The 243,793-nt window shown below is 38.1% G+C and overlaps 20 protein-coding genes and 1 long non-coding RNA gene across 40 annotated transcripts; 12 read left to right on the plus strand and 9 right to left on the minus strand.

Moving 5' to 3' along the window:
* Positions 1–304: 304 nt before the first annotated feature.
* On the minus strand, positions 305–5,670 carry LOC144198852 (uncharacterized). Of its 2 annotated transcripts, XR_013326790.1 has the most exons (4): positions 5,347–5,670; positions 5,091–5,260; positions 4,340–4,431; positions 305–507 (listed from the first exon to the last, which is right to left on the minus strand). It is a non-coding gene; the product is annotated as an uncharacterized LOC144198852 (long non-coding RNA). The 2 variants fall into 2 exon arrangements; XR_013326791.1 differs by lacking the exon at positions 5,091–5,260.
* Positions 1,861–3,900, plus strand: LOC144198851 (zymogen granule membrane protein 16-like). Its single transcript, XM_077720027.1, has 6 exons — positions 1,861–1,983; positions 2,131–2,206; positions 2,322–2,448; positions 2,594–2,699; positions 2,843–2,935; positions 3,029–3,900. The coding sequence occupies exons 2-6, from the start codon at positions 2,155–2,157 to the stop codon at positions 3,158–3,160; spliced, it is 510 nt and encodes a 169-aa protein (XP_077576153.1). The 5' UTR covers positions 1,861–1,983; positions 2,131–2,154; the 3' UTR covers positions 3,161–3,900.
* Positions 5,671–8,855: 3,185 nt separating the features above from the next.
* LOC144198850 (focal adhesion kinase 1-like) lies at positions 8,856–38,383 on the plus strand. 6 transcript variants are annotated; one of them, XM_077720020.1, is made up of 34 exons: positions 8,856–9,971; positions 13,231–13,517; positions 13,593–13,759; positions 15,336–15,423; positions 15,598–15,677; positions 15,786–15,848; positions 15,948–16,002; positions 16,618–16,758; positions 17,538–17,615; positions 17,863–17,970; positions 18,262–18,379; positions 18,632–18,662; positions 18,861–18,931; positions 19,300–19,317; positions 19,758–19,814; positions 20,380–20,400; positions 21,104–21,201; positions 21,836–21,920; positions 22,005–22,105; positions 22,202–22,317; positions 22,568–22,668; positions 22,757–22,846; positions 22,978–23,182; positions 26,010–26,121; positions 29,046–29,123; positions 29,246–29,434; positions 30,059–30,184; positions 31,641–31,703; positions 34,252–34,291; positions 34,648–34,751; positions 35,420–35,575; positions 36,229–36,309; positions 36,424–36,509; positions 36,995–38,383. In XM_077720020.1, the coding sequence occupies exons 1-34, from the start codon at positions 9,899–9,901 to the stop codon at positions 37,119–37,121; spliced, it is 3,414 nt and encodes a 1,137-aa protein (XP_077576146.1). In that variant the 5' UTR covers positions 8,856–9,898; the 3' UTR covers positions 37,122–38,383. The 6 variants fall into 6 exon arrangements, with proteins under 6 accessions (XP_077576146.1, XP_077576148.1, XP_077576147.1 ...); XM_077720022.1 differs by lacking the exon at positions 20,380–20,400; XM_077720021.1 differs by lacking the exon at positions 19,300–19,317.
* A 698-nt stretch (positions 38,384–39,081) lies between these two features.
* On the minus strand, positions 39,082–43,678 carry LOC144198948 (lipid scramblase CLPTM1L-like). The gene is made up of 17 exons (XM_077720215.1): positions 43,266–43,678; positions 43,099–43,190; positions 42,445–42,622; positions 42,049–42,170; positions 41,895–41,973; positions 41,578–41,695; positions 41,391–41,485; positions 41,115–41,199; positions 40,920–41,020; positions 40,775–40,828; positions 40,651–40,701; positions 40,485–40,567; positions 40,116–40,150; positions 39,688–39,743; positions 39,542–39,586; positions 39,297–39,430; positions 39,082–39,158 (listed from the first exon to the last, which is right to left on the minus strand). Exons 1-17 carry the CDS (start codon positions 43,464–43,466, stop codon positions 39,092–39,094), a joined length of 1,596 nt encoding a protein of 531 aa, XP_077576341.1. The 5' UTR covers positions 43,467–43,678; the 3' UTR covers positions 39,082–39,091.
* On the plus strand, positions 43,422–50,652 carry mrs2 (magnesium transporter MRS2). Its single transcript, XM_077720218.1, has 12 exons — positions 43,422–44,536; positions 45,000–45,064; positions 45,215–45,251; positions 45,370–45,482; positions 48,356–48,517; positions 48,593–48,723; positions 48,860–48,976; positions 49,405–49,474; positions 49,651–49,733; positions 49,809–49,926; positions 50,000–50,113; positions 50,190–50,652. Exons 1-12 carry the CDS (start codon positions 44,269–44,271, stop codon positions 50,247–50,249), a joined length of 1,338 nt encoding a protein of 445 aa, XP_077576344.1. The 5' UTR covers positions 43,422–44,268; the 3' UTR covers positions 50,250–50,652.
* On the minus strand, positions 45,495–48,119 carry LOC144198949 (integrin beta-1-like). The gene is made up of 7 exons (XM_077720216.1): positions 47,963–48,119; positions 47,386–47,636; positions 47,047–47,252; positions 46,685–46,814; positions 46,286–46,592; positions 45,936–46,214; positions 45,495–45,846 (listed from the first exon to the last, which is right to left on the minus strand). The coding sequence occupies exons 2-7, from the start codon at positions 47,633–47,635 to the stop codon at positions 45,666–45,668; spliced, it is 1,353 nt and encodes a 450-aa protein (XP_077576342.1). The 5' UTR covers position 47,636; positions 47,963–48,119; the 3' UTR covers positions 45,495–45,665.
* A 130-nt stretch (positions 50,653–50,782) lies between the features above and the next one.
* Positions 50,783–55,337, plus strand: fez2a (fasciculation and elongation protein zeta 2a). 5 transcript variants are annotated; one of them, XM_077720222.1, is made up of 10 exons: positions 50,783–51,249; positions 51,822–51,930; positions 52,091–52,210; positions 52,345–52,477; positions 52,742–53,004; positions 53,126–53,206; positions 53,463–53,538; positions 53,616–53,681; positions 53,959–53,984; positions 54,455–55,337. In XM_077720222.1, exons 1-9 carry the CDS (start codon positions 50,972–50,974, stop codon positions 53,967–53,969), a joined length of 1,137 nt encoding a protein of 378 aa, XP_077576348.1. In that variant the 5' UTR covers positions 50,783–50,971; the 3' UTR covers positions 53,970–53,984; positions 54,455–55,337. The 5 variants fall into 5 exon arrangements, 4 of the variants coding, with proteins under 4 accessions (XP_077576348.1, XP_077576347.1, XP_077576346.1 ...); XR_013326805.1 differs by having other exon boundaries at positions 53,616–53,984; XM_077720221.1 differs by having other exon boundaries at positions 53,959–55,337.
* A 240-nt stretch (positions 55,338–55,577) lies between these two features.
* clec3ba (C-type lectin domain family 3, member Ba) lies at positions 55,578–56,378 on the plus strand (the record flags this gene model as incomplete). The annotated part of the gene is made up of 1 exon (XM_077720508.1): positions 55,578–56,378. A coding segment is annotated over one exon (408 nt), but the record flags the coding sequence as incomplete, so codon positions are not given.
* A 680-nt stretch (positions 56,379–57,058) lies between these two features.
* cdcp1a (CUB domain containing protein 1a) lies at positions 57,059–62,801 on the minus strand. 2 transcript variants are annotated; one of them, XM_077720213.1, is made up of 9 exons: positions 62,558–62,801; positions 61,430–61,636; positions 60,957–61,319; positions 60,506–60,874; positions 59,687–59,884; positions 59,000–59,368; positions 58,567–58,914; positions 58,395–58,482; positions 57,059–57,803 (listed from the first exon to the last, which is right to left on the minus strand). In XM_077720213.1, exons 1-9 carry the CDS (start codon positions 62,616–62,618, stop codon positions 57,377–57,379), a joined length of 2,430 nt encoding a protein of 809 aa, XP_077576339.1. In that variant the 5' UTR covers positions 62,619–62,801; the 3' UTR covers positions 57,059–57,376. The 2 variants fall into 2 exon arrangements, with proteins under 2 accessions (XP_077576339.1, XP_077576340.1); XM_077720214.1 differs by having other exon boundaries at positions 57,657–57,796; positions 58,391–58,482; positions 62,558–62,800.
* Positions 62,802–63,462: 661 nt separating this feature from the next.
* tmem158 (transmembrane protein 158) lies at positions 63,463–65,610 on the minus strand. The gene has a single exon (XM_077720223.1). It carries the CDS (start codon positions 65,448–65,450, stop codon positions 64,755–64,757), a length of 696 nt encoding a protein of 231 aa, XP_077576349.1. The 5' UTR covers positions 65,451–65,610; the 3' UTR covers positions 63,463–64,754.
* LOC144199111 (uncharacterized) lies at positions 64,614–68,975 on the plus strand. Its single transcript, XM_077720510.1, has 6 exons — positions 64,614–64,749; positions 64,795–65,183; positions 65,256–65,853; positions 66,673–66,960; positions 67,364–67,581; positions 68,538–68,975. The coding sequence occupies exons 1-4, from the start codon at positions 64,614–64,616 to the stop codon at positions 66,744–66,746; spliced, it is 1,197 nt and encodes a 398-aa protein (XP_077576636.1). The 3' UTR covers positions 66,747–66,960; positions 67,364–67,581; positions 68,538–68,975.
* Positions 68,976–69,471: 496 nt separating this feature from the next.
* On the plus strand, positions 69,472–93,668 carry lars2 (leucyl-tRNA synthetase 2, mitochondrial). Of its 2 annotated transcripts, none has more exons than XM_077721665.1 (21): positions 69,472–69,616; positions 70,538–70,775; positions 71,617–71,748; positions 75,681–75,772; positions 75,834–75,894; positions 75,985–76,074; positions 76,340–76,483; positions 78,252–78,359; positions 78,830–78,989; positions 80,329–80,433; positions 80,869–80,984; positions 81,666–81,949; positions 85,508–85,606; positions 87,388–87,525; positions 87,605–87,708; positions 88,405–88,584; positions 88,682–88,851; positions 89,553–89,630; positions 89,700–89,811; positions 91,055–91,182; positions 92,599–93,668. In XM_077721665.1, the coding sequence occupies exons 1-21, from the start codon at positions 69,612–69,614 to the stop codon at positions 92,776–92,778; spliced, it is 2,724 nt and encodes a 907-aa protein (XP_077577791.1). In that variant the 5' UTR covers positions 69,472–69,611; the 3' UTR covers positions 92,779–93,668. The 2 variants fall into 2 exon arrangements, with proteins under 2 accessions (XP_077577791.1, XP_077577792.1); XM_077721666.1 differs by lacking the exon at positions 69,472–69,616 and adding an exon at positions 75,413–75,453 and having other exon boundaries at positions 70,555–70,775.
* A 2,460-nt stretch (positions 93,669–96,128) lies between these two features.
* limd1a (LIM domains containing 1a) lies at positions 96,129–109,402 on the plus strand. 4 transcript variants are annotated; one of them, XM_077721370.1, is made up of 9 exons: positions 96,129–96,604; positions 96,671–97,804; positions 102,107–102,208; positions 103,985–104,052; positions 104,722–104,784; positions 105,033–105,163; positions 106,293–106,344; positions 107,451–107,522; positions 107,841–109,402. In XM_077721370.1, the coding sequence occupies exons 2-9, from the start codon at positions 96,697–96,699 to the stop codon at positions 107,976–107,978; spliced, it is 1,734 nt and encodes a 577-aa protein (XP_077577496.1). In that variant the 5' UTR covers positions 96,129–96,604; positions 96,671–96,696; the 3' UTR covers positions 107,979–109,402. The 4 variants fall into 4 exon arrangements, with proteins under 4 accessions (XP_077577496.1, XP_077577497.1, XP_077577495.1 ...); XM_077721371.1 differs by having other exon boundaries at positions 96,130–96,507; XM_077721369.1 differs by having other exon boundaries at positions 96,130–97,804.
* Positions 109,403–109,917: 515 nt separating this feature from the next.
* On the plus strand, positions 109,918–130,448 carry deptor (DEP domain containing MTOR-interacting protein). Of its 2 annotated transcripts, XM_077721376.1 has the most exons (10): positions 109,918–110,284; positions 110,367–110,456; positions 114,143–114,321; positions 115,255–115,378; positions 118,919–119,097; positions 120,745–120,927; positions 121,553–121,690; positions 123,510–123,580; positions 123,787–123,891; positions 127,773–130,448. In XM_077721376.1, the coding sequence occupies exons 1-10, from the start codon at positions 110,271–110,273 to the stop codon at positions 127,893–127,895; spliced, it is 1,206 nt and encodes a 401-aa protein (XP_077577502.1). In that variant the 5' UTR covers positions 109,918–110,270; the 3' UTR covers positions 127,896–130,448. The 2 variants fall into 2 exon arrangements, with proteins under 2 accessions (XP_077577502.1, XP_077577501.1); XM_077721375.1 differs by lacking the exon at positions 109,918–110,284 and having other exon boundaries at positions 110,338–110,456.
* A 5,348-nt stretch (positions 130,449–135,796) lies between these two features.
* col14a1a (collagen, type XIV, alpha 1a) lies at positions 135,797–202,884 on the plus strand. 3 transcript variants are annotated; one of them, XM_077721104.1, is made up of 48 exons: positions 135,797–135,895; positions 138,171–138,274; positions 143,697–143,813; positions 146,209–146,352; positions 146,949–147,041; positions 155,998–156,153; positions 156,226–156,345; positions 156,478–156,642; positions 156,761–156,925; positions 157,247–157,398; positions 158,065–158,194; positions 158,645–158,790; positions 158,903–159,032; positions 159,282–159,421; positions 159,635–159,761; positions 160,509–160,648; positions 162,595–162,727; positions 163,093–163,128; positions 164,201–164,343; positions 166,220–166,352; positions 168,141–168,263; positions 168,466–168,615; positions 170,541–170,657; positions 171,482–171,628; positions 172,529–172,603; positions 173,644–173,783; positions 175,237–175,360; positions 180,920–181,063; positions 181,276–181,440; positions 181,521–181,559; positions 181,646–181,784; positions 182,847–182,989; positions 183,235–183,344; positions 184,695–184,853; positions 186,310–186,387; positions 186,515–186,601; positions 189,098–189,151; positions 191,812–191,907; positions 192,235–192,288; positions 193,303–193,356; positions 194,345–194,398; positions 194,474–194,545; positions 195,711–195,746; positions 197,052–197,118; positions 197,499–197,690; positions 198,236–198,313; positions 199,542–199,697; positions 200,393–201,028. In XM_077721104.1, exons 2-48 carry the CDS (start codon positions 138,175–138,177, stop codon positions 200,419–200,421), a joined length of 5,352 nt encoding a protein of 1,783 aa, XP_077577230.1. In that variant the 5' UTR covers positions 135,797–135,895; positions 138,171–138,174; the 3' UTR covers positions 200,422–201,028. The 3 variants fall into 3 exon arrangements, with proteins under 3 accessions (XP_077577230.1, XP_077577231.1, XP_077577229.1); XM_077721105.1 differs by lacking the exons at positions 135,797–135,895; positions 200,393–201,028 and adding exons at positions 135,961–136,203; positions 201,129–202,884; XM_077721103.1 differs by lacking the exon at positions 135,797–135,895 and adding an exon at positions 135,961–136,203.
* A 534-nt stretch (positions 202,885–203,418) lies between these two features.
* LOC144199112 (uncharacterized) lies at positions 203,419–204,936 on the plus strand. The gene is made up of 4 exons (XM_077720511.1): positions 203,419–203,431; positions 203,696–203,845; positions 204,451–204,530; positions 204,607–204,936. The coding sequence occupies exons 1-4, from the start codon at positions 203,419–203,421 to the stop codon at positions 204,724–204,726; spliced, it is 363 nt and encodes a 120-aa protein (XP_077576637.1). The 3' UTR covers positions 204,727–204,936.
* A 125-nt stretch (positions 204,937–205,061) lies between these two features.
* Positions 205,062–213,469, minus strand: mrpl13 (mitochondrial ribosomal protein L13). Its single transcript, XM_077721085.1, has 12 exons — positions 213,244–213,469; positions 212,795–212,918; positions 212,298–212,391; positions 212,051–212,111; positions 211,741–211,827; positions 210,194–210,315; positions 206,631–208,329; positions 206,338–206,438; positions 205,639–205,728; positions 205,486–205,567; positions 205,232–205,291; positions 205,062–205,167 (listed from the first exon to the last, which is right to left on the minus strand). Exons 1-7 carry the CDS (start codon positions 213,268–213,270, stop codon positions 208,305–208,307), a joined length of 540 nt encoding a protein of 179 aa, XP_077577211.1. The 5' UTR covers positions 213,271–213,469; the 3' UTR covers positions 205,062–205,167; positions 205,232–205,291; positions 205,486–205,567; positions 205,639–205,728; positions 206,338–206,438; positions 206,631–208,304.
* A 90-nt stretch (positions 213,470–213,559) lies between these two features.
* On the plus strand, positions 213,560–216,674 carry dscc1 (DNA replication and sister chromatid cohesion 1). The gene is made up of 9 exons (XM_077721084.1): positions 213,560–213,874; positions 213,934–214,102; positions 214,311–214,445; positions 214,606–214,696; positions 214,824–214,962; positions 215,033–215,085; positions 215,157–215,311; positions 215,398–215,546; positions 215,859–216,674. The coding sequence occupies exons 1-9, from the start codon at positions 213,705–213,707 to the stop codon at positions 215,968–215,970; spliced, it is 1,173 nt and encodes a 390-aa protein (XP_077577210.1). The 5' UTR covers positions 213,560–213,704; the 3' UTR covers positions 215,971–216,674.
* A 403-nt stretch (positions 216,675–217,077) lies between these two features.
* On the minus strand, positions 217,078–224,056 carry LOC144199444 (carboxypeptidase Q-like). The gene is made up of 11 exons (XM_077721083.1): positions 223,939–224,056; positions 223,372–223,492; positions 222,889–223,098; positions 222,424–222,540; positions 221,832–222,039; positions 221,536–221,743; positions 219,557–219,668; positions 218,969–219,060; positions 218,236–218,331; positions 217,973–218,078; positions 217,078–217,533 (listed from the first exon to the last, which is right to left on the minus strand). Exons 2-11 carry the CDS (start codon positions 223,490–223,492, stop codon positions 217,373–217,375), a joined length of 1,431 nt encoding a protein of 476 aa, XP_077577209.1. The 5' UTR covers positions 223,939–224,056; the 3' UTR covers positions 217,078–217,372.
* Positions 224,057–224,746: 690 nt separating this feature from the next.
* Positions 224,747–230,882, minus strand: LOC144199389 (uncharacterized). Its single transcript, XM_077720990.1, has 5 exons — positions 230,552–230,882; positions 226,911–227,043; positions 226,617–226,804; positions 226,205–226,466; positions 224,747–226,131 (listed from the first exon to the last, which is right to left on the minus strand). The coding sequence occupies exons 1-5, from the start codon at positions 230,609–230,611 to the stop codon at positions 225,971–225,973; spliced, it is 804 nt and encodes a 267-aa protein (XP_077577116.1). The 5' UTR covers positions 230,612–230,882; the 3' UTR covers positions 224,747–225,970.
* A 698-nt stretch (positions 230,883–231,580) lies between these two features.
* On the minus strand, positions 231,581–243,587 carry ankrd28b (ankyrin repeat domain 28b). 2 transcript variants are annotated; one of them, XM_077720963.1, is made up of 28 exons: positions 243,364–243,587; positions 241,140–241,223; positions 240,668–240,746; positions 240,210–240,280; positions 239,932–240,132; positions 239,155–239,242; positions 238,489–238,631; positions 238,150–238,362; positions 237,861–237,939; positions 237,665–237,779; positions 237,454–237,536; positions 237,295–237,358; positions 236,326–236,394; positions 236,110–236,250; positions 235,779–235,890; positions 235,660–235,686; positions 235,009–235,083; positions 234,734–234,935; positions 234,540–234,627; positions 234,335–234,452; positions 233,984–234,203; positions 233,825–233,912; positions 233,623–233,706; positions 233,374–233,519; positions 233,197–233,279; positions 232,955–233,037; positions 232,622–232,713; positions 231,581–232,542 (listed from the first exon to the last, which is right to left on the minus strand). In XM_077720963.1, the coding sequence occupies exons 1-28, from the start codon at positions 243,388–243,390 to the stop codon at positions 232,259–232,261; spliced, it is 3,159 nt and encodes a 1,052-aa protein (XP_077577089.1). In that variant the 5' UTR covers positions 243,391–243,587; the 3' UTR covers positions 231,581–232,258. The 2 variants fall into 2 exon arrangements, with proteins under 2 accessions (XP_077577089.1, XP_077577091.1); XM_077720965.1 differs by lacking the exon at positions 235,660–235,686.
* Between the last annotated feature and the right edge of the window lie 206 nt (positions 243,588–243,793).

Below are 243,793 nucleotides of genomic sequence, written 5' to 3' on the forward strand. Positions count from 1 at the left end.
ATTGACAGGTCTTAATTTTCGTTCTTTTGGAATTGTTTCTCAGTTGCAATATCAGACAGTGAGCAACAAAAATACTGCACTGTATGCTTAAAGAATGTCAAAACCAAGCGAGAAGAACAACTGGAAAAGCAGCGTTTACAACTGACAGGAGGGAGAATTACAGTACTTTTCTCATCAACATTTATCAGACTGGAAAATAATATTTCATTTGGTAGTGCTTTGAGAAGCATCCACAAAGAGAACGTTTCCCAACTGACGTATCTATTGTCATAAAGATGTTATCATTGCATCAGTGCTACACAACTTTGGCACGAACATGCCAACATTGTACAGATTCCTCTTGTCAAATCACAATACAGGAAAGTAACTTTGTAAAATGAAAGAGTACATCACCTTTTGGAGTTGATAGTCAAGACTTGATGTTGTTCATGGATTTTAACAACCATTTATTTGGGCAACAGGTCATCAACTTGCCAGAATAATGATCCTTCAACAATGCCATCAGATCTAGACAAAATAAAGATTTAAATTAACTCAACTCATCTCATTTTCTGAACCGCTTTATCCACATTCGGGTGGCAGGGGGTGCTGGAGCCTATCCCAGGGCACAAGAGGACGGACAACCATTCACACTCACACCCATACCTCAAGGGCAATTTAGACTGTCCAATCAGCCTACCATGTATGTTTTTGTAATGTAGAAGGAAACCAGAGTACCTGGAGGAAACCCACGCAGGCCCAGGGGGGAACTTGCCGTCCCTGGATTTGAACCCAGGACTCCTTGAGCTGTGAGGCCGACGCCGCCATCATTGGCTCATTTGGGCCGCCCCTTAAATCAATTTCTAAACATATTCAAAGAATATGTCAAATAATAATGACAAACAAATGAAGATTAAACAACAAAATATACCTCATTGGCCATGTTTACTCCAAGGGAAGTTCACTGTTTAAAGATTCCACGTGCAGTAATGTACTACAGTGCCTTTTAGCTCAGTGTGTGCCATTAAACTTATTCCCAGAGGGTACTGCGAACATAACAGAACTTAAAATATTTGTCCCCCCCCCTTACAAGTATACCAGAGATTATAACAATGGCAGCCACAAAGACATTCAGTGTAGATTTGACTCTCCCAATTAAGTACAGTGTATAATTCTCCAAATTCTGTGATTGTTTTGATATTTGAAATTCTTTGTTTCATTATAGCCTCACCCACGTAAAAACGTTTTGCCTGCTGTATGTTAGAAGGAAGTTTGCGGGACTTCAGGAATTCTAATTGGGTGTGTGGAATCAACATGCCAAGATGGTTATTCCAGTATAACCAGGTACAACAAAAGCCAGAGTTAAATTTACTCATCTGTTTTCTAGGACGTCACAAGTTTCCAGGATGTGAGAATAATTATTCATACAATCTTTACGTGGAATATTAATTATCTGAATTACTAAAATGTTTGACACTTAAGATTTTAGTCATTCATTTAAACTATATCTTTTATTTGTTTAATTATATATAAAATAGATTTTATCACTCATATATGATCAGAGTTGAAGTGAGCTGGAGCCTCTCATAGTTGATCTTAGGCAAAAGGCTGAACTCTTAACTTTCTTGTATTCATATAGTCAAAAGTGGGAAAGAAATCCATTCATTTAATAGACAACTTATGATTTAGAAGATCATACACTGAGGGAAAGTTATTTGATGAAACCTAACTTTCAACAACCATAAACACGTATTTCCATTGCACTATAGTTGGATAATTTGGCTGAAATTTTGTTTTATTATATGTTAAGAAGGAAACAAAAATTTTCAGAGGACACCTAGATGAAATATACTGAAAACATATACAGTAAGCTCTTTTCTGCATGCCTGCCTCCCTGCATTTTTTTGAGTGAGAAGAGGGAGGGACCTACAGCTTTATAAAGACGTTTGTTAGGTGATATGAATCACACAAGTTGAGATTATTCGCTTTTTATGCAATAAAAAGGTAGGATTGAAGCCTTGTTTTCTCACGCATATTTACATTCCATATACAGAGATTTAAATATTATCACAAAGTCTCAAGCTACGATTTTTTTTGGTAGAATTGTGTATACTTTATTTTACTAAATGTGATGTATAATGACTCTTTCAGTGCTGACCCACTGAGACCACCAATATGTTTTTGTACCTGTTCCTTACAAGTCTCTGTGCAACGTGCCTAGCACAACGTAAGAACAAACTTTTCTACTTGCAAATCTTGACACATGTAAATTTGCTTGTGTTCTTGAAATTAAACTCAGAAGCAGCAATTAGTTTAATATGTAAATTTTGCCACTATTGTAGCTTTCCAGGACCACTACTCCTTCTCCCCTACTGTCGGAGGTGGTACTGGGACCCAATTTGTGACAGAAGGAGTAGGCCGAATTACAGCAATTCGCATTTGGGAATTAAACAGTGCTTACATTACTGCGTGAGTCTCCATCCCTTTAATTGTTTTAGTTTTTTAGTTGATGGAAAAAAATCTTACTGATCACAAACTATACAATAATATTTTATGCTCAAATGTTATAATTTAAACACATTTTTATTATTGATGCATTTATGTTTTATTGCAGAATTCAGCTGCGTTACGATTATGTGTGGAGCAATGTAGTTGGCCGAGCAAATAACAATCAAGAACCATTGGAAATCTACCTGCACGATGGTGAAAAAATTATTCAGGTGTGAAATTCACATTGAAACATTTCTAAGTATTAACTTGATAATGAAGTCTTGGTTAAAACTTAAAATTACACTACTTACTTCTATATTACTGTTCAGAGTCCATGCATTTAAAATGCTGATATATGGCGGTCATATTTCAGGTGTCTGGAAAATTCTTTGTCTCAAACTTCATCTATCAGATTATAATGGTGACAAACAAAGGACGATTGTTGGTTGCTGGCCAGCCCACACAGGTAAGCATTTTCAAAATACACCATTAAGATCATCAAAACAACCAAGTATAATCATTTTTATGCATTTTCTTTGTTTTTTTTTAATTTTTGCAGACCACTTTTAACTTTTATCCAGTGCACCAAGATGCTGAACTCCGATTCCTCAGTGGCCGCTCCAATGGGAATGGGATTACATCCCTGGGAGCTCACTGGGCAATCTTTAATGGGAATGAAACTTTCGTCTAACTTTTTTAGGGAAATATGTACCTATTAGTCAGGCATTAGACATAATCATGCTTTTAACAGTTTTTAAATATTCATAATCATAGCATACCTTTACTGCTCACCGTATTTTTCAGACTAGAAGGGTGTTTAGACCAGAAGACCAGTGCAAATGTGAATAAAACACTTATAACATGATATTTTTTATAACCATTATATAACTGAAAATATCTGCATGTGATTGTACTAACTGTGATTGTGGCACTGTAGTTGTGGCACGAACAAGATTTCAATTTTTAAAAATTAATTAACACTATTTATAAAATACCAATAATTGATGTTTTGTGTGAGTGATTAAGGGATTATAAGATTAACAATAGTGATTAAAGTGATTTGAAGATCACCAATAGTGATTAAAGTGATTTTAAGATTATCAATAGCAAAACATAAGCAATGTAGCTGTACAGGTTTGACAACATTGAGCATCAACCCCTCTCAGTCAGAGAGTCCTCGAAGAAGGAAGGAAAGGAACGACACAACATAAGTGCTTGTCTTTTTTTGGTTTTCCATGGGTTGGCATCTTATGATGACATAGACTGGATGATGGAATGAGAAAAGAGTATAAAAATAGAAAATAAAGAATACAAGAGAGCAATCCTGATAACAGTTCCAGTATCAACGACCACCACACCCTGGGGCAGTAAATATTTAACACTAAACAGAATACATTGGTATATTGATTAAAGTGAATTTTTAAAAATGCATTTCTTTAAAAAAATCTTTTTGTCAGCCTTGCAATTTCTAATGGTTTATTTATCCTCTAGATACGACCGTAGGATTTTATTCCTAGCTCTGCCAGTAGAGGCCCTCTGAAGTCATGTTTTAGCCTGGGACAAAATTGCGTCACTGTAGAATTGAGGGTATATTGTAGATCATTTTTAATTCTTCAGCTTTCAAGAAAGAGGAGTAGCCCCATCACATTTGAATAAAGACTACTTTGAGTAAGCGGCCCGGCAAATGGGTTGGCCTCACAGCTCTAGGGTCCTGGAGTCGAAACCAGGTTGGTCCACCTGTGTGGAGTTTGCGTATTCTGTCCGGGCCGGCGTGGGTTTCCTTCCACATTCCAAAAACATGCATGGTAGGCTGACTGGACATCCTATATTGCCCCTAGGTATGGGCGTGAGTGCATGCTTGTCCGTCTACCTGTGCCACGTAATTGGCTGGCCACCGATTCAGGGTGTCCTCCGCCTTTGGCCCGGTGTCAGCTAGGATAGGCTCCAGCACCCTCTGCCATCCTAACGAGGATAGAGCAGTTAAAAAAATGAGATGAGATTAATCTACTTTCGGTATCTGTAACGTAGAAACAGATAAATTAATACAAAACACACCTTTACAAACAGGCACACCCACATACAAACCATGCAACTGTACACAAGCACCCACCAATGGGCCCCAAGGGAAAAACACTAGCAAAATGTTGAAAGTATAAAGAAAAACGGGAATCACTCAGGGAAGGTGACAAGACAGCAATGGTGGGACAACAGTAAGTATAAAGTGGCAAGGACTTGGCGAGACTCCAGAACCCGCTGTGACCCTTGTGAGGATAAGGGGTTGGGAAAATGAATGAATCAATAAAAGCATTTTTTCATCTTCTGCTGAGCTTATTCACATGAGGGTCATGGGGGTGCTATCACAGCTAAGAACGGGCAGGATATATGAAATAATATCATGATGAGGACACATGGTTTAGAGTCGGGGTGGGCAATTAAGTCCACATACAGTGGGTGCAAGTTTTGAGTCCAACCGAACAATACGACACATTTTCACCCATCTAGTGTCTTGCATGTATAATCCCTTGATTTCAGCAGAAACCTCAAAAGTTAAACTCTTTGGAACAAAGCCCAGGACTCACTGACTCACTGCAGCCTTAAGTTCAGTTAAAATAATTGCCCACCCCTGATTTCGAGGTTGAGGCCCGATCTTCATGACAGCTGCAGCCATGATGGAAAAGACCGGCGCAGCAGACAGTGGAGCCGCCGTTCGGCACTTCGCGGTTCCTCGCGGCTGGCGTCAGTGACACCAACAGCCGGGCACGTCGCTGTTGTTGACTCAAGACAGCAAGATCTCCAAGAGCGAGGGACACACTCAGCCTTCAAAAGTCACATTTAATACTACCTTGGACTATTGATGCTAAAGTATATTTTACTCACTGGAAAAGGTGACCGGTGACTGGAAGTAGGAGCGGCCTGGCCACCGGGAGTCTTAAGCGGGTGAGTATATTGATCTGCCTTGGGAGCGGAACGGGTGGGAATAGCTCCCGTTAGCTGAGCTAGCTTAGCATTAAAGGGCTAACAGTCAGACAATGGGCTGGATGTTGCACGGGGCTTTAATTAATGGCATCTCGAATGGGATATTTGTGGGGATAATATGCACCTCGTAGCCACATACCGTGGTCATATTTGACACGGTGCAGTCATTTGTATTCCTTGCAGACAGGAGAGAGTGGTGCAGTGGCCGAATCCACCCCTCTGGGCTTCTCTGGTAACTTGGGTGCAAAGGTGAACACAGAGGATGAATCATGTCATAAATCCCAAATTTTTGAAAATCGGTGTTGGGTTTCTTCATCAGCTGCCACATTGCGATCTATGTATTGTTACAAGCTTGCATTATAGGAAACAATAGGAGGAGGATCTCAGTTAACCACCTTAAGTGTTTTGGGTCCATGACAGGTCAAACACATTGGACACTATTACTCTCATCAATAATGATGCTCTTATACTAATATATAAACCCCAATTGCAGCAAATTCCCAATTCAGACTGTTTCATGTATTTAACAGGAGCTGATGTGAACCTATGATGTAATTTGTCAGTGCTTTTAGTGCCCCTGGTACACCTCTATATACAGTGTATACACTATAAGTCAGTAGATACCATATGAAGTTTGGATAATAATTATGATCATGTATTCATTATGATCACATGTTTGTCTACATATACAAGCGAGGCTTTATTGTTTTCGGACTCACTTATCACTGTTCTGGGACACGTCTGCTTTTATTCTTGGGGGATGAATCATCATGAAATTGCACTTGCTACCCTTTTAAACGTTAATTCATTCCAGTGGTGAGACTGCTTGTCTTGTTAGTGCCAGGATTCACACCTTCACTGACACTATTTGCTGTCTACTATTTTGTGTATCAGTTTCTCTGTAAAAAGCATGCTTGTACATGGTTAGCCTTTTGCATTCATTTGTAATATACGTAACAATGACTGCATTATTTTAATACAATGAAGACGCCTCTATAGGCTTTAAGCTTTCTGCATGTGTCCCAACACGTCACTTCTCACATTTCTGCCACTAATCCAACAAGGCAAGGATGAAGGAAGCAACACTGACAATGTTGGATCGATGGTCACACCTGTCTACCTTCTGACAGGGGGAAATAAAGATGAGAGACAGGCGCTACTGGATGAAATTGGAAGCAAGGGGGTAGCACTGGTACATAATGGGAAGAGAAACTAATTGATTCAAGGGAGGGATCTGTTATGACTCTCAAAGGTGTATGAATTGGAAACAATCAGGGGCGGGTATTTTCCCTCTCCTATATGACGACATGCAGCACAACTAGGAAGTGGAGAGGGGAGCAGAAGGGGAATACATACAATCTTTGAGCAGAGGTGTAATCTTCTGCCTAAAGGCTATCAACATGCACTTTTGGGATTTTCTAGGCTGCTCCAATAGAGGTAAGTAGGTGGAAATATGGCTTGGTAAAGCCACTTTTGGCTGGTGTGTGGGTGCTCTGTTACAAGGTGGGTAGAAAACTGACTGGCTAAGGGCTGGAAAGGAATTTGTGTTACTTACCACCATGCAAGCAGTTGCATGTGGAAAACTTGCACACAGCTTGTGTGTGCAGCGCAAACAAGGACACACACGCTTCAGATATGTCAACCTACGCTTTTTTCTTGGATCAAGTTTTTTAATTTTTTGACAAACGAATCATTGCCTTGAGATTTCTCATTGGCTTAAGGACCTTTGGAAAAGATACTGTAGAGCCTTGTTACATTACTGCTTTATTTTTTGTAGAATATGAATGCAGTATCATATAAATCAGTGATACTCAGCCATCCAATTGGATTGTACATTCCAAATAGTCATTTTTATTTAATCCTTTTGTGTTTCAGATATATCTGGAATATCCCACTATGCTGGTGAGTCCCAACTTGTGCTCTATTCGTCATATTATGTATAAATGACACCCCTTCCAACCCCCCATATAAGATATATACTAATACATACAGAAAAATTGTAATGATTTTAAATGACATTTTATTTATAAACTAATAGGTAGTGATATTTTTACTTAGAAATAAACCGAATGCTGCAAACAAGCCTTGCTACACCTTTAATAATAAATCAAATTGGTGTTGTTGACTCACAGACTGCCACTCTGTATGTATTATACATTTAACTTTTCCTGAAATATCTCTATGTACGTAGACCCAAACAAAGTGGTGACATAATAGCTTCCAGCACTATGGATAGACACCTTTGTTGACTACGTCCTTCCTTAGGACTTGTTGATGCAGAATCCATCACATAAACTCCTCTTCACTCGACACTTCAGAAATTGTACTGTCAGGTGATACCGAATCTTTAAAGAAACAGCTTCACTCCGATCACTGCCAAGTGGCCCCCTTGCTCAGCAGGGGGAAGGAAGGAGAAGGTGGCAGAAAACCAGTTCAAACTCAAATGTGTCAAAGGGATAAGGCAGGACATTATGCCATTTATTTCAGTGAAGGAATTCTTTGTGCATGTTTCTTTACTGTGTTTTCAATAACTCTTGAAAATAATAATATTCTTGTTTGCGAAGTACAACATTTAAAGTATCTCCGTTACCTGGCAAAAAAAAAGAAGTGTATTTTTTGTCAGTGTTGGTTAAGAAATGTTCTTAGAAACAATTTGGTCACAGTTTATGTTACCAGTTATTAAAATGCATTTATGCATTTTTATTCAAAAAAATGTGCGAGCTTCAAAATCACAACAAACCATGTTATCTGGATGATCGTTTTTTAATGTGGTAACGTAGCCACGAAATGGTAATTAAATCTTAGAAGTAAAACAACTGATGTAGAACAGAACCATAAACTGGTTCAATTGTTTAAAAGACCAAATTCAATTGAATACAAACAAGGGCATATAAAATGACAAACAACCACTAATGTGCTACTACATGGTGAAGGCTATGCCCAGTCTGCTTGTAATCACACACAAAGTGTGCATCCCATCCATCTACTGACTAACTTCTTCCTTGCAACAATAAATATATAAAAAATCCTCAATTAGTTAATCTAAGTAATCAACCTCTGAGGTATCAATGCATATGCATGCCTACAATATACCTACGTCATTGTCAGATGAATGAAACCCAACACGATTGAACCAGAAAAGACAGTTTAAACTTAAAAATGCTCAGAATGAACTTTACGAATAAAATTGTATGTTTTAAGGTTTTCAGTGGTAATATTCAGGCTTACTCTGGCTCCCCTAAAATCACCCCTTACCTTCACCTACGTTTATCTGCAGTCACAAGCTGTCGCTTTTGCATACATAAAGCCATTTTCTCAGGCTTAAACACGCACACCCACGCACGCACAGTGTTCTGCCCTCACAGCTGAAGCACTGCACTGCATACATTCTGCGTTCTTGATCAGCTGCAGCAGCCTGTGAGGTGATGTTGGGATTTCAGCTGCTACAGAACAGCGCTTGACTTGGAAACAGACTTCCCAAATCACTTCCCTTCATTACACTCCTTTTACATTTGGATACTCTTTTATTCCGGATTGGTTGCTTTCACCTTAGTTTTGCTTCGCCTCATCTGTCCGATCTCGATCAAGATTATGTTCGGTGTCTGTTTTCTTTCCTGCTTATCCTGAAGTCAGCCACAGTGTACTACTTTTACCTCGTTGTACTCGGCTTTTTATTTGCTCTACTTTCAGTTTTTTTTTCCAATGGCAGTTCTCTTTTCTCCATCCCCCAACTGTCTGCTTTCGATAACACATTGAAAAGGCAGCACAAAACCAGCTACCTGTTATGGACCCTAAAGAAGACTATCAGTGTATTCTAACATGGATGCCTTGATCCTGGATTCTTTTTATTTATGACTGCTTGGAACCTGAACTCATTGGAATTCACTTAAAGGATTGATTATATGGATAAGTGGCAGCTACATGAAGATCAGAGTCTGAAATGTGGGAGCCCTAAGACCTCATGAAAGCAATCTGTTTAGGCTTTGTTAATGTTGTTGTTGTTTTTTATACAAGGATCTTTTTAAATCAGGATGGAGTTTTCCAGGTTAACGATAATAATGTGTCGCACCTGGTGATATGCCAAAATATGTTTCGCTACATGAAGCATGTCTTGCGCCTGACCATTTGATTTTTGCTACTGGATCCAAAGCTGATTTACCTGCTTCACCAGTATGACACACCACACATTTGACAGTTTTGTCAAAAATCCTGTTGCATCTCAGAAGTTCTTCTTCTCTCAAGAATGAGAGAAACACAAAGATCTTTGGATTCCTACTTTTATTTTTCTTGGTTGCATTTTTTTCACACACAAATCTTTTAAAAAGATGAGTCATTTAGTAGTTGTCAAGTGCTGAAAGCACCACCCTGCCTATGACTTTATGCTGATATTGCTGCCTTGCAATTTCATTTTGGTGTTGTGGCCAGGATTGGAACAACGCTTCCTGAATAAAAAATGGATAGCAATGGCTGCATCCCACTCTGCTGGAGCAAAGGGGTGTGCATCTATGCACAACATGGTTTACCAAGTATGTACTGAAGTTCACTCGCCGACCTATGGTTCACATAAAGTGAAAGTAATGTTGATAACGTCAAATATCACGTTGTACTGTAGTGTTGAAGCTCAATGTATACAGACCATATGACTGTGTACCAACTCTAGTGGTAATTCAATTCCTGTTGACTGCTCAAAGTGGTCATAATTGCCACTAAAGTATTATATTAAATTGTTCAAAATGCATCTCACTATCATGCAGTATATATTTATTTGAATTAGTTGGAGCCAGGAGTTTGGGCTCATGTGAAACACTGATACCTGTTGAGAGTGCTAAACAAATTTGATTAACATTTTGTCCATAAAATCCCAACTGGAGAGACTAACCTTTTATATTGTATCACATGACTTAAATGTTTATTTTTCTTTGTGCAGCACAACAGTTGGCTCTAACCGATTTTGAAAGTAAACCTTTCAGACTCCAATGATAACAAGCATTTTCTGTTTAGTCGTTTTGTGCAGCTGGGGGCCAAATTTCCCAGGCACCTTTATCACAGCTATTATTGGTTGAAAACTAAGATTGACTAGGGAGGGAATTGAGTTGTTATCCAGTGTGTTTGGTATCTTGGATTTATTTATTTAGGCTGGCACATGGACAATTACATAGACACTGGCTATATAAATAGTTGTAGTACCAGTAGTTAGTTATATTCAATCTTATAGTTATGTTTAATTTGAATGTTTATTATTTATGGAAGAATACATCCTTTGCAGGGATAACTGAGTAGCTTTAAGAGGAAAGAAGAGAAATGTGAGCCGGAGGAAGGAGGAAGCAAGGTGGTCTATTACAACTGGAGGATTAAATTTAGATATAAAGGAAGGAACTAAAAATTGTGGGTGGCAAAGGATGATTTCTCAGGGCATTGGGGGTCACAGTTAAAAAGGGTAGGACAGGATGCAGGATTGAGAGAGAAAGCTCAAGAGGAAACAGAGGAACGGCCAACTGCTTAGAAATAACATTGATGGTGGTTTATAAAATACATCAAGGCCAAGAAGAGGCTCCCCCAGGATTGTGCTAGTAACCCAGATAGAAATGACTAGATAAGAGAAACCGCCTTGCTGCTGCAGTTATAGGCCAAATCTCAACTCTTTAGCCCTTGGAGGTTTACTGGGCTTACTGTCAGTCAGTGGAACCCCTACAGAGAAAATGGGACAGTTGCACTGACACTGGACTGCCCCCCTTCTGTCTGCATTTGGTTTCTTTGCCCGAAATCCCTGTTATACAGCTGGTTTTGCAAGCCTTCTGCTCTGATTATAAAGGTACACGAGGTCTCAGTTACACGCAGGTGACAAAAATTGTTCAAAGCTTCATTTTCTATTTGTTCACAACTGTTTGGGATGTTTTAGTGCTCTGAACAAAAAGCCATAAAGCTGATAAATACCTTAGCCAATCCTATTATGCAGGTAAATATTTAACTAATGAGTTGACTACTCTATGAATTAGCACAAAATTAAAACAACAATACCTCTTTTGATAGCTACTTACCCCTGTTCCCCTTGATGATGTAACGGTATGCACTACACTGACCGACGAAACATGGCAACTTCAATAGAATTTTAATAAGATGTACTACAAGTAATGATCAAGTATGTATAGTCTACTTTAAAACCAGCATAGGATTGAACTGGTTTGCTACACTGTAAATTTCAACTACAGTGGTAGATACTAAGATACTAATACAATCTGAAAAGAGAGAGTTGATTGCATGTTTAAACAAAGGCCGGATGCTTGTTTTGCACCAGTTTGCAATGGACTGACATGTTAAGGTTTATAAACCTGTGAAGTGAATTGCTGTTGATGTTGAAGGAAAGATTTAATGGCTTTACAAATCATGGGATTTTTTTGTGCTTCAGTGAATTGATACACACATAACTTTCTTTTCTTGAGTATATATGCATGCTTGACTAGCAGAGAATATGTACATATAGTGTGGATAGAGTTTACAAGATTGAAATATCGGATTTGATTGCACTTCTCTTGCCGAAGGATGCTGAGAATTCAGTGTATTGTTGTGGCCCTCCAGTGACGAACATATATACTATATGCAAACGTTAAAATTACAACGAAAAGAAATTTAAAAAAAATACACATAATAAAATATAGTTTGTTGAAGTGGCTTATCCTTGAATCTTCCTTTCAGAGAATTACAAAATGTGAAGCCCAACAGTATTTTTTCTACTTCCTTCCTAAGATGTTTGGAGAGGTCTTTGAGCACCAGAATGTGCTCGACCTTTCTTTCTATTATGTCCTCCGAGCCCATCGAGCTGTCAAAGCAATGTTTGAAGTGCCACCTTACCTGTGGCGCGGGTGTTAGCAAAGGAAATGCTTTAAAAAAAAAAACACAGCGCGCCCTTTACTCATGAAACACACCAACTCTGTCTTAGTTTTTGGAAAGAAGTGTTTCCTCGTGGTTAAGAATTCATTTACTTAAAATCACCTGATTTATGTATGTTGAACTGTGTGTCTATTAGGTCTCTCTAAAAGGACCTTGTGTCAGTGTTTTTTCCGAGTTGCTGTTGACTCATTTGCTGACGTGCCATCTCATAGCTTATATAACACACACATGTAGTCGCCCAGTGTTTGTTCTATATGTTTGGGTTCTTTTCCAAACGCATATGCCTACCTCTAGGACTATACTAGTACAACTACTACTATGTAATGGATCAGGATATTTGCGTCTGGCATTTTGTCAGAGGTGCAAACTCATTAGAATTTATTGCATGAAACATTACCTTCAACCTCCAGTTACATTAAGGTCTGCTGTGGATAACCACACCTAATAATTAAACGTTATTCATATTTTAAATTAGGGGATTTGATCTCTTTTTCCTCTTTAACTCCAAACTATCCGTTTAAATAAACAGTTTTTTATGTTTTTTAAAAACGTGAACTACAGGCAGTGAGCATAAATTGTCAATATTACCAGGAGTCTTCTTTGATGGTGATCTCAGTCATCCAGGCAGGTGAAACTCTACCAAGCACTGTTTTTTCAGTAATTGGATTATGTCACAAGGTTCCTGTCATATTTCTTTTAGGTTTAATTGATTCGCCAATCTTTTGTTGATTTATGTATCACGAGCGTTTCTGATTTCTAAAATCGCATATGCATTGGAGGGTCCAACTTTATACTTTACTTTATACCTGAGGTTAACAATGCAGCACGTCCAGATGTTTATATTTGAATAAAGTTTCATCAGATGTTGTCTTTACATTTCTTCTCCTTTTCCGACAGAATATGACGGCCGGCTAGTCCCAGTAAGAACATCTGACTCAGGCATGGCAACGTCTTCCTACTTGGAGCCCAATCTCAATCACTCCACAACAGCTGGGTGTGGAGTGAAATCCCGCTCTGGGGTTTCTGGTGGTACTGGTATTGGTACCAGTGGATCTTCTAGTGGTCTTGAGCGGACTCCAGGTTCTATGGACAGGGTTCTTAAGATCTTCCACTACTTTGAGACAAATAGTGAACCAAGCACCTGGGCGAGTAACATCAGACATGGAGATGCCACTGATGTCAGGGTAAGTTATAGTTGGTATTTTCGGGAAGTCATCATATCAATCTCCCCCTCACGTTTTTCTTTTATATTTCGACAGGGAGTCATTCAGAAGATAGCCGAAATACACAAATTGCGCTGTGTCACTTCACTTGGCCTACGTTTAACCCATCTGCTCACAGACGCACGACATTGGTTACATCCAGATTTGGGAGTCTGTCATGTCAGAGAGAAATATGAGAAACAGCACCCACAGGAGGAGTGGAGGTACAATTTTAGTCAATTCTTCTGTGCAGTGAACCTCTCTATTCGCAACATAGAGAAAAAATGTAAGACTTATGGGCACAATATTTTAGAAGTATGGCTAATGGGTATACTAGTAAATATTTAAAAGGCCCCTATGACGTACTTTACTGAATTTGATGGACTTTGCTGAGACACAACTTATTTTTCCTTTGTATGTTAAAGCAAAAAATACTTTTAATGACTTAAACACAGAAAGAACAACTAGAAACCCAGTAAGTAGTATATTCTGTTCTTTCACTCTAAACATTTTCCTCAAGAGTGCTATGACCAATGACAAATGTCGTGTGGCCAATGAGTTGGGTTGTATTTTGAGCTAAACGTCAGTCAAATATACTGATGTTAGATGGACTGTGTCTCTCCTTTTCTGACTCATGCTAGTCCTGTTATTGTGCTTCAAAAACACGCAATGGTTGTTTTGGCTGACAAATGACAAAAAAATGTCCAGTTTTTCCCGTCAGAGGTATATTTTTATTTCATTATTGTGGACCAAATATTGTGTACAGTTTGGCCTTGGTAGATGAGTGCGCAATCACACTCTCAGGTATTTTTTCCTCTTTTTCCCTCTCTTTATACAATGGAGATACTGAGAGGATTAGCACTGTCTCAAAGGCCTAAAACACTTTACAGTACTTTTATATTCAAGCTTTGTTTTAAGTTATCCAAATCCAAATTAAATGTTTTAAAGAAATGGCCCAATGTATGGGTGCTAATGAATGGACATCCTCTCTGATTTTCATGGATGAAACCTGTTTGACATTATCTTTCACTGAGTGGCATTGCAGACATTGTTGGAATGAATTTTATACCGCATAGTTACCAACATGAAGCAGAAGAGTCGTGCCTCAGAGGGTAGCTCTTGCAAACCCAAAGGAGCTGCTTCTGCTGAGCTATTGTTAGAACGGAGGCAGCAGCAGTAGCCCAGGGGATAGACTGACTGTATCACACTTCCCTCTATCTCCCTTCGCTTACTTTTTCCCATCTGTCTCCTGTGGCCGCGCTGCTCACCATGTTGTACTTTGATCTCACTCTTCATTTTTTTCCTCCCTCATACTTTGTTTTTCTCTGGCTCTCAGCTTTACCACATATTCATTTTATCTTCCTTTTCATGGCACATTTTTTTACATTCATTATTGAATAAGGTTTTCTTATTCATTTTGCTTTCAGCCATGATTTTCTCTCCCATCAGTTTGCATGCTTGGGGCATCCCCATCCGCAACTCTCTTGACCCAATTGTCCTCCATTGTAGTTGCTGTTTTGTTTCAGTTGCAGTACGACTAGATTTTGATCGACACTGCCAGTTGAGCTTCAAGAAAGCTGAAATATGGTTGCTCAAAGAACCTAAATTTGCAAATATGAAATTTCTTAGAACTTAAATAAAAGAGAATAATGTTAAAACACAGAAAATGACCCAGCACATAGGTGCTACCATTTTGCGAAGGAAGGCCTTTCCCTGAGTCATGGTATTGCAGTCATTTATTCTCCTTGTGAAAGTCTGCCAGGGATATACTGTCATTAACTTTATCTTTTCAATTTTTAGGTATGAGCTTCGAATGCGCTATTTCCCCAAAGGTTACCTCAGTCATTTCTCAGAAGACAAACCCTCGCTCAACTATCTCTATCATCAGGTACGGTATCATAATATAATATAATGAGTAAATATTAGATAAACAAAAGTATAGGGTTTTAAATTCCTCAGTCTAAACTCCACAAAACAACACCTTTCCTCCTGTCTTAAATCCTAAACTTTAATACAGACCTATCCAATTTGAACAATGTGCTTTCACACTTGGTTTCATTAGGTAAAGAGTGACTACATGCAACATATCGCTGACCAAGTGGATCAAGAGGTTGCTTTGAAACTAGGCTGTCTAGAAATAAGGTGAGACGACAGTGTTGTTTGACACAAACACTCCATTTTCGCCTTGAAATGGATATTTTCTACTTGGTTCCTGTTGATTCTAACTACTATCATCTCTCAACTATGCAGGCGGTTCTTCAGAGATATGCCAGGAAATGCTCTTGACAAGAAGTCCAACTATGAACTACTAGAGTAAAATTTATTTAATGATATTGTCTGATATTCATGAATATTTAGTTAAATAGTCTTGTCAATTTGAAAATATTTTTGGGGCATTGTTCTTTGTTTCAGGAAAGATGTTGGTTTGAGAAGGTTCTTCCCTAAAAGCCTGCTAGACTCTCTGAAGGTAAGATCAACACCCTTCGTTCCACAGCAGAAATGTCCTTGGTCAAATCCACATAACGTTCTGTTTAGTTGAATTAATGTTGACACAAAGGATATTTTACTTGATGTTTGGATACCGCATTATCTAGGATCAAGCTGAACACATTCTTAGTCACACAAGGACAGCCTCTGTTGAGATGTTTACTTATCGAAATTGCGTGCCATCAATATGGTTTCAGATTGTCTGAAGACTATTCCAGTTTCTATTTCCCCTTCAGTTCCTCGTGAGATATGTGCAATAGAATATATGAAGGGGTAAAATTTGAACTCACGCTTGTTAGTCTTCATCATTCGTTTTCAGTGCCGCTTATCCTTGTCAGGCGGGTGCTGGAGCCTATCCCAGCTGACTGCGGGCAAAAGGCGGACTACACCCAAAACTGACAGAAAATCATCCGCACCCTCAAACACACCGCCACCAAGTGGGAATTGAACACATGCTGCCTGCACCAAAGTCAGGCAAAAGAACCGCTGCAGCATTGGGTGGCTAGTCTGCAGCAGTCAACTGTATTTTAAGGGGTTTCAAATCATTATGCAATTTTTACTTCAAAATTCTCTCTTTTACCATTTTCATTACCAGGCAAAGACTCTCCGTAAGCATATCCAGCAGACATTTAAGCAGTTTGCCAACCTCAACGATGAGCAGAGCATCCACAAGTTTTTTGAAATCATCTCTCCCATTTATCACTTTGACAAGGAGTGCTTCAAATGTGCATTGGGGGTAGGGCAAACTTTCATTTTATAAATGCTCACTGTTCAGAAGTGTGAAGGTCATTCCCAGTTTTCCCAGTTGTATCATGTCAGTCTGGTGGAATTTATTTAGCTTACAAATTGGAATGCTATTATGTTAATGACTTACTAGAACCAAACAAAAAGTCAAGGTAAACGATTTCTATTTGTCCTACTTCTCATAAAGGGCTGTTATTCAACCATGTACTTATTCATTGTGTAACTTTACATTGATATAATGAAAAAAAAATCTTCTTAAAAATACATTGAATTATGTAATGCATTTCTGAATAGTACAGCTTATATATATATATATATATATATATATATGTAATATATATTATATATATATATATATATATATATATATATATATATATATATATATATATATATATATATATATATATATATATATATATATATATATATATATATATATATATATATATATATATATATATATATATATATATATATATATATATATATATATATATATATATATATATATATATATATATATATATATATATATATATATATATATATATATATATATATATGCTGTACTATTCAGAAATGCATTACATAATTCTGTGTATTTTAAGAAGATTATTTTTTTTCATTATATCAATGTAAAGTTACATATATATATATATACACACATACACACACATACATATACATACTATAGATTAAAACAAAACACAAATATAGAAAAAAATGGAAATTTTATACTTTGTATTTTTTTCCTCTCTGTTTTTTCAGTCAAGCTGGGTAATATCAGTTGAGTTAGCAATCGGACCAGAGGAAGGAATCAGCTACCTCACAGACAAGGGCTCAACGGTAAGGATGATCAACAGCTTTTACATGATTCTGGATTCAATAATATTTAATGTGTGCTATCTACTTTACATGTTGTTAAACTCAAGGTCAATGCAAATTTAATACTGCTAGTTTTTCAGCTGTTGAGCTAAAACTGTCCTCTACTGGTTTGTCTAAAATGTAAAGGTGGCATTTTCTTTTTAATGTTGATGTTTCAAAAGATACTTGGTCACAATTAGTTTTGATCTATTCATGTTCACATCTCCAGCCTACCCACTTGGCCAACTTCAACCAGGTTCAATCCATCCAGTATTCACCTTTAGAGGAAAAGGACAGGAAAGGAATGTTGCAGCTCAACGTAGCAGGGGCCCCAGAGGTGACATTATGTTTTAACTTGTGTATACAAACATGCACACAACAGCATGATTGTTTTTGTCATAATGAGAGGTTTTAATACAGGGGCAAAAAATAATTAGAATTGTTGTGTACCCTATGTATGTAACCTCTATTACATGCCAGTGAATCCTCATGTTTATGTCAATACTGAACGTGTTGCAAAACAATGTGCGATTGGAAGTCCATTTCCATATCACATACCTAGTTTTTGTGGTGTATTATAAAATTGTACTGCTTGTCAGATTGTTTTTCTTTCTGTCTGGATGTGCAGCCTCTCACAGTCACTACAGTATCGCTGACAACAGCAGAAAACATGGCTGACTTGATTGATGGTTACTGTCGACTATTCTCCTCAACGAGTCGCTCCTTCATCATTAGAGTACATAAAGGTAGGGCACAATGCCTATTCCATCATTGCCAATGCAGTAATTTTCTTGTCTTTGGATAAATTCAGAATTTGTGTCAATATGTTTAAATCATATCAATATAATACAACAATGCAGTCATTCCAACAATTAAGTCAACTTTTGACTGGCTATGCCTGTCACTTTGAGTAACCCTCTTGTGTTTGGATTTTTCTAAAAATAACTTTCCCGCACTGCTATCTGTCAAAGTTTTTTTTTTTTTTTTTTTTTTTGCAGAGGGTGACAGAGCGCTACCATCCATCCCAAAGTAAGTATGGCACCGAGTGTACCACACTTGATTTAAATACAGCTTCTGTGCAAAATGTGGCCATCATTTATTACAAAATAAGTATTCATTTAAAAAAATAATGTTAATTTTGATGCGATACCACCCATCTCGTATAGAACACCTAAAACTATATTCAGATTCCCATTCAACATGGCAGGTTTTAACTTTATTTTTCAGAGTATCAAATCATGAGAGACGGATGGAAAAACGGATGGAAGGAGTACGAACCCGGGCAGTTTGTGTGTCAGGTAGAAAACATCATCTTCTATAGCTGTAACCCCCTGCCAAGTTTAATGTTCTGAATAGACTGTTGAGTGTGTGTCCTTCAGCTCCCCTACAAAGCCTCCACTGTGTGCACAGTGAAGAGTCTCTCTCTCTCACCATATGTTTGGATGGAGAGCTTTAGTCAATGCCACTTAGCTTTGACAGGTTTTTTTTCTTCTTCAGTTTCTGAACCTCTGACTAACTCCCAGTACCATACCTTATTGTGAAAATGACCACAAGAGTAGAATCTATGCAAAACAAGATAGTGTATCTTACTGCTCATGTATTCTAATCTCATAAATTCTCTCCTCTCTTCTTTTTATGCATTTCTTGGTACATGCGGGCTCTACAGGGCATAATAGTGGCGATGGTAAAACGTCATTTCTTTTACATTCCTACTTCATTTGATTGTACCTCATGTTTTTAAAGATTATTTCCTGTGCATATGTAACTGATGGCATTTTCTCCATGACGCAACCTGTTTTTGTGACACATTCTGGAAAGAACAAGTGTTTCCATCCCTCCCTTTTCCTCTGTGACTGCCTCTCAGGCACCGCACATCACTCTTTTGTGTCCTCTTCACTAGTGTGCACTTTAATTTGATGGTAATTGTTGCACATGTGCTCCCAGTTGGATATGGTGGCATTCTTTTGGACCGGTAAATCTGTCCAATCATGAAAAAAAATGTATTGGATTTTAGAAGATTTGGGCTTTAATTAAAATTTATAGTTACACCTGTTATTTTTCGCAACATTTTTGCATTATTGTTTAGGGCATTATTGATCATTTTTGTACTTTTTGCCTCTACAGAAACAGACGACTATGCTGAGATCATAGATGAAGAAGACACATATACAATGCCTTCAAGTAAGTAGTCCGTTCATTATTAGTACTATCTGATATAATGTATAATAATTTATAAATTAAGTTATGGAAAGTATAGTACAAATGTGGTCAAAGGTTTTGGGAATCTATACCATTCAATAGTTTGAGAAAGTGTCTCAAAACTTTTGAATGTGGGTGTATTGGAACCAGATCAATATCTATGATTAACTTCAGGTTTTTATCTGTTTGTTGCTCTCCAGGTAAATAACTTCTTAATCTTACCTTTAAATTAATAAATAAAAGTTGGAAGAAATCTCCATTTGTCGGATGAAGTAATCTTGTCCAGTAATGGGAAGTGCCAAAAACTCATGGTGTCTGTATATTTATAGACATACATTTTATTTTTATATTGGTTGGGTGTCACAAGGCCTATGAGGAATCTTAGACAAGTTAACTTTTGAAAGCAACTCCTGGCAGTGCTTTTTTTTTTTAAATTAATTTACTGGTAGTTTCTGTCAAATCAAAAATTACAGAAATATTCCTAGTATGGTGTTCAATGTACTCACGGATAGTTGTTTTTTCTCCTATCAAAAACCAATTTCCCCAGAATACTATGGACTAGATCAAGGTAATGATTTGAACATACAATATGACTAGTTATATTGTGATGGTATTTTTGATTTGGTGGTTGTTGTGATCCTCGTTTAACGTCTGCCTGCAATTTTAAATTAATATCTGAACGTACTGTAATATGTCCAAACCCAGCCCTCTTTGTCTTCACATTTTTGTTGTTACTTTGTGGCCACATTGGTAAAAAAAATTAACTTGTGGATGTTACAGTTATTATTTTGCAATGAATTTCCTTGAAACAAATGAAGTAACTATGGATCAGTTACTTTGACATTCGTAAACTTAGCACGAGTATTTCCCCCTGAGTTAAACTCATAGAATTATTTGTTACATCATACTCTTACTCCTACTTTGTTATATGGCATGCTCGGCATGAATTGCTGAAGCTGTTGTTGCATGCAAATTGTTACCAAGCTTGCCAGAGTAGATGGATACATTCATTCAATACTTTATCCATTGTTACACTTACCAGCAAATAATGTACATTTGCTGATGCTACAGTGCAAAATGTATTGCAGCCTGCATAGACTACAATGGTTTATGCGAATAATGTGCTCATATAAATACATGGAAATGACAACTCTTTGTGCTGTGCTCTGACAAGCTTAGTGAATGTGTGTGGGTCTTGTAATATTTGTTGGTGGCTAATTGTCTTTACCTGTCTGTGTGTGCTTGTGTTTATGTGTATATTGTATATTCAGCGCAGGATTATGAAATTCAACGGGATCGTATAGAACTGGGCCGCTGCATAGGTGAAGGTCAGTTTGGGGATGTCCACCAAGGAGTTTACATCAGCCCAGTAAGTACACACAGAGAATATATGGGAAAATATATTTGTTAGCAGTTGGCTAGAGCTCATCTTTCAGGTTGTCTCGAATGCGGAGGTATCTATCATGCAAAAGTGCCTGCTGCTATATCACTTCAGTTTGATTAATGACATGAAAAGAACAAAAGGACATGATTTTTTTTGTATGACATCACGTTCAAAAGCTTTCAGTGCATGGTGACTTCAATAAGCTTAAATCCAAATCTCTTTATATAGATAGACTCCACTTTGAATGGCCCCATGAGTACATTTACTATCAATTTTCTAATTTGAGAATAAATTCAAATCCCTAAACAATTCTAATGAGCATTACTCTTATTTAGCTTAGATCCTATTGTCCTTAGCTTTGGATTGCATGTATACGCCATTAATTATAGGAGCCTCGTTTGATCCTCTTATTCTTTTTATACAACAAACAAATCAGAACACGTTCTGCCCGTATGTTAATTTTATCCATTTGAAAGGAACAGTGTTAATTAATTTGCAGTCTTCAAACATCCATAACAATATAAATGAATCAATCTTTTAATTATGGGACTGTTTGGTTGCCTAAAGCAGTGTTTTGTATATCTGGTCTTTATGTTCTAAATGTGTCTCTGTTCTCCAGGAAAACCCAGCATTGTCTGTGGCCGTAAAGACATGTAAAAATTCAACATCAGACAGTGTCAGAGAGAAATTTCTCCAAGAAGCATGTAAGCGTTTGTGTGGTGAAGACAATGAAAGTGTTTATCTTTAGAAGCTTTCAAAGTTCTAATGCGATCTCATCCCGCCTGTAGTAACCATGCGTCAGTTTGACCACCCTCACATTGTGAAGCTGATGGGTGTCATTACAGAAAATCCAGTCTGGATAATCATGGAGCTGTGCACACTGGGAGAGGTAAGATCATTGTTACATATAGAAAGATATTAAAGAGAATTATGATCTCTAATGGTCTAGTGTGCTCCTCTCTAATGCTTTTTGTGCCCTCCCCAGTTACGTTCTTTCTTGCAAGTGAGAAAGTACAGTCTAGACCTGGCCACTCTCATCTTGTTCTCCCATCAGCTCAGCACAGCATTGGCCTACTTGGAGAGCAAACGCTTTGTGCACAGGTGTGTTGACTTTATTTATTATTTCCATCGTGACTTTATACCTGGAAAAAACTAGTAGTGTGTACCTTGGATTACACTGAATGAAACTTCTGTACATTTTTACTATGCGCATACTGAACACTTTGAACTACAATTGTTATTGCTGTTAATAGATTTTCACATTTAATTACAATTTCCAGCCTCTGTATAACAATGACTTAATTATTTTTGCTACATAGTACCTGGGTTCAAGTCTGTTTCTTGTTATCAGGGATATAGCAGCACGGAACGTCCTGGTATCTACTGTTGACTGTGTGAAGCTGGGTGACTTTGGTCTGTCAAGGTACATGGAAGACAGTTCTTACTACAAAGGTTAGAGCAGTACTTCCATTTTTTTGTTTTTTTTCAAGATACCTAACTGGCAACATATTTATGTTAAACAGTTATTTTACTTTCCTAGCATCAAAGGGTAAGCTACCCATTAAATGGATGGCTCCTGAGTCAATCAACTTTAGAAGATTTACTACAGCCAGCGATGTCTGGATGTTTGGTAAGTGTCACATTAAGTACTAACATTACTGCAAGTGAAATTGATTTAAGTTTGAATGATAGTTGATCATATTCAAATATTATCTGTGCAAATTCACTATTGTGTCATGGTTTCTTTTTGGCTCTCTGTAGGTGTTTGTATGTGGGAAATTCTGATGTATGGAATCAAGCCTTTCCAAGGTGTAAAAAACAACGACGTCATTGGGAGGATAGAGAATGGCGAACGTCTGGCTATGCCTCCTCAGTGTCCTCCTACACTGTACAGCTTGATGACAAAGTGTTGGTCGTATGACCCTAGCAAGAGACCACGTTTCAATGAACTGAAAACGCAGCTCAGGTATGTTTTTCCTGATATATTTGCTTTGATTGGTCCCCAAAAAATCATGCTTCAAGTTTTACTCTTGAATTTCATTCGTTCAAATAAATTTTGTTTAGCGTTTCATCTGTCATTTTTTGTCCGACAAAAACGGCTTATATGCGATTAAATACGGTAGTTAAATGTTATTCCATGTTTTAAACAGCAGGTGCCACTGCGGGTTAATGTAGTCACGCTGAGTATTGAATTGAACCCTAATTATAACTAATATCTATTCTTTCACTTGCCAGTATCACTTTTTTTTTTATCTAATCACTGTGATTTGTACATTTATCCATGATACCAACAGTGACAGATTATGCCAAATAGCAATCACAAAATGTTTCTACCTTGGCATTAATTGGAGTCTTTGCACAATTACATTATATTTAAAAGAAAGAAGTACAGTATAGCGCAAAACCAAATGCGTTTACATATTTTCTTTCTCACTTCCATGCACAAAAGTAAGAAAATATGCATGCACATTAGACTGCTGTGGTTTTGAGATTATCCAAACTAGCATGACATGTAAATACTCAACGTAATAACTCGTTTTATTTGTGTACGTTTTTTCTTACTCTATTACGCCCATTTCTTCCAAATTGTGGTAAAATCCTGTGTCATCGTGGTCTAACAGTTTTCATTATGTGCGGTCATTTCTTCCAAACTTTAAGGAAGTTAAGTTATCTCCATTACTCTTGAACAAATACCAATGGTCTTTGATTGCTTGTCCTAATACCCTGAAAGCAGTGTGAAGTAGGCCAAATCTCCAATCCTTCATTTTGTTGCAGTTGTTGTTTTTGTTTGAGGCAGTCATTTATTCTTGTGCAAGTTATTGGCTGCATTTCCGAGGGAAAATTATGCTTTTAAAGGTTGAGGCGGGTTCGCAATTGGTCTGGAAAGCATTTATATCATATTATCAATTATAGGTCGTGTCTGCCAAATATGCTGTGCTCAGCTTCCATGACAGTTTTCCTAGACAGAGGAGCGCATGTGTGTGTGGGGGGGTGTGAGCGTACTCCTGTATGCATGTGTGTGTATTTACACAGTGGGCAGCTGCCAGGGTCTAAAGCTTGCCAACAAAAACAGACACACAGAAAAGTGAGAGAGAATGAGTTCAAGAAAGAACGGAGTAAGGGGGTCTTTAGTAGAGTTCTTCTCTGATAGTAAAAGACTTCTTTTACTTGTACAGTGAGATGCATGATCTTTTTACTACTGCATTATAGCATTTTACAGTCAACCTGCCAGGACATACTAGCTGTCTTGTTCGTGATCCTGGGTTTGTGTTTTATTTTCTTTGCTTGGTACTTCATTTGTGGATTTTATTGGCTGTAAATGTTGATATTGTCTGCTGTGATTATGCTGTCCTGCTCTTGAGGTAATGCCTTGGCTTTTTTTGCCTGCCTTTCAAAGATTAACAAATTCAAATACTGCGAGAAATATTTTCCCAATTTGCTCGTTTCTAACATTTTCAGTGAAGTTAGTTAATATGACACAAAATATCACGATGTCCTGTCTTTGGGGTTGTACAATAATAATGAATAATATAGAAAAAAATGTTGGTTAAGAAATGGTCTTAAAAGTAATGCATATTTGCCCTTCTTCCGTCTCCTTTTTCTATACCTTAACAACATTAAGCATTCAAACTAGTAGGAGTTGATTAAAAATTAAGAGCATCTGAAATGCAGCTAGGATTTTCCTTTTCATATTTAAATAATGTTGAAAAGTGAAAAATGCAAGATTCAGCTGTCTTCCTGATCAATGTCGATAAATAGAACTTGTTTTTTCAGATGGTAGTGGGGTGTTGGTGATGATGGGGTGTTAATGTGATCCAAAATGATAAACCATTTACTCTTGAAAGGCAGCCTGCTGTGGTTAGCGCGTCAGCCTTACGTGCAGTAATAGGGTTCAGGCTTCAATCCAAGGTCGTTCCTCACTATGTAGAGTTTGTTCTATCCGGGCTTGCATGGGTTTTCTCTGGGTATTCCGCAGTTGAAAAATGCACATGGCACACCGCAGTACATATGCATTGAAATGATAAATTCCAATGCCTGATTTGGCTCTTATACCTAACTGGGAATTCCCAACTGACACGTGTAAAAGGGTGTATTAAAAATAAGTGACAAAACTTACAAAGAGACAAACTTGAACAGGTGGGAGGTCAAACACAGAGGGTGGTGGGAGACAGCAGAATAGGCGGTGATGATTGTGTATCTCAAAATAGCAGTTAGTCTTGTTGAAGGCATGAGAGTAGAGCATTTGCCGAATTGTCCAACAGCTGTTTTTTGGCCCTCAAGTACCCATTTGTTTTGTGAATCTTTCTGATTGAATATATAGTTTTTTCCTAAGTCAGTATGTAACAAGGAAACACGGGAAATTTGAGTGCAATGTTGGCAGTTATTAAAGCTGGAGCAGAGGGATTTCTTTGTACTGGTTGACCTTGAATCTCAACGTATTAATTATTATGGCACTTGGCAGAATGGAACAGGATTTTTTTTTCTAACCATTCCATGATTGTAATTGTGTATATCATAGACTGTACTCCTGAGGAATTTATTGCTTCTGTTGAATTCAGGTGCTATTCTTTTAGTTACAATTGTTAATTTGCACTTTTGATGAAGAAAGAGAATTTTAAAGGGACTTCATCACCACCAGACTAAATTTCTAGTGTGATTAATACTACTTTTAGAGGTAAGAGATGGCATCACTATTGAGAACAGGGTGTTCTTTCAGCTACCTTAGTGCAGCAGTTATCAGGCAGCAGCAAAAACACTGTTGTTGTTATCTTGTCTTTCCTCCCTTTTTGCAGTACCATACTAGAAGAGGAAAAGGCCCAGCAGAAAGAAAGGAATAGGATGGAAATGAGGAGGCAGGTCACTGTATCTTGGGACTCAGGGGGGTCTGATGAAGCACCACCAAAGGTAAAATAACAACTAATACTACTACTCATACTTTAAGACACACCTGCTTTAAAGGCCACCCACAGAATTTTCCAAGATTTTTTAAAATTCAAACCGCACTTTACTGTGTATTAACTAGTCTGTAAACATAAAAAAGAATACTGAAATATAAACTATTTTCAGCATTTACCTGCCTTGCTTGGATTAATGATGCTCTTTATCATAATGCTGTCATACAATTCACAACTCAAAGGAACACTGAGGAGGAGATTCCTATTAGACCGCAGATATTCCAAAGTACTGTGAAAAATACTGTGACTGTGGAAAATGTGACATTACCACTTGCAATTCATGAGTCAGAAACCCTAACCCAAACCTTCCACAAACCCTTTCCCTACTTGTTGCTCAGCTGCTGGCTACTTAATCCCTCCTTAAAGCTGTTCCCCTGCTGTTAACATCTGCTAACTCATACTCGTGGTTTGAAAGAAGAACCCATGATGCAAATTAATAAAAATGATATAATATTGAGAAGATTTGAAGGCATTATAATGCATATTTTAGTATTCAGGAGTACTGCAGTTGTCTATTTATCATATTCTTTGACTGAACATAGCCTATACTATTTAAACAATAGGACTTTTCCCCAAAAAACATTGGTTGGAAGTCCCTCTTTTCCTTTTGTGGTTCTCTCACACACCTTTATCATTTATAGGCTTTTTTTGCTCCTCTACCTTTTTCCTTTCTATTGTGTTTGCAGCCCAGTCATCATCCTTCCCTGCAGCCCACATTGAGTCTGGATTTTCTGTCTTCTTCCTCTCCTCACCATTGCCACCAATATCAGCACTTTGCCTCACAGCTATCACTCTGCTTTGGAAACTCTCCTACCTCATCGACCTACCACACCTCCTCCCCCATTCCTCCTCCTATGTCATCCCATGTATTTTCTCATCATTGTTTCACTTTTCCTTCTGAGATACCTCTTTTTTACGACAAAACTTATACCAGTTGCTGCCTTTACAAGAACCACCCAGTGCCCCTCTTTCCCATGCCGTCTTCTCCTAGCGTTTACCCTCGACATAAAAATTCAGGAACCCCGCCCAATGGCAGATGCGCCCACAAATCAAATCCCACTATTGACAATCACTTGCCTTGTTCATCCTTTTCTGAAACAAATGGCTCTCAATCCTTCCACTTAAGTCAACTCCCTTTGCTTTCCAGTCCTACTAAACAAAGCTGCATCTTATCAGATCTTTCGGCCTTCAACCTACAGAACGCCAAGCATAAAATCAATTCCCAACATGGAACTGATTTGTTGCCCGGCTTCCCAACTAATCCTATGACTCACTTCAATCTTGCCTCAAAACTCCAGCCCCAATGTGGGAGGTCCCTGACACTCCCTATTCAACACTCTGCCCGACTAATCTCAATGCCCTCTGATTGTAGTACACTGTTTACCAATCAGCCACCCAAGCCAAGGCCAGACCCTTTCTTAACTACCCATGCATCTTGTCTCACATCCTGCACGCCAGCCAATCACAGACAATTACAGGCAGGTGATGCAGATTTACAATGAACACGCAGAGAACAATTAGTTGCTTGTGGAAGTGACATTTTTAAGGCTCACAACATTTCCATGAAATCTGAGCAATTACAGTTTTGCTGCATGCTTCGAATGGGCATATTCTATTCCGTTTAACCGTAACGTCATCCGGCTCTTTAATTATTCATATTTTATTGGATTGACTTTGAAAGTTTCTTGCCAAAACCAGAATCACTGCACATTCAGCATTATTATACGCAGCCTGCCAGCATGTACTTGATTGACCTTCATAGCGTTTCATCTCAGGATAGTTTGTTTTTGTCTGTGTCAGGCTTTGTGCTGATGTGTCCTCAGATTATCACTCTCTATGTTTAGCTTACTCAGAATGTCTGTCTAAATCTGTGTTCCACTTGCTCTATACAAATGCAACCATTTTCATGACGTTACTCTTAATCCAAGGGCCCAAATGTTAACACAGTTCTTGTGCTCGATGCCAAAGTCTTAACTCAAATCAAATAATCTTTTGAATTCAGAATCACCATCTGTGTTTAATTCTGTGCAGACAAATTTAAAATCTTTGTTAGTTATCTTTCATTTTAAACAGCATTTAACATTGCAGAAGGGCTCAGGGAAACAACATTGAATAATATCATCATACATATACATATTTAACCACCTACACTCTAGACTGGTTCTGTCATGTGATTGTGGCAATAGTGTTTCAGTGTGTCAGCACAGCACTTTCAACTTTATGATGATCAATGTGTCTATGTGGAAGCAATCAAATGTGTCACAAATCTTCAGTTCTGCAACCCAACCCATTTGTTTTCTTCTCTTTTTAAGTTATTAGAGGGCACGGAAACAATTTGAGCAAGTTTATAGTATCCAAAATGATCATCATTTCATGATGTTTGAGTCCCAACAATTTTTTAATCAGTTTACTAGTTCCAAAATTACATCATATAGGTTGCTGTCCTAAATATATTACAATAATATATCGTCACCTAGTTTCAAACCTCTACGATCATCCACCAGTAGATGGTGTTCTTAGCAAAAAGAAAATGGTCTGGTAAAAGGGTTGAAACTATTTAGGCTAGTAGTTTATGGTTTTGACAGCTGATGTCATTGTCTTCCAACACTCCCTGTTATAATGTTACATAGGCTTAACATTATAATGCATCTAACTAGTAGTGTTTTTGTTATGCTTGTTGCTAAAACTAACGGTCCGCTGTAATTCTAGCCATTCTTTGTTCTTATTCCTCTGGCAGTTAAAACCGAGACAAAGCGGGAATGTCTTTGTTTGTGTGCATGGCTCATATTTTTGCGCTCTCACAATTATTCCAGTTAAAAGAAACTCAACATGACTTTTCACAACGCACGCATTCTCGTCTTTCTCTGACCACAGCCTAGTAGACCCGGTTACCCCAGTCCACGCTCCAGCGAAGGTTATTACCCTAGTGCTCAGCACCCTGGACATTACCAGGTATACAAATCAGCTTCATCCTCAAGTCAACTATGCAGAGAATGTAATTTGCTCATTAAAATATGAAACTATGAGCATTTTGTTTTAACTCATGGCATATACCTGTTCTTCCTACTTATCAGATGGCAGGATACCCCGGCCCCCACACGCTCCCATCAGTGCCAAGTGCTCTTTACCCCCCACAGTCTACAATGTTGGAGACGCATCATGCTCACACACATCCACGCCACCATGTCCATGCACACTCGCATGTACAACACCTTCCTCAGGCACATGGACAGGACATGGGACATTGGAGTTCTGGTATGGAGGTAAGAGACCAATTTCACTCTGAGTTTTTGTCTTTTCTAATGTTGGACAAAGCAAGTCTCTCCACAAAAGGTACAATGTAATGCAGAAAGAAATACACTACCCCCCAAAAGTTATCATTATGCCTTGCCTAGCATATATCCAACTGTTCTCCTACATAGTTTAACCTCCTACAATCTGGCGTCCACATGTGTGGTTGTCACAAGACTACAATGTTAAATTTTGGCCTACAAGGGCCTGGCATCCACTTATGATGACAGCAGAGTTATAAAAACACTTGAGAAGAGAATAATGTTTTCGCTTATGATAATCTATGCCCGAAAAGGTTAAATTCATTAGTGTTTAGTACATTTTAGGAATTTAGATATGTTAATCGAAATCCAAGTATTCCCTCTATGTTCATTAAACGTTCAGTTCAACATCACACGAGCATATGCATCCATTTTTTTCCATTGTCGTAGCCCACTGTCTTCTTGCTGTTTCTCATCAGTTCACAATTTGTGTTTGTGTCCATGTTTGTCTTCATCTGTGTCTCTATGCTGCATGTTGGCTGTGTGCTGTCTTTTATTTTGTTTGTCTTTTGCATGCCTGTGGCATCTTTGTGCGTATGTCTGGTTTGTGTGTAGGACAGGGAAATAGACATGCAGCAGTGTGTAGGCCAGCAGTGCCTGTTAATGGAGGAACAGCTGATGATACAGCAGCAGCAGATGGTGGAGGATCAGAGGTGGCTGGAGCAGGAGGAAAGGCTGCTGGTAACACACAATACTATACTACACAGTAGCCCAACAGAATGGAAATATAGATAAACAAAACATTTGTTTTTATTCACTTAATGCGTCACATAAGAGTATTGTTTAAAATAACCTAATCTTACAATTGTATGTTAATTATGACCCCCATTTCAGTGTGAACTTGATCAGTGTTATTGTTACCTGAATAGTTCTAACTTTCATTCAGATTACAACTGCTGTTGTTGTTTTTGGCTGAAGAATACAATCACATCTAAAAAGAAGTACGTATTGTAAAATGATTATTTTGGAGTGCAGTTTTAGCCAGTAGCAAATTCGTATGTGTATTACCACTAGTAATCCCTTGGCTCTTCTATTTTTCATAGCTCACAATTGTTCCTAATTTGAGATTTTAAATTAATGTCAGTGTTAATATTTGGAATTTTATGGCCAAACTCGTGGCCAAAAACGGTCCAATTCCGCTCCTTTTTTTCCCCCTCAACATTACTCATTTCTTTGTATAGTCCATTTGTGCCTAGGCCTCTTGTTATAGTAAATAAAAATGAAAAAAAAATGCGGGACTGCCTGAGCTAATCAAGTTTAAAAAGTACTTACACATAAATCACAATGGAACAAGGATCTGCATTGCTACGATACGAGACATACCCTTTTTTGCACATTTCTACAAACCTGCGTGTTTGTGAATGTGTGTGCTTGTGTTTGCAGGCAGGTGGGGCCAATGTGAATTCCAAGCTAATGATAGTCTTTGAGAATCTGACAGCTCAGTCAACATACATGCACACCCACTAAGCGATGACACACGTGTTCACTGAAAAAGATTGTGTAGTTTGCAGTCTGGATGTAAAATGCAGTGTACCATCAAGGAGGGGCTGGTGAGAGGAGGAGGAGGAGGAGAGAACTGGACTTTAGGGGAGAAAGTGGTCGATGTGACTGCTCATTGGCAGCATACTCCATCCCTCCTCTCTTTTAAAAGCTAGTTTCCCCTTCCCATATAAGTGTGCTGAAAGTTTGGATGCATTCTGCACCACTTCAACCTGCTGGCAAGAAGAAGCAGTGATAGACACATTACCAAAGAAAACATATATGAATTCCATTGCTATGCTGGTCTTCAAGTCCTGCCTTGGACAGCTGGTAGGCAGAAGGGAAGGGATTTTGTGTTTATAATTTTTGGGGGTGTTTTTCTTTGTTGAATTTGGAATTAAGTTGAAAATGTGTTCTAAAATGGATCGAATATTCCTGTGTGAAAGCAGTTCTATTACAAATCATGTGCTTGAGTTTTTGTAAGTGATATCATGTTTTTTGCATCAAACATCATTTTGTTGTTGCTCTCATTAATCTGATTTTATTGTACTAAAGACTGACTACTGTATATTTCAACGCTACCATTATTTTCCTCTTTCCCTAGTAGTGTTGTATTTTTTTTACAGTAATGTCATTTTTATGTCCTTTTTTTTTTTAGAAACCAGAAACCAGAAGTTCTCGAGGGAGTCTGGAACGAGATGATGGAGTACTCCAGCCACCAGTAAGTCCCTCCCCTCTTCTGTCTCCATCATATTGTGTGGTTTTTTTTGCTGTCACCAGCAATAAAATGAAGCAGGAGTGTTGTAAAAGAAACATGTTCAGTGAGTATGACTCATCACTAATCTGTATGTGCATATTTTCAGTGGTGGTGTGAATATTATTCGACACTATATTTTAGTGAAAACCATATTTTCATGTTCAACGTTAACAAAATAACAAAAAAAATATAAAAAGAATCTGGTCATACTATCAATAACATTACAAACTGTATTGTATTTTTACTGAGATAATGTAAATGTTGTCTCAACTCACAAATTTATGGTTTTGAAATATGTAATTTAAAAAAAGGAAAAAAATCAATCTGCAACAAGAGCGACATAGTCAATATTGATATTTATTCATTTATAGCTGCAAGGTTTTTAGTTTTTTACAATAATTTGAGTAAAATAGTTCTAACATAATTATTGTATCCATTTATTTCATCAACGCTTTTTCTATGCAGATTGCCATGGGCACTATTTTATATTCCTGAAGTAGATAGATTAACGAAGAGGCAACTATGGTATATGAGCATTTTCCTTAAATGAAATTTGATAATTTCTTTCATCAAATCGGACTCTCTCATGACACCCTTAGGCTGCAGAAAAGTGGTGGGAAATCACTGGTAAAAACACAAACCTGTCAGAAATGAATGAATCCAGGTTCTGGTTGGTCTCGTTGGAAATTGGTAGTAGCATGCATTTATTTTGATTTCAGCAGAGGTTTGTGATCCTAGAGCAGGAAGTAACCCATTTGTGCAAGGTCAGCAATGTGGGGTCAGTGGATTCCCACATCACAGCTGGTTATTAATAGAAAAGCATTGCGTGAACACAAACAGTCATTTTTGTGCTTCTCTCTGCCTCTGCGTGCCACTGCTCTTTGTTCATGTGGAGTTTACTGTGTTGGAGCCAAATCTAGCCACCTGTAATTACTTCCAGAAAAATGCAATTAAACTATTTTGAGTAAAATTATAGCGTCACAGGAAAATCCCTCATAGGTAGCCATGTTCAGGCCTAGAATTAACATGCTTTCTTGGTTGTGAGTTCACTATTAAACTGTTCTAAGTTCAGGTGTGATGAAGGATGCACTGATTTTAATGAGTACAATTTTTATTGCAACCGATGCCTTATCTACATTTTTGTATCCTACTGGGGTTCATTGGATTTGTGTCGGTTTTTAACATGAGGCTCAGCTTTATTCGAGAGATTCCTATTTTTCAGTCTTTATAACTGTATTTAAGAATTCAATTTAATTAGAGGAGGGCTGGGCACTTTATTTGTCTCTAAAAAAATATACAGCAAAGACAGTGGATGAAGTAGTTTATTTTTTGAAAATGTTGTTATTTGCATGTTTTATTATGCATTTTTATTGTATTTGTTACTTTTTATATATACTGTAAATACATTTATAAATTATTTTAATCAAAAACTAAATTTACAAAATTAAAATAAACAGAACTGTAGTACTTGTGTTATGCTTCCAATAACACTCTTAAGTTATTATTATTTTTTTTTTTTTTAGTAATTACATCAATTTAGTGTTGCTTGCCATTCATTGGTAGCACTGGTCAATCCACTTCGATTGTCACAGCCTGGCTGTCTCGCACTGTAATTAGAGTGTTGTATAAGAAGTTAAGAGTATGGAGCAACTAGTCTTGTTTCATTTATTTATTTGTTTATTTTTTAAACGTGGAATTTCAATGGGCCAATCTAGTGATTTAACATGAGCACTGTTGATATTTGATTGACTCTGACTTGGTCCTCAGACACAAAGCAGTTATTGAAAAAAGATTTTGAGATGTTTCGTTTTCCGCAATTTGAATCAAACGATAATACCGTAAATGAATGTTCACATAGCTTACCAGTGAGAAGAATTTTCTATGCCACAAAACTTTGGCCTTGCAGCTTAATGTTGCCCTTGGCAACAGGGATATTTCTATCTATGTAATTCATTACACAGCCTGACCTCCTCCTCCCTTAGAATGTGGTTTGTGGTGGGAAAAATCTCCCTCCTATATGTGGGGGGGATGTGTTAGTATAGTCAAATATTTTGGGGTGTTTGTGGCTAAGAACCCACAAGTCTCCTGCTGCACAGATTTTTCGGCCATTGCTTCTGTTTTCTCTCATTGAGAAAGCAAATAATTCACCTGCCAATTTAAAGCTGAACTTGACTGGTATCAGGATGAGATGAAACTGCATTATTTGTGTGAACAAACAACAATTAGTCAAGGAATGCTTAGTGCCAGTTGCTTTTTTTGTGTGTGTGGCCTCACAGAGTATTTTTATCTTCACATAACATGATGATAGATCCTCCACACACACACACTTACATACTTACACTACTGCAAAGGACATAATAGAGGTGGATGTGTGATTTGAACATTAAGTAGCATTTTCAATCTTAGACTTACAGTCTCGCCTGCAAATTTGTTTTAATTGACTCAGGTTTCTACTTATGTGCACATACATACTGACTAACCCCAAATATTGTTGATGTGTTTGTTTATGCAGACGGGAAACCAACACATCTACCAGCCTGTTGGCAAAGCAGGTAAATAGACAGGCCTGTAACCCTTAAATTACAGTCGTGCAACCGCAGTTTTTTTTCCTCTTTCCATTCAAACCTCTGAAGCGTGCATTTAAGTGCATAGCAGCGCTTTGGCTTGCTTGAAACAGATATAGAATTGTCTCCATACAGCAGACAGTGTTTTTATTCTAAAGAATATTATGTATTTTGTTTTGCTTTGACAGTCTTAAAGCAATGTTTTCTGGCAATGAGTAATATCTTCCATCATAAACTTTTGTCTCTACATGCTAATGTGGACTCCTGTTAGATTCAGGAGCATACATAACAAAATACAATGATCGTAGTTCCCCTTTCTAGAACTAAAATGATGTTTTTTGTAGAGCTTGTGGCCCCTCCCAAGAAACCACCACGACCTGGCGCCCAGAGCCAAGGGTGCAGTCTGGCCGGACTAAATGCTGCAGACAGCTACAATGATGGAGTGAAGGTACAAAAGACAGTTTGCTTAATGCCAAAAGCATTTTAAAATTTTGAACACATTAATGTGCAGTACGCAATGTATTTATCTATGTAATGTTTTAAATGGCAACAAAACCATGATCTACCTTCTCCAATACAGTGCATGTTTTACTGCTTCACCAATAATAAATTGTCTTTTTTCTTTTTCTTTGCCTGCTGCCGCTTTCCTTCCCTCCTTCTCTGCTCTGCCTTACTATTGACCCCCCAGCCTTGGCGGGTGAGCAGCCCACTGTTTGTCAGTCTCCTTGTTCACCTCGTCTTCATTTCATATGACTGTTCTATTAATTCTTTATTTCTATTTTCTTTCTTGCAATGCTAAAGTTGAACCATTTCCCCCTTAAGAAAATGTAATTTCTTACTAACAATATTAACTTATTTGCCACAATGAAAATGTAATACTGAAGCTTTGGGTTTTAAAAAAAATATATATTTTTTTTTTCTTTTCTAATTGTCTTCAGCCTTGACCTAAATCTCCACATCCTGAGTTCAGTCATTTGGTTTCTACGATGTAAATTATTGTTAATGGAACGTTTATATTTTATAGCTCATCAGTAATGTTTCAATCTTTGTTCTGGTTCTAGCTGAATTTACTTAAATAGAAGATGCTCATTAATGTTTTTATTTGACTTGGCTTAGCTACAACCCCAAGAAATCAGCCCCCCGCCCACCGCTAACTTGGACCGCTCCAACGACAAGGTGTACGAAAACGTGACAGGATTGGTTAAAGCTGTGATTGAGATGTCGAGCAAGATTCAGCCAGCTCCCCCCGAGGAGTATGTGCCCATGGTCAAGGTAACAGACATAAGCAATGTTGGTTTCATATATACATATCTGATTTACCAACATCCCAAATTGCACTAAACTACATGTTCACTCACTTAAGCAGATGGTGTATGGTGTAGTTACTTACTGTATTTAACCAATGTTACTCCACACACAGTTACAGTGGTTAACATTAATCATATTTTCGGATTGGGGTTATTTTCATTATTGTTTTTATTATGTACAGTTCAACCTTATGCTTTGCTTTTTTTTATTATTGGCTGTCAGAGTAGCCCTTGGGGAGCTTGAGCTTTTGAGGTGGTATTTGGTTTAAAGACAAAACTAATTAAGAAGGACTACTTATTAAATCAGATATGAATTTAAACATCTCCAAAATGTCCCTATTTAAAGTGTTGGAATACATGTTCATAATTGTGCAGAAAAAATGTTTACATAGGCTTCCTTTTTCCTACATTGGAATCTCTGAATTTGTCTCAGATTTTTGCATGGGCAATCAGGTTTTTGCCTGCACTGACCACAAATCACACCATCTGCATCTTGTCAAATTCACTGATAAATAAGAGTTGTCAGTTGTTTGGATACTCTTGACATCATCGGGGGTCAATAGCCTATTGGGCTGTGTGGCTCATAACTGAAAAGATATTGTGGTTTCCTGTTTTGAGGATGTGGGCCTCGCATTGAGGACATTGTTGGCCACAGTCGATGAGACACTACCGCAACTGCCAGCCAGCACACACAGAGAGGTAACAACATGCTCTCTTCATAGAAACATGTCCATATACAGTGTCTGTATACTTTCAGTATTAGTGTATATCTTGGTTAATTTTATCAGTGAACTATAAATCTTTCTTTTGCAGATCGAAATGGCACAAAAGCTCTTAAATTCTGATTTGGCAGAGCTGATTGGGAAAATGAAGTTAGCCCAGCAGTATGTGATGACAAGGTAGATACCAACCTCACTTTGCATGATTTTATATTCAATATACTTATATGCCAAAACCAAAATTCCATTGAAAATGTGCTGATGCAAATATCCATAGACAAACTATTAATTTGTACCTTCTGCCATCTAGTAGAATAGCATTTAATTGTTCTCCCAATTACTAAATGTCTTGCGTGAACAATCACCGCCCTAAATGAACAGTGTATTGGACATCCAGAATGTTACAATTTTATTCTCATAGATTTACATGGTTTTGGTCCATTTTGTGGAATCTTTTTCATTAGAAAAAAAGTGAAGAAACAATTACAAATTATTCTCTGAAAATAGTCACTTCAGTTGCCCTTAAATGACTTGAGGTATTTGAAGAGTGACTTCAAAGTAGTGTTCTGCCATAAGTACTTTATTTTCTTTCATTATGGGATGGTTTTTTATGGCTTTTCCTTCCTGCAATAACTCATGTCTATTTCATAATGTATTCTATTCAGTCTTCAGCAAGATTATAAGAAGCAGATGCTAACCGCAGCTCACGCACTCGCTGTGGATGCCAAAAATCTGCTGGATGTGATTGACCAATCCCGGCTCAAGATGATGGCCCAGTCCCGCCCACACTAGTCGCACACCCGGATCCGTATTCTTCCTTATCAGTAAGAGCTGTTGGAACTTTCCATCCAGGAGTGACGAGTGGGGCGCCTCCCCCCCTTGATGTAACCACCGGGCTGATCCCTTATTTACTTCTTCACCACTGTGAGATCTTTAAAAGAACTGAGCAAAAACAATTCCTGAATCAGGGATTTGTCAATGTTGCTCCTTGTGGACTAAACTGGGAGAATGAGGAATAATGGATTTCAAGTAGAACACCATGAGCCCAGCGCTGCTGATGTTGTTGGGTCTAATCCGGATGTGGTTGTTGGATTAAACCAAGCCATCAAAACTTCTTGAAGAAAGAGATTGCAGCAAAGCAGCAGTTTTGCTGCGGTCATGTGAAACACAAACTGTTTTTCCCCCTTTTCCTTCGTCTCACCTTTTTTTATTTATAGTATCACAACACTAAGGAGAGATGATATGTGACGCTAAATGGGAGGCAAAAAAAACCTTTATTTTCTCTTTCTTTGCTTCTCAGTGACATCCTTCCTGATGTCTTCCTCATTCATCTCCAGTCTGAGGAGTATGAAAGATTTAAAAGATGCTACCTCAGACCTCACTGAGTTGTTCTTCACTGACTGCGCTTCTGTGGGTGTTTTTGTTTCTTTCGTTTTTAACTTGCAGTCTTCTTCATCAACATAAATATACACATTTCAATCACAGTGGAGGAAAATGACAAAGGTTTGTGAAGGAATGACCGCCGTTTGTTTCCGAACAAGGTCTTGTCTCTGTCACAATTTCACTATCTCCCACACCGTCATGTCTGCCAATGAAAATGAACTTGACCAGAGAAATCTTGGTGCCACGTGCAGAGGTTTTTCCTGGCCTGATGTGCTGAGCCACTTAACTGGAAGTTCATCTTGCAAACTCACGAAATGAACACAAAAGCTCACGTGTGTGTCGTGACAAAATAGTATGGAGGAGAGCATATTTGCACAGCACCAAAATGAATCAAGAGTAGTTTGACCCAGGTTTGGTGATCATGTCTAACCAGCCAATCAACCTGTGGGCAAGTAGGGTTACAAATGTAAAATAAACTATTTTATCTCTTTATTGTTGTGTAAATCTGTTCATGTTGGTATAATGTAAACTGTACCGGTGTGCATCACTGGTCAATTGTACAGAAGTCGTACTATGAGGTGACACTGGTTTTATTTTGTCTTTTGGCCTTAAATGGCCTTCTTGTTAAATAGCAGGAAAAACAATTAAATAAAAATTATGCAGAAATGGAATTAAGACAGTTATCATTATGTTGGTCAGTCTCATTTTACATTTAAATAAACTTTTTTTTTCACCTGAGCCACTCACAACAATGTTGATAAATTGTGCACACATTTATTATTTAGCTATTTATATATACATTATTACTTTTACTATTTCTCAATCGTGGATCGTGTGCTTTTATTGAAAAAAAAAGTACTTTTGCATTGAAATAAGAATATTGCATGATTTTTAATTGACTTTTGTAATAAATAAGTAAATATATTTGATTCAGGAATCAGTGAGGGTAATGAGGATGTACATGATCTATTTTTGTATTTTTTTGCTGTTTTACTGTATTTTCCATGTCTCTCTTGTCAACAACTCATTAGCATTACATAATGACTCAGTCAGATGACTCGTCTGAACATTGTTTAATCTTCAGGAGTGCATATATACAGACAATCTGAAAAAGGTCAGTCAGAGATAAAAACTTTCAAATGAAAAAAAAGTAGATGAGCTTACAATTTTCTTCAAATTCAGCCAATTCACATTCACAATATGAATATGGGTGAAAGGAGCATGTTTTACTGTAGGTGTCAATTATCAAGTGATCTTCATTGAGCTGCAGCAAAACAATGGCCCATTATGTGTGTATTTATGATATGTTGGCAGGAAATGAAGTTTTAGAAAGGATGCGATGAATGAGGGAATGATGGGGAGCTGCTGCTTGTGCTTGCTCACTGAGTCTTGACTTTCTTGCTGTGTGATCCACACTCTGACCTTTTGGCTTTTGGAATGAAACACCTGATGTAAAACGGAACATGATAATCAAGGTCTGTCATTATTTCCATCAACATTGAATTAGAGTTGATTGTTACACTAAAATCTATCCATGTTTTTCAGAGACTCACTTCTACATTGTTGAACAATGTTGTGATTTACCTTCTCTGATAGAGGTAGATAAAGAAAAAGATCTCATCTCTGAAACAGGAGAGTTGGTAAGAAGACAAGAAGGCATCAGAGGAGGAGAGGGTGGCAACGCAGGAGCACATGTCTGTCACCAGAGTGTTGACTCCCTGGTACAAAAGGAAAAATAATAATCCCAATGGTGAGGAAAAAAAAAAGAATACTACGAGACTTATCTGTAGTATTCTTTTTTTTTTGGAAGGAAAAGTAATCCAACTTACTCTATACATCAACACTGCCCCCTGCAGATGGCTCACAGACCTCAGCTGATGAGGAAAAGCCACATAACATCTAATAGGTGAGTGCTACATTCCAGTTTTAAGATGTAAAAGAACAGACTTAAAAAGATTTTAAGAAACAGACTCACCTTGTGGTTAATAAATAACTGAGGAACCATAGATAGGAAACCAAATGCGTACACTCCTGTAAAATAAGACACTTATCACAACTCCAAAAATGAACTAATACATGATGTCAGTGTCTTAATGGGGTATTGTTACATGTCATTTAATTGCAGTCAAAGTTACTCAAGCATTTTGATTGTATTTATTTGCAAAATGTGTTAACTACAATTTAAAAAATAAACAAAAAATAGCTGATATTAAATGTAGTTTACCAACATCTCAGAGTACCACTTTTTGGAAAATTATGTCTCAAAAGTTTAAAATAAGCATATTTATAATTTAGGCAAATATTCCAGTGAAAATGTAGACAATTTTGTAAGTTCACACATTTGGCAGCCGAAGGAAATTGAAAATAGCACAAATAACATGATAAAAATGTATATGATCTGACCTGTCACCAGGCTGTTGATCATCCAGGAGAAATAACTATGAAAAAGGAATACATTAATCAATTGATTTACAAAATATTTTGGGTTCTTGATTATACGATTGCTTGGTAGGCTGGAATAAAGAATTTCATCATACGTGGTGGGAAGACTTTTCACTACCCTGAATCAATTTGAATTCATTTCATCAGTCAACAACATATATTAATCATAAGTGTATTTTGTCACCCATTTTACTATTGATTTATATCAGAGTGTGTTTAAACCTGGAAAATACACAATTCAACTAGCTTGATACAATCTTTCAATGGGAAGATTGTGCCCTGAATAAAAATGAGATAAAATAGATATTAAAACAACTGGGGGAAGCTCACCATTTTTTCTTTAAGTAGGCCAGGGAGAAAATAGCCCCACTGACGCACAGGGGATAGATCAAGTAGGACAAGTATGTGGACGCCTGGAGAGAATCACAACACATAAAATAAGAAAGAAAGAAAAAAACCCATTCCATTCCATCATCACAATGAAAAGAAGAAGCACCTGTTTGTCAAACTCCACTGTACGCTTTTCTTCTTCATCCATCTTGTTTACCTTCATATGAGATTTGTTCCCTTGTTAAATTCACACAGATGCTGACATGAATGTGTTTTTTTTCAGCACTCACCCAGAGTCGTCCCCACTGCACGTTGATCCGAAATACTTTAAACACCTTCCATACCTGATGAGACAGCAAGCCAGGTACCCACTTTAATTTCCCTATGGTGTTTTTTTTTTTTTGTTATCCTCCCTCCATTTCTGACAAGATCTACCTCCACACATGCTGCCACCCCAACTGGAAGTAGCACCAACAGGCTGGTCTCCTCAAGCAGGCGCAGGAAAATCAGCAAAGTACCAAAACTTCGCCACAAAACTTTTTTTTATGGAAAGTGGATAAAACACATTGCTTTGTAATCTCAAATTGTTTCATATATAAAACACAGTATTGACTTTGGAAAACATCTTACCGGATTTCCTGGACATTCCAGCCATGCTCTTCTTTTTCCTCCAAGAGCCGACGTCATTTTTCAGAGCCAGAAATTCACAGATGAGCTGTAAACATATGAGGTTAGTCCTCTTTTAAATTATACAGTTTATCTCTATTTTCAATAGTACTAGTACATATGAGATAGTTGGAGCACCATGGAATGGTCGCAAGGTATGAAAAGTATTTCCAATCATATCTGTGAACAATTTTGAATATTTTGATAAATATTCAGGAGTTTGTGACCCTCCATTCTTACTTGCAAAGCTGTGATGAAGGCAGTGAGGACAAGAAGGTACAGATTAGAACCCACCAGGGTCCCTTTAATCTCATCAATGTACTCTTCTGAGAACCCTAAATGAAGAAGAAGGTAATCGATTTTGGGTTAATATTTACGCCCAAATTGCAAAGAATTTCTGTTGAAGGGTTCCTCCATTCATCCTCACCAAACTGCCGAAGGGAGTAAACCACATCCTGGAGATGAACCCAGAATCGGAACCGTGTCAGAGAAATGCCCTCATAGGACACAGTGAGGGGAAGATGGGTAGTGCTTCTATTGATCTCCTGAGAGAGAAAAAAAATCACATAGACAGGTAAATGAACTCCACGACCTACACTAAAAGTCACAGTGGAAATAGACATGCTTGGAAATTTAAAAGGACAAACACTGTTTAAGAATTTTGCCATTTAACTCAATGTTAAGTCATGAAAATAATGGCTGCCTTTAGATTCATCCTGAAATTTTCAGTTGTGTATTCTTTACCATGAGATCTTTGACTCTGAAGCTGAGCTCGTCAATCAGCAGTAGAGGAAGGTAGAGAATCCGTCTTCCTTCCTGTGAGCTGACAGAGAATATTAAGTTTAAATGGATGGATGTAATGATCTGTGTAAATTTCTCTTTTCATTATGTTATTTACATTCTAACGTAGCGGCGCATATCACTTGGCATTCCTCCTTTGGTGAATGGGAAGTCCTCTGACATCATTGTGACAGACAGGCGGGGTCTCCAGTGGGCTACCGCCTGCTGTAATTTGGAGCCCTAACACCCAGAAAACACAAATGAATTGTTCAAAAATATAAAACTATTTCACTAGATTAAACAAGATTCTTTCCACTAGGGTACACCTGATCCAGGTGTTATATGCTCCTTAAGTATCACATCTTATTTTCAATTTAATTATTGTACAAATAGTACAATAACTAAAATACCTCCATAAAATAAGTAGATATTTTTTAACCCATCCCCAATACAGGTTTTTCTTTCTTTTAAGTTTCCATAATGCAGATGAATAACTTAATAAAAGTGAGTGTACCTTCTGTGGGTCTCTGTGCCCTTCTGCTTTTGCAGGGCTGATGTGGGTTGTAAGCAGAGCAGCGTGGTGGACTTCTCGGCTGTCATCCAAAGGGGAAATGCCAGACTTGTGAACATACACCACCGCATACAAGCTGCCATTGGCTCGAGTCTCTTCTGGCAAGGGAATGTTCACCTGCCTACACGGACAGAAGAATGCAACATAGTAGGCAAGTGGGAGTAAAAATTGTTATTATGTTCAGAGGCTTGTCTGAATCAATCACATTTACATAATACACAAAGTTAATACATGCTGCGTAAAATTGCTTTCAATTAGAATTAGAATTTAAATGAGGTTGGATTCCAAATTCAAACACAGATGATGAAAGGCAAAATTGTGCCCCTATATTGATGACTGATTCAGTTAAACTCTCATTACAGAAATGTTTAAGTACTTTGTTTTGACATGTGCTGGCACATACAATACAAACAAAAAAAAAAGATTCATTTAGAGAATCATCCTAATTGTTTGTTAACAAGAATTAAAACTTAAAGCCCGATTTCAATTTATTTTTAGAATATGTGTAGCATATGTTTTTTTTTTTTTTTTTTTTAAATCTGTATACCAAGTAGAGAATACAGAAACATCCGTGCATTAGGTGAGGGTAAAACTCACCTCTCAAATGCAGACTGAGGGTCGAACAAATCAATTCTTAGAGCCAGGTTAAGCTGACTGTTGTCTGGAAGGAGGCAGGTGAACAAACTCAACTAGACGGAAAACAAAAGAAAAAAACATAAGTTCTTAGTTCATCAGTAGATTTGGGTTTGAGCACCAGGAGCTACCTGCAGTCTGGGTTTGGCCGACAGATATGAAGCGATGCAACCCATCCCTTGGTCATCTTCACAGGGTTTGGTATTGAGGAATCCGTATAGTAACCATGCGGTGTGGGCCATGTACACCACAAACACCCCCAGAAGGAGCTTGGCCATGGAGCTCCTCCTCCCCCCGCTGTCCGCAGGCTTGGTGCAGCACGATGGGAACATGATGCAGGGTCTTGACAACAAAACGCAAAAGCGAACAATGGGCTGAAACGGGAATTGGGTTGTAATCGAGGTGGATTAAGGTCGCCTCCGGCCCCGTTTCGGCACGCCTGCTCTGCGCCGCAGCATCTTCCTTCTATTGATGCTGATGCTGATGCTGATGCTGATGGAGCTCCCCGATTGCGTGAGGAACTTGAACGCATCATCATAAAAGGACATTGATGTTTCAGAATCTTTTCGTTTAAAAATATAAATGTATACAAATAAATAAATTATTTAGATGAAAATTCTTACAAACATTGATTATAATTACAGGTTGTGATGCCTATTTCAACAACACTTGCATGCATGAAGAGTGAAGCTCCTACCGTTGAGATCTTTGTCGTCTTCGCGTTGCCTTATGGGTAAGACGCATCTTGTCTCCAAAGTTTTTAGAGGCTAAAAGCGCGACATTTATTGCCTGTTGTGTCCATGACTCATTTTATGTTTAGCGACGTGAAGCTCTCTTGTGCTCCCCGTGTGTGAGCGTACTGTCAGTAAGTTTTTAAATTGATAATTCAATATAGAGTACAGAATGTCACCTGTTAGCTGCTATGCTAACTAGCATAACACCAATAACAGGATGACAGTCGCTTACAGAAGGCTACATGATGTGTACGGTATTCCAAATACGGCAGCAAAAAATGAATACCTCATACTATTGTCTTTCCCTGTCGTTGTGTACTAGATCCTTCCAACCCGAGGTTCAAAACAAGTCAATTATTTATTAATTCATCCTACCTTGGCTATTGTTGATATTACAGTGATGTATCTGCCAAACAGAGGACCTGTGCATTCGAAACGCCTGTTAAGATTAGTTAGTGCTCTTCCATGGGTGGGTGGGAATCAAACCCGCGGTCCTTTTGTTGGTCGTGCCATGTTTTGCTGCACAAGATACACAGTGCCACCACCACTGCACAACAGTCAAGGTGCTCTGAGGGCACTTTGCTGTAATTTCGTGTTTCATTCAAGAAGAAGAGGTCCAAATTGCTTGAAGAGAAACAGGAATCTGTTGCAAAATGCAGCATGGCCTGGTAAGTAATATTAGCAATACTTTTATGATCATCTTTTACTTCATTCCTCAGATATTTGCTTGTTTTTCCTAAATGTAAAAATAAAGTGACACTTGTAGCAGAGGAATGGTAGAATTATTTCATTCATTTTACAAACTGCTTTTCCTCATCATGGCCATGGGGGGTGCTGGAGCCTATCCCAGCTAAGGTGAGTAGGTGGGAGACACCCTGAATGGTAGGCCAGCCAATCGCATGGCACAAAAAGACAGACGACCATTCATGCTCACACTCATGACTATGGGCAATTTAGAGTGTTCAACCAGCATAGCATGCATGTTTTTTTTCGGATGTGGGGGGAAACCGGAGTACCCGGAGAAAACCCACTCAAGCCTGGGGAGAACATGCAAACTCCACACTCACACAGTGATGGTAGAATATCTGTTCCCAATTCGAGTATTACCAGTGTTTTTTTTTCTTTTTACAGTGACCTTTGTACGCAGCAGAATGACCGAAACTCCCCTTTCCACTGTGCCATCACCTTTTGTCGTGGTGAGCACTACTTCAATAGACATGGAGTAGAGTGCTTTAACAATTACACTACATCTTTTCCCAATGAATTGAAATCATATTTCTTGAAATGTTGTTACTTTGCTCAATTTGCCTCCATTTGCATGTCACTTTTTTTTTGTATTGTTACAGATGAGATTTGACCAAGAAGGAAATGTCACATCATTCGGTAAGTGTTAAAAAAAGGGCAGTATCTCATTCACAACAGCCACCTGAAGGTGGGTCATGTGAAAGTAATTTTTGTTAAAGTTCACAGACTATTTTTGGTTGGTTTGGTTTTCTCTTAGAGAAAAAGAAAACAGAGCTTTGCCAAGAGCTAAGTCTTCAGGCTAGGGATCTTCGCTTTCAACACAGTAGCAGCCTCAGCACCAGGAACAACTGCATTATCCTACGAATGGAGGTAAGCCAATAATTGATCAAAGAATAATTGCACTATTTATTTATTAATTTTGTGTAACACTGAAGCATGCAACAAAAGCAAATTTTTACTCTAATAATCATGTTAAATGAAATATAACACCAGATTTGTGCACAATGTTTGAGAAAGCCAAAATCTATGTAAATGATGCTTGAGCCTCTTGCATCATTTTCCCTGTGGACATTCTTTCACAGCTGCCACTTTGCAGTATGTCCCTTCGCGGGTTTGGGTAATGCTGAAATAGAAGTAACAAGAGTCTTCGTGGCTCTTCATTTTACAGAGTGCGTGCATATCCTCTTTATTCGCCACTTTTGTCAAAATGAGGTGGTTGCATTCGTCTTCACACCTGAAAACCAGATGATACCTTCAGTTAGAATGGGGAAATTTGAAAATTTAAAAAATGACCTATCATGATTATAACCTCAAAGATCTGACCTGTCTTTTTTGGGTCCAGTCCCAAACGCCAGGCAGTCCACACATTCTGCATAATTCTCACAAGGGCTTAAACAAGAAGGGCAACTCTCACAGGTCGGGCCCCCATAAGGCGGATCACAACGACAACTCCCACATTCACACATTCCATTATTGTTACATAGCTGCTGATTTGATGCCATGCATGAGGTTGTGTCAAAGGTGCAGCTGCAATCTTCACTAGTCCAGTCATTGTCGCAAATGCACTGTCCACATTCGCACTTGCCATGCCCACCACATATTCTGCAGACAAAATAAAATGTATTAAAAAAATGCCGATTGGCAACAAGTAATAATAGATTGTGTTTTGATACCTGTTGTTGTGGTAGGGGCAATCAAAATTGCTACACTCGCAGAAATATCCGCTATATCGTTCATTTGGATTTTCTCTAAGATGACATTCGCAGTAGCCATCAACACACGTCCCCCTATTGCTGCATAATGGAGAATTTGGTCCCTCACGGCAATATTTATCATCTCTATCAAAGCCTGACTCTGGGTTGATCTGGCAGTGTTCTCCAAAGTAGGGTTGGTAGCATTCACAAGAGCCGCAAACCAGAGCTCCTTGTCCTCCACAAGTTGGACTGTTTTCCTCACGGTTTCCTTTGCAGTCACACTCACCTGCAGAATATCATTTGTATGTGCCTTAATTTGACTTTTGTAATACCATTTTTTTCACTTCCCCCTCTCTCCAAAACATAGGTGATACTCACAATCTAACATTATTTCCAATTTGAGACTTTGTGTAAATCCTCTGGGTGTAATGTGGACTAACCAGGGTTCTGTCCGGTTCTGAGTTGAGTTCTCACTAGTTGGGTAACAATGGGAAGCATCCACGTTCACCTAGGCAAAAGGGGTAACATCATTATTATTATTATTATTATTTTAATATTCTCACAAAGAGAAACTTAAGCGCAGATTTGTGGATGTAATGAAAGAAGAAGAGTAGTTAGAGTTAAGTCAGAAGACAAGAGGTGGACAAGGATGTCATTTACTAAGGCAATGTCATTAGGTTGGTTTAAACTGAAAGGGAGTTTGCAAGCACTTCCCCTCAACCCGCCTTAGATTTGCTAACCTCTACCAGCATGTTGCCATGCCGAATGTTGCTGAATGTGATGTTGACTTTAGCCGGCAAGTGGTTGGTGTCAATATCCATCTCTGGAGTAAGAGGGTTTCTCGCCATGGTGTCGTAGTATAGTGCAAATGACTGTCTTACAGCAGGCCGCAAATGGACGCTCACTTCCTGGGGATGCAGGAACAGTCCCTGTTTTGGGTTCTTTGCTGTAAAAGACCATTGGACATTTCACATTGAAATTTCACATGCTATCACATGTCATTTCTTTTTTTTTGCAGCCTTTCCTCGATACGTGTATATATAGTTAGAGCCACCACAGAGTAATACTGTTTTACCTACTCTCATTCCTGATGACATGAACACTGCCTTGAGGGTTATACATGTGACGTGTTTCACAGCCTGACTTCTTTAGCCCACGCAAGGTGTTACATCGGTGTTTCAAATGAGGGCCAGTGCACCACACACACTGTGGGTCCAACGTGATGCACTGGCTGCAGTTAGACGCAGTCAGACACTTATGTTTTTTAGCCCAGCTGGATGACAGAAATGGCAACAGCAACAGGAGAAGAAAACCCATCTTGACAGCCATTCTAAGGGGAAATAATTGAGTTGTAGTTAAAAATGTATACCTTGTAGCCAGGATAATGTATTGATATATTATCCATTAGTACAAATACTTCATTGTTTATTTGCTGGTCAATGTTTTTTAATCATATTTTCTTTTGGGATTATTACTGTAGTCAAGTTTTCTTTTTCACAGTATGTACAAATTTTGTATCCTAGGATAATTGGTTAAAAGCTGGCCTATAGCATTGACAAAACGCACTCTAAATTGTCACATACTCTGTGCCTACTTCAAATATATATATTTTCAAATTTGTTTTCTGTCAATCAACCATAAGTACAAGTTACTTACTTGATTTCCTGATTGCTTTTTCTTGGCTACGTTAGTTGTGTCTGACTCTTCAATTAGCAACACTTGAATAACTTTAACCTGAAATTACTTTTTGCCCTTTTCGCATTAGAGCTGCTCATGTATTGCATGTAAAACTTGGAGCGTATGGTAACTTGAGGGAATGATTATGTATCTGAAGGGTCAGCTTTGTCAGGTTGCAGCCCATTTATCGATGTAGTTGTTCCCTCCAAATATTGACTGTTCAGACAATTGGACCTTAGACTCTTGGATTACATGCTTTAAAAATGATGTGAGGGGGAAAAATTGAAAGCAATACGATCGGAAAAACAGTGCTGCCCTTGCAAATTTTGCAACCCATGACCTCTCTATGTGCCAATTTTTGCTTCTCCACAGTCGCTGAAAGCAATTGTGACTCCCAATTGCCTTTTGGTGTTGGATTTCCGTGGTCTGGGATTAGAGCGCTGGCTGGTTCTGGAGCTTGCCCCGCAACTGGCTTCACAGACTCACTCCCTCCCTTTTGAGTTCAGGGCTCTGGAAGCCATATTGCAGCACAGGGTGAGGCTAATCAGTTATTTGTCCAAGCTCATTTGAACTCCTTGTCAAGACAGGGCTAAAGCGTGCTTTGAACAGGTAAACAATCTTCAAACCCGATTGAACAAAGTTGAACCAATAATATTGGATATTTTGGAATCACTCGTGGATCCCAAAATCCTGTCTGCCGATAGAAGTAAACTACATATACTATTACAGAACAGTAAAAGGTAACCAAACTAATATGAGCAGAAGTAGTAGTGTTGAATTAATATGAATTATGTATGTCACATTTGTTTCAAATCGTACACAGTGAATCTAATCGATATTTTGTTGCAATTTTTTATTCCTTCAAAATCTTAACAGTTTATCAGAGTTGGAAACGGACATTAAGGTTTTTAAGGATTCCCTGCTGAAGATTTTGGATGAGGATGAAATTATTGAAGAACTTTGTCTCACAAAGTGGACAGACCCAAGAGTTTTGTGAGTATTTGCATGTACAGTTGTGAATTAGCACATTGCATTTGGCAGGACATTTTACCCCAATCAAAAATCATCCTATTATGAGCTACCAATTGCATTTCTTAGAATCATGCTAAATATCCTCATTTGTCAAGGACAATAATGGTTTTCTTAATGTGAAGAAAAATTGTGGGCCTTGTTGGTATAACATTCTATAAACAAAATTTTCCACCCAGAAAGTGAAGTGTACTTTTAACTCAAAATATGTACGGGTCACCGATTTTATTTTCACTGTACAGGTGATTTTGATTGTACACACAAGTAATTTTGATTTTACATTTCAGACCGTATTTGTTATAATTTCTGAATATATTACCGTACATACCGTACATTTTAAAAATTATTCTTATGTGAGATTTTTTCTTCACAGTAAATCTTTGTCTTTCCAGTGAAGAGAGCAATTTAGGGATTGATCATGCAGAGGAGATGGAACTTTTATTGGATAATTACTACATGCAGGTAATAGAGTTCATATGAACCATTAATTGAATTGAATCGAATGCTTGGAATAAATTACTAAGCCAAAGGGAGAATGTCCCCTATACTTTAACTTTTGCTTTCTTTCACTGCTCTGGGTTTGAAGCTACCTACTTTTTACTCACACCATTTTCGTTTTTTCACTTTGGGCTGTTTAGGCTGAAGAGTTGGGCAACAAAGCCAGGGAACTGAAAGGCCTGATTGATGACTCGGAGAGTGTGATCTTTATTAATCTGGACAGGTTTGTATTACTCTTGAAGAATCTGCAACATAATCTAATCCAAATGACCTAAAAGGTAACTGTTTTGTGTTTTAGCCATCGAAATGTGATGATGCGTTTGAACCTGCAACTGACCATGGGTACATTCTCACTTTCCTTGTTCGGTCTGATTGGGGTTGCTTTCGGCATGAATTTGGAATCGTCTTTCGAAGAGGTGAAAAGTTGTTGTTTTTTCTGGCAATAACAACCAAAATGATATCTGTTGACACACTTGTGTGTATTTCCAGGATCCTCGCGTTTTCTGGCTTGTTACAGGATTCATGTTCCTTGGAAGTGGCTTGATTTGGAGACGCCTGCTGTCTTTTTTGGGACGACATTTAGAGCCGGCATTACTTCCACCAGTAATATTGTCTTCTTATACTTCTGATTTTAGGCTCACAAATCGTTGACAGAATTGATGACTACATTTTTTGTTAGATCCCTCCTGTTTGGAAGAGAAATCTGAAACCATCTGACATAAAAGCTGGGGTGAGATGATGGTCCCCACTTTATACAGCTTGTTGGAATGACCTCATATTTTCTCCAAAGAAGAGGCAAGTCTTTGCTCATCAGGATCCTCTTGAACTCTAGTTTGTATGTTTATACGCATGCAGTTTGTTTATTTTGGTCCATTGTTGCAAACACCACTTCACAGTGTGAAATCCCATAGAAATAGAAGGGTGAAGTCATGTGCCATTTCCTAATTTTATATGATACCGAAAAGTATATTATGTATACTGTAAATGTCATGATTGTTTTTTGTTGCTTAACAATTTATGATCACATTTTAATCGTAGGTATCTAGTCTCACTAGAGACTTATTTTTATTTAAATGTATTGTACTTTAGATACTTTAAATAATTAATTGTCACTCCACTGATTAAACAGTCCAGTGTTGACACTCTTGATATAATGACTATTGTCACCAAATATAACGACAATGTAACTAGTGCTCTCTGCCAATATTAGCAGCATTAGTTTGGGAGATCCATCTATTTCATTGTAGTTGCCATTGTCTCTGAAAGAGTTAATGCGCAGTTTGATGCAACCGCTAGTCGGCAACGTGCAGCCTGAGTCCCCGCTGCAGGGGGGCTGCCAAGCAGCATCAATGTGGTTTGAGAAGAAGAAGAGGAGAAGGAGGAAGGGGGGATGCATCAACCCGCCACCCCCGTGCATCTATCTCCATCCAGCCTGGGCGGGTAGGCTGTCCCGGGTGGGCGATGGCGACGCCCCCTGCCCATTTGGACGACGGCTGCCCGCTGAAAGGAGCTGAGATGCTTCTGTTTAATGTTCTCAGCGGTGGGACTAATGAGGATGATGATAAAGATGGGGGGCTTTGGGGTCTACGCAGGGGGAGCAGCGATCTGGCACTCACGGAGGATCTGATGAGGGATTCTGACCAGACTTTGTCTTTGTGCTTCGGGCTGTGGAGTCCCGCGAAGGTCAGCAGCGAAGCCCTGACCACGATCGCTGAGGATACGTTGCTACAGTCGGATGAGTAAATCGCCGTGTCGTTGTTTTTGTTTATGCTGCTGTTCTTTCTGGACTGCACTGTGAATTCAAAGCATGCTTCATACATTCATCATTCGTTATCCATTCATTATTTTTAAAGCGCTTATCTAGATGTGCTCGGGAGCAATCGCTAATCATAATAACTCGTATGTCAAAGCCGTCCTAAACAGTCTTTTGCTAATCATAATAACTCGTATGTCAAAGCCGTCCTAAACAGTCTTTTGATTTTGGTTTTAACCATTGTATCTTAATGCTCTTTCAAATAGATTAAAATTTGGCGGACATTCAGTAGAAGATTTGGCTTCAAAATCTAATTGACTACTTCATATTTATTAGGTTGACAAATTATTTATTAATGATTTGGTTATTATTTATTGATTGTTTATTATTATGATTATGTATTGTCATTATACTTGTGTAATGACAATAAAATCATTTAATTCAATTATGTATAAATAATAGTGCCTATTTATTAGTACCTCCTTATTGAAATATTAATAGCCATCTTTAATAAGGAGGTGCTTGCATAAGTATGAATTTCCTCTCATGTCCCCACAGAATCTGGAATGCTTTAACCAAAAGCAACAAGCAGATGACGGCTGTAAATTGGAAGCATTCGAGAGCCCGCTTCCTCCTTCGGCCTGCCTTGAACCCGGAGGAGAAAATAGTTAGTGACTCCCATCTCTCCCTCCCTCCCACCGACCTTCCCTGAGTGTCCCACTTTTACTACCCGCTAAATCTCTCCTCCATTCATCTGAAAAATCTCAGACATCCTCTGAGCCAGAGAAGATTTTAATCCTTCCTCCCCTGTTGTGGCGTCTACTTAGAGTCCGTCGAAGGAGGTCGCGGCGGATGCGTCTGAAGTCGAGGAGCTGCGGGAACAGCTCGACATGCACTCCATCATTGTCTCGTGCCTCGTTGAGGAACCGCTCTTCACAGCAGAGCAGGTAAGTGACGGTCTACCGGTAGTTTATTTTGTTAAATAGAGATGTTGCAACAGCTTCAGTTGGATTGGGGAGCGATATATAGGTGATTTTCACTGGGGTCATTGCAGCCGTGTGTGTGTTTACTGACTATGTAGGTGATTGAAGAGATCGAGGAGATGATGCAGGAGTCGTTTGACTCTGAAACACAGCACTATCCTGCACAGTCTAAGATGTCCGTGCTCTCTGTTAATGTAAAACATCCCACAAGAAGTCCCAGCTATGAAGAAAGTGAGTGTGGATACAATTCGCTGTCATCCAGGTCTTAGTATTTTACTAAGATGAGGAAATCAGGAGGTTGTTGAACATGTTTTACCTTTTTAATCCAAATAACTCGTAGGTGACCTACCAAATTAATGTAGACCGTAGGTGGAATCTTCAACTACCTATCTATATCTATATTTGGAGGCTGACAAAATCAATTCAGTTATGTTATATTGACTGTAACTAAATATATTGTGTATATTACTTACTGTGTCTATTTGTGTGTAACAGGATTGCACAAACTCAGCAAGATGGAGCTGAACAAGCGTCTGGAGGAGGCAGAGAGTGCTATCAAGAATCTCTCGGAAGAGCTGGTGCAGCACTTAGCTCTCAGGGATGAGCTGCTCTTCGAGAAGGAGGTGAAGAACACGTTCATCTCGGCGCTCATTGATGTGCAAAACCGACAAAAGGAGCACCGGGAGGAGCTGAAGAAGAAAAAGAAGCATAAAGCGGCAGCGATTTCGCAGAGCCACACGGAAAAGTCTCTTGGATCTGTGAGGTTTTTTTTTTTTTATTTCAGGACCAACCTGATGATGTTTGCTAATTTATTTTTTATTTATTTTTTTGGGCACGTCATGTGACATTTCTTGTTTTTCTGATGTTCTTCATCCTCAGCGTTTCAGCATGGAGGGGCTCTCCTCCGTTATTCAAAACAGCTTTCGACAAACATTCGGGACTGGATGCAGTGAAAGACAGGTTCATTTCTTTTGTTCATTTTCGGGACTCACCATAGATTTTGGGGTAACATTTCAGAATTAACTATTAATTGTACACATTCAGTGGATCAAATGTTTAAATGTATAATTTTTGCACAATTTACTCAGTGGATAATAAACTTCCCAACAGCCTTGAGTTATATTTTCGGGAGTTTAATTTTATTCCCTGCAATTAACAATGCATGGTATATGAGTCTTGAATTAATTTTGCATTTTAATTTTTCATCCCATGACAGTATTTGACCACCATCATACCGTATGAAAAAAAAGGACTCCCTCCTTCCATTGAGGACCTCCAAATCTTGATCAAAAGTAAATTTCTTTTCGACTGCATCATTAAGTTTGAATCTGTAGGATCACCATTAAGTGATTGATCTGTTACATTTCAGTCCTACATGCAATGAGAGACGACAGTGACAAGGTTCCAGCACTCCTGACAGATTACATTCTCAAAGGTAGGCACTTCACCAAATGGGTTATGCGTGCAATGCAAATTTTGCTAGAAATACTCATTTAACTGTGTGTTAAGATCAGTAATTATACTTGCTAGTATTTGACAGTTCAGTGTCAACATTTTTTAGACATTTTTTTCCCACCAAGTTCAAATGTTTTTCAATTGGAATATTTAGGTTTACACATTATTTTTAGTCGTTGAAATGTTTCCGGTTTGCTCGACTTTTTCCCGTCCTTTGTGTTCTAATGTATGGTTTAATGCTGTCTTCTATTTGCTAGCTTTGGTATAAGCAACACTTGGGAAGGTTTGTGACATACCTCAAATGACCTGCACTTTTGTGGTGTTGTTACTCATTGTGACACCCTTTTCCGCACTGTAACCGTGGTGCACTTTGACCCCTGGCTTCACTAACCAAACTGCACTTGCACACTGTATTAATGATTGGTTGTCTAGTTGTTGTCAACCTATTTCATTAGGTAACTAAATTTAAATATACACTGCCACAACATTACCTAAATTTTAAACTATTTTCAGCTCAATATTAATTTGACAATATATTTAATAACAAAAAGTATAACAATACAGAATAGTCAAGAGTTGTCATTTTTTAAGCTTTTGTATCCGATATTAAATGAATGTTCTTAATGTTGTGGTTGATAAATGTGTATTGTAATTTCCCCATTGCTTTTTGTACTTAGTGATTATAAACATGACTCTCTTCTGCAGCCTTACACACATTTATATGCTAAACTATATCTCTGTGTGTTGTTTCAGTGCTTTGCCCAACATGACCAGGAGGAATTGAGCATGACACTTGGGAGAGCCTTCAGATGACGATTGTTTATCCCCCAATACTAAAGCACAATTATGAGTTGAATGCTTCATTTTTGCATGTTATTTCTTTAAGATGTCTTTTGTTCAATGGTGTTTTCTGTGATTTTCACAACTGTGTAAATTTGGATTTTTAACTACTTGGATTCCTTTTTCTGTCAAAGGAATCTGCCCTGAGTCGCAATGCGAGCTTTGTAGCTGCTCTGCTTATGCGATGCAAAGGGCTTTGCATTAATCCAAAGTGCTTACGACCTGCTGAGCAATGATCAAATGTGCACAAAGCACAACGGGGCTCCCGGCTAATCTACACAGAGGTCAACTCGTATTAGCGACCCAGCTGCTGCTATTTGACGGTGAGAAATAAACATCCGAACAAAGTGTTAGCAGGGGAAAGATGTTCATGACATCAGGGATCATAACACACAATCACCAATTCAGGCAAGCTTCATAAATTTCAAAAGAATTGTGTTATGTAACATTAGTATTCCACTGACTAAAGATTACAGCCACTGTGAAAGTTTGCACTAACTTAAATTAACTAATTGACTGACTATGCATTTTAGTGATGGTGTATACTGTGGACTCAAGCACTGTCACTACTATTTGAGTGTACTGTACCAGACCGTTGTGCACTGAGCAGTAAAATTACTGCTGGACTTTTCATCGTGGATGTATTGCATACATGCTGCCTTTTCAACTTTTGTACTTCAAGGTAAAGGATGTATTTTTCAATGAATGTTTTGTTACTAGACAATGCGGTATTTGCTTCATTGTTCATTTATTTGACGAATGTTCCTTTTCAATATATTTATATTTTAGATCACAATGCTGTTTTGTGTTTGTGGTTTTGGGGGATTGTGGGTAAAAAATGGGTGTATTTTTGTTTTTACAATTTAGGTTATTATTTAAATCTGGAAAAGAATGAAATCGGCAATCAATTTCTGAAATTAAATTGGTAGGTTAAAGTTTTCTAAACTTTTCAAATTAAATGTGTTTGAGAATTCATAAGAAAATCTGTTAATCCAAAGCATACCATATTTAATCATACGTATGTCAATGACAATTCCTAGTTCCAAAGCATACAACATCACGCGTCCCGGGCAAGTGTTTCCTCGCTAATCCGGTCAAGAAGAATTTCCACGCAGCCAGTGATGACTGCGTGGCCAAGGGAGGCAGCCTCAGCACCCCCGTGACAGGGGATGAAAACGACAGGCTCTTCTCTTGCGTACGTCAGAGCATCGGTCCTGAGAAGCCCATCTGGCTGGGCGTCAACGACATGGTGACCGAAGGCCAGTGGTTGGACCAGTCGGGCTCCAATTTGCGCTTCAAGGACTGGGAGACAGAGATCACCACACAGCCGGATTTCGGGCGTGGCCAGAACTGCGGCGTCTTATCCACCACAGCCAACGGCAAGTGGTGTGACGGGAGCTGTCGATCTGAAAGAGCTTCTATATGTGAGTTTAACATTGTTTGACCTTACTAATAAGTCATTTTTTTGCATAACATTTGATCAGCACTTACTGTCTAAGCAGTTGCAATTTGTTCCGAAAAAAAGGACAGTTTAAATACCTTAGATTTTTATCCTTATATTTGATCACTAACCTAAATAAACGTCATAGTATTTTTCTGTAAATGTTCCTCTATGGCATTTCTTTTCAAGACCAAGCAGATCAAAAAAGCATTTATCCTCCAGAGCAAAGTCAGTCATCTCCAGAGAGATGAACAGCAGTTCAACAAGCTTTTTAAACATGATGTTAACCCGAAGCCTGACTGCTCAGAAAGGCTAAACGATCAAAGGAAGAAGTATTTGAAGGGGAAAAACTAAATCAATAAGGTGAGGTCAGATCATATTTACTCTCTTTTTGGTATTCACAATCTACTATAAGCTACTTTTCAGATGAAAGTTCAAAAATATTCCTGTACAGCAGATAGAGGTAGTTGAGTTCAGAGTTGAGCAAAGACCTTCACCTAGCTCTAAAAAAAAATCCCCTGGTGGCATAATTTGCTGCGAGTCAGGATTCTGAGTCATTTGAGCAGAGGTCTTGCAGAGGGAAATTGCGCAAATGCTTCTCCCTCCAAATAAAATGACCTCATAAAGGGTTTATTCATCCAAAAGTGCCTTACATTAGATTACCATCCCTTGTCAGAACTGTATTTTTTTAATGATTTTCAATTTCTATTTTATATGGTATAAAGACTGTTACCATATATTGTGTATAGCAGCAATATTTAGATTATTAAAATAATCTTAAATGTAAAAACAATGCAGATAAAGTTTTGAAAACATTCCTTTAGAGCAGCACATGCCGACCTATTCTGCAAAAATATGAATATTAATTAAATATGTGGGTATATGTGTGCTCTAGCTGACTGAGCTTTTTAAAAATATAAATATTTCTTTTAACTTCTACAACTCACATGCTCTGTAAATACGATTCATATATATATACAGTAATTTTGTTGAACGTTACTATTACTATTATATATTTCTGGTGACATTAAATATAATACGCGGTATGGTTAGTTTTAAAAGTTCTGAGAATAAAGCATCTTTTCACACTACTTTATTAGCATTATAAAAAATTGCTAAAAGACATTTAAATAACAATTGAAAACTAGTCTTTTTTTTTAGGAACAATAGTTCCTTTTCTCCCAAGTAGAATATTTCAATTCTGATTTGGCTGCCGCTGGTGAAGAAAAAACAGGCTGCAGCAACCAGGCTAGTGTGAACACGTCTAGTTTGTGAATTGTTTGTCACAACACGTGTAGAAAAAAAATATTAAAAATACCATTTGATGAGCCTTATTAGTCCCACAGCCATCTGAAACGAAGCCCTCCAAAGTCAAGTGGAAATCCCACATCCAATCAGTTCCCTCCCTCCGGCTCCAGCCTGGGCCCCATCTTTGCCGATTGGCCGTCCGGGGAAAGCTGGGCCTGATAGATCACGTTCTCCACCAGCGCGTGGTTGTGACTCAGGGGTCTCTTGGGAAGCGGGGGAGCCTGAGGTGACGCTGGGTACTCTTGGTAAACTCCCGTCTCCAAGTCGCTGCCATCTTTTGTCACTTCGGTGTCCATTTGGCCCGTAAAGGACTGGTATGTGTCCGACTCCGTGTAGATTCCCATCTCTGCCCCTTTTCTCAGCAGGTGCGTGTAGACAAGCGAGTCCTCAATGGAGGCGTACACGTGGGACTCGTTGTCTTCCCGTGTTTTGGGGAAGACGGGTCTCGGGTGGAAGCTGGTGCCATTGGGATTATAGATGGACACTTCATGTGCAAGCTTCTTCTTCTTTTTCCTGTTTGGAAGCAAGCCATTAGATCAATGCAAGCACTCAAAAGTATACTTTTTTTAAAGTAAGTCCAGGTATAATGCATGTACTTTTCTATATGTTCTTTAATCTTCACATATCTTTCACTCATATCGACAAGAATGTTCACCTCAAACCGACTGATTCCACTAGTAAATTTGAGAAAAAAACAACTTACAAATAGGGTCGCCATGATTGAGCAACTAATTGACGATTAATATGTTATCAAAATAGTAAACAACTGTTTTGATAGTTGATGAATCATTTAAGAGAACTTCTTTAACGTCAAATTGTCCAATTCTGCCCTTTATAGTAAATATTTTATTTCTATTTATTTATTTTTTTAAATAAAGGTTGTTTATTTATTAACAAAATAAAAAAATGAATATTTTTTTCTCTTAATGTATGGAGAATAATATATTCTTTAGATAGAAGGAAAATATTCTCTATTTTTTATTGGATTTTTTCACTATTTTTTCCATTACAATACATAACATTTATATGAACAATTGATCAATCCGCTATGCATATGCTGTTTAGTGGCAGCAGCGCTGAAGAAGATAAATAAAAAGCACTTACTTGATTACAAAACAGACCACCACCAGCACGGCGATGAAAAGCAAAACCAAGGCAGCGACCACACTCACTATAATAATCAACAGCTGGTCTGAATGAGACAAAACAAGAGACTTCACTGTAATCAATATGTAAATTAAATCTTTCACTTAATAGGTGTGGAAAATATAGGTACTTTTTTGGACGGTTATCTCCGTGATGACCATGAAGTCTCCCCTCTCGGGCATGCAGTTGGACATGTTGAGGTAAAAGTTCTCCGAGACGCTGATCTCGTCCGCCATTTCATCCTCCCTGCGACTGTAGTCCTCCTCCAGACTGTCGAACCTCTGCACCCGGATGTTGGTGTGGCGGTTGGCGCACTTGGGCTGACTGAGGTTGACGAACTTCAAGTGCGCCTCCATCTTCGGGGGGAGCGAGACGATCCAGGAGACGGTGGCGTAGGATTCCATCCCCATGGGCCACCCGGGGGTCGCCAAAAAGAGAGGCTCATCTCTTTTGGGGGATACTGTGAATATGTATCTTTCTGTGTCGGAGGAAGGAGGAAACAAACATGATCGATATGGTTCGTAAATCATTCTTAGAATGGAATCAAGCTGGCTTTTTGTTACCTGTTATCTCCCCTTTTAAGCTAACAGTCAACACGGGCTTGGCAGACGCTCTTAGTGATTGGCCGCCCACTCTGGTGACGGTGACCGATACGTTGTTGTGGATTTGTATCTTTTGAATGGCCCCCTGCGGACAGAAACGCCCTAGGGTGGAGCCGTTATCCTCCGTCAGGGCGATGATGCTGTCGTTGCAGGGCTGACCCTGCAGGGACTGCTTCAGGGGTCCGACTAATGAGCTCAACTCCACGGTGCCGTGTGGGGGAGCACGGAGGGTCCAGGTCACGGCGCTCAGAGGGGACGGCAAGCAGCTTGGCAAACTAGGCACCGCAAGAGGCACTGGGGACTTCGGGCAATCTTTAAGTTGAGTGCAAGCTGTGCAAAAAAAATCAATAATGGCATTGTCATCCTTGATTTATCATCAAGTAGAAGGCATGCTTCACTTTTTACACATGTACATGTATTATGCCTTATTCCAAAACACGAATGAACAAACGAATTCCACTGTCACTCATCAGAACAACATGAAAAATGTAAGAAAGTGATGCACTCTGGATACAAATAAAAGTTCCATTCGACAGCTACAATGATCAAAATTCAAAAGTGAAGAAACATAGACTACACTGAAGCATGAATAATGGCAATGAATTAAAGCCTATTACTTGAACAGGTATGAGTCAAACATGGCCTTACCGATGACTCCACTAGCTGTGACGTTGACGTGTAGAGGAAGACAGTCCTGGAAAGACAGCTGAGAAACACCTCCGGATGGCACTGTGATCTTCTCCATTGTCACAGAATTCAACTTCATCTCGCATTCAGAAGCTGACTTCAGCCTCTCCAGATGCAAGGAAAGTCCCTTGATTTTCCTCGAGTCCACATTACACAACACTGCAGGTAACAGTTTATGAACAGTTACATCACATTCTCGTTCTCCTCACAGATATTTCAAATACAGAAGGAAACTTTGAGGGGGGTTTTAACTGAGGAAGTGTCATTTGTGATTCATGGGTGAAGCAACACTAAAGCTTCCCAATCCCTCAAACCTGGGGGCAACTACAAATCACATTTTCCAAGTTATCACTACATTTGCCCTGTCTCAAAATGTGTTTCATTTGTTTTTTTTTTTACATTTAAGAGTTAAAATATGTGATGCCCTGAACTACATCTACCTGTTACAACATGTCAAATCATAATCAGTCTTCCAGAGCGGTATGAGTACTGAAACTAAAATAGCTAAATTCATTTTTCTTTAAATGTCAGGTTTTACAATATTGGTCATTTGAAACAGTAAAATAGTCAATGGGCAAGCAATGTAAAATGCTTACAGTGTAGAACCCGACTATTTGGAATGATAACAATTTCATTATGACTATGCTATTTACTGTGGGGAAAATAGTGGATTTCCACAAGGGATTTTGGTTAGTTTTTCCTTGTATTTTACTTGAATGATATCTTAGTTTATTGGTTCTTAAATGGAATAGAATTTCAATGTAAATGCTGTTCACATACCTGGTGAATTCACCCTTGAAGATGTCACCCTAAGTTTCAGGGACAGACCTGGAGAACCAGCTCGTCTTCTGTCCATTTCACAGTTCCTCAGAATCAGAGAAAAATCTCCTTGATTTTGGACTGGCTGGTTGTCCGTCAAGGCTGTGACTACAGCCCGCCTGCCTTTGCTATGATACTCGGCCGCAATTTCCTTCTTGACACAACGTGGCTCTGTGAGGTTGAGGAATTCAATCGCTGCCCCTTGTCTATTCGTGATCTCAAAGTACCATTCCATGACGTCGTCATCGGGAAAACTCTCAGGAAAGTTGGGAGACAACAACTCAAGGGAAGACGTCATTTGTGGCAAAGACACTGTGATTTTGGCAAGAGCTAAAAATAAGAAATTGACAAAAAAAATAAAGAACTCAACTTAAGATATATTGAAGCTTATTTGATGAAAACATTAACTTACATTTGATGTCCTCTGCTACAGACACAGCAAACTGCTCCCTTCGGATCTCTACTTCTGGTGGGACGTCCAAAGAGAAGCTGCCTTGCTTTAGAATTTGAGCACTGCTTATCGGGCCCATCTTGCAAAATGTGCCAATGGCCACAGTCCCTGTAGCCTGGAAGGCCTTGAAGGTATATGTATGCATATCTGGACAGTTTTCAGATGGAGGAATTTGTCTCAAGCTTGTCCTGGTAAAGTCCACCAGGACCGACTTTGGTCCCAAAGATCTTAGATTCCAGGTGAACCTGCGGTGAAACACCAACCACGGATCCAAGTTTGATTCCCCCTGACTGATGTCATCATTGCATGATTTAGTGGTGCAGTCTAAGTAGAGATACAGTAAAGAATAGTGAGAAACACTGACTTACTAAGGGATAGACAATGTTTATCAACATAGGCAAGTACATCAACAAGTATAGTGATACTGAAATTACCTATGTTTCGTGTGATCTCCACTGTGAATACACGTTCAGGTTGGGGGCAATTGAATTCCACTGATACTGGGGTGCCGCCTTTTAACAATAGGGAATTGTCACACCTTCGCCCCTCCCCGGTACACACTTTGCATAATGACCCTTTGGCCGTATTGCTGATGTTGACGGTGCTGCCTCGGTCAGGCGTGAGTCTCAGTGTCTGGAAACCTGGAAATAATTACATTAACTTTCATTTTAATCCCATTACAACAGATTGTATTTTTATTCCATTGTCCAAACCCCCTGTAAGCATTTCTAAAGCATTCTGCTCCTACTGGTAAGATGTTCAGACATGGTTCTTTCTCTTGCCAAAAGATACCCTTCCAAAAAAATATTAACAGTTGCCCAATCCACTTGCAGGGGAAAAGGGAACACTGGTTGCCATTTCCAAAATAATGACCAATGAGGTGCTGTCCAATCATCATCATCATCATTATCAATCACGAGCCAACGTTTCACATGGATTGGACAGTCAGCAACGTCAATGGCAGGTGAATAATAATCAAATTGTTCTTGCTCTGAGAAAGATGTTATCTCTTCTCGCCAATACCAGTATGCCAATATTAATATCTGTGCAATACTATATTAAAGTTGCACATTGCCCCTTTCACGTTTTAATTTGATTCAAACTAGATATATGTGAATGTTTTGGATATTCTTATATTTATTTTTTATAGAGATTATATTAGGGCGAAATCTTGCTTTTCAAATGTTGCACGACCACGCCCCTTATCTTGATCATTATTTTCTTTTTTTAAATAAGAGGTGCTTAATCGATATAAAAAAGCTACTCGACTGAAGAAAAACCCAGAAACCCAGTTTTACCAGATAGATTTAATCATAAAGGCCACACCAATACCAACAATAACAGTTCATGATGAGACTCATTTTCTTTATAATAGCCCTGCTTGGTTTCTTTTGACTCATAAAATCAACTCGTACACTCCTTAAAGCGAGCAATGGCTGTATACGCAGTTGTTTAGCCGCAGAAATAATAATAATAACAATGTAAAAGGCGTAGTTAGGAACTAACAGGTTTTTTTTTTTATTAATATTGATCGATTACTACTATTTGGACTTTTGACTTACCTGAAACGGCGAAGAAGAAACTGCAAAATAATAAACAGGCCCGGAGTCTGAAAAGCGGCATGCTGTCCACAACAATTCACAAAAACAGTGCGACTGTGTTCCCGATTGAAATTTGTGGACCTTGGAGCATGGTGAACTAACTCGTTGTGTCGTCTTAGGGGGAAGAAGTGTTGATCCACTGCTATTCGTTTATCATGTCGACTTCCTCGAAGTATAGGTGAGTGTTGTAGGGCGTGGCCAACTCTCAACTCGCAGGTAAGTGAGAGAGGCATTGCTTCTCGACTGACGCACCAAATTTGAATTTTGCATGTGTTGAGGAATACTAATGGTGATTAAAGTAGAATGTCTGCTTCATCAACCCTTATTTGGTTGAAGTAACTTTTCAAATATAATAGACACACAACACTGCTAATAGGAATACATTGGACTTAACTAGTTTTAAAAATTGCATAAATAAAACCATGGTTAATTCCTTCATTTTCTAAAAAGCGCTTATCCTCACAAGGGGGTGCTGGAGCCTATCCCAGGAGGCTTCGAGCAGCAGGGCGTGGGGGACACCATGATTCGTTGGTTAGCCAATGGCAGGGCACTCATACTAGAGCCAATTTAAAGTGTCCAACCAGCCTGCCATGCATGTTTTTTTTTTTTTTGGTGTGGGAGGAAACTGGAGTACCCAAAGAAAACCCACACAAGATCAGAGGGAATATACAAACTCCACACTGTGAGGACTGACCTGGAATTGTATCCTCCACCCCAGAACTGCGAGGTCAACGTTTTAACCCCTCTCCCACCACTTTTCTGGTGAAGCTTAAACAATGAAGCAACATAAAAGAGAACCTAATGAGAAATAATTGATGATTGAATTTTGTCACTTTAATCTAAGATCAATGAATATGAATGAAAAGATTACAAAATCGTGTTACTTTGTGACATATAATATTACAAATCATCGATCATTTAACCTCGAGATGTTTTCAGACACAATCAGAAAGCCAAAATATGTATTTATTTTACCAAATAAACAATATATAGTTATAAATATACCATATCATATTTTATTGTTAAGTATATTGTTTCTATTGACAGATACAAATAAAGCACACTTGTATATGGAGCTCGATATTATCAATCTAGCTTTATAAACACTGACACCCCTTTAAACAAGTTTTTGCCAAAAACGGCATACATGTAGATTATTATAGAAGTAGATGTCCAGTGCAAAAAATCTACATGAGGAATAAGGCAAACATTCTAGAAAGATTCCAAACTACAAAGACGGTTTCAAGAGAAAATTGTGCACATTTTACGGCGAAACATACGAGGCTGTATTAGGCCTACAGTTTTACAAAAACACATTGGTCCCAGTAGAGCTCCCCACACCTTGAACCTCAGGGGAGGTTCTTTGACATTCCAAGTGACCCCCATTTTAGTAAACCAGGGGTGGCGAACAAGTTAGACACAAAGAGCCAAAATTTTCAGCTGTGATGGTCACAGTCACTTACGTCAGAAGCAACATAAAACAATCCAATCTGACAAATTCTGTATTAATCATTCATTTTCTGAATTGCTTCATCCTCACAAAGGTCACGGGAGTGCTGGAGCTTATCCCAGCTCACATTGGGCTAGAATCGGTGTATCGCAGGGCACGAGGAGACAGACAACCATTCACGCTCACACATATACGTAGGGGCAATTTAGAGTGTCCAATCAGCCTACCTTGCATTTTTTTGGAAATGTGGGATGAAACCGGAATACCGGGAGAAAACCCACACAGGTTGGGGTAGAACATACAAACTTCACACAGGTGCACCGACCTGTATTTGAACCCAGGACCCTAGAGCCGTGAGGTCGATGCACTAACCACTCAGCCGGCGGGCTGCCCCACTTTTTAAAAATATTTTTTGTTTTTGTTTTTAATGGGCCCCTGAATAAATTTGAGTATTTTTCAAGAGAGAATGAAAATAAGAGCAACATGAAACGAGGCAAAGAGCCACAGTATATACAAAATATGATAAGATAGAAAGAGCCGCCCGCATTTATTTTGGCCGGGAGCCGGATGCGGCTCGAGAGCGGTGTATTCGCCACCCCTACAGTAAACAGTCCTCCATTCCCAGTGGCAAAGATTATAATGGCTACAATTAATAGATATAGGCAGTACAGGCGATCAGGTCACCGATCAGGTCACCAATCAGGTCAGTCATCTGGGTCTTCTCTGCTCCATCCCATTGGGTAAATAGCCTGCAATGATGGGAACCGGCCATATGAGAGCAGCAACACTCCATACGATGATGACCAGAGTCATGAAACAAGCCACAAGTGTGGACTCGATGGGCTTTCTGTTCAGCCTCCAACTTTTGTCACCCTTCAGCTCGTCCAGGCTGAAATCCACGCAGCAGAAGGCGACCTGCTCAGCGGTCTGCTGACCCCTGGCCCTGCCGGGAACCAGCCTCCTGTAGCGGGACATGCCGCAGCCCACGCACAGCCTCAAATCCTGCTGACCCCCGGTGGTGCCCAGGTGCTCGATGATCACGGGCGAGATGGCCCGGTTGAAGGAGGCGGAGAAAAAAGCTCGCCCGTGGTTGTTGGTGGTGTAAACGAGAACGTCGCACTGGAAGCCAAAGCTGCTGTCCCAGCGAGCCACCAGCGAGGCGGGCAATAGTCTCTGGACGCTCACGTTGCACCGAGACGACGTCTGTAGGGTGGACGCGTCTTGGGAGGCTTCGCTCGACCTCTTGGACACACGCGCGTCCAGGCCCGGGTCGGACAAGAACCTGTTGGAGGAGTTGACGGGGGGCAGCAGCAGCATGTCTTCGTCGCTCCAGCCCCGGCATCGCTGCACAAGTCCGGCCACTGCGATCAGTGCCAACAGCAGGGGCGGACAGGAATTCAGCATGGCCCGGGGCGCGTCGCTCCTGCTCGCATGGTGCGTGGGAAGAACCGCTGGCGATTTTTAACCACGCCGATCCGGATGGAGAGATTCTCCTCGCTGCCCGACTGCTGCGAATGGGAACGTCCAATGGCTGTCACATGCGCGCGCGCACCCTCCCTTTTGAGACTCTCCTCATCCTCATCCAACTGTGTCCTCCTGCTCCCTTCCCATATTTTCTCCCCAAAAGCTATTCAGCCAAATCAAAACGAAAAAAAAGAAGGTCGAGGAACATACAATAGGTTTCATTTCCTCAACATTTTTTGGCCTTCTTTCATAAACACTGAACTTTCTTTTTTTGAGTTGAATACAGGTCAGAATGAAGTAGAACCAATGTGTTACCAAGAACACATTGTTTTGCCTTTTGCAGGTAAATATGGACATTACATTTTGCTCATTGATTGTTGACAGAAAAAAAACTAACAAACTTTTCATTAATTTTCTAAACCGCTTATCCTCACAAGGGTGGCGGGGTAGGGGGGGGGGGGGGGCGCCCCACCTTAACTGACTGACCTTAGCCAAGGAGGATGAACAACCATTCACATACAGCAAATCTTTCTCATACAATACTCTAATTGTTCTTATGCGTTACCTTGTTGAACGACGGGGGGAGGAGGTAATAATGACACAGAATTATGTTCATAATTATGTCAAATGTGTCACCAAAGACAATGGCAGAGCTGGATTGTCATGCAGGAATAACAAAGAGATTGATTATTCTTTGGTGCGTGGTTTTCTTTGTAGCTGATGAAGCCAACAAACATCACATGATGGAACCGTTTGCCTTTCAATGATATACTCCAATGTCCTTGCTATGGTGTATTTGATGTGGCGGTCATCTGAAGTGAAGGACACTTTGGCCTTTGGTTTTGCACCTGAAAGCAATTGTCTTTTTGTTGTGTTTTAATTATGACGGCATATTGTATACGAGTCAACCTTTTTCAGCTTGCAGACAATCGTTTAGTGGTGGTTTTGCACACTCAGACATTTCACTCCTTCTAAACACACCTTCTCAGATATGCCATTGTGAGGCGGGGAATATGCAAATTTTCTCCCTGTTCATTAATTATGCTATAAAAATGTAAATTGGTTTGGTGACGAAAATTCAAATGGGACTAAGATAAAGTCTTGTGTGCCAAAGGAGAATGCATAAAAGATTCATCGACTCAAAGTGTGGCTCTTTCCACAGGAAGCCAAGATGAGCAAGCATTTGTAGCATGTGGCTGGCCGACAAGCACTCTATGCTGGATCAGACACCATTAGCCTGAAACGCAGACTCTGACTTAATAAGAAGCCAACAATTAGGCTCTCTTTGCATCTTCTTGTACTCTCACTTGAGAGTCTGGTGAAACCCTGATTTGTTTCTGTTGGGTCTGTCATACCACCAATCACGGCCAGCACTCATCACCACGGCAACCAAATGGCGCTTTCCCCAGGGGCGCCGGAACAGGGGAGTCCACTGATGAGAAACAATATGGTATGTTCAATGGAGGAAGACAGTCCAAATGATTCAGCATCACTGTTTAGGGCCATGTTCCTGACAATGCTTGCCATGCTGTACAAATGAAAGAAATGTAAATTTGCTAGGGGAGTACATTTCTAAGCCCACACTTTTTACTCGACAAAAACCCAGATAATATTGCCTATTGCGCTCAAAGAAATGAAAGAATGGCGGTATTGGCTGAAAGTCTCTAAAAAAAATAAGAAGGCATGACTAGAGTCTCGCATTGGAAACCTCAATAAACTTCAATTATCTGTTGTAGCAAAACACAAGTGAGATCAGGATGATTGATACTATACTGCTGTGCCTTTCAAAGACCTTGAACCACACAAATGTTCCTCCAACATATCATGTATCCAGCCATGTGTCTTTCCTCCAGGTAAACAGATAAGTGAAAGACACACTGGGGGGTGTCAACGTGAAATACACCCAGGAAAGAACATCACACTTGGTATTCCACTTTGAGAGTGAGAGTTGGGCTGCTGCTTGCTGTTCTTGAGGAGCCAAACTGGTGCACGATTGCTTCTCTGTGCTGTGACAAGCCACCTCTGATAGAATGGAAAGTACACAGTGGTCCAAAAAGGTCACCTTGGACAGGTAAAGGGAACCCCTCCCTTAAATGCATTTACTGATCCGTTTTGCACATAACGCCCTGCTGCCCTAGTAGCTCTGTGTGGTCATTTGTCTTGTGGTTCTCTCCTTGTGAAACGTAATCGTCCTCAGAAAAAGGCAAAGAGAATGATTACTGGTTTTTGTCATGGGGGGAACAGTGGGTGGATGTGGGTAGAGTAGGAAGATTGGGTCCTTTCGAAACACATTTGTTTGAAAAACAACCAACAATCTGCTGAGATCCAAAGGCAACATAGAAATTCCAAAACCTCAGCTTGAGCACAAGCTAAAAAAAGAATCGGATAGAAAGTCTTTTCATTTTGTAGAATTACAACAAGCTATTTTTGGGCCGCTCATTAAATGAAAATGGATCGACCATTGAAAGAGGATGATGGTTTTCTCAGAAGTAATTCCATGCTTTGTTTTTGTTTTTAATGAGTTGTTGCAGTACAGATTTTCAGCATCAAACATGCCAGTGAAATCAGCATGAAGCCTCTACTAGGCCTTAAATTTGATATATATTTTTTTTAAATCTCTGTCCCACCTGAAAACTTCAGTCTGGGTTAAAAATACAAAAAGAGAAATCCAGTTATTTTCCACTGGACAACAGAATGTCGCCTTAACTGCTCCTCATTCACTATTTGCAACCTTCTTTTGACTGTGATTGGCTGGCCACCAATTCATTAATCTTTTTGTGATGTGTGAGGAAACCAGAGTACGTACCTGGAGAAAAATAATAATTATGTGGGTACAGGGGGGAAAAACGCAAAGTCCATCAAGGAAAGCCAGAGTTTGAGATTGAGCTATTTATGTTTTGGACGACCGCTGCACTATGTAAACAGATCTTTGTGCTTATATTCCACATGTCAGGCTACAAGTATCACTCATTGCATTCCCTCGCATCAGTTTGAACTAGTTGACTCAAATTATATTCTGCATTTTAGATCAAAGATTCCCTTGAGGAGCTGTACAAGTGGAGGTGCTCTCTCAGCAAGAAGTCGCTCCACGCTGGCATCAAAAGAAATGTTCCACTCACAAGGAAACCCACCAGAGACAATGCTTACCAGTGGCAGCTCTAAATGAGCACATTCAGTCCTATTTTATGCTCCACATCAGATTCGATGGTAGATCACCTAATTTGTACTTTGTCACTCAAATAAAATAGGCAAAAAGTGCATTATTCCAGAAATAATACTTTTTTATTGATTGGGATTGTTAAAACTATTTTGGATATTTTTTTTCTCTTGGATTCTTAGATTCTTTTCTCTTGGGGGTTAGGCTCCAGACAATTAAATCTACTCAGCAACTGTATGTTTTTTCTTTCTAATTTATTATTTAAAATAAGAGGGGTGAGACATGATTTTCATTCAATCTTTTTTTATTTTTTGTTTATTTTTTTGCCGTGTGTTCTTAAAATGAACAAAAGTACTCAGAAACTTTAGGTTTCAGTATTTTATATGAGGATTATTTAAAATATGATAGGTGGGACATAAATTGTCCTTCAATTCTGGAATGACCCTTACAAAAATACTACATATAAACAATCAGAAACTTTAGGTTTCAGTATTTTATATGAGGATTATTTAAAATATGATAGGTGGGACATAAATTGTCCTTCAATTCTGGAATGACCCTTACAAAAATACTACATATAAACAATAAAACAAAGTATACTACTGCCATATAATCAATTTTGGCCATATTTTGTTTCTTAAGAACCATCTATAATAACGGATAATATATAAATATACCAAATAATGTTGTTTTAGGTATTTTCTGAAGAGCTAGGAAGATTGTAACATTGTATCCTTTTCTTTGGATGCCTTAACTTTGTCAAGCGCTCCACTGCGTGTCAATTTGTCATTTCAATAAAGTTAGGTTCAATCCAAAATGGCGGCGCTCGTGATGTTGTGGTCCGGCGTGTAAACAGGTCCTTGACATCTACATTTGAAGCAGTGCATCATATTTATGTTATGGAGTTTTTCAACATGATACAGCTAATGATGCGGTTATAAAAAATGAGGTAAGACGCCCTCGGTTTTCCGGTTTACATTTAAAATCTCAGAAACGTGAGTGAAGAAATCGATGTCAATTTAATAATATAAGAATCAAAGTAAACTGTCAATGAATGAGTTGCTGTGATAAATAGATGATGCAGTTGTGGCTTTTGATTGCTTTTTTTAATGAAGATCACAACTTTGTTATCTATGTTTTTTTAAAGACCGGCCAATGCCAGGTTTATGTGCATTTGGATATGAATAATCCAACTTTAAGTAAAGCACTGGATTGGGTGCTCAATTAGTACAAATCTATTATCTTGTAACACGTGCACGCTCCCTTTAAACCAGTAAGAACTTCCCCGATAATCTTGTATGAGTGTGGCTTATCTCTTTTTTCCCCGTTTCTATGAGTCTGGCATGAATAGTTGGCTGTGGTACATAAGTAATCAATCAATAACAATAATCGAACAGGTTTGTATTCACTTGTGTTTCTGGAGCATGTTGAGCTGAGTGGTCACCATAGAAACACATTTTTCTTCTGCTGTCACTCAGCCTTGGCTGACTTGCTTCAATGATTCTGAAAGATACGTTCCCACACGCCTGATAGCAAGGACATTGCACGTGTCAACTTGTTACACCGCTTCGCTTGTTGATAACCAAATTTAAATTTACTTTATCAAAGACTTTTTCCATCAAAGTTTGTTTTGTAGACCCATTTGCAGTGGGTGTCACTTTCCCAAAATGTATTCATTGTCTTCACTCAAGCTGTTGAAGTAATCATGTTTATTTTCATGGAATTCTGCATGAGTTACAAGCAATAATGATTGCAGATTCAATTAGTATTATTTATATTTCATAAGTCACTTCATGTTTCGAAACGTGATTAAAACAACAATTTCTAACATTTTACAGCATCCGCCTTTTTTTTTTTTTTTACTTGGCAGAATCATGAAGGTCTTGATCAGACGGATGGTTCCTTATCCTGAGAGTGTTTTTCAGTCTGGCCAAGTCAGGACTGCGCTCCTGAACCTCATCTACCACAAGGTCTCCCCTGGTATTCGTACCTTGTTCAGTGAGACTGGTGTGTGGGAGAAGGACTATCGGACAGAGACACGATGCAAAGTGGAGCAATGGTGGCACCCGCGAATCATGGCACAGTGGCGCAAGGAATCACTGGAAAAGGTACAGACCCTCATACCGCTCATAAACAACAAAATGTGGTTTAATTTATTTCATTTTTGTTTGCTTTTATAGAAGTGGGGAAACCAGTTAAAATCAATAATCTTACTCATAGAGAAAAAATGAGATGGTGAAAATACCTAGCCAGTTTTTTTCAGTGTTCAATGCTGTGATATTTATCCGTGTAGTTGAAGGCTGAGTTAATGAAGAACTTTTCAATCAAAGCAGTGAACTAAATTAGGAAAGAAAACAATTTTACCTTGAATCTATTTGCACATTTGCACCCTACTGTTCTTACAGTTCACTGAAGGTTGTATTAAATTATTTGGTTAAAAGATGAATCCGATAATTAGTCATCCATCCAAACGATACTCCTATATTACCCATAGTCCCTGTCTGATTATACATCTTAATGGTATAGTGGTGAGAGCGACAGTGATGAAGTACACTGGTGACAGCCCCGGTCCTAATTAATTTATTGAAAAATTTATAGCTCAGGTTTCCTGTAATCATGTATAGCTTGATGTATCTGGCACATGCTTGGTTGCCGTGGTAACAGTGTTGTGACTGTAAACCATCCATTAAAAGGTGCAATGGCTCAGACTCTTTTCTGACACTATAATCAGACCGTGTTGGAGCATCATACAGGATTACACAAGTCATTGTTCTTTCTTTACATGTGATGAGTTATTTTCATTTTTCGCACCACCACGTACAGCAGTTTTAGTAAAAGAAAATTCATGACAAAGACAGTTTTGTTTTATTGTTTATGCTTTACAACAGGTTCATTTGAGTTTTATTCGCTCATCACACTTTAATATTCGCGACTCTTTTTCATTTCCAGCATCAAAACCGGGAGAAGTTCTATGTTCTCTCAATGTTCCCATACCCATCTGGAAGACTGCATATGGGCCATGTGCGAGTTTACACAATCAGCGACGTCATCGGCCACTTCCAAAGAATGAAAGGTTACCAGGTTTGTGAAATGTCTAAATTCCTCCCAATTAGGGCTACTTCTAAAATGATGCTGGAAAAATGAATTCCTTTTATTTGGTCAAAAATGATCTTTTTCAAAATACTATAGGTTAGCGTAAGTCATATTAGCAAAAAAACACAAGTGACAAGACACTTGCATTTTGTTTATTTTATCGTAGACCAATAACAAACATTATACATTTTAGTAATTGTACAATTGTCTCTGTATGGATCTTTTTAAGTCTCTTATTACCAGATATTCAGGTAAGGTAAACAATTCAACATAACTTGTTTTGCACACATTTTAAGCAAACTGTGCTTCATTGCTGGTATTGTGTTCTTTTGGGTATATAATCAGTAGTATAAATACTTACTACTAATGATGATTAATATTTAATAATATATTATATATTACAAATCACTTCATACAAATAATGACCAGAAAGAAAAACATTAGCCTAATCTGCCCATACAAGTGTTAAGATTTTGTGTTTTTGAAAAAATCTCGTAGGGCATATATGTTTTTCTTTTTAAAATAATCTTGTAGAAACTTAAACATACACCAGACAAACCTGAAGATTGTTGTCGCATAAAAGTATAATACCACAAATGATTTGTCTACAAACATGGTATACTGAAATGTCCTTGTTGTGTAATGAAAGAGCATTTCTGTTGGTAATAGATGTTTGAGACCTTGTTTTTAAATGACAGTTGTATATTCTTGGCAAAGTTCCATCTCCACTTATATGAGGTTAGGTAAAAATAACTACGCATGCAACCACTTGATTTTTTCTTTGCTTGCCCTCTCGAAAATATTTGCTTTGTACAGTTGAGTTGTACAGGTCATCAGGTCATATGTCACATCCATGGCGGAAATAGGCTTTAAAATATATTATGTTACATTTCAAAGACATAGCATGCATTGTCTTTTTAGATACACTGTATTTTAATGAGAAATGTCACCCTTTTGAATGAGGGTTCTTTTTTCTTTCTGTAGTTATTGCTTTGTAGGAATAGTAATTTTTAGTTACATGTTTAAATGGAATATAATATTAAGTCTCATTAGTGACATGATGAGTTTCCCAGTGCTTGGAAACTGATCATTTGGATATACATATATATCTTGTACTTGGTCAAAGTCTTTGTCAGTAAGATGTGTTTTGCTATAGTTAAGGTAAAAGCAAAATCGATTGTTTTGATCTTGAGCTGCCTGCTGAGTTATTGACTAACTCTCACTCTTGTTTGCATCCTCTAAATTGGGGCCGTTTAAGAGAGTGTCACTGCATCCCTTGACATGTTGATGACGACCTTTACATGGGTTCCCCCCCAGAGATGCACAAAAAGCGTTTTGCTTCCAATGGTGCAGAACAAGCAACTTGTGATTTTTATCCCCCATGATTTATTTTAAGTTATGTGCTTTTACCTGTAAGGTAGAAAAGCCCTCGGTAGGAATAATGTTTCACATCACTAATTCTTGGAGACAAACCTGCATTCTCTAAGCATCTGTCAAAAAAGTGAACCTGATTCTGCTGTATGCACACACTGTCTACCACCAGTTAATTAATGAACGTACACTCAGTAGATGGTCACGCACTGTTGCTATTTCCAGCCTGTGGGAAGCAGTTCCCTGTGTGCGCTACATGTCGACAATTTTTCACTCAGGAGAAATGTCTGCTCTTCAGCACTCTCATGATTAACAAACATCTAATGACAACAGGAAGTCCAAATGGAGCAATTACTCTTGCCTTACCTGAATGATAGCGTTAACAGTGGCACGAAAATGTCTATCAGAAAAACACAAGTGGAGACAAAATAAACATAAATAAGTAGTAAACTCATGTTAAGAATTTTAACAAATGAGTTTGTTCTCTTGGTTGCTCTTTTTAAAAAATTAAAATAAAGGCTGGAAGGCCATCACGACCTATTTTTGCGTTATTACCTACCTATACCTGCTAAGTATGAGCACCAGGCGGGGGACACCCTCAATTAAACAATTAAACATTAGATTTAACACAAATTACTGCCACAGCTATAAAAAAGGACTATAATTTAACAGTTCTTTCAATAGCAACCAACTGAAAAAGGCCTTGCAAAGTTGTATTTTTTTAATAGAAAATTACAGTGTTTTTAGTGTAAAAACAAAACAGTGCATTTTACCAAGTGAGACCATAAGATTAAGGATGAAAGCACATTAAAGTAAGTAATTATTGTAGCTAATATATATTAAAAAGTACATTCATAAAATTGTTATTTTATTTAGTAGTTCTTGCATGAACCTTTCATCATTTTTAGAGAATCCTATCCATCATTTTTGCCTTGCCATCCATCTCTCTGCTGCCCCTTGACATTTTCTGCTGTCTCTTCTGGATGATGGTTTCGGAAAGCACCAATGAAAATTAGGACAGCTCTAGCATACAAGGGTAAAAAAATAATTTAACAAATCTCATAACCGTTTGAGCAGATGACAGCTTTATGATAAACAACAATTGAAACATGAAATTAATACGAATTTTTTTCTGCTTAATTTAAACAGGTTTCTTTGTTTGCGTTTGGATCAGTGCTCTTCCCCCTGAGCAGCCACACTGGTCCGCTCTCTTAGCATATTATGATATTGTACTTGGCTTTAAAAAGGAGGCCCATGCAGTTACCAAGGATACCAACTGGTGTGAAATATCAGACCTGTTAAAGTCTGCATGGTGATCCTCTCCGGTCCTCAACTCCATGCTTGTCTGTCTCTCTTTACTCATGCCATCTTCTCTTTAGCTTTCATCTCATTTGGCTCTCAGTGAGCAGTAAACCACCCATGAGGAGCTAAATGTAGAAGGAGTGGCAATGTAGAATGATTGGGTTGGGTGGGGGAATTGATTGGGGCAGAAGTACCACTTAAGAAAAAGATATTTCATTGATTTATTTTATCAATGTCGTATATAGACTTGTAGTTGTTTAGAGTAGTGCTACTTATTTATTTTTAGATCTATTCCGAGTTACATCTCACCTTACACCTGCTCTTCATTTATGTAACAGCGGCATAGAAATTACAGTCAGTGTCTACTAACTACACTGTGATGGAGTGGAGCTCTGCAAGTGTCTGTTCATTATCCGTATTGCCTGCTAGGTTATATTGGACTGAAGGACATAAAAGAGCATGAAATATTGCAATCTTATTGACACAGGCACCAAAGCCATTCACACACCATACACTTATTAATAGGAATTTGTAATAACAACACTATTTTTATGCATGGTATTTCTGTTCTCTCGTATACAGAAGTTTCCATTTCATCTGAACTGTATTACAGTATTCAGTAACAACCATGAAACCTTTTGTTGGAGGGGGATTATGTTTAATTCTTGTTTTAATTAAAAAAATGTGCTTCAAGTTGCTTGCGTAAATGATAGACCAAACATGGGAAGAAGAGAGGATTTCTTGTCACATGGATGTATAAATGCAGTAAATGACAGACATTTCTGCTTTCAATATTTTCCAAAGTATATTTCTTGTTTTTTAATGTTTTTACTCCCACTCTCTGATACATTTCAACAGAGTGATCTGCATGATGCTGGGAAAGCCATACCATTTGGATCATGGCTTGTAAGATAAAACGTGATCAAATAGGAAATAGCAACTATTAAATCTGCTGGTTATTTGCATTTTTTTTTCACAGTGATACCTCTACTTATGAATGTCGACATACATAATATTCAGGTAATAAAAAGTCTAAATGGGCACATTTTTTCTCTAGATCTAAAAGAAATTGCCAGTTATGAAATGTGAAATCTAAAAAAAATTCTAATATCCTCTTATAGCAACTCACTATATATGATCGTGATTACCTGAACTCTTTAAAATGGAGTAAAAAAAAACTTAGAAAGACTTAAGAATTAAGTCGCTCAGTATGGTAATAATATATTCATTTATTTTTTACTCACTAGGTATTAAACCCAATGGGCTGGGATGCTTTTGGCCTTCCCGCAGAGAATGCAGCTATTGAAAGACACCTAGATCCAGAAGATTGGACTAAAAGGTACCAAAGACTTGTTTGCTAACATCTTCAACTCTCTAATGATTTTTTTGCTATTCCATAGAAATATCAAATCTATGAGGGAGCAGCTTGACAGCCTTGGCCTTTGCTTTAACTGGGACCGGGTCTGTTGTACTAAGAGTAGCTCAACAATATAACTCTTTTTTTCCCTATTTGCCATTGTTAAACTGACCAGCATTCTTTTTTTTTAATAGGAAGTGACTACTTGTCTTCCCAACTACTACAAGTGGACACAGTATCTTTTTATTAAACTGTTCAAAGCAGGACTGGCTTATCAGAAAGAGGTAGGACTTTTCATCAAAGTACTTAGCGTACTCTAGTTTTCTCTGGGAAGGATTATGATTACGTTTAGTCTTTGGAAATGACAGAGATGATTTTGTATGTCTTCTATGGAAAGGCTTTGATAAAATGTAATGAAGTGTGACAACCTTTAAATAAAGCTTAGTCTGTCTCTTTCAATTGAAGCTACTTCTTAATCACTGCTTTCATTCTTCAGGAGCAAATTTGCTCAAGTGTGTGTGTGCTTGACGATGTATGTGCACTATTCAGGCTGTGGTGAACTGGGACCCAGTTGATCAAACAGTACTGGCTGATGAGCAGGTGGATGAAAATGGCCGTTCCTGGAGGTCTGGTGCTGTGGTTGAGCAGAAGTTGCTCACACAATGGTTCATCAAGACCACACATTATGGCAAGGTACAGTTTTATTGTTTCTGCATGGGCGTCTTTGAAGTAGCGCCACTATGATTGGGCCCCAATGCAACTCAACTTGGCAGATCGCCAGGGGTTGGCTCTTTGGAAAGTAGATTTTGAGCAACCCTGATTTAGAGAAACATTCGCCCATGCTTTCCCGTGACAGGGGTATGAATGGAGATTGGAGAAATGTGATAACACATTTCTAATTTTCACTGATGAATAGATAGATGTGAGAAAGAAGGACGGAAGGAAGAAGAAGCTGTTAAAAAAATACAAGTGAGAAAAGCAGATGGAAAAAGGAGGAGGGCTTTGGCAAAAAAACAACGTCCTAAACGGGCCTGTGATTTCTTCTGTGCCCATTTCTCCCATTTGTCTGTTCATGATGTCTCCTCGACAACATTCATTTCAGATCATATACGTGCTGTGCTCTATCTCCTGCTGAAATGTCATTTGTAACAATGATGTTTTTCTAAAGTGATTTAAGATTTAATGGCAATCATTACTAAGATTCATTATTTTGGCACACACTGTGGAATTTTAAACTTGCCTACACTTCACCCACAGTTCTTTATGTGACTGAGCATTTACAGTATAGCGAGGTGTGGGTATTTGGCTAATGGTTAATGTGCCATTAGACACCATCAGGGACGCCATGGGATTTTACGGGTTTAAAACCACACCTTGCGAGCACGGCCGTTTGTTGTTTGTAAAGTATGTTATTTACATTTTGAGAATTCAGGTTTTAGTTCTTTTGGAGAGACATATTTGGTCAGATTGACCTAGAGCTGTGTCCACAGTATAAAACCAAAATATACTGTAAACAAAAATGCTATTTTAACAGACTGCTGTTTATATAATTTCCGTACATTGATGCACTAATGTGCCTTACATTTAGTTATTGTTTATGTATGAAAATAAACTTGTTCATTGGTGGGGCAACCTTAATCTGGTGGCCGTGACAGTCCCAAAACTACAGTAGAGCCCTAATGTCGGTGGCATATTTGCCCACACTTAACTATATCTTAAATACAGAAGAACCAGGCCACAATACAAATATCTCTTCATTCAAAAATTCCTTTACCTTAGACATTACTGCAAACCGTTTACATTAATAAAATATTATTCGGAATCAATTTAAATCGCCAAGGCTTAACACTCATGATTCTTTATCAAATCCACATTTTCCTGTGCCCTTACTAAACACATAGAGCCTTTGAATTCTTCTATAGGATGCTTGTCTTGAAGCTTGTATTTGTTGCCATGGAGATAGCCATTGCACAGTTTTGTGACAAACTCCTTTTTTTTTCTTCTGCTTCTCTTCCCAGACAAAGATATAGTAATATCCGGGTTAAGTTTTTGTTCTGCTGTCATGAAAGTAATGACCGTAGTAATGTGTGTTTTCATATTTTAATATAGTTGTGGAAATGAAAGCTGAATGCCATAGTTTGAGTGCTTGTGGGTAATAGATTGTGACAGCCTGAAAGGAAAATACATAGTGAAGTATAACAACACACGCTTGTACCCACCTGTGACATTTTGACTTTGGCCTGGTTGATATGCATAGCTTTTTTTTTTTTAATCATACAGGAAAATCTGTTTGTGATAGTTTGTATTTCAAATGGATCAAAATGTGGTGAAACAAGTTGGATAACAAGTTGTTTTAAAGTTAGAAATGACACTCTGGGGATATCTCGCTTGACCATTTTTTGAATGCAATAAAGTCTTATGTATTTTTGTTTGTTTGTTTTATTTGTTTTTCCATCTCCAGCCTCTATTGGATGCATTGTCTGACCTTCCAGAGTGGTACGGGGTCAAAGCCATGCAGGCAAATTGGATTGGAGAGTGCACTGGCTGCTATTTTGATTTCAAACTCAAGGTGGGTCTCTGCTTGTTATTTATTCATTCATCAGTCTTGCTTTTTTTTTTTTTAAACTCTTGACCTTTTTTACTAAGCCTTTGTCTGTGCTTTTCCTCTTCAGACACGTAGGATATTTCATCTCTTTCTACGCTGGCTGATACATATTTTGTTAGATTGTGTGATTCCCCTCTTTTATATTTCTATTAAGATTCCACAAGTACTAAAAATGGAAATATCAAATATTCACAACAGAGCTGAAACTTGAACAAAAAGATTAGTTTATCGAATTCATTCTTCACATGAATTCTCTCACAAAGCAAAATTTCACATCACCTATTTTAGTCACAGGCCACATTGTAGTTATGATTTTCCTTTGGTGGGCCATTTAGAGTACAAAAACAAATACAAAATAAATTGCAATCACCTCACATTATCACATATACAACAATTCTTTAACAGTTCTTTAACAATGGTTTCTCATTTCCCAGCTCAGTGGGGAGGAGACGGGGGAGATTCTGTCGGCGTACAGCTCCTCCCCAGAGACAGTTTTTGGTGCAGCCTATTTGGAGATCCTGCCCTCCCACAGACTGCTACATGGTAGCAGCTCAGTCCGTTCTGTGCTGGCGAAAGCCTGCCAGTCAGGCAAAGGTGAGCTCTATTCTTAGCTGTTCTCAAAAGTTTGGGCTTTTTTGGCTTATGCCAAAGTGCACGGCTTGTTCAAAGTTTAATATACTGTATAAGGAAGGCCCTTGGCAGTTGCTACACCTAAAAAACACCCTATTGGCATCGGATTAGTATTACTTGTGGAGTCTTGTTAATTTGTAGTAATTATGATGCTGGAGAATTTTCAAAATGATAATGTGGAAAGTAAAACTATTATTACTAATGTACCAACAATATTTTGACAAACACGGACCTCTTGTGATGGTATTGTGATTAATTTGGGTTTTTTTCTTGCTCATTTCAGTATTTCTTTCCCCAGTGGTAGTTTTTCAATAGAGGTCCCCAGGGTAGCACACTCATCAGGGTTTTAGATAAAGCTGTAGACAACATAAATATAATATTCATCATGTGTACTTCCGTTGTATATGTATGACTGTATGCGTTCATGCGTTTTTTTCCCTTTTCCAAGATATTCTGAAGTTGCAGTTTACCTGATATTTCTTAGTCACCGTTTTGTGCGCCCCTCCAATAATCTTTTTTTTTTTATCACTAGCCTCTACGGCTCTCCACTTTCTTTTCTCTTTCAATCTTTTGGAATGGCATGCATGCCTCTCTGTATCGGTCCTGAGAAATGGAGGCTGCTGTGGAAATTTTCATTAGCGCCGTTGACATCTTTTCGGGGAAAATTTATCATACCGCTCCATATCAGACTACTATCCATAGAGATGCTTTAAACCACCCCTGTGGACATGCAGGAAGAAATCTGTGGGCTGCCTAATAAGTCCAAAAAAAGACCACAATGAGGCCCTCGCTTGGCAGTGATAAAGTCAGTGAACTAGACTTATGTTCAGACTCTGCTCATTTCACGTGAAAGCATTGGAATCAACACCCGTTTTAGGTGGTAATTGGGAAATGATCACAGGTCCACAGGTAATATCTAAGAGTGACAGTGACATTAGTACAGTGAGTTCAACCAAATTGCTGTACAATGATGAGAAAGAATGTTCTAATCACAATGTATCAAAGATCTTTGTTTCAACCGTGGGGTTTAGTATACTGTAATTTTCACAATATATATTTGTCCCTATAGTCCATTGCGTCTTACATATGGATTTTTGCAGCCACTGACCCGCATGTCTTTTGGTTTACATATGCCATAATACAAGGTTGAGACCTGCAATTATTAGTCCAGTGTGGCTTATATATGAACAAATATAACTTTCTTGTAAAATTTGGTGGGTGCTGGCCATGGTCAGGTGTGCTTTAAATCCGGTAGTTGGGATTCTCGCAAAATAATCTCACACCCCTGTCCCTTAATTTGCAGACTCTCTCACAGAGGTCACAGCTGTCAATCTCTTCACTGGTCATGAGGTTCCTATAGTCATATCACATAAAGAGGCTTTTGATGGCTATCTGGACACAGTGGTTGGTAAGTTATTAGTGTGATCATACTGCCAAAATCAATTTATTTTGTTTTCGTTACTGTATGTGCTTTAACATAAAAATCTTGATTTCATTGGTAATTATCTCTTTATGTTTCTTCTAATTGAATCTTGTCGAAACAACGTAACTATGCTAACAACCTTAGTTTCTCATTCAATCAACAAAACTGCATGTCTTTTATGGGGTATTACGGCAATCTTGGGAGTCCAGGAGCGATGGGTTGTTTGTCTGGCAGTGAGTGGCGATGGTCTCTAAGGGATTGCTAACAATTAGTGGTGTCAGAGTAAAGCTTAACATTAAGCGCAGAGAGGCTTGTCGGGAAATCTCAAGAGAACAGTAGTGGGTGTTTATCTTTTGTTAAATATGCATTTGTGTGGTCTTTTTTTGTTGTTGTTGTGTTCATATTCCACGTGTCTACTAGGCACACCTGACTGCAGTGTGGAACATTTGACTTTGGCCAAAATGCTGAATTTAGCCTGGACCAATGTGCTGAATAACCATGAAGATGGCACGCAGACTGTCATTAATTCTGATGAGGTGACAACAACCACACTTTTCTCAGAATGCCAATCATACTAATAATGTGATTTCTTATCGTAAATTTTGCACATTTCCTATTTATAGTTGTAAACCTCAATTGGTTTTCAACCAGATTGGGGAAGAACCACAACATACCATTTTTTTTAAGACCTTTGCTGATTTTGATGGGGGATTAATATTAAGGCAATAGTTGGTTTGTCCAAATTGGGCTAATCCATCAACACTGGGTCTGTAGTGTACTTTCACATAGTGTTGTCGCCACTTGTAATTAAAGAAACTGTCAGATTCGTATCTGGTGGTTTTTGCATAGTTGATAGAGCATTCCCACTGCCCAATATGAAGGGGAATGGCATTAACACAGCCTACTCTGTAAGAGTGTTTATAAATAGGCCTTTTAATGGTGTAGAAAGCACTATTTAAGTCCTTTCCATTTAACATAGCTGCGATGTCATTGTTGAAAAAAATGTGGGAGGGAGGTTTAATTGATTTAGATGTTGCAAATGGGACAATGTCTAAGCAACTCCCTTTACATTCTACAAATATACTGGGAAATTGATTTTTTAAATATGGGGAGATTGACAGAAATTGAGTAACGTGTTTTTGTTCTTGTTATTTTCCTTGGCTTCTCTTTTTATGCTCATTATCTGTATCCTTCCTCTGCCTCTCCATAAATCATAGTTCTCAGGGCTCACAAGAGAACAGGCTTTTGATGCCATTACCCAGAAGGCCAGGGAACTAAAGGTGGGGGGCCACCTAACCAGCTCAAAGCTCAGGGATTGGTTGATATCAAGACAACGCTACTGGGGCACACCCATTCCTGTGGTGCATTGTGTGTCTTGCGGTCCAGTTGCTGTCTCAGAAGAGGATTTGCCAATTACTCTGCCCAAACTCCCATCACTCACTGGGAAGGGGGCATCGCCTCTGGAAGCTGCCCATGACTGGGTCAATTGCAATTGTCCAAGGTAAGATTATTTTCTTGCCCTTTTGTAATTAAGTTATACATGTGTTAAATCCTGCTGTTTTGCAGACATACACTCTTCCCCCGGTTCTCACGACTTCACTTATCGCGAATTCACTTGAAAAATCCACACTGAAAGTCGTAAAAAAAGGAAATAAAGAAAATAATTATACTTGGGGGTAAAAAAAGGGAAAAAAAGAACCAAATTAAAATAGGGGTGACCCTACTTCGCGGCTATGTCTGATCTACATTAACTGTGATATTCGAGGGATTACTGTTGTTAGAAAAAATACACTAGTGAGTGGGTTCTTTTGACTATAATTTATACAGTAGATAATGTAAAAAGCGAAATCTGCTTGTCAGCTGTTGCTCATTAGCTGAGACTAACACTTGCTAAGGTAATGTGCTTTTTGTGTCAGTTCTCCAGATGCAAGGTTCACCCTAATTTACTACCGCATTAAACTGTACTTAAGCCACGTAAATTTTCCAAGCATAGCTAATTGGTTATATAGTTTGTAAATAACAATTTTGCTTCAATAGTTTTTAAATACATTGTCACACACTTAATGCAGAGCCACAACTCTATTTTAATAGAACCTCATAGGTTCTAGGTGTACACTTCAGCACATGAACCTTTGCTTTTTTATGCATGGAAATCATTTTGTATAATTGTGCTAAAAGCATGGTTTTTCACTTATTTGCTTCATGCAAGGTTTTTCCCTAGCTTCTTAAAATTTTGTACTTTGTGGAATGTGACCTTTTACATTTTGACATTCAGACAGTTTACACAACTAATGGAAAACGAGTTTCCAATCTAGAAATCCCTGCATCTTTGATGTTATGGAATCTTTTAGTTGTATTTTTATACTTTTTCATAATTATTAGCTCTTCTAGGATTACCAATAGGAAATTGTAATTATTTTTAATTACTGCTATCTTTTTACCATTTTTTTTTTCCTTTTGAACTCCCAACATGATTGACTTTTAATTCAAATTAAAACTCTCCGGACCCAGCTGACGTGAAGCTGGCTAGTAATCAAAAAGACTTAAGCAGCCTCTGAATCACTATCAACCCACTGCTTAGAATTACATTATCAGATCAGTGGCTCTACTCAAATGTGTGAATTTGCAAATTAATATTGCTTGCTTTTGACAGAGCATTGCAGAAAGTGAGCCTATTTTTATTTTATTTTTTTATGAGAATTCAAATGGTACAAACTGCTGTAATACTGTATTTCTTCCAAAGGAATACACAATTTGTACTGGTAGTCATTCACCTTATGAGAGAACAGAACTTCAGTTGAGTGCAATCATTCATGTTTTGTTTCTGATTAGGTTTTATGATAATGGGCGTCTAAGACAAGTACCATGAGATGATGATAATGATGTACTGTAATTTCTTGAGAATGACCTACTTTTTATTTTTGCTTGATAAAATCATTATAAATTAGGGGTGGGTATAATTAGTGATTGAAATCTAGCAAATCTTTATTGTTGTTTACCGGTACCTTGTACTTTCATTCCAAAATATATAATGTCCTATGTGGCTAGTTAAAATTTTTGCTATTCGTCCCAAATCATAGCATTTGTAATTTTGATATTACATAGTTAGTCCGTAATACTACTTATGCTAACAAGTGAGTCCGTAGCTTTTAAGCGGACCGTCGAAACATTAATCCACACAAACAGATAAAGCAAACGTCACCAATATTTATGTGAGCATTACGACTCATGCCCACTTCAGCATTAGAATGGTACAAAAAAGTTATCTGAAAATCAGAAGAAAAAAATTCCATGGATAAATAAGTATGCAGGTTGACTTGTAGTGCTTGTATTAGAAGTCCTGCCTTCATAAAGCTAATCATCACCAAAGCAGCATTTACGTAGACATTAACACTGAGTTGTAGATGGCTTTGGCCATCAGATTGAATTCCTTACCTCAGACGTGATTGATAGGGGTAATCGCAAAAGCGCCGTTATCGCCTCGCTCCCCATCTTCCCTCTGTTGTTAAGTGTCGGTGGAAATTTGTTCCCTTCACTCGTCGAGCATGTCCAATTAAAGTTTGAGTGGAACGCAGGGTAACACAGTGATGAGAGCTGCATGGCATGGATAGAGCTCCATCTGTCCTTGAGGAAGTCATATCCTGTGTGATCATCATGTCTTCAACTCTGTGTAATGCTGTGAAGTGGCTTGTTGACACATCCCTGACTCGGCATAGCTTGGCGTGAAGTGTTTTTTTTTTTGTGCCACAATTTCCTAGGTAAAGACAAACGATGTTGGTACAACTTTCAAAGATGAGGATGGAACAGATGGACACCCACAGTGTGACTGATGACTCTTTCCTCATCTGTTTTCCAACCTTTTGATTCCCATTCGTATCCGATAAATTGGCACAAGAACAATCCACACTAATTCCGATTTTGGAGACTGCTTTAGTCTGATTGACACTCTACTAAGGAGCACTTGCTAGGGCTATAAACCAGCGACGACAAGCTGTTCTCAATGTCCCTTATCTTGATAGATAAAGGTTTCATTAAAAAATAAACACAAATAGAAATAATTAAATTGTGTCTGGATACTCAAGAAGGACCTATTTACTTCTACAACACTTCCTTTTGTGTTTGTCAAATGCCCTTTAAGTCCAAACTGAGAGAAACATTACTTTGGATGGAACTCCCACTTTGTTCATGTAACAAATACTTTATTTTCCCAACTATAGTGATTTTTTTTTTCCATGACTCAAACCAATGTCACAAATTTCTGTGACATCTAAGGTCATCTTTAGAAATGTACAAATGTCCAGTTGCTTCTGGCCTCAGTTTGTCCTGCACTTAGAAAACCTTTCTTATATCTCTTCATTTGTTTAGGTTATTTAGTGATAGCCTTGGCCTTTTTTTTGATTTTATGAAATAACACCTGGCTTTCAAATGTTACCCTTGTTATAACTTAGGATTGTTGCTAGGCAACCTTTTATTTCATCATCATTGCCTAAAATGGTAGATGACAGAAGGAGTTTGCCTTTTAGTAGTCTGTGCAATGTGATTTTGTCTGTAGGAAATCCTGGACCGGGTAGACAGAATCAAGGAATAACATTTCTATATAAAACAGAGCTAAATCTTTATCTGTGAAATATGTGACATTTTTAACCTTCATGGAGAAACCATATTTTAAACAAATGAAACACAGTATTCTGGTTGTATTCCTGTCTGAAATTTTTCTCCCCCTCCTGCAATTGTGTTTTGGGCAGAGTAAAACAGGGTACAAAGTGACATTTCTACCTCAAATAGATGATCGTTACCATATTAGTACAGCCTGCTTGTCAGGGCGTCTGAACAATGTTCCAGTGCCAGTTTGCTTTCAACTGTGTTTGTCTACAGCAGCACCACCAGTACAGCCAGATGGAGACGTCGTCACACCCGCACAATTAGCACATATACTGCATAAATATCACATTTCTCTAGGCATACAAAAAGGGTTCACTCATCTGTTGACTTTGTAATTTGCTTGTCTAATTCTAACATTATTCCTCATTGCTATCTGTGTTTGTTGCTCTGCTTTCAGATGTGATGGTCCAGCAAAAAGAGAGACCGACACCATGGACACATTTGTGGACTCAGCTTGGTATTACTTTCGTTACATCGACCCTCATAACACAAACAGGTATTGACGGTCTTCTGTCACTGCTTTGTTTCATCCTTTATATCTCTGTCAAAGTCCCGTTATTTACTATTTGCTATTTTGAGGTTCATTATAGGTTTTTAGACAAGAGTCAGTAAGCATTTACATGTTCATTAAGAATCAGCATTTATGGATTTAGATACAAATGTTCCCCACAATTCAATTACAAACATCCCTTAAAGTGAGATAAATGTTTAAATGTAAATTCAAAAAATATTTCGATTTCAACTTTTGCATTTCATAAAGATTTTATGATTGATTAAAATGCCACCATTTTGGTGTAAAAGAAATTACTCCACAGGTGAGCGATAACAGATTGTTGTGTTGACCTTCCCGGAGCGGTTTGATTATCTTAGAAACGTCATTATGTCACAGAAAAACCTTGTATGTGCAACTAGAGTCATTTCATGCACATGAAATTCTAACCTGAAACACATGTCTACATAAATTCACCCACTCTGCCACTTATTTATTTTAAGCATGCAAACATGCAGGAGCCTGTTTGGCTATTTTCCACCCACTTATTGTACTGGTGTACATCCATGCACACACACACTCAAATTTGTACTCTCTGCTCATAGAGATAGAGATTATGGAGCTATGTTGTCACATGCTGGGATGTCGGTGATACCCAAAGCTTAACAACAAGAGATTTTATTCCTTCTTCACTTCTTGGCCAAGCGGCTAAACTGCAGTAAAAAGGACTTTGAGGGTGACCACCCAGCCCATCATTTTATTTATTTATTTTGCAGGACAGATTATGGTACAAAAGAAAAAGCAATTACTCTATTTGTGCATTTCAGTCGGCTTGCTGAGTCTTATGCGCACAGAAGTGATGAAAAGTAGGATGCTGCGAGTAGCAAGCAGTGGAGGGAATTAAATAGAAGTGTGTTCTAATGTATTAGAGAAGTGGGCCCTGATGCCAACTCACAGGGCAAATTATTTTCAGCCTTGCGACTTCATGACTTTATCCCACGGTACAATTATCACCAGACACCAGTCACCAGAGATGGAAAGTGAGAGGCAGAAAGGTGTGGAGGAGGGTAATTACTCGAGCCATGTGTGACACATGTTGTAGATAGCGCTCTGCTGACCATCAACCTGACCACATTCAGTCCTCAATCATCTTGTCTAAATCTGATCCATCTTTTGCCACTATTGGTGTTCAGCTAATTAAATGGGTGTTGGAAGAGATATCTAAGATGAGGCAAAATAAAAAGAATTCTCTTAGTGACTCTGATTCTGAAAGGAAAATGAGTCTACAAAACAGAAGATTAAGCATTTCTGACTTTATATTTTCTATCTTCTCTTGTTTTACACAGAATAATGCTTTCTTCGCTGATTAATATCATAGAAATTCCTGTTTAGAAAGGGGCTTTTGCACTGCTTTTGAGTGTATACAGGGAGATTCATTAACCTCTATTACAGTTTATTTTAAAACAAAAATGGCCTATTTGTGTTTAAATATTATATTTGTAAATATGTAATGTATTATTCCACATATATATTTTACAATCTTGTCTTCCATGTGCGTAATGAGCTGTTCAGAACATTTAAATGAAAATAAAATACTGCTAAAGTACACAATATAGTACATTGGTTCCATAATTTCAAGAGAAAAGGATAAAAATATTGACATTATACTAACAATATTAAGAGCCAACATCCATCTCGTGCTATAACTTACAGACATTGCATAGAAAATAAAAATCTCTCTAACCTAACCCATAATTTCAGTTTTTTTTTCTTCTTACCTTTTTTAGGCCTTTTGATCGCCACCTAGTGGATCACTGGCTCCCCGTAGATGTTTACATAGGAGGAAAGGAACACGCTGTCATGCATCTGTACTACGCACGCTTCATTTGTCACTTCTGCAAAGACCAAGAGCTTGTGGCGCACAGGTACTTTTTTTTTGTTCGATATAATCTCTTTCAGTTTGCACATAATTGGTCCATAGATGAATACCTTCTGTTTTTTTAGGGAGCCATTCAAAAAACTACTTGTCCAGGGTCTGATTAAAGGCCAGACTTTCCGACGAGCAGACAATGGCCAATACCTAAAAAGAGAAGAAATAGACTTTACAGGTAGACATTATCAAAATCTGACAAAAAGAGAAAGTGATACCGTGTTTTTTTTCCCTAAAAGAGATGCTCAGAAACATAACAGATACTACTTAAAAAGCTGAAAAGAAGTCGATATGTGTTTTCTCTTATTTCGTTGTTTGTTCCCATGTTCAGTGCTTGAATGTTTCAAAGGTCCAACGATCAAATAGACTATAATGCCTTATAGAAAGAATCTTGTCTCTTGCACACAGTCACTAATGTTTTTTTCAATTGAGGACTTTTTTCCCCCATTGGGAATAATGAGAGTCAAGGAACCACACCAATGCTAATGCACATAGTTGTTTAATTATTAGTATTTTCTTGTTTGAATAATTACATACTATACATGTTATAAATTGATATTTACATGTTTTTCCTCCACATTGGTCAGTATTGTTAAGTTCCATGCATGTTTTTTTCCCCCTATATACTCCATTTTCCTCCCACATCCCTAAAACACGTATCCAAGGCTAGTTGAACAGTCTAAATTGCCTTAAATTATGAGTCTGAGCATGAAAGGATGTCTGTCTCCTTGTGCACTGCAATTGCAACTTGCAATCCATTTCCCATGAATTAAAAACTGTGTTATCAGATCTACACAATTCAATAATTAGTTGAAAACTGATACTGATGGAGGAGAAAATGTCACATTGACGTTGACCTTTTGCTTTCTGTTAGGAAAAGAGCCACGAGCAGTGGGAGGCGAAAGTATGGAAGTGACATGGGAGAAAATGAGCAAATCTAAACATAATGGTCTGGACCCCCAAGAGGTGGTGCAGCAGTACGGAGTGGACACTATGCGACTCTACATCCTTTACGCCGCTCCTCCTGAACAGGACATTCTCTGGGATCTAAAAAGTGAGATGTTATATATCCTTATTTTTACCATCAGCTGCTAGATATTTGTTTCCCACCAAATAAATGTAATCCTGATTTATAATTGCCCCCAACCTAGAGGATGCTCTTCCTGGAGTCCTACGCTGGCAATCCAGACTGTGGCAACTTGTGACTAAGCTGAGAGGTGCTCGGCAATTGGGTGAAATCCCCAATCCTTCTTTGCTGCAAAAAAAGGATTTGGCAGCGTCAAAGAAAATCTGGGAGAACAAGAACCATGTAATTCAAGAGGTAGAGCCTGTAATATTACAACCATATTCACCAGTAGGGGTCAGTAGCCAGCCTGATTTTGATGTGTTTGCTTTCTTGTTCACTCTATTTCTCCAAAAGATTCACTCACCTTTCAGTCCAAAACAACATAATTTATCATGCTAACATGCTATGACAAGATAAATGTGCCAATCATTAAAGGCCAGTACTGCCTGATCATCTATTCTAAAATGAAGTCCCCAGAGTAAAAAGGGAGGAGGCAGATTGTCTAGAAATTGATTCAAAACCTACTCAGTCGCTCCCACACTTTATAAATAGATGTCCATTCTTGACAGGTTAGATTTTCCTTCTCCGCCCCTCCAGGCTGTAACTTTCATAGGGCATCATGTTTGCTGGCCTTAAGCTCTCAAAGTCAAGGCTGTGCTTCGATTCGCCCCGCAAAAAAGCCTCCGTAATCTTCCGCTTTCACCCTAAGACCGTTCCATGAAGGGGTTTCACCTCCCACTGGGCTAAGTTAGGAAATATTGACCTACTCAGAGATGAACATCTTCAGCTAGAAATAAATGGCCAGGAGGGGCACCCATACAGCATGTTGTTTTTTTCATTACAGTCAACACTAATCTACATACAGACAAGTGGCTAATCTAACACAGTAATCTAACAGCATTGACTTGGTGTTTTTTTTCTAATTGACTGTTCAGTTATGCTATTTTTAATTGCAGGTCACAGCTTACTTCACTGAAGACTTTTTATTCAATGCTGCCATTTCTCGCTTAATGGGACTTACCAATACACTGAATGTGAGTGGACATACATATTAGTTGGGTGAGGATCACCCTGACTTGCATTAAATGGGACCCTCTTTGCAGAGTGCACCCATGAGAGTGTTGCAGCATAGTATGGAGTTTGAGGATGCTCTAGCTACACTGATTATGATGACTGCGCCTATGGCACCTCACCTGGCCTCCGAACTTTGGGCAGGTGAGTACATATAAAATGAAAACTCCAACAAAGAAGTTCTCCCTTTGATCGGGTTGCTAAGTTAGTTTGGAAGTTAAGTAATGATTGGCATAAAAATGCAAATTGTGTACAAAAAAAAGAAGGGAACTAACGATGAAATCAAAATGGCACCATCTGTCGAGTGGTGTAATTAAGAATTAGACTGCTAAATACCAGATTGACAACCACAACACAAATATATTGTCCTTGATAGTGCACAACATAAAATCATGGTTTCATCCTTTAGAAAAGCCTTGTTAAATCTGGGTTGACAAAATTGTCATTTTAGATTTAACACGAAAACCTGCAGCTGTGTAGATATAGTAATTGCAAATATTACCAAACAGAACAATGCACCCTGCTTCTTAATGATGTTTAACAGTTAATCTCCATTACAATCAACTTGCTTCATTAGGTATGAATAAAGTGTCTCTCCAACTTTCTAGCTCAATAGAACTGGCTGTAGCCTGATTAAAATACACAAGTTTGAATTCCATTTATTTGTTTCACTTCAGGTAGTGAATATACATAAACTATGATGCTATTATAATTTGTCAAACAGTTGACATATCTTATTATCTCAAAGGTTCTTTCTGCCAGAGTGCACACATGTCACTGCGTCTTTAATACAAGCAAAAAAGAAAAAAATACAACAAAAACAAAACACATGATGCTCAAATACATCATTCGACTTCTAATGAAACCCATGTTGTGATCTCTCGGCTCGTTGTTGAAAACAAACAGTAGGAAGGAAGAGACAGCGTCATCTTTGTACATCACATGGCGACTTTCCCTCTCTCCCCCTTCAAGGACAACATCCTTTCATTGTTGATGACACACGTACACAACTGTAGAAAATGTATACTCCAGCACATCGATGCATGTTGATAAAAAGTAGCTGGAAGAAAGGCGTTCATATCAGAAGATCACATTTGTTCTCGGGTGTGATCTAAAAATATTTGTTCACAAACATGCAACTTGTAGGGCTTTCACTCTCACTTGTTGGAATTTGGAGGAAGTTCATGCCCTTCCTTTGTCTTCCTATTTTTTTGGAAAAAAGAAAAAGCGTGAAAGACATTGCATTAAGTAGTTGAAATCACATTTACTAAAGCATTGTTTTCACTGTTCAATACAAACCTGAGAATTGTATTGCCTGTTGAAATAGAATCCAATTATTTCATAAATACAAAAAAATAAACTAAACTGTTTTGGCATTTCTGGTCAGGTCTTTGCAAGGTGAATAACCCAATCAGCAGAACTCTCCAGCAGGGTGGAGAAGTCCTGTCACAATCCTGGCCTACTGTTGATCCTGAATACTTGCAGACCCCTGACTTTGTGGATATTTCTGTGCGGGTAAGATGAAGCAGATACACATTTTATAATGTGGCTTTTTATTCCCTGCATGAAGACAGCCAAATGGTTTTAATGAATGCCTGTCTGCTTTAATTGTCTTTTTTGTTTGGCAGATGATGGGTTTCATTTAAGCATCACCACATTTGTTACCTTGTTTAAATTTGCATTTGTTCTCTAATCCACCACCATTTCATTTTTGGAAACTAAAGTCATAATCCATGAATACATTCATGCCCTGTAATTTTGAAGAGAGCCTATGATTAGCTCGTGCGTTTTCATGTCAGAGTGTGTATGCTTGTGTATTTGTGCGTCTGCAATTTATGCTCGTCAAATCTACTTGAAACCAATAGAGGAATGAGTCAATAAGTAAAGGGGTACTTTACACCTAATGGTTTATGCTTCCGTCGTGCCTTTTCCTTTTTTTTTTATCCACACAAATAATGCTTGTGACATTTTTTTGTGCTGATTGCTTTCCCAAAAATACTCACTGTGTGACTCTAAAATTCTGAGAATATCTGAGAAAAAATACATATACCGTATTTTCCGGACTATAAGACGCAGTTTTGGCAGCGTAAGTGCTCCTTTTTCTTTGTAATATGGAGAACTTCCACCTTCCCAACAATTCTCGTCATTTTCAACAACATGTTTCCGACCCATATTAAGACGTTTAATGAGATCATCCATTCGTTGATCTTAACTCTTATGCAAGTTAAAAAAAAAATTATATTACTTTGTTTCTTAGGATTTACCTTTATTATTAAATTATCAGATTCTCTTTCGTTAATTCCTTGATTCCTTTAAGCAAGTTAAAAGAAAACTAATATTTAATCTGACTTCATGTTTCTGATGATTTACCTTTTGTTGATAAATTATCTTTTTTTTCTAAAGTAAAAATACCTTGAGCTCTCTGCTACTGATGAAAAGATGGCAGAGATGCAATTTAACTTTTAGTGTTTTAACAGATGTTTATGTCTTTTACTTGACTGTAATATGCCTTGACAGGTTTTCTTTAGGGTTTACCACTGTGTATAGTGAATATATTTAGGTTTACAATGCTGGATTGTAAAGATCTGAATCATAAGAGCTGGCTCCCGTGGGCTTCCTCATCCGCTCTGCTCTACCCATGTCCTCTAATCACATAGTCTGGGAAGCCTTGCTTGAGTGGTCTTCAAGACGCACACAGGCAAATGACATTGCACAAGGGAAGTCTTGATGTTCCTACTCATTGTGTACACTTACTTCTAGTGCTACAACACTGAGCACGCTTCCTTTCTTTACCACTAACTGCAGGTTAGGAGGGTGAACCGCGTGTGGAAAGGGAAATTTTAATTTGTTGGTCTGAGCATAAGTTTAGCTTTCTCTTTGAATTATACGTTGAAGGCTGGATTTGATTTGTCTCTCAATTGTCACCTCCAGATTAACAACAAAGTTTGTGGGACAGTAACTGTACCTGTGCTGTTGTCCAAAGACTTGGATCAAGTGCAAAAGCTGGTCCTGGAAAGCCCCCTAGGACGGACACTTCTCAAAGATATTCACATACAGAAAGCCATCCTGTCTCCCCGTACCAACCTCATCAATTTTCTAGTTGTGGGGTGATGTTACACTTCCTGCTTGGGCAACGGTTTGGTGGTGGCAATTCATCGTCTGTCCTTGTCAAATAATGGGACTTTTATAGAGTACGAACTAATATTTAGGATTGGATTACTTTTTTTAAAGGTGCAGTCTCAATACAAAGGCATCAAGTAATGCTACTACATTTCAAGAGACAAGTGTTTGCTCTTACACGATCAATGAAATGTTTCAATTTTCAACCCTTTTTGTCCTCAGTCAACAAAAAAAGGTTTTGCTTTTCTGCTATTCCGTCACATGCAGTTTTTCTTTTTTTAACGTAATATATAATTATGGTTGGAGTAGATTATGGGTACTTTATTTTTTACCAAACAATGACAACCTTTTTAGCAGGTGATTGATAATGATTAATAATTTTGCGGAACAGAATCAAGGTCACGGAAATGTTCGGAATTGCTAATTTAAATATAAATTATGTGATTTGCCAATCATGAGAATAAATGTAGCTTCCTCTCTTTGAACGAACGGTAAGAGAAATAATATAAATTCATGTTATTAAGACCAGGTAAAGCAAATAATGTGTGAGCCCTTTGTTTCTTGCTTGAAACTCTACCAAAGTTGCGGTTACCTTCAATATTGAGGAATTGCAAGCAATTATTATTATTATTATTAAGTTATCCATCAGTCTTATTCACTATATAATAATATTACGAGGCTATCATATGTTTATTCATTGTCAAAATAGTGCTGGGGGAGAAAAAAAATGTACAATGTGTACCATGGCCAAAATGATCTTGACATCCCAGAATATAGATTGAGTAAATTAATAATATGGTACTACATTTTTAGTAAAGTTTGCTTTGAATGTATTTTTTCTCTTGATGAACATTCTCCTAACGAGAAAGATTTTGGTTACATTAACATCATATTGTAAATACAGCACGCTGTATATATATTTTTTACTTCCAATAGTTGCTTGTTACGTTGGCAAAATACTGTGACAAAAATAGTTCTCTGGGTCAATGGAGTTTCCAAAATGTGTGAAGCAATACACTCTCACTCTGTCCTGTATGCAAACCCAAATACTAAAGATTCCAATCACTTTTTAGATTCTCCTCACTCAACTCCCTGAGACCACTTGCCAGTGTCAACCACAGCAACTCACCTCAATGTGACGCCTTTGGTGAGTTTATTGCCGGAATTCTCTTTTTTATTATTTTCCTGTATAAGCAATAAATAATTTGTGGTGTTGAGCATGTAACTAAGGAAAGAATACATTCACCATCACTTAGGTCAACTTTTTGATTAAGAAATACCTCTTTTTTTATGACTGTTGAAATCAGGCTGTATCAGCATTTTTTTATCCAACTATGATTTTTGTTGAAGTCACAAACCAAGTGCATGGTGAAGCTGAAGCCAAACATTCCACATTTATGCTGTGAACTCTATCACATATCCAAGCGCTATTTGTCAGCATCAGGTGACAGGAAATTCAGACAGGCGGGAGAATAACAGGAAGAGACACAAGGAGTTATAAGGAGGAGGCAAAGCATCGATAGATTGTTGTTTTCCTTTGCAATGGGTCACATTTTGCTAATTTAATTAAATATTATCACAGTGCAGTAGGTGAGAGTAAACATGTGTTATTCCCTTTGGAAATAGCATGTTTTCACACTTTAAAACTGTGAATAATGCATTAGAGACCCTTGGATGTGACTTTTTTCCCTATGGATTTCCACCTTTGCAGTTCTAAAATGTTTGCAATATCAGTTTCTTTTCTGGCAATTTAAGTTAATATTAAAGTGGAATGTAGACTGAATTCATATGCCTTGACCATATGTTGACAGCCCAATTAACTGCCCCAGCATTTTTAATTGGAATCAGACTATAATGCAAAATATTAGGTCACTACATCTGCAATGTCTTCATTAAAATTTCTTCTTAAATGGATTTTATTATTTAAAGCCCATGGAGTCAGCTGTACACTTTATATCAGCTCTGCAGTTACCATGACAACTAGATCACTCAACATACCATGGTGACTCATTCGTTTATAGTTAGGCTTTATACTTGAGATGTACAACATGATGAGTTCCTAAAGTCTTCCTGTGGAGGAAAAGAGTTACCTCACTTTATATACAGGACACCTACATTGAATACTACACAGTTACTGGTTATAACAAATTCATCTTGTGACAAATAATATTACAGTTTTGAGAAATTGTTACATTTGGGACAATGCTTTAAAGTATTTTAAGCTTTAATATGTCAGGTCAACATTAGTTGTGCAGAGATGTAATGGATAAAATACTCTATGTACACAGAGCTAAAACATTTTTTTTTAATTAATTCTAAAGCCCTGTTAGTTATCCAAGACTGAATTTGTTTCTTGTTGGATAACTTTACTGGCTTTGCATTAGAAGTCCTTTTCTGAGTTTCTCAAGCCATAAGGTGGTGAGCATATGTGAAAGAACATTGTTTGCTTGAAGGCATGGTTGCATAACGGCAATTGTTTTCTCCCCATGGATTGCGGATGTAGTGTCCTCTAAAGCCTGCGTTTTTAATTAAAACTGCAACCTGTGGAAGCTTTTTCACATTATCTGAGGTTTAAACTCTATTACGGTGGCTCATATACTCCAGTGAGCTTTACAAAGCAATGTGGAGGGGTCACTACATGGAATGTGTGACATCACTCAACCATAACATATGGACCTATAAAAGGTAGCTTTTTGACTGAGAGGCATAAATAATTTACATTTTTAAATCTTATTCCTTCGGATCCATACTTGGAATTCAAAATAAAATACATAACAATGTGTGCATTTGTAATGTCAACACTTTTAAAGTAGAAAAAGGCTCTGCATTCTTTTAACAACATTGTTGTTGCTAATCAATGAGTATCAAGGAGAATATGCATGCACAAGGGAGTATATATATGGACCGCTTATCCTCACAAGGGTCCATGGGGGTGCAAGAGCTTATCCCAGCTGCATTGCTGGCCACCATGGGAGTATAATAAAAAAAAAAAAACTAAAGGGACACGTCGGTGTGCCAACACGACTTTGCTATTGGTTTGTCAGGGACTTGGCCCTCTCACCAGTGGGTTCCACAGAGAGCCATTGTTGGCTCATGAGCCATAGATTCCATAACCAAAGATAACCCTATCAACTATAATGGGTTAATGAAGGAGGGGGATTTTTGTTCTTTTAACATCAAACAGCAATTCAATTCGTCTGCATGCAAGATAAGGAACTTAATGTCGTCTCCCTTTGTGGAAAGAGCGTAAACTATACAATGCCTCCAAAGTTGCGTCACTTTAGACGCGTCTGGGTTCTATTCATCATGACCGCATGCATGACTGTTGCAAGTGGTTCTGGTCGCAATTTTAAAAGCGGCACTGCCCCTTTAAGGACATTCTGCTCCTCGGTTCCAGTCTTAACCTTTCAGCCGCGGACGCCGGTTGAGCCGCAGGCGGACACGTACGACGGTGACGCCACGCCGGACCGTCCGATCGAGTCAAGCAAACCACTTGGCGAAAACTTAACGACTCTTTAAAGTACTTTGGGTGACTTTTATTGACAGAAATGTTGAATGATTTGCCTCCAGCCTACTTGGAACTATACTGAGGTAATCGAATCGGGTGGGGAAAAGAGGAGGTGGGGTAGTAAAAGGGGGCCAGTCCAAGCTATCAGAGTCCGACATCTACAAGTTGGAAAGCGGACAGACGGCGATTTGTCCCCGACGAAGCTGAAACAAGTAAGGACGGTCCACTAAAAGCTTGGATGTAACTGAACAAAGTTGGAATCGGACTCTGGGAAAGTGTTTCGTTATCAGGAAAGCCATCGGACGGACTGTAAGCAAACACCTCGCTCTGCTTTAATACTTTATTTTTCCTCTTTTTTTCTAAACTTGTTTCAAGGTTACCACTCACACTCCAGCTCTAAAATGGACAAATACGAGGATTTAGGACTGGAGGCGAGTAAGTTTATAGAAGACTTAAACATGTATGAAGCATCCAGAGATGGTTTATTTAGAACCAGGAGAGATGCAGGAAATAATCCTGATTTTGAAGAGACAAGAAAAGTTTTTGCTTCTAAAATGACTAAAATACACATGCAGAAACATCAGGAGGAAATGGCTAAAAATAATCAGGCCATTCGAATGAATGGAGGCCTCCATAATGCATATTATACCAAGGACAGGCCACCCATCAACAACTCCAGGCAGCCAGGTGAAGCTGCTGCAAAGCCTCCAATACTGTCTGGTCCTTTACCACCTGCCAGTTACTCTTCACATTTTGAAGGTCATAAGACCCAAGCTGCCACTCAGCCTGAGCCTCCAGTCGGCAAGGGATATAGCCACGGAAACAATTACGATAATAAGGAACGCTCAGACCTCCATTTGTACCAGGACAACACCCTTAGTGCCTCTAGCCCAGGAAATATTTTTCACAGTACAGCTATGCACTCTGGTAATCCGGCTCTGTGGACCTCATCCGCAGAGTGCCACAATCCCCCATCTTTGTCTGACCATAGCATTGCATCCTCGATTCTCATCAACCCACTACATTTGCAGAATTCGCATGGCCCTCTATCAACTGACACAAGCCCGCCTTCCTCACTTTTTCGCAATGAAAAACCAGACCTTATTCCTTCACTGCCTCTCAGTGCCTTCACAGGAGGAGCCAAATTCCACATACCCTCTGTCCAGTCTGCAGCGAACTACGCATTGTCTTCTCCAACTTCAACAATATCTTCCAGACAGAATGGTCCAGTTATGGTTTCTTCTCAATTGCCTACTGAAGCACCTCAAACCAAAGTGCAGGTCACTTCTGCCACCATCAACCCTGGCAATGTCTCTAAAAGCTTCAGCCAGAGTCAAGAGCAAAGGCAAATTCCAAGCTTTGGGAAAGCCATCGGTGCTGAATCATCTTCCTTTAAGCCGGTACAACCCCCACCAGAACAAGGCCCATCAGCTGCTGAAGTAAAATTGGAAGCCCTAACTGATCGCTTGGAAAAAGAGATGACAACTCCTACAAAAGTTGACTACTTTGGTAAGATATCAACATCATTTTTAATCCTGCAAGTTAATTTCCAATGGTAAAATAGCCCAGCCAGCTGTTTTTTTTTAAATTTCTTATCCAGTCACTATTATCAAAGGAGTCCTCAATCTCAAACATTTCATTCACCACAGGTTTTAGGGATGGCAACAATCTACTTTCCGTTTTTGATCTTCTCTCAAATGCCTTGAACCACCCATTGGTCTGACATCAGAGTAAAGTTTTTTTTTAATGAAATTTGATGGAAGGCAGAGGTGATGCATCTTTTAATTGGATTTTTTTCAAGTTTCTCTTACCATTGTTAATTAGGCTCTTCCTTTACAGAAACAACCTAACCTAACACAAAAGAATAAGAGGAAAGTTCTTCTCACTGCCAAAATATGTCATAGTCGCATCAGTAACATAAAAGTTGAAACTTATGAGCCACCAAACCACCAAAATCTTGACTTTCTGTGGTAATTTTTATTTTCAGAGTTTTGTATATTTAGCTGATCATAGCAAATGTATTGGAAAATAACCAATTCAATTTTTTTAAATCCACAGATGAAGCTTTATCATTCAAATTGAGAATTGAATCACCAAAATAATACAGCATAAATGTGTTCCTTTGTTTATTGTGTATTCTTCTTGTTTACTTCATTGCCAGGTTACAGACTGCTCTGTCAAACCATTTAACGTCTATCGTCATCCGTCCCACAAAATCCCACGGTGGAAACACATCACATCAGGGTTTACCTCAACTTTGTTTTTAGCCAAGAATCCCACAGTTGTGTTAGATTTCTGCATAGTCCAAACTAAAGCTGACAAAATGGTTTATTGTGCTTATATCAACGTCAATAACAAATGTGCTGACAAGACACTTGGCAAAGTTGTCCGTCATCCAGTAAGTTTCTCGCTAGATTGTCTGCAAAGATGAGTTTGCTACTAAGATATGTGCTGCCAGAGCCATGTGCGTTCCAGCTGTTTTCAAAGAAGGCCATTGATGACATTGGATACGATATACTATATAATTACAAAGCGCTGGATAAGAAATGATATCATGTTGGAAACTGTTCAACACAGTGTTCTCTTAGAGTCTCTAACACGCCCGCCCTCACTTCCTTGCTCACAGGAATTTCCAGATGGAATGTCATGGTTGTAGCTCTTAAGTCCCCTCCTTGTCCGCTCAGTGGTGTGTAAGAGAAGATGTCCTGGCATACGTCACTGTCACAACAAGCCTTACAAATAGCTAGGTCATGTGAATATGACAAATGTGTGGGAGACTGTTGTCGCTTTCAGCCCACTAGAGAAAATGCTTTCTAAAAGTTCTGTATGCATATGTAGTCTTTTCTCTCTTATTCCCACACCGCCACGCACAGTCCTGCACGTCACACTAAGACTTAGCCCGTCCTCTGAATCATGATCTCATGCAATGTCGGTAATGTGTAGGATGGTCATAAAACAGGCAGAATGCTACATCAGCGAAAGGGTCCATTCGTTGGTGAATGTATCCTTAAATCATTGCAGAAAATTGGATTTATTTACTCAACTGAGTTAGAGTTCTCAAGGATGGTGTTTTCTGGAATGCAAGAGACATGCAGTAAATGAAAAAAAATCAAATAAGCCATACAATGACATAACTGCAGCTGGGGCTGGAAAATTGAGGCCAGGAGAGGATTGTCTGGAGAATGAGTTCAAGGCATTTTAGAAGTGAATGTTCCAATTATTAATAGGTAGGCTATTTAAAGTGGGTATACTGCACAGACAAAGAGACTAACGCAAACATGTCCGTAGGGGCTTTTTTGTGCATGAGAAAAAATAGAGAGGTGAATATCGTAGGTTGAAAAGTGCATTAAATGGCAGGTCATGCTGTCCATCCTTCTTCCCTCTTTTTCTGCTTCCCCTGCACATGAACACATGGGTCCAGTTGAGTATTTTGTTGTGTTAAGATTGAATTGATTTATTCCATCCTGCTGTTGAGTGGAACGCTTCCCAGAGATTCTCGGCTTCTTTTCTGGCAACCTTCTTGAGGGGGTGTGAATGTGATCGCCTCTCAGGCATGTCACTGTGCTTGATGAATATATTCCAGCTTGGTCAATGTTTGTTATTATCTCATATTTTCATTGCCATTTTTTTACTTGATGAAAATGATGACTATTGCCTGTGTGCTGCTAAAATCCGTGTCTCCACTGGGTTTAGTTTTTCCTATTTTTGGTATTTTTGACCATGTTTTCAGAGCTTTGACAGCAGTGAAAGGTGAGCAAGGAGCAAAGGGGGTGGTAGTCTTAGGTTAATGTTTTTCTACCCTGCCTCCATTTAAAGTGTGCACAGAGTCCCATGAATAATCTCACTGTTTTGGAACATGGGACACTAGCCAAAAGTACATAGTACATATGCAGCTGGCCAATTGAGAGGAGGTTAGCATTATAGAACAGCCGAGCATTGACTATTTTTAAAATCGCATCGGGAATGAATTTGTCATGCTAAAGTATATTAAAAATACCTGTTTCTTGGTCAATGGTTGCTATGGTTGACTGGTTAGGGTGCCTCACCGTTCTGAGATCAAGGGTTCGAATCCAGGCCTAAGTGGAGTCATGTTTCGACTGTGCCAGCATGGGTTTTCTCTCCTACATAACAAAATCATGCATGGTATTTTGTTTGAATACCTCATAATACCTAGCCTAGTTGTCAGCAAATATAAATAATTGTACTCATTTGAGTTTTTAAACTGATTTTGACTAAAGAAGGAGAACACCTTGGATGATCTATAAAGTGTGGGATGTATTTTGCAGTCATCGCTGAATGCTTTCTCGATAGTATGTCTACTAAAACACAAGCTTCAATGAACATTTGAAGTATTAAAACTTTTCTTCAACTCATTAGTTTGCTGTCAGGAAACTGTAAAATGTTGTGATGTAAACAAAAAATGGCTTACATAAGAGCAACATTCCTCTGGGCTCCAATAATATCCCAGTGTTATCTCTAAATCTTTTTTCCAGCCATTGGGGTCACCAATGACATACCCTTATCAGTAGAAGCACTGAGGTCTATCTTTATCTACCTATCTAAATTCAGTCATTTTCTGAACCGTGTATACTCGCAGTGGTCGCAGAGGGTGCTGGAGCCTGTGCCAGCTGAATTTCGGGCATATGCCTCCCTAAATCTCTCTATATTAAAAACAACAGTGTGTTATAGAGGCTGACGTGTCATGTGTGTTAGATGCAGGAGAAACAGAAGTTTCTTTGTGTGTGTCAACTGAGTCCCGGGGCTGGACTTCGATGTATGATCATCAAGGAGTTGTTCTATAAACACACAATTACGAACAAATTTATGATCACACGTTGTAAGGGACAATTGAGTACTTGGCCTATAGGCATTGTTACAATAACTTTATAGATTGTCCAACTATAGTGTTTGTTTTTCAACATGAAAGCTTATGTAATTACAAATAATGTCTTAGGAATTGTCCTAACCAACATGTCAGCTATCTTATAGTGTAGGACTTATACCAGGCAAGGAAGTAGACTTATTTTTAATCAGTTTTGGGATAGGCTTTAATTGTGGTGAACCATGAGCACACGTGGGCTGCCACTGTCAAACAATATATAGAATACCAGTAATATATGTCTATAGTATATGCCAAATATTGGGATGCAGTTTTGAGAATTCCATCATCAATGTGTAGCTGAAAATAGTTTGCAATAAAAACAACTATAGTGGATCGCGGCGAGTAGCTAAGTAGGTTGGCGCTTGTCACCCTGCCTGAACCTGCCAGTTTTTGGCCATTAAAGCCAAATATTTAGTTTCGCCTCTCGCTTCCTTTCTTTCTCAGTGTATGATTAATATAAAGGTCTAAAGGCAGAACACAGTTTATTAGGTGTGCTTGGGAATTTTTTTGGGGGGGAAAATATTGTTAATTTTCTTTCCACGTCTGATGCAAGTCTATCTTTTCAAAGTGTGTCGGCTCAAAGGATGCCCTTTGATTTTTATCAGTACTTCATTAACATACTTCTCGGCCTCTGGGCCAAATCAAATAAGCAGAGCAGGATATATTTCTTTCTTGCAGTGAAACAGCATGCTGACAAGTTTCCTGTTTTAAATTGAATGGTTCCCCCTTGAGTCACTTTTGTGTCTGCCTTTTTGAATGTCGGTCAGACTTATTGCACAAAACCTGATGATTAAATGAACAATATGTTGTGTATTAGTAACATTAAACCATGAATGGGTGGTCAAATTCATTTTTCACCATGTACTATAGTATCTGGTTCCTTCAATTAACAGTAGTAGTTTTAATGAGCTACTTTTGTAATTTTTCAGGACTTTGCGTAAAGTGCAACAAGGCTGTGCATGGTGCCAGCCAGGCTTGTCAGGCAATGGGAAGCCTTTACCACGACAACTGTTTCACCTGCAGTGCTTGCAGTAAGTACACACACACACACACACCAACTTCTTTCTCCTTGACTTCCATTGAAAACATTGTCAATTCCAGTTGTGAATTTCCCAGGTACGGGATGAATAGAGTTATCCAATGTAACCAAATAAAAAGGAATTCCTCCTGAAAGGAAGTTACGCTTAATAAATAATATTGAAAAATAACCAATAAATAAATAGTCAACATAAGTAGTCAACAACGATAAGTAGGAAGTAGGTAAACATGTTTGTTACTAGGAAAAAAGAAGTTTAGATTGAATCACATATTAGTCAAATTGAGCCCTTGCTTTAGGCCATTTAAAATCATCAACCCTATTATCTGATGGAGGTTGTGTTTGGCACTTGACCCACCCCACCCCCCTACCGTTACCACGAAATGTGCATCAACCTGGTGCTCATGTTCTTGTTTGCATTACAGATTAGATGAGAAAAAACGGTGTGGTCATGGGTTTAGTAAATAGAAGAGCTTATATATCAAATACTTTTCATAGCTCACTCCATGTGAAAGCGTAAGGGCTTTGCCTGTTGTGAGGTGCCTCCAGGAAGAGTATCTCGGCTAGGGAGGGAGGAATGCAGGCATGGGGGCCCTCAGGAGGCAGGGCCCCAGCAGCATACTAGTGCTGTTATTTCAGCTGGACAACAAGGGTATAGTGTTGAGGCCATTCACTGGGACCATGCCACCTACTCTCCTACAAGGGTATGCATATGTATGTAATGTATGTACAGTAGGTATTCATGAATGCACCAACCGCTAGAGAATACTACCATCACTGTCCTGTGTGCAAGTTTTTTTAATTAGACAGGCTATTCTATGTTGAACCAAGACAACTTGCTGGTTTGTAAAAAGTTTTGATAATGTTCATGCCAATCGACTGTTTCAGTGTACCGAACTGAAAGTGATCGGTAATTTCATTTTTGAGCAAATTAATTGTTTTATTAAAAGGCAATATATTAATATTTGAAGATCCTAACTTTAACATAAATTTAAAAAATCAGACCATCCATTTTCCTGAAAAATTTAATGCTTACTATATTAAATGAAGTAATTTTTTCCCCTCGAATCTTTGGCAAGTTGAATTATAATACATGTTCTGGACTTTGTGTTTTAATTTTAATTTCTTTGGATTGGAGCATTTTAGCAGCCTTTAATTGCAGGTGCTGTAGCGGGATGGGGAAATCATTCCGAAGGTGATCACTGAATTACTTTCATTGACGATTAGGATTTTTCATAAGGGAATTCATTAAAAAAAAGCCTTAATGAGAAAATGTCCCCATGTTTTGTTCTGCCAGTCATGAAATTTACATTTTTATTAACACACAGTTCAGCACGGTCCTTTTTAAGCAATTCGCTCCTTTTTATGACTTTAATAAAGCTGTTATCCTTTCACAAAGCTGAGAGCATTCCTACTGCCGACTCCTTGAGCTGAAAATGCCAGAATAGGAAGGAGAGGAATGGCTCTTAAGCTACTTTTATGCAAAATTATTTGGAATAGGGGGCACTATAGCCCCAGGAACTGAAAGTTGAACAAATATGATTAAGGGTCAGAAATGATATTCCTCTTTGTCACATGATGAACACAGATGTGGTGCTTGTCTGCCTCCGACTTGCCTGTGTCTAAGCTACTGTTTAGTACATTATCAAAGACAGCACACCGTTTGCCATGCAAGGTTAATTACTTTTGAAGGGTTTCTGTAATCTCCAGATTTTTGTGTGTGGCTTTAAAAGATGGCTAGAGCAGTTGAATTGAATGTCACTGTTTGCAGGTCGAAGGTTGAGAGGAAAGGCTTTCTACTACGTTGGAGGAAGGGTTTTTTGTGAGGAAGACTTTCTGGTGAGTTCAAATCACATTTTTGTAATATTCATGCCAAGCCAAGAGTTATTTTCATTCCAGTCGGTTACTCTACTAAACACTTTTCTAGTCAGTACATTTTTGTAGAAATGAAGATTCTTGGAAATTCACAGACCTTGTGTTTGATAGGTGATGTGACTCACCTCAAATGATTCGCTTAAAGTTGCAGCCTAATATATCTGTCTCTGAATTTTAAAATTAGACTTCTGAGGGGTTGTGAAGAGGTCACTTGAAACTTGATAGCCGGCTTGACTTGATTGGTTGTTGCGAGGGGTTCTAGGTTTACATACCGGTGCAGTCCAGTATTAGGAATTGACAATGCATGATTTTATTATCGGCAAAATTGGGCAAAAATAAGTGCTGTAATATTTTGGCAACTATGGAAAGTTTCAAATACATTCTTGAAACGTTATATTAAACAGTTAATAGTAAAACACTATGTGGATGTTCTAAACTTAGATATTTGTAAAACTCTGTTACCTCTTCTACGAATGATAGATATGATTGGTAAATATTGTGTGCAGGAGCTCATGCAACATTCACTTTGGAGGTGTTTTCTACGAAACACAGTTGCCAGAATTAAGTTCAATGCAATCCTTCTAAAATCACACAAATTCAACTTTTGAACTGTCTTGTCTTTGTCTGTTAAAGTACTCAGGCTTCCAGCAGTCAGCTGACAAGTGCCAAGCATGTGGTCACCTGATAATGGACATGGTAAGGGTTTGTGTTTTTTGTTGTTGTTTATTTATTTCTTTTTCTTATTTTTTCAGCTTATATTGAATCCACACACCCATTTTACATTGCAAAAGTCTCATGGCACATCACCAAACAAATAAGTCATAGTTTCAGTTCTTTTTATAGCACACATTAACTGTGTGTCATGCAGCTGGGGGATGCCAGGAACGGTGCAAGCAAATAGCAAGATTAACGTGCTACATCCTGGAATAATTTTGTCCTTCCAGATCCTGCAGGCTCTCGGGAGGTCGTACCACCCGGGCTGCTTCCGCTGCGTTATCTGTAATGAGAGTCTCGACGGCGTGCCCTTTACTGTGGACACTGAAAATAAGATCTACTGTGTTAAAGACTACCACAGGTGGGTATAACTCATTCTACTCACCATATTTGCGTGTCTCTCTCATCTTGATGTCGGGAGACCGGAAAGAAAATCTAAAGTTTATTGCAATATGATAAAAAAGACTAGGACAAATGGGATTTTAAGCTTCTGCAGAGAGGAGGTGATGCAAGCGTTTTGTTTCCCTTCTCTTTCATCCCTTGCCTGATGCGTCAACAGATCTCTGTGCATTGTAGTCTGACTTATTACTTGCGCCATGTGGTTATGGCGTAATAGCCACCACACTCTGTAAATGTCCCAATTGCTGCTCTTTGTCTATTCAACCCTTGCAAAACATCTTCCCAATACTCTAGGTTTCAATATATCTTCAGAAAAATGATGCCTAAAACAAATGTCAAATTAACTACATGTAAATATTTTCCCAGGTGGGTGGATTTGACCCATTTCTTTGATTTATTCACTCTGCAAAAGTCCAAGACAATATTCCAGTGAAGAATCAGTATAAAATATTAGTATTCTTCAATTAATCATTTTCTGTAGCGGTTGACCATAAGGTCAGTTGACTTACAAGGGTAAGTGGTAGTTTTCACACAATTAGACTAAGGACAATTGTACTATAAAGAAGAAGGCAGAGTATCTGAGTAAATGAGTCAATTGATGAATTTTGAAGCATAATAATTCCTACCCCATGTATTGTTCAGTTTTACGAAACTTGCATAAAGCTTGCCAATAGCTGTCTAACACAAGCCTGGCAGTAGCTCTGTACTTTCAGCTCAGCAGAGTGCGACAGCAATTTAGTGTTCTCGCCAGCGTCCGAGTGCACAGTTGACCCTTGGTCGATAGTCAAGCCTCCGCAGACTTGAATGTTTTCTTTACCTCCTGCGGCCCACCATGCATGCACTTTTTTTATTTATCAAATAATTCTTTTGTAGAAGAGGCATAATTTTCGCCACTGGCAACAGCTCAATTGGATCAAGATTCAGAATTTAATCTGTCTGAAGAGGGAAAACACACAGGCTCAAATTTATAGTCTGGGAGGGATATCAAGCACGGCTTGAAATCTCTGAAGTTGGATTGGCTCAGTTTTACTACATCTAGAGCAAATCTTTTTAAGGTCTTTTTCCTCATTTTTTTTTTTTTTCCTCCTCAGGGTCCTGGCTCCAAAATGTGCCTCCTGCAAACAACCCATCCTTCCATCTGAGGTAAACATCTCTAATTATTTGATTTTATTTCATGTTCTTTAATCACATGCACAAGTAGCAAAATTACTGAAATGTTGTATTTAATTCGACAATATAGATACACTCTTTTTATTGTGATTCACTTATTTTTAAATACAAGGTAACAGTAGAAATCCCTTATGTTTGAAAATGTAGAAAACCAGCATTGACTTAGTTTTTTTCTGTCTCACATTGTGCATTATTCACATTGATAAAAATAACATGGATAAAGCATTGGAAATCATTATTTTGCAATATTTTAATACTAATTTTGAACATAATTCAAAGACCAAATTTTGCTCCACATAAAATATGGTGGGCTGGGCAGCATGCCTTACGTCAATAATTATTGACGCACTCAAATCATGTGAGTGGTGTCTCATGTCAACTTTAGTGGAAATCAAAGTAGATAGCGGCCACATGATGCCAGCAAGGTTTAAAACTGTAACAAGCCTAGTTTGAGGAAGGAGTAGAGTAGAGCCCTTAGTTCAAATGTATCAAGTATAGGTAAAAGTCATCAGATAAATAAATGCACGTATGGAGTGCAGGTGCCTGAAAAATCTAGTTAAGCCCAGTAATAAAGTATTTGTATTCATTTTTCATTATTCATCATAGTTCATGTTTAGCTTACGACTTCATAGGCAATAGCTCTGCATGTCATGTATGATTTATAGAGACAGAAATTCTTTGATCAACTCAGTAAAATATAATTATTTCAATGATCACTTACCATGCGAGAAAAAAGAAGAGCAACAGGAATTGTTGGCTCATGCAATATAACAATCTCTCCACTTGAACAAGGTCACCTAGCAAGGATAATCGAACCCACAACCTCTGGGTCGGTGAACAACAACAACTTATGCGTGCATGCGTGTGTGAATTAAAGTTCAATGCTTGTTTTTTTTAGAAATAATATAAAGGAATTATGGTGGAAGGTAAAGTGTGTTTGCTCCAAACTATAATGAACACTCTTTTCGAGTTCCATAAAGTGAGGGAAAAGCTTAGTGACTGACATTGAATAGAATGCTGCTGCCTGCCCCCATGGTTCCCCTTTTGCTCGACCGACTTCAGTTGTGTCAATGTCTCAGCAGGGTTCTGATGAGACTGTTCGTGTTGTGTCCATGGACAAAGACTATCATGTGGAATGCTATCACTGTGAGGTGAGTAATACAACATCACACACCAAGCCTGTAATATAGATGTTCTGCTAACACAAAATTACTTTCCATAACTGGCTCATGATTCCCTGTCATAATGATCCCTGATCCTAATTACAGCTATGAAGGTTCGACATATATTACCTTGAACTGAGCTAATCTCCTATGCTGTATCTCATCACAACTTGTATTATTTGACTTGCTTTTAACTGGAAATTGTAGTGGTGTTCTTTCAATTTCAACATATTTATTGTAAAGGACATATGCCGCACGGCTGACAGATAAAATGCATCAGCAAAGTTGACCATTCGTATGTTGCAGGACTGTAAAATGGAGTTGAATGACGAGGAGGGTCATCGCTGCTACCCTCTGAATGGCCACCTTCTCTGCCATTCCTGCCACTTAAAGCACATTGAGCCTGGAAGCCCCTCTTCCTTGGCCAGCAGCGCCTCCTATTAACGCTTACTACATAGGGGAAGGGGGACGCCTAGTGGACATTTTGAAGAAACAAGTTACAGTGCCAAGTGATCACAATTATTATTGTTAAGGTATTGTTAAGGATTACTTGGAAAATTCTTTTAATGGATTCATAAAACCTCGAATCCATGCCCTTATAATGAAGTAAAACTGTACTGAAAAGCATTATTTAAATGCAGTAAAATATTTTGGTATGCAAAAAGCCTCAAGATTCAATAGTTTAGATTTTCCCTTCAATTCTAATGTAAAAAAACAACATTGTGGGATAAGTAAATATGGTTTGCAAATTTACTTCCTAATTTAGAGGTCACGCTCTCCTGTGCACCCTTGCGTGTACTTTTGCGCTTGGGTGGATTTTCTCTTGGTACTTTGGCATCTTGCAACATTCCAAATACATGCAGCTTCATTGAAGACTTTAAATTATTCATAGATGTGAATGGATGTTTATTATATACTATGTTACATGAGGTTATATTTCATCAGGACAATCAGTTTAGTGTCTAACAGAAAACATAATTGCACTGAAATGGTGATGTGTAGGAGCCCAAAGTGTTTATAAATATATATAGGTTAAAATATATGTAGTCATTCAAATATCATCTAGGATGATGGGAAAATGGTGGTCACAAATCTGATAGGGAGACTTATTTTCCTGTTTAGTCGAAAGCACTCGCCGCTTAATTCGTGAAAAATTAAAGGCATCATAAGCTCGGATGGCCTACAATTATTGTGTTTCAAGGAAAGCTGATCCAATTACTATTAAAACAAAGCAATTATCTTGCTAAAAGTAGCTGGTATATGTCACATACTGATTATTTTTCTCCCCATGCTCCACTAATACATTACTGTATGTCAGGTTGAGACCTCATGGCCCTTTAGTGCACTTATTTATAGTTTTTATCTTTTACATGCAACATTTCATCAGTATACAGTCATTTGCTCAACTTTCCTTATATACAGCAAAGTTTACAATCATACGTTTAGAAAAAAAACAAAACTTTATATTGTGTAAAGAACGCCAATGGTAGCGCATTAGCTCCATAGAATAGTCTGTATTACATGCACTCAGTAAAGCACTTAGAAAAGCAGTTTGCTTTCTTGCCCCCTATGAAGGTAAAATATTGTTTGGAAATTTGAGAGAAATTGTATATTTTCAAGTATGTGTTTATTTGGCACTATATATATTTACTCCAATTTCTTATTCTTTTGTTGCACAAATGCCTATTAATATTAAGGGGTTTGTAGTAACATACTTTGTAGTTGTCACATTTGCTTTACTCATAACTTATAGTCATTTTTCTGTTTATTTTAGGACCGTAATCCATATTCAATTGTAGTTTAAGATGAGACTATTATGTTTATTTGTTGAGTGACTATATTTAATAAATTTGGTGTTGTAGGCCAAACTGTAACTTGTGCATTTATTACTAGTTGCCAGTCAAAAGATAATTGTGAAAAAAAAGATGCATTTAATGTCTTTTCACACAGATACATGTTGTTATTAAGTATTATTATTTTTGATAATACACAAATATGATAGATGAGAAATTAAAAAAACACTGCCATTGGGTTTGTGCTGATAAGGTTCTTGAGATGTTAATGATTTTATTCTAATTGAGTGACGTCACCGACCCAACAATTAGCATCCAGGAGGAAGTGACGAGCAATTTCAGCGCTGAAAAAAGGGTCGAAAAACTACAAGAAAAACGTGTCACATTAACAATTGGCGTAGAAGAAACAAACAACAAATATAAAGTGCCTTGCGATAGCTTTCGATAAATAATATAAAATTATACATTAACGAATTTTGTGAAACTATTACTTATTCAACATACAATTTAACCATGCACCTTGAACCCGGTTACGCACAGAAAGAACATTTTGCTGGACAAATGGTGCACAAACATTTACAAACATTTGGAGCGAATCGGACGTTGTTGGGGCGGTGACGTCACGTCATTAATAAAGAATCTTTAATATATCTCCAGAACCGTATCAGCACATTCGAAACTTTCCTGCACGGATGCAGCACAAACAAACGAAAGAAACTAAGGCTGGTCGGGAGGCGTGCACGGAGCTATGAATGAGCGCGTGCACACGCTAGGACGTCTTCAAGGAACATTCCGCAGCTGATGGAACCGACACGCTGTCAATGCTCACTCTCCCGCATTGTGTCGCGTTTTACCCGGGATGGAGTCGTAACGTTGCACCGGACGACTTTTGTTTGGGTGCCTCATTCGATTTTTGGCTTACGTTCAACTCGCATCGCTCTCCATGGTTTTCGAAAGGTGAGCGAATCGTTAGAAATGCACGAGATGGTGATGATATGACTCGTACGGTGATGTTCTTTTTTTTTCTGCGTGTTGGCAGAGAGATGGACGGGATCGCGAACAGCATGCAGAAGAAGGCTGCAGAGCTGGAGCGATTGGCCGAGGTGCTCGTCACCGGAGAACAGCTCAGGTTGGTCGGCCGCTCTTTGCCCCATTCTCCGCTAAAACTGCGGAGCGCCACCTTAACGCGGTTCGCCTCCATCGATTTCCCCACCACTCCTGCTTTCCTTTTAAAACAAAAACAACCCAAAAAAGACATTTCTATTACAAAATCTGAGCCTAATCATCAAATCCAATGGTTATTAATAACACGAGGTAGCCATTAGTATTGGGTAACCTCAGGGAAGACATGATATGTATTCCTTACAATGTGAGCCTATTATTGTTCTTGTATCATACACGTGTTTATATTTTTGTTGTAGCTCATGATTTGCATGACAAACTCAACAGAAATATCCCCCCAAATTTTTCCATTCATCATCCGTACCGTGCATCCTCATAAAGATTGCGAGGGTTGCTGAATCCTATCCCAGCGTATTTTGGGAAAAATGCTTATTACCCTCGAGACTGGTCGTCAGTCAGCTGTTAGACAAACAGAGAGACAGGCAACCATTCGCAAGCCCAATCATACCACCACCAAGCAGGAATCGATTCCACGATTGTCCGCACCAAAGTCAGGCTGGTGAACCCCTACATCAGGGCTAGCGAATACATTGCTCTCGAGCCGCATGCGGCTCCCGGCCAACAATGAATGTGGGTCTTTGCTTGCTTCTCATCATATTTTGTATATACTCTGCCTTTTACCTAATCTCATGATTATCTTATTTTTGTTCTCTTAAACCACGCAAATTAAACATCAAAAATAATTAATAAATGATTCTCTTTGCATCTAACTTGTTCCCCAGCCCTGCCCTACACCATCAGGTGGCCCCCAAATATATATATGATTAAAATAACAATTTACTTAGTTTAAAAATTGTTTGTTTTTTGATCTCGGCGCTAATATTTCCCTTTTTAATGGCAATATGTCGATAGCCATCTTAAGTCAGTGTGCCTTGTTTGTCTGTTATGGTGCTCATGTAATACATAGATTGATCCATTTTATTTATGTTGGCATACCAATTTCCTACAGCTTAGGAGTTGATAATCACTACCTTAAAATACTGAAAGGGAACCAGACAGAATAAATGTTTTCCATATTGGAGGAAAAGCACAATCTTCAATCTAATAACATTGCTAGGGCTGATCTTTTAAACCTCATAATGGCATATCTGAGACTGGCCTGGCTTGGTTGAGTTGTCAACATGTGCCACCCTTTGACCCTTTCATTTTGACACATGGCCGCGCCCACCATTGTGGCGTGGGCCATGAATTTTGCAATGATTAGTGCTTGAGAGTGAAAACTATGGCAGCGATCTCTGCAATTTCACTTTTAAGCCTCATTCCCTCAACTGAAACACATGTGAATTGTTTCCCCAATTGGGAATATTTGCAGCGACACCTCTCACATTCATTGCCACGGGAGAGTGATGCCTATTGTCAGCACAAAGTTTCCAGTGTGCTTTCACTGAGCACCAGCGTGTTTCTTTGTGTGGTCTGTTTGTCAGTGTCCATGGCCCAGCTGACCATGTGACTTGGACAGTAAGCTTTGGGTTGGCTTGTTGGCCAGCTACAGTTTCTGCATTTCTAAAAGGAAAAGCTTCAAAGTAGCAACCCAAAACAGTCTTGTTTTGTGTAGTTAAGATAGTTTAAGCTTAAGATGTATATTTCAGGATACTCGAAGATGCATCATAGCAAGTATAAGATATTTGCAATGGTTTTCAAGGTCATGGGAAAGAAGTACATTGTGTTCTCTGCAATAGGTGAACACAATTCACAACAATATTGATAGCCTTTTAGGTTATTGCAGGGATAACGTGTAAAAGTGGGGTAAATATGGATTGAAACAGATGTTCGGAAAATGGTAATACAGTGACGTACGTATATATATATACACCATTACCGTGTCTGACTCAAATTACAAACAGAACCAGCAAGAGTTTTCCAAAACCGCGTGTGTTAAGATTTTCAAGACTCGAAACTACCTAAAGATATACTTAAGCAGATGTCCCAAGTGGAATTGGATGGCTCTATGATTATTACCTCTGCTTGCCTGGCAACTAGTTCTGCCGTTCAACCCCAGTTCAGCCAGGACAAGCTGTGGCTCACTCATGACCTGAATGAGCATTGGTGCTGTAGAAAGTAGATGGATTGCAAAAGATAAACAGTGATACTTAACAGTTTCATTACAGAGAGAGGGCAATGAAACAATTCATGAGAAAAGGGCTTTTACACTTTATGTTCTGTCACAGTTCACATAGGAAATTCCTCATAGTTTTGTATCCATCCGGGCTTAACCAAACACTCCTTCTAGGTGGAAACACAGATTTTGTGTCTTATCACAGTCACTATGGAAGCTTGAAAAGCATAGTGTGTATTGATTGACTCGCTCCTTTGTTGACCTCTGATCCTTGCCTTGGTTAAAATGACAGCATATACAAACTAACATTAACTCCTTTTTTGTGAGTTTTGAAACGTGGCTTAGAATGAAAGTGGAGTTCATTTAGTAGTGAAGACTTATTTATTATTGGATTTGATCGCAGTAAAGTATGGCTCATTTGTTCAAGAATTGCACTTCACATTTTAGGTAAATACTAGCGCAAATAAAATGCATTCATTTTTTGGACCGCTTATCCTCTCAAGAGCCGCGAGGGTGCTGGAGCCCATCCCAGTCAACCTTGGCTAGTAACAGGGGACACCTTGAATTGGTGGCCAGCCAATCGCAGAGCCCCAGGAGACAGGCAACTAGTATTCATGCACACATTCACATGTAGAGGCAATTTAAAGTTAATAAAAAATAGCAAACTATGGGGTGATAGAGCCTATCCCAGCTGTCTGTTCAGGGGAAAATAGAGGCTTTCACTAGCTCAGGTTAAGTGGAAGCGGTAACATTTGCTTAGAGATCACTAAGGTTCGTATATCGTGTACATTAGCTATAACGCCCAGAAGGAGGCCACCATTGGACATTTGGGAGTGCTCTTATGTAATGGAGTGTGTGTAAAAGGTCCATTTGTTACCCGGCAACAGAAGGAATGAGGTTTCCCTTGGTTTATAAAGCACTCTGTGACCATATCCTGTATGTAGTGTAGCAGCATTATGTGGAAATACAACATGTAGTTGGAGTGGGAACACACTGCAAAAGCAGTGACTTAAATAAGTTGTATAGTCCCCTGTCTGGCGGCCATAGTTGACTGGGATAGGCTCCAGCACCCCCTGCGACCCTTGTGAGAGTTACGGAAAATGAACGGATGATTGATCTTTTAAAAGCCACAATATCTATCTTATTCTCCTTAGATGATTTTAGGAGTTAAGTGAATGGGAAAGAGATGAAGTTGGATATTTTTCAGTCGCGCTGCGTTTGGTTATCTGGACACTTTGTGTGTGTTTGTCGCTCTTGATGGGTAGACTGTTTGTCATGAATTTTGCAAGATGTTAGACAGATGTACAGATTCAGCAAGTAGGCAAAGTAGGATGCTTGGCTGAGTCTGTTGTCAGCTCTCTGACACTACTTACTGCAAGTTCAGCAAAAAGGTGGCTGAGAGCAGGTGAAACCACATTGTTGTACAAGCCGTTATGCTCTAAAGCTTGGGATTTATTTGTTGACGGCAGTGGATATTCATAGGAATCTTGAAGTTCAACTGCTTTCAAAATATGACTTTGAATCATGTTTGATAATACGTTGTGGGATTTCAACATGCACAACATATTGTCTTCCAGGTTGCGTCTCCACGAAGGGAAAGTTATTAAGGATCGACGTCATCACTTGCGGACGTACCCAAACTGCTTCGTTGGCAAAGAGCTTGTTGATTGGTTAATTGAACATAAGGAGGCCTCTGAGCGAGAGACTGCCATCCAGATCATGCAGAAACTTCTGGACCAGAGCATCATCCACCACGGTAAGCCTTACACTGCTCAACTATTACTTGGACGGCCATTAAAAATAGAATAAATCAAATAAAACTGGGGCAGGCCAATGGATTAGTGGTTTGCCGACAAGTAGAGTAGTCATAGGTTTTTATCCTGGCTCTTCTCTTTCTCTATGTAGTTTTTTTGTGGCTTATTTGACTTCTTTTAATTTTAGTTTTTTATGCTTTCTTCCCTTAACTTTTTTCCAAAAACTACCCCAGCCCCATTTACAAAAAAATCCTCATACTTGTAGGCTTCTTTCTTTCTTTTTCTTGACATTTTCTGGGAACTATCCTTGCCCTTTTACAAATGTTTCTTCACATTCTAAAAACAATTTGGCTCCAACTCCCTGAAGTATTTGAACGGGGTGAAAGTTGAGAAACATGGTGCTAACTTCTTAGACTAGTTGCAAGGAAAATAAGAGCTCCTTTAATCGAGAGCACATAATGTAAGTATCCCCACCTCTTTTTTACTCTCTGGCTTGCAAGAGTTTATTTTTTCCACATAAAGTTAGCACTTAAAAAAAAACAACACAACAGCACAATGCCATTTTTAGGCAGACCAGCGTGCAAATTACGCTGTGTTACATTCACCCATATGGAATTGTTTACAATGGTCCGATATATTACTGCATGCCATTACATTACCACAGTAGGTGCTTATAGTTACTGCTTTTCTTGGGGTGTCTTTTTCATAATATCACAATCACCCTTAGAGTTTTTTTACTCTTCAATCTGTTGATTTCCATTTGCCTCCAGAAGGCTTTTTAGGTCAGCATCCTAGAAAGGAATGTATCAACTGCATTTACAGTAATCAATGTTAGCAGCTACTGTTTAGGGGCAAGGGGCTCCTTTGTTCTTCTTTGTGCTATTTTTAAGTCCTCTTTGAAATCAAGCCTTATGTGCATATTTTTGCATTTACAGTGTGTGACGAGTACCGAGAGTTTAAGGACATGAAACTTTTCTATCGTTTCCGAAAAGACGACGGCACCTTTCCATTGGACAATGAAGCCAAAGTCTTCATGAGGGGTCAGCGCATCTATGAGAAGTATGTGGCAAAATGATCCCCATAATGCATCAAATAGCCCTTTTCAATTCTTCCGGTTATTAAAATGATTATTTTAAAAGCTTTTCAAGCAGTAGGAAATACAATTATTGCAACACTAGTTAAAGTTCATGGCTGAGCGGCACTAATTGGAACAAGTGTTTTGTTTTTCTTCTGCTTTGTGCCTAATGATGTTCTTTTAGTAGATGAGTGTGTCCTCAGCTGTATTAACTTTATCATAATACACAGGCCTGCACCCTGCCCTCATTGGTTATCTCTCTTAACACTCACCCAGCTCCGAACTAAATTCAAATATACCTCTGTTTCTAGACAACATACAAACAAATGTGTACACACCAGTTGCATAAGACATCTGTCGCTTGCAACCTCTGAGCTTTATGTAATCAAGAGCAGTGCAACCCAGGATACATCGGCACTGAAATCGCTGTAACTGTAATTCTCCAGACTTTAAATGGAGTATAATGACAACATCTAAGATGAATGAAATGTTAAAAACCGTGAATTAGAAGGTTAAATGTAGATTTAGAAAATTCTCCATTGATACAAGGCTTTGGGTGCTTTACACATCATATTTTTTAAAGGGAGAAAAAACGTTTTACTTCTAGAATTTACATTATTTAAAAAATAATGTTTGGATACCATATATTTGACTTGCATCAAAAATGTTAACTCTTCCATTTTGCTCATAATTTATGATATTCCGTGGTTATCTGGCCTGGCCTAAAATTAAAACAAAGAGGAAATAATGCACTAAAAATACAAAGACCATATCAGTCTCGGTTTTGACTGCAACGCAAATCTTCCCGATAAAATCAAACTATACAGAATGTGCCAAGGAGAAGATAAGGGTTGGATCGTCGCAATATTTTTATCACAAGGATAAATGAAACTGACAGTATACTTTGTCCCATTTACTGTACTACTGGCCTCATAGTGTTCATAGACCTACTTTTCTGTATTTATTTTTATACAAAATCTCCTTCCTTTTTGGCTTTCATTAATGATTAGGCTTATAGAGATCACTCTAAGATTTTCTTGAGTCAGATGCATCCCTGAACTGGGTTATATGCTGAAATTTAATCATGCATAGTCCTTAATAGGTCATGTCTGCTGGCTTTGTTCCACTTTGAATAATCGCAACCCATACCCTTATGTATACTGTATGACTTGCATAACCCTGTAGATGCTGTTCGTACGACTGCTGTGCTTCTCCCTTCGAGCTAACACGAGCTGTTGACTTAACATCTTTAAGCAGGCTGAATGACGACTGTGTACACAGTCAGCTTTCACGGAACATTTCACAGACAATTTATACACGCATATTAAACACATGGGCTTTTCTTATGAAAGGTCTTACTCCTCCATCACTATATGACATTTCAACAATTAACGCAGTGGTTTTAGTTGAAGGCCCTAAATGTTATCCTGGGAGCCAACTGAACAACAGCCAATTGTTTTGACACGAGCCAGGATAAGTGTTGACAATTTGCTTTAATGAACTCCTCTGAGAGGACGCCACAGACTGAAAGTACTTCTAATTTATTTCCTCCGGGTTTCAAAATACTCTCAGCTGATGTATGTGTAATTTAATTTAATTTCTCCCATTAACATCCTGAGAGATGTTCTTTCTGGGCTTCTTAACAGAACAATATATATATGAAACATAATAGAGTTGCATTGACAGCGGCAGCAGGCAGGAAAGGTCATTATCAGTCATTGAAATGTACACAATGACCTACATATACTTAATGAATACAGTTAGAGTCAAGCCTTCTGATATAAAGACCAATAAATGCGATAAGAAGACCGGGCAGACACGATACAGTTCAAATAAATACAACAATGGAGGACGTCATAGTTCTTGTATAGGATGTTACCTGTTTTGTTACCATAGCACTTTGATAAATTGACATAAAGTGAGGTTTTTGACAATGCCATTGTCAAAATATTTGATAAAACTGTAAGGAAAAAATAGTACAATACATAAATATATAATTTAAACTTAATCTATAAAATTACATGATGTATCAATTGTAAATGATTGTATAACAATATCATTAATTTAACACAAAAATGCTATGAAAACATTTATAGGCTGACAATGTTATATTGACAATAATCTGGATGACAATTCAGTAGGCTATGACATGATCACCCAACAAAATGGTGTGCATCCATGTGATAAGTTCATCCAAAGTACCGTTAAGAACCATTGCACTTCCCCCCCAACAGCTGTTTGATTTCATAATACTGAAGAACAGGAAGGATGGAAATAATGTCAGTGTTGTAGAGGCAGTTTCCATATTTTTTCTTTGTTTAGACCAAGAGTAAATACAAATCAGGAGGGAGATGTGAGAAAGTTGAGTATTTTGAGTGTGACAAACGAGCCTGAAACAGATAAGATATGGTGTGTTTTATTGCATGACTTCTTCTCAGCATGTGCATGTTTGGACATGTCCTGGTTGGAAGGTGACTCAGTTATCGGAGACCACAACTGTATCTGTGTGTTCTATTCTTTCACCGAATTGGGAACAGCTCTTGAGTAACGTGTGTGTTCTTGCATACTAAGGGACAGAATCAGCAGTTTTGCTGTGCTTTTTTAAAAAAGTATTTTAAAAATTAGATATTTTAGTGATTGTCAATTGAAACGGTGTAAATTTTGCCCATATCCTTTCATTTAATTTTTTTTTACATCACACTAATGAAAAAACACAGTAAAAACCCAAGTATGCCAAACAAAGTTTGAATTTTGTATTCAATAATGTGTGGAATAAGTGGAGTGTTAACATCATTTATTGGATTATGGGCCTTTTTGGATTTACTTTTCAAAGCATTCAGTGTTCGGTCTTTTAATTGATTTCTTTTGACCGTTTGCTATTTTCTGATAACTCTAAATTGCCCACACGTATGGGTGTCAGTGTGATTGGTTGTCTCTATCCTTGTGTCCTCTAATTGGCTGGCCACCAACTCACGGTGTCCCCTGCCCGGTGCATGTATTTGGCTGGGGTAGGCTTTAGCACCCCCCGCAAACCTTGTGAGAATAAGTAGTGCCGACAATGAACGCTATTTCTACTAGTAATTTACATATTACAATGTAGTATTTATTTTATTTGAGAATTCTAAAGTATATGTATATGTTGTCATTCATCCATGAAATGTATTTATTCTTACCTTCTTGCATATGTCATAGTTTTATTTCCCAGCGGCTTAAAAGATTTGCCAACGTCAAGAACTAACATTGTTAATCTACCATGCCTCCGGTTATTCAGATTATAAAGTCGGGAATGTGTCTGATTTACTCATTTCAATGGAGTTTAACTTCCATTTCCTACTAAGGGATAAAACAAATGACCTTAATACACTAAAATGTATTTTTCTTTCATTGTGGGCTACTTGTGGACGTTATTCTCAGAGATTCCGTATTAGACAAAAAAATGGAGGCCCTTTCTAAGCTCTAAAATTAAAAATGCAATGACACGTTTGTTGTCTAACCACTGACTTCGATCCACTGATGCTGTCCAGGTTGATGAACACAGAGAACAGCATCATCCAGAGCAGGGAGGAGGAAGGTGGAAACTTTGAGCGGACGTTGGTTGCTTCCGAGTTCATCGATTGGCTCCTCCAGGAAGGGGAGATGGTGACCAGGGAGGAGGCGGAACAATTGGGTCGACGCCTGCTTGAACACGGGATCATCCAGCATGGTGAGACTCTACTGGATTTTTTTTTGTTGTTGTTGTTTTTGGTTCAAATGGCTAAATGAACATCCATTTTATTGAGTGAGGCAAAGCACCAAAAAATGTGAATGGATGAAACCTAGTAAAACTGTCACAGACAAAAATAATGCTATCCTTATTTAGTCATTTAATATTTTTTGCACAAACGTTTGCAACAGTCTACAATCAAATGATTTTCTCAACAGGTATGTTTCCCTACTTTATATATGTATGGACTACATATTATTAGATTAAAATAGAGGAACTAAAAAGGAGAATCTAGGTCAAAAGCCCCCAAAGATTTGGACAGTAATGTATACTGTATATGTAATATCATGTATCAGTTTGGGGTCCCAAGGGGTAACTGCAATAATTCTGACTTTCCACTCAACTGCCCACATACAGTATGTTTCAGACTAAAAGTTATTCTGGCCAAATAATGCACAATAAAAGGGAAAAATACACGTATATAAGTTGCAGGGGAATATAAATAGCATTTTTGAGGGGCAGTTTTTCAACTTATCAGAAGAAACAGAGAACAAACCCTATATGTCAAAATAATAGTCAAATGGGGAACAGCAGGCAAAAAAGGCACCTGTTATTGTAACATGTTAACTGACTTTTTCAGATAACTAGCATAAAAAAACTAAACAAAGCTGTTGAGGGTCAGAATGAAAATAATAAAGATAATATAAGAAAAGGCTGAGTATAAGTTGCAGGCCCAGCCAAATTGTGGGAGAAAAAAAATGTGACTCATAGTCTGATTTAATTAGTCTTCTTTGTGCACCAGTCACATGGCATTGCTGAATGTATTTAATCATTCTTAACTTCCTGTTATAGTAAACGGTCATTAGGAACAATTGCTCATAAACATAGCGGAAATGGGCATTATTGCCTTGAGGATTTTCCATGTGAATAATTTAAAGAGTGAGTAGAAAAGTACAGACAAAGAAGTCTTTCTCACTGAGTGTCCCTGGAACAGAGCCAAGCATCTCCATGGCCTTGGAATGCGCGGTGTTACTTTGCACACACACACACACACACACACCGCAAGACTGTGTGTCATGAGGATTGTTTGAGATATCAATTGGATATTTAGAATTCCTGTTCAGCATGTTTTCCTTTGTTATGACGTGAGAAAGTATTTGAAGTGGTCAACAATTGTGTTCATCGCTTTGTCGAGGACGTAAACACGACGAGCTCAAGTATTTTAATTGCATGAGACACATTTATTTAATGGAAATAGGACACGATTACACATTATTGTATGAATGACTGTCATTTTAATCAAAGGTATTCATTGGGAATTTGTTTGCGTCCCAAAATTCGAATTGTAAATGTTGATAAGACATTTAGAAGTCTGTTTTCTGTGTGATTGTGTCTCATTGCATAAAGAAATAAAGTCACGCTCGGGTGAGTTTGTTTGGGAAAATCTTGACCAAAAGACATTTGGGATGTGATCAAACCAGAGAGGATTGGCAGAGTGCTGCTTTTTCATATTCATGAGGCTCAGATGATTTGCCCTTTTAGTTCCCTATCATTTGACTTTAATCAAAATCCTTTGTGGATCTTTCAGAAAGCCATTCATATTGTAATCCACTTTCCTAAAATTGGGCTTCTGCTTTCTTTAACCAGTCACAAACAAGCATCACTTTGTGGACGGCCCCCTCCTCTTCCAGTTCAGGATGAATTTTCGACGGAGGCGACGGTTAATGGAACTGCTCCACGAGCGGGGTCGTGGAATCCCCGAAAGCCACGACAGCCCCTTCTGTCTCCGCAAGCAGAACTCCGATGGAGGAAACACCAGCTTTCTCTCAGGTAGTCTTCCCCACGTGCACATGCACTCTGAGCTAAAAGTGTTTCAAAATTATTTTCTTTCCGAACAGATTGGCTCATGTTCAATATCAAACCGAAAGCCGCAAAGTTGTTATTTCAAAGTGCCATATCGAGATTATGATGCTCTCCACCCAAAAAAATAATTATTTTCCATAATGTACTGTTGTTCACATTCTTGCCAGAGGTTGAGCAAGACTATTTTTGTTTATATGTCTTGAGTGTGAGGCTGTTGTATGTCCTGTTAGGAATTTGGTGCACCTCTGAACCATAATCGAACCCAAGCCAATTGCAGATTATTATTAGCCATTTAAAGATGCTTTTTCCTCTACATTTAAACATTTAATTTTGCCTTAATTTGTACTTTATTAGGTGCATTGGTGAAATCTAAGTAACAAATAAATATCCTTGTAATTCTAAGAATTCACATTTTAACAATGTACAATAATAAGTTAATATAGAAAAAATTGAACAATAATTTTGACTTTGGTTTCAATTTTCTTATATTCAATTTTTATGTTTAGTCCTTTCGGTGCATGCTGTATTGTTTTAACCTGCATTTTCACTCAAGTTTAAACCTTTTTTGGGGGGGTTTGCGCCATATACACAGTGAGTCCAACTAAAGAGATAAAGATGGCGGTCGGCGTCCGTCGCAGCAGCATGAGCAGCAGCTGTGGCAGCAGTGGCTATTACAGCAGTAGTCCCACACTCAGCAGCAGCCCACCTGTCCTGTGCAACCCCAAATCTGGTAAGTAAACATCTGCCTTATCGTTCATTCATTCATTTCCCTTTGCGCTTATCCTACAAGGGTCGTGGGGGGTGCTTGATCTTTATCACAGCCAAATGTGGACACGAGTTGGGTGATACCCTAAATTGGTGGCCAGCCAATCGCAGGGCATAGAGAGACAAAGGACAACTATTCACGCTGATACCTAGGGGCAATTTAGAGTACTCAATCAGCTTTCCCTGTGTGGTTTCGCCTTGTCAAACTGGCTAAATGAAACTAGATTCATTGATTTTCTTCTTATCGTGAAAGTGCATCAAATTCATGACAGAAGTCATTCTATTCTTGTTATGGAATGTGAATCACGTGAAGGAGGAAACTATCAGCATATGACTCGTATGTTGTTTGTGCTTGCGCACACTCCTCTGCATCCACGTTTGACATGTCCTTGGGGGTCCTTTGATAGGCACAACATTTCTTATCGACAACAAAAGGAGGAAAACGAACTCCCCTCACTCGCATGCGGTGCACTCACTCACACACGCTAGCATAAACTTGAAGAATCCTGTCTATGCCCTACCTTGGCACGCAGTCTAAAGAAAAAGAGCGAGGAAAAAGGCTGACAGTTTTATAACAAGTCCTACATGGATTTGTAATACCTAAAAGAATTCAGTCTACCTTTGAAATGCGGTTCAGTTCAGCAACCACATTCACATTATTCAATTTTAACTTTTCTTATAATGCCGAAAGAGAAATCTGGTTTTAATGTTACGTTATTTGACATATCTTCTTTGTTTGTTTTGATTGTCTAGGGAAGAAAGGTTTGTCATGTGATTTACTCGTAACTTTATTTCCTGCTCTTAGGTATGAGAATGAAGAATTCGGTACACACATTGTTTATCCTTTGTAAAAAGAGAAAATGATGACAACACATTAATTAAGTATTACATATCGTTGAATTGAATTTTAATTAATTAATCATTATGAATAATCAACTCAATAGATCAATACGTTATTCTTCTGTAATGTATCTTTCGAGAATATAAATAAATACATCCATTTCAATGTACCTTTTGGAATTTAAAAAACAAATGCAGGTAATATTACTGCACTCTTTATTATGTAAATGCAGAGTTGATGGGATTAAGGAATGGAGTTGATTGTGTGTGGCCTTCCCCTCCCTGGTTAGAATTACTGATTATTTTAGATTCATAAAAAACTCGCATTTAGAAACCACAGAAAAGAGGCGGCAAACACTTTCAGCTGTGGAGAACATTCATGCCCACATTCAACCATCGTACATTCAAATTCACTGGGCTCACTCTATTTTGAAAAGATTTTTTCTTCAAAAGAAGGAATGCAAATGGAAATGATCCTTTGCTGGCACCGGACAAAAGTTTGATACCTTTGAATGCATGATGTGTCAATTTCCTGTGTCCTTCCGCTTCTGTCCTTTTCACCACTAGCCAAATTTATTTTTATAGCCCTAAATCGTCCATAACATCCCAAAGGGGTTCACTATTGAAATAGATTGAAAAAATCTGATTCAAATATTCAAATCAATCCAATGATAACATTAGACAAAGTATACATACATGAATGAGTTATGCACAAAACACTTTTCACATATTGTCATGATGTGTTCCATGTGGTTGTTGCAGTACACTTGAGCCCCATCAAAAATGACAAGATGAATCATTTATTTAGGCAAACACATGTTGGCTGTTTAATGATCATGCTTGAGTGTGAAGTTCTTAAAAGGAAGTGTGCGTGTGTGTATATCCTTGTATTGTATATGTATATTGCGGGTCCTGGCATTAATCAAACATTTCTATTTGGACAGTTCTGAAGAGACAAGTGAGTCCAGAGGAGCTCCAAACTCCGGGAGGACCTTTTTTAAAGAAGACATTTACTGTAAGGTGCACACACACACACGCATGTGCACACACACACACTAACACACACTTGTATAGACTGTTGTTGTAATACAAGTCACACATTCCAGCAGATCCTTTAGCCCAATTGCCAGTAATGTGTGTATAATATATATCACAACACATTCTATCATTGACAGAAATCCAGTATACAAACATCTGATGATGTAACGTGGCTTTGTACAGATTGTTGGAGATGCCGTGGGCTGGGGCTTCGTGGTGCGAGGGAGCAAGCCCTGCCATATTCAGGCGGTGGACCCCGGGGGACCCGCAGCAGCTGCTGGCATGAAAGTAAGAACAACTATGACACACATTTATGTACAGTATTCATGCAGAGAGGGCATTGAATTGAAGGCTTTTTTTATTGCCATTATCCAAGTATAATGAGTTTAAAGATGCACCTCAAAGTGCACAAATAAACAATAAATAAGTAATGAATAAATAAGTAGTCACAGAAGTATTCAACAATATAAATAAGTAGGGGAGTGCTCAAATAAGAAACAAACAGATGAATAATAATAAAAAATATCAATAAATAAATGAATAAGTAGTAATCAACATTAGAGCAATACAATTTAAACAGAATAATCATTAAAAAAAAAACTATAAAATGACATAGTGATTAAAATGGCCACAATCAAGCGTTGCTGTGAAGTTGTGTAAGCAGAATGGCAGCAAAGAATGCTGGGAATGCTTTCCGCTGTGACTGAGCCATGATTTGAAAGGGCAGGAGAGAAGAACTCTAGCTCAGTAGACTGGCAGACAAATTGCAAATCAATCTTTTTAGGATAATAACACATCATAAATGTGAATCCAAGTACTGGCAGGTGATGATTAAAGGAAGACCTTTTGGTTTTATCGTCACGGGAAGGAAAATGTTAGAAGGAAAGACCTTCTGTCGGTATTTTTTGTCACCGGAAGGAAAATGTTACTCTAAAAAAACTTTTTTTTTTTTACCTGAAAAAGAGGAAATAGTCAGTGAGATTTACCACTTCTGCTTTAACAGTCATCTCTGGTCACTGGGATTTGTGTCATGGTTCATGTGATAAGCTGATAAGATAAATCTCTAATGCTAAATTAACTGAACTTGGACTGAATGCATGACCTGAATGTAAACTTTTGACTCTAAAATGCAGCTTTTGGAGGGAGTATTTATTCTACCCTCACTACAATACAATAGATTTTATGTCTAGACCACAGGTCACATTTTTTTCATTTACTCTTACTGTCTGCCAATTCATTTTTTTGAGGCAAGATATATCATGGAAATATAAATCACAACTCATTTATTAATCACATGAAGTATACCTTCACTAGTAAAAAAAAAAAAATCCCCCCTCACTTTTTTTACAACATTATGGATATCATTTGTATTTAAGCTTAACTAAGAAAAAGATTGTACTATTTCACTAATTAGAATACCCCAAGTGGAAATTCAAGATACACACACTTCTAAATTTTGTGTTACTGATCTCATAGGGTTTTCTATCCAAACTCACCTATGGTCACAACCAGTGTAAATAAGTAATGTATTTGGAGAATGGCAAACAAGCCTAATCTGGAAAATCTACATCATTTAATGTTTAAGCTGAAACAAATACAGCCTTCTGCAAATTCACCTCTCATGTCATCGACTCGTGCAGAATCTGGAACAATCCACACGACTCAGCTGTTCAGGGGGCACAGTTCAGGGGGCACACAAGTGATGATTGACTGACACGGTCCATAGAAAAGAATGTTTTCAAATAGTAGTGTTGAAGTAGTGGACGTCAAGCGGTATTTTTTTTTTTGCCTTTTGCCCTACGCATCCTTCCACTTGAAGGCAATGCTTCTTGCTGGATCAGCATTTTGGCACTCATCCAGTGTTCTAATAGCTTCAGCTGTTCTTTCTCGTCATGTAAGGAGATGGACTGTGGAGAAAAACAATTCTTTATATTCTCTATTTCTGTTGTACTTCTTAAGCATGTGTTTTTTTCCTTGCCCTTCCCTGGTTTCCTTTGTACATGACTCATTTTATTGATGGATAATTGGTTAGAAGTGACCTAATCCTCAGAAGAAAGGCCAAAGTTGCAGAGTAGTGACGTCCATCCACGTTAGAGGCCAAAGGGTGAATTCACAAATGCACACAGATGCTGCACTTACCACATACCATAATATCAACTCTATACCATGCACCCCATCCATGTTAAAACATTCTTTAGATATTACTTAACATATTAAACAATACCACTTTAAAGATGTTCTCTCCTCAGTATTTCCACAATGCATTTTTACATGATACTCTATTTTACTACAAATATTAACTGCACTTGTGTGTTGTTGGAACTTTATTTGAACATTTCACACCTGACAATTTGCCTCCAAGGCTAAACCTGCATAATCTGTTTGGTTAAATCTTTATTTTGTGCGGTCCATTTATAAATTCCCTTTAGTTTCCCTCATTTCCTCTTCCTCTGCTGCAAACTGTGTTTATTGTTTGCTGAGCCCTTTTCAGAAGTCTTCTTTATGTGGGGGTGTCCGCTGGCTAGCAAATGACTGCAATCCAGAAAAAAAAACCTATAGACTGTTCAGACTTGGTTGTTATTATTGTGGGTACTTTGAGCAAGGACTAGTACTAGATTTGAGAAGACTAAAAAAATAAATCATTGATGCATCTGTAGGAAAGAAATCTTTCACCTGTGAAGGAAGAACAAGCTGTCACGTATCTCTGCATGTGGCCATCATTTATTTTGCACATTTTCTTCCTTCCTTTTGAGAGACTGTTCTCTTCCCCCTTTCTCTCTTTATTGGCACCCAGCCAAGAGTAACAAGCCCACAGCCATGAGACGCGGTTGGAACTTTGGCTATTAAGAGAACTTGGTGAGGAAACTGAAAGAAACTAAACAGAGGAATGGATGCCGATAAGTTTAGAATCGGTTTAGGTGTACATGTGTATTTAAAAATGTTTCACTCTTTAAGAGAATTGTAACAATAACATGCGACTTAAAAAAACAACATGTTTTGTTGTTCAATGTATTTTTATGCCGGTTAGAGGCTATCTTGAAATCTCAGGAAGCATTTTAAGCATGTAAATTGTGTACTGGTAAAGGAGAGTGCAGAAAAAAAACCATTTTGGAATGGACTAAGTCGATAAACAAAATTGCGGATGCCATGATTCAAGCACTGCTTTCCTTTTATTGGGTGCAGTTGGCAGTTGTGGTTAGGCAATGATTAGGTAGGCGGGGCGAAAGCATAATAGCAAGCCAAATTGCCTCCGGTCCTCATGTTGTATTTTAGCTGTAGTCAGTGCTTTATTATAAGTGAAACTCATGGGCAACTTGTGCCAGGTTGTGACATACTTTTATAAGTACATAGTTGTAGTGGTAAGGCTCTTTTTGTTACCTCTGGATAGTCATCCAATCAATTATAACTGAGATGGCGAGCAGCCATCATTCGATTGGTGCCAACTCTCACAGTCTAAATGGATTGGATATTTGTTATAGCCAAATGTTAACACCAAATAAATATTTCCTCCACAATTAATAATGTCTTTAATGAGCCTTAATCCTTTGGCATTCAAAAACATTGCACAGTACAATCCTATGTTGGAAAACATTACAGTTATGGATCTATGGTCTATTATCAGTGTTCAATCTATGTTGAAATATCAAGAACACACAAAAAAAGCCCACTCCCAAAGTAAAATACTACAAACAATTTATATTTCCCTTATTTTTGTTGGATTTCAAATTATATAACTTGAAGCTTATTCAGCCCATCAATACACAAATTGGCTTTTTTTTTTTAATGCTCACATTATGGCGATATTGTTTTTCCTCCTGTTTACCCAGCTGCTCCATCTTGTCATCTGTGTACACTTTTCACAAATACCAATTTTGCATCTCACACACGCACACATTCATGGGAGGAGCCTGCCTTTTTAAAAGAACAGCTGAAAATAAGAATTGTTGCGTTAGAATCTTTCCTAAATCCACCTGGAAAACAGCCAAAGAAGTTTGATTGCTGGTCGCCAATGATTGATTACTGCCAACTCTCCTATTCCACGGCAGCCAATGACTTAAGAGCACCAGTGAGGACATCTGCCTTAAATCTTTCACATGGGATTCCATTTTTCACTCTCTTCCTCCTCCCCTCTAAAATCCTCAAACCAGTCTTTTGTTGTCTTGCTTTAGGTTTGCCAGTTTGTGGTGTCCGTGAACGGATTGAACGTCCTAGCTCAGGACTACAGAACTGTGAGCAACCTAATCCTTACCGGACCCAGGACTATCGTCATGGAAGTCATGGAAGAAATATGAGTGAGGAAAAGCTGTTCAAAGCAGATTTTTGCAGCAGAAGCTCAGAAGGCTTAGATCAAACCAGAGAAAGATGATGGATGATGAACGCTTAATCTGCGATCCTCTTTGTTGAAGCGTAAGCGCCAACGTGAGAGCGTCCAGTCTTCACGATCTTACTCTTCTTCTTTTTAATTCAGAGGATGGAGAATCCGAATATCAGAGTGATCATTTGGAGGTAGATGAGTGCCAACTTGCATCTTAAAATGCTGAAAAAAGCACCTCAGTGACCTTTTCCCCCATTTAGTCCATAATCAATGGCAGCTTTTGGTTAGATAGCTCAACGCTGTCCCCTAGTGACACACAAATGCATGAAAATCTACATACATAAACACTGATATAGTGAAAGAAATTAGGATCAGTTTATATATGAAGAAGATGTGCTTTAGTCAAGTGATGTTTTATAATTTTATCATATTGGATCAATACTACAATGGTAGGCTGATAGGTGTGACTGAAAAACTACAAACTAAAATCAATACTTAGAAAATTGCTTTGTTGATTGTTTTCTTTTTTATTTCATTATGAAAACCGGACATTCCTGGTGGCAAAATAAGGTTTGTGAATACACAAATGACATCCAAATTGTGACAATCATGGAAAACATGAAGCAATACATGTACATATTAAATGTGAAAAAAAATCAGTTAAAAATCAATAAATATCTCAAATTGATTTTCAGTTAATTTAAATAAATCAAATCTGTATATACACACATGCATATATAGTATGCCTAGATATATGTATGTGTATGTGTGTAATCAAAAGTATTAATTGCATTTTTAATATGTTGCACTGTATAAAGCAGCTCTAATCACCGTGGTTTAATCAGGGTAAGTGCAAAACTACAAAATAATTACTATTTGATATAAACTACATATTTTTGCCATAAAGCACTTGTTCTAATAGACAATTTTAGTTTAAATGCTGCTACATCTTTGAAGTGATCATGTAGTATATGATGCCCATAAACATATAGCACTTGGATATCAAGTCTGCAACAAACATTGTGACATGGCAGTAGGGCCATTGTATGTATACTATTCCATATTGTATATCTTGATATTAACTAGATGTACCCAGGTATAGTATATTAATGTTTTCAATATGATCTTACTGCCAGCATATGTCGTGTATATTAACTCCTGTGATGTATAATCCTGTGCAGAAAAACAGTTGCAACACAATAATACGAATATATGATCAATTTTACATCAATTTAATTTGAAAAGGCTTATTGCATGCAGTAGTTTATTAAAAAGCACACCCAAATTTGGTGACTTCCACATATGCATTTACAACCAATTCCCATAATTGGTCACAATACATATATCAGTTGTTTTGCGGGTGCCGTGGCATGTGGATCACAACTTGAATCAGTGTTTAGCCAACCTGCCTCAAAGTTGAGAAGTTCTGGGGGTTTTAATCTCGTTTTCGCTTGGGAAAATGAAACCAATATAGTGTATATACTGGACACCGTATATTGTTTATCAATGTAATCTCTATACCTCTCTGACCATGTCAAACCAATGCATTATTGTCTGTTTAAAAGCAGATGTTCGTCTTAACTCAGGAGTGTCCATTAAGCTGGTTTCATGTCTGATAATCTTTTCACATTTTCTATTCAAATTGAACATTTTTCCCCATTGGGTTATTTGTCAAGTATGTTAGTTCAATAATGCTTAGAGTATAGTCTATAGCAATCACAAGTAAATGTTTGTTGTCATCTCAACATTTATGGGAAGTGGTGACATGTAAATACGCTCTAGTCAATCTGTGTAGCTTTTATTTTTTTATGTTTTATTTTTATCAACTCCAAAGGCAATTGGAAAGGATTCATTCATTATTTTGGAACCAAAGACTACCCATTTTGAGAGAATTCCCAGAAATGTAAATTTCTATTCTTTTCATTCCAATACATTCAACAAAAAAACACCTTGAATTATTATTTTTTTCTTCTGTGGTGTGTTCTTTTTAACACATACAAATTTCGCTTAACTGTCAATAGTAAATTGGAAATACTTTTATTTTTGCCCCAGTCTGTGTGCATATAGTGCTAATTATTATCGATCTTAATTTTTTAATGAATATGCACATTAATATATGAAATATGGCTTAAAGTTATCATTATTGAGTAATGATGAATGGACAAAATAATCATTTGCTTATAGTATTGACTTTTCTTGTTACCTAACACACGTGTTGAAATGTTTTATTTGAAAGGACAATCTGTTTTAGAGACACTTTTGGCATTAAATCTAGGTTGACATGCAACGCTGATGGACAAATGTATATTTCTTCTATAATTGGCTGTTACATGTTCATATTTCATCATCTGTAAGAGGGACGACTATATTTTCAGGAGGTCTTTTTATTATCAGAGTGACATTTCTGCTTTTGAAATCAATGATATAATCAGTCTGTTATAATGAAACTACTCTACCGAGAGCTAATTTAACCATTTAACTGTGTAAGATTTTGATGGAGTGTAAAATAAATGCATTCTGTTTGTGCATACATTTGGTTTATGATGTTCTAATGTTTCTTTTCCATTTCAGGGTTAAAAAAGGTTCTCCCTTTTCTGCATGTAAGGTACAGTATTAATGCAAATAGGAAGGATCATATTTATTGTATTTCTATTGTTGGACTTTATGAATGTAATGCAAGATTATCTTACCAGAAGGAAATGTAATCTCCCATAAGAAAGTTCATTAATAATGATAACGTTTCCATCCTTCGCCTCTGGATATAAGATTTTAATTCAGCTGAATCAATGCAGTTTGCAAAATGCAAATTACAGTTTTATAATCATATGTTTTCTTGTAGTTACTTAAGTCGATAATGTTGTTATCCAAATAATCAATGCTGTAACTGCTACATCATTGTCACATTTGATCAAAACTGAATTGAAAGAAACTGAAACTTAATGGAGGGATTGTACACTGATCATTAATTGATCCATTCTTTTCCTCTATGTTATTTGAGCATTATGTCTTGAACTTAAACGTGCAAGAATTACAATCACCATTAATTTGCACTGAACAGAAAGTGTAATGCAGCAGCCCAAAGCTTCCACCAAGTGGCAGTGTTGTAATTGTCAGGGAATGAATTGGAATTTCAAAATACCCATTTCTTTGTAATAACAAATTACCACCTTGAAGAAATGTCATGATATAACCTCAACAGTCCAGTCTTCTCATTGATGGAAATCCCCTTGCCTGACTCATCTCATTTTATGAACCACTTTATCCTCATTAGGGTCGCGGGGGGTGCTAGAGCCTATCCCAGCTGACTCCAGGGCACAAGGAGACAAAGGACAACCATGCACACCCATACCTAGGGATAATTTAGACTATCCAATCATGTATGTTTTTGGAATGAGGGAGGAAACCGGAATACCCGGAGGAAACCCACGCAGGCCTGGGGAGAACATGTGAACACCACACAGGTGGACCGACCTAGATTTGAACCCCCACTTCTGCCTGATTTATGTATGTATGCAAGTAATGTCGGTTCATTTCCCAGCTTAAAGTTTGTTGTTTGTTCCAGTCTACTGTGTGCTCTAAACCAGCGCCCAGTCCAAAACCTTTTTCTCACCGCCAAAAGCTCTTTCGATTTTCCCGCGGGCTGGCTAATGTGTCCAGTGGTTGGGGGCCGCTGCTCTAAACCATTAATGGGATGCAAAAATACTATCTCCAAGATGTTGGTTTATATCATGCACAAGTATATTGGGAAAAACATTGTACTGGTGGACATTAGGGTGTCATAAATGTTAGTTTGATTGAAGTGTTCGTAAGGGTATCGACATTATTTTTGTTATACTATAAGTGCACTGCAATTTGATTGGCAAGACTGTTCAAAATGAGCTTGGATGTGCTGTAGGTCAACCGTGACTCATTTTTCAAGTCTGACCAAGAATGTACTAGAAGACTGTAGGGAAGGAGCTAATTGGCTGGATGCCTTTGAGTTGGGATTACACTGTTTAGTTGTTTCATGTCCATTCTTTTCTTTGTCAAACACCACAAATGCCACCTTCTGGATTTCGCTTCACCTCTTGGGCAAATGTAAAATAACTTGGCTTTGGTGCCTTCTTCACTAACATTGTTTTTTTTTTTCTCCCGAATTCACCCCCAAACATGACCGAATTTTGCACCTTGTTGTTTGCCATCTTGTTGCCTGAAACCTAGAAAAGAGGCATCATAGTCAGTGAATTTGACGTCCGCAGTCCAGATTCATCAGTGTAGAAATAATGAACATTTTCAGCTGCCTGGCCTACCATTTTCCAATTAGTTTGGGGATAAAAGGTCAAGCCTAACACACCCTATATCAGATGATCATTTGTCAGGATAATCATTCTGACACTTGGCAGCATTGTACCTTTGCTGACTTGATCACAGTTGAGAAAGGATGCTAAAATCTGGCCTACTTTTGTGTGCTACATCTAAAATCTATAAGGACTGAGGAGGCAGGACAGTCTACTTCATAGCATATTTGCAAATATTCCAAAATATAACGAAATGCTTCCTGCAGCTTTGACATTTGTGTATTATTTACTTGCAATACTGAAAAATTCTACGGACTTAGGAGAGCATTGAGGAAGTTTGGTCGGCTATTTTGAACTGAAACGCAACAATCATGACATGATTTTTCGATACAAACCCATGCTATTGTATATCTTGATGCAAAAAAAGGACCCATGCATCATTTGTCAGGAATCCATCACTCTTTTGTGTGATTTCAGTCCGCAGTGGATACAACAAAAAAGCCTGATCCATTTACCAACCTTAACAGAAATAGAGCAAAACATGTCGAGTTTAATATTGCGTGGAACAAACCCTTGTTTTCTACACCTTGACTGTTTACATTGTCTTTACTAACGTTTGTTGACCTCAAGTGGGCAGTCCTCTGGGAATGATGGTTTCGGACGGTTGCAGATGGCAAAATGACTAATAACAATGACCAGTCGCACTAATCACTAGGGAGCGGTCCCTTCAAGCCCTCCAATTAACCCGCTGTTTGTCGTTAACACAACAACTTTGTCAACTATAGTGTGGACTTGAGCCGGTTGGATGAACAAAGCATAGTTCACGTCTGTTCTTTTGAATGCAGTTTTTTGTTAATTTTGTGGTTATTTTGGTCTTCTATGTTAGAATCAGCTCAGCCAGTTATTTGTAAATAAAAAACAATCAGAGCAAACATTCTATTGAGCACACAAGGGGACCTTAGTTAAGACAACAGTCAGGACAAGCAGCATTTCAAGCAGAGTCGCCAGATTGAAGGCATTTCTTTGTAGGGCATGCATAACAGCCCCCTGGGAGTTCACCAAAAGGCACCAAGATGAATCACCCACCACAAAACTCAAATCTATCCTTCTGCTGGTATAAAACAGTGAATTGCAGTAGCCACAATTCCTAATGGCATCTATGGCGAATCCAAAACTCTTCACATCAATATCGCAATGACAGACTTACGATTTGTGCTGGAAGTGTAATGTATGAGACGAAGAAGACTGAGGTAGAACTATTTAAAGAAGTGTAGGAAAAGTGTGTTCAGAAAATAATGCTAGATTCAGCTCTTATCAAAATTTTAGTTGCTTTCTTGGACAAAAATCTTCTCCAAATATTTTCACTGTAAAGGTAAGTGAAATCTCCGGTAAGTTTTTATTTTTTTATATGAATATATACATAAATCATTTTCAGTACTGATACCATAATTAGAGTATTTAATATGAGTCATCATGCCACAAATTCTTTATGTCACAAACTTTTCTGAACATCACAGGTGGACCATATGGTGTCGAGTAAAGCGACCCGCTGCTCAACTCTGTCATGTGACTTGATGATTTTACAGTAGGGGGAATAAAATGAAGGATGGCAACAATGAAGTCGTAAGCAGAAAGCGGGTGACGGGCAAAGATCATTAGAGGAGAACATATTTCTTTTCTAAAAGGGGCAACAACAAAAAAGCGATTGAGTTTTCCCCTTTTCTTATATATATCCTCCAATAGGGTGGTATATGGTACCCATAGTCAAGCTGCCAAGCTGAATCATCTCTGCATGCAGTGAGTCACCACACAATATTAAATAAAAAATATAATTCAGTATGATTTATTTTTCACAATGTAGGCCCAGGTAGACAATTAAAATCACGTATTATATTGTTTGGTTGTCATACCTAACTTGATTACAACTACACAACACATGCCCTAATGTAGGCAAATTGGCCAGTACAATAACAATGCTTAATTCTTTTCATACTTGAAATAAAATATGTGCACTTAATTCATCCTAATGATTCAATGGTACAATAGAAATGATTGGATACGAAAGAATTGGGTAAATGGTAAAATATTTGTGAAAACTGTACCACTCATTTATCTTTGCTTTATGTTTTTGTACAGAGACAAAAATTGACTGGGAAATTGAGCGCCATAAGGTTGAGACAACTAACAAGAGGGAAGGGAATCCTCATTCATCCACTTTATTATTGTGTTTATAACATCTGGACACTTGTTTAACTTTGGCAAGAAAGGATACAACATGTGTGTGTTGTGTTTGTGTTTTGTGCCTCAGGGAGCCACCTGTTGAGTGTAGTTATTTAGGTTTTCAAGCCACTGAGAGGGACGGACATCTGACCGGACCGGCCTTGCTTTCCCATGACTCCCTCGGGCCTGAGGGCAAGCCACACAACACGGTGAGTACGTGTACGAAAAAAATACTATTTTCGGTACAAGGTTGACGGCTGGTCTTGCACATGAAGTGCAGGCAGAAAGATATGTGGCTCCACAATCATGGGAGTTTGTTGATCAATGTGTTTCACAAATACAGACATTATAGGGACACCTATACGACTCTCTCCCAGAAGCTTTATTTGCTTGTAAATTGGCAAATTCCTAAATTGCTATTTTATATAATTTTCTTACTGGCTCAAAATTGTTAACATTTTTTATAGGGTCATTTAAATAGTTTTTTTGGGGGGGGGAATCAATATTTAAAGTGTCATTAAGGCAATAATGAACTGGAGTTTCAGGGTTTTTTTTTATTAGAAGTTATTGTTATTATTCTTTTAAATGAGGAAAATTAGTCATTTAGTCCATAACATTTTAATAATAGAGTGGAATTTAATCTTGTCCCACTCCAGACCTTCTGCTCTCTCACAACGTTAATGTGAAATGGCTGAGTACTTGGGAATCACTGCCTTTGATCAATTCGCTTGTCATTGTGGGGATGCTTTGCCTCGCTCACTTTTCATTTCTTCCTTCATGTTTACAGTTATGGCAAAAAATGTCCTTTTTCTTCGCCAAAAGAAAACCCTCAGTGTATTTCCATTGGCAGAAACATTGAAGTTTTCTCAGTTCTGGGGTAGGGGGTTCGATTCCAGGTCAGTCCTCACTGTGTGGAGTAGGCATGTTCTCTCAGGGCTTGTGTGGGTTTTCTCTGGGTACTCCGGTTTCCTCCCGCATTTCAAAATATGCATGGTAGGCTTTTTGAACTCTAAATTGTCTCTAGTTTTGAATGTGAGTGTGAATAGTTGTCTTAATAACAAGATGCAACATAGTTAGCTGGGATAGGCTCCAGCACCCCTCGTGACCCTTGTGAGGATAAGCATTCCAAAAAGTGGAAATAGTTTTAATTGCATCAAAAGTACATGAAGATTCTTAGAAGAAACACGAAACACATATTTTAAAGTTTCTGGTGGGAAGAAATAAAAATAAAACAATCGACTTAATGCCTCTGGACTTCAACTAAATTATGCCACAGTGCCGTAATCTATAATAGAATACGGGCTATTGAACATTTAGTAGTTGGATTTGAGAATAAGTATTGACTACCCTTGAGTGGCAGAATTGAATGCAGTAACCTAAGTTAACCTCTTGAGCGCAGGTTCCGGATGTGAGTCGGGGCACGGGGTCGGACGCTGGCTGACCCCCACGGAGTTGCCGCAGCCCGGGTGCAAGCTACAGGGTGAGATCGGGCTTCTTCTTCTTCTTTCTTTGCGCATTTCCACTGCGTGACGCCCATGTACAATGCGTGCGCGTAAACGTGGACGTTGTGTGTGATAAATGGAGACGCGATGAGGGTTGGGACAGGAAGGGTTAGCCGGAGGGAGGTTTGACTAAATTACGAGGGGAGTAAGAAGCGAGAGAGCAGTGTACAGAAAGGAGTGACACGAGGAGAAGGACAAGGGGAGAAAAGCCGGGACGCGATCCTTTTTCTATTTACATATTTTCATTTTTCTTTTTTTGGAGGAGACGATCGGAATATACGGAAGGGTATGAAATGCTATTTCATTCATTGTGCACGCATGTGGGAGTCGGTTGATCGGACTCAGGTGCATGTGAGTGTGGCAGGTGCATTCGTTTTAATAACAAGATGCAAGAAAAGGAATTAAAAGTCATCAGAGTGTCTTGTGGATAGTCAGATTTTAGTATAATAAAGCGTCAAAATGATGTTAATTGCAGCTCAAAGGCGTAGTCGGAATATAGGGATCGGATTAGCTCCACATGCTGGAGGAATCCGATTTTGATGTAACTTTGTTACTACAAGTGGTGTTTTATTCATCGGGCTGTGGGAGAGGTGAGAAGGTGTCCGCGGGTGATGAGGGTGAGGTGGATGAGGAGGATTCCTCAGTCTTTTTCCCGTGAAATAACGAGCATCAGTCAGGAGGGGAGATGAGGAGGAACAAAAAAAAAGTGGGATTGAAGAGAGGAGAGTGGTAGAATGGACAATGCCACTCACATTGTTTTTTTCTTTCCCTTACTTGAGCTGTCAGTCAAACTTGCTTCATGTTACTATACCATCTTTTCCTCTGAATTATTATTTTTTTACACTCTAATTCCTTATTATTTTCATCATTCCCCCTAAGCCCATATCTTGTTTTGTAATTGATTGCCACTTTGGTCTTAATAAGTACCAATAAAATGCTTCAGTAGTTTAAGGGAACATTGTAGGCATCTTTGTTTTATAAACTACATCTCTGACAAAGTAAAATAATGGTTATTAATAGACAAGAAAGTGACCTTCAGATGTTGACTTTCTTTGAGTTGAAGTCTTCAATTCTACTGAAGAAATGACGGAAAATAATTTCAAAATCCAACTTCAAGGTTGACCTTACTGTTCTTTTGAATTGTTTTTCAAAAGTGCTAAGTTATTTTAATAATACATTTTTGAACACATTCACACAGTTGAGAACATTCCAGATGCAAAAAATGGGATAAAGGGGCCAAAGAAGATGACTTGTATGCTTTTCACGGGTCATTTACGGAAAATAAGAGCCACTATCGTGCCGCCAAAATTCATTGGCTATCGATTTGGTGGAAAAACTAAAGTGAAAGTTTCTGGCGCTGGTGTTTACTTCAGAAATATCCAAAATTTGAGGGGTGTGTGTAAAATCAAACTTTAAAATTGTCCAGGAAGCTTTTATTTTCCAGTTGGAGGGCTCTCAAATTATTTTCCAATGTTGGTTATAATAATTTAGTCCAAGTATACTACGTGCTAAAACATGATGCATCAAAGTCTAAGGAGTATTGCACTGTATTAAATGTTTACTACACAAGTGTACGAAATAGCGTTTCAATTGTTCGTGCTGAACTATCATTTCACATTTATGAAAGCAATGGTTCTCTTTCCCATGTAATTTCTTGGTATATGTCCACTTTGTATGAGTGAGGCTGTAATGCACACTGTGGATCAATAATTACATAATTTGTCATTTCTAGTATAGTGATGAAGAAAAACTTGTTTCAATTTGTGTAACTGAAGGCATTTAGTGTTCTATGCCTCAAAACGTCCCCTTTTTGTCATTTAAATCATTTGTATTCTTCAGTTTTGATAGTGTAGCTGTGCTATTCCATAATAAAACCAGAAATTGGTGGCTGAAAGTCAGTCTCTTTTCTTCTCTTCCTTCCGACACTTTGACTTCTGCTCTCCTTCCAACAAAGTCCTCTACTGTTTGAGCCTCCTCCGTGTGGGCGTGGATGTCAATAGCTGATCTGTGGTCAGTCTGGACTCCAGACACTAGACTGTCCAACAGCCGTTTATGTCATTGTCTCCGAGTGGACTTTGTACTAGACTGGCTGATTCCAGATCAGCCCCCTGGGCTATGTGGGGGGCAGGGTGGCAAGGTGGGTCTCCCTGACCTATGAAGCCTCCCCACTGTTGAATAGCATTCTTGAAGTCTGTCACTTTGTGTCTTGTCTCAATACACTTTTTTGCTCAGATTATTTTGCTATTCTTGCAGGTCTATGTTGCTGCTGGTGAGGATGTTCTCTCAGGGTTATTTGTGGGCTCTGCTCGTATTCCTGGCTGCTCTTTCCAACTTCCCCAGTAAAGCACAAGATCAAGGTAAATTTCCCTGATTCTTCTTCAGGTCGTATGCTTATTTGAGTCCTTTTCTCCCCACATAAAATCATTCTCTTGCTGCTTTCTATTTCCTCAACCTCTTAACTTTCATCACTTCTCCCTCTGCATCATCTCCGGTTTTGACGGGAAGGCTCGGTCCAATCAGATGACATTACGCATATGTTATCGCATCTAACGGGGTAGCGTTTCGGGCCGGCGTCATGGCGCCGCTTGCCACCTGGCTACAGATGCCGCCACGCTTCATGGCGGTTTTTAATATATGTGCTGTAATAGCTTGCTCTAGGCTGTGGTGATTTGCTATGCGATGAACGCCACAACGTATACAACGCTCCAGTGTGCCTTGCAATCAAGTTCACCTCGGCAAACTGGATTTAATCAAAGTGCGTCCCATCACAAAAGGGAGCTGTCTAGTTTGTACGGACTGATAGAAATGAATTAGCATACTTGTGTATCCTTGGGAAACCCAATTTGTGTTTACTTGAGTCTTTAATAGATGTTTTTTTTAATGAATTTCACTTGACGTGTTTAACCTTCAGGGAATGGTGACAATGCACAAGGGCGTGTTAAAACTAGGCAAGTATGATTATCATTGCGGCAATAGTTAGGGTTGATATGACAGGGATCATTTCAAACTCATTTTAGCCGCTTGCTTGAAATATAATCAAAGTAATGTGTATATATAAATATATATGTGGGTCTGTGTACGTGTGTGTATTTGAAAAAAGAAAGAGAATAGGTAGCGAGGCGGGAAAAATGTACAATCTACGACATGCAGGAGGTTAAATAATGTACTTATCTTGATAAAGAAATAAGCCAGAGGGAAATTTTAACACTTTGCTTTTTGTAATCATATTCACACCATTGTGTGTGTGAAATATTATAAGAATGAATGGATTTGAAATGAAACTCGTTTTCAGCAGTGATGCAATTCAAGACAGTTTCCAAACAAACATATCATATGTAGTAGCATCATTGTTTTTTTAAATTTCCTTTCCCGGCATGTAATAGGACTAATCTGAGACAAGAAACACAGCTATTGTAGCTGGTAGAGTCTTTTATTTCATTTTTAGGTAGAAATTTAACAGCAAGTGTGACCAATGCGTTGTGGTCTAAATTGGACTGGTAACTGTTGCCACAAAGTTCAACATCATATGGGTGGCCCCTGTTCAAACCCTTTAATAGGGGGCAGTGGAAAGTCAAGAACACCCCTCATTAGGAACATTTTCCTCATCAAATGGGATATTAGAGTGAGAATGAGTCGATGTACTGTATTTTAACAGTAGAGGATATTTATAGTACATGCAAAATCATGTGCAGGTACTTTATATGGGACATGACACCATATTAGCAAATTTTTGCCGGTCCCAGTATATTTAATTCAACCTCATTTTGGAAATCTATCCACGTCCAGGAAAAACAGACAATTTAAACTTAGGGATTTATTTGGTGAAATTGTTCATTTTAATAAGGATGTAAATGTTGCATATGCATTTGTGCACATCCCATCTCATTGTTATTCTACCTTCTTTATTGTTTTGTTTTGTAAGCCTGAGTCTGTTCATGTGTTCTTTAAGTTTGTTCATTTTGTTCCTTACTCGGCCCACAGAGGGAGCAAGTAGAAATAGTTTATGATGTTATTTTAATGACTTTTTTTTGCAGTCCAATTTCTCAGTCAAGCACTCTAGTGTGTGTGTGTGTGTGTGTGTGTGTGTGTGTGTGTCCAATCCACCCCATGTGTTCAATATCTACGTGTATATTCATTTATTTCGATTGGTTCTGTTGATTATTTAATTACCACAGCCCAGGTTGAAGTATAACATCAAGTGATGTTTGCTCGTGTGTCAGCATTGATCATTCATACATTTTTGCACTACGAGTATGTGCTTCGAGGTCAGAAAATAAGCGTGGGTGAGTTAATGGTGCTGTGTGGGTTTCCTCCGGGTACTCTGGTTTCCTCCCACATTCCAAAAACATGAATGGTTGGCTGATTGGACTGTAAATTGCCCCTAGGTATGTGTGTGGGTGTGCATGGTTGTCCATCTCCTTGTGCCCTGCGATCGACAGCAGAGATTGGCTCCAGCACCCCCCTCGACCCTAATGAGGATAAAGCGGTTCAGAAAATGAAATGAGATGAGTTGATGGTGACCAATGATTCAAGATATAATGAATGGACTTGGAATAAAGCCAATGAGATGAAAGTTTTAATCCCTAAACCAAAACCAGAATGAGGTGGAAGCAACCTGCTTTGAATTTAAACAATGCTCATTTATCCAAAGCCATTCAACTGGCAGTGCCTCACCATTCAATGTCCGCTGACTGTAATCCACCTCGTCATGATCTCCCACTCCGGGATAAATGGAGCATTGGATGTGATGTGAAATGACCCCACTAAATTACCTCCTTTGTTATCGATAGAAAATAACCAGTGAAATCAGGATCACTTGATGGGAGCTTGAAATAAGTAAGGAGGCTTTTTTTTCTGTGAGGATTGACAAAAAGTAGAAGAGATACAATTAGTGTTCCTCTGAATAATTAACTGGAGGGGAGAATTGTGCCACTTCAACCAGTGTGTGTGTTTGTGTGTGTTATTGTGCATTGTGACTTGTGTGTATGATGTTTGTAACAAAAATACAGATAATAACATTTCTCACAATACTAAAGTAGACCATCAATAATAAAACTGTCTTACCGTCAGGGGAAAATAATTTCAGCTTGTATGGTGAAAACGGCTTGGATCACAAAAGAAAAAAGACCTCCACATTTTACTTTATCCAAATATGAATGGCATGGTAGCGCAGACAATCAAAGATAAAAACAATTCCTCCCACTTCCTACTTTTGCCAATTGCAGTGGTAAAAAAAATGGAAAATCGTTTATTCAAGGAAAATGCAGAGATTTTTATCAGTGATAGAAAACTGTTATATTCCATCTCTTTATCCATTTTCCATCCCGCTTATCCTATTCAGGACCTCTAGCAGTTTGCTGAATTTGCTCAGAAAAACTGACAACACCCTGGACTGGTCGCCAGTCCTTCTTAGGGTAGGAAAAGTTATTTTGGGTGGTGAAGAGAAGTGTAGCTAAGAGGAATCTGACAATTAACCCAAATGTGACCGACAATTTCGTCATTACACTCTTGTAATGTTTGTTTGAGGTCAGCGTGTAGGTTTATGGGCTGACCGCAATGCTACTTTCCTCTCGTGACAAAAAGCAAACTGAAGAAAATTAATCAATGTTTAAAATGCTAGAGGAAAAAATACAAACAACACAAATCCATATAACTAGAATTCATTCAGAAATGACTGTTAGGCTTTCTTTTCTATTGTGACACTCATGCATTGTTTCAGATTGCGCTAATTAGGGTCTTAAAGGGCCTTTGAATGGAAGTTCACAGCACAACGCAGCAAGCACATTTGCATGCTATTGTGTTTGAAGCATTCCTTTAATTTTCAAAAAAAAAATGCCTAAAAGACTTAATGTACAGTGTGTTTTTTCACCTCTGACTTTTTCTCGGTGCAAAAATGTTATTAAATAATAGTCACCATTGTCCTACTTTGATGATCTTCTTTAAATTTACTGCCTGGCATCAGTTTAATTCAAAGCAAAAGGAAGCCACTAGAAATGGACATTTGAAAATAGATAAATAAATATACATGGAATAATAATAATAAATCAATGAGGCCCAGTGGGCGAGAGGTTCTGAGGTTGAGGGTTTAATCCCAGTTCCGTCTTCACTGTGTGGAGTTTTCAAGTCATCACCGGGACTACGTGAGTTTTCTCTAGGTTCTCCAGTTCCCTCCCACCTCCTCCAAAACATGCATGGTAGCTGATTGAACACTCTTAATTGCCCTTAAATATGAGTATGCGCACAAATGGCTGCCTGTTTCTTTGTGCTCTGTGATTGGCTGGCCACCAGTTCAGGGTATCCCCCACATTGTGCCCGTAGGTTGGCGAGGATAGGCTCCAGCAGACCACAACACTTGTGATGATGAACATTATAGAAAATGAATGAATAATAAATCAGGATTTTCATGGGCTCACTCCCTTCTCGGCCTTGGGTAGGCCCACTTTTTTTTCTGACTTTCATGCCCATGCTGAGCTCAATATGACACTTATATAGAGCCACTATATTGGAGGACTTTCATATCCATCTGGGCTATGATTTAACACCTTGTCCACTAGATTCCAAAGCATTTTGGCACCTGAAGCAGCAAAGAGTGAAATATTAACCCCAGATTGCCTTAATATTCTGGTTGTGGCAGATGTGCTGACCTGTGAAGAAGAGCTTAAATAAGGGCCCCTCAATTTTAGTCTGCATGCACAGCTATTAGCTTTATTACATCCATATTCATTAATCACAGTTATGGTTCAATTCAATATACAGACCTTGGCATACATTGAGCATTATAGCTGTCTCCTTCAATTTTACCTTTGTTAATTATAATTCAGTATGTGTTAGTGTGTGTTCTTTGACATGCAAAGAGAAAGCCGTGTTATTAATCTTCAGCCAACTCCATTCAAACACTATCAAACAGATTCCAAACATGACCAGAGTTATAAGGTTCCCAGTGGTTGTGAATTATTCATCGTCTTATTGTAGTGAAGTGTAATTATATAGTTTTGCACAATGCATTTGGACTATTTGATGGTTGATGTAAAATGAATACCTGATATTGCAGTGAGTAATGGCAAAACTCATGAACTGGATTTTGTCTTCACACTGCAATCAAATCAAATAATAAGGGAAGGAAAAAGAGCATTTGAAGGGCAACAACCCAGAAATGAACTTCCTCAACCCATAAATGCGGGTGATTTTCTTTCAGGACACTTTTTTTGAAAATGAAAACTGTTAATAAATTTGGTATTTTTGACTGGAAATTTACACTGCATTTTGGTGTAGAAGGTGAGCCTACTGATGGGATCACATGAGCTAGAATTGTTTTCCTTGTACTTTAATTCAAGTTACAAAATGTCAAATGAAATCAAACACCCTGAAAATACACTTTGTCTAAGCTGTATTTTTTTTAATTAAATTTGTTTATGTATGTTTGTCACATTAGAAAATGTCTATGTATTTTTTATTCATTTTACTGGCTTAATGCAAATTTGGTAGACTTTTTAAATGATTTATGGCTAGTGTTAGAGATCGTGGGATGAATTAAGTTAGATGAATGTAAAATATGCTTCTACTTATAAAAAAAATCCTAGTTACAAACCCACATTTGGAACAAATTTATTTTGTAAGTAGAGGTACCATTCTATCTGCAGAAGAAGGAAAGCAATTCTTTCACTTAGCTGCAGTAGCGTCCCCGTTGACTGTGAGCTATTTTAATTAATATCCTTTTGATTAATCAACTAGTGACTAATTTCCCATGTGAGAAGTGTTGATCATTATATATTCTTTCAGTTCCAGCTCCGAAGAGGCTTCGTTTTAAAGTGCTGAAGCCAAACAACTTGCTCGTCTCATGGAAGGAGCCTAAAGGCAACTTTGACAGCTACTTGTTCCTCTACAGCAGCATGCCAGGTAAGATGCATTTTTTTTCATAAAAACGGCCCATATAAATGATTCACACTCTTGTAATTATATCCTACAGAGAATATAAAAAATGGTCCCATGAAAATTAGAGTTAACACAACTTTGAGAATAAAGAGCTCATTACCTGTTGGACCATCTGTATCTCTGAAACAATTGTGCAATTTGGATGTTATCTATTGTCCTCTGTGGGATCCACTTAAATTTGATTTAATACAATGTTTGTATGATTTATCAGAAAGTTGAAAAGTGAGGATTTTTTTCCCCAAGTAACGTCATTAATAAGTTATGATGGAGTCAAACACAGGATCAGTGTGAGGCACAAGCTGCATACATAGCAGCAAGATGCTGTATCTCATCCAGACTTTTACAAATAGTTGGAGAGTGGTAAATGTGTGATATGACCTCATATATTTCTAAGCTTGTATAGCGTATTCACTAGTCACCCTAATTCCCTTGGATATTTCTTGTAATCACAGAGTCCCTACTTTCACTATCATACGTCTTTGTCAAATAAAGTCCTTGACTGCGACGAAGCAGACCTCACAATTGTTCCATATTAATGCCTAGCAGTAACACAGCAGATAATTCTCTCATTGTGAAAGTGAAGAAACATGTCTGAATAAGCAGGTTGTAACATAAAATATGCTCTCTCACAAATAACCCAATGGTGAGAGAAGCCATGGTTGACAATTTCGCACAACGTTTACTGGTGTAGAATAGAACAACAACAATAACAAAAATCTAATTTACAGCCGTTTTCTCTTTAGAAGGAATAGAAGTGCTGTAGTGGTTCTTTGGCGCTCAGCACATGCAGTAAAATGTTGGCCTTCTACTGTGTCCTTTCCGTATCACTCACTCTGAAGATAGTAAAGCGCTCCATATGAATGCATTCAATCACAAGCAATCTGTTGCCTCTAATTTAATCTCCATATTATTTCATATGCTTAGATTTCTGTTAAAACAAATTGCAAAACTTTTGCATCTAAATGGAGACCTACCATAAGTTTTGTTCTGAGGCTTACGGTGTTCAGCCAGGTTTCGACAATCCATTGGAAGTTTGGGCTCACTAAACTCTTCCAGTATTTGATACCATCGTGCAATTATTCTTTGATTGATTAATCCATGGGATAAGAAGCAAGCTCGGGGAACAAGGAAGGACTTTAGAATGAATGATGTTTAATGGTTTTCTCTGCAGAGAGTTGTCCAGAAATTTGCAATCTGGGAACACACAGACCGAGGGAGCTGTCCACCCTTCTGCCCAGTAGACTTAAATATCCATCTGGCATATATTTAGTTTAATAATTCGTTTCACTCTGCATTTCTCAGTTTGTAGGTAGGGCAATGAACAACAATTGTCGAAAAAGAGAACAACAGAGTGTTTCTAAATACCACTGGTCTAAATGACAACAATAACACCCATGGTGTGGTCTTTTTCTCAAGGTTCTGCATATATCTCGGTTTTAAAAAGTGATTATGTGAGTTACTGTTGCCTTTCTATTAGCTTGAACCAGTCGATTCTCCTCTAGCATCTACAAGTGCAAATTATATGCCAAACTACATTACATGCCAGCCTTAATAGAAAGTCTGCAAAGGTGAGATTTTAATCTATTTATCTCATCACAAGCTTCAAATTTAATATTTTTTGGTCTATTAAGATGTTTGACCTTGTGTGCAGCCTGGAGAAAAAAATGGGAAATTGTTATTCACACAGGAACTGCTGATTATGTGTCACGCAAATGAGTGCATCTAAGTTTCAAATATATGTACAGTACCAAGCTGTGCAAAAACATAAAATCTTTCAATTAATGATACAGTGTTTCATTTACTGACATTTGGTTTGGATGAGTGCTATTGCTGAGCACTGCTGTTTCTTCACCTTGCCATTGTACTAAAGACATCGTTATCAGTTGAACTGCAGGGAAAGGAGATCGTAAAAAGCATGCACACACTTTAGTGATGGATACATTGCTTTCAAGGTTAAAATATAAGGTGGCTGATTGTGTTACTTCCGAGAACTTGACTTATATAAACAAGCTGTGACATCTGCTCATTAAGTTACGTTGATCTTGGACACTTCAAATGTGTACCACAATTATATGCTTCAACTTGGTGCCCATTGGTAGTGATGGGGTCTTGGCTGCCTTCTGCCAAATCTGTGCCAAGTGCAGACCTTAAATCTGCAAAGTTGAAGCTGCGAATGCAAAGAACTTCCCGTTGACTTAACCCATTTATATATGCTCAACGCATATAAATGACACATCTGAAAATAATTGTTTTTGTCCTCATACTTGTTTACAAAAGGAACGGACTTTCTCCAAGTACCTGAATGAACAAGCTGTAGTCGTAAGTGTAACTAGTTTTTCTTGTACTCTGCTTCTGATAGGTGGCCACCAGAAGGAGATCATCATATCAAAAAGTGGCAGTAAAATGCTCATAACAGACTACGACCCATCCAAGGACTATGTTGTCAGTGTAATTTCTGTCAGCGGCAGCACTCAGAGCAAAGCACTAGTCGGAAGATTTAAAGGTGGGTTTATACATTTAACTGTTCAGTATATGATAGCTTCCACTACCATTTCATCTTTAAGTTCTGTCTAAATATTCACAAGACATTTTAAGATCCGAGGTGATGCTGATACTCTCTCTTTAGTGTGAGTGACTTTCTTCCATGGAAATATAATTTATTTTCAGGCACCATAGTAAAAATGGTTCCTTCAGGCAGGAAAGGTACTGTACTGTAATAATTTCTGGCCGTGTGGTCTTGTTTACTGGACCCTAAACTGAAGTGACAAAATTTATTACAGTGAACCCTCGTAATTATAAACCTTCAAACACATGCAAAGAGTGCGTACATTATTTACAACAATTAACAATATGCTCAGTTGGAAAAGCAACAAAATGTGTCTGCCTTTTGCTTCCCATATGCTACATATCTTACATTAAATCTCAGTGGGGCTTGACATATTTCAGCACAATGCACAAAAGGCTTGTGTTTCATGTTGTAAAATTCACTGAATAAAAATTATTGGCTACCTATATACAGCAGAGGAGCAAACAATGAACTGTGATATAGTGGGGATTCAATGATTTGGGCATATTGTAACATTTAAATTCCATGTGCAGCAATTGAGAGGGGCGATGGAGAAGGCGAGAGGGAGCCACAGCATCTGACCGATTCATTGCTTCTTCCTGAAGATGTCAACGAGATCTCCGGAGGTAAGACTAATACTCACAAATTTGCCAGGAGAAACGGCCGATACATGTCCATTAATGTGGTGCTCGGATGAATAAAATAAACTCAAAGGTCTTGGCTTTAGTGATGAATTGACCCAGCACAAACAGATGTCTGGGCCAGGTCCAAACAGCAGCGTATTACAACCCGAAACCCCAACGCGCGGTCTTTCTTTCCATGTCCAGTTGGATGCGATTGAGAATTTTTTCTTCCATGCTGAGTCTTTGTGCTTCCCAGTGAAAACAAAAACCCACTGTTTGAATGCAGCATACATACAGAAATCAAACGCTAATCGTGTTTACACTCTTGGTAAATCATTCCGAGTTGTGTACACAGTGCTGAGTGATATATATGTCAATGAAAAGCTTGCGTCTTTGTGGGTTCCTATAAACTTGAACTACCTTGCCCCAGGCATGTCTACATCCTAAACCTAAGTCATTATTTGAACTGCCAGTATAAGTATCTACCCAACATTTCTTTTCAGAAATATCTGAATTTCGAATGCAATGAAAAGTAAAAGAAGAGAAATGAGGTATTTTACGCATAATTCAAGTTTTGTTAATCATCATCTTCCGCTTAGCCGAGGTCCGGTCGCACAGGCAGCAGCTTCAGCAGGTAACCCGAGACTTGCCTCTCCCCAAAGGAATAATTGACCATAGATACTGATTTTTAAAAAGATTTAAAACATTTTCCCACCAAAAAAATGAACATTCTTGAATTTTATGAGAATTATTTGAACCCTTTGATACATCATACCCAGGCAAAGCTTTAGGATCAAATTATTATTGCCCCTGCTGTACTTCTCCATCCTCTTTTTCTTCATAGATTAGGCAGTTGAATTTCCTTCTGGTTGCACTATCAAAAAAAAAAAGCATTCACTAGCACAGTGATGACCTTCATTAGTGTTTTCCCTCACACCGCTCCGCATTTATAATTATTTGCATGCAATGAATGCATCGTCTGTCTCCAAGCCTTTGTAAGCATAGTGATGACGATAGTGTGTTGTTGCCCTGGATGAGAAAGGTGTTCTCTCATGTTCCACTGTGACTTGTTAGCGATCTATTATAAGCCAATCTTTTTTTGATGTGAGGATAATGTCATTTTAATCAATGCAGATGTGTTAATTTGTATTCCTAATTCAGACATTTGCTCATTCATGGAAGATGAATAAACCCCCATTGTGGGCTATTACTGAAAGTGTGGTGAAAACTCATCTCATATCAGCTTTATCCTCATTTGTGTCGCGGGGGGTGCTGGAGCCTATCCCAGCTGTCTTCGGGCCACAGGTGGCAGACACCCTGAATCGGTGGCTAGCCAGTCGCAGGTCACAAGGAGATGGACAACCATGCACTCTCACACCAATGCCTAAGGACATTTTAGACTGTCCAATCAGCTTACCATGCATGTTTTTGGAATGTGGGAGGAAACCGGAGTACCCGGAGGAAACCCACGCAGGCCCGGGAGAACATGCAAACTCCACACAGATGGACATAAACTGGATTTGAACCCAGACCCAGATGCTTTGACCTTCTAATGTAGTATTATTGGCTAACACATCGGTTCATACCAGTGTCTTTACATGCTAAGTATTTAGACATAAGTTTGATTCATGTTCCATTTATTTTACATAGATAGCTTTACCTACTGGATTGGATCAATTTCATCCAACATCAATTCATAAATAAGTCTGCCATGGCAAAACATGTGCATGTTTAGCTTGTCAAAACAGGAACCGAATCATTCCTGAAACTAGTGTTCAGCCGTAATGTGCTTTTTTTGGAAGTTGCCCCTTACCAATGTTTCCCAAAAATGAGAGCTGATAGATGATTATTTGGACAGCTGCGTGGCATTAGATCAAATAGAAAGGGTACATGTGCATGTGTTGCAGATGTTTTTCAGCTGCCACCAGTAGTTGAATGGATGGTAATCTTCGTTTGAACATGTCTATAATGACTAAATTTCAAATGGTCTTTGAAAGAGCATTTTGTTTCCCCTGAATATACTCCTTTTTAAAATTGAAAATATCACTAAGTAAACAAATATCTGTTATAATTCTCCAGTATCATCTTCCTTTCAAGGATCCATCCAAATGATAAAAAAAAACCTTCCCATTCTGTTGGGAAATAAGCTCCCTAAACAGATTCTGGGGTGAAGTAATTTTAGAATCAGGGAAAATTTGACATTGAATTTACACGGCAGACCTGAAAACTTTAAAACCTACTGTAAGGCACATACCCATTATTATCAATGTCAATGTGTCATTACAGTTTCTTGCATAATGTAACATGCACATGTTACATTCTTTAAGTAAATGCCCAAGTCACTTTCTTAGAAGAATTGCTAAAATTCTCAGTATTAAGTATAAAACAGAAAGGGCATTATTCTAAGAACGCTTCCAAATGCCCAAATCATAGAACCCCCCTCAATAAGATGATAACAAAAGTACACAGAGCACAGACATGAACAAATGAAAGAACAACAAAAGCAATCAGAGATTCAAACCTGCAGGACACACTCACAGATAGAAATCTTTAAGGAATAAAGATCAGTACCCTCTCCCCTTTTTATTCAATTTATTTTTCAACAGAGGTATGAACGAATCAGATGAGACTGTTGCCCTTCACCTTGTGTGTCTGAGTCTTACAACCAGCACACACACTAGGAAATATGCACACACTCATGGAATGAACCCAAGGGACAGATGCAGTTAAAGTTGAACTAGAGGCCAATGAGATTCGGCGTTACATTAAATGCTATGATAATGAGGGAAGGAAGGAGAGTCCTCTTGGAGCCAACACCTCTACAAAGTCACACCTAGTACGTACGTCTGTGTCAAACTGCCTGGACTCAATCCATTGCAGCATTACCAGGTCCAAGTTCTTGTTCTCAAGCAGTTGTTCGCAAAGATAAATATCCAATTACTTGACCTATGATTTGTAATACCAGACACAGATTTTCAATGAGGCAGTGAAGGGTAAGGAAGCAGAGCCACAGGTCATAGGTTATCAGCTCTGCAAAATTTTGCAAATACGTGTTAATCTTGCAAATTTCAATGGTGTCCTATCAAGGGCATGCTGCCATCAATTTTCTTATGCACAGACAGGAGTCTGTTCTTCCACTTGGATGCTTCCACTTCTGCCTTCATTGTTTTAATCAATTTCTTGTTTGTGCTTTTTCCTTCTTTCCTCTGCGGCAGAGAGATTTGAAATCCTCCAAAAATGAAATGCAGAAATGTGTCACAGTATTGTTGAAATATTGTGGCAAGTGACAGGATAGCCCATTGAAGTCTTAGTTTATGGTTTATGTTCAGAATAAGGAAGAGTGATAATGATGATGATGACAGGTGGTGATTCGGAATATTTTAAATAGGACAGGTGGAAAAGCAGTGAGACAGGTGTTGAGGATTATTGAAAAATAATGAGTGTAAACTTCAATGCAATATCAGACGGATGCAAAAAGAAAAGTCATTTTTATGTGCTTTGCAATTGGCACACTTTCTTTCCTTCAATTTTTTCTCTTTCCATTTCAACAACGTCTCTTTAAAACTTTGCATTGCGCTTAGGCTCACAGCTAAATCCTTGCTTTACAGACCAGGGCCACCAGCGTATGCACTTGGTGTGCATTGGCAATCTTTGGGAGCAGATTGACTGTCGCTCATTTTGGTTTAACAGGCTCGTGAAAGAGAGGGGGCACTGTGCACTACTCTTCAGACTTTTGTCCTTGTCCTCACTTATGTAATAGGGTTCGCAGCTAGGTTAAGCTAATTGCATGACACTGCACTTTGGTGGCATATGGGTCACTTTTGGAAGGGACTGGTAAAGTAAAGAGGTCAATTAAAATGATTTGTGTCGACTTTTGTCCTTTTCTACCTCATAGAAAAGGCTTAAAATGAAAGCACTCTTAAATGCAATCCTGTGCATTAAAGTCACACAGATTGATGAAAATAGACTTCGGGAAGAGAGCCAGGTTAAATATTATATCTTTTGGAATAGGGAAAGAAATGCGTCAGTATTTTAGGTAATTACTTGCAGTTTGCTTAAAAGCCATACATCCCAAAGACTAAATCTTTACGTGCGATCCTTGTTTTGCCAATATTCGGGAACATTGGTACATTTTTGTAAATGATGTGTAAACACCTGTGTGGCCAGATGTAATGCATGATTTAGGTTAAATTACATTTAGTTTCTCAATTTAATTAAATTTGTAGTCATTTTCCAAACACACCTCAAATTTAACTACTTCATGCTCACTTAAAATTAGCAATGCTGGCAACTTTAAATCACAAGAAATCCAATCACGATTGGTCAAATGGCCGTTGTGTCCAAAGTCATCCATAACAGCCAAGAAAAATAAAATGCATTTGCATAATAGGTGCCTACACAACTCAACAAATATGTGAGCAATGAGGCAAGAGATTAGGTTAAGACAAATAGAATAGAAAAAGCTGGGGAACGCCTACAGAAAAGGTAGAATCAAGTTTAGGGAAGCCTCATGCTTTATTGAGTCAATGCATAAAACATATGTGGTGTCATAACGTCTTTGCAGTGCGATGAAACAGACAAAGGCATCGATTCAAGATCAAGAGACCAAAAAAGGTCTTTTGTGCAACAAGACAAACTGTCAAAATACATCTGTTGGCTTAAGCTGTAAAACCCATTGGAAAACCTTCTACCAAGGTGGGCCTACAAATTATTGCAAGTTTATGGAGGTGATGTGAGGACCACTAAGGAAATGGCAAAAGTCACAAATCACGGCATGTTGCCTGATTTAATAAACCTGGCAACTAAGCAGAGTAAAGCTTCAATTTTGGCCCCTTGTCAGATTTATCTAAAAATTAGATTTCAGCTCAGGCAGGCTTGGTTGTTGGCGTCTTTTGTGTCACAAAATACACTTGGGATCCTACTTAAAATGTTGTCCTTCCTTCAAAATGTTTGAAAATTGAATGAAAATACGAAATGAATTGATGCCTGTAGGAAGCTGTTCATTTAAAGATCCTGTCAAATGGAAGCAACATCAATAAATAATTTGACAGGCAAACGAAAAGAGTGGTTTTGACAAGCCTGTCAAATTTAAATCAGGCTTCAAAATCAGGAAAAATAAGGCTAGCCTGTTAAGTCACAGGAGCTGTCACAAACAACTAGCGTAGGCTACTGGCACACAATGCACTTCTGCCCTATGATGCTTCCCAGGGTCTCTCAATAGGTCATTTTTCACCTCCTTTGCTGTGTTTTGGCTTGCAACCACTCTTCAGTAGTTGTTATTCCGTGCATGATATCATGAAGCCCCAAATAACATGAAAAGCATAAACACCCAAGGGAAGATGTATTTTTGGGCGGTTGTAATTTGAAATCATTTCTTGTGCCCTGCGATTGGCTGGCCACAAATTCAGGGTGACCTCTGCCTGGTGCCAATAGTGTGCTCGGATAGGGCCCAGCAACCCCCGCGACCCTTGTAAGCAGTTCAGAAAATAAATGAAAGAATGAATGCTTGGCCAATTTAGTATGAATAAGGAAGTCGTTATCAGCCTGAATAGCCACTGATAGAACTTCGCCTTTATAAAGTACAGGGGGTTGTGCAGGCCAAAAAGCCAATGTCAGCAGATCCTTTATTTAGGCCCTTTCAAAAAAAATACTGCTTGCTGAGGAGGTAAAACAGAATTCATTAGTACAACTCCGAAATAAATACTACTTAATCTTTGCACATGTTTTCATCAAACTCATGTATCCAAAACAAAGCAGTGTATATCTTGCAATGTTGTAGAATGCTGAAGCCGTCTTAACTGATTTATGGCAAGCTAGAGATACTCTTCTGCCACACCAACGAGTATCCCATTATTTTATGGCAGATATGGTTTAGGTTATATCCTACACACTAATGTAATGCAAAACAATTTAAAATATATTGCTTTCAATATCTTTGCCATAAATTACCATTGTTTATGTGTGAATTGCCACCAAGCAAATAGTTTACTTTAGTTTAGAATATAAAAAGTTCAATGACCAAGAGAAATGTTGGTGTCATTGGGATTTTTTTTCCACTGTCTGCTATTAACATAATTTGACATTCATTTCAGTCGGTGAGAGTAATATAACCCTTAAAGAGAAATCACTTCACATTTTGTCTAATCCTTCTCCAAAAGAAGTCGCTTTTAAATCAAGGCTTTGCCATTTTTCTTATTAGGCAATTTATTTCATTTCCACATGTTTTTGTTCGATATAACTTCTGTAAAAAGTAGCATTTGATTACGTAGTTGCACGCTCCCCTGATTTTGGTGCATGCATCTCGACTTCAGATCATAGTTAGTGACACGAATGTGAACGACAGTATGCCTCTCGTATACAGCATGTGTCCTATGATTGACTGTTGACTAGTCAAGGGTGTCATCTGCCTGTTCCCAGCGGTGCAACGTTCAGCTCAGCAATCAATAAAATAGATAGAAGTAATGGATGGTATCTATAAAACCTTTTGCCATGATATCAATACATGTGTTACAGCCGCTAAAACCTCCCCCCGTCTTCTTGCTCCAGGTTTTGTTTATGATGTGTTTCTCTACATGTTAACAATTGCTCTCCTTGAGGCGTGCAGAATACAAGCAGGAGCTCCCATTGAAACTGTCCCAGTTTCAGTCCCAATTTAAGCAGCCGTGCTTGATAAGGTGTTAGTCACTTACTTTCCCCCATTGGTCTGATCGGTGTTCGAATGCGCCTCCAGGTAGATTGTCTGTTCCACCATGTGTTTCCATGTCAATTGTAGATGATTTACCTCATTTTTCTATACTTGCCTGTAAATAGGATTAGTTACAGCATGGAGCTTTGCTCATCACGGCTTTATAAGCAAATATGGTTCAAATAGAGTTCAAGTATGATACATCAACACCAAATTAGCACCAAGTGCATTAATTCTTTAAATGCTTGAATTTGAAGACGGAATGTTTTTCTTCAAATCTGGTGGAACAAAACGATTTCATGCCATTCGTCGTGTTTTCCTGCAATTATAATTTGTGTAATGTTATCAAGTAATTTTTGAACATTTCCTTGCCTACAATTTTGGGTACCAATAGTTTGTAGAAGGGTCCTCATTTAAAGCTGTTCAACTTATTTTTATTATAATTTAGAATCCATCTATTCAAGGTGAATGGACTGTCGTAGACACTGCCTTGGCCATTCTACTTTGTAACATAGACTGAACAGAATGTGTCAGATCCTCTCAAAAAGGCTTGTCACCTTCTCGGTGTATCTAATTTTTTTCCCTTTTCATTTTTCAATACGAGTGTGAATAAGGAATGAGCTCTCACACGCTATAGCTCCGGATATGTAATTTCAGTTGGAAAGAACCAAGGGTGTGAGATGAGAGCAGAGAAGAATGGGTGTTGGTAGTGAAAAAGAAAAGAGCCTAGGCAGATGAGACTTTTCCTGGGGTGTAGATGCACCTTTGACCAGCCGACTCTTATCTATCTGCAAGCCAGGCAGTGTGTAACGATGTTATGGATCCTCCTAAATGACAGTAGCAACTGAACAATCCCTCCAACATTAACAACACTGTGTCCATATCAATTGGTAGCAGTAAGGCATAGCTTTGATTTGATGTTTTTTATGTGTGCATAACTATAAGTCAATAGCTACACGATTTTACTAATTATGTTTATCGGATATGTGATTTTGGATAGCTTGTCAAAATATTGGCCAAATTTAATTTGGCAAAAACATCCTATTATTATGAAATGCTTTTCTGAGATCATACAAGCTTCTGCAATATTTAATCACAGCCACGCTGAATTTGTGAACGATTCGTTCTGCAAGGTCCAAATAAATCTGTTCTAACTTCCCGATCTTGATATTAACAAGACACAGTTGCAGTTGATTTCATTCTCTTTGTAAAATCTTTATGATAATTGAATATGAAATTCCGTAAATATATTTTTTAAAGTTATGAGTCACATCTTTAGGCACTGCTGTTTAGTTTGAACCATGCCAGCTTGGCCTTTACCCTTTAATTTATGGCTGACTATCACGAAGGAATTTGCATTTAGTGTGTGATTAGTGTGGCCTCTATGGATGAGTCATCTTGTTTTAATTATTTATCCAAGTACCACATACTGTCGATTTTGTTCTAAAATGGTCGTTTAATTGTCTGTTATGAATACAGGATACAGTGTGAAATATAAGTGTCCTTCTGGAAGGTTAGTTGTCGCCCAACCTGGGCTCAGCACCTTGCCCTGGTGACCATGGGAAATTAACCTTGAGCAAGATGCTGAATCATGTTTTGCTCCTGATTCTTCATCAATATGTAACTGATGAGGTAGTGTCAAAGCACTTTGAGTACCTGCAAGTTAGAACAACACTATACAAGTGAAAGCCCATTTATCTTTTGCTCAACTGGATATAAATCTAATAATATTAACAATGTTCATGGAAAAGGTGATGCAATTAACAACTTCACATTTGAGCTATACTAGCAATGATGTTGTTTCAGAACTGTTACAAATCACACCTCTATAGGATAGATTTAAAAATTCATTTTGGATTGGCTTTTGGTAAAGAAGCAGAACAAAAACAGATGTGTTTATTTTCATTTCATTCGATTTGTTGTTATTCTGCTTACTTGAAGTGTTGTTCTCTATTCAATTATGTAGAAGGGATTGAACAAAAATGCCCTTCTTGCCTTCCTCAAATTGATTTGGATTATTCCTCTATACCAATGAGATTAGTCATTAATGTCAATGGATTTTTAGGTAGATCAAAATTCACTCTGAGATGTCGTAATTTATGGATGGATATAAAATCCACTTAATTAACCCCATAAATCATATCTTTCAAACCAGCTATTTTTCATTTTCTGAACCGCTTATTCTCACAAGGGTTGCGAAATGTGCTTGGTGAAGGTCAGAGCTGTAAATGAATGCCATTTTGTCATTTGGTTTGTATAATTTTTCCTCCCCAGCGGACCAGTTTGTATGTCACACGGAGTCCATAGCAGACATTGTCATCCTGGTAGATGGCTCCTGGAGTATTGGTCGACTCAACTTCCGACTGGTGCGAATATTTCTTGAAAACCTGGTTAACGCCTTTGACGTCGCCATTGATAAGACCCGAATAGGTACGACTACCAACAACACCTTGCTATTTTGAATTCACTATGATTTTTAAAAAATATAATCTTTGGTTGTAGGTCTGGCTCAGTATAGTGGTGATCCCAGAATAGAGTGGCACCTCAATGCCTTCACTACCAAGGAAGCCGTCATTGATGCTGTCAAGAACCTTCCTTACAAAGGAGGAAACACTCTCACTGGTACTTTTTTTATTGTTGCCATTTTTATTTGGCTCATTTCCCCCCAAATTAAATTAATTGTCCATTTCATAGATCTGGTTTGCATCTCAGTTCCACAGAACATGATGTACTAAACCATTGGTCTTTTTCTAGGGCTTGCACTGTCCTATATCTTGGAGAACTGTTTCAAGCTTGAGTCTGGTGCCCGTGTTGGCGTTCCTAAGATTGGGATCCTCATCACCGATGGCAAGTCTCAGGATGATGTCATACCTCCTGCAGAAAGCCTGCAAAAAGATGGAATTGAGCTATTTGCTATTGGTGAGATTAGGAACACACCAGAGGACAAGTGTTGTGAATTATCCTGTTATAGCACCATGCAAGTGCCCACTATTAGAATATGATGAAATTCCCTCATGTATTCCCTCTTCAATTGCAGGTGTAAAGAATGCTGATGAGAATGAGCTGCGCTCCATCGCCTCAGAGCCGGATGACTCTCATGTATACAATGTCGCTGACTTTCATGTTATGAGCTCCATTGTTGAAGGACTGACCAGAACCGTGTGTGAACAAGTGGAGCAGCAAGGCAAGGACATCAAGGAGCGTAAGTGGATAATGAGGCATAAAGTAATTTATGTCTGACTATCACGAAGGAATACATGGACCACCCAAACCAATGGATATTGAGGTTTAGCTTCATTAATGTAACTGTATTAGCAACAATATCAAAGTCTGATTGTTTTAGTTGTTTCATTAATTAAGTCAAAGTCATATATTTCCCGCCACCCGATATTGCAGTGGTTATTCTGCCTGACTAGGCTCCAGAAACCCAGTCATTACATAGAATTTTGATCTTGGAATGATTCATTCATGTTGTACTCTAAGTCCTCCATTTAATTCAGTGTATCAAATCTCTGTCTTTCAGTACGTCCTACAGGAAGCATTGGAGCACCTTCAGATTTGGTGATATCAGATGTCACAGCCAGGAGCTTTCGAGTTAGATGGCATCACTCCCCTGGAAACGTGGAGAAATACAAAGTGGTCTATGTTGCTGTTACTGGAGGAGAACCCCAGGAGGTAAAGGATTTTTTGTTTTTGGGGGTAGGAAATATCAGTGACTGGTACACACCTCGTCAATAAATACGTAACCGTGGATAGATTTGTGCTTTGATTATTATGGGTGACGTTATTATGAAAAATATATTCAATGATTACTGAGTGTTGGAGAACTCAATTTTATCTTCCCAAAAGCTTTGTTCCCATTATTCGCTCAGGAAAAAAAATTAACATCGATACTTTCTGTTTTTGATGCATGAATGGATGATGATTATACATGATCTGTCTATTTTCCTGCCATCTTCCCAAAGTCAGGTTGTTAAAGTAACACAAATGTAGGAAGGATACTCATATGATGTTAGTTTTCTAGCTCATTTTGATTGAGAAACTATTACATTTTATGCCTGCATAATTTAACAGTCACTATAGTTAATTCTGTGACTGAGGAAAAATCCATAGAATGACCATCATTTTAGCAGTGTCTCCTAGATTGTTATTTGTTGAAAAGGGTGAAAGGGGACAAGATTTTCCATCATCTGTATCATGGTGTGTGAAAAACATTTTTCCATTCTTTACTCTATTCTATCATTTTATTGTTGTGTCCCAACATTGATTTCCCCCCTTTCCCTCGACCATCTGCTCCCTGGTCTCAAATGTTTCTCTTCACACTCCTTGCACGCACCGCAGGCTGTTGTCGGCGGGCGCGACACCTCTGTGTTGTTGCAGGATCTCACCTCACAGACCGAATACCAGCTGTCTGTGTTTGCCGTTAATGAAAAGCAGGCCAGTGAACCACTAAGAGGATATGAAACAACCCGTAAGTGTTTATGCACACGCCTGCTTTTGCATTGGCCTCTTACAAACATGTGACATCACAAGTTTAGTAATGGAATAAACGGTTCATAGGTTTCCTCCCGAAGCAAAACAAAAGTCCATTATGTTTTACACTATCGTGTCCTTTACACATTTGTCTGTTTACAAAAGACAAGCATTTGTGGTATTCATATAAATCATACAGTATTAAGTAGCTCAAATGTTAACTGTTAAAAAATAACAAAATAAAACCTTGCATGTTTTACATGATAGGCCTCCAATACCCAGCTGTTGAAACACCTTTTATTCAGGTCATTCTTTTTGTGAATAAAAGTTATTCCATATGGAATTGCAACACCGTCCAGCCAAATATTACATTTTCAATATTTGATGTTATTTTTTGTTGTTGTTGTTCTGGCTGTATTGCACTGTGTGGGCTTGTGTGCATTTGCAGTGGCTCTTCCTACTGTGACCGGCCTCCAGCTTTTAGATGTGACTCACAACAGTATGAAAGCAAGATGGGACAGTGTGAAGGGTGCATCAGGCTACATGTTGCTTTATTCACCGCTCACGGATCACAGAGACTTGGGCGAGAAGGAGGTAATGTCCAAAACAATGTTAAGCATAAATACTATTTGCTTAGATAGCAGAGTACATATTTAACCACACGCAAACCATGGTCATGATGGTTGAAAGTTTCTTGGTTTTACAGATCAAAGTGTCAAAAGCAGTCAAGGAGCTAAATCTCGGTGGTCTGAGCCCCCACACTGAGTATACTGTCACTGTTTATGCTTTGTACGGAGATGAGGCTAGCGACCCCATTACAAACCAGGAAACAACCTGTAAGTGCTACATACCATAAACTGTGTTCCTCTTCCCTGGGTTATAAAGATTGTAGATGAAGATTTATACATGGCTTTAAGATGACATAAAATCTCTCCTACTCAGTCCACCAAAATGTACTTTGTTTCCCTTTTAAAAGGTTACATTTTGAAATGTTATTGGATATACTTTAACTACACTGGTTTGTCTTTTCAGGTGTTCAGTGAGTGTATTGTAAACATTTGCCACTCTCATTTTTTTTTGGTCAGTACCACTGAGCGCGCCTAGTAATCTCCAGTTCTCTGACATCACTCACAACTCGGCCCGCATCAGTTGGGACCCAGCCTCCAGTGAAGTTACTGGATATCGTATCATGTGGGTTAAGTCAGATGGACGAGTGACCGAGGAGGTGTGTGTGTTATTTTGCTCACTTTATACCAAATGTGATTTTCAAGCAATATCAGTACAATTATTAGTTTAATATTGGGAGAAATTATGTCAATGAGAAAGCAGCAGATCACGACTTGTTATTAACTTTTAAAGATGATTCCTTGCAAAATATCCAAAGAACTAAGTAAAATTGTTATCTAATGTTTAATTAATGTGCTTGGATTTCTTTCAGGTGGAAGTTGGTCCTGTCAGTTCTTATGATCTCACTGGACTGACATCCTTGAAGGAGTACTCAGTGGCTCTTTTTGCTCTCTATGATGAAGGCCAATCAGATCCGCTCACTGACAGATTTACAACAAGTAGGCTTCTTTTGTTGTTTAAATTGTCACTTTTCAGGCTTTTTTTTTTTTTACTATTCGTGTTTTAGCCAAAAGGTATAAATGAATTTCATGAAATTCAATACCAACTTATAGATTTGAGAGTTTGGGGTCTGAAGAATAGAGATCTGGTCATATCAGTGTTGAACTATCGGCACTGTAACTGGGTCTTTACCTGAGCCATTCCCATCAAATACATCCATTCTCATAGCAACAGCATAATTAATTGAACTTGCAGAACTGCAACACAGTGTCTATAAAAAGGTCTATCAATACTGTCCAAAGGTGATACATATTTTTCTCATTGCCAAATTGTCTTGAGTTTTCTGCACTAGTGGTTCTTCTGAAATGTTGGCTGTATGCCCACCTCATTTACACCTCGGCATAATAGCCTCAGCACATTAAAAGGTAATTTCTCTGTCCCTGACTATTCAATCATACTAACGGTTATTGATTGGTCAGAATATCCCTTTAGCAACAAGTCTAAATACTTCATTGCTGAGTCAGATGAATGAAATAGACTTTTGGCAAAGGCAAACTACTGAAGTCTTTCATCATGAACATGAGAATGTTTTCAATATCAGTTACTTCAATGATGAAAAGGCCTTAGAGGTTGGTTTTTCTTTTTAAATGGGATCACAGATACACAAATATCATGTGCAACATGTATAACAAAAGAAATATTTCAAATGCTAATGTAAAATAATAAATATATACTTTATCCCTCAGCTCCAGTTCCAGGTCCTCTTCATCTCCATTCCAGCGATGTCAGTTCAGACAGCTTTCAGGTCAGCTGGGATCACTCATCAGATGACATCATTGTCTATAGGCTCTCCTGGGCACCACTCACCGGGGGCAACACAAAGGAGGTTAGCCCAGTACAAATAATGTGCACATCTTGAATAGCTTCCACTATACCGCAGCAGTTAATGTTGTCTTTGAAGCGTTTACACTGACAACAATGAACGTGCGAACCATGAATACTAGGTTTTTAAAAGCCACATTTTCTGTGCTACTCCCTTCTCATCTATTTGAAAAATATTACATGAGTAAAAAAATAAGTTGGAGCCAAACATTGTTATCCTTTGGGATGTCACAATTGTTCAATAAGACAGCAGACTACTTGTGGCTGTGTGTGCCCTGATAAAGTGGAATGCGGCGTGCCGCTTGGACCTAACTGCTCCACTAGAGCTGGTAAAGCCCCAGACATGACTGAGTATAAATAAAGGCTGAATGGTCCTAGAAATGAATGGTTTGGGTGTTTTATTACACTGATCTAGGCTTTGGAGAGAACTGGGAGGTGGCGATAGAGCGCTCTAATGTCTGTAAAATCTGTGTGTGTGGCTGAATGTGAGTGATCAGTGCTGGAAATAACACTCTTGGGAGTTGGAAAGGTAGCCTGGAATCACAGATAGGGCACACTTTGTCTTTCATTCACTCAGCAAACATGCACCAACACTTGGGGAAACTGTTGAGAAGGGGAACAGACACGACACCACCACCCAAATCCTAGTGTCTCCTTATTCCTGACATGCTTTTACAGCCGTTGGAAAGATTCAATTCCTTGTAAATTCCAAACTGTTTTTGTTCTAAGCTGCTCTGAAATGCATAGCGCATACTTGTCTTATAGACGGTTATTTACACAGACAGCTAATAAGACAGACATATGGTACATGCTGATCATGGCAGTAATGAAAACTACGTTATATGAGACAATGTATGGCAGTAAACAAGAAGATAATAGATAAATGTAGACACGCAATGTTATTCATCCATCCTGAGAAATATTGCCAAGGATGATTTTGCATTTTTAAATGGTGCACTTGAAAGCAGGGTGCAAAACAACATGTGCCATCCTAGTGCAACCTATTTACAACTCGTGTAAACATTATATGTAGTATGATATAAAATGATTGTAATTTATCGTCACAACCTTTAAAACAACAGTAAAACTCATTTCAAATGTTTTCATAATTCTGGGTTATCTAACTATAAAGTAAAATTAGTTGTTTTTCTTTGAGAATGCAATACATTAGCTAATATTTAATGCATTTCTTGCTTCATGCTTTCTGTGAGCCTTTAATTATTTTGCGACATGTTCTCTTCTACCATTGTGTTTGAACTGAAGTATAATTTGGTAGTTGGATTATTTAGTTGTTGGGCCCTTTAAGAACTGCAACAGTAGATTTCAATTTACTTGTGAACAATTTGAAACTCTTCACCCTTCTGAAGTGATGGCTATGCCCGTGTCAACAGCTATTTATTATTTTTACAATACAACAGTCTCACTAACTTTTTAAAATGGTTATGCTAAAAGTCTTTCTTTGTGAACTTATTTACTTGAGACCTAATACGCCTTTCGGGTCCTTTATTCGTGTTTTGCCTCTGTAATGATTTCTTTCATCAATTAGACAAATGCCCCCGAGGGCTTTGCATAAAAGAAAAGGTAGCATAAATAGATAAATAGAAGCCGCCTCAATAAAATTTGAAAATAGAGAGATATACTCGTGAAGGATCACTGCAGTGCAGTTCTCGAGTCACTGCTAATTCCAAAGTTACTTGGCATGTACATTTTATATTGGGGTTTCATTCTTTTTTGTCTTTTACAAATTCCAAATGTTCTTTGGACTTTGCCACTGCAGCCAGTAAAGCTGGCAGTCACTGTTTATGTTACAATTACTTTCAAGTTCTTGTTTAAGATGTTACTGAGACTGCAGTAAGAGTTGAGCCATCTAAAGGAATGTTTTGTGTATATATACACATGTCTATAATATATATGTATATATATATATATAATTGTGTATTTGTGTTTTAGGTGGCCCTGAGTGGTAGTGATAACCAATACACTTTGAGAGATCTGGAGCCTTCCACTGAATATGAAGTTATTGTGAGGGCAGTTTTCAAAGATCAATCAGAGAGCGACGCCGTCTCAGTCACAGAAACTACATGTAAGACATATTTTGCAGGCACCAGATATGTTTGTTATTGGCTCCAGGGCTCTATTTTGATGATTTAATTGATAGAATACAATTTCTTGACTTGCATACCCTCACATTGCACTTCGCTCTAATGACTCCAATCAGGACAAACATGTGTTTAATCATAAAAGAAGACGTGCATTTTAGTACTTAGAGTCTTGTGCTGAATGTGACTAATTGCATTGACTTGTTTGTCCTTGTTTATCTCAGAGGAGGGAAATCTATTTTCCCCATCAATGATTTGTATGTATCTATCTAATTACCTGAGCTATTGATATCGAGAGTAGCTGTGTTTCGCTCTAATTATGTGATTGATGCTCTGTGTTTTTCCCCAGTGGCCAAAACAACAACGATCGCCACCACAACCTCTGGTGAGAAATACACGAATAACTGCAGAAAGAGTGAAGATGTACTTTGTGATACATACCGAAACATTACAATTGGACACAAACTATACTATTATAAATTATGCACAGATTCACTCAAGATTCATTTGTCAATTTATTTAGATACCATTCGACTCATTTAGCAAACATACAGTGCTTTTATATTGCATGAAACTGCACTTTTCTATTAGTAATCAAGGTGAAATAACCTGATTTTTATGCACATATTGGCAATCATTGGTACCTTCCATACACAATGCTATTTTATCCCGAAAAAAATACCTGAAGCTGAGATGTGTTCATATCAAAAGAAATTGTTTCTGTAAAGCTTCATAAAGAGAAAAAGTCCACAATCACACAATTCTTCCTTTTATTGATCACTAATGCAAAGCATAGGTGAGTTTTAACTAGTGTTTTTAAGCATTTCTAGGCCTTCCATCGTTTAAAGATTCACTTGTTTCCCGCCACTTTAGTCTTCCTGAAATCTAATGAGATCAAGCAAGACACGTTTTAAGAAAGTTAAAGCCTTAGCGGTTTGCTTTTCTATGACCAAACCAAATTGGCAATGAACAGGGTTATGATTGTACGTATTACCATATTTTACCAAAATTCTCCTCTGCAACTGTGGTTCAAACTGATTATTTTGGTGTCTGTCTTTGGCGTTGTTTTTGTCCTGCAGCTGATTGAGTTTAAGTAATTTCCCTAGTCAAATCTTTAAAAATTCCAAACCTAATATAACATTGCTAAAGGCTTTCCTTGGGATTTAAAAGACGGAACAATCCCAATTTCATGGTTTATATTTAATAGTTGCTTGACACAAGCAATTTAACGCATTTGAGCAAGTCACGTATACAAACGCTTGAGTTTTATGCCTCAAAAGGTGCGATGAAGACCAGTGGGATAAAAGTCTCCATTTGCTAAAGTCTTTCTCTAAACTTGACATTTTAAATCGGTCCATCCCACAGTCCACAGAAGCACACTTAAACCCGCTGCTGGCTTTCATTGACATTTTGATGAATGAATCTCATCCTTGAATAATACCTCATGTCTTGCTCAGCCCCCCGCCAAGCCGTGAGAAACCTTCATCTGACTCATGAGACCACGCAGAGCCTGAAGGCTTCATGGGAATTGAACAACCCCCGCGTGGAGACTTACAAGCTGTCCTATGCCAGACTCGGGGACAATCACAACGAGGAGACAGTGAGTTTGTTAAGCTTATCAAGTAGAACTTTACAATGTGGGAAATTCAAGGGGTGCTGTTGCCTTTTCAACAATTTTGCCAACTTCTTTTCCATCAAACCTCCATGTGAATTGTAAATCAAAGTCTGTCAATTTAAAGTGGAGTTGCACTAAAACCTACAAAAGTTCCACCTTCCCTAATATGATTACTACATTATATCTTTTACCACACATTAAACATTCTTCTATGTTATACATTGATGTTAGAAAACAGACAGCAACACTGTTTTTCCTCAGAATTGGTACTGGTTAGTTCTGGTGATAATTTACTTCCATTAGAAAACCTATTACACGTTTAGTGCCGGTCCACTTGGCCTTTCCAACCGTTGATATACAACAAGCGACTACCTTACCTCCCCTCCATCTGTTCTCCAATCTGATGTCGCCCGGCTCTTCTCTTTTTTTTTCTTCCCCGCTGTGGGATCAGATCTGCACAAGATGGAGAGCCCTGACCGAGCTAGAGGACATTCCATTATCTTTTGTGCAGCTATTTACCTCAGAAATGGGTCACTGTGAAGAGACAAATAAAAGAAACTAGCTGGTATGAGGAAACAATCGCTAAAAAAGTGGGAAAGAGCTTAGGCCTAACCGCTGCCTCACACGTAATTGTTGTTGGCTCTCTTTGGTAAAGAGAAACTCAGGACAAGCGTAATGGCTGTGCAGTGCCTCACATTGGTTTTAGGGTGATGGTGTGGGATCAATTCCCACTCGATTATCCATTGCGCATTGAGTTGTTGTTGTCGTCGCACGGCTGATATATGGCTTTGTTTCCCTCTCAACTTAAGTCAGCTGGGACAAACACCAGCCCTTGTTGTGACTCTCAACTGAATGTCCAGCAGAAAATTGATGAATGGGTTGGCAAGTGTGCAAAAGTAGTGGCAGGTTTTTACAAGGACATGGGCTAATAGTTATATATTGCACTCAGATGTTATTACAGAGGATATTTTTCCCGGTTATTTCTACAATTTTTTTAGACATGTATTTAAGAGCTGAAGTGCCTTTTTGCAACACAGATTAATATATGAATGAGCTTGCAAAATCCAAGGGTGCCTTTTGCACCCACAACTGAGCCAGAATCGACCCCAAGCTGCCCGCACGGAAGACAGGCAATTGAACTACTACACCGTCAGGTGGCTAATCTTTCTTGCTTTTTCGGAAATTGCACAACGTGACACAAACTTTCTTTAACTCACGCAGAACTTGAAAAGTTTTTGTTTTGAATGACCTGTCATATATAATTTCAAAAAGTCATCATCATTTAGTATCCTTCTGGGTTTATATCATCCTTTTGACAAGATCTCAATTTTCAGGTTACTTTGTACAATATACTAAATTGCTACTTGGGTTATTCATTTATCATTCATTCCCCCTTTGGAAAATGTTTATCCTCATGAGGTTCATGGGTTTGTTGGAGCAAATCTCAGGACATAAAAACAAACATACTTAAAAGAGAATGTCGGAAGGCATATCTAAACCCACACTTGTCGGATGTATTAACCAGTGTGCCTATTTATTTGGTGGGAACAAGCACATTTAAATGCTGAAAGAGAACCAACCTCAACTCCAATAACTGACTTTAATTGCTCCTTCTCACTCTTGGCCTCATCTGATTTTATTGACTGTGCTGAAGTGAGCAGAATTACTGAACAGTTGGGCTTTAAATCCCTTAAGTTACGCATGCTATGCTTCTATCTGCCACTAAATACACTTGGTGCCACCCCATTCATCTCATTTCTCCAGTTTGTGGATTGTATCTCACTTTCACTGTCGTAGTTGTAACGTAAACTTTGACTGCCACATTTCACGATGGTGTTTTTGTGTGTGTGTGTGTGTTTAGGTGTTAGTTCCTGGTACTCAGAAAAGTGTGTTTCTGGAGTCCTTACTTCCTGGCACGCAGTACAAAGTAACCATCACACCTGTGTACAATGGTGGGAGTGACGGCATCAGTGTGTCAGCAGAAGGAACTACATGTGAGTACACAATCAATGAAATGCAGACAAAAAAGCTGTTGAAAATAAATTCTAACATCTCGTGAAAATGTAGATCAGTGAAATGAAGTAAAATTTCAGTGAAGCAAATGACAAACACTGATGCCTCATTAATGGTTTTAATGAGCCCCATTCATAATTACAGCAGTCCCTTTCATTAAAGAGGCTCTACTCACTTTCTTATTGATTACCTCAACCATTCCCGTGAGGAATACTGATTGCCTCCTCGTTAAAAAACGGAGCAAAAATGTTGGATGAGATGTGTCTTTTTCATATGAGGCATCCATAGCTGGCTTTATTGCAAATGAAAACCCATGTGCGCAGTTATAAATCAAACCTCAGAGAGCCATGTATGAACAGCAGGACATGATCATCTATTTTGTGCCCAGATAAAACTGTCATTGCACATAAATTATTCAGGAAATAAACATATTAAGCCAACTGTAGAATGTCAATGGAACATTTTTTTGCGACTGAATTTTAAAGCATGGATGCAGTGTATCATCAATCCATAGCAACAATCCAGCTGTGCATTGTTTTCATATTGTTAGTTCAAAAATATATAAATGATTGTATGAAGACATTGACTCAGAGTTAGAATCTCACTATAGTTTTGATTAAAGAGACACAATAGTCCTAAAATGTGCCCAGTATACCACATACTGTTCAGTGTTCTATTTTTTTATTTAATACATGGATTTTTTGCCATTATTGTTGTTTTTCAAAGCATGTAACAATAGTATATACTCTGAGCAAACATTTTCACCAAATAGTAACAGTACCCTAAATTTCCAATTGTTTGATAAGCTAATTAAAATTTCATCAGTTTTTAATGGTCTGCCTCTGCACAGTCAAAACTGTTGACATTGATGGAAAGGATTCCGATAGAGGGTCTATAACTCACTGGACAACAGCAGTTGAGACTTGTTGTCTTTATCGTGCATTGAATTGAAATACAAAATTGAAAGTGAGTTAGAAGAGAAAGTAAATCCCAAAGAACGGGTGGAGATTTTCGATTTTACCATAAAAGTTCAAACCAGAGGCAGAATCACCATAACACGATACATGTGAGTGAGAGAGAAAAAGTGTGTGCACCTGACACAGAAGTCTCTGGGGCTCCATGAACATTGGATCTCAGGGAGCTACTGACTGAATAATGAATGATGAATAGCTAACATTGATGACTTTCAACTCTACAAGCAAGCAGAGCGATTGAAACCTTAAAAACCTATCATCTAAAAATAATAAATGCAGGAATATTTATTGCTTCACCTTTGGCACGGCCAAGGCTAAAAGCCTTTTTGTTTCAGTTCCAATATGTTATTACCAATCTTCATTGGCAACTCGCCATTTATAACTTGGTCAATTTAGTCTTCAGTAAGAGGTTTTGATCAAATCAGCAGAATGGGTTTCTTCCCGGTTGGTCCACTCATCTGTCTTCATACTAGACTCAGAGCAATTTCATACACAACATGTTTCAACCAGTTTTCCGCAATTATTTTGTTTTATTTTTCAAAGGAAAGGGGTACGTGTTTCAGCAAAGTGAAGTCCAATCTATCAAATTCAGTAAAGCACCCTCTGAGGGGATTGCAGACCATTAAAGTGCATTCCCAATTAGTTCAACAAAATGATAATGTGGCTCTGCAAGTTTAATTTTCATTTTGTTTCACCCATGTCAATGTGAAACTAAGAAATTGCATATTTTGGTGTTCTGTATTAATGATATGCATGAAATTATTTTGAATTCTAATATTTACTTGTGTTTCCCAGTGCCTCTATTATCTCCTGAAAATCTTCGGTCATCAGAGGAGTGGTATAACCGCATCAGGGTCTCCTGGGATCCCCCACAGTCCGCCGCTCTTGGTTACCGGATCCTTTACCAGCCGGTCCATGGTAGATATGCTGACTAAGAGAAAAATAATTCCAAAAAATACCCTAAACTGTCATTAACAATGGGTTCAATTATCTGTTTCAACATGAAGCTTGCTGTATATACAAATTAGCACCATTGAAATTTTTGTGAATGAAAACAGCAGCAGAAGACTTTCGATTATTCTAAGTATGTGTTTGTGTGTGCAATTGTTTGTCCCTTCAGTACCAGGGAGCATTTTGGAGATGACCGTGGGTGAAGACGTAAACTCAGTTCTTCTCCCAAATTTGCAAAGTGGCATAGAGTACAACGTGCAAGTGACTGCATCCTACCCATCAGGACAAAGTGAACCATCTCTAGTGAACGCTAAGACTTGTGAGTGTGCACCCAGTTTTATTTAAACACTTCATGCTGGTTCATATTCACATTTTTAAAAAATGCCCTTGGTAGTATTGAAAACAACTATGTGAGTTACATAAAATTGAAATGGAATATGTCATGCAGTCGGTTTGATGGAGCAAAAGGTTAATGATGACAGTGTGGTTAAAATGAGATCTTAAATTGAATTCCTAAGCTAGAATGGGACATTGCTGTCAGGTTAAGTCTTCTTTTCAGATTTGTGCTAAGGACAATGCGATTGAGTAAGGACGGAAAGGATGCAATACCAGCAAAGGGATAATTCCAAAAGGCATATGAAATGTTCAGGGTTTTTTTGAGACTCCAGAACACGGCGCAACAGTAAAATATTGATATTGCCCAGTCACACGAAGAGAACAATATCTTGATATATGGATTTTGTTTTAGTGGTTGTACAAGGCAAATGAAATTAACTTTAGTAAAATGGAGAACTATAGGCTCAATATGCATCTCTTAAACTCAACATTTTTTCAGATATTTATAGCCTAAAAGAACAAAAAAAAACAGGATGTCAGTGGTCAGATTTTTAAAAAATCATATTCATATAAGTCACAATTAAGTATTAGTGGCAGACCAAGGCCAAACTATGAAAAAAGTGCATTTTACAGTCCAGAAAATACAGTAGTCAATTGTAGAACTTTCCTGACACACATAGTATATCCCACATTGCAAGAAGTTGAAATTGATATCTGGAATACTAATTACACTTGCAAGTTGCCATGATTTAAAGTTGCTGCTGTCCTTGATTCATTGTTGGATCCTTCTAATGGTAGCAAACATGCATGGTTGCACCAATAACTCACAGAGGAGCAAATAAGTGGAAGGATACTTGTTGTCGCCTCATGTACTGCTGAAAATCTTTCCTCATAATTATATTGTATGTGTTTTGCATTCCAATGTTTCATCGTACCGTACAAAGTGGTTTCACACAAATGCATACAAGGTACTTACAACATGTACTCGATATCTGTTTATGCTGAGCAGAAGCGACTAATAGGTCGTCCACTACAATGCACTACAAATGGCCTTAATTCTTCACAAGTTTTATTTAACCATGTTCTAGATTTCAGTTTGCCAGCCTATTCAAAAATGCCTTTATATTCACAAACTGTTCCCCAGTACGCTAGAGGCTTTTGTTTAGATTTTATTTTACTTAATTGACCTCTAAGGGGAAGTTCTTGTTCAACTCAGAGAACTTATAAAGAGTATGCTAAAAACTGTAAAACTTTATCAATGGCAATGCACTTTTTAAAAAAAATCTATAGTTCATAGAGCCCACTAACATGGCATCTGTGTTTGGAATATATGACATAAGTTTCAATTGTGTGTCTGTTTACGGTTGCAGCGTAATACTGAAAGGATTTGTGCTTTTTATGTATCTATACAGTATTCATGATTCATTTTTTTATTTTTAAATTGAAAAGGAGCATCTGGCATATGCTTACTGCACTAAATATCAATTAGGTGGCATTGGAACCGAGTTTATTTCCTACAGTCAGCAAATGTTGTTAACAAGGGGGGAAGTTGTGAAAGGAATCAAAGTGAGGCTGGAAGTGGCTCCTTGGAGATTTGCATGCTTCCAGGGCTATTTAAGTTGTTTACCATGCCTGTCTTATAATTCTATAAGTAGCATATAGTAATCATTACATTTACAACCATGTTTCTACAATGCTGCACTTATACACCAACAAAACATACACAATACTTGAAATTGATCAGTTATGAGGTTTATAAAGTTTCTTTCCCCTTTAAAAGATTTATCTAATTAGTTTACAACATGGCAACACAATGTACATGACATATCAATGAGTCTCAACATCAATTATTAAACAAACCATTCTCTCTTATATTATCTGTTATGTTTTCTACTCCCCACTGTGCAGTGTTCCTGGGTATCTCTGACTTGGCAGTCTACCAGGTGCGCCACAACAGCATATGTGTGCAATGGCAACCACATCTGCACGCGACCCATTACAGAGTCTCCATCCAGTCGACACTCAGTAAGTACAATACATTGAAGGCATGAGTTCTGATTCAATTATTTATGTGCAATGTACGAACCCCACTCTTTTTTATGGCTTTAACATAGCAATAATTGTTCAACAGATGTTCAATTACAAATTTGTATTCAATGTTTTTTTGATTTGCTATGATTTGATTACATCCATGTGAAGTCTAACAGTTGCTAAAGCACATGAAGTTTATTTGTACTTTTTTTCCTTCCGCAAATTTACATACACTAATATAAAAGGCAAAAAATTTAACTTTAAGGTGTGTTCACTGTGTGTTGCAGTACCACATAATATTCGGTACTATGAATAAGAGAAGCTGTACCAGTTATGTATGGTCTTTCCAAAGTATTTTTTAAAAGTGCAGGTAGATGAGAAAACAAATCAATACTGTTGTATTTCCATTTATTTACTTGTTTTGTTTTGTCACCTTTCACAAAAGTTGTGTTTGTCCAAAGGTCACATGGAACTGCAAGCTATTTGAGTATTGCAATCGAATATAACTGCATCAAAATATGTAGTTTAAAGGGTATTCACTACTAATTGAGTTTTGTGTGTTTGTATACTGGTGAGTTCATAGAATTGTACGGCTTGAACTAACACAAACATGAAATGATTGCATTTTATATAACCCAGTATGTTTCAATGGGTGAGTCTGTATAAAATAGTCAGCGTTTCAATATTTTCACCTAAGCGGCTTACGCTCTGAGAGCTTTTGCTTTCATTTTTCAAATTTCTTAAAGTGAGATTCAGCAGGAATGAAGGGATTCCTTCTGCCTTCACCCTCATGTTTCTGTTTTCATGTTTTATTGCAGACAGTCAGCGACAAGAAGTGAGCCTAGAAAGCGCAACTTCCCGACAGTGCTTCTTTGACCTTTTTCCAAGCAGCCAATACGAGATCAGCATTTACACGCAAATGCAAGAAATGGAAGGACCTCCTGTCTCCATCACTGACATGACATGTATGTTGACCTGAGGACAATTATAGTTAAATAGAAATTATACTGAAAGTTTTATAGTTTGGAGTCATTTTCTGTAGGGTATTCTCTATGGTAAATATTTAGTAAAAAGACTTCCTTCATCGCTATATGTATAAACACCAAGAAGGGGTCAGTGTATTACCAAGGCTTCTTCATTTTCTTTTTTTTTCTCACTTTTCCTCTCACTAAATTACATTTTCATCTTTCAATACCACCAGTCCCTTTTTGAATCAGTTTCACAGAGCTGCCTTTGTGCAACCGTCACTTTGACCTTCATCTTTTTTTTTAAGATACATTGAGGACTCTGGTCACTTTTGCAGTTCATTGGTCAGGTGATGGGCTCAGTTGAATCATACCACTCTTGAGACCTGGAGGGCTCGGTTCACTGTCAGTGTTTTAACTGGATGGCGCTCAGATACTTGCACCCAAAAACACACACATTTTCCACTACCCTTTTTTTTATATATACCTACCAAGACTGCTTTGGATGAGCCTTAGTTACAACTTAACAAACTATATTTGTTTTGGCAAGTCTGCTTTTCTTCACAGAAAGTCATTTTGCTGTAATTCAGAACAAGCTCAACTTTATAAAAAATATAATATTCTGTTATAATCAAAAGTGGTTATACAATTAAGTATTAACTTACTAGGATGCGCGGTAGGAAAGTTGAATGAATAATAGATGGAGACGTACAAAAAGACAACAACAAAATTGCTCTCACAGTTGTTGATTGTCACTACAAATACGCCCCATAAACAGGGTGTTCTAATACTCAGCTATTGGTGTCAGAAAGTGGATTAAAAACATTAACGTTGACAGGTTGAATCTGTTGAATATCAGCAAGGATGTGTTATGTAATAATTCTGTGCTTGTGTCTCCAGTGCCTGTGCCCACACAGCCTCCCACTGAACCCCCTGCCACAGAGCCCACTCCCACCATCCCACCAGCCAAAGAAGGTGAGCAAAGAGTTGAACACAAGCATTCTAAACTCTGCTTACTCAAAATCGGATGTCCACTTTTAACATTAACAGGATAAGCAACAACTTGTTTAAAAATACATACAACCTTGAGTTAAATTATTTTTTCTTTGTTCAAATACCCTTTTTTTTACAGTCAGCAGTCAAATCTGTATTAAAAAGAACATGCATTTATTCTATTTTTTTAAAAAGACTTAAAGTAATTAAAAGTAAACTAAATGTATTTTATGTCACTCATTGAAGGGAAGCATCACAGGCGGGAAAATGTTTTTTTTTCTATTAAATTATTTTATATCAGTTTCAAATAATGGAGACAAGCAATTGAAAGGTGAGAAAGAAAGGGAGTCATTTTTGTTCACTATACACGCGTCACCCCCACACCGAGTGTTGTTCCTGTCTGATAAGCTCAGTTGACAGTCTGACCCGTAACACAAAAATTTCCACAGACATTATCCGACACGCCTGCTGAGTCCTTTGTTGTAATCCAAGTTTCCATTTCTGACCTTTGGCACATTCCTATGTTCAGACAAAAATAGCATTTATACTAGAAAATACAGACAGCCAAACATACCTTAGTAAATGTAGTCAGTGATTGGAATTGTAATGATTGGGACTCAGTCAAGGAGATTTTTTTTTCTTTTCTAAGAAACATTAGCCATTACATGTAAGGAAAATAAAATTAATGAAAACAATGTGAGAAATTTGAAGAAAAAAAATGCATGAGGGAAATGTGATAGTATCTCAGTTATAGTATTTAAAGATCAGTGGTTGTTTACTTCTGTATTTGACCATGTTTTGTGCAATGATTGAACAATGTCTGCACATAAGTGGGTTTGTGAACGCTGGACTTTCCTGGTGTGAATATGCCCACTATACTATACCTTGTTTTTCACTAGAAAGCTCTCTTTATATACAGTATTAAAATTTACCGCAACTTGTAAGTATAATGTCCACATCTCCTGAAATGGTTGTCCATATCCTGTATGTACATAGTATGTGCTTTATATCTGTCTTTCAAGTATGTAAGGAAGCCAAAGCGGACTTAGCCTTCCTGGTTGATGGCTCCTGGTCCATTGGAGATGACAACTTCTTGAAGATCACTAATTTCTTGTATAGCGCCGTTGGATCACTGGATCAAATTGGGATCGATGGCACCCAGGTGAGCTATGCTGTTGTTTATCCTTTACATCTGTCCATTCTATTTTTACCTCATGCATTGGACACAGTACAGGGAACATTTTTGTTTGGGGGTGGGGGTGTAGAATTTGTAATCTAATTACTCGGCTGCCCCAATTAAGAAATGGAGCGAGCACCACAGTTTGTCGACATGAGCCATACTTTGAAAGCCCATTTGGTCCTTAGATATTTCTTAGGTTTTTTTTTTCAGACAACTACTCACATGCCACTAAATCCTTCCACTGATTCAGACAAAGACATTTTTTTGATAGTAAGGGTGGGGGTCCCTGCCCGTGTTAACAAACAAGTTGTACAATCTTATTGAAGTACATTCTCAGTTTTCTGTTGCAAAATTAGCATAGAAATGGTCTAACACGATATTGAGATAATGAGCAAAGTTTCCAATGAGCAAACATTGCACCAAAAAGAGTCTCTCTGTGTTTTTTTTCTAAACAGCATTTAAGCATCGCAGTTTATTTTCCGCTACTTTGTTTTGTCCCTGAGAAGTCTACTTTCTGGCAACTTCATTCCGAATGCATTACTCTTAAAAACAAATATCAAGTGGTACCAGCACCAGCGCCTCAAGGCAATAGGACTACTGGAAAACACAATTATCTTGAGCCTTAGCATAAAATCCACCAGGAGGAATACTTAGAATCAGTTGCCAGATTGAATGCTACAATCTCTTCAGCCTCACAGCGTTTTTCTTATATATCAGGTTCATCAATAACGCCAAGTTGTAGTAGACACTCCACCCTCCACAATGTCACCAGTGCTCAGTTGCTTCATTTGTCACTCTGGAGAGGTGCTTGCGAAACGCTTTTCTTTCATTTGTGCAGTACAGTATGTGCTGTTAAGCACTTTGTTCCCATCACCAAGCCCTGCAACACCAGGGTGGTGGGCAACCAACAGCGAAACAAAGTCTATAATGCCAGAAAGTCTGTCTAAACTGAAAATTGTCTGTTGTTGGTTGCCATGAGCCAACAACTTCACTATTAGCAGTTGGGAGCTATCATTGGGTAAGGGACTTTTGAATCTGGAAATTACTCCAATTTTACTAAGTATAATATTTCAATAAATGTTCAAAATACTTTTCTGTGTAAAGACCACAACTTTAGTTCAGGAAAACATACGATCCCCTCATTATAATTGTAAAATGAGGCTCATAACCTGCTTAAAAAAAGCTTCTTGTATGTCAATTTCCAATGTACTGCACAAATTTACCTTGTTGTGTCATTGAATGAGGGTGCAAGTTTCAATACATAAAGCTATTTAGATTTTTTTAAAAGATTTAAAATTTTATTGCATTTGCCAAAGAAAGCAACTGGAACTCAAAATGTTGATCACATTTGAATGTTTACATTTAAAATGACACAATTGTGATTTTGTGGTGTGTTCTAAGGACACTTTTAATATCAGCAATTTTCTTTTATCAGGTGGCCATTTGTCAGTTCAGTGACGATGCTCGGACCGAGGTCCAGTTGAGTTCCCATGGCGACAAAGAAGCGCTGCTTGAAGCAATTCAGAGGATCAAATACAAAGGAGGCAACACAAAGACAGGTCAGTTAGTCTTTTAGGAGTCTAATGTGAAATTTAGCGAGACAAAAGCCACTTGGGTTTAGCACAACAGTTTGCAATAACGACAAAAGGTCCACGAGCAGCCGTTCTGAACTTTTGAGTGGGTCCCGCCTGATGCCCGGCTGCAGATGGAGTTTCCCCAAATGTAATATTAGCTGAGATCATTGTTTCTAAGGGCAAGAAGCAACTGTCGCTCTCAACTTTTAAGATCACAACTTTGCTCGGATGAGATGGAAATGACCGCCCATCTCACCAGAACATCTGTTCCTGTAATATACTAATCAAAACACCAGATGATCATTAATTAGCCATTTTAACAGATTGTGTTTTCAAATGGTAAACAAGTTCAAAGTTCAATGAAAAATGTATCCCTCCTGTTCCAGTATAATATATTAAATTTCACAGTTAATATCTAGAAACATGTGTAGGAATTAGAATTTGCCTCCAATTGGCCTCATTTTGCAGCATATTTGTGAAGGCGCTCACATCCCATACCCAAGAGACAGACTCTGAGGGTGTGAATTCTTAACAAGTAGTGTGGTTTCTGAATCTGTTGTAATATTCATGTGAGTGTCCAGCTGTGCTGGTGAGCACAAGGTGAATGTCGGGAACGTTGAGGAGTTAATGAGGCTTTACAAGGAATGTCGCTTGTTGAGCCCATTTAAATTCTGAGTTTGGATCAATGACTGTTCAGAGCAACTCTGTCCTTGTGCATTTCTGACAGCTTCTCATCATTTTTTACATCATTCATTACTTTGCTTTTTATCTCCACCTGATCCCCTCCACACCCTATTCTTTCCTCTTGTAACGTTTCGGCATTACCGTTGCACTCAAATACAGCCCTGTTAAACCATGCATATACCCTAATCACACAAGAGTTTTAGGGGGCTTCACAAATCAGCAGTTCGAAATGATCACTGACCTCGGGTCTAATTTCAAAAGGAAAAATGCCTCTCATGTCATTGGGTGTCCTTTAGGGAGAGAAAATTATGTAAATTGTTGATTTTTGCAGAAAACACTAATTTGTGAGTGGACTTGTCAAAGCTGAAACGGATTGCATTGGCGGATATTGCAAGTTTAGAGTATCAGCGCTCGATTTCTTTCTCTCCTTAAAATGCAAACACCTAATGTTTTGTCTTCTCTTTCAAACTCTTCTCATGAAGTCAGTTATGAGCCCTCACTGTGCTTCCGCCTTCCAAATCTTCTATTGAAAATTCAACTTTGTCCCTCTTTGACCTTTTTCCTCTGGCAACGACATCCGACATGGGGGGTCATTGATGCCAACAAGAAACCCCACAGCTTCAACTCTTTCTATTGTTGTGATATTATGCCATTGTTGTTTCATTGCTGTCACAATAGATGGCAGGCTTTATCCCACTGTGTATGGTGAAGGTCAGTGTTTTTTTGAACACCAATACAGCATTGACAGTTATTTGTGTTCATTACTCAACCTTGTTTGGCTAAAAAAACAAGGCACCTGGGGAAGTTTCACTTCAACATCATAAACAGTTTAATAACTGCACCTTGTTACCTTTTGGGAATGTTGTATTAGGTGCCCTTCGTCTTTAATATTCTTACCAGAGTTTCAGTGTGAGCGAGAGAGGCACACACCAGGAGGGAGAATTTCAATATTGTTTCCCTAAAAGTTTCCCTAAAACCTCGACCAAGTGCATTTGCTCCTAACACGTGGATAGAAAAAAGTGTCACTTTTGTACATGTTGATGAATGTTTGTCAGCAGGTAAGAAAGTGACTTAGAATGACGGTATGCATTGGCCAAGGTAGGAAATCATTCCTAATTCAGCTGTTTCTGTTATTGCTAAAGTTTAGTCTTTGTAAGTTCTAAATTGACCTAAAGAAAAGTTATGCTTCTTAGATTAGATTTTTTTTTTTTTAAGAATGCGAAACTGGAATATCACAAAGAAAATGGAGCCAACTTCTGAATACACATTCTTGATTGGTCCATTGTTTCCCTCATAAAAAATGCCAAATATGTTTATTCTTGATTATAAAATGGCAAACACACAAAAGAAAAACATAAGCTCCTTGGCAGAGGTAAAAATATCTTGCACAAAAGAACCAAGATTTGTGAGGCGGTGAGGCTTTGCAGGCTAAAAGAGGAGGAGATTATTTCAAGCCTTTTCTATCTGTCACATCCCCACTGATGGTGAGACAAGTGAATTTATGAAAGCAGCCCGATCAATGCTGACTGGGTTGACTAAACACACACTGAGATCACTGGTTAGTTGAGTCGCGGAACCACAATTCCATTGCATATCTTAATATTTCCGTCTCACTGACTGAAAAATCCTGTCCTCCTGTCTTCTCTTATGTTTTTTCTTTCCCGATTCTTCTCGTACTGAATGCAATGGTTGCATCTTAGAGTTCCCGAGCCTCGTGTCACTATTGCTACGGTCCGTGTCTCACTTCATGCTTGGCTAACTTCTGTAATTCCATTCTCGCCCCCATGTGATCCCAGGACAGTGTAGAAGCATGTATGTCTGGGAGATATCTGACAACACTACTCTTTATTGCCAACTGCAATATCATTTGTCATTGCTGACAGATATCTGCAAAAAAAGAGGTGTAGGCTGTGTAGATTCTCAGTCATCCAGGTCATGGTAATCTGCAAAAGTGGAATTGAAGGCTTTCTTCTGGGTTGTTGAAGACATTTCACCTTTAATTCTATAGATTGTGTCTGGTAGGTGCATCAGTACTTGTGCTAGAAGAAAATACAGTTACATAACTATAGAAACTGTGCAATATATAGAGCTATTCTAATGTTTGTCTGCTAATTTCAATCTTGTTTTTCTGTGGAAGAGGTAAATTGAGTTCTGTTTTTTTTTTTGATGGTCTGACAACCCCAAGTTTTCTGGACCTCAATAATGAGGCTTGTGACCTTTAAGATAAAAACTTAAACACTTTAACGTAGAAGCTACGTCATTACCTGTGTGTTTTTAATGTTTTGATTAAGGCAGCAGTAGTGGGGTCCAACTGAAACAAATCCGACATACTAGCAGAAATACAGCCTAAACTCTGACCTCAGCCACACAGAGACCAAACTGCCCTTGTGAGGGCGTCCACTGATCACAGAGAACCCTTCACACGGTCGAATGCTTTCTTCACACATCCACAAAACCCATTGAGACCCACTGGGGGAACTCCCAGGGCCTCCTTGAGAATCCTGCTGAGGGTTGGAGAACTGTTAGTTAAAGTTGAAGACTGGGATTTAGAAATTCATTTAAAAATGACATTACACGAAAGGTTTATACAATTTAACAGGGTTGGGTTGACGTGTTATATCTGTTCTGTTACTTGGTTTCATATTTCTCAAATTCCAATGTGTGCTCATTTTGCTCGCCCACAGTACCCAAAAGGGAAATGACAGTCCGGGTAGCTTTTAATTAGTCTCAAGGCTCTTGCTTGTATTAAGCAGGCCTGCCTGAGTGCCTGTGATGGGAATGCAGAAAAAAAGAATAATCTGCAAGCAAGGATCCTCATCTTGAGGGAATGCTTCCACTCCATTCTTATCCGCTTGTCAGGTTGATTTTAGAGTCTTGGGAGGCGGCGATGTAGGTGAATGCGGCTGATGTCTCCCATCCTCTAACATGTTCTCAAGAGGAAATTTAAGCAGGTAGAATTCACATAAGCCCTGGTGAAACCTTTTTTTGACTCAAATACTCACAGGGACACACAACAATTCACGCTTATATTTATACCTTAAGACAATTTAGAGTGTGTGAATGAATTTACCATGCATGCTTCTGGGATGTGGGAGGAAACTGGAGTACCTGAAAAAACCCACGCAGACACATGAAGAACATGCAAACTCCAGACAGAAAGCACCAAACCCAAATTTAACTACTGTAAGGTGCACATGCTAAATACCCAGCACCCATTGTGCCATCAATGAATTTATTTTCATAATCTTTTCTACATTTTTAAATCACAGTTTTTCCACACATACCTAAAAATTCCAATTATAAAGCTCTAATTTTGTATGACTACATTTACTGAGGTTTCAGGTTTGTTTTATATGTTAACATAAGAGTAATTGCACATCATGAACAAATATTAATAATGATCCATCCATTTTCAACACCTTATCCTTATCAGGGCCGTGGGGGTACTGGAGCCAATCCCAACTGATTTTAGGCAAAAGGGGGACTACATCCTACCAATCAGTCAGGGCGCACACACAGATACAGACAACCAGCAGCATTCACAATCACACCGCCACAGAGTAGGAATCGATCTCATGCTGCACACAGTGAAATCAAGTGAATGCACCACCACACCATCAGCAACATGTCTTGTCAAAACAATTGATTCAATAAGTATGAATCAAAATTTAAATTTATACTAAGAAACAAGTTGGTAGGTGCAGTTGCATCTGAGAGCTATTGAAGCCCCAAAAAATAGAATAATATTGAGTGGCCGTATTAATGGTCTCCTTTCCAGCTCTGTTGCCATTAATAACTCAACACCAAGCCAGAGGAAACAGAAGAATGAAGTTAATTGACAGGAGCACTTGTGAGGATAAATGATAGCGATTGGCCATGCCATTATAAAAAGGTCAAGTGGAGTGTCACAAACTATAAATACTAATCTAAGTAAGGAAGAGCTTCAACTTGCTGTGTTGCTGTAATGAACTGTTCAATCAAGCCTATAAGGACAGATTAATGATCTGTATTCTTTTGCCATTAATTGCCACGTTATGTTTTATAATAGGTTCCTGACATTAAATACCCATGAAAATCAGTCAGTGTATGTGTTTCAGATGAGTGTATTTTTTTTTTCAGAGGCCAGTGAGGACAAATTTGGTGTGGAACAAAAACGATATCAAATATTTATAAGCTCAAATCCCACTTGATGGAGCAAATGTCTTTGAGCATCATGTCATGAATAAAATGTGTGTTTTGTCATATGGCAGGATCTTACTTAAAGCCTATCTAAACTGGCCACTTGCTGTTCATTGACTGATTCAATCCATTAAAGTTCAGTGCGAATGAACTTCTCAAAGTTCATCAATTTTCAACCTCTTCTTTGTCTTTCTGTTAGTCTTATGTGTAAACATTAGGTGCTCATTTGAATTCACTTGTTGTAAATGCAGAGGGAAACACTGGCTTTAGCTTTGCTTGCTGCATAATTTTCTACGTCTTGAATTTACATGCATACGTTTTGGCCTTCATTGTATATTTTATTGCTATTGTGGACAGAATTCAATTGTAAAGGTTTTTTTTACTCCCAAGATTGCGTGGATTTTTTCTGGATACTTTGGTTTCCTCACACATATCAAAATCATGCATTGTAGGCTAGTTCAGCACTCTAAATATCTTCTAGGTTTGAAATTAGGCGTGAATGGTTGTCTGTTTACTCATGCTCTGTGATTGGCTGGCTCCCTCCTGGTGCCCGAGTTCGGCTGGGATAGGCTCCAGCACCCCATGCGAACCCTCGTGAGAATAAGCAGTTCAGAAAATGAATGGTATAGATCTTTAATATCTTTAATATTATCATGCATTCTGTCTTGTTTCTTTTGCCAGGTCGAGCCATTACGCACGTGAAGGAGTCCATTTTCACCTCTGATGCCGGAGCCAGGAGGGGGGTACCCAAAGTCCTGGTGGTGCTCACTGATGGTCGTTCCCAGGATGACGTCAATAAAGTATCCATGGAAATGCAGATGGACGGTTTGTGTCTGTTATTAAATGTGACTCACGCGGAGAATTCAATAGTATTGCATTAATTTGCCAATATTTATTGGTAAAACAATTTGGTTAATGGCTGTGTACTGTGTATGTGTTTCATTCACGTAAGGCAATCACAATCAGAACCTTGATACAAGTGAGAGACAGATCAATGTCATTGATTGAATATTGATCTTATTTCGCCCCACTTTCAGGATACATCATTTTTGCCATTGGCTTTGCGGATGCCGATTATGGGGAACTTGTCAACATTGCCAGTAAGCCTAGTGACAGACACGTCTTCTTTGTGGACGATTTGGATGCTGTGAAAAAGATTGAGGAGCAGCTCATTACTTTTGTCTGCGAGGCAGCCACTGCCAGTGAGCCCCACCATGTTGAAAATCAAACAGATGTGCTGTAAGGATAAGACCTCACTAACTCATTTTTTTCTACCACTCAGCTTGCCCATCCATTCTAATGAGTGGAAACAGCATGGCAGGTGAAGGCTTTAAATTCACCGCAAATACTGCATAATATGATCATCAAATGCAGATGAATTTGCAATGACGTTTTTGCCTCCTGCAGGTTTTCGTATGATGGAGAAGTTTGGTTTGGGCGAGAAGGAGTACAGCACAATATCGGGAGTTTCTCTAGAGCCAGGCTCTTTCAACAGCTTCCCATGTTACAGATTACACCGCGACGCTTTGCTGTCTCAGCCCACCAAGTGAGTAGAGTTTTCCCAAATCCTACTTTCGGTGCCACTATCTGCCAATAATCTTAAATTTTTAGATTAGGACTGATATGAAATTTATTTTTAATCATTTATTTATTATTATTTGAAAACACATCTGTGAAATCAATTCAAACAAGCTGGATTTCATCAGGTTGTGATTTAAATTCACTTAATAAGAATTACCAGTAGTGAATAAATTTACACTGCATTCCATGAAACATTATATTATTGTTTTTTTTAGGTGACAGATAATGATTGGAATTGGCCGTGTGAGATAGTATTATAGTAGAGTACAACAAATGCACATGCATGTTATTTTAGGCTGTATTAATTATGGCAAGAAGTGCGCACATTGTTTTCTTCTCAAAATGGGCATGAATCCGGTTTTAAAAAATGGGTCAAAGCCATTTATAAACTCATCTAGTTTTGGATAACTTCCACTGTTTTGGGTGTCATGAATGCAGCGTTAAGATGCTTTTTCTCCTGAGATGAGTGTGTGTGTGTGTGTGTTTTGACTTTTGACAATCAAATTGATGAAAAATTTAAACCGGATCCCAGACTTATTTTGACCTACTGTATATTTTGTATGCATGCATGTGTAAAGAGTGAAAAATTCTCATCCAAGGTCACCTTTAAATGTAGCATGACAATTCAAAGGCATCCAGAAGTGCTGCTGTAAAAGATTGCTCTGTCTATGGTGGTTTTTTTTTGGAACTTTTTTGCCAGCCCTTTTTAAATTTAGCCTCCTTAACTAGGAACGCTCAGTTTTTCAAAAGTGACATTGGCAAGAGTGCCGGGTAAAAAAAAAAAAGCTGAAATCTTTTGAAGCTCAAGTGCTCAGAGGCAGCTCCCCCCCCACCCCAAAAAGTTTGATTCTCTGATGAAAAGAAATTGGGACTCTGAGAGTGTTGGAGGCAGCCAAAGCTCCGTAAAAGCTCTCTGCCAAGCGGCAAAGAGACTGGGAAAGGCACCCTGTGGTTAGTACATACCTTTAGGGCACTGTTAACTATTTCTTGGCTTGTGTGTGTGTGTATTTATGTGTATGTCTACCAGGTACCTTCATCCTGAAGGTTTACCATCTGACTACACCATCTCGATGACAATCCGCCTGCTTCCCGAGACTCCACGGGAGCCCTTTGCATTGTGGGAAATCCTCGATAAGGACGCCAACCCCTTGGTGGGACTCACCTTGGACCGTGAGTTTATTTGGGATCATTTTCCTTTTTTTTTTGTCTGGATTGAGATTGGTGGTGACTTCTGCCGTCAACATTAGTTCAACATTAATTCCTGCACGATGTTGTGGATCTAAAATAATCGGCTTGATTATAACACACTGTAGATGTGGAATTAAGTCACAGGAACTTTTCCAAAATTTCAATACACACTTGCACTTCACCTAAGATTCTATGTTGTAATCTTTATCTGTCATTATTTCCTCCAGATTCCACAAAGAGTTTGACATTCTTCAACTATGACTACAGAGGGGAATTTCAAACTGTTACCTTTGAAGGAACTCAAATCAAAAAAGTCTTCCATGGCAGTTTTCACAAGGTTAGTGCATCGACTTTGAGTTATCGATAGCGTTCTTTTTTTTTTTCAATTCTTTCTAGTCTGCAAAAAGAGAACATCTTGAGCAGCCTTCTGATATTTTGGAGTGTCTGATCGTATCTCATCATTCAAGTCTTTGTTTTAAAGTTGAACTTTCAGTTTAGTATTGCCTTAACTTAGCCCAACAATAATTATCATATTGTAATAATACATTGCAATAAATAAATGAGCTTTATATTTGCCTCTGAGCATCGCACAAGAAAATATTTAATTGTGATATTCAGGTTTTATGATTATTAGTTTGCATATGATTTATGCAAAAAGTTGATGGACATATTTTATTCGTCGTAGTTCTGAATGGATGTTAAAAAAAAATCAGGTAGTTGATCTAAATTTTTGAAAACCTTATCATTATAAGTAAAATGAGATTTTCAGAGAAACAATGTCTTATCCTTTTGAATTTGAAGTGACTTCTACAAAAATTAGCTTGTGCATTAATCCAAAATTTTTAGTTTAATACTTTGACTGCCCAAAGATAATTTTTGCAAAAATGTAGACAGTCTCATGATAGGCCAAACTGGCAGAAAGTACTCAAGAAGTGACATTTTCTTTACACAAATTAAGATCATCACCTTCTGTCACATCCACACCGTACGTAGTATTTTCAGCATATAGTATATTTCAAAAGAAACGTATTTAGTCAATTTTTTACAGCCAGATTCCATGTTGTTGTTTTTTCCTCTGTTTGTTTAGCAGTGTTTGTGTTTTGAAGATTAGAATCACTTGATAACCTCTTGTTATGGATTCTTGCTCTCATAGCACAACAGAGTTAATTCATTTCCCTCAAATCATATGTGCAATATGAGTGATAATGCATCACTCTGCAGAAAGAACCAAAAGCAATTTGTCTCATGTCTCCAAAACGATAAGCTGAGGAAAACTAAGAGCTGCTTTCTAAACACCAATTCATGCACTTTGAAGTTGAAGACTATTATGATGAAACGCCAACATTTTCTATCAAAAGTATTCCATTTTTACCCTAATTTACTGTTTTATTCATCCTCAATCATTTATTTATGTTCAATTCGCACCCTTGTGATCTCTTCTGGATCACCATGACTTGCAAATAGACATCAAACCACCAAAAATACTTTGTTGCATCATTATTCATTGACTGATAAAACATTTTATGTCAACATGCAAAAACACTCTGTTTATATTTGGTGGCCTATTTATTTGTTTCTTTTTTTTTTTCTAAAAGTTTCAGGAATAAGCCTTTGCCCACATTATTTTCTTTATTTCTATAGCCTTTTGACAAACACGCTGACGTATTTAATGCTTTTCCTTGTTTAGCTCCATGTCACCGTCAGTAAGACGGCAGTGAAAGTGACGGTGGACTGCGTTGCAGTTGGAGAAAAGCCTATCAGTGCAGCTGGGAACATCACCACTGATGGCGTGGAGATTTTGGGTCGCATTTTGCGGTCTCAAAGCAAACAAGGCCACTCTGCTTCGGTCAGTATGGAATGTCTTTAACCTGCCTACATAATGACTGCTGCTGCTAATTAAGACAATTAAATACTGCACTTGTACTTGTAATATACTTCTGAAAATAATATCTTCTGAAAAATCTTAACCACGTTCCAGAGAGGGGTGGAAATTAACACATTGCACTTACTATCCTTTCATTCATCGCTTATCTTATCCTATTGAGGGTCGCGGGGGCGCTCAAGCCGAACCCAGCTCACTATTGAAAGTAGACAAGTGGTTCCCAGCCAATCACAGGGCACACAAGGTAGACAATATTTGTGTGTAGAGCGTTCAATCAGCCTCTGAAGCTTCAACCATTGGTATTTTAGAGGTGTGGAACTAAATACCTGGAGAAAACCCACATAGACAACATGCAAACTTGACATAGGAAGGCCAAAGCTTGGGATTCAACTCTTGATCTCAGAACTGTGAGACGGACATGATCACCAGTCTCCCATTGTGCCCTTTTTGTGTAATTAAATAAATGAACGTAATATTTTACTTTTAATTAGGTAGGTTTTGATAAAACTATTGTTTTTAAATGCTTCCCCTGTCAAAGTAAAAAAACAAAAAAAAAACATTAAATGAGGAGATTTTTTTTGGCGTATTTTTCCCCACCGCTGCTCAGGAAATTCGTGTGCGACTAAACGGCAAATGAATGATGCCACCACAGGCCAATTTAACAATATCGTCAGCCCACAAAGTAAGCTGCCATGCAGATTTGATTGCGTTTTCACTCAAGGGGGCATTATTTTATCACCAAGCTGCAAAATTGCACATCTAAATTTATAGTGTGTGGTGAATGACATTGCTCATCACAAATCATCCTTATTACTACATTGGAACACACATTTTCAAACATTGGTGAATGAGTAAAGATTTAGTTGGCTTGATTTTAAATGTGAATGCGTAGGCAGAGCCTCTAGAGAGTCAACTATTTGTCACAATTAAAAGTTAATGTATCCATCTTTAAAGTATAATTAAACAACATCTTTAGTCAAGAAAGTACAACCTATTTTCTTTGTCGCAAAGTATAAATGAAATGTTTGATATAATGCTGTGCAGTAGTGGGGGGGGGAAAGACATTTCAAACAAAATACCATTCATTTATTCATTCATTTTCTGTACCGCTTATCCTCTCAAAGATCGTGGGGGGTGCTGTAGCCTTTCCCAGCCAACTAGGGGCAGCAGGTGGGGGCCTGAAATGATTGCCAGACAATCACCGAAAGTAAATACATCTTTAAATATTTAAATTTAGCAATGCAACCAAGGAATAGTCAGACAAGTGGCCTTTTTGTCGATTGAAGATACTACTGAGCGTCAAACCTAAGATGAATCCCATCCCCATCGGCTCATTTAAGAGATCTATAAAGTATATTGGTTGTGTCATAGCAGCCAGAATATGCTGAATCTAACATTAGGGTATTGTATGTATTTGCAGTTTCAGCTCCAGATGTTTGATATCATCTGCAGTACATCGTGGGCAAGCAGGGATAAGTGTTGTGAACTGCCAGCTTTGGTAAGAAGACATCCATGTACACACACACACACTTAAGCTCATCATGTTTCAATGTGCAAAAAATAGCAAAGCAAAATACTTTGTAGGCTAAACATAAAGTGTGTGTTCTGGTGTGTTGCTCTTAAAGCGTGTTGAAGAGGATTGCCCTTCGATGCCTCAGGCCTGCACTTGTTCTCAAGACAGCAAGGGGCCGCCAGGACCTTCTGGACCACCTGTGAGTCACTATTGTTTGTGTGATCCAAATTTAACATTAATGAAAATGTGTAAGTTAGTCAACTTTTATTTTGCTGGCCCCTACTTTGTTGAAGTTTCTTTCTCTTGTTGGTTTCTTCTTCCATCTTAATTTTGCATTTATGATTCACTCAATTGGAGAAATGAAAGAAAACCCATGCAAAATCCAGTCAGGAAGGACCGAACCTGGGATTGAACCCTCGATCTAACAACTGTAAGACTGACGCGCTAATGAATCGTACTCCGGGCCACACAAAAAAACAGCTTAGATAAATTTAAACATTTTTGGTTGGAGTCTAAGCTCACTTTCTAGAATTTCCTTCAATTCAGACACATCTAATTGAAAATGTGTGTTTTGTATATTGAAGAAAGTGTTAGTCTATGTAACATAAACAAAGCTGATTTATAGCCTGAAACTTCTTGACATGATTCCCCATTTTTCAATTGTCACTTTTGTTTACTTTGTTTTCTGTTATTGGCTTACAAGGCGCCAAAGTCTAAACTATCATTTGTTGTATTCGTCTCCATCGGCAACATCAAGTTTGAAACGGCAATTAAGTGGCAATTCCATTCATCACAGTCGATTGATATCTGCTACAATTCCATTCCCACGGCAACCAATTGATATGAGGGATGCGCACATGTCCACTCTTGCCATTTTCTAATTACCTCCCACTAAGAAGCCCGTAGTGCGACAATATTGCAGCCTAGCAACAAATATCCAATATACATGGTAATGCTCAACATTTCCCCATTTTATTTCCCCCTTCAACTCTTTTTGTATGTGAATTTCTATTCCACGAACATTCTTCAGCCAACAGCAGCACAGCATGCAGCTGTGATGCGGTCTTTGGGGCCATCCTATTATTTTCTTTTATGTCCTCGTCATCCCGACACTGACTCTCTTTTTGCTACTTCTTTATGTCTCTTTTCACTGTTTGTTTTGCCCTGCAGCTTTGAATAGACTAGTTAAATCACCTTGTAACTTGGGCATATGGCAGGCAGTAAATCTTCATTGCTATAAAAGAGCAACGGTCATCATGCTAGATGTGCGTCTAGCATGTACGTATTTATCATTAAATAAAACACACTTCATGTTTTAACGTGTAACATATGAGTTGATACAGGCCATCATTTGACTGATTTCATGACTAGAATGCAAGTACGGTCATCGCATGTTGCCAATGAAATAATTCGCTTCACCATAAGTTTGGCACAGTGTGAAAATATAATTTGGAAAAAAATGGCTATAAGAAGTTTAATGCCACTTCTAGTTGAAGTTGCTGTTAAACCAAACACCTGCTGGAAACCAATTCAGGGGGTTTCTGCCCATAGTTAGCTGGGATATGCTCCAGCACCCCCGCAAACCTTGTGAGGTTAACTGGACCGGTATATAAATGAGTAGAAGGGAATATGGAAAGAAAACATGATTCTTTGTGTGTTTAAAACATCAACTTCACTGATGGTTTACCTTTTGAAAATTATTTCATTTAAAAGAATGATTTCCAATGCATTTTTAAGGAACAGGTTGCACCAAAACACTTAGAATATTTAAACCAATCAGATCTTAGGGAAACAAATTTCCTTGGTAATTGCCATAATTGTGACTTTTAGAACAAGCGAAGCAAACGAAGTAGTAAAGTATATTGACATTTGTCTAAAAGGGCAACACATTAAAACTGTTTACTTCCCTGAAGTTTCTATTGCTAATTCAAAACGGAACAATACTTACAAAACCAAAAATTAGATTTGAACATTAAATATCTTATCTTTGTAGTCTATTTATGTGACCATAGGTTGCAAAGTATTTGCAAATTATTGTATTCTGTTTTCAAACAAATATTCATCCATATTTCACAAAAATTGGGGTCCGTAAAGATAAGAAAAAAACGTATCTCTTATTTTATTTCCTTTTTTTTTTACTCTTTTCCATATAATATTTTTTTTCCAGGCCATCCATCTGGTTTATCAGTCTATTGCAAAATTCCAACGGGTCCCTTGGGCACGCCGCCCTCGCTTTACGGTCCTTACTGCACTGTAGTACTTATAGCTTGTGTTGAAGAAATGAATTCACTGCGGTTTCTGATTCTGCAGTGGTGACGAAGCGCACTCATCTTGCCCCTATCACACCCCTACGTGACCTATCTTTTCTCCTTTTATCCTTGGCTTGCCCCCACTCCACCACAAAAAAACTCTCATTGTCCACTGCAATATGAACAACCACAACTCCCATGTGGTACAATAAATCTTTTCATCCTATAAATACACTCAAATTAGCATTTTCCTGAGACAAGCAGCTGACCAATATACTAAGCATAGTAGAACATGAGACATTATTATCTTTAATCATGTACGCACCAATAATCTTTGTGTAAAAAGGTTTTAATTTTTAATTTAAAACAATTATGTACATCCATATTCTCAGAGGAATATTTTGTATCAGAAAGATTGTTCAGTCTGGTGTTGTTCTGTATTTTAGGGTGGTCCGGGAATACGAGGGACACGAGGAGACAGGGGAGAACCTGGACTCACGGTATGTAAAGTCCTTATGTTCCATTATAGCTATTTGTCCCAAAAATACATTGTTTTTAGATATAAATGTTTAAATAGGCTTCATGTTCGAAAGAAATTGTGTGTTTAGTAATGTCAGAACAATATTTTTCAACGTATATTACTAGCTTTTTCCAGAAACCAAGAAAAGTGTACTTCTTGGTGAACCATGGTACTTTATCTTCACTCTGAAAAGAGAAGATATTAAAACATTAAAATTAATGAGTTCTTATATATCACTTTTAAAATCTGTGTTCATTGAGCAAGAATATGTTGAATAGACATAGTGGGGGGGTCGTATAAGGGAAGACATTTTTAAACTCTTACTCCTGCGCCTTTGTCGATTTGGATATTATTATTAAAATGAATTGAATTGAATGCTTTTACTGTGATTATAACTGGAAAATTCAAGTGCAGGCCACCAAGCAGCAATAATTTTTCTCCAAAAAGTATTGCGATCAAAACTACTATAGTGTTTTTTTTGCCTTAAACTCTTGATTATTCCGCAAACATTTAACTGGCGATGTATAGTTTCTTTGATAAAATAGAAAAACAATGTGCCCAAATATTTGCAGATGCAGGGAAGAAATCAGCCACCATAAGTGGCGACTGCGCCTGTGACATGTGGTGAATACATTGAAGCAAAAGATTCAGCTGCATTTTTCATTCACACAACGACGGAGCAAATCCCATAACGCAGTCATTTCATTGCAGAGCCCTGAATTAAAAGCTTGCATTTTTACTTTCTGGTTTCATGGTCCCTACCAAAGCCATTCCACAACACAATTGTTGTGATCTGATGTCGGAGCGTCATTGTATAAACGGGCCCTAAGGGAGCATCAATAAAACCGCCCACTTCATCTCTCAGAAGTGTTGACAAATAATTGCTGACTATACATTTTACATATGTTTAGTCCACGCCTGATCTCCTAAGACAGAACAGCGTCCACCTATTTGTCAATTGAAGTGCTGCAAAAAATAAATACTGGAGATGGGAAAGGCTTATAAACAGTCTTTTGAGACACTAACTTATTAATTCTTGAGGCAAAAAAAATGTCGGTTTTGTCTAAACCAGGGGTCGGGAACCTTTTTGACAAAGAGAGCCATAAACAATTCATATTTTCAAACATTATTCCTTGAGAGCCATACTCAGAGTTTAAAAGTAAAAATACATGAAAATGTGAGCATTTATTATTCATTTCACCACTTTGAATGTAAAAAAAAAAAGTCTGATTTCTTATGAGAACATTATTTCACTGTTGCTAATCAATGAGTATGAATGCAGAAGAGTCTAATGAAGAAAAATTATGATTTTAAAAAGGCGCTAGAGATAGTTCCGGCGCCACAGTGCCGACGTGGCGCTCCCATTGGTCCGAAACTTAGGTCTCACACCAGCGGTTCACATGTTGCACCCTATACACCCATCAAAAGAGCCACATATGGCTCTTGAGCCATAGGTTCCCTACCCCTGGTCTAAACAGTGGACAAAAGATGGGTAGACTTCATTTCTATGGATTTAAGGCCTTGCATACTAATTGTATGTATTATAGTCATGATTATGTATATGTAGGATTTTTAAAAGCGGTGTATCTTTTTATATTCATCCTCTGGTAGCGCATAATGAACAAACAGTTGAGCTGTGAAAAGAGGTCCGCAGTTCCGTGCCCCCATCCTTTTCATGGTCATTTAATCCGACATATGGGAAACGTGTTTTAGATAGGCTTCTTCCTACCACTCGATCATGCACGGTGGCCTTTCAGTAAGTCAATGAGAAAATACTTTCATTATTGGGAAGAGTCTCAAGCAAAGAATATGAGATGGTCCACCCAAGTGTATTTTGAAAAATTCCCAAAGATGAATTACGGGCATAAAAAAGGGGACATTTTTATTCTCATATATAAACCCTATTTGAGATGCATTTCAGGACTCTGCTGATACATTTGTATGCCGAGCACATTCTTGCCTGCAAGATCACAATTGCATTCTTTCTACCGAATTCTCTGCCATGCTTTTTGAAGAGCTTGTGTTGACTCCAAAAGCAAATTCCCATTTATTTCTAGCATAAATGCTTTAGAATAGGATAAAATAGAACTAATAACATTTCAATATAGTTTACATAATTTTCCTATTTATATGTAGACTAAGTATTTGATGAAGACTTCATTTCTAAGGTAACCAAATTAAATGAAAGAAACATCTAATGATCTAATATGATAATAATGTTAAGCTCAGTGGTTTCAAACTGGTGGCTCTGGGGCCAGATACAACCTGCTGCCTCATTTTGTTTGGGCCCCCAAAATTAAAAACCATGCATTGACATTATGTTTTGGGCCAAAATAAAACTGGCACAATTTTGTATAGGAATTGAATAGGTATCCATTTCTCACATTTTTATAATTGAGAATGCTTTTCCTCTTTTTTGATAAATAAATAAAATAAAATCTACAATTCCCCCTCCATCTATGTTTTTAAAAAAGCAAATAAATATAAACAAAGAAAAATAAAAAGTGTTATCCAGAGGTTAAAGAAGGGATTTTCTACCACGACGCCCTTCCAAAATAAACCATTGCTACAATTTGGCCTATGTCAAAAATGTGTTTAACACTCCTGATATAGATTTTTCTTTTTCTGATTTGTTCAAAGGGACCTCAAGGACCCGTTGGAGAGGCTGGGCCTGCCGGACCACCGGGACCACCAGGTCCTCAGGGACCTGGTGGCCTATCTATTCAAGGTCCTCCGGTAAGATATGCTTGTTGACACACTCAAAATCATTTTTAAAATTATTGTACTGATCGTCCATGCATAGATCTGAAAAATCTGTTCTCACAAGTGGGCAGAAAAATCACATTTTGTGTCTGTGTGTGTTCGTGTGTGGGCTATCAAACCCATGCCAGCATAAACTGTCAAAAAAGGTCCTGTCAGACATATGGAGGCTCCAATCCAAAGCACACTCAAGTTGCAGGGGAACTTAATGATGAAAACTGATGCTTGTTTTTTTGCCCCCTTGACATCTGCCTCCATGACTGTTATCATTCAAACCGCTGACATGTTGAACACTGTTTGCAGGGCACTACTGGGAAAAAAGGAGAAACGGGTGAGCTCGGACCAGCCGGTCCAATGGTAAGAAATGATGTGCAACTATTTTAGATATCAAACCTTGTAGAATAAGTGTAAGAAATCTGTCAGATATTTTGCTCATGATCAAATGAACTGAAACACAACTGTGACTGTTTAGAAATTCTCCTTCTCCATGTATGTGCGTGCATGCAGTAGGAATACAGATGAGCATCTTGTGTTTTATTGTTAGTGTCTGCAGCCTGTGCACCGCCATTATAAAAATAAAAAAAAACGTTGTCATAATAACCCACAATTAAACGACCTGACTTGGTTACTAATGATAAAACAAAATTCATTTTCATTTATAATTAAACCTAATTATACACATTATTCTTTTATAACTCTGTTCAATTATTGGGCTTCTTTCAATCTTGTGAAAGAGGGAAAAAAAGGTTACTGAATGGAATTGGCAATTTACTTTGAAAACCTTTCATGAGGAGGAAACTTTTGTAATTCCAGTCTTTCTTTGATTTAGTGTTATATTTCACTTTGATGCCTGGACAAATTCAATATTAGTTACTGACCACTGTCAGAGCAGTCCCACATAAATTGTGCTTTTTAAATATATATTAGTGCTGTTTAGTGCATTTAAAAAAAACACACAATTAATTGGATGTTTTCACAGTTAACTTGTGATTCATCTCATTTTTATTATTTTAAATAGAAATGATATTTTGTGTTTTAAATACAGTATTTACTCGCAAATAAGCCACCCTGTGTATAAGCCACGCCCTTAAAATTGTTGAATTTTAAAATTTCTTGCGTAAGCCACCCCCGGATTCATAATTTTCACCTCCATGTTTATGATTTTAATAGGGAGTAAAAATATGTTGCATTGGAGGGAAAATCTTAAGAAAAATCATTGTATGTGGAATCTCTGAGATACTGAGATTTATTATTTATATTGGTGTTGTGAAATTCAATAATAAAAATGGCACAATCAAATTGATAGTGTTTTTTACTGTGGGCTTTCTTTACCAAGATGATTTAAACTCTGCTGGTTTTTGTTGTGTTTAGGGTGTTCCTGGAAGCCAGGGTTCCCCCGGTAGAGATGGCCCCCCTGGAGTGAGAGTAAGACATCTTTTGTCAATTGACTTCAACTTTATGAATTTTACAACATGCACTTTAAATAATGTGAGTGATCAGAACATTTGGCAGAAAACTGTTATTATTAGGCCTTACCATTTCAGATGGCTAGCTCCAGTCTTTATTGCAACATACATTTAATCACTAGCTACAATGAGGAGGCTGGCTTGTTAGGCCCATGGCTTTAAAATCCCAAGCTTGGCTAGACACACTTGTTCATTTCACTGAAGATTTTTGCAGCCTTTTTTTATCACTGTAGTAACTGGATTATTCTTGTTAAATATGAAGATAATCACATTTTTTTGTGCATTCGGGAGATTTGGATCGCCATTCTCTAGTGTTTTTAGTGGATTGGTCAGGTGATCGCTTGAAAGCTTGCTTCTCATGGTTCAGTGATTTGTTAGTGTGTGAAAATTGTACTTACATCGTGCCATCAGAGTGTTTTCATTTGGACAGATGACGATCCCCTTGATACCCTAAAATGAAACACCGGAGGGGAATGTTCTTAGAAATATTTGCCCCACTAAATAGGATTTAACAGTGTAGGTAAGCTAAAAATGTTGTAAGTAGAACTTAGAGGATACTTCATTGGAGTATTTTGGAGTCTTGTATCTTCAGCTGTGTTCAATATTTTCAGCAGTTTTGTTGCTTTGTGTTGGCTTCACTTCATACATGAAAGGAGAATCATAAAAGCCTAGAAAACTTGTTGAAAGGGCGGCGGAAGCCATACAGAAAGCAATCCTAATACATTTTTCCAAGTTGGATGATAATTGCAGTTTAAACAGGTTTCCAAGGATGGAAAAACACTGGACTTGTGCAGCTTTGTGCCAAAAGGGCAAGAAAATGAAGGTGGATTTGTACAGATAACCTCAATCTTGAGTACATCTCCAAAAACCAAAACAACTTAGAAGTGGAGGGGGAAAAAGCCACTGTCACACAGCATAATTGTATATTATTTGCCCATTACTTTCAGGGTCTGCCTGGTAATAATGGACCTCAAGGTCGACAAGGGCCACCAGGTCCTCTTGTAAGTTCTTTCCTAGTCATTTTTTTACCAGATACTTTGAATTATTGAGCAACACTTTCCCTTTGGGTTGCTTAGGGGGCCCCAGGTGCACCTGGAGCTCCAGGACCAATTGGATCAGGAGGTCCTCAAGGGGAGCAAGGACCTGCAGTAAGTTGATTTATGTTCTATCTTTTTTTTTCAAATTGAATGGGAAATACCACTGTGGTGTTTACACTTTATCTGACCATGACATTACAATTGGCTTCTTTAGACATCCAAGCAATTTGATTACAATGGAAATTATCCATAAAGTGGACTCAGTTTTCAGACAATACTTCCCAAATTTCACTTGACGTAACGTTAAATCATAACTGATAATGTTGCATGTGTAATAATGATTTGAGTTACCGTAACTCCTGTTACCCTAAAAATCTGAGATGACAAGATTTTTCTAAAAATTATATTTTATTCACATAAACAAAAAGTTATCTGTACTGACTATGCACTTCTTAAGTTTATTTAGCCTAGAAACAACACCAAATACACTCCATGTCCTCTTTATTCCATGTTTGTTATTGTAAGGTCTCCTGACATGTCCACTTTTGACTGTGTTGTTCATGTAGGTGCATATTTAATGTACCCTTAAGGAGACAAATTGGAACAAAAATTGGTCTGGCTCAACAGTGCGGCATTCATCAATAGTACCATCACATTCCCATGGTAACATGGATGTAGCCATTTGCGGTTGAGCACTCAATCTAGAGTAGCCGGGAAGGAATTACGATATTTGTTCATACACGCATCGTGTAAGCACTCGGAGGACGTCCTCTTAAAAAGTTGTACTACGCTTTAATAAAGCAATTTGCCTGGCGTCCTCTACAATAGCAGTGTCAAATAGAGCACATCACTCAGGAGATAAAAATAATTTTACTTGGTTATCAACTATCAGGAAGGTAATGTTGATCTTTTATTTGCCTGGGGATTACAATGTGCTGCACTCTGATATCCATTTTGTGTGCTCTTGGCAGCTTTTTACTTGTATATGGCGTGGCTCGATATGAGATCTGTGTGCGTTGCAGTGTAGCCTAAAGCCCTCTAAGCCAGGGCAATTTTTTGGTGCACTTTTATGTGTGCTCACAAAACCCCATGGATATACTTTATCAAAATATAATTGCGGCAAAACTTCAAAGCACTGTTTGTGGTAGTCACTCACTGTAGAGTGCAAAAAAAAAAACAAAAAGGACACGCTACTTTGGATATAATGAGATGTGCTTTTTACACCCAAATCTCATCTTTTTTTTTTTTTCCCTGCTCATGTGCTTTTATTTTGTAGGGTCCTGCTGGTATCAAAGGAGACAAAGGAGAAAGAGTAAGTCTCTCTATTTCCTTGCCAATCAATGATGGTTAGAATTAATCCAGTGTTGTGAAATGGAAATATTACTTGCTCAGACTCACTAACGGCGGTCTTGATTTGAAGGAATCAATCCCTTGCTCCTCTCATTAAATTGTGCCCGGGCCTTCTTTAGAGAAAGAGAACAAAACAAGTCAACGTTCATCCCACAGATTTGTAGCATAGAAGATTTGCACATTTTTGACGACGCAATGATTTGAGAAGGAGGCGAACGGCTCTCCCGCCCTGAATAAAACCGTCATCCGTCCAATTTTCCCTATTTTTACGGTCGTTTGCGCCCTGCTGCGCTTCATTTATTGGAAGAGAGAAGGTCTCTCCAGGATTGTTCTTTTCCCCATCAATTTTGTGCCTGCTGGGCATCGTGCCGATGATAACACTCACTTTTCACAGCAATAGGGTGCTGTATGATCATTTAACGTAGAGAACTTAAAACGTTTACTGCAAGGAGTCACATGAAATATTTAGCTCGCCACTACCACCCGCATCTGTTGTGGGTTTGTGATAAATGAAGTAGACAGGATTCCACAAATTGGCTGGAGGGATTTTAAATGCCCTGCAGAAGTGTTGTGGATGCGTCAAGAGAGCAAAAAGTTCTTCCTGCAATGTGCTCCAATTGGACTGTCAGGATTTGGACTTTAACCCATTAATTGCCCCATCTTTATCTTCTATTTGGACTTACCATATGTAGCAGTTTGTAGATGATATTGATGATCTTTTTGTATCACAATACTAAGTTGTGGGTAGTGTATATTTATATTCCTCATACAATGATTACACTTTCCTCCTTATTGTTTTTTCATCTCGCAACTATCCATACGATTTCTAAAAACGTAATTATATGTTAAAGAATTGCATTCATACTAGTTTTTTTTCTATTTTATTAAATGTGAATATTTACAAAATTGTATAATACAAGCCCAATATGTTAATAATATTTTTTATTGGATACTATAATTCAAATACTTGAACTAGATGGTGGAAAATTGATTCAGTTTAGGAATCTAAACTAAATTAGTAGCATAAACAGGTGTCAAACCTAGCAGGAAATTATTTAGTCTTGAAATTATTGCCCAGTCATTTTTCTGGATGATGTAGAATTTGTACACTAGAAGAAACTAGTGTGCTCCAATGAGTTGAACCAATGAATTTCATTGAGAGAAACCCTCACAAATAATGGTCTAAAGAAAAGTATACGATGAAGTGAAATATATTCGACAATGGGCTGTAAATGCATCAGTCTTTGTCTAACTGTATTTTCTTCAGGGTGACGTACAGTCTCAAGCTGCCGTGCGTGCAATAGCAAGACAAGTGTGTGAGCAGCTCATTCAGAGTGAGTAAATCTGCCGAAAAAGACAAAATGCGCTCTTTTTTGGTATACTTTTATAATAAATTAAGATTAAATGCAATATTTCCACAATTTTGCAGAAAACAGAAAATTATAAAAAAGGTACAATATATTCATGTACCACTATATGGTAGTATGTAGGTTTACTCTTGTTTCAAACTAAATTTAACATCACTGTTAACAAAGTTTTTTTTTTCCACAAAAAAAATCTTTATTTGTTTTTTTTGCTAAGAAAGCATAAAGACCCAACATTTTATTATAATAACATATAGGTTTGAATGCTGAGGGAAAAAAAAGTGCAAAATGAAAATTTAACCTATAATGTGCCCTCTTATATCATCATCATCATTGTCAACTCTTTGCAGGCCACTTGTCGCGCTACAACTCCATACTAAATCAGATCCCAGCTCAGTCAGCTACTTCAATACGCACAGTGCCCGGACCCCCAGGCGAGCCTGGGAGGAGAGGACCCCCAGGACCACAGGGAGGACAAGGATCAACTGGCAGGCCCGGTTTCCCCGGTGCTAACGGGCAGAGTGGGCGGCCGGGAGACAGAGGTAAGCCATAAAGACTTTTGACATGCTTACAATACTCTCTTATAGAAGAATTGACATGTCAAGATGCAGACAGTAAGAAATGACCATTGTTGTCAAGTTCAAAACAAACAACAACAAAACATGACCTCTCTGATTGCTTTGTAATAAATTGTCATTCATTTACATAATGCATTAGTATTTATGTAGTTATTCTTTCATATTCATTAAGATTCTATCCAAGAGGTGCAGTGATTCACAAATAGTGATTCAAGGTGGGAAACTAGCATTCATTTACTCGTGTATATTAGTATACAATTTCACTGTAATTGGGCTATTAACTCCAGTATTTTATTTCAACAAATAACTTCCATATTTTTTCATACATCGACAAGCTACATCTTATGCAAAGCCAAACAAATATAGTAAATGCCTTGGAGTCAATTTATGCGCTTTGAATAATATGTCTGTATAAAATGAGTACCTTTTTTTTCTTGTGGAATATATCTAGGTTTCGTTTAATCATTTTACGGAAATGAAAATGGTGGTCTGCCACACACTGTCTCCAGGTCTGACAGGTGAGAAAGGTGAAAGGGGGAGTCCTGGTGTTGGGAATCAAGGGCCAAGGGGACCCCCTGGACCACCAGGTGAGACCAATTTTATATTATTGTGTGCAACATATTGCCTAAATGGATTTTTATGATAGCAATTTTCAATTCAAATTTAATAAGTGCATTCCTCTATTCATTTTCTGTACCGCTTTTCCTCACATACCAATACCACTGTAGTAAAATATGGACCAATATATAATTATATTGTGTTCTTATGTATAGTGTTGGGATAAAAATGGGCCTTTCTTTCAGATGTTAACCCCAGATCTGAAATGTTTACACAGTTCACAGGTGACAAATGTTAAGGCCTTGGAGGATTTGGGTCTGAATTCTCACTTTGGTTGAAAGCTTGATCATATAAAGCTTTGATCAAAGCTCGATTCCTATTCAGGCAGATTAAATGAATCCTAAACTTCTTTTCTTACAACAAATCCATGTTTTACTAACTGATAAATAGCCAAGACTGGTTGTTGCTTTGTAGAAGATCCAGAGTCAGCTTGAGGGAGTGGGTTGCACTAACATAAAGACGAAGTGCTTGATTTCCTTGTAAGCTCGATGGGATTTGTCTGCCTCTGCCTGGTCATAGCCTTGTAAAAAACATTCTTGTGATAGATCTTGAAATGCCTCGAGTGAGCCGACTTCAAGTAAAAAAGAAGACATATTTAATTAGCTGTTGATTTCAAAATTATACTGAATAGATAATGCGGCATGTGTGCACCACTCTGGTCTCCATCTTAGTTTTGAAGGGCTTGCTTTTTTTAAATGACAAATGCAGGTTTCTTAAGCAGAAAATATGAAATCAGAACAGATTTCTATGCATCTTTGAAGTCATTTTAACAAAAAAAAACATTTAAGATGACACATTTTTTTCAAGTGTACTAAATAATGTAGTCAGTGGTTTTTGTAGGGCAGAAGAAAAGCAAATCACCAAGTGTATTCAATAAATGGAACACTAATGTGAATTTATTTATGGCATATTTATATGTACATATTAATGATTACAATGGATGGATTGAGTCACCTCATTTTATTTTTACCTCAAATCCATCAAAAGCATTTTATGGTGATAAGGAGGGGGGCTTTAACACTTCTTATAAATGATGTTTTTGTAGAAATGATGGAGAGGAAGAAAAAAAAGCTAGCAACCAATTTGGGACTATAGTCCACCATTTTTTCAAAGGATAGGATAGGCTTCAGCACCCCGCGTGTTTAATGGATGTACGTACCATTAAAAACGATGTGCATTCTCTGGTTCTGACCTCAGGCTCACCCGGCGAGGGGCGTACGGGAAGTCAGGGGCCCCACGGTCGGCCTGGAAACCCAGGTGCCCCAGGGAGACCCGGGAATCCGGGTTCTGCTGGATCGGCCGGACCGCCAGGTTACTGCGACCCAAACTCTTGTTTGGGGTACAACGTTGGAGGTAAGCAAAATGGCATGTATATGCATTTGCTCTATCATTTAATTCAACTTAATTCATTTCATCATAGTTTACACAATTGCCTCCAATATAAAAAGACTCACCATCAAGTAGTCGTCACAGTAATAGTAGCCAAAACAATAATCCCACCACAAAATGTCCTTCTGTTGTTGTGGGAATGTGCGCCAAATTAATTTTGAATAAATTTATAGTCAACATCACTCTAGCCGGGAAATTCATCTTTTCAATAATTCATGCATTTGAAGAGTAAAAGGTAGTAGATGCTGTTTCTTGCAAAATAAAGTAGTTCATTGTAACAATATAGGGAATGGCAGCAGGTTCTCTCTTTGTTATTATGTTATTGTTCTTATAAACCTTTGAGACGAGGAACACTAATCTTGTTTTTTTTTTTCTGCTGGCTTGACAAGTTTAGAGATTCCAGTGTTGGGTTTGGTAAACAAATCCCAAGACATACAAAAGGCGTATTTGAATATTGATAGAGAGGAAGTGGCGATTTTTAAGTCCATAAAATGGAGTATTCATGCATTGTTTTCTTCCAGTTGACTAGTAATCATTGACCTTGTCACAACTATACTGTAACAAAACAAGAGTTTTGGGTGTCTTGGATTTCTTGGTGATGTGAATTAACATCTCTTTTCCTCCTTCCCTTTTTTCTTCTTGCTCATCCACCACTCAAGTTCAACGGGACTATGGGAATGATTACTGAGGAACCTCTCCAGCTGTCCCCACTCTTCTTCCTCTGCATCCTGTACATTCAAAGACAAGACATTTGTCCTCCTTTGCGATAAGGAATGGCAAACATTACACATGCACATCTTGATTTTATCAAAACAAAACAAAGAGAGAGAGGGAAAGAGAAAAAGGCACATTTAACTGACTATGCTTTCCTATTTTGACAATCTCTGAAGCAACCCCTTCATTACATTTGACCAAAAATCAGACCATAATGCTGTTATGATATTCACACAATTCTCGGGCGCCATAGCAAATCTCTTCGGCTCTAATCTCGTCTTTGAAATTCAGCAGCAACGGATGAATTCATCTTGCTCTATGGCTGTTTTATTCACTATTCATCTGCTCATAAGGAGGACTGAATCTCTGAATTTCGGACCGGATGTTTTCAAATACGTCTAATTTAACAGGGGATTCCAATTCAACCTCTGCATGCTCCTCACCTTGCTTGAAAGCTTCTCTTGTTGACCTGACCTGGTGTCGGACTGATATTTCTGACCCCCTAAAGCACCCCAAAGCCAAAAGAAAAAAATAATAATACACATAAACTACTGCTCGTAAAGGCCTTCAACTCCAGACACTCTTTTGAAATGAGGGCTTTCCAGAAGGGATTTTCTCAAGCCGAAATGCCTGTGTGTGCTCCAACTGACCCCCAATGCCCCCCCCCCCATCCTGTCACAGTCCAAACATTGCCTCAAGACGGCTACCAGTCCTACAACCAAGCCTACAATCAACTCTACAACCAGGCCTACAACAACGAGCAAGGTGAACAAGATGACGAGGAGGAAAGAGAGGAAAGTGAAGAGGACCCTTATTACCGGAGTCATTCAAACCAGCCTTATCGCTACGGTTACCCATTGCGCCCCTCCGACTCGCAAGACGTGGAGCTACGTTCACCTGGGGTGCTCAGGAGGTTTTCCCGTGACGTTGTGGTCATGGAGAACGAGAACAAAGATGTGCTCATCCCAAATACTTGACTTCTAAACACATTGGAAGCTGTAGCAAGACACCCCCCATCTCCACCCTTTTCTCACTCATGAAATAATGTAAATATTTCCGTCGACTGTTGTATGGTCATGAAAAAAAGTGCCTGATCTTTGTTTATTTTCAGCATCAAGGTTAGTCCACTAACAGCAATCCTGTTTTTTGGAGATTTATTCCATGCCTTCAATACACAGCTAAATGTTGGTGTACTGAGATGTTGCACTTGAAGATATGTTCCAGCAGCTTTCCATCGCTTCACACTCATCTTAACATACTTTACGTCTCTCCTGGTATTTCAAAAAATGAATGGCGGGATGTTAAGCACTCGTTTTCTGTCGGCGAAATAGCACGAGCCGATTGGTTTCGGCGTGTTTATCTACAAGGTGGTGTTCACACTTGGTTTGGTTGAATGAGAAACCTGTGATTCTGCTCTGCTTGCAAGTGGCAATGTGGTTGACTCAAGCGCCAAACACAGAAGAGTATTACTAAACTGACAGCAAACTGCATAAACACGTCAAATATATTTAACTAGGGGGGAAGAATCCACCCCTATCTTGTCACCGTCCTTGCGTGGGTGGTTGTTGTGCAGGCGAGAGTCCGACAGGGCTTTGTAAAGTACATTTTACAAGCTTGTTAGTGGCTGGGTGAGGAAAATTATTTAAAAAAAATACCAAACCCTCCACCCAGTGGAGACATCTTTTTTTGACAGCTTTTGGTCCTTTCATCCAATTTCTGTAGCACTTGGAGCAGCATATTAGAACAATCTCATGCCACACCACTAAAGTATGTATCAACATACTTACACTGATTAAAATCTGATTGATTTAATGGAGAAAAAATATTAGAATTGCAACAGATTAATTTGACCCATATCTATCTGGTAGAAAAAAATATACAGTATTTCTCCTGAGAAAGATAAAAAAATAAAAAAAGATTCATTCGATTTTTAATAGCCTATACTATCATATTTTAGGTTATAGAACTATAGTGGTTACTTCTGCTTATCTTGGAACTTTTTCCCATTTATTTGCAAGCACTCAGGTGAATTAAAGTCCCAATTTCAGTACTGCAGGAAGTCAGCACAGTACTCTCTCTTATAATATACATTTATCAGCGCCGATATACTAGATGAAGTGTGAACACTGCCTTCATCAAAAATATAATTCTCTGTATAGTGTCGTATTGATGACTTCTATTCAGCTATTCAATATGGCATCTAACTAACTGAACACTGTGGAATACATACTTGTTGCTTTTAATCTATTGTTAATACTAGTCTTTGTGTTGTCTTTAACATTAAAACTTGTAAGATATTGAATTTTCAGCACACCATCTGCTGGCCATCATGTGAGCTATTGGGGTGGATGATAAAAAAAAATGTTACTCAATATTTGCTCAAATTAGTGTACTGAAACTTCGGATTAAAGATCAACTGACAAGGTGAGAGAGCACATCTAGGCCTTCAATAGTGCAACATCTGAATCAATCTCACCCTCAGTAACTATTTTATGGCTATAAAACATTTTACTGCAGCGACAGCTGCGGAACATTTAAAAAAAAGCATCAATAATAACCTGGGCGGCCCTGTGGGTATGTGGTTAGCACGTCGGCCTCACAGTGGGGGCCCTGGGTTCAAATCCAGCTCTGTGTAATTTGCATGTTCTCTCATGGCCTGCGTGGGATTCCTCCAGGTGTTCCAATTTCCTCCCACATTCCAAAGACATGCATGGTAGGCTGATTGGACACACTTTAAATTGCCCCTATGTATGAGTATAAGCGTGAATGGCTGTCTGCTGTTATTTGTGCACAATGTGGTGAAAGCTTTAAAACTCATTATACTTGTATAATGATAATAAAAGCCTTCAATTCGATTCAAAATTGTCTCCTTGTGCCCTGCAATCGGCTGGCCACCAATTCAGTGTGCCCCCCGCTTCTGGCCCGAAGTCAGCTGGGATATGCTCCAGCACCCCCTGCGACCAGAATAAGGATGAAGCTGTTCAGTAAATGAGATGAGAAAATGAAGCATTATTTGCTTTTAAAATGATAAACTTTTAATGGACCAAGACGGCCTGGAATAAAGGTGAGTTGATGTAAAATACTAAGTAAAAATGTTACTCAATATTTTGTAAAATGAGTGTACTGACACTGTTTTATAGCATCAAGACCACAAAAATCACGCCTATTCTACGTCATCTTCAAAACATAGACAATGAATAAATAGACAACGAGTTGGGAAGACGAACCACCTAGTGGAGCACGGTAAGCAAGCCACCATCTTTTCCACATTCTATTTGGTGGGACAACGTGGGCGTGGTTACGCCAATTTCCCCAGCTGTGTAAATTAGCCACATGTGCAGTGTTTCGCCCCTTTGGACAGTCATTCTATGCTGGCAGTCGGTTAGAACGCCAGCGAGGTAGGTTTTAGAGCAATTTACTGCCCTAAATGCGTTTTTATCGCGCTCAGAGGATATTTTTAAGCAATCGATTGAGCCGAAATCGCCAACAAATCTGTTAGTTAGCTTAATGCTAGGTTGAACAAACCGTCGACAATTTAAGTTTGGGCTCCGTTTCCCTCCGGCTGTGTGCTCCATGTGGCTAGTTATCTTAGCATTAGCGTCACGAACGCTTCCCTTTTCGTTTAAAACGTATGTGGCCCGTTTTCTTTCCATTTGTGAGTCGTGTGTCTTTTTAATTTAACCAAACAACGCCTATCCATCAACGCACAGTTTACTGGATAAGGGCACATTCAAAAAGGACACCCAGAGACACGACTTAGTTCCTGGTGTTGAATGTAATGATAGCACTTCAATTTGCAATTGTTCGAGTTATCACAAAAAAATCGTTAAACCAACTTTCTCCTAGCTCTTAACGCCAGCTTATGTTTAATCGGCTTGTCTGGAAAAGGGAAAATAGTACTCAAAGTTATTCTCTTTATTTATCTTGATCGTTTATTAAATTTCTTGTAAGATTTCTCTATCCTGTAATAATTGTTTGGCTAATTTATGTTTTCCTTGTTTAGCATCGAGATGGCGCTCTTCCTGTGTGCCCAGAACACTCAACCTTGAGGTTACAGGAGAGGAAACTGCCAGACAGATCAAGGTAAAACTATTTTCAAAAAGCTATCACCCAAGCCTCTTTATATGCTAACATTTGCTTTTTGTTTTGCATTCATCAGGTCCATGTCCAGACTCTGGAGAATCAGGTGATGATCCCCACTTCAAGATGCCTCTGCATTTTAGTTTTAGAGTTTTATTGTAGAGTATTTATCCAAATTATAATCCTGCCCCGAGGGTAAAGGAGATTTGAGTAACGTTTAATTTTTTTTAAAACACTTGGGGAAAAAAGACCTAGACCTCTTTCGGGTCTTTTTTTCTTTTTTTTTTTTTAATTGTTCTATGTATTTTATATTCTAAGTGTTTTTGTATATATTTTATTCTATTTAATATTCTAAGTGTTTTTCTTTTAAAAAAAAAAAAATAAAAAAAATACTAAGTGTTCAAAATTTATTTTTTGCCAAATACTAAGTGTGTAAAAGTTTTTTTTCTTGTCATTTTCATGTCAATAAAAAATATTCAACTTGAAATGTTTTTTGCATTCCTTTGTTCAGCAAATAAAAAAATATAACATGTATACATTTCAACAAATTTTTATTTTGCAACAAAAATTAGTTCCTTTCGGGATTTGTTCACGTAGTCAATCAGCACTTTGATGAAGAGTCTTCCCTTTGGGTGGAATTCTGAATAAAACAAAATACAGAGGATTAGACAAGTCAAAAAGTGTGGTCAATTATTAAAGACTACCTGGTTAAGTATTTTCTATCACCATGTCTTCATCTCTGCCACAGGGAGATAACCTGTTTGCTTCAGAGGCAGAAAGATTCACAAATTAGTGTTTATAACTGGGATCTCCCACTGCAGTTCTCAAGGGTCCCCATCCAGTCTATTTTCCATTAACACCTAAATCAAATGATTATTTGATTCAGATATAGAAAATATATTGGAGAGAAACCCTCAATTACCAGAGTTGGAGACCTCTGCTCTAAAAAGACATATACCTGAGGGGATATTGGTGTTAAGACTGTCATCCTTCCATATGCCAGCATTTCACAGTGTTATTCTTGTCGCCTTTCTTTAGTGCTGGAGAAAAGCAAGATACAAAATGAGTAGGTGTAGTACACGTTACATGAAAATAATAAATTAAATTGTACCCTGAAACATTTGGATTCTGCCTCAACTTCTTTGGTCTTTGTTGATTTTGACTGCTTCACCTCTTCCACCGTCTCCATGGCTTTAAACCTCTGCAAAACACAATAGTGTGGTTATACCATTGTCTATTCAACCATTTTATGCACAGATGACCCACATTAATTTCCCATGTTATTTCATCCTGGGTGGGTTTGTCCAGGCAATCGTTTCAAATCCCTTCAATTTTTTTTTTTTTTAAATAATTCCAAAATATCATTGCTTCTGTTTATCTCTTCATACCTAGAAGAAAATGGCTATTTTACCTTATGTTTATACTTGAGTCAAAATTGACCCCTGTGCTATTTATTGTTAAGGTCTCCCTTAGCTTTTGTCCAAACCACATTTAAAACTTAAATGAAAAGATCCAAGCCGTGAGGTCTTTTAAGAAAGTTAAGGGAAAAACAAGCCCACGGTAAGAGGTATACGTATATTCTTGAAGTGTACTATTTATTCATTACACTCATGGTACTTGTGTGGGTGTAGGTTAGCCACACATGTTCTTGCTATAAAAACGCCAGACCAGTTAGTTTTCATTCAAAACTAGAATGTATCATAATTTAAAACAAAAGCTAATTGAGCAAAGTCTTGAATACTGAACACTGGTATTTTATTATTACACGGATAGAGAAAATAGAAACTAGTATTGTAAAAAAAAAACTCACTTTGCTGACAAACAGCTCGTTATGGCGTCGACAAGTTGCTCCTTTTTGGCTGTTTTGACCACATTCTTGATGTTTCCCAGCAGTTGGTGCTCGTCGAGGAACTGAAAACACACAATGGAATGATTTATTTTTAAACATAAAGAGTTATAGATAGCGCAATGTAGCCAAATTGTTAGCAAACATTTTCAAGTCTGCATCCATGTGGGGCTACAGTACACCATCTAAGCACGCTCCCGTCAAAAAGAACGCTTAAAATGAGAAATGGGCTTCCAAATCTCCAAATGACAACGTACCGAATGTGCAGCATTGTCTTGTGAGCTTTATCTGGCCTTTTTTTTTGGTAAATCGTCAAGTTTGAGCAGCTCTGCAGTCCACTGCCGTACTGACTCCTGCCTCATCCGACATTTTGAAAAATGGCGGTCATTTGAACTCTGACCTCAGTGATGCGTATTAAAAATAGACACCAAAATATATATCGTTTTCACAAGAACGTGTATTTAAAAATTCAGCCATTGTGGGTTGACAAAAACGCTATTAAATCAACACAAAAATATATTTACTTGTGCAGATCGCTGCAGATAATTAGTTTGCTCTGGCGAGTCCACTATCACCAGCCAATCATAGCTTGTGAAAGCAATGACGAATCCCTACACCTATGAAAAGGCCTGGGTGTCGCCAACTCGAAATCTGATTGGTCAAAGCAACAGTTTTATCCACGCTTCCTGATTGTGAAGGACTCCAGGTAGATTTCGGACCCTGACAACAAATGATGGCTGAAATGTGATTGGTTAAATGCTTAAATATGAAAACACACATCTGGAAGCAGCACAACCAGGGAAAAGCAATGAAAAGAATCTGACAGACAATTTGGAATTATTGAATAAGTATTCATGGCCTAAATATAATTAACATCAGTCTGAGATTCAGATATTTGCAGGCTCTGATGGTTCACCAATGGAAAAATGGCAGAACTTGATATCAATTCTTTCCAATGTTTGTAAGATCAAGAGCTCACCATCTGATTTTGTCTTTTTGTGATGGGTCTGGAAATTGACAAACTTCATTTACAAGGTCCAAAATAAATGACAACAAACATTTATCATATATCAAATTAAATGTCTAGGTGTCGCTTTTCCAGATCTGTAATTATTTTGTAAAATCGTGGAACCGTGTCAAAGATACTTTGTGAATTCACTCATTGACTTTCATTTGAACAAATTGACCAAACCTCCCGGTCCAAATACAACGTGTTCAAGCTAACAAAAGACAACAGCATTGTTTTAAATTTTTTATATACAAAATGTTTGCAACAAATGGAAAATGATCACGGTTAAATTATACAGGGTGTTCCAAAATGTTTGACAATTATCATTGGAATGACCTCAAATTTTCAAAGCTTGTGTAGAAACATTTCAAGTTTTTGTATGTAACGTTTGACATTTCTATCTTTTCAGGTTAAATGCCGTTCACTGGCTTGCACCCCCCACGACCGTTGGTTTTGAAGTTGGTGCTTTCTTTGCAAAATTTGTGAAGAAGGCACTGCCTCCAGTGACTAGCAAAATGCCTTTGCTTTTCAAGTGAACAGCATGTAACCTGAAAAGATAGAAATGCCAAACGTTACACACAAAACCTTGAAATGTTTCTACACAAGCTGTGAAAATTTGAGGTCATTCCAACGAAAAATGTCAAAATTATTGGCCTACGAATGGGATCAAACATTTTGGAACACCCTGTATGAAGAAAAAAAAGTTGTTGCAACATGAAGCTGTCAACAAATATGACAATATCTTGTTTACATATTTGTAGAATCATTAATGTACTTTATGCATGGGATACCAAGAAGAGAAGCGCATCTCTTAAATACAACCACAGTGAAGTGAGCTGTAAAACTGCAAGATCAGCAGTCATTTCATTCCAGTGACCGCATGGCATTCACGGCCCAACACTTTGCAGCCCCATTTGACTTTTCACCGCATCTTGAAGTCGTCAGGTCTGCAAAGTGGATAGAAGACAGAAGCACATTAGCATCCGAGCAGGCACGGAAGCTTCAAATATTGAATGAAGTGTGACAGATGTCAAACCAAAGTGATTTTGTTTCCCCATCACTGGCTCTAATCCTTTTCTGTGTCAAAATGACACCAAACACAACATTGTCTTTTTTTATGTTTATCTTTAAATTCAGACCAGAGACAGATATGAATCAGGTGGCACTGTTATGGTTCAATGGCAGCTTTATCAACTCTAGCTCATATATTTTATCGTTGTTTATTTTCTGTCTGGTCATTTGTTTGAGTTCCATCTGTGTGTGCCTGCTCTAAGTCCCAAGAGAATCTTAATAATGTATTTAATAAAGGGTAATGATCAAAATCACCCTCACTGACCCCAGCCACACATAAGGTGCAAAATGAGAAGAATAGATAGACTGAATATTCACACGGCGAAAAGCCCTCTTGAACAAAACCGGATTAACTTGACCTTGACGACCGCACTACGGCGACACTGATTGGCTGAAGATTGCACAAGTAAACAATACTTGGCCGCGCTCATTTATCGCCACACACACGGACACTTGAACACAGAAGCCAAAAGGGGACAGGACTTGCGCATAATGCACTAATCCCCGTGGCTCAGCATGCAAATTTAAGAAGTGGTGACCTGAAATTCTAAACCGTTGAAAGAAGCATTTATCAGTCAGGCATTTCAAGTCTTTTTTTCAACCTAAGAGTCAAATTACTTGAGTTAGAAACTCCCTTTAATCGGCACCAGTGAGCTGAGACGATGACTTAAGATGGGTAAAGAAAAAAAAAACGATAAGTTAATGAAGCGGTGGGAGTGTCGATGCCCTGATGCCAGGAGGATGTTTATTTACGATGCGCGGGGCTACGAGATGACAATATGATTATTGATATGATGACAGCAAAGTCGGCCATCACTGTCATCATCCCGCAGAAAAAGGTGACAAACCATGAATATGATTATGGGATACCGCCAAGGAGAAATAGAGTTGACATTTTCAGCCTATTTTGTCACAGCAGCTGTCTGAGTAAGCCCAAAATCACAAGTGACGTCCTTTCAAATGAATGTGGCGACTCCAGCATGAATGAAACGAAGGGGATTCACTAAATGGAACGTAACCCAAAAAGACAAATATGCAACGACATTTTTGTACAAACTTGATATGGGATTCAATTTAAAAGATTTCATTAATTAGAGCACATAGCAATATTTTTCCCCAACAGGCTACATTTCTTAAAATTTGAAAGGAGTTTAGTAAGGGAAAATTATTGAAATTTGTGACAAGTAAGCTTTGCAAAAACTATTTAGCATTTTAAGTGGTCCTATCACAAAAGTAAATTTGTATCAAAATATCAAATTGCTTATTCATTTCGATTTCTGTATTTTAGTATTTCATTAGTGTGTCAGTGAATTAGAAAATAGTGCACTGACAAACATTGTGTTTTTTACAGGTTATGTGATCGGCCCGTATTATTATTTTTCTTAACAAGCATTATATTCTGTTATACACGATGACAATTAGCCGCACGTTTTGTCTTTTGAGGCATTCAACTTCTTGAGTTTTGCTGTGTTTATCTCTTTAAGCTTTTTTACTGAGCCACTAAAGACTCTCGGGAGGGCCTGAGATAGGGCTTCTTTATTACATGAGCAGCTGGAGTGCTTTCAACCATTGAGAGCAACTAAGAATTGGAAAGCATAAAGTCAAACGGCCAGCATCTTAACACCGGTTCATTGTTGTCAAAAAATGTCGACAAAATTTGACATTGTTGGGGTTAATCTATCGCCTGGGGTGTTCTTTTCATGTACTTGTGCAGTGACATTTCAGTGTGATGGTACATACGGCGTCCAGAGTCTGGGGAAGGCGTCAATCTCCTCCTGCGTGTATTCGCTGAGTTTCTTGGGAATTTTTCTGGGTTGAGGCAGCTCCTCCGTCAGATTGGCTCGGATGTCTTCAGGCAGCTCCTAGTGGTGGTCACAATAGAAATCAAGTTAGCCATACATTATTGGGAATTTGTTGTTTTATCTGTGCCAGAAACATTTTTGGTTCGAATAAACATACCCCCCAAACATTCTTTTCAAATATGCATGCTTATGTTGTATATTTGAAGATTTGGAAACATTTAAAATAAAATAAGAGATGCTTTCATGACATTATATTATACATTTTTAAGTACATGTATTATGTGAGATGCCAAGGTGGAGGTGCCAATCTTCCAATCATTCTGAAAATCATTATCCTGAATCTATTAATCTTTTGCATGAAGTGCACGTTTAAATAATCAATAAAATAAATAGTCAACATTAATAAGTGGTCACCTAAATAAGTCATCAGGAACAAAAAGTGATGAAGCTGTAAGAACCATGATAATAAAGGGCAATTTTCCTGGGGGCTAAAGCCCTCACTCGAGTTTCAGTATCGTGCTCAAGAGCACTTTGGTAGTGCTGAAGGCGCAAACTGGAGGTTCCTCATTAAGCAGTCAGAATTTCCAGAGTTCAACACCAATAAGGGTCCTTAAACTATTTGTCTGCGCCACCCCCAGTAACCTCCTTGACGAATGAGCTATTGATGCCTTTAAACCTTTGCACGACCTTAAGATATTACTCTTCCAGGCCTCTCCACAAGCTTGTTAATGACTCAACGTAGGTGGAGATAAATATTCATTAAGGGCACCTGCAAAGCCCAAGACAAAAATACGATGGCATCAAAGAAGCCTTTTCACATCACTCAAGGGAACCTCTAGCATGAAGTTCTATGGAACCTCTACTCGGAATTTAAAGATGCAAGCGACACTGCTGTTCTCTAGTCGGGTGTCACTTTTGTCATTAGTGATTTAGGGTTAATTACTTTAACAAACTCTTATTTAGCTTTAATACTACCACACCATTTAAAAAGGGACTGTAGGGAAAAATATATTTCTTTGATGACTCACCATGTATTTCCTTTCACAAATCAAACAGTAGACAAAAGATCTTCAATTGAATGACGAATAGCGCCACCTACTGCATATTAGCGGAACTACAGGAACTAAAAAAGACGCGCTGACAAGATTTGTCTGTACAAATGAGTGTAAAGAAAACATTCTTTGTACTAAAAACTAATAAAATACAGAACGTGTTAACGTGTTTTTATACTTTTAATTTTACATTTCTTCAACTGTGATCTGGATTTCTGTGGGATGTGCAATAGAACTATAATGAGAGTATAGAAATGTCACCTATAAAGGATTTATTACATATTTACTTAAGTAATGTGCTAAATAAAGTTTCCTTTTAAAAATATACTTAATTAGACAGAAAATTATATTATAGATTAATTACCAGTTCATTTTTTAGTTTCAATAAAATAATAAAAAAATCAGCGTCAGGATATCCCCAATGTTTACTTACATTTCCAGGAAAGATGTGCAAGCGCTGCATCATGGTATGCCTGTGAAGGTTTTTAGGCAACATGCCATATACAGCTAACTTCACAATCTGAAGAAAGAAGAAAAGTTTCCAATGAGCTTTGTGTAAATGTGACTTGCTGTGACCCAGGCTGGATTCGAACCCCCAAACTCAAGATTGTAAGGCAGACGCGCGACTATAACAACACTAAAATCACAGTCTATTCATACAGCCCTATCAAAAGAATGAATTATATTATAGTGTTTTAGGTAAAATGATGTGTGGTGTGCAGTCAGATTGTAGTGCTTCTTACAGCTTTGGGGTCTTTCAGATGGAGTTGTGCAGCAGTGACTTGTTTGAAGCCTCCAGGATATCTATTCATAAAACAATAAAACACAATTAATACCGTGTATACAACCCCCACGGGCTCTTAAAATACATTTGATCCTTACTTGTAATTGTTGAACAATGTTCAACACATGACGTCTCATAACACACCAAACAAAATGATTACATAAATAAAGACAATAAATAAAAACACTTGTATTTCTTTCACTTACCCGCTATGCGATGAGTAAACTTTCTGCTCCCATTTATTTCCAGAGAAGGCAATGTGTCTGGAGTTTATTACAACTACGTGGTCACCACAGTCACCTGCCATAGAGCACACATTTTAGATGCACATTAATACACTGTGTTATTTATTCAGGGAGAATATTCATTCTTTTATTCATCTACAATCTTGTAGAACCTTTCTTGTTAGGAAACTCAAATATGTGTTGATCTGGCACTACCAGATGCTACAAATTAACTCACACAATTTTGCACAATTGAGAAAAAAAAAATTGCATCTAGGAGGAATTCTCCAAATAAAACTAATGCAAGTCCACTAAGCACCGAGACAAGTATCCGAAATGGCAACAATGACAAGTCCAGGTTTGTTTTATGTACATGACAACTTCTGATTGTTTTGCATTTCACTTGCACTGTAACTACATGTTTTGGGAGGCATGTAGAATATTTCAAATGATAGAATTGGTGTTGTGTGATAACTCACTGAGTGCGTGATAAATCGGTTTGTGTTTCCCCTGAAGCCTCACAGAACAAGTGGTGGCTATTTTGCCGGGAGGCTGCAAGCGGGCATCAATCAGGAACCACGAGCGAGCAAAGGTGGCCCATTGCTAAAAGGATGGACACAAAAATACATAACATTATAAAAATGGCACAGCACCAACACATACCACAAGTATCGTCACCTTTCAAACTAGTATGTGTGCTTATGATTTCACAAACTAATAACATGGAACAGAAAGTCAGCGCGTTATTACGCTCCAAAAACATTCACTACCAATGAATAAATATATTAGCTATTTTGGGAAGATTATTCATTTGTGTATTTAGCTTGGAGCTGAGCAAAAAGACCTTGGATAGCCATCAGGTAAAATAACAACAATTCAAGAAAACGAATTGAAAGACAAATGTTTTTTTAAAAAAAGTCTATATTACCTGGGCAGACCTAGAGAAATTTGACATTGTGATAAAACTATAAGATCATCGTCGTTACGTTATTGTTTGACCCCAAACGTGAGCCTGAGTGGGTCTATAATGTGTAGCGGTCAGAAACAGAGATCCTGAATCGATGGTACCGCCAAGAACGGACGTAGTAATTACTATTTTCCGCAAAAGAAGACTAGTAATGACTTCTGTCAGATGTAATACAAACACAGTGAAAATGAAATAATGTCCAAGCAACTATTCATAAATTATGGTCATGCTTGCATTGGTTTTACCACGAATTGTTTTTGTTTTATTTTATTTTACATTGAACGTAGTTTCAACTTCCTTCCGGCGACATAAGAGCGCGCGTAATTTTGACAAGTACCTAGTACTATTTTTCTCTTTAAAAAATCCGCATTTAATTTCGTTTACATGCAAATAGGATTTATTCTGAACATTTTAAGTTCAAAATGAGAACTTTGGAGGAGGTTCAGGCGACACTTGAGATAGCTAAGTTGAATGAGGACGACTTGCAGAAAACGATTCAATGTTTATCATTTGGAGAGAACGTCTCATCTGCAGACTACTGCCTGATGGAACTGGATAACACACTGTGCAAACACATTGAAGCTGGGGACAGGTAGGTGAAAATTGTATGTTTTTAAAAGGACCTGTGGATGATAATTGTTTTCCTGGCAGCTTGGTGATCAGAGGAGACAAAGATGAGCATGCTGTGTTATGTAGCGGAGACAAAACTTACGATTTGAAGATAGCAGACACGTCCAACCTGCTACTATTTCTACCAGGATGCAAAACATCTGAACAACTTAGCAGCAGCCAAGAGATAACACATGTCGTTCACGCTCAGGTATTTGACTGAAAGCCACCAAATCACCTTCAACATGACATCAAGACTGGATTTGATTACTATATCTACACAGTGTTGGATGAAATGGGAAAAATGAGTTGTAAATATACTATATGTTAGCAGAGAAGGTCTTAAGGGCCATCAGGCTCCACAGATGATGAAAATGTACAAAACGCAAGGTCAGAATTTGGTTATTTTCTCGTTGCAGGTCTGGGGCTTATGCAACAGCTACTGGGAAGTCAAGAGACAGCGTCCTAAAGTGAAGAAGTTAATGAGAGTCTTAAAAGAGAACTCATATACAGGGCCTCCCTTGGGAGGGCAGCAGGAGAACACAGAAAACACGGTAAATTGTTATACTTTTTCTTATCACGTGCACCTCAAAACATACTCTGCATACACATGGGACTTCTTCCCATCAACTGAGTTTCTCAACAGAGATCTCATCAGATCTATTCCATAAATAACAAACAAGACATAACAGTGTGCATACCCATCTTCCATAGTACACCATGGCCGATCTACTGGAGAAGATTCAAGCCAGTGAAGAGGAGCTGAAGAACCACTTAAAGACCATCCACGCCTGTCAGATAAATGGTGACAAACACAATTATAAAGACACTTCAATAAATACTTCACTATCAGCGTCAAAACACCACTGCCATTTTTAATGTTGTCCTTAAAGGTATTATGTTTTTATATGTGCATTGTTGTTGTCCACTAGGTCGGTGGCGTGTGCTCGACTTTGACTACGAGATGAAGTTGCTTGGTCATGTGACTCAGCTAATGGATTCCGAGTCGTGGGCTATCGATAAGGTTCCTCTGGAAACCAGTCTGGAGGAATTAAGCCCACTAGAGCCCAGGTTGGCATCATCTGACACTACAGCACAAGAACAGATGAAAAGGTTTGCAGTAACATAATGTCATTTGCAGAGAGATGATCGAACACTGCTTGAACTGCTACGGGTTACGTTACAACCAAAATGGTGAGAGAGAGACATTTGCAGATCTTTAGGGATTGAAAAATAAGAGTTTATATGTCTATTTGCATCCAAAGACAAGGTGTTTTATGCGCTGGATGAGGCTAAAGTTTGTCGAGTTACTGCCGTCATGTTGCTGAAGAATGCCATCAAGTTCAACCTGATGGAATTTCAGGAGGTGTGGCAACAGAGTGTACCAGATGGCATGAGGACCAGTCTAGACCAGCTCAAGGTTTGGATTCAATTAGTAAAACGTTTTCGTTACAAACAATAAGTGAATAGAGAACATACTGAAAACATTGCACTTGATCTTCTTAGAGTGTGGCCCTTGTTGACTGCACCTCTCGCCCTGAGACCATCTGCCTCCTTCAGGTTGAAGATCTTCCAGAGAACACTCTGGAGCGCTTCAACCATCTCTTTACACTGAGAGAGAAATGGACGGAAGAGGATATTACACCTTATATAGCGTGAGTGGCATCTTTTTTTAAATAAAGGTACTGCACTCAATGGGCCACGAGTCCTGGATGAAATTTGATCTGAATTCAAACTTAAATCTAAAGCATAATACCTTCTGGTATGTAATACGCTTCTCTCTGAACCAGTTTGAAAATTGTTTTATTTTCTTAATTTTGTTGAATCACGTTGCTTCTTTGACTAAATTGTGCAAACAGCAAAATGCACTCTTTCAAGCTGCAATGAAAGAAAGTGAAAGGATTTGTTATTTGTTTTTTATGTTACCATATCACACATTTAAGGCTATTATGCTGCTTGCTTTTCAGGGACCTGTGTGGGGAGAAACAGACCACGGGAGCGCTATTGACCAAATACGCTCGATCTTCAATGCAACATGGTGTGAAGGTGTTCAACTCTAGACGGCCTATTGTGACTTAAACACGATTCTCATACTTCCTATCACTTCCAAGATTCAGACAAGTTTGTTGCAGAATTGTTATTTATCCTGTTACTGAGGCTGTTATTCTGACTACCTCTGTTTTAATTATTTGAATATTCTTTATTATGCATTTGTATTATAATCACTTCAGTGACTGTCTAATCTTTGTTTCCACTGATTAAAAAATGGAAAACAGGATGCTTTTTGAATGGCTTCTGTCCACGATGAGGCAGACATTAAAAAAAAACTTCTAACTGTTACCTATACCACCAGGGGTCACTAACACCTTACCTGTGGAATTAAGTTGCTCACAGTGATCAGACTTAAAATTGTCCACAACTGCAGATTTTATACATTGTTACATTTTGAAAATTCTTGTTAAATGATGATAAATCAATATTCTGATAAATCCTCAACCCATTCATTTCTCTTTAGAGATTACTTTTAATAAAAAAATGATGAAAATTAAATTTGAGAAATGATTTTGTTTATGCTTTGTATCCAACCGGTTGCCCTTGACACTTAATATTGGTAAAAATAGCTTTCAGTTTCAAAAAGTTCAATGACCCTTTGGTAAACTATTTTCTCACCTATGTATAATGTAACAGTAATGTACTGTTGTTAAACATCTCCATGACAGCGTAATTGCCAACAATATTAGAGTTCTTAATAAGGTGAATAATTAAACTTGATTTCAGCCATCTCCAGGAAGTGATGTCTGTTGTTTGTTGTATGCATGTAGCGTCATGCAATTTGTGTCAGTGCAGACGTGTGACTCATTCTACCTAGGTGTGGGTGTGTGTGAAACCGGCCCATGAGCCCAGCACATTCTGACAAAAAGTGACTTAAAGAACATTGCAAGTTACAACATGATCCAGTGCAACACTCACACTTTCCAAAAAAAAGTCTATTGTAGACACTGGTTGACATCACTGTTGGGAATTAAGACATACCAGTTGATTGGGCAATTGTGTATTATTTAGCCATCCTTGGCAACAAACAAGTTGAACTACCAGTGACTTGACAGCTCTTTACACTTAGAGTAGCTACTTTTGCTGCTCAAAAGACATAAAAATCAAATTAGATGAATGCCATGCTCTTGAAAAGTGATTCAAAGAAATGGCAGTTTATTCACAAGGTGAAAACAAAAATGTACTTTGTTAAATGTCCAAATTGGGGAAAAAAATAAAAGTGCCATTTTCTTGACATGCTAAAATAATTTAAAAAAAACATACAAATATAAAAATGACAGCATAAATTTCCTCAAAAAAATTTCCCTCATTCTCAATTCACATTGGTATGAGTGTTATGTGCAATGTTATTATTAGGTAAGGCTATCTTTTGGAGTCACCAATTTAAAGACTTCTGAATTAGGTTGAGAAAATCCCTTTCCCCTTATTACTACCTCGGCAGCATGTCCTCGAGATCTGCTACCACATAAGCCACCACGGCCCACAATGCCGAGCAGAGGTCCATCTCTCGAGGGTTCTGAACTGTCATGGTATCAGCTTCGGTATGATGGAACCAAAAATATTTACTATCGGCCACGTGGAGGCTGGCACCTATTTGACAGACACAAGCATACGCAGAAATGACTTATGTCTGTTTGGCTATCACTATCCATCTTACAGATTCTGTCATAATAGAAAACATCTTTTAAAATATAAAAAATAAAAGGGATGGAGTCATACAGGCATAAAAAATGAAATACTATTTGTTTTTGAATTGTTCAACATGATTCTTTTTGCTGGAAAGCACTTGTTTAATAGTGCATTTAGCATATTAAGCAGCTAAAAAGAATAGGTACAAAAAAGACAAGAAAAAACTATACTACAGTAAATTAATAATATGTTTCCAACTTTTTGATAGGTAAATAGGAAGTGAAACTCTATTGTTAGCATTTTCATATGTGGTCGGCTTTTCATTATCCACAGAAATAAGGATACAATTCTTAGTAATATTTCCCTTTGTGGTGAGTAACATCCTGATGATTAAACTGACCTGGTACCCCAGCCTGCATCCAAGGTGATATGTCCGTACCCTCACCATATGCCTCCAGTTTTGTTGTATTAAGGGGGGCTAACAGTTTGACCACTTCCTCCATTACCTGTTAGTACACACATGAACAAGTTCTCATCAGCTCTTTACACGTACACATTATAAAATGATACATTTTCTGATCATTACATTTTATGTCACTCTTTGTATTGTCCCAACTTTTTGGGGAAGCTTGTTTGTTTGTGATTGAGGTGTAAATATCTCACCTTTTGTGCTGCAACACTGCCAGTAAACTGCAGAGCCACTGGGCTGAAAGTCCCCAAGTCGGACTCCATGACCATATCAAAGTTGGACAGATTCAACTGGATTGAAGAAATTATTGAAATGAGTCAGAAATGTAGAAATAGGCACAAGTACATACAGTGTCTCCCCCTAAAATGAAATTATATATCCTTTTTTGCCTGATAACATGACATTTTAAGACTTGAACTACATTTCCATATGTTCAGGAACATTTATTTCAATTTTTTTTGGAAATTATTTCCTTTAAAATTTAGTCTGGCTCCCATCATTTACTCACAGAGTTAAACTGCAAAACTAACAATAGACAATGTAGTTATGAGCTGCTAAGGCATATGCTATGACACCCTGTATGCAAATTTGGCAGTACAAAATGACCTAGCCTTATGAAATGAGCCCAGTAGGAAAATATATTATATGCTCTTCCACTAGATGGCAGATGATAACTTATGTAACTACTTTTTATTGTATTTTATTTGACAGTGGGCCAGGTTGGATTTTTCTTTACTCTGTATAAACTGCCGTGAATGTCAGATGTCAGATTTAACATGAGGCCATTCCAAGAATTGATAATAACTGGCGGCCAAAGCCACACATAGCAGAAGTTACCGGATGCTTTCCTGACTTTCTTTACTTGTACGCCATTTCATTTATTTGGCAGTGGCATTTTTTCTATTCGTCACAAGCAATGTGTAGGACCTTATGAAGGTTGAAGTACTGCTGTGCTCCAACTCCACCCTGTTCTTCAGCTGTCCACAGCACGGTGCGCATGGTCCTCCTTGGACGTAAACCTGGAAACAAATTACAGTACAAATGAACATTTCCTCCAGTGCGTACAACTTTATACTTTCAAAATGTAACTGTCCTTTCAACCTTTATCGCTGTTTTTGTAACAGTTGATACATCTGTTTAGAATATATTTAACCATAATAAGTACATGATATTATTGTTTTGGGAAGAAATAGTATGCCTTTATACATTTTTTTATTAAAATGTCTAAACAAAAATATTTATTTATTAATTAGTTGAGTAAATCATCTCAAATTCTAATGCAGCAAATTGCTCATCCATCTTTCAAATAAAATAGAGCTTCCAGATCAATAATATTATAACATTATGAAAAATATTCATTATGTTTTCATGACAGTTGGGTAGTATTTTCTGAGGCATTTTCTTTACAAACTGATTATATGTAACTTTTTGGAATTATTGTACTGTTCTACAAATTCTATGCGTAACATTTACTCAGCTTTGTTGACAGTTTGTGTGTGTCATAGTTTGGCTCACCAAGTTGTTTTATGAGTGACAGCGCTTCCCAGGAAATCATGGCTCCGCCCCCATCATCCATGGCACCTTGGCCCACATCCCAGCTGTCCAAATGACCACTTAATAGGACAACCTGGCACAAAACAGAATATTCATAAAAGATCAGATATATATTTTTTCTCTTGAACAAAAAACAAAGATATACAAATTTCAGTAATGTTGGATTAAGTTGAATTCCCGTAAGTGGGATGAGACGGACAAACAAAAATATGGACCTTGAACTAGAAGAATTGCATCACTGAAAAAGAAACAGAGGATCGAAGGCCCTGTTTTATAATCGAAAAAACAAACTAAATATTGAAATGCTGCAGTTTTTAAGGTCAGCAAGAGACATTGAACGGGAGATAGAGCTTTTCTGCTTTGCCAATCAAATTTGGCCCACAAAAAAAGGAAACTAATGGTGTGAAGAAAAAAAAAGATCATTTGTAGATACAAAACTTTATCCAAAACCTATTTTTGACCCTTTTCCTAGGAAATACTCCATTTATTAAAATGTTTTTTATATCTAAAAAAAGGGATTTTATTTTATTAAAAAACAAAAACAAAAAAACATCTTTTTATGAATTTGTTTACAGTGCATTCCAAAGGGATGCATTTTCAGTATATATTTTTGAAAAATATCTTTTAAATCAAGGGGAAAAACTAAATATTCTGTTTTTAAGATTCCTAAAAAATGGTGGTGAATGTTCGATTGTATTTCTTCTTGTAATTGTTTTTTATTACAAAAACTAACTGCAAAGGGGAAAAGCCACAAGAAACAAATGATTCACTAATGTCATGTGTTTCAGTTCCCTTTTCTATACTTATGCCACACGTCACATTTTGGATACACCTGTTCAAGGGAACAGTGTTTTTCTCAGATTAACTAATTGTTTTATTGTCTCTATATTACAGTGTAAATGATTAATGATGAAGAAGCATTTCACAATTTCATGACATTCAGTCCAGATGCACTGCATCTATTATACTAACCCTAATATCGTATACAAGAGTATATAATACTTGTCCTCGAAATACATTTTAGTACAGTACTACGAGACTAGGATGTTTTTTAGAGATTTGTGTAGAAAAAGAAAACTTATCCGAATATCAAGTCCTAACCATTATTGTTGGGAGAAAGGTATGTGTTAACTTAAAACAAATCTGTATAAGACACTTGACAGGGCATGTTGGCTCAAGTTGTAGGATGTGATATAGGATAAAATTATGATCAAGATTTTTTTTTTTTTACTGAACAAAATGTACCCTGCTGGACATTATCTTTCACATCTAACCGCAAATCAAATTTCTGTAGTTGGCATACTAGTTGGTTGTTTTTAGACAATAGATTGACATTTTCATCAGACTTCCTGGTCTTTAGAAAGAAGAAGCTGTTGGGAACAATGATGAATACAGAAAACACAGCTTTGGGTATCATTTCATTCAGCCAAAATGGGAGCACTAAAGAGTATTACTTCAAAAATAAAAATGTCTTGAAAGAACTTTAAAGGCTTTCAACTGTCCCACGTTCCAACACTTTAGAAACCTCAGTCAAAAATCTCCTGTATATACCATAGTCTTTTTTTATGTAATCCTCTTAAGTGAGACAGAGAGAACAAACATCTCCTTGAAGGTAGTCGCTAATAAGAAACACATGCGTAGAGATGTTCTCACAGTACTGTCAGAAAATGTATTTCATGCATAAAACTACTTTTATCAAACTTTGTTTCTCGTCTGTACAGGAATACAAAGTGGAATAGTCAAGTTGGATATTTTAGCTCATCCTTTCCACTAGTAACCACCAAACAGGAGGAATAATTTACTAAAGTGACTTCCAAGTTCCCCAAAAAATACAATGTGTGTGTGTGTGTGTGTAAGTTGATTGAACATTTAAAAAGCAAGATGGCCCATAAACACATTTAAACATATATAGGAGAGGGATTAAATAAAATAGGTCCTACCTGCTCTGGGTACTGCCAACCTTTTATCTCAGCAACCGTGTTAAAGGAGTCGGCATCTGGGAGTGTCTTGGCAGCCATTGTGAGTCTCACGGTGATTTTCTGTCCCCTATGTGCAATACGCCACATCAGCTCAGCATCCTCTATGGTAATGCATGCCGTAGGAATGCGCTTGACACCATCTCGGTAGTCTTGCCAACCTGTGTGTGGGCTAAAGAAGGCAAAAAGAAGACAAATTGAATATTTGCATGATAATACATAATACGGTAAGGCAATAAAGTCTACATGTAGATGAGCACCTATTAATTGAGAACGGCGTGATGGATCGAATGAGTGTGGCCACTGCCCCAAAACTCGCCGCCTCCGAGGCACCATATGCACGGTAAGCAACTGTCTCGCCATAGCTGACAAATGGTTGATTGTAGACTACAATCTTCCCGGGGACCTCACTGGATCTGTGCTTTAACTCCTCAAAAGAACTAACAACCAACACCTCCGCCTCAATGCCTTCAGACAGGGAAGATTGTAAACAAAGGGATGTGAGGCATATATTTCAAATAAACAAGTGTTATTTGTCTTTAAAGAGCATCAAATATCTATTGGAGTAGGGTCTTCGTCCAAATGTTTTTTTTTTATGTTAAACGATCATGTGCTGTCATGTTTCAATGATGGTTAAATAAAAAATATTTGCAATAGGTTGTAAAGTTTAACATTTATTTCAGTCTAGAAACTTGCATTGTGTTAATCACTGAAGGGAAGATGTGCAATGTATCTTTAGTCAAGATATTTGTAGGCATTATTTATAATTGTCACAAGCCTCTTTTAGGAAACAAGAAAATCACAATGAAAAAATAACATCATGAAAAATAAAATCTATTTAGTATGGCTGACCTTCAGGCGGCGTCCCCACACTGCTTCCTAGTCCTAGCATAGCCAAATTTTTGGTCCTTGGCAAAGTCATCACTGCACTCTCCTTTCCTCTGACCCAGTGTGGGATTTTTACCGGTTCTGGTGACAAAAACAAAAAAAACAACCAAAGAAAGGCGTCACAATTTTTACAGGATGCCGGCTGTGTATGGCATGAGGATTCTTTTAATTAGTATTTTTTTATTTTTTTTATTCAAAAACAGCGCACCTATCTTATTGCATCTTGTTGATATATGACGGAAAACACAAATTTCGCGTAATATATTTTCTAAAATTCTAACTGCCAGACAATACTAACGAACAAGATGATGTTACAAACAAGCAACTTTTCTCCACAACTTAATCCTCTTTTAAAGCAGTACATTTTAACAAGCCTGTAAAGATAGGAGCAGGCATGTGATGCCCCACGTTTAGGTGATAATGACTCACCCAGATGGACGTCCAATTTGTCCTGCATCATAGCATTGTGCATATATTTTATTGCCATCTCCAGATTAACTGAACCACTGACACGGTTCCCAATGGCATCAGTGAAGTCAGCAAGGCGTCTGTAAGAACGGTTTTGTGCAGGTCCGAACACCGCCAAGTCGATGATCTGTTTGGCCACATCAGCATAGCTCGCAACCTCTCCAACTATACCTTGAAATCAAAAATTAATACACACACCAATTGTAAATGGTAAATTATTTACATATAAAAGACATACAATTGAGTTGAAAGTATGTCAAACATAAAAATGCCTTTCCCGTTGATTTTTTTGCAGCAAAACTTCAAATAACTTTAATATTGATACATTTAAAGACATTTTCAATGGTTTACAATAGTTAAAAATGACTTCCAATTTCAAAATTGTACTAATATTAATACAATTTCCCACAGAAGGCGTAAAGAATGACTTTTTGGTGCCGGTACCTTTCCAAACAGTCCTGTTGAATTCAGATTTGACTATGGAGGGTCGACCATCTAAGGATGCCATCAATGACATGCCCACCAGGATGCAAAAGAGGGGAGACAGGTTGATGCCACTTGCCATCTGCGAAGAAACCCATTCGCACGATGCAATATTAGTTAGCTATCACAATTAAATCTGTGCACAAATTATTTGAAATGAAATTGCAAATGAAGAAAAATCACATTTCTCTTGGTTTAAGACCAGTCAGTCACAGGAAGTTCATTTTATTGTTTCACGTGCGCTGTGCAGTCATAACGAAAGTAAGCGAAACATGAATAACTATTAACATTACATAAAATGGAAAACCTATACATACCACACCAGTTATTACATAATTATTATTCGATATATACATTTGTAAGAATTCAATTTTAGGTTCAGTATTCAAACACCACATTCATAACCCTTAAACGAGTGAATAGAGGGCTGGCAGATCGGGTCATAACAACAACAACAACACAACATCAAGCTCAAAGACTGACAACTGAGACTAACTAAATTTCCAAATTATTTGAGAGAAGACAAACCTTGAGGCACTGACGATAGGAGCCGTAGTGGTTATGTCTTAGGGACTTTCCCCGTCTTGAAAAAGGATGTAAGCAACATCTCCATACAGTCGGAAGCCGGTCTCTGCATGGTTTAACTTCCTCTCGGGACACTTTCATAATAAGTGCACGCTTTTTTGTTTGTGTTATTGTTGTTGTAATAGTTTATTCTTGTGATTTTGATTGAGATCATACTAAATTTTATGAATATGAATATATATATATATATATATATATATATATATATATATATATATATATATATATATATATATATATATATATATATATATATATATATATATATATATATATATATATATATATATATATATATATATATATATGAATACAATTGTCATCACTCAATTCATGTTCAGACCATTTTCAAATAAAAAGGCATGCATGTTAAAGTTATTTCCACCGCTTTTATTAAATGTATTCAAAAGAATTCGTACAAATAAATTTCACAGGATACATACTAAACCATACATTTGCAAAAACCTCATTAGTAGGGAAAAAAAGATAAATAAAAGTACTACTGTACATACAGGTGTGTAATGAAATTGAGTATTATAGCTTACAATAATATAAATTAATACTAACTGTATAGTACCACTGATAAAAAAAATCACAAGAGCTAACATGTTTACGCATCTCATTGAGATGCTTTTTGCACTTACATTTTAAGCAAAGGAGAATTATAAATGTATAGTTCCTTATAACTAAAGCAAGAAATGCCTTTCAGGAAATGGGGTCCTTAGTCTCAATGAGGACAAAAGACCAGATGTTTAATGTTCAGAACTTTCTGTTTATTCCAGCCATAAAATGTCAGTTTACTAAATTTCTACAGGAAGTTTAAGAAATGTATGAGAACCAAGTCTTCTGCAAAACAGCAATTGCATCTGAATAAACACATTTTATGACTGACTAAAAGTGGGAAGTATTGCGTATGGTTGAAAATATGTCTTTAAGCTTTTGGGGGGAAAAAAAGAATGGTAGTGTTTAATTAGATTTCTTTTAAAATTATTATTATTATAGAGTATTGCATTATTCCAGACTAGACCTGCAGGACAGTCCCTCAATGCAAAGTTGTTATTATAGGTGCATACAGTTGGCAATTGTAATGGAATGTGGTTTGGCTTTGCTTGCTGCACTCAGTCATCACAGAAAATATTACTGCAAATATTAAGAATAATCAACGAGGTTGACATACTTTGCGTGCAAAATCATTATGAATATAATGTATAGACTGCAAATGTTTTCTCTCTAAAAAGGTTTTTGGGTGAAAAAATGTTAAAATATAAAATACACGACAAGCTACAATTTCAAAAAACAAGAAAAAGAAAGTATGTGGATTTGTTACAAAATGAGATTTATATTTAAAAAAAAAAAAGTTATGTACCTGCAGAGGAACCCAATCTCGCGTACCAATACTGGACAGAATATGGAATCACATATCCACTAGTCACAACAACAAAAAAACATTCAGAGTCAGCAAAAAGGGCTTAAACGAAATGTAACAACACATGAAATCTCACCTGGAACGAAAACCGTCATAGGGCTCAAACTTGGGTTCTTTGGAATGCTAGTACCGCTTCATGACATCGGACAAAACACAACGGTGACCTCCTTTTTTAAAAATTTCAGTAAACTTCATAACTATTTAACCCAGCTGACGCCATGACAAGTCTATCTAAAGCAGGCAGTGTGAGTTTAAGGCACAGTGTCAAATAGATTTTTCTTTGACTAGAATGGCTGTGATCCTGTGAAACGCTAGACCCACATTCACTCCTTTTTCAACTAGGAATAATATGAATGCATTGCATTTGAATTCTTCCATTCAGCAAAAGAATTGGGCTGACTTAAGACAGAAATGTGAACAGCAATAGAGAATAGTGATAGCAGAGGGTACACACAAGTAGGGGATTGTGCACCTATTCGCGGAGGTTGGGAAATGATCCGTTATCAGTCCGAACTGACAAGTGATGATATTATTGATTCATAGTCTCTATCAGGCGTAAAACTCCTTGGTTGGTGCTTTCTTGTAAGTTGTGGAAAGTTTGCTGTCCCCGAGGTCATAGCTCCCTTCATCCTTCTTCTTCATGCGGTAGGCGAGGAGGACAAGAAGGAAGATGGCACAAAGCAATCCGACCACGACGCAAGCTATCACCGCTGGAAAAGCAGAAAGAACCATTGGAATGTTGTTTGTAACAATAAATATGTAACACAATGTGTGTTAGCTCACCTGCCAGCACTTCTGTTCTCTCCCACATGCTCTCAGATGTCACATCATTGGGAGAGTCAAATAATCTGCTGCCTCGACCAATGAGAATTTCATTTGTTTCAACTTCATTTACGTCTTTATCTCCTCCGTCTTTGGTAGCCGAGGAGTCGTCCCATCTATCCAGGCTGTTGTCCTCGTCGGGTTCTCTCTTAACGTCTACAAAGGTGGAGCTGGGAGTGGGAGCGTCTGTGAACCAGTCAGCTGTTGGTCCTTCTTCCGCCACCTAAATGGAATAAGAAGCAAGGATTGGCCAAATATGCACAGAATGTATTGCTTAACTTCTTAATAATTAGATGATGGAACTTATAGGGACATACTTTGGCAAGCACTGATTAAAAGGCTCTAGTAATACAAAGGAGGTCTGTGTTTTTACCTCCTTGTCCTTGGTGTCCTCAGGGTTTGCTTTTGTTTCGCTGTCTGTCTCTGTGGTCGACAGATCGCGACTGTCTGCTACTGTAGTTGGTTGATTGTGAGCAGAACCTGCTGTTGTCGGAGTTGGGTGCATTTCTTTTTCTTCGCTTCTGTTCGAAAAAAGTGTTTTGTTCTCCTCGTCTTCTTTTCCTATAAACAGTAGATTTGTAGAAGTCACTTTCAATTTAATGGTTTAGCAAAGTTTCAATGATCTAAAACAAACTGATATGTCATCCAAAACAAAGAGTCCACCTACCGTAATCTCCGGATCCTGAACCTGAGCCAAAGTCATCCCCATCTTCATCATCAACTGGGAGGTCACCCGATGTTTGACCCTCGATGTAAATGTCATCTCCCAAAAATGAGAGAGACTGGGACGAGACCAGCTTCTGAGAAGAAAACGTGATAATTATGATCAAATATCAGTATCCATTATTTTGGCCGAAGCAACAATTTAGAATAGAAAATATAGAGCTGATGAATATCTAACTACATTTCATTGACTAGTTGACCTTTGGTTTCTGAGAATACCGCTATGTCAATAAAGTGATAACATAGTGAGGCAAGAAAAGAGGTCATAGTTTGAAGTACTGCTCAGTTTCATTTCACATCCAAAGATTTGCAACATTGCAACAATGTTGCCATTTAAAGAAGTTTTACACAAAGCCAAGGAACGATAAATTGCAAAAATAATTTTCGGGGTTTGGTCCTAGCAACATTACCTTCGTAGAATGCAGCGATAAGCCTGAAATTTAGTAAAATACACACAGATGAATGTGGCCTATTGAGACGTGAAGTATGCACTTCTGGTATGCATGCAATGCTTCCACTAATACGGGTGCTAACGCGGATGGATCCGAGCAAAAGGAAGGAAAGGTCTTATGAAACAGGTGTTTAAAAAAATAAAATAAAATGAGACATGTCCATTAAAGTTCCTCTGATTCATAGAGCACTACTTCATTATTTGACACAAAGCAGATGTGTACTATCATATTGTGGTGTAATACTCAAACAAAAGATTTTCATGAACTAAAGACAACATGTTAATGATTAGCCAAATGTTGGAAGAGACACTTATTAAGTCGATAAATCAGGATCTAAGACAATGACTCAATGGATTGGAATTATTTTCTAGAAAACACATTTAAAGTCTAATTAGAGCTTATTAGTAAAACAATTACAATGAAAACGACTTATTCCCACCCTGTTTATGGTTACGTGGAACTGGAGCCTATCACAGCTGAGTCAGGAATCACGTGAGAATTGAACCAACGTATACGTTGACAAAAGCCAGGCGAATGTAGCACGGCCAACTTCACTTCCCGCTGAGAACCATAAGCTATAAAAAACGATGCCTTTAAATATGTATGTGATATAGGAAACTCGTGGAAATTGAGGAACCTTTTTGTTGTCAAAGGAGAAGAATGGTGCGGCTGGAAAACCGCAATGATTTTGACTTCATGTGGTCTTTAGCCTCTTTTTATTGAAAAGAAGCTTCTCACACCAGTGCCTACTTAATACACAGACGCTCTACTGTGCAGGGAACAGTTAAACCGTGGTGAAAGAAAGCAGGATTCCCTTTTATGGTGATAGAAGCTCACCTCACTGTGACCTCAGGTGCTTTCATCTGTTGAACAGCAAAAAAAACTGCCTCCCATCTTCTTAAATATCACACATTACACACAAATATCACATCAACTAGATGGAAGCAGAAGCCAAAAGTGGACTTACTCTTATGTTGTGGGCAAAACACCAACAGAACAAAGCTACCAACAAATATAATACATTTTACTAGAACACCCTCATTCCAGAGAGTTGCTATAATGCCTGTTTACATGGAAACCAGACATCTGGAAAACATACATGGCGCCTCTGACACACACACAGATCATACAGTATATATAGCCATCTGGTAGCCTGGTGCTCTATCATGATTGGAGTTTGCTGGAAATAGCTTTGTGACAGTTGTAAAACATTAGTGTATACATGTGATTGGCTCAGGAAAATGCATTTCGCGATAAATTCTCACTTTGGTTAACTGTTATTACGGAAAATATTACAGTATTTCTAACATGGGCCGATAAGTCAATAATAATGACTGACACATGGTAGCATGGTCGTGCAACCACCTTGAGTACACAGCGGGACGGCAGCAATGCCGTGTACTTTATGGTCCATGTATGTATTTTTCATACTGAAATCTTGCTTCACCTAGAGATGGGTTTATAAATTATCTTTAACTGAAACAGTAGAAGCTTTAAAAATGGTTGTAGTTTGGCCATATCCTCCTTCCATTCAAGGGGCAACTAGGGGAAGGGCCATTTTTTCTGCTTTTTCCGTGTATGGTAGCTATTAAATTTAATACTCCACTAAAATGCCAAGACAGTAGTCTGAAATTTCACACACAAGATGGATGTGAATGTTCACTGTGATTTCTAAAGTGAAGGCAGCAAATATGACAAAAGAATACTTTGGTAAACATTACCAAAACATCTGATTTGCACTATGTTAGGCTTTCCTTGCGAAACTAGTGAGGATAAGTGATACAGGAAACTAATGAACGTTAGGCATACATGCGACACATTTGAACATTTTTTTCAACCAGCCTACCATGGGTGTTTTTGGAATGTGTGAGGGAACCAGAGTACCCAAAGAAAAGCCACTAACTATGGTGCCTGAGAATATATGTAATCTTCTCATCAGGAGGCCATTGGCTAGATTCAAACCGTAAACCTCACACCAGTGTCGCTTTAACCTTAAAACTTAAAAGTACTGGCTTTCTTCATGTACATTGGTTGATTTTATTTGATTTTTTTTTTTTTTTGGACAGACTTCTCTTGCCTAATGATGCATCAATGTGAACTTTGGATTGCAAGCACCAAACTTAGGACATACTGTGTGTACAACAATGGAAGCAGATGTCCTCGCAAGTCTCCCAACTTCAGTATGTCCCACGCGGATCCAAGCCTGCCTGAACTAGCCCAGAGGAACTCACGGTGAGTCATCCATCCAGAAAATGACACAAAAAACAACGTACATCCTGTCACGAGTACACAACCCACTTCGATGTTCGTCATTCACATGGCAGCAACATTGCTTGATGACTAACCAGTCATTCTAAAAACCACATTCTTCAACAGAGATAATTTCAGAATACGACAGAGGGAATCGTGCCTAGTCATTTTAAGAAACTTTCTCAGAGATCAGATTTTTTTTAATCCATAAATCTATGGTCTCATGTTAAAAACATACAGTCAATTTACTGTATATGAGGAAACAGCATCAACTAAACTTTCTCTTAACATTCTCAGATGTTCTGCTTTATAAAATCCCAAGCTCACGAGTTCTAGAAACCATGCGTTTTATAATAAGTTGTAAGTTTGACTGTACATGATGTGATTTGTTTAAAAAACGGAATCTTTTGTCCCTGTTAACTCTCCCCCCTTCCCCCAGCAGCATTAGCATGCTTCCAGGTGTTTTCCAGCTTTACGGCACACGGATAGAGAGGAAAAATAACGTTGTTTTCTGGTTAGTGAGGGAAGAAAAAGTATGTGGACGTCACTTAATTCAATTTAAATCTTAGTCCAACATCTGGGAATGAGAACGCGGTGGCTAAGATTTGGGGGAAAGAAGTCAAAAGAAGCAAACAAAATGATCCCGAGGCGAACTTGACACCACTAACCACCTACACGTGAACGGAAAAGGCTTTGACTGAATATTAGTCGGTGGAAAAGCATATTTATCGCTAATTTAACTCGTAGAGATCATGTTTTAAGCGCTGCTAGACTGCGCAAAAAGTTCTGACAGTAACTGAATACAAGAATGGATCGTTAAAAATGTTTTTTTTAAATCAAAGTAAGATGTAACATTCCACGTCAAGTAATAAACTGTACTTACTTTTTCACTTATGAATCCAGGGGCCAGCCCGACGAATAACAACAACCACAGAGTCCTCATCTCAGTTTTCAGCGAGACGACGATAACTGGAAAAAGCCAAGAAGCTATAGGAAGTGTAAATCAAGAAATGTGCGTTTAAATCGAAGTTAAGTCCTGAGATTTAGCAGTCGCGTTTTAGTCGGTATTTTCGACTAACTGATGAAATCTCTGCTTTACAGCGTGAGGCAGCTGGAAGAGTCGGAACGATTGTGTGGGACTGGAGTCGCGCAACTCGAAAGTCTGGAAAAGTTGTTTGGTCTGGCAAGGCAGCGTGACGCCACGGTGACGTCACCACGCACTTGCGTCACCTTAAGTGGAAGTTGGAGGCGGGGTTTATTGCGAGATGCTTGATTAATAAATCCAGGTACAGGTGCAATGCCTATATTTGGCATTACTATCAAATATAGTTTAAAAAATGACGTCTATCACTATCAACCAATGCATTTTATAATAATAATTTCAGTCAACCATGTTTTAATGTATGCCACATGACTCATTCAATAAAATTAAATTGCCAAATGTACTTGAACATTAATTGAATTTTAACTTGGAATGTGAACTGTGGTATTTTGTGGTTTTGTGTATCATATGCAATACATCCCTAAAGATGAGTCACTTCCATGTGCATCTTATTTCTTTATTACCCATAAAATATACACCAATCTAAGTACTGAAATAATTCATTGTAACTTGGACTTCACAGTTCTTTTTTTTCCCCTATGAGCATTAGTTATATCCCAGCTGAAGAAAAAACATGTTCATCAGGAATCAATTAAATGTACATATTTGCAGTCATAAAAAAATCATTTCTAAAACAACAATGGAGCAAGCAACCACACTTAATATTTGATGAGAATTAAATTCAGTTCTGTCCTTGATTTACACCCCAAAGTCAACAGTGGCTCAGTGCTTCATTACTTACCTAATCACTGTGCTTTTACACTTCCCAACCTCAGCAATTAATGAAGGCACAAAATGACCACATATATATCGGAGCAAAAAGTAGACAAATAATTTATTCTCGAGACTAAACCAGGATGGACAGATCAATACACAAGGGTGATAACATAGTCTAATGTAAATTATTGTTCTTTTCAAGAGCATAGGGAGTTAAAGACAAGGATATTTGAACAATTTGATCTCATTTGAAACACAAACAATTTCCCTCCTGTGTGACAGACTTGAAAGGGCAAGTGCATTCTGAAAGATGTAGTAGTGCGTAGACTCTAACTCTAAAATCACACGAACATCTGAAAATCGTTAAACTGGCTGAACCGTGTCCAGGGGAAAAAAAATCAAAGGATGCACACCCCTAACACAAACAAACAAACAAAACTCATGCATACTTAATTAAAATTGGGTTAAAATGCATCTGCATTTTACATTTTTTTTTTTGGTCCATGCTGGTTAAACTTCCTGCGAGGTGCTACCGTCCTTCCGTCAGCATGTTATTGCAGTAAAAAGGTTGCTCTATGCCCATTGAGTGCAATCACTTATCAAGTGAGTCAGTGTAGCCTTGTATCAGCTGGAAGGACATCTGGTGCTGGATGAGGTCGGGAGGGGATGACTCTTAAGGCTGAAGAGGTTAAGTCTTTTCTTCTGCCCTACCAAGCTGGCCCTGGGTGAACGTTTAAGACACAGTGTGCGTTTTGAGCAGTCTTCTGTCTTTCAGTACGTCTCTGAGTCAGAATCATTGAGCTCTTCGTCTTTGTAGAAAACATCGTGATGGCTGATGTTGTTGAAGCTGCAGTAGGAGCTGTGCTGGTCACGCAGCACAGGTAGGCTATCAAAGGTGACACTTTTGGAGGGGCTGGTGGTGTAGTGGTTAATGGCACTGAAAGGGAGGGGAGGGGCCTGGGTGCAAGGGGACACAGGCATCATGGTGGCCAGGATGAGGGCGAGGCAGTCTGCAACATCTTTGTTGGGGGCACAAGCCAAGGCGGGTGTGTAGCCTGAGGGCAGGATCAGTGTTAATTAAAAGATGTATTGTTACATGTTTGTCAATTGCGAGCATTTGGGTGATACATTTACCATTCTCGTCCACGGCAAGGACACTGGCTCCTTTTGCGAGCAGCTCTTGAACCACCACCGTCAGACCATTCCTTGCAGCTACGTGCAAAGGCCTTGAATTGGGGAGGGGGGGAAAGGAGTGGATAGAAAGTTAGAGTTTACAAAAAAAGTCTCATAAGATTCCATAAGAGGCCCCAGGAATTTGGAAAATAGTCAATTGCATAAGTTTGGCAATGTTAAATGAATATTTCATATTACCCACAAAGGTCAATTAATTTAACCCATGTTTTGTTCATTTAAAATTTTACATTCAAAGTTGTTTGTCAGGCTCTAAACAAGCACTGTAATACATACGTCTGCAAGGCAGCATTAGTGGCATTGATGAGGTTTCTGTCTGTAATTTTCTCCAATATCCACAAGGCACTGGTTTCATGGCCCTGTGAAACGCAATATGACATTTATTATTGCCAGGAATGTCTAAAGAACTAAGAAGAGACAAGTTAAATGATCAAATAACGCCTTCACATGCAATAGGACAAGCCAAGAGCGGCATAAAAGCAAAACACAGCTCTCTAGCGGTTATATATGGTACTGACCTTACTGCAGGCCAAGTGAAGCGCAGTGTTCTTAACGACATCCTGAAGAGTGAGATCAGCTTTTGCACTGCTCACCAAGAGCTCTAAACAGTGAAAATTACACATTCTTTTAACTCAACAATATATATGGAAGTTTTGTCTTTTGCATATATATATATTTTTTTGCAATCTGCATACCGACAGCGTTGGTTTGGCCATTCTCAGCAGCCATCATGAGTGGGGTCTTCCCAACACCATCCACACTGTTGACCTGAGCGTTGTGGCTCAGCAACAGCTGCAGGCATTCAACGTGGTCCGTGAAGGCTGCAGCATGTAGAGGTGTCCTGATCGTAGACCCGATGAGACATATCACAGTTTGAAAAACTGTTGACTTCTTTAAAAACCTTTATCCAACATTTAATGTACAGATCAAGCTAAATATTTCACCTGTTTTTGCTGTCTTTGGCATTGACAATATCAGGGCCCAGCGTGTCTATAAGCATCTCTGCAGCACCTTCATTGTCACGGATCCTTGAGAAAAATAAATAGAAATATAAATATAGATAGATGTTTGTATTATTGTTTTTCTTTTGTTTTTAACCCCCCTTTGATGGATCTTGCCATCAACTGCAATGCTTTGATAACTTACACAGCACAATGGAGTGGTGTGAATAGATTGCCTTCTGCTTTTTGGAAAACCTCTTGCTCCAGCAGAACCTCCACACACGTGTCGTGACCTTCAAAAATAAACCCACATTGTCTACTGAGACACAAATTTACAAAATAGCACTCTTTGCAGTCCACAAACCATTGTAGCAGGACCAGTGCAATGGTGTATAGCCTTGGCTGTCCGTTAAGACTGGAGGTGCTTCGACGGACTGGGCAGCATGCAGCAGGCCTCCCAGTACCCCAATGTGACCACACGCTGCAGCCAGATGGATAGGTGTGCGTCCTTTACAGTCCTGCACCAGAAAACTGGCGCTGTGCTGAAGCAATGCTTCTACACATTCCTCATGACCAGTTACAGCCTGCAAATAAGAATTGAATTAAGAATGGTTCAAGAATTGTTGATCTTTTATTAACAGATAAATAAAATGATGCCCTTTTAACCTTTTGATTGTGTAACTTATGTATTTGTATTTAGAAAAGATTCACTTACTCCTCTATGCAGAGCCGTTCTACCCCATTTGTCTTTGGCTTCTACACCAGCTCCCTTATTCAACAAAGAATATACACAGTCCGTGTGTCCACTCAAAACTGAGAGCATTAGAGGGGTTCTGAGAACAAGCCAGGATAAAACAGTTTTAAAAGTTTGCCATGAACTTGTATCACCATATTTCATGAATAAAAAAATATGAACTTACTGTCCGTTACCATCTTGAATGTCCACTGCACTTTGAAGATCAGCATTTCCAATCAGCAAACGTAAACATTCTAAATGGCCATTAGTAGCTGTGGGAATTGATCAGAGAAAGACACAATTTACAATATTGTCAGAGTTTCGGCATTCCAAATCACCCAAAAAGAACCAACTGAATGATTTACTCCAGATTCATACCTGCAGCATGAATAGGGGTACGTTTTAAGATGAAGTCTTTCACCAAGATGGAAGCACCTTGGTTGATTAAAACATCCACACACTCTACATGGCCCTTAAATGCAGCTAAGTCTAGAGGTGTGCGCCCTTGGGTGTTTCTCACATTCAGATCCAACAGGGATTGCACCAGAACCTCCATGGCTTGGTGGTGACCATGGTATGCCTGAAATGAGCATTAGATTTATATTTTCACATCGGAAAAAAAACATTTTCTTGGCGGTGAAAATGTGACTCACAGCAAGGTGCAAAGGGCTTATCGGCGCTCGTACTTCAGAATCATTGAGGATGTCTGTCCCTGAGTTTTCCATTAACTTGTAATGCAAATGATTAAAAATACAAATGGGAAAATATTTGGTTAGTTCTGGAGCTCAGGTGACATCAAAACACACAATACATCTAAATACAGCATTTCCTCAAACAGTGGCCATGGGACTAGAAAGAGGAATTTATAGTAATTAAAAATGATCCAATTTGAGTGGAATCCTTACATTTGAATATATTTTCTATCATTTAAGAATTGTGTTTAGGTGGTGCTGGACTAAAAGTGTAACTGTCTCAATATTTATGATTTACATGCAGCTGGAGGCAGACATAACAGTCAATCACAAACCACATAAATGTATGTGGAAGTAACAATTTGGAGAATTGAAGTTTCACTTCACTTGTTGCATAAGTGTAGACTGGTGTGTTTCATTTGTGTTTTATTATATTTGTAGTATCTTTTTAGACAAGTGCATGCCAGAGTGCTAAGTGTAAAGAGAAAATCCCCCAAGTTTTTTGCTCATGTTGACTCCAATTGGACAAAAATATGCATTTATCTTTGAAAGTGGCCACAATTTGAAGTGATGCCAAATGCAAAATGAAGATTATTTACAAATTCTACTCACCACATCTAGTGGGGTTTCACTTGCAATCTAAAATGATTAGGGAAATTTTAGGCTACACCTATATCAATACGAATCAAGTACAATTGCATAGGCTTCAGTAAAAAAGATGATGCTCTCACCAGCTCTAGACAGAGGCGATGTCCATATGCAGAGGAATAATGCACAGCATTGTAGCCCTGATTGTCCCGGATTCCTGGATTTGCATCATTACGCAGTAAATATTCCAGGCACCTAGAGAAGAAAAAAATGCTTTAGGTCTATAACTGAAGCATTTCTGTTATTGATTATTCTGATCAATAACAATAGGATTGATTTTTTAACCTTTTAATCGGAAAAAAACGAGACATAACTAGCCATCAATATAACAGGAAAGAACAAACTGTAATGTGTGGAAAAAAATCCAATGACATATTAGTAGATGGATCATTTCATGTTCATAGCATTACTGACTTTCCATCTGTGTCAGAAGCAGCAGCGTAGTGGAGAGGAGTGCAGCCCCTCTCGTCAATGTCATTGACGCTAGCCCCAGAGCCCACCAGGGCAAACAGACACTGGTAGTTACAGTTGGCAGCAGCGTAGTGCAGAGAAGTCCTGTAAAGACAAATGTTGCTTAGCTCTGACTGTTTACACTCGAAAACAAAATTACCAATACAACAGGAGACAAACCTGCCAAAACTGTCTTTTTTATTGAAGTCTGCCCCAGTATTGAGAAGTGGATTGAGACATTCCAGATTTCTAAAGATGTGACAAAGGACAAAATGATTGAACAATGACTTCATTGTTAGGATGAATGAATTGATTCAAGTATTTTTTTTACATAAACTAAACAATTTAAAATTAAAAAAACGATTTCAATGAAGTTTGGACATTTGTGTTAAACAAATTAAGACAGAACCTGTACAATTATTCCAAATCATGGTCAACCTAAATCCCTAATTGAATGCACTACAAAGACTGATGATGATTTCCTGTTCAAACTGACAAACCGTTGTTTATTTTATTTTACAAAATATTAATTGATTTGGAGGTTTATCCTGCAAGACTTTCCAAAACAACTGGGCCAGGGTTATGGTTACCAATGTGTTATATATCACCTGCTGCTTGCATTTCATGATTTCTCCATTTTCTTTTAATTTTCTAGTGATATAATGGACTGTAAATGATGAACTTCCTAAATTATTTTCAATTGTACATTGAGGTACTGTTGTTAAACTGTTGGACTATTTTTCACACACTTGTTCAAAAAGAGGTGAACCTTGCTCCATCTTAACCAGTGAATGACTGAACAATTCAGGGAAGTTCCCATTATATCCAAAATTGGCACACATCTTTTCCCAGTTGACCTATTCAATTGCAGGATGTTCCAAACAGGTGTTTGATAATAATTACCTCATTCTTTTATGCTAAATGTCTCAGCTCTTTTGAAACGTTTTGCTGGCATAAAAATTAAAATTAATGATTATTTGATAAAAAAAAACAATGGTATATCAATTGCAACATTAAATATATCTTTGTAGTATGTTGAATAATATATAGATTGATCATGATTTGAAAATCATTGTATTCAGTTTTCATTTTTGTTTGACACAGTCCCAATTTCTTTGGAATTATGGTTGTATTTGTAGTGATATTCACCCTCCAGCAGCTGCAGCGTGTAAACAAGTCCTCCCAAAGTCATCAGGCGTGTCTATATCAAAACCTAATGAAGGATGATGACCAAAATTATACAACTTGAGTGCAAGGTAAGTACAAGTATTGTAATAAAAACAAAATGTAAAAAAGTATTGAAATTACCTGAAGACAGAAGCCTTCGACAGCAGTCAGAGAATCCACTCAGAGCAGACAAATGCAGTGGGAACATACCGTGCACCCCTCTTCTGCAAAGAAATTCAATGTCTAAGCTAAGGTGTCCTCAAAACAAGAATAAAGTTGAAAAATGTTGCAATGATTTAATATAGACTAGGTGTATTACAGCTCTCAACATTTTTTGACATGGCTAACTCACTTGGCGGTGTCAGCTCGGTTGGCAATGAGCGTATTGATGAGGAGCTCGTGTCCATATCGTGCAGCAATATGCAGCGGCGTGTTTCCATTCTTATCCTCACAGTCAACTTCAGCACCTTATGTAGGAGTAAAGTAAATCTAGCCTTTAGGTTCAATTATACAATTACTGATCATTTACTGTCAATTGACAAGCTCACCATTTTCAATGATTGCTAGGGACCTTGAGAATCTTCCATGAATTGCAGTCATATGTAGGGGAGTTTTTCCATCCATACTCTAGAAATTAAAAAAGAAGCATGCTTGTAAAAAATGTGCACCTAAACAAATTTGGAACTGTAGTAGCCTTCGAGATTAAAGATGATCAAGCCCAACTCCTCTTATTCAACCCTTGGCGATTACCAGACTGACAATTCACACAATATTGTAGGATTGGCATAGTGCACAATTAATGCAATTACATATCCTGATAAACATTCATTCCCACACCTTGATGTTGACGTCAGCCCCATTGCAGACGAGCAGCTCCAGACATAGCTTGCCTTGCCGGGAAGCAGCAGTAAAGTGAAGGGGAGTGAAACCCTTCTCGTTCACCTGGTTGATGTTTGCCCCACACTCTATGAGCTCATTTACCACTACATCTTGACCATTGTAGCAGGCCACATGGAGTGGCGTGTTGCCATATGTATTAGGGTCATTGATCTAAAAAAAACAACCATGTAGAGGAGCTGAATTTAGAAAGAGCATGTTTATGTATAGGAGAGCCATGATGCTATTGTAAATGGAGACTCAAGCATTAAGTACTGTTTAATAGTGGGTGGAACTTACGTCCACCCCCAAGTCCAGGAGGTATTTGACAACACTGATCATCCCACTGGAGGCAGCTGCATGCAGAGGTGTGTATGATTTCTTATCTTTGCAGGCCACTTCAGCACCATGAGACGCAAGAAGCTTTACCACCTCAACGTGACCTGAGGGTTTAAATGACCATACAGAATTTAGCATTATTCTATTTACTGAAGATGCTTCCATCAACACATGAATAGTACTATCCCTACCACAGTATTCACCCTCAAATGTATCCATTTACTTTTAGGTAATTTTAATTTAAATATTTACTACAGTTAGGTATTTTTTCTTTATTAGCATATATTGAAATATCTTTTTTTTTGACAAACTTCAAAATTTGGTTGCTGCCATATGAACGTTACACCATCAAAAACTTCCTCGGTTTTATGTACGTATTTATAAATCTGCATTCACCAGAATAAGAAAAATAAATGATGGTATACATCTGTGTGAACTGCAAACTACACAAACTATGTAATGATAGTAAAAACAAACTACTTTGAGTTTCTAACATTAAATGTATTTAAAAAAGCACATATTTCATCAGATGTACTGTACTGTACAAAAGATTTGCTGCTTACAAAGTTCAGTTCAATGTTACACAGTGTACTAATTATATAACAGAACAAGTGGATTTATTTTTACCCATGTAAGCTGCCCAATGGATTGCACGCCGATCCTTCTTGTCGAATGCATTGATGTTGGACCCTCTCGAGAGCAAGAGCCGCACCATCTGAAAATATCAACAGGCGGAGGCAAAATCCAAGAAAAAACGAAATTAGTCATAGTTCATAATTAGTTGCGGCATAATGAAAATCTATTTAGAATTTGTTGTATTGTACATTTATACCATAAAGTTTAGTCACTTAACAACTAAGATGAAGGAAATGGACAGGGTGGTGTCATTTTCTAAACTTTTCATCTAACTTGGATTTTACCCCAAATCTTGGAAGACTATTTTATGAATCAACTTTGTTATTAAGTAGCACAAATGAGAGCATTCACATTAACTATTAGTGTTTCACTAGAGTAAGCTTGACTAAGTCTTGAGCATTAATACTTGATTAGAGCAGGCATTTCCTCACCTAAAATAACTAATCCACAGTGTCATGCATCCGGTACATAGTTATTTGGGCGCTGTATGCAGTGTTTGCATAAGCTAACATGGTGTGGAAAGGGCATAAAAAAATTATGGAAACATGTTTATGAACTATGGATGTTATATGATTAATTTATTTTTTTATGCCTCTGTAGTAGTATTGTGATTGTGGTTTGGTTTTGTTGCATTTTTAAAACGGTATCAAATTTAGGGTGGTAGCTGTTCAAGTGGCTTGTCTTTTCATTGAATGGTCTAGGGTTTGAATTTGACGAATGAATTAATGAATTTGCAATTTGTACTGTACTACAAATTCACTGAATTACCTCGAGATGTCCACTAAAAGCTGCGTGATGTAGCGCAGTGCGGCCTGCTCTGTCCGACACGTTCACATTGCTTAGCAGAGGGACAAGTGCTTCAGCACAGCGAACTGCTTTGTTGGCCGCGGCGATGTGCAGCGGCGTCTGCCAGTTCTTGTCCCGGGCATTTACGTCTGCAGAATGTTTCAGCAATACTTGTACAGCCTCCTGCCACAAAACATCACATGCTATTATATATGAAATTGAGTGCTTATTCACATGAGGGTTTGGCAGGATTCTCATACCTCACTACAGGATGCAACAGCTCGGTGCAGAGGAGTGAGCCACTTGCTATCTTTGGCATTTACTCTGGCACCTAAAGGACAGGTCAGGGAACAAAGAGACAGTCTATTTTTGGACTTTTCTGGTACGTGGACCACTTGCTATAAAGGTAAACTGGTTCGCACGGCCATACAACTTAAAAAGAACATGGGAAAAAAAACTCTAGTGATATACAGGTGTAAGAATTTTCTGAATTACCATTAAATGCTTATTCTCTCATTATATCTAAAATTGTTGCAAGATCATGAATCGAAAAAAATTATATTGGGAAAAGGGGGTATTTAATTTCCTTAACTGGAGTGCTAGTAATAATAGTATTTGTGTAATGGGTGTAGCCACTTTGCTCACAAACATGCACTTTGAAAATTGTTTCAAAACCCAAAGTAATATGTTCATATTTGCTTTGCAAAATAAAACAAACCTGAGAGGATCAGAAGTTCAATAATTTCTGCATCCCCGAGGTAGGCAGCAGCATGCAGTGGTGTCCGCTTCTCATTGTCCTATAAGAAAGATAAACTATATGACAAGGTTCTAATATTTGTTGACAACAAATATGCTGTATTTTTAGGTCATTATGAACCCCCCACAAAAAAAAGGGATAAATAGTCTGTAATCCTGAACATATATAGGGAGAAAATAACACCAATACTGACAAAAAAGGAGGAAAAAATTAATAATGAAAAATAAAATCGAAATATATATATATATATATATATATATATATATATATATATATATATATATATATATATATATATATATATATATATATATATATATATATATATATATATTAATGTAATGGAACACTGCCTGTTTTACACTGAATAGCAGTGGCATGAACCAAGTAAAATTGAGTTTAGAAAAAATCAAACGAAAACAATAGAGATTACCTGGGCATTCACATCCTCCTTTTTAAATATAAGTGAGCGTACTTCATCAGGGTCCACATTGAAAATTGCTTTCAGCAAAGCAGGCTGTTGGAAAAAAATAACACCGTTTAATGTCAATTTTCTCATTAATGCAAACATATGGACACTTGCAGCATACATCATTGCAGTATCCATTAATTTTCTATACCAACTATCCCCACAAGAGTCACGGGGGTGCTGGAGCCTATCCCAGCCAATTATGGGCAGCAGGCGGGGGACACTATTAATTGGTTACTAACCAATTGCATGGCACAAGTGTTCCACATCCTCAAGAATCACTATGCACATAGGACTCATCTGTTCTTTGTCATTAATCCGAAAAAGGTTGGAGGATTATTGGAAGGAATTAGCAAATCTGCTAAATAGGGCAATACACTTAGAGGCCGCACAGTACTTTCCGATGAACATTCCAAACAAAGTGATGACACATAACAACAAGATATTTCTTTGTGAAACGGAAATGAAAGCGGCACTTGTTGGCAGTTTTTTAGAGGAATTAAAGTCCAGATACAAGCTCATAATTATGTCAAAGTTAAATAAGGACAAACAAAACACTGAATCTTTGTTTCTTTGACAGAAAAGAAGAGTTGACAATGAAATGTCCAGGCTTTTATAGGTTAGGATAAGACTTTATATTCTTAACTAAGAACATTATTAGGTGGGTGGACGCCATTAAACAGAATAATCAAACAAGTTCTAATACCGATTTACAAGGCACCTCTTTATAAGACTGCCAGAACAGAGTGCATGCAAATCTACCAGAAGAAATTTGCCTACAATCCGAAATACTCTACTGAGGCACTGGATCAGTGAGCCAGGGAGTAAAGAGGAACAGCTTGCCTTGTATCTCTAAAAGCTTGAGGGAGAAGTTACATTGAACCTTCATTGGCTATGTTTACATGCAGGCAATTTCCGGGTACTATTTAGATGCATGTGGATACAGTGTTGTAGTACTCGATCGCTTGATTTCTGTCTTCATCTTGACACATAGCAATGTCAGCATTAGGTACAAATAATGCAATTAATCAAATACATTTTGAAATTGCAGCAAAATCTGCAAAACTATTTCTTGTCTTCATGTAGATCTTACACACTTACACACACACACACACACACACACACACACACACACAGACACAGACACACTAAACATTCATGACTAACTCATCCAAAAGCTATTCCTGCGTTTCTTACTATTTCCAACAAAAGCCATAACAACCCAACTTGAGCATTTTGACCTTGAGTTGTAATAGACATGCCTTAAATTGAATAAACTCACGAGTGATGATAAGATTGTAAAGAAAAATAAACAAGTGTATTTTCATACATGTCAGTTACAATGACCATGTCAGGCCAACAAGTGGGCAGTGTTTTTCCTCTGTGTCTCTCTTGATGCTTTCTGTGAGGGACAAATCCACGTTTATTTCCAGCTGCACCGTCCAACCAACCAACTGCTGCCAGTGATTTCCTATACCCGTTCAGAAGCACAACTGCGCAACAAATTGCCTCATTCTGGCCTTTATTACGGGTACCATGGAAACAGCACTTACTAACATTAGATCATTAAAACACAACATGGGATGCATGATCTAGTTTCTTAACAGTATCGGGACATGTTTGATAGAACTTACCTCATTACTCTGCTATTTTTTTACAAAGATATGCTACAATGGCACAGTTCTTATGAAAAATAAACAGCTATGGAGGCTAATATATAAAGTTACATGCATTTAAACGTCACAGGCAGGACTGTAGTGCAGGTTGTGTTGACATGGTATGATTGTCCAATAGCATTTATTCGAGTCAGTTACTAATCGCAAACTTTAAAACCAAGTCAAGCAATTAATAAATTGTTTTAAATTACACGTCAGTCAACGCATAGATCAATAGCGGTGAACCAGTGACTGGCAGATCAGCAATCCTGTTAGCAAGTTAGGTTAGTTGAGCATGGGTCTCCATGCATAAATGATCACCAGTACAATAAAATCTCTCTTCTGATATTCTTTAAACAACTGCGATGTCGCGGGTTAATGTCGCAAATCAAACGGCAAGTGCAGCTCCCCACGGAATGAATGGAAACAGTCATATACCATAATAAATTTCACTGAAAGTACTAATATAGTAGCTAGCACTAGCTAGTCAAACGTTATGTTTAACTCCAGTCTCCCTTTGGAACAGCTCTTACCTGGTCTCGAATTTTGAGAACCACCATATTTCTGTGGTTTTGAATGTTTTCATGCAGACCTATTATGGGTTGTCTGTTCGTCTCCTTAACAAAGAACAGTGTGTGTTTGATCTAGTTGCTGCCCCTGCCGATGGTCTGCTGGAGGCCTAGCGTGACACTAGCTTAGCTACCATAGCCTGATTGCATGCAAGTAGCGGAAACTCCATAACATTACCGCCGCCATATTTCGCCTCCCAAAAACAAGCATTTTCATTGGTCAAATATTTTTCGTTGCAGAACAAAAAACACGATTGGCTGTTGCTGGGTGACGCACATGACCTTTTCTCGCTATGGTTTGACAGCACGTGCGTTGTCATTTTCACGGCAGTTAAATCAAGTTTTCGTAGTGAAACGTCTTTACTATCAGTATTTTCATAAATAATTAGTTTCC

The sequence above is a fragment of the Stigmatopora nigra genome, chromosome 7, assembly GCF_051989575.1.
Source record: "Stigmatopora nigra isolate UIUO_SnigA chromosome 7, RoL_Snig_1.1, whole genome shotgun sequence".
Lineage (NCBI taxonomy): Eukaryota > Metazoa > Chordata > Actinopteri > Syngnathiformes > Syngnathidae > Stigmatopora > Stigmatopora nigra.

Coding starts and splice junctions, on each gene's coding strand:
- fez2a (XM_077720219.1), top strand. CDS start 50,972: ATGGCGACGCCCCCTGCCCATTTGGACGACGGCTGCCCGCTGAAAGGA. Junction 51,250..51,821: donor ACGTTGCTACAGTCGGATGA/GTAAATCGCCGT, acceptor ATGTCCCCACAG/AATCTGGAATGCTTTAACCA. Junction 53,207..53,462: donor CTGGATGCAGTGAAAGACAG/GTTCATTTCTTT, acceptor ATCCCATGACAG/TATTTGACCACCATCATACC.
- LOC144199389 (XM_077720990.1), bottom strand. CDS start 230,611: ATGAGGACTCTGTGGTTGTTGTTATTCGTCGGGCTGGCCCCTGGATTC. Junction 226,467..226,616: donor AGGACACCAAGGACAAGGAG/GTAAAAACACAG, acceptor TATTCCATTTAG/GTGGCGGAAGAAGGACCAAC. Junction 226,132..226,204: donor GAGAACAGAAGTGCTGGCAG/GTGAGCTAACAC, acceptor CTGCTTTTCCAG/CGGTGATAGCTTGCGTCGTG.
- cdcp1a (XM_077720213.1), bottom strand. CDS start 62,618: ATGCCGCTTTTCAGACTCCGGGCCTGTTTATTATTTTGCAGTTTCTTC. Junction 58,483..58,566: donor GGAGATAACCGTCCAAAAAA/GTACCTATATTT, acceptor TGTCTCATTCAG/ACCAGCTGTTGATTATTATA. Junction 57,804..58,394: donor GTGGTCTGTTTTGTAATCAA/GTAAGTGCTTTT, acceptor GCTTCCAAACAG/GAAAAAGAAGAAGAAGCTTG.
- LOC144199111 (XM_077720510.1), top strand. CDS start 64,614: ATGCGGCTCGAGAGCGGTGTATTCGCCACCCCTACAGTAAACAGTCCT. Junction 65,184..65,255: donor CACTGGAAGCCAAAGCTGCT/GTCCCAGCGAGC, acceptor CGACGTCTGTAG/GGTGGACGCGTCTTGGGAGG. Junction 65,854..66,672: donor CATTGTTTTGCCTTTTGCAG/GTAAATATGGAC, acceptor CTCTTTCCACAG/GAAGCCAAGATGAGCAAGCA.
- mrpl13 (XM_077721085.1), bottom strand. CDS start 213,270: ATGTCAAATTTCTCTAGGTCTGCCCAG. Junction 212,919..213,243: donor ATTTCTCTAGGTCTGCCCAG/GTAATATAGACT, acceptor CCATCCTTTTAG/CAATGGGCCACCTTTGCTCG. Junction 210,316..211,740: donor TGCACATCTTTCCTGGAAAT/GTAAGTAAACAT, acceptor GACCACCACTAG/GAGCTGCCTGAAGACATCCG.
- LOC144198851 (XM_077720027.1), top strand. CDS start 2,155: ATGTTTTTGTACCTGTTCCTTACAAGTCTCTGTGCAACGTGCCTAGCA. Junction 2,207..2,321: donor TGCAACGTGCCTAGCACAAC/GTAAGAACAAAC, acceptor CCACTATTGTAG/CTTTCCAGGACCACTACTCC. Junction 2,936..3,028: donor TTGCTGGCCAGCCCACACAG/GTAAGCATTTTC, acceptor TAATTTTTGCAG/ACCACTTTTAACTTTTATCC.
- LOC144199444 (XM_077721083.1), bottom strand. CDS start 223,492: ATGGCAAGTGGCATCAACCTGTCTCCCCTCTTTTGCATCCTGGTGGGC. Junction 222,541..222,888: donor CAAATTGGACGTCCATCTGG/GTGAGTCATTAT, acceptor TTTTGTCACCAG/AACCGGTAAAAATCCCACAC. Junction 218,332..218,968: donor AGTACTTCAACCTTCATAAG/GTCCTACACATT, acceptor TCTTCAATCCAG/TTGAATCTGTCCAACTTTGA.
- LOC144199112 (XM_077720511.1), top strand. Junction 203,846..204,450: donor TCGGTTAGAACGCCAGCGAG/GTAGGTTTTAGA, acceptor TTCCTTGTTTAG/CATCGAGATGGCGCTCTTCC. Junction 204,531..204,606: donor AAACTGCCAGACAGATCAAG/GTAAAACTATTT, acceptor TGCATTCATCAG/GTCCATGTCCAGACTCTGGA.
- limd1a (XM_077721370.1), top strand. CDS start 96,697: ATGGACAAATACGAGGATTTAGGACTGGAGGCGAGTAAGTTTATAGAA. Junction 97,805..102,106: donor TACAAAAGTTGACTACTTTG/GTAAGATATCAA, acceptor GTAATTTTTCAG/GACTTTGCGTAAAGTGCAAC. Junction 102,209..103,984: donor TTTCACCTGCAGTGCTTGCA/GTAAGTACACAC, acceptor CACTGTTTGCAG/GTCGAAGGTTGAGAGGAAAG.
- tmem158 (XM_077720223.1), bottom strand. CDS start 65,450: ATGCTGAATTCCTGTCCGCCCCTGCTGTTGGCACTGATCGCAGTGGCC.
- LOC144198949 (XM_077720216.1), bottom strand. CDS start 47,635: ATGGCTGTCAAGATGGGTTTTCTTCTCCTGTTGCTGTTGCCATTTCTG. Junction 46,215..46,285: donor TGCCCCTACCACAACAACAG/GTATCAAAACAC, acceptor TTTTGTCTGCAG/AATATGTGGTGGGCATGGCA. Junction 45,847..45,935: donor ACTGGACCCAAAAAAGACAG/GTCAGATCTTTG, acceptor TCTGGTTTTCAG/GTGTGAAGACGAATGCAACC.
- mrs2 (XM_077720218.1), top strand. CDS start 44,269: ATGTATCTGCCAAACAGAGGACCTGTGCATTCGAAACGCCTGTTAAGA. Junction 45,483..48,355: donor GCATTATCCTACGAATGGAG/GTAAGCCAATAA, acceptor GCTTCTCCACAG/TCGCTGAAAGCAATTGTGAC. Junction 48,977..49,404: donor TGGACAGACCCAAGAGTTTT/GTGAGTATTTGC, acceptor TTGTCTTTCCAG/TGAAGAGAGCAATTTAGGGA.
- LOC144198948 (XM_077720215.1), bottom strand. CDS start 43,466: ATGTTCCCATCGTGCTGCACCAAGCCTGCGGACAGCGGGGGGAGGAGG. Junction 40,568..40,650: donor CAGTGGAGTTTGACAAACAG/GTGCTTCTTCTT, acceptor GATTCTCTCCAG/GCGTCCACATACTTGTCCTA. Junction 39,587..39,687: donor AGTTATTTATTAACCACAAG/GTGAGTCTGTTT, acceptor TTTCCTCATCAG/CTGAGGTCTGTGAGCCATCT.
- lars2 (XM_077721665.1), top strand. Junction 85,607..87,387: donor GACCCTCATAACACAAACAG/GTATTGACGGTC, acceptor TACCTTTTTTAG/GCCTTTTGATCGCCACCTAG. Junction 87,526..87,604: donor CAAGAGCTTGTGGCGCACAG/GTACTTTTTTTT, acceptor CTGTTTTTTTAG/GGAGCCATTCAAAAAACTAC.
- dscc1 (XM_077721084.1), top strand. CDS start 213,705: ATGAGAACTTTGGAGGAGGTTCAGGCGACACTTGAGATAGCTAAGTTG. Junction 214,697..214,823: donor CCACGCCTGTCAGATAAATG/GTGACAAACACA, acceptor GTTGTCCACTAG/GTCGGTGGCGTGTGCTCGAC. Junction 214,963..215,032: donor TTAAGCCCACTAGAGCCCAG/GTTGGCATCATC, acceptor TGTCATTTGCAG/AGAGATGATCGAACACTGCT.
- deptor (XM_077721375.1), top strand. CDS start 110,338: ATGTTCTTTTTTTTTCTGCGTGTTGGCAGAGAGATGGACGGGATCGCG. Junction 110,457..114,142: donor GTCACCGGAGAACAGCTCAG/GTTGGTCGGCCG, acceptor ATTGTCTTCCAG/GTTGCGTCTCCACGAAGGGA. Junction 121,691..123,509: donor CCTGTGCAACCCCAAATCTG/GTAAGTAAACAT, acceptor CTATTTGGACAG/TTCTGAAGAGACAAGTGAGT.
- col14a1a (XM_077721105.1), top strand. CDS start 138,175: ATGTTGCTGCTGGTGAGGATGTTCTCTCAGGGTTATTTGTGGGCTCTG. Junction 189,152..191,811: donor GGGGAGAACCTGGACTCACG/GTATGTAAAGTC, acceptor ATTTGTTCAAAG/GGACCTCAAGGACCCGTTGG. Junction 199,698..201,128: donor TTTGGGGTACAACGTTGGAG/GTAAGCAAAATG, acceptor ATCCTGTCACAG/TCCAAACATTGCCTCAAGAC.
- ankrd28b (XM_077720963.1), bottom strand. CDS start 243,390: ATGGTGGTTCTCAAAATTCGAGACCAG. Junction 240,281..240,667: donor TGAACTTCTGATCCTCTCAG/GTTTGTTTTATT, acceptor CCTGTCCTTTAG/GTGCCAGAGTAAATGCCAAA. Junction 232,543..232,621: donor CCTTGCCGTGGACGAGAATG/GTAAATGTATCA, acceptor TCCTGCCCTCAG/GCTACACACCCGCCTTGGCT.
- LOC144198850 (XM_077720020.1), top strand. CDS start 9,899: ATGGATAGCAATGGCTGCATCCCACTCTGCTGGAGCAAAGGGGTGTGC. Junction 13,518..13,592: donor GAGATGCCACTGATGTCAGG/GTAAGTTATAGT, acceptor ATATTTCGACAG/GGAGTCATTCAGAAGATAGC. Junction 21,921..22,004: donor GAAATTTCTCCAAGAAGCAT/GTAAGCGTTTGT, acceptor TCCCGCCTGTAG/TAACCATGCGTCAGTTTGAC.